Source organism: Rhinolophus hipposideros, assembly GCF_964194185.1.
Source record: "Rhinolophus hipposideros genome assembly, chromosome: 16".
Taxonomy (NCBI): domain Eukaryota; kingdom Metazoa; phylum Chordata; class Mammalia; order Chiroptera; family Rhinolophidae; genus Rhinolophus; species Rhinolophus hipposideros.
Window position 1 is genome coordinate 3899203 of NC_138062.1, and position 242601 is coordinate 4141803.

The window sequence follows — 242601 nt, forward strand, 5'->3', positions numbered from 1 at the left end:
TACCAAACTAAACACAGTCCCCACCCAGCCATTCTTCACCCCTGGAGCTCTTCATGTGCCTGTAATTCGAGCAACTTCCCAACATGTCACCCACAAAATTAAACTAATAGAAAACATGGGACAGTGTATTTGAGGTCTGAATGTACAAACTTCAGAGCATGATGTATCCATCAGTGCTTCACAGTAATGAAACATTCATTAATGCTGGTTGCCAGATAAACCTCTGCATACTGTTATAATTTTGGCATGTTTTTCCAAGCACGCTTTTGTGAGCAGTACGAAGGCTAAATATATTTTTAAAGCACTTGGTCTACTGACTATATTGGCAAATCTCAATTTTCAGAAAATTACCAGTGAAATATGGAATTAGTGTTTGACATATCACATAACTGACCTTAGAGGATTGAGAGAAAAAGAAAAGCTGGGTATTTTTTATGGCATCTTCAATAGACCGCATTAAGAGTAATGAAATAATTTAAGGAGGCGATGCCTGTACGTGGAGTATAAAGGGTTACTATTTTATGTGCAGTACCATTTTCAGATGGTTCAGTTGTATCAAGTAAAGTTGCTGTTTTGATGTTTTTATATGTCTAAAATATAGAATATATAAATGCGTTCAAAAAAGAAAGGAGAACATAGGTTTCTACCACTATGTTCATCATCAGTGTGAGGAATCACTGGTAATTCCTCAACTGTTAGGATGTACTAATTTTACTTTATTAAGGAACAAAGGAGCTGCTTCTTTGTGAGTAGAAAATGTTAACAGTTTGGACAGCTGGAGAACAGGATAACTTGAAGGTTTAGAAGAAGCTCAAGCAAAGGGAACACACCAGAAGGTGGCCATGGTGGAGACTGCCAAGTTCTAGACTTAGGGAGGGTTCCCTTTGCTATTGATGTTTGTCCTCAGAGGTTTTTTTTTTTTCTCCCACCAGATTTTGTTTATGGTTCTCATTTATGATCACTAAACAAAATGAGACTACATGGTAAAGCATTAGACAAGAGCAATCTTAATAATTTTTAGAAGGGCACAATTAAATTTGGGTACCAGATGAGGTAGGGATAATGAAAGACAGCACACAAAAAATTTTTAGAACATTTGAAAGTAAACAAATACAGATGGGTGTATAGATACATCATTCAAAGAAGTTCAGACTCATAAAATTGTGTTCATCAAGAAAATGAGGAAAAGTTGTTAGATTCTTGTGGGTTCTTAGAAGCCACTTCAATTCAACTCTTTCCAGGTATCCTGCGAAAACCACAGAAATCATTAAGTAGAGCATGTAAATCCATAGATGGGTTATGACCCATGCACAGAAAAACCAGAAGACAGATCAGAGCCTGCTAAAAAAATTTCATATTACATATAATTAAGCACATAAACAACTAAATCCAGCAAAGCTATCTGTAGAACCCACCCATGCTAGATCAAAACAATCAGCAAAGATCATGTGGGAAAGAGAATAGGAAAGTGAAGGATCTACCAAGCATCCATAAGGTCATACTTAGAAAGAGGAAATCCCACCCTGAGTGGGTTACTAAGAACAAGACTGAGTGAGACTTGATAAATCAGAACACTTAGTTTTGTTGTTCAAAAGGAAGGAAATAAAAGATAATTCAACAAGAGGCAGTAATCTGGAGAATGGAGGAGTTGAAATGGGGTGGTGGTGCCCTCAAGAAATTTTGTGATAAAGGAAAAGAAGGAAGCAAAATGTGGAAATTACATGTCCTGAATAAACTAAAGAAAATCATAAAATAGACACATAATATCCCTTCTCTTCTTACCCTATAAAAACGTGTGATCTATTAAAGAGTGTACAAGTCACTAAATTAACAGAAGAGAGTATTCTTGAAGCAAGAATCACAGTACACCAAACACACACACACAACCCCGCCATTTGCACACAATCTTGTTGCTAATCTAGAAAACGAAGACTGTGTGAAATAAACAGTTAAGGGAAGATTATATTCATACAAAATTATCATAGAAAGAATACAGAAAATGAGAAACAAAACATTCAAGCTGATAAGACTTATACTTCCAATACTAACCCAGCGACAAAAGAAAATTAAAGTATAACATCAAAAACCAAATCAAGGTACTTAAGCAAGAAGTATCACACATGAAAAAGGCTCAAATCAGATATTCAAAAAAATCAGAAAAAACAAACATAAAAACAGGTAAAGGACAAATGTTGATTGAACTTGGGGGAAAAAGAAAATTAGAAATACAAAACAATATGTTAAAAAATTTATACTGAATTCCTTGATGCTCAGGGGAGAATAGATTTGATTGAAGAATACAGGCAGAGTTTTTAAAGAAAGGCATGTAAACAGACAACATAATGACAATAAAATAAAAGAAGAGGTAAAAGAATCAGGAAGACTGTGGTTGGTGTAGAAGATAGGCAAAGAATATCCAAACCTCATATAGTTGGAATGTCTGAAGAAGGAACACAAAGATGGAACATAACTAATATTAAAAACTATAATTTAAGAAAATTTCCAGAAATAAGTCAAAGTGTGAATCTAGACTAAGGTTTAATCATGTAGTTAGAAAAAATTGACCAGAAACAATCAACTGGAGACTTGAAAGACAGAGAAAATAATTTCAGGCAAAAAGATCAAGTCACTTACAAATAAAAAGAAAATTCACTGCCATGATCAGGTATCCACAGCAGAGGCTGGACATTAATGAATGCCAACTATAATTTTATATATATAATGTGATGGTTCGGTGTGGGGTCGGAGGGATGGTGGATGGGGGGAGGGGGGTTCACAGTGTGAGGGATATGGATGATGAACGTCTAAGTATTACCTTGTTTTGTACACCTGAAACTAATAAATAAATAAATTTATGAAAAAAAATACTTTAAGAAAATTTAAAAAAAAAATAAATAAATAATAAATGAGATACTTGTGGACATATGATACTCATTGGAGATCAATGTGGGTGGCGGATTTAATATACCCATTACCCAAAAAATGTCAATAATAAAATTGAGGCACTGTTAAAAAAAAAAAAAAATTCACATGTGTATAAGACTTCTCAACAACAACATAAAAATCAAAACCACAGTGTAGCAATATTTTTAAAAGTCAAGAAAATGATTAACCTAGAATTATATATCCCATCTGTCATTTCAGTGTCAGGGCTATAGAAAACCATTTTTCAATGTACAAGAACTCAAAGAAACTAATCATGAGCCCATGCTGATAAAACTATTCGGAGACAAGTTCCACTCAACCAGAAGATGACTAGAAGAACTTTGGCCAAAGGACTATTGGTAATTATTAGTTATGGTTAATTGTAAATTATTTTAAGGATAACCATCTGTTAGGCTTTACTCTGGATACTTTTTCATTGAAAACTACTGTAGAATGTTTAATGAGTTAAAAGGACGATCATGACTGTGTTTAGTTTACTTAACCCTATAAGGTAATTATTTCTTTGACATCATGCTTTCCAGATTAGAAAAAAAGCATAAATATTAAGATGTTAAATGTCTAAAACCTATATCTATACAATTATACTTAATCTCCAAATCCAAAATATGTATTAAGAATATAAAAATGTATAAAGGGATTCATTATGTGCATGAAATTATGTAGGTGAATCCTTTTTTTCCAAACCTACATAGTGTGACTCGACATCCCTTATTGAAGGAGAATCTCTCATGGTTAATAAAATGCGTCTTTACAAGCGTAAGTAATAAAATAAAAAGCACCCCGTGGTCTTTTTTATTTTTAAGTCTGAAAGGTCTTAAGCAAAGTAACTACTTCAAATGTACTGGAAATGATTAGGCAAAAGCAAGATGTTCGTGACCGAAATGAATTGATTCCAATGATAACTCCGAAGGGAGTGAGAGAAGAAAATGGATGTGTTGAAATGTGTGGGTATTCATTTTAATCACTCAGCACCACCTGATTGAAGTGAATAGGGACAGGAAAAAATAATTTACTGTCACTTCAAAGAAATATGACTTTAGTGCAAAAAGAGAAATATGGCTGACACATTAAGAGTTGTTATTATGGAAAACAATATTGGTCAAATTGCAGTTTGCACATAATTCAGCCAACTTCCTTCTTTCATCATAAGATTTGCATTCCTTAAAATTGTAGCTTTACAGAATGATGAAGTTTTTTTCATTATTCATCTTTGCCATTGTCTCAGAATTAAAAAGCGTATTGGTGACAAAAAGCCAGTTAATCATATTTATGGTGACAACCATGACTGTTATAAAGCAGACGTTCTTGGAAAGCGTGTCCTTTACATCCAAACCTGTTGAACCTACTCTTCTATCCTCTCAGGCTTTGAAGATAAGTTTCTGTTCGTTGGGGAAAGGAATTGTTAGTACAAATCTATAGTAGCCTTTGTCGCTGGTAGAAACGGACCAAAGTCAGAATTTTACATTCCATTTGTTTTGCCAGTTACTTTTTTTGCTGCCTATTTCATCGTTTGAAAAATATGAATATAATTCATTCCCTAGTAATTCACTCATTTAATCATATTCTAACATTCTGGAATGTTCCCTATGTGCTTAAAGCAAGAAATTCAAATGAAGACAAAATGTGGACAAGTGTTGAGTCTGTTCATTAACTAATGGCTGAAACCAAATATAGTCAAGGAGTAGAACTTATCATCCAAATCGCCTTCATCAAAACCTTCACAAATCCACATTGCATGGTCCAATTTACAATGTTTTTAAGGGACATTTAGTTGCATCTTTAAATAGCGTTGTCTTTTTGTTTTATACAGTCAGATTTAGAAATAGATTTTATCTGTTGTACAATTCTTAGTTTTAGTCTAATGTAATTTCTACGTAGTGAATTTAGAGTAAATCTTTTAGAGCTACTGTAAGTGACCTTTCGACATGAAAAGACTTTTCGAGTTTATTTAGTGCAGGGACTTTCACTTTTCTGCCCAAATCCCTTGGTCATCTGAATGATACTATGGATCAGCCCTCAAAAAATAAAATTCAGAGACTTACAAAGAAAATGAATTACACTGAAATAGTTATTAAAATATTTTTTAAAAAAATAGATTTGTGACCCAGTAATATATTAGCTTACTTATTAATACTTTCTTTGTACCGTGCACTTGATAATTTCAGAACAACTCTTCGAATTAGGTAATATTACTGTCATTTTCAGACGAGGAAACTAACATGTGGCAAGGCTAATCCACTAGCCCAAGGTTTAAAAGGTCACAATTGGCAGAGCCAGAATTCAAATCTACCCACCTAGGAAGCCCATTATCTTAAAAGAAAGAAGGGGGCGGAATGAAACAAGTGAGAGAATGAATCTGAAGGCTCAGAGCTGTCATTAGACAATGCTAAGACATTATCTTGGATTCCTATATTCTACACACAAGGGATTTATTATAGGTATGTGTAGATTTGAATAATCAACCTCTGGGTGGGGGGCACTGTAGGAAACCAGTGCCTTATGGGAAATGGAAGGGGGAGAGACAGGTCTCACCACATTTTCTTCAGTGATTCGGGGGTCAACCTTACACTTATTATTTTCATTCCATATATGATTTCCTTTACCATATGTGATATTTAATGTTAGGCTACAGGCTGCACTCTAAAGAATTTTGCTTTGTAAGATGCTGAGCTAGAACTTTAATGAGTTTCTTATAGGGAAGTTACACAACTGAAATTCTTAGGACTTATTAGATTGAAGAAATTCTAAAATTATTTTTATTTATAGCTTTTGCATTAAGTGGAATTCTGTGGATCCTGATAGGTTAACATTATGTTCAAGTGAGCAGTTTATAAAATAATTCACGAGGCAACATCTCCGTTCCCCACCTGTGCAGAGTTGACATAATGGCTTTCGAAGCTTCTCACAGTGAACTCTGTGAGTCACTGGTAGTTGACAAACACTTTTTATTTGAGTTGAAGACATGTTTATGACTAACAGTGCATTTTTTATATGAAGATCAATTTGCTATTCCTCTTGGACGGCTAGATTAGAGGAGAAAGTGGAATAATGCCTGTCCTCTACTTGGCAGGAACATATTTTCAATTCCTCTAAACTTCCTGAATTGGGACTTCATTTATCAATATGAACCACATGAGAAATTTTGCCTCACGTGAGGCTAGTGCCAAGATTTCAAAATACATTTTGTGGATTGTGGCCAAAAGTGCAATCATGGTCAGGACTCAGAAATCAACCCACGAGCTGATAGGTCAAGTGCCTAATCATAAAATACAGTGTTCTTAGAAGATAAACAATCTTGGAGATTTCTGTGGTGGCCCAAATATGACTGACAGAAACAACCAGTCCAAATGAACGGCTGACTGGCCTTTCTACTACCATAATAAAACTATGGAATCTTTGGATTTTAGAGTCATACTCCGGGAGATGAAAGCTTAACGTTTGGCTTTCTCACTTACTTGGTTGCCTGTATACAGAAGTTTCACACTATCTTCTTTTCTTTCAGAACCTAGATTTGGGTCATGAATTTGGGGGTCATATATTTCAGGAGAAACTGGACAGCTCCAAGCTGGAAATCATGATTAGTTTTAGTCATTCATAGTAATCCCTTTCTTCTTGGCTGGCATTGGTTTATGATTAGTTATCCTCACGTGACCCTACTCTAGCCAATGGGCTGTGAAGGGGATTGTGTTGAATGTCTTTCAGGAAAGGAAATAGTATATATTATATTGAAGACAAGTACTTCTTTCTGACCCTGAAAGCTATTCTATGAAGATTAGCTGCTTGACATTGGTATTGCCATCTTATCATCATGAAGGAACAAGCTTGAAGCCAAAAATCAAGACCCTAGGTGGTCAGAGCTAAAATATGACCTTTGGTGAACTATTTATGTGCTAAATTTAGTACCTTGAAATAGCCCTATCGCCTAACTTCTTGACATGTGAGATAAATTTATATTATTAATGTCAACTTCCGAGTTAATATGGTTTATATCATTGTAAATGGAAACATTGTAACTGAAACATTCATCACCTGCTACTCTTGGAATGTGAGAGTTATAGCATAAGAAGTTCCCTAGTTACAGGCACATTCCTCGTTCCTAATTTGGGTTTCTGTCCCCGAATTTATACTGCCTTTCCTACCTGTGCTTGACCTCTAGACTAAAACACAGAGCTCCACCGTATTGCCCTTCACAAATCATTTCCTCCCCCACCCTGGTTTTTCAAACATAGATAATGTAATCAGTTCATTCATAGAACCATTTATTGAGTACCCACTCAGTGACAAGCCCTGAACTAGGTTAGGTAATGAGGATAAAAATGGAATAGATGCAGTCTTCCTTCTGCAGAGGCAAATGGATAGTCCATACGAACAGTATGTCTCAGAGAATTCCCCACGTTGTACGTGAGTGCTACGTACAGAGAATAGGAACTGCAGAATGGGTGAATACGGGGAATTCAGAAAAGAATTTCAGGGTAACACCAAGGCAAAAGCCTATAAGTGTACATCATCAATATAAGTAAAGCCCTGAGCACCCTCTTTCTTCTCTGCCTCATCCCTAAATTGCTCCAGAGTCAAATGTGCTTCCCAATGGAAGACACCCCTTCACAGCAACATAAACCACTCTCGTTCAAAAAAGAAATTTCGGGACATCTAGAGGAAGAAAGAGGAAGAAAGATGAAAATCTGTTTACCTAAAAAGGCTCTCCAGAATTCTTCCACTATGCGAACTGCTCATGTTTTTGTGCTTCTTCTTGACTCTCTTCTCCTTAGCATTTTTCACTGTCTGGTCTCGATGCACACTGGGGGCTTCACTGAGGGATATGGAATAGAAGGTGAGACCCGCATTGCAGCCTGCTGTGCCAGGAGCTGCCATGGAATCCCATCTGCCTTTAAATCTGTTATCATTGAGATCAGTTATGCAGATGATGACAATAAGGCCCAAAGCATTAAGTAATTTTTCCATACTCACATAATTGGTAAGAGGCAATTGACGTCAAGCCCGTTGGTTTTTCCACTATGTCATCCTATTACTCAGCTATTGTTTTCCAAAGATGGGACATCTGTGACTCCACTTGAGATATTGAGCAATAATCATTGGATAATTATTTCTTATTTAACCAAGTTGAAGAAAACATTCATATAAAACTCACTCGTTCTTCAGATTGTAACATCTCAGTAACTGAGCAGCATCTGTCCTGAAGAAGCTAAAAAGCATCATCCTCTTGGTCCTTCATTCAAAGAAGAACTGTTCCTTTCAGTAGCTTCCTAATGCTGCAGGAAGTACTAACATGGTAAAGATTTGATCAACTTCCAAATTGTATGCAAAGCCAAGATATACTCTCTTCAAAATTTCTGTCTTTCAAGAAGTTTGACATCCTGCAATGCCTTCTCTTCAGACAATCTCTTTGAATGGTAAGAGACTACAATGGGTTGTATTAGGGAATTATTTCTTTACAAAAAACAGAAAGCCATTCAAGTTCAAGAAAAACTGATATACTGAAAAGATGCAGGAGACACCAATTTGAGGAAGTACACCTTGCTCCCATGGGGTTGGAAAGTATTAGACTAATCTCTCCATCTCTTTGTCGCAGGAACTGAAGGTCTCTCATCTTACCTCTTTCTGTATTTTTATCCTATTCTTATTCTTGCTTTCTATTTGTTTGTAAAAGATTCTCAGTGTATGATCCCTCACCACTTTGGTGTTCAGGTTGATTTGGATTAGTAAATCATCCACTTACTTTAATCTTTATTTCTTAGTCCAAATATTTGAGAGAAATTAGTGTCTCAAATTAGGCTATAAATAGCTCCTTTAGCATTTGATATCATGCCTTCCTTAATCAAATTAGCGGGAAAGGAAGGGTATGATCTGGAACCAACTAGGCAGCCAGAGCTCTGGAGAGAGGAGTGTATATATACTTAGAGAGGAAATGTGTGGGCATAGATGCCGTTATCTATGAGTGATCTAAGCACTGGAATTCCTTGTTGTTATGGGTTTGGTAACTGAAAAAGCATCAGGCTACACAATAGAGGCATGTGTGAGATGCATCGTATTGTATTTTTATGTGGTCAGGAGGGCTGGAGTTTATAACAATGGACCTTGCTGATGGGGAAGGTTCTACAATGACAGTGATGCTAATGTTATTCTCATCTGGCTGTTTCACTTGGGGATGTTATACTTGTCAAACTGGTCAGTATGAGTGTTAATGGAGTTTCTTGCCTCCTAATAGGTTTGTGTAAAGCATTAGAAACATCTGTGGAAAATGGTTAATATCAATAGAATGAGATCACAGCGTATGGATAAGGAATAGGAGAGAGCTACTGGTATGCCGAAGAGTAAGGTGAAATGATCTTATAGCCATAATGACTGATTTATCCACCCCAGTTTTTAAGTACTGGGAGCACTGCTCATTCTAGAAATTTGCCTTGCTTTCTGAGTTATCTTATGTAAGCACTGTACATGTAACTTTTCAAGACTACCATCAGCCATGATGGGCTATTTCTCTCCTCTAGTAAAAGAGAGGTGAAATGTACATATCTATTTTGAAACATTATGTCACTTCTACAAGTATTTGCTGATGTCCAATGGTATCACTTTCTTTAAATCTTACCATAGAAATCTTTCTGAAAATAAAACTATCACATTTGGGTGAGAATTCTTTCACTAAACTATAGGTACAAATTTCCATGACCCAGAAATAATATCAAGTTTCCAATACCAAGTAATCATGAATAAACTCTGGCAAGAGTGGTGTAAAATTTATGATTTATTTAAAAAAAAATATGGGTCCTTAAGAATGCACTCTTAGAAGTGAGTTAAGAGAAAATTATTTAAGAAAATCAATTATTTTAACATATATTATTTTAAATTTAAAAAGCAATATGTTTATCAATATGCACTATCCAGAACTCCCACTCCAGGTTCATGTAGAAGATTAAAAGGTGATAAATTTAGATTAATTGCTAATCAGATCAGTGAATTTGGGAACGTTTCAATAAATGCTCATTAGATCTTTCAGACATTCAGATATTTCAGTGTCAATATAATGATAATAATGGAAACTTTTTCATTATTTTTTGTTGCACTTTAAGTTTGACAAAATACAGAGGAGTAAGTTAAGGACTACGTTTAGTGAAGCTAAGTCTTCATAAATGTTATTTTAAAAAGCATGGTCACTACCAAACCACAGGCATTCTTGCATTCACTTAAAGTAGGAGGCGTCATCAGTAGCAGCACTGTACGTCCAGTTGGCAAGTGAGTAACCCAGGGAGGCCAGGGAAACATTCTTCCCTCCATAATTGTTCTTCATTTGATAAAAACAATTTTGAAACTTTTTTTAATACCATAAACAATTGCAGGTTAGAGGTTCCAGAAATTCTGTATTTTCAGTGATTATGAAGACATGTGAAATTTCCGAGGACAATTCCATCCTTTGGTGATTTCTCTCTGGTTATTCTAGAAAGTGAAGGCATTTATTGAAAACCTTTCATAAGAATCATTACATAAGATGGAGAAAAGTAAATTTAAATTATTCCTTACCTCAAATTCTGATCAACGTAAACTCCAAATGTAGGCTGTTAACAGCCAGAGAGAGTTTTTCGTAGGGATGAAGCGATTACTCCGTGGTCCTTGGGGAGGGACACTGGTGTATGGTCTGATCTGAGAGGTCTTGTTCTTCTTTGTGACCTCACCTTGTTGGATTTTTCACCAACTTTAGAATCATCTTCTCAGGCCCCTGGAATTTTACACATTCCTTTGTGTTCCTCATGGAAGGAAAAGATTCTTGAGAAAGCCTTGATAGTTGAAGGGTGTATGCTTGTTAAGTAGAAGACAAAGAAGAAAACTAAATTGCAATGGAAATACCAGTGAAAGACAAGTAACAGGATAAAGCTTTGAATAGAGAAACTGGGAAAAATTAACTAGAAAGCCTTGGTGATAAATACCCCAATATCAGAATGGAATCAGAGAGGAAGAGAGGGAGGGAGGGAGAGAGAGAGAGAGAGAGATCCACTGTGTAAATCCAGTAACTCACATGGGAAACAAGGAGTAACAGGAAAAATGCAATTCACCAAAATTTTCAGGGGATAATTTTCAGGGGAGACACTGCAAGTCAGACAAGGATAAAAACATAATTGGTTCCTCTCATCAGAGGAGCTTTCTCAGCTGCCATCGTGATATGATGTCATATTTGTTACTGAGAATAGCTTCCTTAAATGTGTGTGCTTGTCACAGATTTCCAATATGTGGAGTGGCATGGTCTAAGTGATTATGGAAAGTCATGGGTGTATGCAAGGAAAGAAATGCCTCCCTGTTTCCGTGCTACCCATCCTAAGAGAGTCTCTTACAGCCTCAGCAGTGCCTTCGGGCAAACTAACATCTGTTGAGTGTTAATTATTTCTCAGGCACTTTACTGGTTCCTAGGGATTCGATAGTGAGCCAAACCAGACAGAGGTAGAGGTCTTACCTTCCTGGACTTCAGCGGCTAATGGGAGGAGCCAAAAACTAAAATTATCACTGAAACATAGCATTTAAAATCGTGGTAGGTGCAATAGAGAAGAAATATCGGAACAAAGAAAGGGTAAAGGAGGAGGTTCTGATCAGGTTCTGAGCGTTGGGGCTTCACTGAAAATCTGTGAGTTGAGATTGTAAGAAAGGGGGACTATAAGCTAACTAGGTGAAAGTGTATGGGGAGGCGGGGACGTGTTCCAAGGCGGAGGTAGCCCGAAGGCCCGGTACAAGGCCGTTGACAGAGCAGACCCTTGTTAGAATGCGAGGGCAGACCAGTGTGTCAGCACGCAGAGAGCTTCACAGAGCAGGCTGTGAAAGATCTGCTGCTCTTTTGTCAGCAGGACTGTGGTGTAACTGTGACAGGCCCGAAGACAACGGTGTCCCACCCCTGCGCCGTGAGCAGGCTCTCCCTGGGGAGTCTAGAAGGGCAGGGCTGGGAAGACAAAAGGTGTCCCGTTCTAACTAATGGGTAGCCCCATGCAGCAGAGAGCACCCCTGCCTCAGCTCCACTTCTCACTAGCTGCCCATGCTGAAAACCCATCTGATTTCATTCCAGAAGAAGCCTGTGGCAGGGACAGACTGGAATAATAGAAAAAGGCTTTAAACTCTTCTACCACAGTAATTGGGAGCAAATAGGGTAAAAGAAGTTTGGATTTGCAATGTCTGATTGCATCAGACTACGGTGAGGGTTTTCCCCCAGCCCCTAACTAATTTGCCTCCGGCAGTGGAAAAGACTGACTAAATGGATGACAACCCATTCCCTAAACCAAACTCAAAAAGGGATGAGTGAATGAGGATCGAGGGGGGAAAATGGTGCTGAAAGGGACCAACAAAACTGAAAGCAAAGGGGAAGGGAAGCATCAGGGGAGAGAGAAGACTCAAGGCAAGGAAATGTCCCCTGGACCGTAGGACGGTTCTCCCCATACTTTAAACCGGGGATTCTGGAGGAATGGTCCCCAACCAGTAGCAGCAGCGTCATCTGGGACCTCGTTAGAAATATGACTCCTCAGACCCCATCCCACTCCTCCTGAATCAGAAGGCTTTGTGGGCTTTGTGCTCAGCGGTGTGAAGCATGCCAGAGCGTGATAAGCTGTGACCTAGATCTTGTTACCCTGAAGGACCAACATTAGGTTGAAGCTGTAGCAGATTGCCATCTGCCATGGATTCTGTGTTGGGAAGAATAATAAAGCAAACCTAAAATAAAAGACATTGTCTTTCTGGATCCCATGTGTGTGCTTGACCAGTTGTCAGGAAAAACACTGTGATATATATCATGCCATCTTTCATCATTAGCTCTGAGTTTCAAAGTGTATCTGCTAATTTGGGATATTAGCATATATGTGATGTTAGAATTGCAAGTATCACAGGAGAGGCAGCATAATGTATAATTGGAGAGTGATTGCTTATCTGAAAATATTTTTATATGATACTTTCATTTGGTACAGAAAGGATTATACTTGAACGACAGTGGGGTAGCTATGAGGATAGTTCAATAATTGAATGAAATGATTGGAAAGTTCTGATTTCTATTATTAATATTTCAGATTTACTTGCATAAACTCCATCTGCCTGTGTTCTGATAAATAATGAATGGTGAGCCCACAGGTGCAGATTTCTTTAGCTGCATTTCGTTCTTCAGGGATAAAGTGACTTGGTGGTCTTTTCTGAATAGTTCAGTGGCTTTCTCCCGCAAAGGGCGAGGATCATGATTTATATACAACAAGATATTATTGATACTATATTAGAGTGAAGAAAGAATAGAACTATACATCCAAAGACCTGGGATGCAGTCTACTTTTCTACTTGGGTCAGATATCACTAGTGAGAGAAATCTCATGCAAATCTCCCTGAAATACAGTACAACCCTTCAAGTGTGGTTGTACGTGTTCCAGAGTCAGCCAGCTTGCCATGTCACAGTGTCCGAGATCACCTAGGAAATGCTGAGCTCTGTCTTTTGTTCCCCTATCTTCAGCACGGGTATAATAATATTAGCACCGGCCATGCCTGCCCAGTGTTGTGAATGTCAAGTGACGTGACATGTGTAGAGTGCTCAGACCAGTGCCTAACCCTGTGTTCAGTAAATGTTTGTTTTTATTAGTATTGTACTCACAACAAATTTAATATTTTAGAGTAAAAATAAATCTCATGGAATTACACAGTGCTAAAATTGATTCTTGGCAACCTATAAGAGACTTTCCTAGCAGTGTTACCTAACGACCTTTGACGTGTAAGTCACAGCGCATTTTAAAATTTAGCACATTGATTTGGTACAAGGACTGCCATGGATTCTCATGGCGATGTTATATGAGATGGATTTAAGCAAGCCATTTGGGATAATCCAAGCAAATCACCAGCAGCTGAGAGGGGATTTCTGTACATGTAGCTGCATTTGCTCTGGTTTTCCTGCCTGTAGGTAGCAGCAAAATATCGTTTAACTTTATCCTTCTGGTGTCCACCTGGCCTCCACTCCTAGACCTTGAGTTCCAGTGATGTCACTCTTTGATCTTTCCATTTTTAATGTCCATCTGTTGCATGACTTTCCCCTCCAGCCTGAAGCACAGACGTGTGAGAAAGAACACCCCCTCCTTTAACAGGAAAAGCTGATTATTTCTATTAAATAATGTTTAAAAATAGACATGGTCTAATAATTTCAAGAGATTTGGAGTAGATTCATTAGAACTTTAAAAATCTATTTGTTCTCTTGCCTATGGTCAACCCAACAGAAAAATGAAGCGTAATACGCCTCCATTTGTCCCTGCCTGTATTGTAAAAAATAAAAATAAATTTAAAAGGCCACAATGAATCCCCAGTTCTCAATATTTTTTAAACATGAACAAAATAAATGACTTGTGGATTTGGAATAAAAGCTATTATGTAAAAATAGGGTTAGAAGGGAAACTGAAAACATGTGAATGACAAGATAAAAGAGTAGTGAGAAAAAATGTTTAAGACTTGTGGTGCTTTCTGATGGCTCGACTTCTCAATTCAGCCAAAGGGGAAAAGTAGTTTGTGGTAAATATTGCAGGCAGAATAGCAGGGTGCATGTGTAGCTACACACATCTGGCACGCAGGTGTCCAAGTGGAATTTGCCATCACTCCAAGAAACAGTCAGATGTTGTCTTTTTAAATGGAGAATGGTGTGAGGACTGGTGGAATTCGGTGTTAGATGTCAGGCATACAACGTATTCATTTAAGTTGGGGCTGCAGTCAGAGTTGCTGTTTGACATCCTTTTGAGTTAATTTCACTCAATAGAAAATGTTTCATGAGCGTGAGACAAAAACCAATTTCTTACTCACCCTTCGGAATCCCATCTTCTAAGGAAATCAATGAAAAGGAGGCTGTTTCTAGTTTCCATCACTGAAAACCTTACTTAACTTTGGTCAGAGAGATCAATTGCTTTAGGGCTTGAAAGAAATAAAAAGATCATCAGAAAGATTATTGATCACAGAGCTTTAAAACACACTTCCAAGTACCAATTTATTTTTGACACAAAAATGAACGATTCTTGGTAACGGTTTAAGTATTCTGGCCCCTGGAATCCCACTGTTGGTATACTGCCCGGCTCCCTCCTCCCGGATAGCATGGTACCCGCCTTTCATTCCTTTCTGGGAGATATCTACTGGTAAACAGAGTTGGTCTTATAGTCTTGGATCTCCCCAGGGGAAACCATAGTCTCAAAAGGGGAAACAATTGTCACAAAAAAATTGATGACAACAAACATTTCTTTAGTCGAACTTGGTGACTTTGTAGTTTGGCACTTTGCAAATAGTCCTTCCATTTGTTTTCTCCTCCCACGCATAAGTCGGGGCTGTGCTGAAGTGGTGCTTGTGGGGTCTAGGATAGAGTCACTTGCTCCTGATTTTCCAGAAAATCAGTCATAAACACAAAGCTAGCCCCCGCTAACCGAGGAGCCTGTTAAGAGGGCTCTGTCTTACAATCACTCACAGCTTTCCGCACGAACAGGATCCTGTGATGTTGCATCTGAACAGCAGCAGAAGCTGTCTGTCAAACACACTTTCTGAGTCCCCTGCCTTTCTCGGGATCTGCTTTATAGATCTGGCTGAGGGATTCGAGGGGCGCCGTATGCGATCTTATGTGTGACAGTGACACGAAGACTGCTTTGCCTGGCGCGGACTGACTCTCAGGCCCTGTAACACTGAACCTCTGCTCTGTGGTCTCACTGAAGGTTACATGGGTCACCTGTGCTTCCTAGGTGGAGGGGGTGGTGTGTGAGCACGCGCGTGCACGCGTGCTTGTGTGATATTTAGAAACGTGCAAATGCTGACAAAAAGGTTTTCTATCCTGTCAATATTTCATTTCATTTCTGTTCTTTATAAAATAACCTTATTAGGTATTTCCCCTTAACTTAAAAAAAAGTGATGTGTCCTTTATTAAAAATCTGTAAATCTGTAAGCTAACAAAAAAAGCAAGAAAACTACCCCAAATAACCACAATTAAATTCTGATATCTGTTACTTTATTGTTTTATTCATGCAGATATGTATATGAATTTATATATCTTACATGTCATTAATACTGTTCTTCAAAACTCTTTAATGAATGTGGTAATTCCATATTATAATGCTGATATATTAATGCAATATATTATCAGTTATACATGTACGTAGTATTAGAAAGCAGTTTCCAATGCTTGCAGAAGAAGAAAACAACTCAACATAAATTTGGTGCTATTTCTTGCTTTCCCAGTAAAAATATCAACTACTGACTTCCTACAATGGAAGATAAACAAAACACACACACACATGCAAAAACATGCACATATGTGCACACCACACACACCTCACGCACACACATGCACACACGTACACACACATACATGCACAAACATGCACATACGTGCACACCACGCACACACCTCACGCACACACCTCACACACACATGCACACACATATACATACACACTCCGTCTATCTTTTCAATGTAATGACATTATAATTTTGGGTGACCTTATTCTAAAGATGTAAATATTTTCACTGTTGAATCATGTAAGATACGACGTCGACGTTTCCTAGCTTGTCCAATTTTTCACTGTTTTTCCCCTGCAGGTAAGGGTAATCACTTGTTTCTTCACTTGCTTAGTCTCTGTGTTCCCTGTTACTAACTTACCACCAAAATATTTGTCGTACTTATAATCTCCTTGTTCGCTGAGGAAAGTGAATGTTAATCTCAGCAAAACTGAGGTGCCACTGCCTCGGTTGTGGGGGCTGTGGCTGTGTGCCTGGCCTCACAGTATATCTCGGGATCCGGGCATCACCTGGTGTTTGGGTTGTCCCGCCACCCTTGGCCCTGTGTCTCTGGAGATTTGCCACGTTTCATTCCTCATTCTCCCCTGCATGACCTCCTCAGGTCCACCGTCTCAGACCCTCTGCTACTTTGGTTCTAAATCTGAGAGACTGAGAATTATTCTGCTTTGATCCACACTGGGGCTCCGACAGTTCTGAGAGGCTGTCTATGCTTTTATTTGTCTGTCATTTCTTGAAATAATCCCGTGGTTGTTCTCTTTGGGTCTGTTAAGATGGTGGATTTCAGTGATTGAGATTTAAACCAACCTTGCATTCCTAGGATAAACTATGATGTACTATGTTTTTATGTATTGCTGGGTTTAATTTGCTAATATTTTGTTAAGGATTTTTGCATCTGTGTTCATGAGGTACATAGGTCAGTAATTCCTTTACTTCAACTATCTCTCTCTGATTTGGTAGGTAAAGACTTCTGTATAAAGTGAGTTGAACAATGTACCATCCTCTATTTCCTGAAAGAGTGTGTTTAAGATTGGTAGTGTTTCTTCAAAAGTTTAATATAATTGGACTTAGAGTTTTCTTTGAGAAAAATCTTTAATAACAAATTTAATTTATTTACAATATACAGGGCTATTCATATTTTCTATTTTTAAATTGATTTTGGTGATTTGTTTCTTTCATATGATTTTTCCATTTCTGGAATGTTGCAACATTCATTAATATAAAGTTCATAATATTCCCTTACTATTTTTTTTAATGTCTGTAGCGATCCCTTCATTTATTCTTGATATTAGTAATGCTTTATCAAGCTTGCTAGATATTTAAAAATCACATTATTTTTCAAAGAACAATTGATTTCTAGATTTTCTTCAATTATTTGTCTTTTATATTTAAATGATATTGTTTTTCAATGCTGTTATTGTCTTTTTCTACTTACCTTGGGTTTAATTTGCTGGGGATTTGTTTTTTGTTTGTTTGCACATTTGTTTTTACTTCTTAACACATCAATATTATACATACGGTGATTTTACACCTTTCTAAAATAATCATTTAAAATTATAACTTTTTAAAAAACACTGCTTTAGCTGTATCCCACATTCATTACCAAATAGTTATCATTTAGTTTAAAGCATGTTCCAATTACTTGTGTGATTTCTTCTTTGCTTCATGGGTTATTTTGAAATAAGTTGCTTAATTTAAAAATATTTGGAGATTTTATAATTGATTGTTTATAATTTCTGAATAATTACCACTGTAGACAGGAAACATATTCTGCATGTCTCCCATTCTTGGAAATGTGCTAAGACATGTTTTATTATCTATAATATGGTCTCTCTTGGTGAATGTTTCATGTTCATTTGGAAATGCTATTGAAAATACCTCCATATTGCCTATAAATATCAATTAGATAAAATTTATTGTTAGTGTTTTTCAAATCTTCTCTATACATCTCATTATCTTTTTGCTTTGTTTTGTATGGTTTAGAAGCACACCCACAGTCAAGGAGAGAAAATCACAAGAAGGCAGGAATTATAGGACTACTTTAAGCGTCTGTCTGCCACAGTCTATATTGAAATATTTTTCTTGTAAATACCACATATTTGTTTTTTGTGCTTTTATTGAGCCTGGGAATCTCTACCTTTTAATTGAAGTAATTGATCTATTTACATTTAATGTAGTATTGCTATTGCTGTGCCTCCCTTTTCTTTTAAAATTCTGTTGGTCTTTTCTTTCTTTGTTCTTCCTTTCCTAGAATAATTTAGATGACTCACATAGTTTTTTGTATTCAGTTTTATATATCATATTGACTTTTAGATATATCTCTTTATGCTGTTTTTAAGTGTTGCTCTATGATTATAATGTATCTTTAACTTATCACAGACTGCCTTCAAGTAATATATTTATACTTCAAATATAAATATATTCTTCAAATAATATACTTTGCATCATATGTTATATTGACTATGTGTTATATAGTATATATTTCAAATAATATACCATTTTATACTATTTCACAATCATTGTAAGAACTTGATAACACTTAATTACATTTACCTTTCCTACTTGTTGTCCTCGTCTTATCCTATATTTTGATTCTGTACACCTCAAAATCCATTATGACCAGTTTTCACACGGTATATTTGAAATTCAGCTTTGCATTTTGTAAAAACTAGTGTACCTTGAATGATTTGTCTCAGGTCTCCTGGCCTTCCTTCTTCTTCCTGCAGGCTGCTGTATTATACTAGGGAAATACCGTGTGTACCTCAAGGGCACTGTTTCATTTCCCAGCCTAGTTTCCAATCTTTGGAAAACAAGCTCCATTGATTTGTTTGACCCATGGGAGTAGATTCATACTGCCTATGTGCCTGGGACTCCCTGGGATTCCAGTCTCTCAATCGAGAGATTATTCTGCTGGTTTCTCCCCACCCCTACTTGTGATGCACTTCTTTGATCTTATTGTTGCTCTTGTAAAGATGATTGTAGCTGTTGGTGTCTCTTTCTTAATAAGAGTTCATTATTTTCTGGAAATCAGCTTGGTTAGCCTTCTTTACATTCTAAACTAGCTGACAATTAAGCAAAGTCTATCATTTTGTAGGTTATCTAACTTTTGCATTTCAAGGTGGGAGCAATGGTCTCTTGTGACTTTGTATAACCTAACTGGAAAAGGAATTCCAAGTTCTTAGACTTTTTAAGAAACATAAAGCCAGGAAATTATTTTTTCTTAATCTACCCTCGGCCTTGTTCTAATTTCCTCATGAGTAACAGCAAGGAAGCAAAAGCAATATTTGCGTGTGTTAATGTTTCAAAAGTATTATTCTGGTCCTAGAATTAAAGATACAGAAAAAAATGCTCTCTTCTAATTTATAAAGTCTTCTTAGAGAACATAATCTTTAGAGTTGTTTGCTTGAATGGAGAAGAGAATTGCTGGACTTGTTATAAAGTGGGCAAGTGGTAGCAAGTAAAAATTCAGATACTTGAGAGTGTTATATTGATGCAAACCACTAAAAATGTGGCATTGTGGGTCATAGAATTTTTTTCAATTAATGAAGTCTCAAACCATATTTAATAAGAATACATATGATATTTACTAAAAGTCTCAATAAAATATGTGAAACCAGATATAAATATAATAATTACATTGACTAAGTTGAGACATTTATTTTAACATTTGGCTTTTTATACTTCACTAAATAATCAGAAAAAAAAAATATGGCCCTAAGTATTTATGGTAACTCCTCCCATTTTAAGCAAAGGTATTAATTTTCTTTTTAGCTATGTTCACTTAAGCTGAATGATGATTTTTTTTATATTTTAGCTATGATGTTTCCAATATAATAACTTAGCTTGTGTTTATTTGTTATTTCTAATGATGATAAGCCATGAAGATCACTGTAATTAAAAATAACATCTATATAATTCAGCAAAAATTATTGAGGCTCATTTTATATTTATCAAAGACCACTGATGATTCAATGCATAAAGAAACTAAAATCTGAAAACTGCCTAGCCTTCCCTAAACTCATTTTGCTTTATTTTAACATTGTTTTATTATTGTGGTCTTTCAGAATAAAATCAGAATCCAATATACTTTGAAAAAAACTGAAACTGACACATAACATGAAGCAAAATAATAAAGTTTTGGACATCAGTGCTTTCTTAAACTATTTTCGTCATCTATATTTTTGTTTTTTTTTTGTTTTTGGAGAAAATTCAAAGAATACCTAAGTTCTCATGTGGATAGGACTAAATAAATACTCATCATTCCATTTCTAAGGATTTTACATTGAACAACAATTACACTAATATTATTAAATTACTCAGACATAGTGTTTCACAAAGAGTGCTTATATTTTTCTCTTAATTCAAGGAGAGAAAAAATAAATGTAACAATAATTTAGAACACATCACTATTTCCTCCTTAAATCTGAAGTCTCTTTTACAACAAAAGTAGCTCTCAAAATTGCCTCAAGGAACATATGTCCAGTATTATTACCCTAATACCATTACAAAACATGAGACCCCTGTTTGTGAGCAACTTGGGTAAATCAGTGTCATTAATTCATCTCATCCTGTTTATGTAAAACTTCATTTAGGAAATCGGGTTTTCCCTGCCCCGAATATGTTTCTCCTCTCTTGAAGTTTGTCATTTTGCCAAGCTTAAGGTAAACAAATGCTTAAAATTCTACTGTTATTTTTCACTTCTTAAAAACTCTCGTGTAAATTTTTCTCAGTGATAGGCAGATTGGAACCTACTTGTGGACTGCTTCACTTACAGCCCTCTCAATTAGTAGTTTCCTCTTTCTTGTCCAATCTGAGTATTATGGGCATGAAAGACAGAGATTCACGCCCCCTTGCTTTCCTTCACTAATAGATGCCCTCCCTCCTACCTGTCAAAATGGCTGTTATCAAAAGGACAAAAAGATGAAAAGTGTTGGCAAGGATGTGGAGTAAAAGAAGCCCTAAAAATCTTGGTAGGAATGTAAATGCTCCACCCATTATGGAAAACAGAAGGAAGGTTCAGCAAAAAATTAAAACTAGAATACATCCATATACCATATGATTCAGCAATTCCACTTCTGCGTATTCGTATTCAACTGAAGAAACTGAAAACACTAATTCAAAGAAATATACACACTACTGTGTTTATTGCAGCATTATGTACCATAGCCTAGATGTAGAAGTGATCTTTCAATAGACAAATAGATAAAGAAGATCACACACACACACACACACACACACACACACACACACACACACACACACACAATGGAATATTACTCAGCCATAAAAAAAGAATGAAATCTTGCCATTTGTGACAACATGGATGGACCTAGAGGGTACTATTTAAGTGAAATATGTCAGACAGGAAAGACAAATACTGTATGATTTCACTTATATGTGGAGTCTGAAAAACAAACAGATAATGAACCAACAAAACAAAACAAAACTGAAACAGACTCATAGATACAGGAAACAAACTAGTGGTTATCAGAGACAGGAGGAGTTGGGGCTCAGGCAAAATAGGTAAAGGGGAATAAGAGGTACAAACTTCAGTTAGAAAATATGTAAGTCGTGAGGATGTAATGTGAAGCATAGGAAATATAGTCAATAATATTGTAATAATTTTGTATGGTGACAGTAACTAAACTTAACATAGAGATCAATTTGTAGTGTATATAAATATTGAATCACTCTGATGTCCACCTGAAACTAATAAGATATTTTATGTCAATTATATATCAATAAAAAAATAAACTTTAGCTCCTCTGAAGTGCTTACTTTTATCTACAGTTCCACCTGCTGTACCTCTCAAGAATGCATCTGAAATGTTTACAAAACCTACAAGTTTTCTCTTCACTGATACTTTCATCATCACTTTTAGGAACCACAATGACAGGTAGCAGTCTTCTTTTCTTTAAGAATTCTTTTCACTTTAATGACTACAGTTTTAGATATGAATGTAGCCACCATAGATTTTTTTTAGTTAATATTTGCATGATATTGTCATTCAATCCTACTTTCAAAATATGTGTCTTTACCTTAGGAAGATATCTTAGAAATGCTGCCTATCTATTTTTTCCATTATGTATCAGAATTTTATCTGACTAGTTTGGTTCATTTGCATTTATTGTTATTACTAACATATTTGGAATTTTTCTATCCCCTTTTGTGCTTTCTATTTGCTCTGTTTTTCTATGCACCTCATTTCCCTTTTCTTGCTTTCTTTAAAATTAAACTCTTTAAGACCTTTTTGTCTGCACCCCTTTAGATGCTTTATGCTGTAGTCCGTCTTTTGAAATTTTAACAACACACTTTTAATTTACTAAAGTCTAAATTTAATCAATGTTTCTACCCTTTATCTAAAAAACAGAAAGCATTTTAATTTCTGTCATTTTTCTTCAATGTACTATTCATTGCTTTTTCACATTTAATTGTATCATGTTTTTAACTCCCCACTTCATGGATTTTATTATTTTTGGTATATATAGCAATTTTTGTTTGTATTTACCTTCAGTTCGAATTTTTACTACTATTTCTTCTAGCAGCATTTCATATTTCCTTCTGGGCTTATTTTATGTATTCTTGAAGGAAAAGGCAAACATCTCTGCTTTGTTGATCTGAAAATGTCTCTATGTTACCCTGGAGCTTGAATGATCATTTAGTTGGCTGTAAGTTATGAATTCATTTTTTTTCAATTCAAGCAGAGATCAGATTTTAAATTATTATTATTATTATTTTTATTATTTTTGAATTTTTTTTATTTATTTGTTTTTTTTTTACAAGTCGACCTTTTCATTGAGGATGCAGTCACTGAAGGGTTCCAACTTCATGTGGAAGTCTTAGTTCCGATCCCCATGGTGACTTGTCTCTACTTCCCGCATGGCCACTGAAGCATAAGGCCTTGGGTTTGAAGTGTGCAGTGGACCCTGGCTTCATGCTGTCTAACCATTCCACTTTCAGCTCACTTTTCTCTTTGGATTGTCCACTCTGGATTGTCTACACATCCTGAGAGCAGAGGTTTGCATTTTAAAAAGATTTGTTTTCTGTCCTCTAGAACTTCTAGGTGATGATAGTAGGATGATTTTCCAGCTATAAATGTCATACTGCCTGACTCAGTCTTAAGGTCTCCCTTTCTCGCATCGTCTGTCACTGGGCTGGGCTTCCATACCCCGTGATAACGATCGCTTCTTGCCAACACTCTGATTCCTGTGCTCCCTTTTCTCTCCCTCACACTGGAGTGGCAAAACCTCAGATCTGCTACACAAACCCATCTGCTTCTTGAGTACTGTATTTGTATACAGACGTGCTGACTGGGGGTTGTTTAAGTTCATCATAGCAAACCTTACCTCCCTTCAACCGGGCCGAGCAGTCTTTCTGCTTCTCCAGAGTCAGTGCCGTTCTCCAGGAAGACACTTGCACACCTTCCTTTTTGTCAAATCATCCACACACCTAAAGTTAATGGCTTTGCTTCTTCTTTCACTGAATGAAAAGATAGCAAAAAGAGTGACCTCATCCCGCCGACACCATATTTCCTGATGTTCCTGTGTCTTCTGCTCCTCACACAGCCTCCCTTCCCAGTGACACAGTGGGGGCGTGTGCTCCTGACCAGTTCTAATCCTGTCACTTGTGCCTGGATCCCATCCCCCGCCCACACTCAGAACCTGCTCCTGCAGTCATCTCCTCTCTCCCACGGCATCAATAGCCCCTTCTCTTTTTCCCAGTGGCACATAAGCACTGTGATAGCTCGCTGCTTAATGTCACTATGGCAACTCCCTGGCACAGCATTGTGAAGCGAAAGCACAGGGCCAGAGGTTATCCTGAGATATGAACATGCCCCACATGGCCCAGCCTCAGACATGAGCCGGGGAGGAGAAAAATGGGCTGAAGGCTTACATAATCTTTGTGTTTTTTTTCTTTTTTAAAACTTTGAAATACTTTTAGACATACAGAAGAGAATACCTTTTTCAACAAATGGAACTGAGCCAACTGGATATCCAACACACACAAAAAAATAAAAAATAAAAAGGAACTTGTCCCTTTTCCCATTGAGTTATCTTGGTACCTTTGTTGAAAATGAATTGATAAGAAATGTAAGAACTAATTTTGCACTTAAAGTTACGTTTCACTGACCTATGTACCAACACTACACTGTCTCAATTACTATGACTTTATGATAAGTATGAAATCAGGTAGTATAAGTCCTCTAACTTATTTCTTTTTCAAAATTATTTTGGCTAGTCTAGGTCCTCCATATTTTCAGACATGTCAGGATCAGTTGTCCATTTTGACAAAACAAGAAAAAATGAAAACCACAAACCCACCAGCTTTTGATAAGGATTATGTTAAATTTGTACATTAATTTTGGTAGAATTCACATCTTGGTAATACTGAGTATTCCAATCCATGGATATATATTATTTCTCCATCTATTTGGATCTTTAATTTATCTCAGCAATGTTTTGTAGGTTTTAGTGTAAAAGTGTTCTACTTCTTTTATTAAATCTATTCCTAAATTCTTAGCGATGCCATTATGAATGGAATTATTTTCTTAATTTTATTTTTAGATTTTTCATTACTAGGATATAGAAAAGAAATGAAATTTTGTATGTTGATCATGTATCCTGCAACCTTGCTAAATCTATATATTTTGTCTAGTTTTTTTTTATGAATTCCTTGGGAGTTTTACTAATAAGATCATGTCATCTGCAAATAAAGTTTCTCTTCTCTCTTTCTAACCTGTATGTCTTTAGTTTCTTTTTCTTTCTTTCTATCTTTTGTTTTTGTTTTTGTTTTTGATTACACTGCTTATGCTTGAATCCTGGCTTCACCACATACTAAATGAGCCTGGGAAAGTTACTATACCACTTGGAATCTCCATTTTAGCATCTGTAAAATGGACTTAATTATTGTTAATACCTACCTTAACATGTTGTTAGGAAGATCAAATGGTTAAAAATGCATAAAGTATTAGAACAATGTGTAGTATTCTGTCCATTCTCAATATTAGTTGCTATTTTTTAACAGCAAACATGTTTCAATCGTATCTATAGTCAGTTAGAACCTCTTTTGTGGGTCATGTTAAATGTCCATGGCCTGAACTCTCAAATCTTTACAGTACCTGTGCTCAGCATGTCTCTGAGCTTAGCCTTCAGGCTCCAGCCAGTGCCGAAGTTAGTACATTTCAGGCCCATCTTTTTCAGCTGTACTTCTTATATCAATCAAATCAGAAAATGGCAATAGAAACTGGCAGTCAAATATAATTTCTTAAAAATATTTCTAGTGCGTAACAATTTGAAAAAAACCTCTTGCTTTTTATGAATAAAATCTATGAATAAACTGAGAGAAAAAAAAATGAGGTTTTCCTAGAATATTCAATAAATTTTGCATGTTAGTCATAGCAATAAAAGTCATACAACAAAAATGCAAGTGTGTTGAATAGAATATAGAAAATAGCAGACATTACATCATGATATCATGTAAATTAATGGTTGCATATGCTTACTTGGAAAACTTTAATTAGGAAAAAAGTCTGAGGCTATGCCAAAAATTTGGCTCAATATTTTCCTATTTTTGCTTAATTTCAAATATATATATATATATATATATATATATATATATATATACATATATATATATAAAATACAATTATAATATGCCATGTTGTTTGTAAGTAATACAAGAACATGGCACTCATTGCGACTTTATGTTCCAACAAAAATGTTACAGTAGGTTTTAATAAATTGTGTATATACAGTATTTTTCTAAAAATTAAACATTACTTAATGTCCACTGGGTCAAAGAATATAACTTTAAAAGACAAAGTTTGGCTCATGGTTCTATTTTAAATAAAAATAATTTTTTAGCTGAAGTATAATACTAATTTTGTAACCGTTTGTTCACTTGAGACCCTGGTGAAATAAATGGGGAAACAGTACAGAGGTTTATAAACATTCACTAGTATATGAAAATAAATGTCCTAGGCAAAATGACATATATATATATATATATATATATTTTTTTTTTAATTTATATATTTTTATATTTATATTTTCTTGGTGGCATTTCTGCAAACAACATATTAGTGGATCAGATTTATCAAATGGCCATCTACCCTGTGGTACTGTGTGGATGGATAGTCTATGGCATGGTTGTAAATAACATTTGACAAAATTAGTACTGAATTTGGGTTCCTGCTATGACTTACATAAATTCAAACATAGTTATTAAAATTGACTACTAGGAACTAATGATCATATAGCAAAATGAGCTCAGCTAAAGTGCACCAATATGCAGTTACCAAATAAATATCATTGGTAAAGCAGTGTAATTTATGTATTTCCCACTCCTCTTGATTCCAACAAGAGGGGCAATTTTCCATTCTCTCTCTGGAGGGAAAAGTATAAAAGGAATCCAGCCAGCTTCTCCCGGACTCCTTGTTGGTTTCTCCCCAAGAGAGGAAGAACTGTTTATCTGCTTGAGGAATTTGGGAGCAGGATCCCAGCATGCTCAGCTCAGCCCAGTCCACAGTCGTCCTCCTCTTGCCTCAGACCTGCCTGCTCCCTACTGTGACTCACGCCCTTAGGGGTGCTGGGCACACAAGCCACATAACCGCACAACCTGCCGGCAGTGTCTGGCGACCCAAGTGTACAACGTGTAGGTGTCCTAAGCAACAGCTGGGTGGCCCCTGTAGCTGACCCTGACCTGGGGGTGCAGCATGACATAAGGAAGCACAGCTCCTAAATGAACATCATTAGTAAAGATGGCGATAATAATAGTAACAGATCCCATGCCTTCTGAGTCTACTAATTCCTGCTTCATGGAATGTATGATCTTTTGTCTTCAACACGTTCAAATTGTGTCTAATTTCTGACGCGTCTTGCATTAAAACAAGTGGAACCAGGCAAACTCCTAGTGTTCTGTGCACACAGGTTATATGAACCCGAATCAGGGAAAAGCCTGCCTGGCGTCAACCCATAATGTACAACTGTTCTGGCAGCACATACAAAGGTACATAGAAATACGCTGGCAAGATGCCAGGTGCTGTGTAAATGTAAGGCACTATTATTGTTATTCATGCTTTGTTTATAAGATTATTTGGCCCGGCTTTCATTAAAAATATCTACTTAAAATTTGCTGTTTTGAGCTTACATCTCAGGGGGATTTTGTGCACTGGCAGAAGTAACCGTCTGGCCCCTATGAGGTGCTGTGCGGGTGCCACGTAGACGCCCGGCCAGGTCGTGTTGAGTCAGTGCCTTCACTTGGGTTCTGTTTCCAGGGCCCTAATTTTCTGGCTCAGTTCAGGTTCAAAGATGTGTCAGACAACAGCATCTGGCAATTCTAGAGCAAGAAAGGCCCCAAACTGAACTGAATTGGGAAATCTCATAGGTTTTCTGTGCCAGGACTGGCTGGAAAGGGAACAAGACAAAAAAGCAGAAATGCAACCTCCTCTCCTAGAGGCAGATTCAGACTTCTGCTCGGGCATCATCACCACACACACACACACACACACACCCGCACACGCACACACATGCACACGTGCCTACACGTACTCTCAATAGCAATTTATTCTCTCTTATCATGAGCAACCTAACAAGAATAATTCAAGAAAGAAAAGGGACTGAACACCAATGCATATAGGAGTACTCTAGCAATATGTTAAGGAAAATCTCCTTTTTAAAATAAATAGATTGCATGAAACAGCTAAGAGAGCCTGAGCTACGATGTTTGGAAATTTCCAGTGTACTTTACACCAAGACTAAAGTCGTTTAAGTTTGGTGGATTGAAGCACTGTCTGGCCACATGGTTCTCAGTAGTGCCATGTAGAAAGGAACCTACTGAACGCTCCCGGACACAGAAGGCAGAGGCATTATTAGGCAGGTTATTGCACAGAACTAGTTAGTGAGGACACTTCCGGACCTTGGGGAACTCGCCAGCGGGCTGGGGGCTGGACTGTGGAGAGAGATAGCTCCTCCTCCACTTCTAACGTTATTATTTCTGTTTATTGGAGACAGAGCTTATACGTCTGCATGTCCGTGTAGAGGCAAATTGCACACTAGAGACATGAGGAGCCCACCGTGTCCCGATGGATTTTTCTTATAAAATTGCTCCAGTACGAAGTACGCACCATGTTAAAATAGTCTGTACTGTCTCTGCTGTGTAGCAGGTGAAATGTACGAGGCCTGGCCCCAAACTGTAGTTGGCCCCCCTGCTTCAAAAATCCTGGCAGTGCCTTGATGAGGCCACTGGATAGGAGGGTGGAAGAGAAAATGATGTCACTCCAGGAATGCTAGTCATCAGACCCTATACTGCAAACTTTCTGACTTCCTGAAATCACACGTCCCTGACCATGCTCGTGGCTGCTGACACCACCCACGCCTGTCAGTCCTGCACACCCAACGACACATGCACATGCCTTCTCGTGTGGCCTTTTATCTAATCCTTGGCCCTGTCTATTAATGACCATCTCACCTGCTGTAATGAATTTCAAACCAATTCCTCACTGCAGGCACCTATTGGTTCTTCCCCTTTCTCGTGTGTCGCCTCTGACTGCGGTCTTCCAATAGGTACAGCTGTCAGCCCACTTGCATGCAGCTCCACGAGAGGGAGGGATCTGTCTGTGCTCACTGATTTAACCAGTGTGTGGCATGTGGTAGGTGTGCAATAAGTGCTAGTGACTTGTACTGAATCATTCACCACGTGTATTTTTTATTGTCATGACTATCTTCTTCAATACTGAAAATGCTATGCAACCAAGTTTTGATCTGTTCTTCTCATTCTCCCCTCACCCCTTGGCAGCACCTGGCACCTTCCCATATGGGGACCACCCATGGAAACTCAGGTTGTCTCACACACCTTCCCTCTGTTATGGATTGTTAGCCTAGATGGCTCCCCCAGTAACTAGTAAAGAGACCAACCCTTATGCTTTTTCTACAGATATTTTCAACATTTGGACTTTTATAACTAGGAGAATGTTAGTAGTCATCTAATTCAAAACCTTTCTACAGATGAAGAAATTAGGTGTAGAGAGTTTTAAAAATTATTGAAGGTCATATCACTACTAGTCATTGTTCAATAAATAATCATTTTTAATCATAATTAAATAATTTTAGTACTAAATAAATAAATAATTGCTTAATTGATTCTAGAAGTAGAGGAGCACCTCACCTTTTTTAATATATCGACAAATTCCAACACATTTATGGAAAACTATCCTAAATTGACACACATCCTCTTTCTAATGTAGTCTAGGACTGCCAAGAAATAAAGGATTTATATAATCTGCCTGTTTTGTGTTATAAGAATGTAAGAGTTGAGTTCAGAAAAATTCAGCAAAAAACTGTCAATTCCTGACATTCTAACTCTGGCTTCCAAGGGCTTCAGGCTGTTTCTCTTCCACTGGGGAGACAAATGGTTATTAAATGTCTGCAATTAGGTGTAATGCGAGGACTTAAATGGACTCAAATTTTCAAAATTGTACCTTAATTTTTTAGCTTGGTAAGAATTTGCTTCAATTAAATAGCACCACACGTAGCTAGCAGCAGGAAGAAGAAAATAAAGTTGAGGGCAATATATATTTAAAAATACTTTCCGTGTGCTAAATTTTGTGTCAGGCTCTAAAAGAATGTAGAAGATGAATAAGTAAAACTCTGTTTTAGGAAGCTTAGATTTGACTATCACAGCTAAAGAACACCCACAACGCCAATATAAAAGAGAAACTTAAGAGGTACTCCTTGAGGGGCTCTATTTTATGGTGAGCTAAGAATAAGTCTGGGCATATGGTAGGTCTGGGTAGAACAGAAGCCGGAGGATAGAGAGAGAAGGATGGGAGCTTAGGTCATTCCAAGAGCAAGACCAGAGGGTACACACACCACTTCTGCTCACATTCTGTTATCAAAAACGTAGTCATATTGGCCTCTCCTAGCTACGAGGGATACTGGAAAATGCAATCTCTAGCTGGAAGCACATGTGCTTTGTCAGAACTCAGTTGAATTTTAACTGTTGTTTTTTTTCTGCATCTATTTAGATGATCACATGCATTTTTCTTTGAAGGTGTTTTTGCAGTGAATTGTATTTATAGATATCCTACTCTGAGAAGTTTTGGGTATCTGAAATAAACCCAATGTGATAACTACATTATCTCTTGTATATATTTCTGGATTTAGTTTGCTAATTATTTTAGAATTTTGCATCTATGCTGATGCTTTTGATCAGTTAGATACATACTTTATTTCTCATTGGCTTCAGTAGACTAAAGAAAAGGTTAGACTCAATGGAATATAAATGGAAAGACATTAATAATAGAACTGCTATCATCAGGAAGGCAAGAGACAGGGTCTGCTGGTGGAGATGTGATGATAAGGGAATCCTCATAACTTGTTGGTGAGAATGCAAAGTAGTCTAACTCCTATGGCAAAACATACAGAGCTTCCTTAGGAAATTAAAAATAGATCTAACATAAGATCCAACAATTCCACTTCTGGGTATTTACCCAAAGGAAATGAAAACAGTATTTTTCACAGTAGCCAAGATATGGAAACAACCTTGGGTATTTTTTTTTTCCTCTGAGGTATTTATTGTCCTAAGAATAGTATTTGCTTTGATTTTGTTTTCCATTTATTTAACAAATAATTGCTTAGCACTTACTCTGTGATGGGTAATTCATTTGGATACAGCAGTGGACAAAATCACCATGAATCCCGTTGCTCAGGAAGCGTATATTCCAGTGAGAGAAGAGTCAATAAACACGTAAATGGTACACCACACATGCACAAGTGTGCATTCGCAATTACATTATTAGGTCATGATGTGTGTTACCAGAAAAAATAATTTGGGGAAAAAATGAAATGACTAAACAAATAACAGATAGAATGGCCAGGGAAGGCCTCGTTAAAGGATGAGCAGCAAAATGGTCCTGTGTATTTCTGGGAGACAGCACTCCAGACAAGTGAGTAGGGACAAAAACTGCAGTAAGCTTGAGGCTGGAACATGCCTGGAGTGTTCAACAAAACAGAAAGGCCCAGCATGGTTGCAGCTGACTGGATGTTTCAGTTGAAACTGAGATAAGCATTCAGGTCCACATAAATCATTTGGGAGTAAAGACATTCAGTAGAGAGACAGGAAGTGAGGAAAGAAAAGATGCATTTTTTAAAATTTAATTAAATTTACTGAGGTGACATTGGTTAATAAAATTATATAGGTTTCAAGTGTACAATTCTATAACACATCATCTGTATATTGCACTGTGTGTTCACCACCCAGAGTCAAGTCACCTTCCATCATCATATATTTGATCCTCTTTACCCCCTTCTATCTTCCCTTCCCCTCCTCTCTCTGGTGACCTCTGGTGACCTCTGGTGACTCTCTGGTGACCACCATACTGTTATCTATGTCAACGAGTTTTTATTTGTCTTGTTCTTTTGTTGCTTTCTGTTTTATATCCCACATATGAGGGAAGTCATGGTTTTTGACTTTTTCCATCTGACTTATTTCGCTTAGCATGATAATCTCAAGATCCATCCACGTTGTCCCAAACGGTGTATTTCAGCTTTGCTTATGTCTGAGTAGTAGCTATTGTATACATGAAAGGGTGTGTTTTCAAGTGGCTAATACTGTGGCTGGAGGAGCTTTATTCCAAAGAAGGAGCTCTGGGAGATGGAGTAAAACTGAGGCTAGGGAACTGAGGTATTTGTACAATGATTCTGTCAGCCATTGATTGAGGGCTGCTTCCACAGGGCATTCATTCCTGACATTTCCCAGTGGAAATGGACACTTGGGTTCTATCGGAAAGAAAGAGCACCAAGCAAAGAAATACCGGTGCTGGCATGCAGAGCTGGGCCTGTGGGGGGAAACTGGAGAGGCTGTGGGTGGGGTACTGACTGCTCTGCTGCCCTGACCCCGCGAGGAGCAGAATAGTGAGGGAAGCAGTAAGACATTTGGGGTGTGGAGATTATTACAAAGACTTTCGATTTGCCTCTGGTTGACGTCAGAATCACGTCAAGTGTCCTGAGCACAGGGATTACATAACTTACATTTTAACAGGCTGCTCCGACCACTACATTGAAAGTAGTTTTTAGGGAGACAAAGATGACTGATTGCAGTGTCCCAACAGGGAGATAATGGTAAACGGGATTTGCCAACAAAGGAGGTGGGGTGGACGTAGGGTGAGACTCAGAAAGGTGAAGAACAATACCAAGAAAGAGTAACAGAGCCAGTAACTAAGACGAAGGAGTGTGCAGGCAAAGCCGAAGTGAAGGCCAGTTCCTCCAAGGAGAATCTGTGGTTGCTTCTGGCAGGGCCCCGGTGTAAGTTCCTGCCATGAGGGCTTACACGCCCGCTGAAGTGGATTTGTGTTGCACAAATCCAACTGGATTTGGGGTACACCTTCCAGGGGAGCTTTTCCCACTTGCTGCCCTTCCCAGTGCCAAGTCAGCTTTCTGTGTCCCCCCGGGGCTGGGAGGGCAGTGTGGCTTCCGCATCACCCTCACCCCGAGTATGTAGCATTCGAGGTCCCAGCCCTATGGGGAACCCCAACTTGGAAAGATCTCAGACTTGCTCTGTCTCTAGAACGTAGGTCCCACAAGGCCACCCAAGCCACAGCTCATATTTCCAAGCCTGCTGAAAACCCTCCACACAATGCTGGTTCTGGGGCCCCATTTAAATCCCGGGAATGCTGCTCTCATTTAGATATTGATCATGTGGTTCTTTGTTACTGTATTAGCTCTTTCATGCTTTTAAGAAGAGGTGTGTTGTTGTTGTTTGTCACCCCTGGCCCCCGCAGTATTTATCATTGTTTCAGTTTGTTTTCTGCACATAAGCAACTTGCCAAATTTCCAGACCCATCGTCTCTTTAAATCTGCCATTGATCTTTATGTAACTGATATGGTGTCCCATTACTCTGTTACTTAATGAAAAATAAATACTTGGGGGACGCTCGCAGGGCTCGTGGAGGAGGATCCGAGCCTCCTTCCTACTGTAAGCCTTCCTCCCCTTTCTGCAATAATTAATGTGAGGACAAAATAATTAACTGAGTAATTTAATATTTTGAAATCTACTCTGAACGATGCCAAGCCTGAGCCAAAACAACATTGCACTGTTATTTCTGTGAATTATTACCAGAGAAAATCCAGGGGTCCTGACAGCTCCAGGTGACAGAACTGCCATTAAAGTGAGTCCTCGAGGGGCTGTAGGAGAGCAGGCGAGAGCTCAGACTCTGAAGCAGGGACTACAGCTTCCAAGGCTCACTCCACCAGGTCTTCCTGCGTAGTCTTGGAGAGTTACTCAGTCTCTGTAAATTTCAGTTTCCTCTTACATAAAGTAAGGTTGTGAGAAGTAAAGAAGGCATGGAAGTGACTAAGCATTGTGCCTGGTACATACTAAGCAGTCATGCAATGTTAGGTTTCTAGGGATGGCAAACAAAAGACCAAAGTTTAGTGGCTTCAAACAATACACATTGATTTATTCTGTAGTCAGAAGTTTGACACAGGTCTCACGGGATTACAACCAAGATGTTAGTGAGGATGCATTCCTTTCCGGAGGCTTTAGGGAAAGTGTTTCCATGCCTTTTCCACCTTCTAGGAATTGACTGCGTTTCTCCTCTGGTGGCCCCTCCCCTCCATCTGCAAAGCCACCAATGGCAGCTGAGTCCCTCCCACATTGCATCTTTCTGGTTCTCCCAACTGGGAAGCACTCTCCACTTTCGAGGACTCCTGTGATTAGGTTGGGCCACTAATCCTAATCCAGGATCATCTTCCCATTTCAAGGTCCTAAACCTTAGGGTCCGCATCTCAGAGTCCCCTTTTCCATGCAAGATAACATAGCCACGGGTTTCTGGGAGTAAGATACAGCATTTTTGTGGAGCCATTATTCTGCCTACCTTAACCAGGATTTTTATTAATTTTGTTCAGCACAAGGGCTGAAAACTTGAACCCAGCATAGCGTATTATGATGCTTAATGCCAGCGTGATGACATCAAAGCACTGGCACAAAATTAAAATAAAATTCTAAAATGAGACTGTGGTCTTTAACAAGAAAGGAGGAAGAGGAAATGAACTTGTGGAGGGGTGGAGAGTCTTCATTGAATTGACTAAATCACCTACCCGCATTTATTCTGGGGCAGCCCAAGTCCACTAGTTTCAGGTGTACAGTATAATGATTTGATATTTGTATATATCACAAAATGATCACCAGCAGTAACTCTATATTGAGAGAGTATTTTTCAATTATTTGAATTACAAAAGTACAGCCCAACGGTCTAACTGCAAATAAGATGTAGTTCTGAGTCAAATCATGGTGAGCTAATTTGTTTGATCTTCAGTCAGTTGATTGTATCTATTTCTCTATGCATGCTCCTCTTTTCTTAACATTTAAACTTTGGTTGCATACTGTGATCATTTTATATGTTTCAAATGAAGTTTTAGTGACATATGAAAAATTAATGAATACCATGCAATTTTAGTGAGACACTGAGTTGCATAACTTGGACAGAGTTTGGGCCAGGAGGAAAACGCATTCTCCTTGGATGTGCTTTTCCAAGGCATCTGTAGTCTTTAAGCAAATCCTTTTGAAGATAAAATAAGCTGCAGCACATGGTGAGTCAGATGGGATTTGTCCCATGTCACCTTGCAAGAGAAGTCACTCAGAGACAGCAAAGGGAACACCAACTTCCTTTTCATACTGACGATGACTTCTGGGTATATCCAGGTCAAGGCTAAGAATGGGGCTGTGGGAGATTGCACTGCCACCATTAGGGGTGAGAAACTGCTGAATCCGTAATGCTAACAACCTGCAAGGCGGCACGCTTTTCAGTGTTCTATTTTCAGAGCTGGAGGCTTTTTTTGTTTGGTACCCTCTCTTTGGGAGGAAATGCACACATGGCATTCATAGACACGTATGCAATTCCGAGATGTAAGTGTATCATGAGGCCGCGTGCTCTATGCTTAGGTTTTCTTTTGGTGGCGCTGTTCAGACAGTGTGTCCTCTAAGCACCCACTTATATAAATAGAGCTAAGATACATTTTTAAATATGTGTATCCTCCTTTCTAGTGAGGCAGACAGTTAAATGTGTAAATAATTTTCTTCCAATGAAAGGAAACTCCTCCTTGTGTATGTCCCACATTGACAACTAAAATATACGAGCCCTGTGTTCTCTGAGCAGCCGTATTTGTGCTCCTACCTGGGTCAACTGACCTGCAGTGTTTTCTGATACCTGATTTTGGCCCAGGGATCTAAACTGGTGGCATGATATCATTTTTTAAAAAAATAATAAAAGTCTGAGAGACAGGCAAAATGACAGCAGTAGCAGCAGCCTAGATTTTTCAGGCTGCCAGAATAACCAATCAACAGAAAAACTAGGTTAACAAAAAGAATAAATAAAAGTCATTTTTAAACATCTTCAATGAAACCAAGGGACCAGGTCTCCCACATACTGAAAAGTATTTGCCTGGGCCAACCCACCAAGAGCAACAATGTCCCCATGGCACAAAAATGAAAATGGAACACAGGGAAGAAGACAAAGTGATATCAGAAGGCTCTGAGACACAGGGGACCCTGGCAATTGCTAACAGGATTATAATCCTGAAAACAATGAATCAAAAAGCATTCCTACAAACAGCAAAGGCATGTCAGGAAAATGTGTCTACAACACAGATGAAAAGTGCGATCCAGTATTTCAAATAGAGAGAAAGTAAATGAGAAGACCAGGGAAAGCAAGATAAATTATGAATAATTGTATATTAAAGAATTAGAAAAACACAAGAAGGACTGGAAAACAGGAAATACGAATAGGGCCAATAGATCTCAGCCAGAATCCGACGTCAAAGGAAAAAAACAACATTTCAGAGAGGAAAACAAAATTAGAAGTAACGCAATAGCCGATAGGGTAACATCCAAAGAAAATAAAAGATGAAAAGGAAGAAAAGAAAGGGAATCAGACACCAAGAGATGAAAAGGATTCCATACAAAGTGATAGATGTAAAACGTAGTCAGAGAAGATCGTATCTATGAATATAAGGAGACCCAGAACACTTATCACCCCAAAAGAACCCCGTACTCCATCAGTCACACCCATTCCTCACATACCCCAGTGCGTGGTAACCACTAAGTTACCTTTTTGCTCTATGGATTTGCCTATTCTCAACCTTTCATAGGAATGGAATCATAGATATGTGATTTGGGGGGTCTGGCTCCTTCCACTTAGCACAATGTTTTCAAGGATCATTCACATTATAGCCTGTTTCAGCATTTCATTAATTTTGTAGGTTGAATAATATTCCATCATATGGAGATACCATAGTTTGTTTATCTTCATCAGTTGATGGACATTTAGATTTTTTTACCCTTTTTTTTGTTGTCATGCAAAATCCTGCTGTGCACATTCATGTACAGTTTATTTGTGTGGATGTATGCTATCAGTTCTCTTGAGTATACATGTGGGACTGGAGTTATGGATCATATCGTAACTTTATGTTTCACATTTAGAGGAACCACCAAACTGGTCTCCAAGGTGGCTGCACTATTTTACATTCCCAAAAGCAAGCTATGATGGACCCAGCTTCTTGCATTCCTCATTAGCACTTGTTATGGACTAGCCTTTTGATTCCAGCCATAGTTTTGCACCCTCAGTGACTGGGAAGTCATTTCTCATTAGGGGTTCCGTTTCCATTCCCTTGATGGCTAATGATGTTGAAAATCTTGTCATGTGTTTACTGGCCATCTCTACATCTCCTTTATAGAAATATCTATTCAAATTTTCTGCTGATTTTCTACTTGGGTCATTTGTCTTTATTATTAAGTTGTAAGTTTTCTGTTATATTCTGGATTGTAGACTGCAGCAATAATTTAAGTGTTTCAATGTAAATAGATGCTAAATTTTGTCATATGCTTTTCAGCATATTTGCAAATGATTATGTGATTTTTCTCCTCAGTGTTATTAGTCTTATTAATTATATTAACAGATTTCCTGATATTGAACTATACTGGCATCCTTGTAATAAACCAAGTGCATGAAGTATTTTTTCTTAAGTAGATAGTATTTTTAGAACTACTTTAAGTGTATAAAAAAATTATGAAACTAGTACAAAGAGTTCCCATATAACCCCCACACCCAGCTTTCCCAATTATTAATTTCTTATATTAGTATGCTTCATTTATTACAATTAATGGATTAATACTGCTTATATTTAGGTAGTAATAATAATAATAATAATAATAATACATCTTATTAATTGAAGCTCATACTTTATTCCGATTTCCTTAGTTTTTATATAATATCCTTTTCCTGTTCCAAGATCCCATCCATGTCACCATGTTACATTTCGTTGTCAGACCTCTTAGCTCTTGGCTGCGCAATCTCTCAGACTTTCTTTGACTTTGATAAACCTGACAGTTTTGAGAATTACTGGTCAAGCATTGTGAAGAATATTCCCCAACTGGGATTTGTCTGATGTGTTTCTCAGAAGTCTGGGATTATACGTTTTGGGAAAGAAGACCACAGAGAATACCAGTTTCATCGTGGAATTTCAAGGGTACATACAAGTACTACCAACAGGACCTATCAGTGTTTGTGTTAAACTTGACAACCCGGCGAGGACAGTGTGTGTCGAGTTTCTCCATTGTATTGCTACTGCTTTTGTTCTCCTTTTCTGTACTTTGCTCTTTGGAGGAAAGTCACCAAACGCAGCCCCCACTGAAGGAGGGAGGACTGTGGTTTCACCTCTGTGTGGGCAGAGGATCAACATTTTTTGGAATTTTTGTACATTGGAAATTTGTCTATTTTCTTCTTACTTATTCATTGTTTATTTAATCCCTTACCACCATTGCGTGTGGGGTATTTTCCCGTTTCATTTTCTAACAGATTATTGGTCATGTATCAATATGTTTTTGATAACGTTTATTAGCCCATCTTTTAAAATACGCATTACTTGTACTACTTTTTGGTTTCGTTAGGATTTTAGAGGGGCAGCAAACATACCTTTGTACTTCTCTCAATTTAGAGCCAGCGGAACCATAGGCACAAGAGGGAAACAGCTAGAAAGAGATCAACTGAACGGGCTTACTCCTGCTGCACGCCCTTAGCCTCAGACATGGGTTCGCTGCGCAGGCAGGGGCCCCTCCACTCAGCCAGGCAGAGCCAGGAAAGCCAATTCCTGGTCAAGAGCAGACTAGCATGCAACTGTGTGTGGGAATTACTTATATAATTCATTCTATTGCCATTTCTTTAGTCCCTCATCTATGACCTTTTTTGTGTGTTTATGTGCCTTAATATTTTCGTGAGAAGTTGGGCAGAGGTGATTAGAAACTAATAGCTCGTTGTCATAGTGACCTAGAAATCTGAACAATTTTAAAAGCCAAATCACATTTCCAAATTTTTTTTTGACAAAAGATGATTGTATCCAATTAGACTGCCACCAAAGGATACGTATAAACAGCCTGATGACTTGTACCATTTCAAATAAGGAAGAGAGATTCTAAGAGAACTGCTGGGGGGAGGACGATAAAGAATGAATGTAAACTAGAGATAGATTATTTCCTACTCCATGTGGACAGTGTAAGCAAAGCAAATTCTAACACAGTTCAGCAAAATCATCCTGCTGAGATCTTTTACCCGGTGGTAGTTGAAAAATGTCAGCACTATTTGAGGCAAAACAGAGAAACCATCAAAAGCTTATGAATGCCAAAGAGGCGCCAAAATAGGCACACACATGTCACAAGCACACACATGTCACAAGCACACACATGTCACAAGCACACACAACAACTCACCCATGTACATGCAACAACTTTCAGCACTAACGGCATGCCAGATGCTATGATATTTTTCAATTACATTATTTTCAGCATTCACAACAACTCAGCAAGGTAGAAATTGCATTCCCCATTTATACATTAGGAAACTCAGGGATTCTTTGCTTTTTACAGCTAGAGAATTGTAAGAACTATAAAATGCAACCAAAATATTTCATAGGAGCTCACGGGCTAAATGCATGGGTGGAGAAATCAATGATAATGCAATTGTTTTCCACAGTACACAGTGGATCACAGAAATTGGTGGAGTTGTGAATAAACTAAAACCACATAACTTCAAAAATATCTGTAAGAGCACAATGGGAAAAAGTTAGTTTATCCTGAGAAAGCACATCTGTGCAAATTATAGGACCCCTCCCTTTGGTGTTATCTTCTTTAGTCTACATTCTTGGTTTTGAGTATAACCTGAAGGGGAGAAAAAGTGAAATCATTGCATCTTCTTTTCCAATATGTGAGATTGTACATATCCTGGGTATGACTGAACATCTGAGATATTAAACCACAGTCATGGCTTTGCTTCGTTTTGCTCCTGAGTGACATGAGGCTTAAGACTTTGAGTCTTACGTTTTTTACTTTGTTACTTGGAATAGCTGTTGGCTAAGTATAAATCTTAGAGAGACAGAGAGAGAGAGACTCTGTTGCAATCAGATTTCAGTGTGGTTTCTATGTCCACTTTTCTTGGATGTATGATTTTTTTTTTCTCACTTATTTGGCTGACTTTTGGTAATTCAGGATTTTTTTTTTCCTTATGATCTCAAGGGATTTTTCTCATGTCAAAAGACAAAATCCTAACTTTTCACATATAAATAAAATAATATGAGATCTGGAATACAGAGGGAAGCATAATGCTTTGCAGGGTATAGACGTAATCTTTCTCCAGGAAAAATTCCTTTCAGATGTGACCAAAATCAGAAACATATTCCCTTTGTCAGATAACACTAGCTCACTAGATGAATGAGGAGTGATTCCCCAGGATAACTCCAGATAGGAAGCCCAGTGAGAGGCGAGCTCAGGGACCTGGCTGCTCCTCAAGAACTCAAGGACAGTTAGAAGTACCCATAGAGATGAGCCCCCACATTTTCCAGATGGGAGAACTGAGACCCAGGAAGGCTGAATGACTTGTCCAAGCCTTTGGGGCCAGAACAAACATTTCTGGAGTCGAATTCCAGTGTTCTTGCATTAAACCTTTCAATTGCCTACGTTTCCAGTGTCTGCCTTTTATAAGTCTTATGTAAAGAAATAACATTAAAATCGAGTCGGGAGACTAGCCATCAGAATATTCATATTTCCCTCACTTGATGTGACATTCCAGGACATTGGTTATACTGCCGAAGGAAAGCCAAACATTCCTTGGGAACAGCAAGGATACATCCATTGACCTTTTGATGTGGGATAACTGGCATCTTGTGATTACAGGCATGACCATGAAATAAAGCCCTTTCTGAGGGTTTGGTCTTGCTCACCTAGGCTGAGATACAGCAAGACAAATGCATTGCTCTAATGTGGTCCACGGCCATTATTGCTGCTCTCATACATGTGATTGTGTCCTTTAATGCATACATATTCACTTATGAACGTTCTGTAATCCCCAAATTTATGAAACAGGCTCTTATCCTGCATCACACCCTAGAGAACGTGGGTCAGAACTCTGCACAGAATTAATACACTTTTGTTATAAGCAATACACCAGTAAACTCCCGCCCACAAAAATGTCCTCATTGAATTCCGGTAACGGAAAAGATTAAAAGCCACCTGGAAAATTTAGAATAAAGATAATCTCTTGTGTTCTGAAAATATTTGGTTATCACCTCTGTCTCATTCAAAAATTACCCTGATTCTGTGAAACTGGCCTTCCATCCACAGACCTCATGTTGAGTCCTGGGTTCCCATACTCAGTATTCTACAAATTATGTTTAATCTGTGAAAGATGTTGAAATTGGAATATTGTATTTTTTGTTTTCAGAGAATCTGATAGACAATCATAGCTTTTGACTCTAAGAACATAGTACTTCCAAAACCTTGAAAATCGGTGTCTGCACTTTGTACATTAGGCATTTCCCCATTGGAAGTTCTTGGACACTATTATTTATATGTAACTAGGCATGTGGTTTATACTAAACAAATATTGATAGCTAAAATAAATATTGGAAATCATGGGCTATAGAAGTAGAGATGATTGCAAAAACAAAATCATTTTTCATAGTAAATGGAAACACTCAGGCATAGAAAAATTTGTGTTTATTTATATAAAATTTTCAGTGTCTAGTCGACAGTGTAGTCTTATCTTTCTAGTTCCTATATTCCTTTTAACATATTCATATGCATAAATAGAATTCATTAAGGTCATTAGTATTGTTTTACTGTATTTTACGTTTTATTTTGCCTACTAAACATACAAGCATATTTGATGATTAAGGATGTTTTTTCAGCCATTCAGAATAATTCTGTACCCAATAAATAACTGACTTAGAGATCAAGTTATTCAGTTTAGTTTTGGAATTCTCCATTATTTTAAATAAACTTTGACTTCTTGTTTTTGAACAATACAATAAAGACTTGATAAGTGAAAAAGCAGAACAAAGTAAAAATTATGTCAGCAAGACAGCATGGCAGCAAATAACAGTTCTTGTTCAGTGATTTGGGCATCACCGCCAATACGTCCATCTGAAATCTCACTCTGAATGAACACCAACAAATTAAGTAGCTAAATGAGCTCACTGTCTGATAACATGACCTGGGCCACCACAAGAGTTAAGGGCTTCTGCACTGACACCCCACATTTTCTATACGCAGCAAACCAAATCTGCACCTAGTTTTCAATGCCCTTCAGAATTAACAGTTGTAGTTGGCCAAACCTGATGCAACGGAAGATCTTAGAACAGTAAAATTGTTATTAATCCTTACGCGTAACAAAGACCGTTGTTGTCGTTAGGGAACTTAGCTCATGTAGTAGGATGAGCATGGCAACCATTTCTTATCTGTCTACACAAGAATCATGTATCACCGGTGTCTCCTCTTCACATAAAATTAGTGAAGAGAATTCAGCCCTATGCACCATTTAACTATGAACAAACTGTTGCTTAAGGTAAAATAATTTCTGAGGGGGAAAAAAATGCCTTAATATACACTCTAGAAACTTGAAATCATGAGAAGGAAGGGTAATAGGTAAATATTATTTTACTCTTTAATTTTGTACAGGCTTTTCAAATCCAGTCATTTTCTCCCAGTTTTTTATTCTATGTTTTGGGGGCAAATAAATATACTTTGACTATAGTGCGTTGGAGGAGAGGAAGATTCTCTTGAAATTTTATTCAGATCCAAAATGAATATCTATTTCATTCATTGTATATTTTCCTCACTTTTGTGCACTTATTTTTGTCTGGCATACTTTCTTGTACTTCCAGTGGAATTTTTGGTAAGTTTTCCATGACGTAGGCCCACATTTGGGACATCTCCACATATTCAGTCAAATTGCATACAAAAGTAACTTCCGTATTCAAAGATTACACTGTTGATGGCAAGCCTTCAGACATTACAGAAACCAGAGATTTGCTATACTTGAAGACTCACTTATTACTCTAATTCTGATTGGCCTTCAATCCTTTTGTGTTCATATTTTTTCAGCTCTCCCATCTCCAAACTTTTATGCATCTGTCATAGGACTTATGGCACTAAAATACTTCTCAAATAAACTAATAAATCACCCCCACTAAACTGCCCCTGCTGAGGACAGAGTTTGCGTCTTTTCCGACTTTGCCCATCCCAAACAAAGCACTCAGTACATAGCAGGCACTAGAGTAATCACTGTTGGATTACCTAAGTTAACTATTTAAGATAACTTACTGGACTTCTGTAAGTCTTACATCACGAGTGCACCTGCAATACTATTTCTGGTTCCTGTGGGATATGTGGAGACAACTGAGGTGAGCAAGAGCAGGACTTGGGGGTAGTTACCATGTGTTTGACCCCTATTTTTCATACAAGTGAAAAATGTTTCTAAACATATACCTCAGTGGTAACACCGAACCAAAAAATGGAAGAGCGTTATCATAGAAGACTCATGCAAATGCTATCAGGATACCAGTAGAAGCAGGCGGTGGCCACAGCTTTGGCCCATGGACATTGTTGGGGGGCTCTGTGGACCTTAGATTCGTTTGCGGTGCCAGTTGGTGACAATAGTCTTTCTGCCTCTCTTCCTCCCTCATCCACTTCGGTAATTCCATTGTAGGCCCTGGATCTTTTAAGGGATTTTGAGAACGGGGGGCAAAGAGCAAGACCGAGGGCAGTCACTCCAATTTGTCATCCCCTGGGCCCATCTGAGGATGGATTAAAATGGAGTGGAAGGTGTAGGGCTTTTGTTTTTTTCCATTTGATTCAATAGAAAGTTTTAGCTGTCTTCATCTCATACCAGCTCATTTGGTCACATAATGAGAATTAAGTTACTCCCAAATTGTCTTCTTCAGTCAGGATAGATGGCAGTCTCCTGACATTCCAATGCATAATTTTGAAGTTTATAAAGACTTGATACTGTTTATAAGGGAGACACTTTTGTTTTGTTTTGTTTTGTTTTCGAAATATTTCCTAGAAATTCCTAGAATCTATTTAATTTCAAGAACTCTTCTCCATTCAGTAAGGGAAGAAGACCTCAGGGAAGAAGTAGGCCTGATCTTCCTGAAAATGATCAAAAGAATAAACAACACTCCTTATGGTTCAGTCTGTCTCCTCATTTGGCACTGGGTAACCCCCTGCCCCCACACACACCAGGCTTGTCCCCTGGTCCCTTTCTAGTTGGAAAGATGCAGCTTCTGGGAGAGGCATGGGCCTAGTAGCCCCGTCACAGGGAGCCAGTCAGACTGTCCCCAGAGTAATAAAGAAAGGGGCGTCTCTTTTTAGTCTCGGAGATGGATCTGTGTCTAGTGCCTGCCACAGGCTGATGCCTTCTTTCATTCCTCAGTTCGATAGCTTGCCACAGAAATTTCTAAATTAACTAATTCCATTGGAAATTCTGTGTATTTTCATGATTTTTGAAATAGAGACATTTTCAGTTAATCATGAGGAAATCCTACCTCACTAAAAAGTGAACTTGAAGTTATAGCAAGCAAGTTCAAATACTTTGTTTCTCTCCGTCTGCCATGGCGCTTAACTTTCCAACTTTGTGTTTTCGTGGGTAATTTAAGCCAGCAAGTTACAGAGTTCTGAGCAACCCATGTGGCAAAGCTGGGATGATAATCTCTGTATAGGTTTTATTTTCTCAAAATAGAGTCCGCACACACATTTTCCTCTTTGTTATACCTTATTAACTACCCATCCTCTCTTCACTAGTGCGCATAGGACTACTCGTTTCCTAAGGAAGAGCCATGTCCCTTCCACAAATGAAACTCAATGCATACTTCTCATCACCAAGTCGTATGCGCCGATTTTTCAAAAAACTGTTTGAGCAGAAAATGCCCTCGTTTGCATTCCCAGTCAGGGCAGCGAGTCCGCCCTGGATCCTCCCACGCAGTTCCTCTCAAAGAGCATCCATCAGCGGAAGGAGAATGCTAACAGATGGGCAAGTTCTTTGTTGATGGTGTTTTTCTTTCATTTTCAGTAGGAGTACATTGTGATCTGCTGTAGCAAAAAAAAAAAGGGCAACCAAGCACCTTTTTTCCCCATATGGCTGCAAGCATCCTTCTTGCATATGCTTTCCGTTGCTAGTTCAGCTTTTCTCATAGAGGTCAGCAGGAGGTCATTTACAGAGTGTTGGCAATTTTTGCTAGGTGCTTTGCAAACAGAGTCCCTCCCTGTCCACTGGACTTCAAACATAAATAGAGATGGGAACAGTGAAGCCAAAACTAATGTGCAAAATGAAACAGCCAAAACCTATTTTAAAGCATCTGGTGTTAAAGTTTATTGTGCAGATCAATTTTTACCATTCACTCCTTGCTTTTTAGTTCCCTTTGTCTCTATACACAAATTCATCATTCTGTTTATAAAGCATATTTTGAAGAGAGCCGTCTTGTTTTGATCATGGTACATGGAAAAGGAAGACCAAGTTTTATAACCTCACCAAAGATATTGGTCTCCTGGTACGAAACCAGACCTTATTTTATTAGCTCTTCACTAAAATCAGAACAGGAATGCTAAGAATACCTATAGGTATACAGTAAAGACATCTCGAATGCTTGTTGCTGATTAAAAATAAACGCATCTTTCATTATGAGAAATGATCCAGGTGAAAGTTTTCCCAGAAATCAAGACAGGTCATATGCATAGAAGGAGTCAATGAATAATACATCGATTCTGCTGCTGAGTTGTTCCCACAAATAATTACATTATTCACACCGTTCTGTGCCTTGGGAGAGAATATGATGCAACCCGCATGATTTGCCTTTAGTTTTAATGCTGGCAAGAATTAGAAGAAAACACTGGGTTAACCTAGATTTCAGCTTGTTACCAACAGATTTTAGCTACCATTTCAGATCATTATTTGAACCTCTGTGACATGAAGCGATGACAGCGTGCTGAAAGTCCCAGGTCACGTGGCTCTACCAGCATATTCATAACCTGCGGTATTGGAGTTCGCAGACTTCCAGAGATTTTTATTTTAACCTACTAGCTTGTTTGTTTTTCTCCTGATTCATCAAGGAAAGCCAAGTAAATTACTGAGTTATTTTAATGTGGAAATTGTTGAACCATTTCATGCTAAATAACAGAAATCATGATAATATTCACTAATATTTATTAATGTCTCACCATATGCCAGGCACTGCACTAAGCACCTCATTTCTATATCTTAGTCAAAGAACTGTTGGTACTTTATAGTCTTATTTTATAATCCCCATTTTATGGATGAGGAGATTAAGAAACTCATCCAGGGTACACAGCTGAACTCTTAGAGGAGTGGGGATTCCCCTTCAGTTCTACTGTGAATACAAGAATTTGCTTGAGGAAAGGAAAGGCACTGGAAGTGTCTTGCTCTTCTTCCCTTAATACACAAATAGTACACCTTTGTGATGGATCCCGAGAAAGAGTGGAGAAGGAGAGTTGGTAAGAAATAGCTCTGAGCTACTTACAGGGCTAGCTTGTTGTGCACTCACTGTCACTTCTCTGACAAGTGACTTCTGCAGTTTCTCGGCATGAACTGTAGCATAAAATTCAGTTTACATTGTGGCCCAGAGTACACACGCACACTGCATGCACACATACAATTTCTGTAGAAGTGAAACCAGTGTTACGAAGCGATACTTAGCCTTACTCAGATTATGCTTTCTGATACTATTTTACTCTATTGTATCTCATTTAAAAATGTTTGTCAAGCCTGACTTAAAACAATTTCATGATTTTATGACCATAACTTGAAAAAAATGCTGATGTGAACTTCAAAGGACTTTGGATCCAGGTTGAAAAGGACCTGTGATAATAGTATTTTTCCATGTAATGATGCTTTGTTTTCCTGTCAGAAGTAACACAATAAGGAGTGAAGTATGTGGAGTCTTGGAAATACATTTTTCATCATTTTAGGGGGTAAACTAAGAGATTTGACTGTACTGGTTATACTGATTACACCTGGTATACAAGATTTTGTGCATTATAAACACAGCAGATGCCTCTCCCCCAACCATTGCCCATATTTTCTCTTAGTCTCATTTCTAAAAGTGCATAACCGCAGACGGAATGTCAGCAGGATGTCAGCCTTTGCTCTTCACTACTTAGCATTTTCTGGTCGTTCACCCTCTCCTGGCGCCTGTTGAGGACAAAACATACTATGTTTCCCTTACTTTCATGTTCAGAAATGTTTGCTCTAAAAAATGGTTATTGTACCCCAAATTTCTCCTTTAATAAACACTTTTAGAGTATTGAATTGTATCGTGATCATTATATAACATATTTTCTTGTTTTCCTAAAACCATTTTCAATTTAAACTCATCAGTGGCCTTGTCACACGCTGCCTAGTACATAACTGTTACTGCATTTGTGTAATTTAAACTAGGAATACTTACGTAGTAACTTTATAGTAATTTTTGTACTTATCATATTGTGTTCTTATGGCATTTTTAAATATTTTCCCTCAGAGGCAATGTTTTTCCATTTATCCACACCCATTATACAGCTTGCTTTACTTAGAAATATCACCAGCCATAACACAGAATTATGGGATGTTGAAAGTAGAAGTATATTTAAAACTTATTCATTGCAATCCTGTTTTTTGCAAATCAAAGAACTAAATGCAATGATCTGTCACAACCATCTTCCACTGTAATCTTACAAGACTTCTTTCTCCCATTGACATGTGAATTCATTGTACTTTTCGAGTGGACATTTCAGTGATATTTAATGAATTCACAAAATTTTGCAACTCTCTTCACTGTCCGTTTTTGGAAGATCATCCCATAAAAGAAGGTCAGTACTTACCAGCAGTCACTCCCTAAACCTGCCCCTGGCAACCTTTAATCTAACTTCTCTCTCTCTTAAGTTACCTGTTTTGATATTTCTTGTAAACACAATCATCCACTAAATGTCCTTTTGGGACTGTCTTCTTTCACTTTACATGTTTCCAAGGTACACCCATGTTGTCACAGGTATGAGTACTTCATTCCTTTTCATGGCTGAATAATAATATTCCCTTGTATGGATAGACCACTTTTCATCTGTTCTTCGGTTGATGGACATTTTAGTTGTTTCCACTTTTTACCTATTATGAATAATGCTGCTATCAACATTCACGTACAAGTTTTTGCATAGACATATTTTCAGTTCTCTTGGGAAAATATACTGAGTGAAATCACTGTTACATACATATGCATACATATATGTATGTACATATAGTAACACTATGCCTATCTTTTGAGGAGTTGCCAAACTGTTTCCCAAAGTGCCTGTACCGTTTTATAATCCTACCAAATTACTCCATTTTTAAGGGCCTCTGGTTGTCATACAGAAGCGCTGACTCAGATGTCAATACAACCTTCAGCGTAAGTACATTGTACATCGGGAGGACCATTTACTCTTCTATTCCCAGGTACTATAAGCATAACCACTCTAGCACGGCCTTTGTAAATCTCAGTGTAGTGTTCTTTCCTTTTCTCTAGCTCCCCCGGCTTTCAATTCCAAACTTCCTCTGCCACTATTTCAATCTTTAGCATCATAACCTTGGTGCAACGTCGATCAGCCTGGAGCCCTTCCTGCAGAGAGAGGCCCTGCTCGTCCCTGAGTCCCTAAGTTACACCAGAGATTAAACATCCCTTCATCAATCATTGTGAGAGTTAGACACGAAGGCTCTGGGTCCGGCCCTGTCCCACATGGCTTGTGTATTGCCAGCCATAAATATAGACATTAAAGTGATTGATGGGCTTGGCTCCCTATTCAAAGTGAAAATAACAAAAAGGGAGTGACGGGATAGATGATGGAAATTGTCAATCTCTTTTCCTTAAAATTTGTTTATATTATTTAGGTAATTACTTAGAGTAACAATAAGGAGAAGAATTTCTTAACATTCAAAGGATTCCTACTTCAATATATTAAAGACTAATAATTTGAACACTTTTCTCAGACCCTTTCTGTTCTATTCTTTTAACTGAAGTTCATGGCACAATATGATATACAGAAAACAAAAGTATTAAACCTTTGGTAAACCTTCTCATCTACACACTCCCTAGAATTTTTCTGGTTTTCAATAACCCAAGTAATGAAATCTACCATTTTCAGTAATTTTACAGTTTGGTGCTCCTGCAGGGTGCAGTTTTAATTTTTATTCTGTCTTATATTCAGTTGGACTAGATGTTAATATGATGAATTACATTGTTTTTTCAACTACTTGGTACTAAAAATCACATATCTGCACTCTGTATATTCTTCCTTTTTAGCTAATATATAGTTGTGATTTCCTTTTTTTCCCCCATTTCTTACATATCTTAAGATTTCCTCAGATATTAGTTATAAGATTTGAGAAGCAAAGAACAAAAGAGGCAGAATATAAACACTGTTGAATTCCGGCAGCACGGGAAGGTGACCCAGTGGTTCCGGGAGGCATTAATCAGGCTGGAGCAGATAGCAGGCTGCGTAGGCACGCGAGGCCAGTGGTTCAGACCTGCCCCACCGAGCTCCCATGATGCTTGGAAGTGAGCTTCCAATTCAAAGACGTGTTTTTGGGAGGTGCTTTGGGGGATTAGACACATCCCAAGGTGATCAAGAGGAAAATTATCCATAATTATCGAAGTTGAAGACATCCATGTACGTTTTGCACTTTTAGTTTCACTTTTTGTTGTTGTTGTTGTTCCCAAATGTAGACTATCGTGCTGCCCAGGCATTTAATAGATTTTGGGAACAAACTGGTTTGTTTAAAATTGAAAACCATGCAGATATTAACCTTTAGGGGCCTGTCACCTCTTTGCTGCGTGTAGGATTTACACATCAAAATCCCCTGCAGTGAGACTCTATTAGATTCCACAAATCACACAGGTCTAATTTCTGTGTTTCCCAGGTTTCCACCAAGTTGTTTCATCGCCAAATGGAGGTAATAGAAAACAAAAATAAAAACACAATGAAAGAAAAATCAAAATTATGTGCTTAGAAATTACATTTTGGAAAGAACATTAAATTAACTTATCAGTCTCCCAGGATGATGAAGGGTTACATGAGGCTATAGGAAAATTTTAGAAAACTAGTTTCTAGAACAAGTGAACATAATTTAATAATGGTGCTTTGTTTCTTTTAATAATATAGGTTGAGATTCAACATTTATGTTTTATTCCTAATGAGTTATAATGAGTGTATAATTTAATTATTTAATTTATGAGTATATAAAAATCCAAGTATTATATATATATGTGCAAAGTACATTTGATTAATTTAGCAAAAATCAGAATAAAAAAGTGTTATTTAATCACCATCTGTTTTCTGAAAAGGTACATATATTTCTGATGTAAATGAAGATTTATTTATCCACTATAATATATTATGTGGTCCCTGTCATACTCATTTGCATATTTCAGTCCATTTTTAATTGTTTCTTATAAAGAGAAAAAAGGAATGCATGCATAATATGATATTAATGTGTTTTATGTCCAGAGATGTTTGGAATCTAAGTTGAGTATTCAGTACATTTCCTTACCTCTTCGTTAAAAAATGAGTCAACGCAGCCAATCAGAATTTATTATTAACCTTGAAATTATGTTACTCTACCGTCAAATGTGATCCACTCTGTCATCTTGTTTTCTGAGAATGTGCTATAATACCGACAGTGCAGGTGCCGCTGGGAATGTCCAGAGGTGAAAGTCGTCCAACCAAGTTTGTCAGGAGAAACACTGCTTTGGTGTTCAATATTAATCAGTTACTATTCCTACGTTTCCTAATTTCCAAAAGAAGGAAACATCTATACCTGCCAGATTTTGTAAAAGCATCTATTCTTCTTGTGTTCAGTATCATACTGGAAAACATTTCTAAATAACAGTCACAACGTTACTACATGCAAAAGGATGTACAAAGCATGTATTTCAGAACCACCACATTTCGAAAAGGAAAAAACATAGTTTTGCATTCTGTCTATATATCATAAGTGAGTGTTACTCATAAAGGATTTGAACTCCCTGAGCATATGTGTCCACTTCCACCATTAAAGTGAATTCAGGTGCTTGGCACGGCTGTCTCCAGACAGGCTTTCTTTAAATAATTGATGGCTATGGTCTTATTGCCCCATCGAACTATATCTGGATACACTCATGTTGCTTTTACAAGAGTTTCATACAACTCCATAGTATGCAGAACACGTGGGAAGTATCTCATGGTTTCTTTTATTAATATAAACTATTTTCACTTTCTCCAATGACAAATTGCCCGAAATTAGGTTTTTTACACCTATTATGACTGAACATGATGAGAAATTCATCTGTAGACCACAGCTGTGTGTCGCAAGCATACATTGTAAGCCCTTTTGGCACAGGAGGTGATTATTACATGGCAAGGACCAAACAGAAAGAGAGAATCATTTCTTCTGAGTAGCGACAGAATTCCTAGTTTACAAATTTTTCAAAAAATTTAAAAGATTACTTGTTGAGATTCAAAAGAGCCATTTTACACTCTATACAAAAGTATATTGCTTCAATATACTCTGAAAGAGTGTTTGAAAACTTCTGCTGAGCTAATGCATTCATACAGAAAACAATTCTACTCTTTTATTATTATTTTAATATCCACTAAATGCCAGAAACACGGCGAGCATTGCATGCAGCAGAAACAGTGCCTCGTGAATGCACCATTCACACCATTCACATGAAACAGAGAAAGTGGATCCTGGGACGGGACAGGGATGTGATCCCCGCACACAAGGAGTCCCACTTCCTCCTTGTATCTGACACTCACGTTCGTAATTATTCTCAGCTGGCATAGCTAATAGTACCAGGTGACTTGCCATCGATGTCAACTGCCTTCCTTCAAAATCTACCAAAGGAACATAATCGTCTGACTTTTGAAAAGTTGCTGACAAGGAACAAAAACATTAAAAAATCAAATTCAATACTAATACCAAAGAAGAGCTTTATAGTAACAATTGGGAAACATTGAGAATTACAAATAAATTCCATAAAATTGAAAGAGACGTATGCCTCTACTTTTCTCGGGCCGTTAATGATTGCAGTAGAAAGGATTCTATTGGAATACTCACCACTAGGAAAAAGAACACGACTGGTGACTGGTGATAAGTTTTCTTATACAATTTAGGGTAGAGTCAGTGTCTAAACTTCATGAATTGTGGCCATCATTTTTTCACATATCAAGAATACAATTGTCACCCCAATAAACTTTAATTTAAAAAATTTTTAAAAAGGAATACTATGAGTATTCTCAGTGTCTAAAGTATAATAAAATGAAAATAGACAAATATGCCATGAAATAATCATAATGCAGCAGTGTTGTGTTCATTGAGTAAACACTTATTAGAGCAGTACTTACTGTACTCTTTAATTTTAGGTACAGGAATATTACACTGTCAGCTGAGATTGTATTCCTTTAAGAAATACAAGATTTAGAATAAAGTACATGTGTAGATAGTCTTACCTTAGTCATAGTCAATGATAGCTTTAACCAAGATACAACATGTGGCAAGAAATACATATTCAGCTTTGTCAACATAAATATATAAAAAGTACTAATTCTCATAATTTTCACATTTGTCCTATTTCATTTGCACATGAGATGGTATTTGATATTAAACATGTCATACTCATCTTCTTTAATTTTATTTAAAAGTTTGAAAACTCTTTAATTATAAATTGGTTCACAGTTTCTCAACACCATTGCAATTTCTTAAACCTACTTATGACTCAAATTTTAGAAATTAGCATATTGAAAACCGACTCAATACTACACATCACAAAACGTGCAGAATAATTATGGAATGGCTGACCTGTAATGGACTTCATAATGAATTAATGAAATGTGAGGTTATTTTTGGTTTTTTGTTTGTTTAATTTTTTACCAATTAGTCATTTCAAAAGGAGCATTTTCAACGAAAACCATAATTTTAAAAATTAATTTAATCGTTTCTGTCAATACATAACAGGAACAAGAAGTTGAAACTAAGTTAAAAAAAACAATTTTGTTAAGATAAAATTTTTAGGACCAGAATATGACATTGCTTTTTAGATTGTAATTCTCTCAGAATCAAAGAGAATCAAACCAAAACAAACAAACAAAAAACAAAAAACACTTCTTCAAGAATGTCAAATTTCTTAGAATTATTTTTTAGAAAAAGATAGATATAAACAGACCAACAAAACACCATATTCCTTAAAGAAGGTTACACAGTTTTTCTTTAGAACACAAATACCAAGAAAGAAGCAACCATTTCCTACCTATGTTCAAAATAGTTAAGTAATACCAAATGCTCTGTAAATATTCCTTAAAAAACCAGTACCTAGCATAGAAAATAAGAATCTCAGGTAAAAAGTGAATGTTAATTAATCACCTTAAAATGAATTTCAGAGGCTAATTTGTTTTGTTTTGTTGTGGTGGTTCCTTATAAAAGGTACGCATGATTAGACATAAATGACAAAAGTAAAACATTCTCAGGTAGAAAATTTTCAATTAGCGCAAAAACTTTTCCCTTTTAAAGACATGTAACTCCAATTCTTAGAATATTTAAAAATCATACTAATAGAACAGCCATGAGACAAGTTATTAAAATGTTATATCATAATTCATGTTCTTCTTTCAATTGAATATTTATTAACCTAAAATTTATTGAAATACATTAAAATGAGTGCACAAAAGAAAACCATTTGGGATCAACAGCTCTTTATAGTTTATGCAGGTCATTTATGAACGTGGACTTTCGCTGCCCTAATTCTCAATTCAGAAAGATCTCACAAAAACCAACGAGGCAACACTGAGACCCTATGACGTGGTGTGAGCTGACTGGGGGTCTCTCCTGCCTGCCCGCCGGCTCATGGATGACACAGCAGTCTGCAGCGCCTACTGTGTCTCCGCACTTGCAGTGACAGGTGTGTCTTGTCACTCTCTGGTGCACATTACAGGCCTGCCTTACTGATCATTCCAAGACGAGCTCCGGAGTGAGTGACCCTGACAGTGCAGAATATGATCACATGCCCTTTGATCCCAGGAAGCGGAATTTATTGCTGTTAACACATTTTACGGTTTATAAGGTCATCAGCCTCTTCTGAGATGTTTTTCAAGCTTGGCTTTGAATCTATAAATACAATTGATTTGTATCACAGAATTGACAGAAATAGGATACTTAGTGTTTCCTTTTATAAATTCCTTACCTCATATATGAAGTATAATAATAATAATAGAAGAATTAATAAGATAATGTTTTTCCTTCTCTTATCCATCTCAGCAAGGAATAATAACATATTTTTTAAACAGTGAATTTTCTGTATTGGAGAACAAGATGTTTTCACTCACTAATGCAGTCAGTTTTTAAATAACTGCATTACAATTTCAAATGCATTCTGTAAGTCCCAATCTGTACATCTTAAGGTTATTTTTGAAAAGTAAAATAGTGAATAAATTAAATGCATCCAGCTGGAATGTGCTGGCCATGCTGGGTAGATAGATCTCGGCCTGCTCACGCCATCGAGTCCAGGTCACTGCACGGCTGTCCCTCCAGGAGCTCGGTGAGAAATACTCCCACAGCCCACTCTGGGGTGGGGGGGGGAGGCATCTTCAATAACTATGCCGTCACCCCCTCTACCCTCCCCCAGGAAAGGAACTCGGCCGTTCAGAATTCTGTGTTTGACTTTAGATTAAAGACTTTCATCGAAAAATTCATTGCTCTTATACCTCAAATACTCCACAGTGAAATGAGTGCTCTCACGTGAAATGAAGCAACTTTCAATCCAATGCTTCTTGCCTTTCCTAGAAAACTTTTTTTTTTCTTAAAGGGGGATCTAGTTTTATTGATTTGTATGATTGTAAATATAACACATGCTCAATGCAAAACTTCAGAAAAAATAGAAAAGTACAACCTCTTTGTATCATTTTAATGACATTGGTCAATAAATACTGATTAATAACCTTTTTTTTCATTAAAAATATGTTTGGACATCTTTCCATTATAATCAATATCTATGACCTGGATGGGCTTTTAACTATTCTTGGGAAGAGTTACCAAGTGCACTGACAAAAAAAGGTACCACCTCCTGTCTGAAGAAAATGTCTTGCCTATTAAAAAGAACTGTATACTTTTTCAGCAACCTTATGAAGGCAGTTTAATTTTCAAGACCAATCTGTTGAAAAAACAAAAGTTTTGCCTTTTGTGGGGTCCTGATCAACAGGAAAAAAAAATTATTCCAAGTTAACTATTCAGGCCAGGGTCTCTAAGTCCTAGGGTCTCCTTCCATGTGGTAGCAATTGTATTTTAATAAGGGGACTAATGGGGTGTTGAGACTGCGGGGGAGGTGCCTGGGGGGGTACCTTGGCTTCAGTCATCTACTGACCCTCGGGCAAGCCAGTTGCCAGTGAAAGCCTCAGCCTAACTATCTTGTCCATTGTGATCTGAGAATCATCCCAGTGCATGCCAAGGTGTGAGTGGTTTGATACTGTTTGTCTTTCTGCTGTCGCTGCATCTCAAGCTGTAGAGATTTAGCCTTAGGCCCACGAAAGCACAGGTACTGCCGGAAGTAAGTGCTTTGGCACAAGGTGTGCTCACCCCAGAAGTGGGCTCTGGCAGCTCAGACCCCCGCTGACAAGGCTGTGCTATTTGAAATGGCTTGTTGGGTAACTTGGAATCACTCATTGATAGAGAAAAGTGTGGCCAAAGATTGAATCTCTAATGGGGTACCAAGGTCAGTAGGTCAGAGGATCTCTTATTATTAACAATATTATCATCGATGTACTTTAATTCAACATTTTTATTGTTGTGGCAAAATATTTACAAGGCCATTTTATCGGATCTATTAAGAAATGTCTAGACGGAAGTGAATTCCTCCTCCATATCTAGGCTCCTTTTAAAGGCAGCGGCCCCTCTCGTGGTCCCTTCTGCATCCTGGGCACGCGTGGCACGAAGTCGCTTAGCTCCCTCCGCTCGGTGTAGTGCAGGCTGTTTACAGCTCAGAATCCCGTCATCAACAGCAGGGCTGAACAGGGCTCCGGATCTCATTCTGTTGAGCGAGTCACAGTTGTGCTTCCTCAGCAGGACGCCCATGGCTTCTGCTCCTCGGTGCCCCTCGTGGCTCCTCCTCTGCTGCCCCATCGTGGCCACACCCCATGTGGCTCCTCCCCCGCTGCCCCATCGTGGCCACACCCCATCGTGGCTCCTCCCCCGCTGCCCCATCGTGGCCACACCCCATCGTGGCTCCTCCCCTGCTGCCCATCGTGGCCACACCCCATCATGGCTCCTCCCCTGCTGCCCCATCGTGGCCACACCCATGTGGCTCCTCCCCTGCTGCACCACTGTGGCCACACCCCATCATGGCTCCTCCCCTGCTGCCCCATCGTGGCCACACCCCATGTGGCTCCTCCCCCGCTGCCCCATCGTGGCGCCCTTTGCTCTCTTCATCCCCTCATGCCTCCAGCTACCACATCTATTCTGATGACACACAAATTTTCAGCCGCAAGCACTTCTCTTGGACCCTGCTCTTACAGTCTAGCTTCCAACGTGAATAGTAACTTCAACAATCCATGCACTTCTCCAACTTGACCACGTCGGGACTCGCATGTTCCAGCCCCCACCTGCAATAGAGCTGCTCTTCTTGTCTTCTCACTACCTGGCGCCACCATCCTCCTTGCTGCTCCGGCTAGTCTCCCTTTCCGGTGTCCTCCCCAGCAGCAGGCCCTCTGGCACCTCCAAGAGCATCTCGAATGTACTGTCTGTCCTGCCTCCTCGCTGTCCAGTCTCCTCTTTGAGGGCCATGTCTCAGCCTTCTCCTGCCCTCCTGCTTTTCTCCGCTCGCCCCACACAGAGCCCAGAGTCATCTCTTTAAAGTGGAAATTAAATACATTACTCCTGGGCTTGAAACATTTCATTTCTTGTCATTACACCTAAAATTAAACCCTGTGTTTTTACCATAGACTAGAAGGTTCTAACTAGTCTCCTGCAAATCCATCTGGTGAGACACTGCTTCTCATTCATTTTTGTCCAGGCACACTGGCGTTCTGACCATCACTAGAACATTAGGAGTCTTTCTTACTTCCAAGCCTTAGTCCTTGCTGTGTCCAAGATACAGAAGCCACCCGCTGTCACCTCACAACTGTCACAGTTAGCTCATTCAGTTGTCAGGTTAGACGTCACCTCCTCAGAAAGGCCCACTACAGAACAGATTCTTCCACTTCATATCTATCATAGCATGCGTCTTAGAAGAGTCTTTTTATAACCTACAATTATAATACTACGTTAATTTGTTTGCTAACTTATTATCTGTCTCCACTATTAGAACATAAGCTGTTTATGAGCAGTGCCTGAGCCATCTTCAAATATTTTGTCTTCCAACTCTAACACTGTCTAAATATTCTGTAGTAGGTAATTAATAAATATTGATTTATTTTTGAATGATGACTGAATGAATACCAGCCCTGATTCTTGATTTTTATTTTAGTACTCAGTAAAAATACTGTGTATGATCTGTATCTTCTATTTTAACAATACTTAGTATAACGTCTTCTAACCAATATTCGTTTTAAATGTGCAGCTTATATATGTGGTTTTACAATTGTGCATCTCAAATTGGATGAGTGTGAGTAGTTTAAATGGTCACAGCTTTTCCTATCAGTAATATATTTTTATCAACAACAATTTGACCTCACATCAATGAACTATGCTTTGTTTTCTATATTTACTCTCACCAGAAAATGAGACTGAGAGAGCCTTACTCTTGTCAGTGGCCTGATTTGACTGGGGTTGGGATCGACTTTCATTTGAGTACAATTTGGAGAGCTGAGTAATGATTTGTAAATCACACCCTCGATGCCAAATTTGGCACCATGGTTTTCCACCACTCTTAAGTCATCTGTCTGCTTCCCTAACACATAGAAATAATAATTGATAAAACACTGAGTTTTTTTCCTCACTTACTGATGGACACATGGCCTTGCAATAGTTAATATCTTCATGCATGTATGAGAGCAATGGCTTATAATTATTGATTCATATCACAAGTTCTGAGTAATATGTGCAGATGTTGTGTGAGGCAGTGGGTATAGAGAGAGAAATACTAAATAGTCCATGTCTTCAGTATTTTGTATTCTACAAATGTACGATGATATTCGAGGTGATATTTAGACCAAAGTTTGAAGTTTCATCCCTTATAAAACTACCCTTTCTCCAAGGGAATGCCATCTTTCAAATTATCTCCTGCAGTATTTTGTAGTATTTGGCTACCTGGCACAGAAACCATCATTTGCAATTTACTAATGCGAAAAAAGTCACTGACGTTTCTATGTTTCTAACATTGTAGGTTTAGCTTTGAGAGACCATGGATATAGTTGAACTCTGGCAAGATCTAGTCAAAATGTCTCTTGCTTTTCTTCTTCGTTGTTCCCTATCTACAAGAAAGATGCATCTACTTCACAAGGAGTGTTAAGCTACCTCATGAATAAAGTGATGGGCAATGAGGCCATATATCCCATTTTCTTCCCCGGTTTGTTCCAATATGTATCTTCCAAAAGACAGACTTGAAGTAAGTCTAGGTATTTTGTTTTATTATTTTGCACCTTTATCACGTCAATGAACACGCCTGTCCTTTTCCCCTTTAGCTAAGTGATATCGTCTGGCCCTTGACCACATATACGAGTTTATACTGAAAAGTGAGCTCAGACAAGAGTGGAGCATTAAATATGTCTGTACTTCTCATGCTTATAAAAGTCAGATCCACTTCTAGAGACCCCTGGTTTCATCTTTCCTCCCATTCGATATCATCTCACATCTGTGGAAATAAGTGTGTAAGATCACCTCACTTGGCAACAGAGAACTGGGGAAACTCTTAGGGGCTATCCAACAGGAAAACTGAACACTTGGTCTGCGGGGCAGTTCTGGCTGGAATGGGCGTCTCTGTGAGGGCAGGAGCTGAGGTCTGAGGTCGCTGTTTCAGAGATACAAGTCATGAAACTTGGTTGGCACCTGGTAAGGAAATGACATCATCTATATTTCTCCATGAGAATGTTTGAAATACTATGTTTAAAATAAATACCCTGTCCTTACCTTCAGTGTGTCTTCTTTAAGCTCTGGTGTATTGTCGTGCTTCCTTGTGAATCATGGAGAGAAAAGAATACCGTGTCCCCTTCCGGTCCTCGGTGCAGAGGACAAAAGAGCTTCCCGTGTTCAGCCACAGCCACTGTGCTTCCACCTACAACTTGTATGGAAATGAACCCAAATCCTGGAGAATTCTGTTCAGGTTCCCTGGGAAGGTGACATGTAGCCCACAAATTGTGTTTAACCAATATCCCCCCTGGCCCAACAGACAATCTGTATGTGTCTTTCAAACTTGTCCTAAGCTTTAAACGAGTTCTATAGATTTTACTCAGTAACAAAAAAGCTCTACTTACTTTTTGCTTTCATCAGACATGAATTGAATAATTGAAAGATATTCAAAATACATTTCAAAAACAATTATTGGCTTCTGTATTAGTGTTCTGGGGCTGCTGCAGAAAGTACCATGGACTGGGTGGCTTAAACACAGATGATTATTTTCTCATGGTTCTCGAGGCTGGAAGTGAAAACCACGGTGGGTGTTGTCTGAGTTAGGTCCTTCTGGGGGCTGCGAGGGGAGGTCTGTTCCAGGTCTCTCTTTGCCTTGCAGGTGGCCATCTGCTCCCTGCATCTCTTCATCTCTCTTTCCCTCCACGCCATCTGTGTATCCAAGCCCCTTTGTATAAAGACACCAGTCATATTGGACCAGTGCCACCCTAATGACCTCTCGTTAACTTGTCTGCCTCTGTAAAGACCTTCTCTCCAGATAAGGTCACAGGCTGAGGTACCGAGAGTTAGGACTTTAACATATGAATCTGAGGGGACACAATTCCGCCGGTAGCAGCTACCATGTAGAGAATGGATTACGAGAGAGATTTGGGTTGGAGTCAAGAGAACAGTGAAGAAGGCAGTGAGCACAGTAGGTGAGAAAGGTTGTGAGTACATCTTGGCTCTTAGTTCTTGAACATAGCAGTATAAAAATATAAGTGGATTGGAGCAATGTGTAGGAAAGCAAATTTGCAAACATTGTCATTGGGTGGATGGGTCAGGAAGTGAGTGGAGCCCAGAGTGTGTCTGTAGGTTCCCAGCATAGGTCACTGTGAATGTCGGTACTGTCCAGTGTGAGGGATACAGGGCCTTGAAGGTGATGATTTCTCTTTGGAGGTGACAATTGCAGGTGCCTGGAGAACATCTGAGCGAAGATAACCAGGAAAACTGGGTCGGAATCTGAGCTGGACAACCCAGAATTACATACTTAGCTTATTTCCTATCTATTTTCCCTAAAATAGGCATGTAGGCTATAATTGGTTTGTTGAGTGTTGTTTTAGCTGCATCTTACAAGTTGTGATTTTCAACAAATCCATATGGTACTCCTGCTATGTGAGTATGCCAGGCAGTGTCTGAACCATAGGATTTCTCGGTGTATAAACCAGCCAAAGGCTTCTGCCTTTACTGCAGTGGAGAGAGACACACAAGCAGAATTACGTGTATGATAGACATGTCACGTCTATAACGTGTTAGCAGGTGATAAATGCTCTTTTACCAGATAATCAAGTCAGGTTCATGGATCGGGAAGGCCATGGGGTCTGGGGACGGGGCCAGTTTGCAACATTCAATCGGTTTGTAATGGGGTCTCAGGAAGAAGGAGAAATTGTAGGGAAGATGTGAAGACAGTGGGGCAATTCACCAAAGGTGTTCTGAAAGAAGAGCATTCTGGGCAGAGGGAGGAGCTAGAGCGTAAGTCCTGAGAGGACTGCATGTCCCGTGAATTCCAGGGACCAGCAAGAGGCTGGAGGTGGGGGGCGGGGGCAGTGGGAGAGACCAGGACGGAGACTGGGGAGGGCATGACTGGGAAGACCACTGGGCGGCTTGTCTTCTAGGGAAGCGGGATGGCACTGCAGGGTTTTCACAAGTGGTAACATGATCCAACTTGCCACACAGGGACGCTGTTGGCTGCAGTGCTGTAAAGAGACCACAGTGGGACAGGGCAGACCTGTTACAAGGTCATGGGACAGAAAGTGGTGGCTTACATGGGGACAGTGGCAGTGTACGTGGTAAGAGCTTGTCTTATCTGGGATCCATTTTTTAAAGGGAGAATCCTCAGGACTTCCCCACAAAACTGGATGTGGGTTAAAGAGAAAGAGGAGACAAAATGACTTTAGGTCTTTTGGCCGTAGAGCCTGAAGACAGGGAACCCCATGCGTGGAACAAGTCTGCTGGGAGGAAAGTTAGGTGTCACTTCAGCCATCTTGTGTTGGATGTCCGTTCACCAGTCAATGATTATACCCAGTGGACAGTTGAATAAACGAGTACATGGCTTTCAGGCTATAGATCTGTTCTGGAGATTTAAAATTGGGATTTGTAAAACGCATTTCTGTTATGGTCAGAGAATGTGATCTTTCTTTTATGGAACACTTGAGGTTGACACACTTGTTTTGTGGTCCAATATATGAACATTTTGTAAATATTCCGTTCATGCTTGAGAAGAACGCATGTTGTCTATTGGGTGTTCACCTTGATATCTTTCCCAATTTTTTATCTACTTGACATCAATAAATTATATGTGCGTGTATATGAGTGTGTGTGGTGGGGGTCTCACATAAATTTAGAATATTTAATCCAGGATAGCCCACACTAATTGTTAGAAAAATAAGTGTGCTAGTTCTCTCTTGATAAGTATTTGGTTTATATTTTTTCACCCGCTTGTTTCTAGTTCTCAGTTTTAAATTGCTTCAAACATTTCTCTTATAAGCAGAATATATCAGATTTTTTTGTTTGCTTTCTATCCACTCTGATGATCTCTGTATTTTACTGTATAAGTTTAATCTCTTTACAATAGTTTTGTTTTGTATTTGACTTTTTGTTGAATTCTAACATCCAGAAAGCTGCACAAATCCTATATATCACTCAATGAATTTTCATAAATTGAACCCCCCTGTGAAACTGTCACCTCATCGAGAAACAAACCATTATCATATTCCAAAAGTTTCCTTATGGCCCATTCCAGTAACTCTTCTCCTAGCTTATCTAATGTCCTGGATTCTAACATCATAGATTAGCTTAGCCAGCTCTTTTGAAATCTATATAAATAGTGTCATACAGTATATATTTTTTTGTACAAATAGATAATGGGATGGATATGTGGATAGGAACGTGATAAAACAAATCACAGCAAAATATTAACAGTATACTCTCAGTGGTGAGTATTTTGGTGTTTACTGTAAAAATTCTTTTAATTGTGCTGTATGTTTGAAAATTATAATACAATATTAGAAAAGTACTTTGCTATAGTAATCAGACTTTCTAGAAAAAGAGAGCTTAATGTAATTTTACTAACCATTGTCACCCCAGTAAATTTTAATTTAAAAAGAAAGGGTAAGGATTTATCAGTTTGCACAGGGACTTTCTACTTATAGCTTGCTCAGCAGACATCAGGAGTTTGCAGGGCTCTGGGAAGTAACTTCTGTTTCTATACAATTAATTGTATCTGTTTATGTACCATTAATCTTATAAACTGAAAGTATAATTCCCACATCAGCAATATAGTGTCATGTTAGGTGTTTTGGGTACAGAAATAGCCTTGTGATAAGATGGATATCGTGGTGCTATTCGCTAGTGGGACTGTGTTCTCCTTCCAGAAGTAATCTTCTGTACTATAACTTTTCAAAAAACATAACGGCACATTATAACATATTTCCCAATTTCACTCTGTACTTCAATTAAAAAAAAAAAACAACACACTTTTATACATTGAGGGACATTTGGTATGTTTCTTTGCACTTAGTAATTCCTTATCCATTAAAATATATTTTACAAAAGCGATGAATACATGTTTTAGGGTATACTAACCTTCCCCCCAAAGAAAATGTGAAAGTAAATTGCTGATTTTAAATATTTTCCCTAAAATTCTGAAGGGAGCTATTGAGATTATGCAGAGACGATGAGCATCCCTGAGACTTTCTTTATTACAACTGGTAAGATGCTCAGCTGCAGGGACACTGAATGAAATTGCCTTTCAATCGTCTTTTAATGGAAAAGCCACAGGTGGCCATGCACTGCCATTGCAGAATTATACTTTTTCCCTTTAGCAGAAGTTAAGGATATAATGTATACCATATTCTCTCCTGAGCACTGGAAATGAAAACGCGCTTAAGTGACAGGCAGAATGTATTAATTAAATTTAAGAAAACACAAAATTCCTATTATTAAGAACGATGTTTGTATTTTGTAAATTCTTTTAACTTTGTATTCAGGGCTTGTTATTTAAAAGAATGCAAATCTGAAGTAAAAGAGCAGACTAAATAAAATAGACAAATAAATCAAATAGAAAAATACAGAAATATTGTAGGAAGTGAATCTGCAGAGAAAACCAGCTGAAATCTCATAAGTAGGACCTAAATTGGATGTTCACAGGAGAGAAAAAGTGCTCTGATCTCCAAGTCAGCACACTACTGTTCCTCCTCCTTTTGCGTAACTTAGCAGCCCTGGGACAAATTTCTTATGTCCCTGAGCCTCATGAACAAATCATAAAATAAAGTGGGGAGAGTTCATTAGGAGGGTTAAATGAGCTAATAAGAACAGAAACGCTTCACACATTGAATGGTGCTGTGCAAGTGACAATTCCTTTTTATGTCCGAAGACGATTTCTTTCCCTCAACCCGCCTTAGGATGTTTGTCCTACGTGTGTAACGGAGATTCTGACTGTGACAGTTCCAGCTTTGGTCACCATGTGTGATGACACGTACCCTCATGCACTAGCGGAGATAATAGTTAGGAAGAAGTGTGATTCGAGAGATGCTGCTACCCCTGAAATATCTCTGAAGTCAGCCTTCCATTGCCTGGAATTTTTACAACTAACTTTATTACTTTATATTTATATTATTATGTTATTTATTTGGGGTTATGATATTGTGTCTAAAAGCTGTGCATTTATTTTCTTCTTCCCTTCCCTTCCCAAATAATTCAGTCCTAAAGCCATGAGATGGGGCAGAGCAGGTAAATATGAGTTTTCTGTCGCCACCATAACAATTTACTACAAGCACAGTGGCTTGAAACAACACACAGGTATTATGTTTCAGTTCTAAAGCCCAACAGGGGTCCCGTGGGGCTAAAATGAAGGCATCAGCAGGACTGTGCTTCTGTCTGGAGGCTCTGAAGGAAAACCCATCTCTGCGGTCTCCAGGAGGCTGCCTGCCCTCCGTGCCTTCTGATTTCTCACCCAGCCACATCGGCTGCCTTCCATGATGAGAAGTACCTTGTTTGTGGATGCTTTCCCTCCTAACAGAAACATTGACAAAAGAACGCTAAACGCATTTCTAGTGAAATCACTACCATCATCTCACGAAGTGTATTAGGTTAACAGTCGTTTTCTCATTGCTTGATGCTCATGGCACAGTCCCCCATTACTGAGGGTGGCTCTTCTGTGACACATGGCAGTCACGTGGCGGGGAGTGGCTGATGGCCTTCCAGGCGTCAGGAACTGCAGTTCCCAATTGTGTAACTGTCCAACAGAATTTAATATCTTAATGAAAGAGTTCAGTCATTGATAACATCATGGACACATTTTCATTTAAAAATTAGAGCAATCTTACTCATAATGTCCTAGTTACCGACTAAAGGATGAAAAACACGGAACTACCTTAAAAAGAAGCCGCCTTTCTGTGAGTGTTAACTGAGCAACATTCAGTATCAGGCGTAATATTTAATATTAGGGAGCATTTTTCTAAGAAACTCAGATTAGGAAAAATATAGCTACCGTTTGGATGATGAAAGAGAGGAAAATATAGAAAGGCAAAAGTAGTTTGTTTTATTGTGATAAATATTAATAAGCAGGAACTTGCACTATGAAAAATATCAACTTGAAAATAAATGACAATGCAATGAGTACTTTAGGCAAAGGGAGAAAACAAACAACTCTTTGCCGTTAAATACAAAGCATAAATATGGTGGCATTGACAGATAATTTACCAGCACTTAGATAGCAGATATGTATTATTTCATACAATAAATCACATTTCTTTATTATAGCATTGGATAACATTTTTAATCTCTCCTGTTCAAAAAGCTAAATTTTTCAAAAGGCTTAGTGTCCGTCAGTCCTGTCCTTAAACACAAACATCTTCTCTCATTTCTGTTCAGGCCCCAGCGAAATCTTTGTCACCTCTTGGTCCATGCGTCCTTGTACCAAAAGGTGACGGCATCTGCATGCCGTGAAGATTTGTGGGTCAGACATTTGCAGACACTGAAAATAAATAATGCTTCTGTTAGGCTGGAGGGGATTTGGGTGGTAGCGGTGCTGAGCTAAGAGAGACACTGATAAATGACAACTGCGTCCTCCTGGATGGTTTGACACTTGAGTAATGATGTATCATTTTGTAGCGGTGTCAAGTGTCTGCTCTCACTTCTTTTTGTGTTTCAATTGGTGGGTCTGTGACCACTGGTGAGTCAGCACAGTGCTCACACCATTGCAGATGGTGGCGGAAGAATAGCGCACACCACCCCACAACCCATATGGCTCTTCTGTTTAAATAGATGTGCAGCTAGATGTGAAACACACAAAGCCTGAGCTCAAGTCTTTTATTGGCAGCTCGATGAACATGGTGCTAGAGCTGTGCATAGTGGTAATCAAAGTGTTTTATAAAAATTCAATACATTTTCCAAACAAATTAATGTCAGCTTTACTTAAATAATTTTATGTAAGTTGTTTGTTTTGTTTTGTTTTGTGTTTTTTTTGCCATTTAGGTAATTTTAATTCCTGTTATATTGGGCTATCCATTTTCAGATACTATCTATTTTAGAGAAATAAATTAAGTTCCTCAAGGTCAAACGCACATTGGGTGATAAAGCTGAGACCAGAATGTAAGTACTGACACAAAAACCAGTGGTCTTTCTCCTGTGTTAACCTAGGTTCGCCCCGTTCATCATCTTCCAAATGTCTTTTCATTTGTCTGCATATTAACACATTTTAAATATGGCAACCAAAACTAACAATGTTAGGACTATGAGGATTTCCTTTAAAAAACATTTGTATGGACCATCCACATTAGAAGACTGGTCCTTTCATTTGCTCAGCATCGTGCACATTGAGCAACAGATACTGTTAAATAACTCTGTACCTTCAACCCCCAAAAATTCCAGGTTGGGCGCGGCTCTAAATGGCATCCATCAGTAAGGAACAGAATGGACTCACATCTCATTTTGGTCTGAATTCATATCACTGTTAGTGTTTGTCCCACATTTTAATCACCTAATGAAGTAAAGGGCTTCAGGTATATGTTCCCTCAAAAATATTCTTTCAGCAATCATAACAAATGATCCTTTCCTATTAAAATGTTAGAGGACAATTATCTAGGAAGTTTTTAACAAGAAGCACAGACTATCACGTTTACATGAAGTGTGGCTGGAGCCATATCCTACTAAATGCAGCGTACAAAGCACGTGTCAGCTTTAAATACATGTGGAATAAGCACTCTTCACTTTTTATCAGCACAAACCTTGCCTCACTTAAGGAAAATGCCGTGGCATATGGGAGCCCAGGTTTGAGTTGGAGAATACAGGACTGGGGTTCTGCTTGCTGCAGAGGTTACGATCTGACCCTCTGAGTGGCACTTGCAGCCTCTTTCTGCAAGAATCTGCTCCCCAGGAGACTGAGGCACTGCCAAGACCCCTGGAAGCAGCTTTCATCCCACATAAATTCCCAGTAGTCCGAGTCTGCCCAAGTCAGAAGGTAATCATTGCGGCAGAAGACCAACAGCCAGGCGAAAGGATTCTTACCAGCTTCCCGGTGCCAAGACACCAAAGCACGGAAATGTCTCAGATGCTCCCCGAAGCAGCCTCATCTGGAAACCACCACTGCTTCTTACAGAACGTTCTGTGGCTGAAGCCGGCAGTGGTGAGTTTCCACACAGCACAGACAGTGAATAAGTATTTGCTTTTATAAAAGTTAACTAACTTCTGATTTCCAGCTGTTGGTAGAAATACATAGTTGTCACGCTTTCCCTGGAAAAATTGTCGTTCTTCTATTTCATGAAAGCGATTCCATTAATCGACTGAAAACCGGTTATCAACACACCTAAAGCGTCAGAGGAGGCAGAAAGCAGAGAGATCTTTCTGAAAACAAGCCCTGTTGGTGCGCTGACCTCCGTTCTCTGCAGACCACATACTTATTGAGCTGGATGGAATCTTAGAGTCACGTAGGCCTCCTGTGGCCTTTTCCTGGAGAAAAAAAGAGACCCAGAAATGGCAAAGAACTTACTCAAACTTAGAGTTAGGTCGTGGTAAATCCAGAGCTAGGACCTGAGTCCCTTGATTGTTGTGCCACCAAACTAGCCTCGGGACATAGGTACCTGCTCTCCACACCACGTCCTGCCCTCAGTCCCAGGACCCCACCCTCCACACTCCCTGAGCGCCTCAACACTGAATAGCTGCAGGACACTTGAATCGGACCATCTTCATCTGTGGCTCAAACACACTTCCCTTGTGATCTGAACTCCAGTCTCCTTCTTTCATTCTCTTAGTAGATCCCAAAGCCGAGGTGACACGAAATTTCTTTTTTCGGAACAAACTGTATCTCATCAAGAGGGACCCCAGCCCTGTGGATTCCGACGTGGTCCACAACTCCAGCTTCCTGGAGGACCTTCTAAGCGTCTGCCAAGGTTCCTAGGTCTGTCATAGTGTATCTCCTTGACAGTGAGTTCAGAAAATGTTCCAGCTCCTCTGAACAATTTTTCCAACAGTCTAATTCCCTGAGTGATAACAGATTTCCCAGATAATCTCTCTACAGTTCCAGCTCCCATGAAACCTTGCCATCATCACCTCAGCCCCATTGTTTCTGTGTGTACATGAACCCTTTTGATTCTTACTGCCATTACTACCGTATTACCTTTCTTTTTCTCTTGGAGATTCCCACTAGGTTAATATAATGACCTCCATCTTTTTTCTGCTCTGAAACCTCTGACCTGTTGGTCCCAGTGACAGTTCTTAGCCTGAGGCTTCTGGAGACCTAACAACTGCTAAAAATAGTACCCAGAAAAGTTGTATATGTGCATATTTGCTTGTATCTAAAGAATTGATCACAGCTTTAATCAGACTCTCCAAAGACTGACATGTAGACAGAGGTTGTGATCACTCACTTTTGCCTCCCTGACTCTCCCTGCCCCTCTTCCCCTCAGCTGCAGCCTGTCTCACTTCGTGCTACCCTCACCCCTCAAGCCCTCACCAGCCTACAGTGTGCAACGCACATGGTCCTCACTTTTCTGTGGCTTATGTAAGCATCAAAGGATTATTGCTAGTGTAGCCTGAACCTGGGTGGTGACGATTCAGTGTAGGGTGATTGTGACTAAACGGAACGATTTCAACAGAACAGTGTACTTTGGTTGATAGGTGCAGTCTGATCATGGACTGAGCACATTCCTGGAGGAAGCACTGTCTTGGTTTCTTATGCATTATGCAAACAGTCGGCATAATCCCACTAAAAGCAGAGACCAGGAATAGCTCTCCAACATACACATGCAGGAGAGTGCAACCACAGTGCTCAATGCACAAATTAAAGATTAATGGTGGGGTGAGTGGGACAGTGAGGGAGGGGAGGGAAGAAGAGACAAGAGGGGAGGAGAGGAGAGGGAGAAAGAGGGGAGGAGAGCAGAGAGGAAGGGAAGAGAGGGCAGGGGAGGGGAGGGGAGGGGAGGGGCAGCGAGGGGAGGGGAGGGCAGGGGAGGGGAGGGGAGGGGAGGGGCTTGGATTCCTCAGGAAGGACTGGGTTGCAGCCACAGAGTTCACAGCCAAAGCTAAGCCGTGAAATCAATATTCTGCATCTTGATAAAGTATTCCAGTTGTGTGCTGTTCTTAGGGACTGGCCATATTTTATACAGTTCTAATTAACTTTCCAAGCAATTTTCAGAAAGTATTAATAACACACTGAGGAAAGGTTGTATCTAAGTTGGCAGTTTTCTTATTTATGCCTTTGGTGAATGTAAAGACAGCTACTCTATTTCCCCAGTAGAAATTATTATCAGCACTCTATCATGATAAGACCAAGGGCACCCCACCCAAAGGGCCTCTTTTTATTTACTTCATGGTGAAAACAAGAAAAGCATGAATAACTTGTTAATATATCCATGACTGATTAGTCACCTGGTCTTCAAGAAGCTGGTTATGAATATCATCAGCCTGTGCTGTAACAAAATGTTTGTTTCAAATCTATTTCCTCAAAATAAAAGCAATCTAATGAATCACATACTTTACACAGACAAATGTCACAACATAAAGATGGTTTGAACACAGTATTGTCACTAGAACTATAATGTGAACAAGCACTCCACATTTTAAAAGTTTCCTGTAGGTGAGAAACTTTGTGTGCAATTCTCTCAGGGAAATTCAAGGTCACTTTGCAGCAATGGCTCTGATTGATTTCCTGGGCACTTCTAGTTCTCCATCTTGTCACACCAAAATAGCAGTGACAGTGACTTTTCCCTGTGTGTTGCCAAATGCCAGACATTGGATACTGCGATTAGAGGCAAAGTCGGGATCTCAGTAGGTTTTTAAGGGAAACTTGGTATTCATTTCAGGACAGAATTTAATTTTTGGTGTTTTCATCTGACTCTCTCCAGTCAGCAAAATAAATAGTATGCAGTTGATTTATGGAAGATTTTAAAAACCCTTTAATTGGCATTGCATGTTTTCTTTAAACAGTAAATGGATTTGAGTGCAGGCTAAATTTAGAGGGCATATTTTGCATCAGTTCAATGGCAACAATTCCATAGTTGACATAGAAGAAAAGATCTATTTTGCTACTAGAGACAGTGCCTACCCTGAGGTATTGAGTTACCATGCTGTGATGAATATTTCCAAGACTTTCAGCTTACTGAACATCTGCTTCTCACAACCACATTATAAGGGGAAAATCTAAGAGACAGAAAAACACACAAAATCCCCAGGACAGGAAAAATTTCCTCCTCATCTCTTACATAAACCAGTACCAGATTCCAGACTGAAACCACTGATCACGTAAGGGCATTTTCAGGGATGGTGCTTTGCACCAGCCCCTCTTGTGAAGCATAATTTGGGGGTGAAGGTGAGCGCGGTTTGGAGAACATCCTGCAGCAATCAGAGTGTCCAACACAGAACAGAGGGAAGCCACAGGGATCAAACAAAAAAACTCCTCTCCCTCTTTTCAGGGCTCAGACAGATCCTGTTTCAGGACTATGATGGTTCCATTCAGTCTTCTGGGTCTTGCTATGTAGGGTGGTAGAGTTGGAAGCACCCAGACAGGAAAATCTGCAGTGAGAGACACCACAACCAGCCTGCCCTTGAAGGAATGACAAGAAATGCATGCATTGTCTTACCTAGAGTCAGGGGACTTGCCCCCTTTTCACAGATTATGTAACACTGTCCTGAAAAACAGGGTACAATGCCCACTTCATGCTGTGAGTAATAAGATGGAAGCCCATTACATTCTTGTAAACTGAGCTGGTCTCACAAGAACCCTAACTGAGTTATCTCTTAAAATATATTCCCTTCGGCTTCAAATTTCGAGTCACATATTCTGCAAGGTCTGTTTTATATGTCCAAGAAATTTCACTGAGCATACCAGTCTTCTTTTTAATGATTTGAGACACATACGCCACCAACATAGAATCAGAGTACCTTCAATGACATGTTAGCTTCATATTCTGTTAGGAAGTTCTAACATTATAATAGTAATACAGTCATATCAGTTGTCAGATAATGACCCCCCCCAAAACCAAAAGAATACAGAATCATAAAACTACAGAATTTTTAAGCTGAAAATGATTTGGTGGACTTCAATTTTAGACCCTACATTTACAGAAGTCAGAAAAGGTGTTTGACAGATGTCTTGGGGCTTTCTCCTATGTTATCGATTTCCCCTTTTCTACTGGAATATTTCCGTGAATATAGAAACATGTTCTGAAGTCTTCTGATTGTTTTTTAATTAATGTTTATTGGGGTGACAATTGTTAGTAAAATTACATAGATTTCAGGTGCACAATTCTGTATTACATCATCTATAAGTCCCATTGTGTGTTCAACACCCAGAGTCAGTTCTCCTTCCATCACCATGTATTTGATCCCCTTTTACCCTCATTACCACTCCCTTCCCCACTTACCCTCTGGTAACCACTAAACTGTTGTCTGTGTCTATGAGTTTTTGTTTCTTCATTTATTTGTCTTGTACTTTTGTTGTTTTCAGTTTCATATACCACATATCAGTGAAACTATATGGTTCTTGACTTTTTCTATTGGACTTATTTCGCTCAGCATTATAATCTCAAGATCCATCCATGTTGTCACAAATGACATTATTTCGTCTTATGGCAGAGTAGTATTCCATTGTGTATATATACCACATCATCTCTTTATGATTTATCCAGTCATCTATTGAAGGACACTTTGGTTGTTTTCATGTCTTGGCCTATTATTTAAAACAAAAACAAAAACACAAACAAAAACAGCCCCCTCCAATTCCCTCAATTTTCCCCTAAGTACCACCACATCCCTCTGCTGCCCTCACAGCAAACCTCTGGACAGGTGTCTGTGGAGATTGTCGTCACATCCTCATCTCAAGGGCTCTCTTCCACGCCCCACACTCAGACCTCCTTTCCTGCCCCATCCCCTTCCCAAAGCAGAGGCTCTCACCTCATCCGCAGTCGTCTTCCTGCTGCAACCACTTAGCTTTTATCTTCTGTGATTTGTGTAAGAGCAACACAGGTGTGCATGAAGAATCATTTCAGTGTCACACCACAGCCATTCCTAAATTGCTACCACATTCCCTATTGAGCGTGTTGAATATCTGCTCCTCCTCGGCAGGAAGGCCTGCAGCATCCCCACCTTCCTCGCTGCTCCCGTGAGGGTCCTCCCTGCGCTCCTTTCTGCGTCATCCGAGTGACAGAAAATCTGTTATTCAGGACCTCATTCTTCCTTAGAAATGCAGCACGTTTTCTACCTTCAGCACCTGATAGGCCACACATCTCTGAATTTATTTTCAAATGTAACACACATATGAGGTCAGACAATTACATTTGCGAACACATCCTAGAGAAAGTGCTACACACCTCATTGCTGAATATCACTATGGTCACCTTCAAAGTACTCCCCTTGGGAAGCTATGCACTGATGCCAGCGCCTAGTCCACCTGTCAAAGCATTTTGGAACTCTTTTTCTGGAATGTCACTGTCATCGTAATTACCTTTGATGTCCTGAATGGCATCCAAATGTCTTCCTTTCAATATTTCCTTTATCTTTGGGTAAAGAAAGAAGTCATTGGGGGCCAGATCAGGTGAGTAGAGAGGGTGTTCCAATACAGTTATTTGTTTCCTGGCTAAAAACTCCCTCACAGACAGTGCCCTGTGAGCTGGTGCTTTGTCGTGACGCAAGAGCCATGAATTGTTGGCGAAAAGTTCAGGTCGTCTAACTTTTTTACGCAGCCTTTTCAGCACTTCCAAATAGTAAACTTGGTTATCTGTTTATCCAGCTGGTACAAATTCATAATGAATAATCCCTCTGATATAAAAAAAGGTTAGGGACATCATTGCAAAAAGTTGGCTAACTGAATTGTCATCCATTTGTACGTGAAAAAATTACCTTGGCTTTCATTTCCAAGATTCATAACCGAAGCGGACAATGTCACTACTACATGCTTAAAACTACACCTTGCTTCACTGAAAATAAGGAGCCTAAATTTAACCAATTAAAACTTAAGTGACAACTGAAGGTGGAACTAAGATTGAAGGAATTGAATTCTCAATGGAAAATTTTTATACCTTTTTCTGATTTTCACATGCATGGTAGACTAGCTAAATTCTCAGCAATTCAGCAACTATGATTCTGACTTGGAACCACATGTAGACACACTCAGTGGAACTGGAGTTCATCGCATGTGAGTTGTAGCCTGTCAGGGAGTCCTAAAGCAACATTTTTCCCTATTTGCCCTTTGAGTTGCAACACTAGCTTTCCACAGGAAAAGAAAAATTGCCACTTACCCCTTGAAAGGTGTCTTTTTAATGTGTGAAAACACTAAGGTGAAAATGTCAAATATTTCACATTTCCTTGAGCCTGTGAAATCTCAAGGGATGTGAGATTTTCTGTTATTCAGATGACTCAGATGGCAGAGCAGAGAAGCATCTCCTGCCTGAGTGTATTTCCTGGTGCTACCCCATTGTTTTACTTTGTAAAAGGCAAATATTGCAGATTTTATTCTTCTCTTTAAGGTATACAATTACTATATTGTCCTTTATGTAAAAAAAGACAAAAATTATCCTGGAACTCTGAATTTGTGATTAAAAAAAGGCAAATCTTTTAAGACAGTTAATTGCTTAGAGCATTTAAATCCAATTTCTTTGTATATGTTCCAGATTAACTTCTGAAAAATGAGAACCTATACATGTACTCTTTTGCCAAGAATTTGCCTACATATCCAAATTATGTCAATCTATAACTCATTTAACTTCCAGAGCAAAGCACACATTCATTTAACCTACCTTGGCTGCTACCTGCCACCTGCTCCATATTAACGCATAATTCCTTATGTCATTTCTGGAACTCTCCCAAAAGTTACGGGTCACAATGACAACATAGCACTCCACTGGCCGAGCATTGCCTTGCCATGACGAGCTAAACATGTGGGCTAATACTGCCACAATTTAATGCTTCACTTTCTGGTATACTCTTGAGTAGATGGTATCTGGTCTGAATTTGGAGGGTGCCTGATTGGTAACTGTCATCTGGATAGCAGAGACACTTGAACAGCCAATTATATATGCTGAAATCCAGGAAGTTTATATAGGTGAGGATAATTAGTCTTAAAAATAAACTCAGAATAAAAAAAAAAAAAAAAAAACCCAGGAAGTAGAAACTAGCCAGGATCTCATTTAATAAAAATAAATGGAGCTGAATTTTAAAGTTTTGGAGGTTTTAAAAAAATCATTTACATAAAACATTCCTTGAGTTTGAGATTATGTTTTAATAATGTCTGTCAAAGCAATGATGACCTACGATTGTACTGCGGATTCTTCACTTTGAAGTAACTGGGTAGTCGAAACACTAAGTAAATAGCTCTTGATTTTCCAACCCATCTTCCCCCTCCCCACAGCAACCAGTGCACTGCACACTCTTTCTCCACATGCAAGTGGAGCTTCTAAGCCGGGACACTCAGCTCTCCTCTCCTGCAGTCACAGTTTCACCACAGATGTGCTAAAGTAAACGTTCCTTGGTTCTTCTAGATAACAGTAGTATCACTATTTGTTATTTAAATGGAGACATAGGCGTATTTGAAATTCTACTTTTCTAGATTTATTCTTATTCCACATGTACTTATTTTAAACCTCTCTTCAACCTATTCAAATAAGGCTAAATTACAAAAATGGAGAAGAAATACATTTTTTGACTTCCTAAACAAGATTTTTGTGCATGAATTATAAGCCTGAGTGAAAGTTTCCGGCTGTATATTTTATGTGTCCTACCATTCAGAGATTATGTAACATAACAAAATAAATACCCGTAGTGAGAACTGTCAATGTTTTCCTTGAATTAAATTAGACACTTTGGTCATAGTATAGATACTGGCTTTGTGTTACTAATTTACTGTAAAACACCTTTACTTTTACTAGCAGAACTAACTTGGAAGTACAGAACTTGACTCAAAAACAGCAAGCTGACACAGACATCAGTAGTGTTCCATTACTCTCTGTGCCTTCATGATGACTTTAGTGAGAAATTAGGAGACACAGCGTTAGTCCCCACCAGACAGATACCATTTAAAACTGAAGTCTTAATGTAAAACTTTAAAGCTGACACACTCAGATTCTCTGATTCCCAGTATATCAGTCAAGTTTTAAAGCCACACAAGGAAGTACCTTAGATTATGAAGCTAGCATGTTGCTGTATGTGACGTAGAGAACCTGTGGAGCTGAGAAGTGCAGTGTCAACAACTGAACAAGTTGGGAAGAGATTTCACCGCACTTGGAAGCTAACCAGTTAGCCTGTCAGTTACCTGCCTGCAGGCAGAAGACAAGAGAATCCTGGGTCAGAGACAAAGGACAGTTTATTATTTACAAAATCCATGGTAGCTAGAGTGTCATCAATTTTATACCAGTTTCCTAAGTTTCAATCCCCAAAAGGCAATGCACCAAGGACTCGAAGCATCAAGGGTCCATGCAGTAGGTACACAAGAGAACTCCTGGCTTTGGAAACCCTGGCAACTTATAAAGGGCTAAAAGCCTTTTCTCCAGAAAGAAATAGTGTCATCGTATGAGACAGTAAGGATGCTTTCCCTTTGTTCTAGAAGGAAATACTACAACTTCCAAGACTGCATTTTGCCAAGAGCTTTAAAAAAATAATCCAGAATGAAAGGCTTTCAATGGTTGTGCTTATAAAATGTGCAGAAATACAGGAGATCCATGGAGAATTGTCTCGACTACATAGAGAAGGAGGAAAAAAACTCACATTTTTAAAGCAATGCTTATAGTCCAGATGCAGCAAGAGGTGCTTTACACACATTATTTTATTAAATCTTCACATCCTGCAAAGTATGCATCGTGCTTGTTTCACAGAATCTCAGCTACATTAAATCATCTTCCAAAGTTACCTATCTGTGAAATGACACAGAAGAATTTGAACCTAAACGTATCTCACACTGTATGCCTTCTACTTTTACTTTAACTTTAGAAAAGAGAACCTTTTAGAGAAAAATATATTATTACATTTTAAATGAAGTGACCAAAGTTCAAAGGAAAAAAATGTTACTCACTAAGAGATAGTTTCTTAAAATTTATGAATTTGGTTTTTTTATCAAAATTTATTGGGGTAACAATGGTTAGTAAAATTACATAATTTCAGGTGTACAATTCTGTATTACATCATCTGTATATCACATTGTGTGTTCACCACCCAGAGTCAGTTCTCCTTCCATCACCAGATATTTGATCCCCCTTACCCTCATCTCCCTCCCCCCACCCCACTTACCCTCTGGTAACCACTAAACTATTGTCTGTGTCTAGGAGTTTTTGTTTCTCATTTGTTTGTCTTGTTCTTTTGTTGTTTATGGTTTATATACCACATATCAGTGAAATCATATGGTTCTCTGCTTTTTCTGTCTGACTTATTTCACTTAACATAATAATCCAAGATCCATCCACAAATAGTGTCACAAATGGCACTATTTCATCTTTTCTATGGCAGAATAGTATTCCATTGTGTATATGTACCACATCTTCTTTATCCATTCATCTGTCGAAGGACACTTTGGTTGTTTCCATGTCTTGGGCACTATAAATAAAGCTGCAATGAACATCAGAGCACATATATCTTTACAGATAAAAGTTTTCACGTTTTTGGGGTAGATACCCAGGAGAGCGATTGCTGGATCACATGGTAATTCTTTTTGTAATTCTTTGAGGAACCTCCACACTGCCTTCCATAGCGGCTGCACCAGTCTGCATTCCCACCAACAGTGTATGAGGGTTCCTTTTTCTCCACAGCCTCTCCAACACTTGTTACTATTTGTCTTGTTGATGAAAGCCATTCTGACTGGGGTGAGGTGATATCTCATTGTGGTTTTTATTTGCGTTTCTCTGATGATTAGTGATGTTGAGCATCTTTTCATATGTCTATTTGCCATTTGTATGTCCTCTTTGGAGAAATGTCTCTTCAGGTCATCTGCCCATTTCTTAATTGGATTGTTTGTCTTTTTGTTGTTCCATTGTATGAATTCCTTATGTATTTTTGATATTAACCCCTTATTGGAGGCAGTTTTTGCAAATATCTTCTCCCATTTGGTTGGGTGCCTCTTTGTTTTGTTGATGGTTTCTTTTGCTGTGCAGAAGCTTTTTAGTTTGATATAGTGCCATTCATTTATTTTAGCTTTTACTTCCCTTGCCTTTGAAGTCAAATTCATAAAATGCTCTTTGAACCCAAGGTCCATAAGTTTAGTACCTATGTTTTCTTCTATGCAGTTTATTGTGTCAGGTCTTAGATCCATTTTGAGTTAATTTTGATGCCATGGTGACAGTCTAGTTTCATTCTTTTGCACGTGACTTTCCAGTTCCTCCAGCACCATTTACTTAAGAGGCTGTCTTTTCTCCATTGTATGTTTTTGGCTTCTTTGTAGAAAATTATCTGTCCATATTTATGTGGGTTTATTTCCGGGTTCTCAATTCTATTCCATTGGTCGGTGTGTCTGTTTTTCTGCCGATAGCATGCTGTTTTGATTATTGTTGCCATGTAGTACAAGCTAAAGTCAGGGAGTGTGATATTTCCACCATTGTTCTTTTTTCTTAAGATTGCTTTGGCTATTTGGGGTCTTTGGTGGTTCCTTACAAATCTGATGATTTTTTTGTTCTAGTTCTTTAAAATTACATTGGAGTTTTGATGAGGATTGCATTAAATCTGTATATTGCTTTGGATAATATGGCCATTTTAACTATGTTGATTTTTCAAATCCATGAGCACGGAATGCCTTTCCATTTCTTTGTGTCTTCTTCAATTTCTCTTAAAAATGTCATGGTTTTTAATGTATGTGTCCTTCATATCCTTGGTTAAGTTTATTCCTAGGTATTTTATTCTTTTTGTTGCAATTGCAAAAGGAATTGTTTTATTATTATTATTATTTCTTTTTCTGAGATTTCATTGTTAGTATATAGGAATGCAATGGACTTTTGTACGTTGATTTTGTAGCTGGCAACTTTACTGTATTTGTTTATTGTTTCTAACAGATTTTTGGTGGAGTCTTTAGGGTTTTCTATATAAAGCATCATTTCATCTGCAAAAAGTGACAATTTAACTTCTTCATTCCCAATTCGGATGCCTTTTATTTCTTTCTCTTGCCTGATTGCTCTGGCGAGGACTTCCAACACTATGTTGGAAAAGCAGAGGTGATGGGGGACAGCCCTGTCTTATTCCTGAACATAGACCAAAGGGCTTCAGTTTTTCACCGTTAATTATGATATTACCTGAGGGTTTGTCGTATATGGCCTTTATTATGTTAAGGTATTTTCCTTTAATACCCATTTTATTAAGTGTTTTAATGATAATTGGATGTTGTATCTTGTCAGACACTTTTTCTGCATCGATTGATAGAATCATATGATTTTTGTCCTTTATTTTGTTTGTGTGGTGTAGTGGTACACCACATAATCAATTTGTGTATTTGGAGCCATCCTTGTAGAATTTTAAAAATTGTCAAAAAAGAATTTAGGTTATGTTTCTAGAGGCTTCAACCCCAAAGAGAAGATGAAACTGAGTGACTTAGGCAGTCTCACTGACTGACAAGGAGCAGCTAGATGGAAATTTCTGGAAATTTCTTCTGGAAATTTCTAAGCGCTCAGCACCTTGGACATCTCCCCAACATGTTGTTTGAGGCTTGTGTGACTGTGTACAGTAACTCTGTGCTAGGGAATGAGAAATTCTATTCCATTCCATTCTTGCACCAAAAAGCAGCATATTAGCACCATTACATGAAATTATATTTTACGTATCCTAAATGATGCCTTTGAAATGTTTCTTAAATAATTCTATAGTTTGGGTAAAGAGTGACAGTCCAGAAATATAATTCACCTTATTTAAAATAACACATACTTCCTCCCCATCAGGACTTCTTGACTCATATCACTTATTTTTCTCCAAGGCACTTAGCAGCAGCATGTTACATATTTTATCCAATAGCTTGTCTGCCTCTCATAGTGAAACCATAAGTTCCATGAAGGCAGAAACTTTCATCAGTTTTCTTTAGACCTACAGTCTCCTCCATGACTAAAACAGGCCTGTCACTGGACACTCAATGAGTAGAGTCTGAATGAGTGAATATGGATGGCTGTTTCTAGTGCACTTATTAGGTGTGATAGAAAACATTTCTTATTTAATTTGCAACCACATTCCAAAGGTCTCCATTAAAGCATATGTCCCAAGCAGGCTTTTGCTGATTTAAGAACTCATAGTTTATATTTACAGCATGTTCATATTTATGTTTTGTGAATTTCTACTAATTATAAGTTAGTATAAATATATCATTTTTAAAAACTTGATAGTGTCAAAGTGCAAACAGAATCAATGAGGTCTTTGTTAATTCATAAAACAAAGTCATTGTTTCTTTTTTTTGTTTTGTTTTTGAATCTGTTTAAGATTCCCGAAAAACAAAAATGTGAAAAAGGCTTTTTGGCCTCAACTTGCATTAATAATAATAATAATCATCATCATCATCATGCAGAATAGAAGCCCTCTGGCTGTTGTAGTACTGACTGCTCACCCCCAGCCACAGTTCTTGCCCCTCCCCTGCAGGCTGACCTGGTTCTTCCCGTTGCTGCGCTGGTGAGAGAGGACACGTCTCTTAGATCAGGCAGTTATGTGGTGGAAACGATGGCCTGCAGATGGTGATAATCTTACCAGTCTAAAGGCAATCCCTGAAGATATGCTGAGAAATGCAGGCTTTACTAATGAACATTTGCTCCTAAAGCAAAAGTGAACCAACAGAATATGCCATACAGGTGGGAGGGACGGACGCCAGCATCAGTTCCAGTGGCAGAAATCACTCTCCATCAATTTCTGTTGCACTCTTGACTGTTAACCTCACTGACTATTCTGCCGCTTACCTGGAGGTTTCCCGAGCACAGGATGGACTTAGGGACAGCTGTTGGGTCAAAGGCACCTCAGTCACATGACACATACGCCTTGGCCTATCTGGGAGAATTCATGATCTTTACTTTTGGCTTTTAGGCAGGGAGCAAGGAACAAGACCACCAAGGATTTATTTCTCTGCTCATCCTCTGGTGGGATGTATAACCTGGATGTTATCACCATATGGGAAATTTTTAGAGGCTTCTTATTTGTATGATTTTTCTAGACCTAGTCAGCTACTGCCTGTTATGGACAAAATGTCATTTAATTAAAAACCTCATGAAGTAAGAATGCTGTATATAAACCTGCTACTCAAAGGGTGGTCCATAGCCCAACAGTATAAGCTGAGAACTCATTAAAAATGGAGAATTTCAGCCTGTCCCAGACTAACTGAATTTGAATCTGCATTTTTGTCAAGATCTCCAGGTCGCATTAAAATTTGAGAAGAGTTCCTCTGACTATAGTATCTTCTCACAGGCATTCCAAATTCAGAGAAACCTAAAAGATAAGGCTTGTGTAGTGAAAGAATAAGTTGAAGTACTGTGCCACCACGGCATGACACCACGCTTCCGCAGGGCTGATGCCTGTAAGCTTCTGCCATCTGGTTACAGCCTGATATCAGCTCCAATGGCCCAAATCCTTATGTTCCTCCAGCAGACTGTCTCATAAACTTCTCTATGCCCACACCTCCTGCCATGCTCTACTTCAGTGTGTTCAAGAAGGGACTGCGCATTCCTGTCCCCGCCCATTTTTTCTTCACTTGTGTCCTCTATCTTAGAGAACAGCTTTACCACTAACAAGGTAAGAAAACTTGACCACTCAGCTGGGCAAGAAAACTTAACAAGTCTCGGTGTTCTTTGCTCCCTGTCTCCTCTACATCTGACAATTCACTATTTCTCATTCTCTGCACCTTCAAAATATCACTTGAATCTCCCTCTACTCTCATTTCTATTGTTCCTGGTTTAATTCAAGCTTTCATTATTTCTTTTCTGACCTATTCCCATAAAATTCAACTCGTCAACTTATCTACCATCTTGCCTCCTTCCGGAGAAATTTCTAAAACATAAATCTGATTATGTCATTTGTTTAAGCCATTGACAAGAAAACTTTATGAGTGCTCATTTCTTATAAGATTAAACCGTTTAAAGATCAGCCCCAAACAACCTGTCTAAATTCCTCTTTAGCCTCTGCGGTCCTTGAACTCTTGACCCAACTTGTGGAACTGCCTTTCTGTCATTCCATGGAAATGAGAATCACTTTTGCAGTTGGGTGGCCTGGAAGTCCTTGAACTCTTGACCCAACTTGTGGAACTGCCTTTCTGTCATTCCATGGAAATGAGAATCACTTTTGCAGTTGGGTGGCCTGGAAGTGCTTTTTCCATCTCCTCAAGTGATTTTCCTCATCTTTTCTGCATGACATTCATACTTTAAGACTCAACTCAAATGCCTTAATGAAAATAAAAAACAATATAGAAGAATTTTCTCTCCCAAATATTTTGGTAGGTAAGTTGCAGTCTACTACTTAGCCTCCTCGCCTTTTGCAATATGACTTAGCAGATTCTCTGGTCAAGGAGTGGCGTCTGTCCTCACCCCTTAATCTGGGCTAGATGTGTGACTTGCTTCCTTCAGTATAACGCAGTGAAAGTGACAATGTGCCAGTTCTGAGTCTCACGCTTCTGCTCCTGCTCAGACACACAGATGCCCTGTGAGTAAGCCCAGGCCAGCCTGTAGGAGCCTGAGACCAACTGTGTCTCCTGAAGCCATTCAAAACAACCTAATATCAACTGACACCTAAGCATGTGACAGAGACCAAACCAAATCAGCAGAACCGGCTACCAACCCAGAGTAGAGCCTCCCGTCTGACCCAGAGATTCATGAGAAAAAACAATGCTCATTGTTTTAACCCACTGTTTTTAATGTGGTTTTTTTAATAGTAATCAGTAGTTAATACAGACATAAAAATGTAAAATAAACCTTTATCAGGGCTCTGCAAATGGTGGCTACCTGTGAAATATGCCCCGCTTAGTATACAGTGCAGCTGTTGAACTAAGAATGTTTTTATGTTGTTAAATAAAAAATAAGACAGATTGTGTGTGGACTCTAAAGCCCACGAAGCCTACAGTGCATACGTTCTAGACCTTCACAGGATGAAGTTTGCCAGTTTCTGATCTATGATAGAAACATAGACTTGTGGATAGGATGGAGATCCCAGGAATGATTCCACATGTGTACGGACTCTTGTTACCTTGGCAGAGCTGGCTGGTATTGCAGACCTAAGAGGAAAAGACAGATTTTTTTAATAAATGGTACCTCGATAATTGGCTATCTATGTGAAAAGAGAAAAAGGAAAGAGAAAAAAATGGGACCACTTGCAGGGAATTTCAAGTAAAACTAAAGCTTAAGAAGATAACATAGGAGAATATCCTCATAACATCGAATAGAGAAAGTTTTCTTAAGATACAAAAGCACCAACTATAAAGAAAAAGATTGATAAAATTGTTACATTAAAATGTAAAACTGCAAGTTCTTAAGTTATAAAGTGAACAAAAAGACTAACCGCAGAGAGGGAGAAGATATTGTCTTACACAGAACTGACAAAAACTGCCATTCAGAATAAATAAAGAACTCCTACAAAGCAATAAGCAGAAGTCGGGCAATGGGAAAGTGAGGAAAGGGACTGAGCAAGCACTTGAAAAAAGACAAATCCAAGAGGCCAATACATACATTAAAGGTACCACCTCATTAAAGGGAAAAGAACATTAAAATCACCATAAGATATAAACCGTCATATTAACAAAAATGAGAAAATAGCCAGGTCAGTCTCAGGTGGAAGACTGCACCTAAGTGCAATGGAACTTCCTCCCTTGAAGAATAAAAGTGGTCTCGCAGCTTTGGAAAACCTTTCATAAGATTGAAGAGACTTCCCTGGCCTATCAATCCCAGGCTTTGGTATACACCCTAGATGAGAGGTTCTAGTGTGGTCTCCAAGACCACCAGCATCGTGATCGCCTGCGAGCTTGTTAGAAATGCAGATTCTCAGGCCATCCCAAGATCCACTGAATTAGAACCTTTGGGAGAAGGGCCCAGCGATATGTGTTCAGATAAGTCTTTTGAGTGAGACTGGTGCTAAAATTTGAAAACCACTGCTCCAGAAAAACACATTTGTTTCCCCAGATGTGTGTTCAAATACGTTCATTGCATTAGTACTCAAGAGCCCAGACTAGAAAGAACCCACATTTCATCAACAGTCAGATGGATAATCAATCATGGCACAATCAGAGAATGGAATATTATTCACAGTGAATAAATCTACTTCATCTTCATGCAATCACATGAACCTCTCTCACAACAGTGCTGAGAAAAGAGAGGATGCAAAACCTTAGTGTGATTCTAGTGACATAAAGTTCAAAAATGGACAAGCTAGGCATGAGGGGGAATGTATGTATAGGTCGTTTTTAGCAAAGCAAAGGACAGTCATCATTCAAGTCTAGGTGGAGCTTACCCATGAGGAGTATCAGGAAGGCCGTGGCTAGTAATGCTTGCTTTTTGGTCCTGGGTGGTAATTACATGGGTGTTCACTTCACAATTATTTCCAAATCGTAAACATATTTTCGTGTACTTTTTAAGGTACCTGGTATATCGCACAGTTAGGAAAACCACACCCATATAAGACCTATTTAGGAACAAGAATCTGAGGATGCTGCAATTTTCATTCCAGGGATAATGCGTGCGAAGTTCTCAGTAACAGTACGTTGGGTGCTCTTTAAATGTTACCTGTTAGTATTCATATTATTATATTACAATCATTAGTTGAATAATTTGAAGTTGCATTAGATTAAATGTAAATTCTGAACTGTTTTCTTCTGTCCAGAAACATTTTTAAATTATCCTTAATATTAAAAAAATATCACCCAAGAACTCATAGGGAAGGGAGGAGTGAGGTGTCTGTTTAAAAGGGGGGGGTTGTGCTGAACCTCTTGTTATAATAGTTGTCCCTCTTTTGAGTCAATTGTCAGGGCTGTGGGCACCACCGCCAGGCAACTGCAGGTCTGCCTTATAGAAATGGTGCCGTTTGCAGATTAGCCCTGAAACGCCCTGCAGTCAATAAGGAATTCCCAGACAGGGCCCACCTCAGTGACCGGGGGGCTGAAGCCAGTGGAATGTTGCCACCGGGCTGGAAGTGTTGCCAGGTCAGGCCCAGTGTTGGAAGAATAATGCCAGCATCTGAAACTTCATCAGCTAGCTCCACCCACAGGAAGGTGTTCAGTCCCCTTGTGGAGCAGATTCTCTAGAACATTTAAATGAAGTCATGGAAACTTTGACAGATTTTCCAACCACTCTGCCATTTCCTACAGCAACAATATGACTCCAAAGACGGATGAGTCACATGCGGACCCCAAAGCTAACAAACAGAGTTGTGTGTGAATGTGTAGGTCTGGACACAGGGCCAGACATCAGCGAGGCCAAATCCCAAGCAAGCAGGTCTGTCCCTTCACCCAACTCCAGTATTAGCCACAGGCAGCCCGTGAGTGATTAGGTAATTACATTCCCCTCTGCGGTCTCTGGAAACAGTAGAAGCACAGTGCTAATCTCCATTATAGAAAAGATTACATAACCTTTAATGCTTAAAAATAGCCTAAACTCAGAAAGCAAAAATGGACAGAACACGCTTCCACCCCCTACTTCCCTAATCATTGCTTTAAAGCTGTAAAAATAATTTGCTCAGAACTCTCCCTTTTCTGTAACTAACAGAAGCACTAAAGTCCTGGGTGGATGCCGAGCCCAAAATAGATACTGGATGTGTAACTTAAAATAGATGGAGAGATGGAAGAATCCAGTGTTAATTGATTTTTAAAAAGATAATATATAGTTGTCATGGACCAAATGTTTGTGTCCCCCAAAACTCCTCTGTTCAAACCTTGCCCCTCAATATGATGGTACTAGAGGTGGGGCCTTTGGGAGGCCATTAGGTTTAGATGAGGTCTGAGGGTGGGGACACCGTGATGCCATCGGTGCCCTCATTACAAGAGGATGAAACCGGGGCTCTGGTCCTCCACCATGTGAGGGTACAGCATGTCATCAGCAAGCTGGGAAGGGGGTTCTCCGCAGAACCCCACCCTGCTGGCACCCTGATCTCAGACGTCCCGCCTCCAGAACTGAGAAGTAAATGTTTGTTGTTTAATCCACCCCGTCTACGGGATGTTCTGTGACAGCCCGAGGGGACTAAGACGGCAGTCTAAGTTAGTAATATATGTATCTGCGTGTATACATATGCATGTGCCTATATATAAGTTAATCTGGTATCTAATTTGTCATTTGAAACACTCTCTTCATAAATGGAAAGCCAGCTTACTATTATTAGGTAGCCATTAGAAGTCTTTCAGCATATTATTTCTTGAGAATTCATTTTCCTATTCCTTTCTGACAAGAAGCATTATATTGAGCCAAGAGAAAGACTATGTCCAGAGTGTACAGACGTTTTCTATCCACGTATTTGTCATTAGTCGTAGTGACCTCTTGGTAACTGCCTCTGGCCATGAGGACAACATTGGGTGGTGTTTCTTCAGTGGTGGTTCTGAAGTGCCCCTGTCCTCTCTTTTCATCACTGGGAAGACTGAATTTGCTTATACTTGTTTAAAATATAGAAAAACTGTCCTATGCTTTCCTGGCTTAGGGAGTGGTGGCAAAACGAAATATTTATGTACTTATAAACTGTTGAGATGATACTTGATTTCTTTGCTGACAGTTTTTTTATTTGTTTGTTTGTTTTTTACTTATTTTCTAACTTGGATTTTCTATATTACTCTCATACCTACGCCCAATGTGGTTTGTGAACAGACAAAAACACAGTGAACAGTGTCACCCAAGACAATGAGATTTGATTACCCTCGTTAATGCCAGGGGCACGTGCTAATGCACACATTGAGAAGAGTTAAATCGTAAGAATAATGTTGACAGTCTTAGCATACACTTTACACGTGTGTCCCAATATACCAAATGATTTAACCCTAACAATATTCACGTCCTGTGTCTTCTTACCACCATGGTTTTATTCTTGTGGCTGAGAGAAGCTCATTTCTGCAACAAATGCCGTTGTCTATTACATAATATTTTTGATATACTAAAGCTACTAGTGTGAAGTTAACAGTAATATATTCTAACAATAGAGCATTTTTGTGAAGCTGTTTGGAGATGTTTAGAAGCGGTCGGAGGGATCCAAAAGATGGAACCCCCAAGGGCACTCCACATGTTCCTTTGTTCTCCCTTTCCAACGTTCAAAAAAAAACACCCAAAAAACCTGAAAAGGTTTCTTTTCAAACTAAGATGATATTATGAGAAACAAGTTTTAGCGTGTATGTGCTTCAAACGGGAAGAATTTTAACACTGTTCTATCCCTAACCATTGTTAATTTTTAAAAATCTCAACAGTGATGGGAATAAGGAACATAACTTGTGTTTGAGATCAATGTGACTGACTGCCTGAAACAAATAGAGAAAGGGAAACAAAAAAAGTTGACTATTCCCATTGTGTTCGGACTGACTGCCATAAATCTCATTGGAATAATCATTTTTGTACACAAGTAGGAACCATAAACTATCAGCTGCGAAGTATTTAGCTACACCTACAATTTTAACGATATTCACTGCAAGATACCTACATCTATATTTTTTATGATATTGGATATTTAGTGCTGTAATTATAGCATACAATGGCAAAATGAATGAGGCCTTGTATTTACACAGATATTCCATAATGTATTATTTCATTTCCCTTTGGTTTTTATTTTTTTATGTGGCTTGGGACATAGTGGCTTGATTGGAAGAGAAATGCTTTGGTTTGACCCTCTGGGTTTATTTTCCGCATAATACTACTGCTGCTCTGCAACAAACAAAAACCCTGCATACTTACTGGCTCATGAACTCTGTGGCGCAGCAGTTTAGGTGAGGCAGGGAGCATAACATACTCGGTCCTCGGTCCCCGGTCCCCCAGTCCCCCGTCCTGACTCCCTCCTTTACTCAAGGAGGCCGACCTACTTGCTTACATGTAAATAGGCACTGGTTTTAGGCTTCCGCACGGAGGGCAGGAGACATGTAACCTCCAGGCGAAGCAGCACGCTTTTGGCAGAGGACAATTTTCTGGCAAAGGAGGCCAGTTTACCTGCTAGCACTACTGCAGATAGAGGTGCCTTCCTCGGCTCAATAAACGGAAACTGGGCCAGATCACACCCGCCTGCCTCCCCCAGACTTTGTCGTCCCCAGTAGGCCAGTCTCGGTGCGTCCAGACCATTGACCAACCAGCCTGGCCTATGAGCTGGTGTGTATCTGTATCCGACCCCTCCCCTCACCAAACTCAGTGGCTGAGCGGCTGCTTTGCTGGGGGATGGGTGGACATCCCTCCCCTCTTTCCTTGAACGGGTCTGTACAGCATTAAAATTCTATTTTTAATTTACCTCCATGTATTATCTATTATAATCACTGGTCTACCAAACTGAAGCCGTCCCTACTCCCCCGGCCGGTCACAGGGCGCCCGCTGCACTGGGGGGAGCCCTCCCCCCCCCCCCCCCCCCCCCCCCCCCCCCCCCCCCCGAGGTGGACCAACTGGCCTCTGCAGGATTGGTGGGCCGCTTGCTCACACCCTGGGCACCAGCTGCAGCACAGTTCCAGGCTTCCCCCTGGGTCCATTCTACAATGGATTGCTGCTGGGCTCACCTAACTTTTAGAAATGCCCCCATTCCTTAAATTCAATGAATACTAATAATACACTTATACTTTACTTCTACATATGTACAATGAGGAATAATCTCACGTCGTGAGCAAAAGTACTAACTGAAAATTCTGAAGTTATCTCAGATATTGAATATTCAGCTATTGATTCTTTACAGAGATGAAAGAGTTCACATAGACTTAAGGTTTCTGGTCCAGCACCTCTGGAATTTAGAAGTTGTCACTCTGTCCTAACAGCAAATAAAAAGCTGAACAAACTGAAACATCTGGCACCTCTTCTTAGATCCATCAAAGAAGTGAGGTCATAGGACAAACCACTGCCCCCCAAAATTGGAGGGACAGACAGGTGGCTATAACCACAGCTTACCAGAGCAGGAAGCCACGTGGGAACTAGGGCACCTGAACTGTACTTAATAAACTGCCAGAGGCTCCGTGTGGACAAGTCTGAGAGTTAAAAACTCCCAGTTACAGGGGCTCCCCACATCTTTGTGAGTTTCACATCTCGAAGCTTGACCAGGTCTTCACAGGGCAGATCAGAGAAAAGCCCCCTTGTGCTTCTGGCACATGCACGGGGCAGATTTAACCAAAATTCCTGAGCCAGGCAGGTTGAAGGAAAATAAACCACAAGTGAGGTGAAAGAGAACAGAAAATATCTTGTTCCCTTCATTTAAAAATATCAAACATGTTAAAATATTTTCTTTTGCAAGACTTCTTCATGTTAATGATTCTTGCTTAGAGTTATTCTGATAACTGCAACCACTACACACTTTAGGTGCTTATTATGTGCCAGGCACTGGTCCTTCACATATAACCTTACAAAGAAATTTATGAGGAAGTTTGCACGTCCCACGTGACCGTCCTGGGTCACACAGCTGAGTGGCAACGCCTGGATTATGTCCCTGGACTGATTTACTCCATAGTCTGAGCTGCAGAGCACTAGGCTGCACTGCCCTCATCTTTGGCTACAACTTCAAAACATTTCCAGTCGCCTTTTATTATTAAATGGGAGCTAAGGTGACTACAAGAGTGTGTATGTCTTCGTTGTTCATTTTGTTTTGAGGTCCTTAAAAAATTTAGGTAAAATCTAGCAGGTTGAAGGCCATATCCCGCCCAGGATAGATTTGCTTGGTCTAAGAGGTGCTGTAAAAATCTATAAATTGGTGAATAGTATTTTAAAATAGAATATATTCGAAATCTGGATTTCTAACTTCCCTTGAAAAATCTGAAGAGCTAGTCTTAAATCTGGGAAAGTATCCCTTAAAAGAACATACTGCTATTTCTACAAGTACATCCAGGAGACAGAAGGGAAATACGTAGAATATTTAATAATCTGTTCACTTGTGAAGTCAGAGGATGCTTCTGATTCTGCCACTCTGAAGTCTTTCCAAGCGGCACTAATCTGAAGGCTAGGTTGCTCCAAGTTTCACAAGGGACCCTGGGAACTGGGATATCTAGACTCCAAATAATTAGCAACATCTGCTTTCAAGTTTTTTTGAAAAACTTCATCTATCTAATAGTTGGGCTGCTCAAAAGTACCTCTGAAAAAATAAAGTACTTTAGCTTCACTTTCTATAAATTAAAGCAATTGCATCAGGCGGCCATCTGTGACATCAGAAATCAATACATTCTGTCTAACTTGTCTCTGTTATTTCCAGAGTCAGGTTCCTTCACCTCCAATTCTTTAGTCTCAGTGTGATGTATCACAGAGTCAAGTGTTATAGCCATTACCCAGAAAGGCGGTTTCTGGAGGAGGGCACACGGTGTCCTTAGATACACCCCAGCCTTCTCCAAAGAAGCTGCGCTGTTTACAGTTTCTGTAATGCTTAAGAGTTCCAAAATACTGGGTCTCAACATGCTCAAAAAACAGTGAATTAATTGCATCTGAGAGTGTGGGTGCCAGGACAACACTGTTATGCCAAATAGAAATATATTTCATTTTCTTGGTAGAAGACCTGGGAATAAAATTGTAAATTGAAATATTTTAATGGATTAAAAACTATCTCTCTCAACAATTCACTGTACACACACATATATGTAAACACATACAACAGCTCACTACATTTTACACACACACACACACACACACACACACACACACACACACACACACACCATGGTGGTCTAAAAGATTTACTAAGCTTAGAAGAACACCAAGAAATAAGAGGGATGGCAGGGCTGGGGACATCTCTGAGACAACAGAAAGGCAGATGAGAAATCACAGTGCTAAAACCTTATACTTAGTGAAAATGAGTCAAATGACATGTATTTTAATGCAGCCAACGTTATCATGACATAATTCTACGGTATGTCCGAGCTCCCCTTCATGAGCCTTGAGGTCATCATTCAGAACATATTGACTCTTACTTTATACTTAATTCAGACAATATTGGAAATTTGGTTTCTCAAATTATAGCAAATTAGAGGCCACATATCACAGGTCTGTAGCCGTCTTAAGAGTCACACTGTCAACACAATATTGACCAAGATTATAGACAGAATGGCTTCATATTAGATTTAGTATCATTCTGACAATGGTTTTAGTATATAACATTTAAGACGCAAAGGAAAAACATCGAAACAGTTACAATTTTTATCTGATTACTTCAAAGAAAGTATTAATCCTAGAAAATTTACTTATATAATTTCTCCTAATGCTGGACATATAAGGCATTGCTGTGTTTAATTTCCTTTGTTTCTCTATGAAGTATATTTTAGTATCCTAGCTATTAATATCCATTTTGCGTGATCCAAATGATAAAGAGCTATTTGTAACCCATATTTCAAAATATTCTGTTAAAGACTGGATAGCCATCACTTATCTTGTAGAGAACCACAATTCACTAAGCAGTAAGGATTTTAATATTTGTGTTGTTCTGTGGTATATACTTTAAGATATGTTTTTGGGTGACTCAATGTCATTACACATAAATAATTCTGATTTTTAGTTGAATTCCTCCACCGCAACAACAAAAAAGAAAAGAGTAAGTTAGGGACATTATGTCATTTTTTAAAATGTACTGTCCATATTAACAACATTATTAATTCAAGAAAGTAATTAATTCATGGTTAAATGCATATGTCTACTTTTAACAACCGAAACCATTTGTGAGTTTTGCAAGGTCTTACAGAAAATTCAAAATATCTGTTAGGGAGGATGACAATAAAGATAGTACACATTATTAGTGATGGTCAGCAGCTATCAAAACCAGAAGAAGAATCTTAGGATCCAGTAAAAAAAAAGTGAGGGGAAACTGCTCCTTCAGTTGAAAGCAGAGGTGACAGGGAAGCCCCCACCAATGACCTCAGTTGCCTGTACCATCACAGTGGGCCATTCTCAAGAAGACACACAAATGCCATGAACTCACCGAGGCCACACGCCAAGGTCCGTACCTGACTACAGCACCCACTTGGAACAGTATGCCTTACCTTCCCATCTGCTCTGCTTACCTCTATGAGTGCCGCTCATTGTCAGAAACTCAGAAACTTATGGAACCTGGTTGCAAGGGACTCTGGGAAATGTAATTTCCAGGCTATATACCCTATTCAGTACAAGGAAGGTTTTAAAAGATGAGGACATGAGTCTCAAGCCATAATATTTGGCCCATTGTCACTTTTTCTTTCTTTCTTTTTTGGATTAAACACAGAAGTTTATTGCCTCAGAGTTCTGGAGGCTAAAAATCAGAAATCAAGGCGTTGGCAGAATTTCTTCCCGCTGAGGGCTGTGAGAGGGGATCTGTGCCAGGCCTCTCGCCTGCATCTCCTGGTTTGCTGGCAATCTTTGGTATCCCTCACAGAAGCAGCACCCTAATCTTTGTCTTCATCTTCATATGACATTCTCCCCATGTACGTGTTTGTCCCCAAATCTCCCCTGTTACAAGGAGATTGGTTTTACTGGGTTAGGGCCTACCCTAAGGACCTCGTTTTAACTCGATCATATCTGTGAAGCCCCTATGTCCAAATAAAGTCACAATTTTAAATAGAAGGTTAAGACTTCATCACATGAATTTTGGGAGGATACAATTCAACCCATAAAATTCATCTACTGTTATGTAAGTCTAAAACTTAGTGCCTTAAATAAATGATGTATTGTCTCTTGTGGCTTCTGTGAGTCAGACGTTTGGGAGCCACTTGGCAGGACAGTTTTGACTTGAGGTCTCATGAATTTGCAATTGTCATCTGAAGGCTTGACTGGGGTTGGAGGATCCACTTTCAGGGTGACTTACTTAGTGGCTGTTGGCAAGAGGTCTCAGTTCCTCTCCGCCTAGACCTGTCCACAGGACTGCTCGAGTGTCCTGACAACATGGTGGCTGATTTCCCCTGGAGAACGAGGTAGAAGGGAGAGAGAGTGACAGAGGGACTGAACCCAGGGAGGGATGGAAGAGCGAATGAAAATATAAATAAGGAAATAAACAGGAAAGGAAGAAGAGAAGGCAAAATGATGTAGACACATCCTGAAGATTTAGTTACACTACCACCAACAAAAATTTCAGGAAGTTCCACAGAAACGTCCCATATTATGACGAGCTGTATATGGCATAGGTCAGTTGATAGATGAATAGGTAGTAGGAGAGTATTAACCATTGCTCTAGATGCTCATTCATTCATCGATCTTTTGAACACAGACTGGTTAGCAGATATTTAGCCCTGTCAAAAAGTCCACGCTTAGAAAATGTCCCTGGGTTCAAATAGCCCATTATACTTTTGGTTTGCAGGATTAATACATAAAAAATACTATCATGTTTTCTTGGTCCCATAATTGTATTGTGGCTGTATTGGCAATAATAACCCTTCTCGCCTCAGTAGCCTAGCTGGTAATGGCACGTGGGTCAGGTGGCTGGGTCAGCATGGACCAAATGTGTCTGGACATTGTGGATAGAACCAAATGTCCTACAAGGCACAAGGCACAAGGCATTGAAACATGCATGGCTTAGAATAAAGAAAATACGTACAGAAAATAGTCCCTATTTTGATGTAGCTATACCAGTTTTAGGTGAAGACTGTGTCAATAAATTTAACAATAGATATTTTAAATACATCTTCAGAGGTGATTATTGGAGAAATATCAATGTTGTAGCATAGATGAAGTTTAGCACTCATTTCTTTAAATATATTACTTTATTTTTACCTCCATAATTTGAGGAAAATGAATCCAATGTCATAATAATGCAGCATAAAATGATGAAATGCATTTTCATGCCACATAACACATGTAGGACTTGTACTGATGTGAATCAGAGCCATCTTCTGCATAAACCGGCGCAGACACATTTTAGCCACATTTGTCTTATTAACGCATCTTTAGAAAACATGCTCAACAAGCTGTACCTAAACATGTTTTTCCCACATGGGCATTTAGAATAAAACACAAAGAACAGTAAATGTGCAAACAAAGCCGAGTTCTTCAAGTTGCAGGCGCATGGGGCCATACAAGACGAGTTGACAAACGCCATTCACCCAGTGAAAGCCGGACGAGGCCCCGGGTTGGAAGACAAAGCAGGGCCTGTGCCGATGAAATCAACCACAGTACTTAGCACTGTTTAGTTTCTGCAGCAAATGTGGCAGCTAATGTGGGCTGGAAGCATCATTTCATCCGTGGGACATCTGGTGATTATATCCACATTAAAGCCTCTTGCTAATCACGCACACACACGCCTTGCTGCTGGTGGGGTACATCTGACACCAGGGGTACCTCACAGATTTGGCTCATCAACACATTTCTCTCCACGGGTCTGTCCTACTGAGGGGGCCGCTGCTGTCCTCTCAAATGCCTTTTCCTCCCCACTCACTACACAGCGATTATAGCATAAACACAGAATTAGGGCAAAAGTTGACCATTTCAGGAGAGGTGAGTCTGGCAGTTTTTATCAATTGTTGTTTTCCCTGAGCTTAGCCCGAGTCAGGCAATCAGAGTATTTAGCTGGCATGGCCCGTGACATACAATTCTACAGCCCCACAGAATTAATGGCCCAAACGCAACCCAAAAGCAGTACTTGGGAGTTGGGCCAGCCCCCCACAAGGTTCTTAAGTATGGACTGTGTCTTAAACTAAATGTTGGAAATGTGCTTTGTCTTTAAATCTTCACGACAGTCCTACACGAGCAAATAATTCTCCGTACTTATGAATGAGAAGAGCCATGTTCATAAGGTGAGTAACCTGCCTAGAATCAGGATTCAAACCCTGGACAACTCAGAACTTAGGTTCCCTCCTCTGGGAACCATAATCAGAAGCCATATGAACTGAAAAAATAATAATGCCCCACAGCACCCAACCACCCTGTAAAATGTAACTCAGTATAATCGTATTTTTAAAAACATCACAACACTACAATGTAAGCTGAAATTAAAAACACGCCTATTCTAGATCTTGGTTGGTAATATCCTGGGTAAATTCATTGAATGTAGGCTTTTCAAACTCTATTTCCATTTTCGTCCCCCATTTGCTGGTGCCTTGAGGGGGGGGCATGGCAGCCTGATGGGGATTCTGGCATGGACCCCATGTTGCCATCAGAAGCAGATATCTCAATATGTGCTTTATAAGACAGACAGTCCTGAGCCTCGTAAGCTCTCACTGGTGTTTCAGCCTTTTCTGCCTAACCAGTTGATGGAAGTCACATTTGTTGTGCTTATTTTGATGCTCGCCCAGATCCCTGTGGGGCTTAAAGAGATTAAGCCCTTGTGATAGCCAGATTGTTGGTATTTAATGCTCCATTACTCACCCTTCTGCGGGGGCCCAGCAGGCAAGTTGGCAGAACAGCTCCAGGCAGCAAGTGATGCAGACACAAGTCAGTTGCGACGCTCTCCTGCCAAATGTGTCGGAGTGACCCCTGAATAGGAAACATGTGCTTTCCAGGAAATGCGATGTAGAGAAGTCCACACGTTTGACGTGCCTCAATGTTCTTTTTGGCCATTACTGGATCAAAGGCCAGATGATTTTCACAAGCGCTGTGCCATGGGCCCGTTTTCAAACCAAATGCTGACAATAATTATTTGTGGTGGTGTTGGGAGATCATTCTCCATGAGTCTCCTGCATTTCTGTGTGTCTTACAAACACAGGCACTGACTCCCTTTGTTCTGGAATATTTTTCCAAGGATATTAGTTAAGCAAACAGCCTTGGAAGAGAGGAATGGTGTTCCCTCCAGTTTCATTATACTGGACAGTATGATGTGGGGACAGTATAATTATACAGTAATCTGTCCAGTATAATGAAAGCAGTGTCTCTTTCTGGAGCTAAGGCAGGCAGACTTACTGCCCATTATAAAAGATTTGGGTTCTCTATCTCAGGGTCCATCTTTTCTGACACAGCGTAGTGCACATACAGATGTCACCCAGCCTCCCTTCCATTGTCCCATATGCCTTGGGGGTCAGAAATTCATTCCCAAATGGTGAGACTCTGGCTATGCTATTACTATTGCTATGAGTCATAACCTATCTCTTGTCTCTGACCTAGAAGCCTGGAGTCTCCTGCCAACATCCATGAAACTGGCAGGCTAATTTGTTAGCGTGTAAGTAGGGTGAAATTTCAGAACCTTCAAGTTCTTGACAGGTAGTTTTCAGTCTTTACCATATTAGAAAGGTACATCCATCATATGTGTAAATGTGTCTTTGTACATATTATCTATTTATCTACATGTCTGTGTGTGTATGGATTGTTATGTATAGGTATGTGTATATGATGTGTAAGTGTGTGTACAAAAATCTTGTTTTATAATTTGTAATATGACAACTGAATCTTCATCACTTGAAATAAGTGCCCACTTTTGTATGAGCTAGTTATAAAGGCAAAACTCAGAATCATATTCAATTTTTTTTTTACCTTCTATAGGTAAATACTAATTTACTCATTAGTACTTGTAACTAACTCCTGAGCTTCAAACAGAAGGAAGCAATGGACCTTTTTTGGTCAAAATTACATAGCAAATAAATGGCCCTTTACATTGTGCATTAGCAAATTAATTATAATTGTAAGTCTTGGGTTATTTTTGCTTCTCTTGAAAATGACATGGTGTAATTGGTGTGAGCGAGGGTAATAATAAATGTAATAATAATAAATATATCCCTTTGGCTTCAGAAAACTTTGAAACCTCAAAAAAGGTTTTGTGGGATAAAATTGCAGAGCGAGGACAGTGACAGAGAGTGAAACATATGCTCCCAAGTCCTACTCAACATCTGAACCCTCTTCTGTGAAATCACAGGATAGAACCAGTCATTCCCCACCAGCATCTCCACAGAGAAGAAGCCATCCTCTGGAAGCACCCTATTCGAATACCTGACAGACCAAATTCTTCTGAACTCTTTGTAATATTGAAGGAATATTTGTTTCCCCGAATTTCACATCTAATTCTGCCTCTGATAGAGCCAAATTTCTAATATGGATTCCAGTATCAGAGATGAAGTTTATGAGCTTCGTGAAGTCCATCTAACGCTTTAAACCTTCCTTATTAGTGATGTCCACTCCCTGTCTGATGTGAGGTCAAAGGCTTTAGCCAGAGGAAGTGTGCAGGACATGAGGCTCCACTGTCACTCGCCCGCGTTGTGTGGTCTCCTTGCAGGTGACAGCATTGTCATTCCTAGTGATGATGTCAGAGCGATAGTTTGGCCCAACGTGCTCCACACTGCACTCCCTCCATTCCTAGATCACATCCACCCAAGTTCACATTCACACAGTCTTGGTTTTAATATTTGGTTATAGTTTGGGGTTTGGTTTTGGTTTGAACATAGGATGAGGCTTCTGCATTGAAAATGGGGTCTTCTCTGTGCTCTTAGGCAAATTATTAAGCCAATGTTAAGACCCTCCATCAGTGAATGCCTTAGTTCATCTGACTATGACTCTTCTATGACTCCTTAGCTTTCCAAGACTGAAAAACAACATGTAATTAGTGTAGGTAGGTTTAAAGTTTTACTGAAAAAATATCTTTAGAGCTATATCCTTGAGTACTTAGAATCTCACCAATTCCTACTCGGCTACTCCTTATTTCTTTTGAATATGGAAAAAAAAGTGCCTATATTTGCACGTGTCCTCAAGCTCTTAAAAATTTTGCACATGTATCTCAGGAGATCTGACTAGATAATTGCTCTTATCTTGTAATGTGTTTGACAGAGGTAATGGCAGTAGTTGGTGTCAGCAGTACTATTTCCTTGGCTGTTTTTCTTGCGTTATTGATATTATTGTTAATCCATGATTTATTTATAGAGACTATTTAAGCCACGTTCTGATTTTATGAGATGCAGTCATCCAAACTAAGCAGCAGTCCATCAGTGTGTTGGACCGCCATGCCTGGCAATATGGCGGAAGCAATGTGTGGGTAGGATGTCCCACTCGGCCGCTCCGCCTGTGGCGGTCTCATCTCACTCACTTCAAGTGACGTGTGCCCTGCTATGTGCACGGAGTAAGGAGACTGCTGTTCATCTCTGTATGGAAAATTAATTAGGCTTATTCTGGTTTTGCTTTCCAGAATCAGCTCTGGACAGATACTGTGCCATTTCCTCACAGCTCCAGTGGATCCTGCTTCTGCTCCCAGGCTTGCACTGGCAATGTATTGTACACGGACCTCTCTGCCTTACTCAGGTGTGGAAGTGTGCTGTGTGTGTGTGTGTGTGTGTGTGTGCGCGCGCGCACGTGTGAGCGCCTACCTTCTCTAAGGAGAAAAATGCCCATCTAATCATGACATCGTCTTAGGAGGGGAGGCCACTGACACCCAGGCCACATCTGAAAGAGCGGGGACTACATGTCCCACAGAGCAGGTGAAGGAGACACGTACACCACTGCACTTTACCAGAACAGACAGCTAGCTTAGATATTTCAAGCTAACAAATTCACCTCCTAGGTTCTAGCCGGGTTACAGAGCTATCCACACTGACAGAATGCACTGCAGGTAAATTGGCGCTCATCTTTACCTGGGGACTGTGCTTGTTACATCAGGTCACACAACACTGCACGGTGAGAAGCCAGTAAAATGGACGACTTTGGGGCTGTCTCATGGTGAGGGATTTGTCCCAGAAACTCTTCTTTATGAAGGGCCCCTCTGAGTGGCAATCTGTACCACACATTAATTCAGTCGTAGCTGAGCGAAAATGAACAAGATTCCCCAGGTGCTGAAGTTCCAGATTGTTTCTCAAAGGGTCACATCAGTTATTGTCATTTTTTTGTCAGCTGGGAATCATTATTAATTAGAGAGGTCCAAATTTCTGCATGTCCTATGTCACACACTTCTTGGCTTGCCCATTTGTTTTGTCTAAAATGTAGACCAACACATTCCACTTCCGGTCCCTTGTCAAAGATGGAGTAATGTCTCCCTGTGAGTTGGAGAGAAACACTGAGCAAGTAGAAACTATGACACATAAGCAAGTGGCAAAACTGATTTAGTAAAAAGATAAGCTGCGGAGCGTGCATCAGGAAAAACTGGTTAAGTCCCTTTCTCTGCAGTAATGCACAGGGTACAAAGCTCTGCTGGCCGGAACCCGTTACACGGAAGTGTCCAGGGCTGTCCCACTGAACCAGGAGTGTGCACACTGCTTTAGCTTTAAAGGAAACTGCCGACTGGCTGACCAAAGAGTCTAAAAACCTTAGTGGAGATTATAATAGAAGTTGATAAATGGGGGGAAATAATGGGGGTTTACTCTCAGATGTGGAGCCTCTTAGAATGGAACCTTTTTACAGTAATCTTTTTGAAAGTGAATATCCCACATTACCCATCAGATGACACATGAATTATAGTCTATCCCAGGCTTTGTGAGCTTTCCAGTTACGTCATACTCTTAACTACCTTCCATCAAACATTTCCACAAATAAAATCCTTCCTAAGCCACCTAAATCCTCGTTGGAAAATAGAAGGTTTATAAAACATAAATAAAGATGTTATGCTTTGCAGCCCTGTATCAACGTTAACGGGTGTGAAGTGTATCTCTCACACCTGAGGCTTGGCTGACTTCACACCTTGAGGACCTTTGGGTGTCACTGGGTTTTTGTGGTATTTTTCAGAATTGGTGGTACCTGTAAGATATAACAAATGGGCTGCTCCACGATAGAACTTATTTCTCAGGATTTTCATGCATTTTGTTTGATCAAATCTCGTAGTTTTACTGAAAGGCAAAGAAATAGTGAAATTAGGTCTCACAGAGTCTTCAGATGGAGAATAAGGTTATCAAAGTAATTAAAGATGCAGGTTGATACAGTTGACATTCAATGGGAAATGTTATTGGAAACGCCCTGAGGTTAGTGACTGACTTGTCCTGACTTCCTGCAGGAGGCCGCTGGACAAATCGCAGCTGACTGTGGGCTGGCAGCGAGCAAAGGCTGAGGACAAACGCGGGCTGATCTGTGAGTACATTAATTACGACGAAAACCAATAACTCAAATGTATTAAGTCTTAAGAGGGTTTCTGCTTGCTTTGAAATGTGCTGTGTTGAGGTGGAAGAGAGAGAGAGACAGTGTCTGCCTGCGAGAAAGGGCGGTTTGCCTGCAGGGAGGTGAATCCAACCTACCGTGAGGTTCAGGACCTACAGGAATGTGTCCTACAGCCTACACGTTCCAGGGGGATGAGTCTGAAGGGCCTTGGGTGTCTAGCTGAACTTGCCAGGGTAAAATGTGCCCCGGAATGAGTGAGATGTGAAGCATTTCACCGTTTCCTTTGGGAGTGTTTAAGGAGAAAGTGGTATGGCAAGAGAGAGGTCAAAAAGCAGCCCTGAAGTGGTCCGTTTAATGCACCAGCCACCAAAGGAAGCTTAATGTCATCTTATATGGAAACATCTTTTTGCATAGTTTTAATATATGCTAGATTTTCCAGGAACATCCCTAGCTTTGTTTTGCTTTGCTCCGTGTTTGTTCGGAAGTTTTCCAGGAGTTACCATTTCTCGAAACCATATTCAAGATGGCAGTGTGTCTCATGACCTTGCAGTCACAACACAGACCGTATGGCTAGGCCTGCATTTGAGCTGTCCCACTCACGTGACTCTGCATGGCCTCCAATGGTCCCACACCATTATGACAACCCTCAGTTTCCTTTGTACCGTTATCAAAACTTGGTTGTCCCTGTGTGCAGGGGCTCTATTTCTGGACTTTCTATTTTGTTCTGTTGATCTATTTGTCTAATACTTATGTTGGTACTGTATTGTCTTGGCTGCTAAAACTTGAAATTAGGTAATGTAAGTCTTCCATTTTATGCTTCTGTTTCAAAATGCTATTTTGATCATTTGCTTTTCTATGTGAATTTTGGAATCACCTTATTGTTCTTGATAGTTTGCATTTCTATTGAATTTTGGAATCACTATTGATTTCTTTAAAAGAGGCTACTGACATTTTTGTCTGGATTGTTTTGAATCTATCGATCACTTTGGGGAAATTGTCATTTTTGCGACATTGAGTCTTCCAACCCATGAACAAAGTGTATTTCTTCATTTATTTGGGTCCTATAAAATTTCTCTCAGCCGTATTTTGTAGTTTTCAGATTTTGCACATCTTTTATTAGATTTATCCCAAAGTATTTTGTATTTTTGGTGCTGTTTTAAATGATTTTATTTTATTTCATTTTCTGATTATAAATTTCTGGCATATGGAAACTGAATTTGTTCTTGTATAATGATCTTGTATCCTACAACTTGCTAAGGACACTTATTGGTGAGTTGCTTTTCAGAGTCTATCAGATTTTCTATGTAGGCGATAACACTGTCTGCAAATAGCACTGATAGGACCTCCAGTCCACTGTTAACGGAAGTGGTAAGAGCAGATGTCCCACCTCATTGCTAATCTCAGGGGGAAAGCACTTTCCCACCATGAACTATAATGTTAGCTATTGCATTTTGTTTATGGTCTATACCAGGTTTAGAAAGTCCCTTCTCTATTCGCGGTTTGCCAAGAATTTTATCAGATATTGATACTGAATTTTGTCAAAAGCATTTTCTTTGTCTACTGAGATGATATATAATTTCTATTTTTTACTTTAACGTGGTGAATTACATTGATTTTCAAATGTTAAACCAACTTTGTGTCCTTTACAACCAATCCCACCTACTGAATGAAGTTTGTGAGACATGAGAGAAAAAGCATCCACCATTGAGACATGGGTCAGCCGAGTTGGAGGGTGAAACACACTCAGAAAACCCTGGAATCTCTGGGAGAGGTGATTTCAGAAGGTACAGGAGAAGCGGGAGGGCAGCAGACTGCAGGCATGGGGGTGCCTGCTGGTGAGCACTGTGAGCTATGTGAGGGACAGGAGGGATGGGAAATGGGAGGGATTTCAGCCACTTGTAAAGGATGCTAGTCCAGGGGCCAGCAGAGCCATCCTGGGGCGTGTCAGCTGCAGCCGCGATGTTCTACACAACAGTTCACTGGTGCACATCCTGAGCAACCGCTCTGATACTGGTCTCCACATGGGCAGGGTCTTAGCAGGAGGCCGGGTCCAGAGACTGTGACATGCGGTATGGCCTGGGCTAGAGATGGTCACAGAGATTCCAGCCTGCTGTGACATCTGTGAATCTGTAGGCCTGAACACCTATCTCAGTCTCGTTTTAACCAGACACTGACTACAAAACCTGCAACCAAGCCTTGCTACCTCGGCAGCTGATCTTCCATCCCCACCGTCGCTCACAGTCTCAGGCAAAATGGGTTCCAGGAGGGCTAGTTGCTCTAGAACTTACTATTTATGTTTTCTAGGGAGGCTCACTGTTAGCAGCCGGTGACGGCTTGAGCAGCTCTTTTCGCTACTAATTAAATGTTAAATTAAGCTTAAAAATGTGATTGTAGTAACTGGCATTTTTTTAGTGAGAAACAGTTAAGGACTTCCCCATTTAAACTTTGCAAGGCATATCCTCTTTACCCAAATTTTCACAAGTTATAAAATCTGTCATGTAGCACATGGAAAGAACATTAAAAATAATTTTAGCTTGCATCTTGTGAGTTGTTTTAAAAGATACTTTTAAATCCTTGGTTCTCTGAAATTCAGTAATTGAAATTCATTTTGAGATCATTATAATTTTTCCAGGAATAAGAACCTAAGAAAATTGTTAACATTACTTAAAACTCATAGGACGTTTCTGTATATAGCTTCCAAGTGCATGAATGCACACACACACACACACACACAGACACACGCACACTCACACTCACGTGCACAGCTAGAAGACATACTCCCAGAGGGTAGTCCAGTTGTGGATTCACCTTTGTACATTTCAAATACAGTAGGTTTAAGTATTCACCTGGGGATAAACATTTTGGAAAATGAAAAAAATATATTTGTCATTTCATGTTGGTGGTTCTTCTCAACATTGACAGGGGGACAGTATTGGTTACCTAGGGCTGCATGACACCACCCAGAACATAATGTCCTAAATCAGGAACAACGTCTGTTATTGCTCACAAGCTCGTGGTTAGTCTTAGGTGGACTCGTGTGGACTCAACCACGTGACCACAATAAGCTGGCGATGGACTCAGGTGGGACAGTTGGGTCTCTCTGCATGTTATCTTTACTATTCGAGAAGGCTAGACTTCTTTAATGATGGTGGGAAGACCTGATGTGCAAGTGGTTATCACATGTCCGTTGCTGACCCACAGGCCAAAGCAAGTCCAAGGTCAATGTTACTGTGATGGTTAGTTTAGTGTGTCCACTTGGGCGGGTGTTAGGAATCAGTTATTTAATCAAACACTAACCTAGAAGCTGCGATGAAGTTTTGTAGATGTGATTAACACCCATAATCCACTGACTAGAAGTAAGATGACCCTTCCTACTGTGTGTGGCCCTCACCGAGCTGGTTGTAGGCCTTATGAGCAAAAGCTGAGTCTTCCCAGAAAATGAGACATTCTGCCTCAAGACTGCAGTGTCAGTCCTGCCCATTTCCAGCCTTGCTGGCCCCATAACTGCATGAGCCAATTCCTTAGCGTCAATCAGTTCAGATCCATCCTCCTGTCTGTTTCTCTGAGAAGCCAGGACTGTCACAGTGGGGATGACACAGGCAAGAAATCCTGAGAGACATGGAGCATCAGGGTCACCAGTGAGACAGTCTGCCACAGCTGTCCTTGTGTCCTGGGTTACTTTTGTCCTCCAGTAAGCAGTTCCCAAGGTGGGATTAGAGAAGCTTTAGATTTATTAGAGGGAATGTCTTGTCCCCTGTCCTGCTGAGTGACTGTGGCTGCAGACGAAGTTGCAGAAGTCCGCAGCAGAGCAGGCAGCACTGAGCTGGAGGAGCAAAATGAGGAGCATAGGCAACTGGAAAGAACCAGAAAGATTGGGGAGAGGGAAGAACTCAGAAAAGCCGCCTCCTAAAGTTGCTCATGATCTCGGGCCCACCGCTGGCCTGTACACGTGTGGATCTGATCCTCCTCAGCAGGACAGCACTTTAAGACTGGAACTAGTGACACGCTGCTACCCAGATCCGAGACTGACCACTGGGTAGCACACGTGGGAGAGATCCACATAGCACAGCAGAAACACTGCAAAGAATCTGAGAAGGGAATTGGGACTGACAAGGGAACTGCCACCTACAGAAGGAAGACTGGAGCTTGTGACCTGAACCCAAGTACTTCAGCTGCCCACTAAAACAAAAATATCAGCATTCTTCACAGGATTTAAACAAGACCCAAAGTCTCATGATAGTCACACTGTCCGGGATACAATCCAGAATTACAAAACAAAGAACCAGGAAAATCTCAGCTCACATGGGCAAAGGAAATGACCCAGCGTCAGTGCCGATGCCAGGAACGTTGGGATTACCAAACAGCGTGTGAGTGTGAGCACTCCTGACGCCAATGGAAACAGAGTATTTTATTAGTTGGGGTTCTCCAGAGCAAGGGAACCAAGAAGAAATAAATCTTCTTTCTCTCTCATCTAAGAGATGTATTATAATATCATGCAATTACAGAGGCAGAGAAGTCCCACAATCTGCTGTCTGCAACCTAGAGACCCAGAAAAGCTGGTGGTATAGTTCTAAGAGAATAAACAGGATATTACATGATAATAAAACAGTCAATTCAGGGAAAAAAAATTCTAAAAGTGTATGCACCCACCAACAGAACTTCAAAAAAATAGCAAAAACTGACAGAACAGAATGACAAATCCACAGTAACAATTGAGACCTCATCACTCCCCTCTCTGTAATGAACAGAACTACCTTGTACAGAAAAACTCAGCGAAGCCATGGAAAAACTGAACACAACCAACCAAAGGACGTAGCTATGGACTCTATAGAATTCTCTGCCCAACAAGAGATCCCATATTCTTGTCAAGTGCACACGGAATATTCTTCAAGCTAGGTCAGATCCTGGAACATAAAACAAACATGACTAACTTTTTAAAATTGAACTCATATGAAGCATTTTTCTAGTCATAATAGAATTAAACTAGCAAACAAAAGAAAGATAACAGGAAAGTCTTCAAATACCTGGAAAGGAATCAATATACTTCTAAATAATCCATGGGCCAAAAAGTAAGTCTCAAGGGAAATTAGCAAATATTTTGAACTGAATAAAAAATACAACGTATCAAAATTTGTGGGATGCAGCTAAAGCAGTATTTACCCTATTAAATGCCTATAGGAATAAAAGGTCTCAAGTATTTTAAATTTCTACCGGAAGCAACTAGAACAAGCATACTTTGCAGAATTATATGCATTTTCTGATTTATCTCTCACAACACAACAAACAAGTAGATACTATTAAATTCATTTCATCATTAAGGCAATCACCATCATTCAGCTCATAAATGATGTTACAGATATCTTACCTTTCCAAATTCATGGGCCTTCCGTCCTTTTTCTTATGTCCATCCTTCTCTTTCAATAAATGAGAAAACATGCAGTTTTCATCTCTTGATCTTTTTCATGTTTAAAATAGGTTTAATTCCTTTCTTTTTATCTTTATTCTCTTCTCCTTTCCTTTTTCCTTCCTTCCTTCTTTCCAAGTAGGAGAGAATTGCAGAGTTATGTAGCTTTAAGTTTAAGGTAAAATACATTTTATAACTAAATTCTCAATGATTCGATACATTGTACCTTTGTTAAAGTACTTCCCAGTCAAAGCAGTAGTGTATGGTATGTTTTGTGCCTATAACTGATTATCTCATGTCTGATTGAAACCTAAATTTACATACTGTTAATTTCATTTGTGTATGTGTATTCAAAATTCCCATATTATATGTGTGTGCATTTGGGAAGCAAGCTACAAGTGTTACTCATAAAGTAGGTGAAATGTGGAAATATGTTATTAATTTGATATTTAAATAAGCTTTTAAAGATTTGTCTCTGATTATTAACTTTGTATAATACCCACCTCAAATTCAGTGGCTTTGGTTAAAGTTGGTAACAGTTGCCGACCCCATTCCCCCTCCCCAATTTTTCTGATTCAGCTGCTTTTGGTGGAACTGAACATGTTTTAACTTGCTCAGTGCAGATGAATGTTATTATGCACCATCATATATGTCCCTATACCTAAGTTATAAATCACCCCTTTCAAGGGGTGCCAGACATTTAGAAGATCACATCCTTTTACGTATGTATCAAATTCATGTTCAGAACTGGTATTGTACAAGTGTGATGTGATTGATCTCCAGTAAGAGAGCAGAGAAATAGAGGCCAGGAGACGCAGGTTTAATCCTCACTTTGTCTATAACATACAGCCTAGGGAAGACATTTGAGTTCTTACACTGCAATACCCTCAGCTGAAATTTTCATTCCCACTTATCCATTTTTAAGGGTATCGTTGTACTCCAGTCTGTAGAACATACATTTTGAATTCTTCTTTCTATCCTTATAATTTGGTGCTGCCATCTTTCTCGGGATCCCTAGTAAGAAAGAAACCACACACCCTTTACAGAGTCAGTGCAATGAGGGGTGAGATCGCTAACTCAAAAAATGATGGGGTCATTTTCATCAGTATAAAGCCAATTGGCTCAACTCACATACTTAGTCTAATAATACCCTAATCAACTAAATTCCTCTGCCCCAATTTCATATTTTATAGTCAGAGCAGAGAGGATACAGCTTAATATCCTAAACATCATAATTAGAGTCTGGGAACAATACCCAACTTGTCCCTCTCAAAACCTAGCTGAAGGTGAAAGTCTGCACCCAAAGTCTGCAGCTGCTGGCACAGCACAGGGGATGAGCCCCGTGAGACGAGCAGGGGCCAAGAGTGTCGCCCTGACACTGGCTTTTGTTGTTTAGGCTCTGGAGAGAGCTACCCACTTGGTTCAAGGGAGAAGGTGGTCTGCAGTTACCTACCTGGACACCTGATCACCAGAAAAGAAGGTCAGGAGAGGATTCCCTTCTTTTCAATAACAAAACTAGACTTAAGACAGTCAAAACTAGTGATTGGCTAATTTCCACCCAATTTAATTTTTCAGAATTCCTAATTCCCATTATAATATTCCAGAAAAGACTCATCCATTTGCCAATTTAAATAAAAGTTTTAGAATCAGTCAAACAGGGTATTGCTCCCCATCTCCATGCTTTATATTCCTACTTAACATAGGAACTGTATCGTTTTCTTCGGTTTCATGAAAGTTCATTTCAGACCTCCTTTTGCTCATCAAAGGCAATTTCAGCTCGCCAGATGCTAATACTTAGTTCAGTAAGGGGAAAAAAAAAGAGCAGAGTTGGAGACCAATCACTTCCATTTTTATGAGTTGCTTTATCAAGTGCTAAAGAAAGAACAAAGGAGTTGTTTCAACAACGAAACCCTAATAATGGTGGTGTGTTCGCTCGGGCTTCAGCAGTTGTGTTTGTATCCATAGTACCTGAGCCTCTGGAATTCTTCTTAAGGAATCTCTGTCACTTTAGGTTGTGACAGCAGCTACCTTTGGTCAGCGAGAACCATACGAAGGAGGATCTTGGATTATGTCTACAATGTAAGGCTTTTCTCAGACCTGCACTTTGGTGGTGGTGAATGTCCTATGTAGGTGTAATGAACATATTTTCTCTGAATGCAGACTCCATTACAAGCCCATCAGACAATCAAACGGAGGTGGATGAGACTGGGGAGGGCAGCACTGAAAACCACACAGCACCTGGCAGGCAGGATAAAAGATGTGAAATCTTACCACAGGTTGTTTATTAGAAACACATCTAAAATTTCCATATACTCACAGAACAGTTTTCATAGGAAAATGGGATGGGCGGGAGATATGCCAGTCTCACGTTATATAAAAGATGTCAGACAACAGTAATTAACACTAAGGACCAGAGCACTATTTGTTGTTCTCGAAGACAAAGTGGAAAATGAAGTAAAGGAATGATTCAGTGTCCACCGTAAGCTGGGAGTCTTCACGTTTATACTGTTTAGCAGAGGCAAATGGAGTGCGTGTGTGAGTGTGTGAGTGTGTGTGTGTGTGTGTGTGTGTGTCTGTGCTTTGTAAGTGTAATTAACTCCTAGTAAGTCTACAGTGTTTCTTGTCAGAAACAGTGATCTTTTATATGAACTCCTTCACATCTATTTAGGTGATCAAGTTTCAGTGGTCCTATATCCTTTCTCCATTTTAAGCATATGAATTATCAACATTACTTAAAATCTTTGATTAGTTTTCTCCTACTCTGTAATATGCCAAGTTGGCACAGTACCAAAGAATAAAAACTTACCCTTATTGCCTCAATGTTTGCAGAATTAGGAAGTTAAACACAAATATTTAGGTAGCTTATTCAGTAACAAATATGAACATTGTTTTACGGTATCACGTCTAGCATATTTTTTAAGGAAGAAAATAAACTTGGACACTGGATCAGCAGCACCGTTTTAGTATAAGAAACCTGGTGCATTCTGTTCTAGTTCATGGTCCAAAGAAATCTAGACTATTCCGATATGGCCCAGACTGAAGGCTCCATATTTTTTATGCTGTCATACAACGAATTAACAGCCTGGGCGATTGCATCATTCTGAGCCCAAGAGATCTCAGGCCCCAGCTGATTCTAGGAAACCAAAGTTAAATGAATGCATGGTTTCTAAATCCACTACTGGAGACTGATGATAATGATGATATGAGATTTTTTTTTTTTTGTATCAGGGAGACCTCACAAGACGGCGGCAACAGCAAGATGCTGAAACCCCGCTTTTAAAAAAAGGAGTACCTAAAACATAAGCCGTCACTTTTATCACCCTTAAATGACATTTGTGGACACCAGGGTATTCTTACTCATGGACGCCACCATAAATCAGGTTCCTTCTGTTCTTCCTGATGTCCCGTCACATGTTGTGTCTGACCGAGAATGAGATGAGACATAAGCCAGGTGTTCTCTCTCATTGCCCTGAGACCTACTCGGCCAAATGTCAGCTTCTCGAAACGCTTAGACGTGAATGATAAACGCATAAGGCCTGGGAGTAGTGGCAAGTATGTTTTTCTTCTTTCATCAAAAACAACTTTAAATTGTTCATTTGGATTTTATTATAGAACTGCGCCAGTTATAGTTCTATAGTAAAATGCAATGCTAACACCAATCGTGGCTGTGACTTATATAGATTTATTATAATAAAATAAAAATGCTGCATTTACAAATGCTACATTTATATACACACAAATACACTTCAATACTAATGGTAAAATCTTAGGGTTTTAAAGAGGCACACTTCCTCCTACCTACTCATCTCCATGTATCCACAACCCTAAGATGCCTTTTCACGAGGAACATTTAGATTTGTGAAGGAAATAATTGGTATTTCTGGTACGTGTCCCCTCTCCTTTCTGGGTTTGGGAGAGGCAGCAGCACAAAACTGTAACACAGACTGGGCTGTGAGACCTGTTTGTGTTCCATGCAAGTACATTACTTTGCTCCAAACTCTTGCGCTCCTGTCCAGTTTCCTATTCATCACATATTCGGCTTATGCGGCATCCTGTCTAGAGAAGGCAGCATACGTGCGCTCACTGCTCAGGGAGTGGCTGCCACAGGTCAGAAGAGTTTGGAGCAAAGTAATGTACTTGCATGTGTAAGCCTCACAATGAAAGCGGTCCTCTGCACGCCCCCAACCCCCATACACACACACACACACACACACACACACACACGATATAAAATATGTTTCTCACAAGTAGCATTTTAACTATCTTGTGCAACCCCACGAGTGAATCACCCACCAATGAATAGTCTTATGCTGCAACTGTTGGTCATGATTAATCATGAAGTGCCCTAAAAAGCCAACAACTAAAGGGGGGGGGGGAGGGCAGGAAAGGAAACTAATTCAAGGCAGGGATTGTGAGACAAGAAGGAATCCAATGCATACAGATACCCCGGGTGTCAGTCACTGAAAGCTAATAGTTTCGAAGGGCCATCGGAACCTACCCACACCACTGAGTATCTCTTAAACTGACTTGGCTCTGACTTCACGGGTACCTGAGCATTACTTCTTTCTCCAGGAGAATACTGAGCCACACTCTTTCACAGCAGGAGAGAAGGGAAAGACACTTCGCAGTGGGTACCTGTACTCCAGCTTGCCTGTGAGACTTTTTCCTCCGTGACTATTTATGTTCTTAATTTCTCAATCGAACCTAAAAAAGGGTGTCATCTTTTTGTTATTGCTAAGTGATATAAAAGTTGCAGGACACAAATGCTAATATATCTGAAATGCTTATGCATAAACAGCTATTGGATAAAAGATGACAACACACAAATAGTCTTCGAATGACCTCTTTTGGTTGCAGTCCTGTCAAAAAACAGGATAGCATACTGGGGGTCTTCCCACACCCTTTTCTGACTTCAAATCCCCAGCATGATAAGGCCCAGCACCTCTGCCGGGTCACTTGACTCTGCAGCAAGGTCACAGCGTGTGGTCAGGGGTCCCTCCCCAGCAGCCTGTCAATGTGAGTCACTGAGATTATACAAAAGTGGTATTTGGCTTCCTTTCCAGTTTCATATTCATCCCATAATTGGGATCTAAAGCATCCCGTCCAGAGCAGGCAGCCCCTCAAGGAATGAGCGGACGTGTTTAAAGAATGCACACTCCCAAATCGTACAGCTGTTCTTTTATATTCCAGTGACAGTAGGCACACTGTCGTGTTAAATTAAAAACACTTTGGATCTAAAAATACACTGTTGAAACAAATGACAGTGAGAAACAAGACCAAAGTCTATTCTTATAAAATACAGTCTGTAATTTCAGATACAAAATGCTACATAGAACCACATTTAGATAGCTTCTAAATTATAATCTGAGGATTTATATTTTTTAAAGTTATCTCTGGTGAGTTTCAAATTTAGCATTTTTACAAGTTTAAAAATCTATATTGAATATTAAAAAAAAAAAGCAAACTGGAACTGAGCATGAATATGTCTAAAACTAGATTCCTGACTTCAAAGAACTATGTCTTCACATAACCTTCCTCCCTGAATCACTAGAACCGAGTAACTTCTCAGCATTACACTTCTTCTCCTTGCAGTGGGCTCCGAATAGAATGGCTCACTTTGGGGGCTTCATTTTAGTTTCTTTCTGGTTTTGGATTCCTCTGTGGTAGTTGACACCACTATCACATTTTCTTATACCTTCTCCGAAAACAAGCTGTTCACTGTATGCTGCCCTCAAATATTTTATTGAAATGTAACGTAAAGGGAGAAACTATGCTTCTTGCTTCAATTTTTCGTAGGTATCAGTGATCATTTCCATCCTAACCGTTGGCAGGTTTGTACTTTTTATTGTGGATCCCTCATTGTACAGGATGATGGAGGGTGATTTGACGGTTTCAGTATCAGCGACTGCCGAGCTGAAGCAAACCAGAACGTTACTGCTCTTAGGGCTGCATTCTGTCTGCACCAACATGGCCCGTACACTTTGTGGAAAGAGAGGGGAAGGGCTGGCTTCCTCCGAGCTGGCACTGTAATGTCACCGCTGGCTGCCACTGTCATGGACGGCATGTCACAGACAGGGACAACCCGTTCTGCTTTGTTTAGTTACATGTCTGTCTGTTGTAGATTTCTAAAGATAACTAGTGTTAACTCAGGAGCCTCAGCCTGGTAGATGCTTAAGTGTTATGATCACTTTTGTGTAGAGCTTAGAAAAGTTTCCAGACCGTGACCGTCTATCCCAGTGATGAGAACAAGTAATGTCTATGAAGGATTGTCCAAAAAGCAGTATATTAATCGGTGTTTTCGTTCTTAAATACCGCTTTATTTTAAACTGACCTGTTGTAGGGAGCTGGTAAATAAGATCAACTTTTGGTTTGTTTCACAAAATAGCAGGTCTTATCCTGTTAGGCTTGGGATTTCGAAAACTCTTGCCCCTGTCCTTATGTGCAGTGACTCTTCATTTCTTTATGGCTAAATGAGTAATAACCGGCCATAGTAAGCAGCACGCACCCACGTGTACACACACAAACACACATGCACATACGTGCACACACACACACACACACTCATGGTAACAATAAAATAAAAGGCCTACAGGGAGTATGTTAATGAACTTCAGTACAGGAGATGGCCAAGGAGAGAGATGATTCTCCATTTTTGTAAGGCAGAGCACAAGTAGGATTTTGCAAGGCAGGCTACAAAGTTAATTTTTTTTCCATTTGTACCATTTCTTGGGAAAAGTAGGATTGTTTTTTCTTTCTGCACATGTATCCACAGACTCTAAAGGTAGGCAGAAGAACTGAGACCAGTGAATGGCGCTGGCGACCTCTGCTGTGCTCCTCAGGTGTCAGAATTGTGGGCTTCCAAGCAGGGCCCTTCCGATGGCCGCGCCCCTCGCGCTGCCTCAGCTGCCGGCCTCCCCGTGGATATTGTCCACGTGTACTTTGAGGTAGTCGTTCCTGGTGAACTTCTTGTGGCAGAACTGGCACTCTGCCAGCGGACGATTGGGGTTGTGAGTCATCTTGTGCCGGATCAGCATTTTTTTCAGGCTAAAAGCCAAGTCACACACCTGGAAGGGACCCAGAGAACCTGTCACATCACACTGGAAAACCCGCACTGACACCAGCTTATCGTTGATGCAGTACACATTAGCCAGTTCCTCTTACCAAAGACGTCCTAACAGGCAAGGGAAGAAAAATGTTCTTGAAACAAATGGAATTTGACATCCAAACTAAAGGGTAAAGGGAATTCATTCTAGTTCCCTAAAGTGATTTGCATTTATTGTGTGTCTCTGCACCCAACACCCCCTGACAGCTACTGTCCCTAAACGTCTCTAGAAAACCAAACCCCTGAAAACAGTAGCTTTCTCCTCATGGTGCAATGTATTCACAATTTCCTATTAAACTCTTTAAACAAAATGCCTGTACCCTCGAGAGAATATAAGGCACAGGACATATCTCCCTAGTAACCCTTCAGTTTTGTCTCATTTGAGAAGTAAAAGGTTAACACTGCTTTCAGGATCCTTACCCACTATTCCAGTTCTTTATTTCTTATTATATCACCTCATTTAACCAAGGAAACAAACAAGTTTACTTCGTGTAAGCTCTACCACATCGCCATCTAGCTCAACACACATTAAACCACCCAAAATTGGAAATGTTATATTGACACAGAAGGTGAAGGCATACTTATTCAGGTCATACATAGAAATAAAGTGGAAATCTTTTAATACTGAAGTTTCATTCAAATTTTGGTGTTATTTACAAAAACTCCATTGACATGCAATTCTTCAAAAGCACATCCACTGTAAGATAAGGCATATTAAATACTGTGAAAATGCCATGAAACACATAATGAGAGAGGCAATGGCTTCCCAAACTGCTGATAGGAAGCCTGAGGTTCTAAATGAGATGATGCTTGTGAAAATACCAAAGCAGATACAGAATTTCTCTCTCTGTTTATGGGGAAGGTGGGTTTTCTATTCACAGTAGCAAGAAACTCAGAAAGGCACAGGGGGAGAGGGTGAGGAGAGGCCAGTACATAATAAATCCCCCCAAAAAACTCTGCCGTGGACCACCCCCACCTCTTCGTGCACACTTCTGTCTCTACGGTAGTTCTTTCCTAAAAGAAGTTCACTTTGATGAAGGTATTTTTACGAGCGGGCCCGCTGGGAGGCCACTGTTGCCTTAACCTCACCACAAAAGTTTCACGGAAGGACAAGGAAAACAGCTTGTGTTTGTGAGTTTCCTTTCATATGGACGGCTCACCCCCCACTCGGTCCCCTGGGACGTGCCAATGGGACTGACTGCTCGAGTTTCCGTCAACATGTAAAGAGACTCTGTGCTGTGCGGTTCCACACAGTGCAACTTGCAAGTTCTTCTTTCTGGTATTTTTAGACTAGAAGTAAGGATCCAAGTGTTTTCCCAAACACCTGTGTCCGTCTTCTGTCAACTGTCAGTATTTCACAGGAGAATGGTGAAACTGTGCGCTGAGAAACCTTTCCCTAAATTAGTCAATGCTCAGGTTTATTTTACTGAAAATGGTAGCATTTTTTGCACTCACACACACGAGGTGCAGGTGCACACACATACACACGCATGGGTGCACACTCAGAAACACGGGTGCACACACGCTCACACACACATGCAGGTGCACACACACACACACACACCCCTCGTGTTACGAGAGGCCACGGGAGGAGAAGACAAACTCACTCACATCGCACTGGAAGGGCTTCTCTCCCGTGTGCGTCCTCTTGTGCTCATCCAGGCCGCGCTTCTGGCTGAAGGCCTTGGTGCACTCGGAGCACTTGTATGGTTTCTCCTGCAGAGTCAAGGGAGACAGACACCCCGTGAGTCCGCAACGCCACACCCTCTGGGCCTCGGTGGGCCTGGGCGCATTTGATCTGGTGCCGCCCCGGGCGTCACCCAGCGACAGTCTGTTTTTAGGGAGATAGCAGCAGTCGCACGTGCTGGGCGGTCTGACAGCTCCTGGCTCAGGGAGCTCCCAGCCCCAGCTCCGGCATGAAGTCTGAGGGATTGCTGTGGTCTCACTACTTCCTGAACTGAGCTCCTCAGTTTTCTTTAGGTCTCGGGGTCTCACAATAATTTACTGGCATCCTAAGGGCATCGGACCAAGGAAGGCTGGCATCTCTGAACTAGATGGTATCCGCTGGTTACCGCCTTGGAAGGATTCTTGGGAATGGAGACATCAGAACCAAATTTTCAATAGATTTGGGGGTTAGTGTAAAAAGCTGGCGCTCAGCTGCAATTTTGGCATCTACCTTTCTATTGTCCAACCTTTTTTCTACATACGGTGTTCTTTTATAAAACCTAAATTACTTTTTAAAATGCAGCATTTGTATTGTTGGTCATGGACTCTTTAGGAAAAAAGAAATATCTCTATTAGGAAAGGAAAAAATGTCCAAACCCCTGCGGCATCTTTGATACCAGGAACTTATTATATCACCATCTTTCTACTTTGGAATGAATTGCATAATAATAGACATTGTTCCCTTAAAACAGCTAGTCAGTTACTAACTAGTGCATCTATAAAATGATTTGCTTAAAGTGGCAATGAGATTTATTTTCAAATATATTTTCAGAAACACTTGTTTTGGATTGAGGTAGTATATAGTATATGTTTAATTTCATGTTACGTAGACAAGTTCTATTTATATTGTCTCCCTAGTATTTGGGAGAATACTGTAAAAATTTCCACACCTACAAAACGTTGTGTAAATACCCAACACCCGTGCTGGCTCTCCCCACCCCAGTGCACCACTGCCGTCAGGCAGCCCCTCCCACCACCTCAGAGACACCACCGTCACGCCTTGCCCTCCTCTGTATTTTCAGTGCATTTGTATGGCTGCATCTCTACACAAGACAGTATTATTTTGCCTGTTAAAATTATGTAAATAGTACCATACTGGATGCATTCTTTGTACGTTCTTTGGAAACTTCTTTTTGCTCAACATTATCTTTTCAAGCTTCCAGTCCTCACTTTCGTTTTGGGAACATGTGTAGCTCCCACTCACTCGTTTTTAATGCGGTGTGGTAGGTACTATATTCAATGTCTGTGCCACACGTGGCCATACCCATTCTCCAGTGATGGGCAGCTCCATGCCTAGTTCCTGTTTTCACTATTACAGATAGTGTCGCTCTAAGTACATGGGCACGTGGTACTTGAACCAGGCGAGTGTGATTCCCTCCATCTGTATGCAGAGCAGTGGGCCGCACCTTTCCAGGAATGGCCACAGAGCTCTCTAGAGGGAATCACCCATTTCTACTCCAAAACCAATACATTCTTGTAATTCCATCATTACATTTTATACATTTCGAGACTCCCAACAGGTACATGATGACTGCATGTAAGTTTAAAACTACGATGTTCCTGGAAAGCAGGACATTTTATCATTTTGTAGTGACCTTCCTTATCTGCAATAAGCCTTTTTTACCTTGAATTAATTTTGTCATAATATAGCTATAAAAGCCTTTGAAAATTAGTATTTGCTGGGGCGTTGAAGAATTGAGGAGATGTTGGCCAAAGGGTACACATTTGCAGTTAAAGATGAGTAAGTTTTGGCACAGAATTGTCATTATAGCCAACAATACTGGACTACATACTTCAAAGTTGCTAAGAGACTAGATCTGAAATGTTCTCCCCACCGAAAAGCACGATTATGTGACGTGGTGGAGGCGGTAGCTGAAGCTATGGTGGTCATCGTGTTGCAACATGTAAATGTATCAGATCCACACATTGTACGCCTTACACTCACACAGTGTTACGTGACAATTTTATCTCAGTTCTTAAAAAGAGGCAAAAAATAAATAAAATTAGTATTTGCCTAACATGTACATATTTTTACTTTCAATCAGTCTATATCCTTAGGTATTAAGTGCACCTAATGTACACAGCACAAAACTGGATTTTTTAAACCAAACGTATCACTTTTTAAGATAGCAAATTTTGCTTCTTAATATTATCATTTATTATTATATTGCTATAATATAATATATTGTTATAATAATTATACAATTCATATTTATTTATTAACAATATATTTGAATATATTTCTTACATTTTGTTTTATGCATTGCTTTTATCTTGCTTGTTTTTTTAAGTTTTTCTGCTTACCTTTTCTTGCATAGTGAGGATTGATCATTTCCCCAGTGTTATTATAGAAGTTATGACATCACCTGTATCCTTTTAATGGCTGTCCTTAAAATGTTCCCTTCGTATCTTTAATACGATCTGACAATACTATACAATACTGTCTGCTTTCCCTCCTACTGAATAACATGTCCTGTAGAGTGGGTCTGTCTCACAGGATCTGTGTGGCAGTATGTTACTTACATCTTGAGTTCTAATGCCTACTATGGAATTATTGTTATTTTATGCAGTCAGTGTGGTTTAGCTGTACACATGTTTAACGATTTCGTTACTGTCCTTGCTTTCTTACATATCTGACTTTCTGAGGATCTGTTGAGGGTAAATTGCTTTCATTTGACTGAAACTGACGTTGTTTCTGATTTCTTGTTGAATGAAGTCTACTAATGCAATCAGATGTAGAATAAGCTCTACGTTTCATGTCTCTTAACCTCTCCTTACCATTTCCATCTCTTTGTATGGCACGCTATGTAATTTCTTTAGACTCAGTTGATCAATTCTTGTCAGGTCTGAATAACTTGCCAGTTAATAGGATCATTTGACTTTTTTATTTCCATTATCATATTTTAACTTCTGTAAGTTTTTATTTGGTGGTTTTCAATTATGCTTAATTTTTGATACAATCTTATATTTTACTCATGTTGTTTATGCCTATTTAAAAATATTCTAGCTGTTTATATAATTTTCTTCATCTGATAAATCATTATCTTCCGATTTTTGGACCTAGCTCTGCTCTTTGTGGTTTCTCCTGTTTCCTGCTGGTGGGTCCTTGTTCCCTTGAGTGTTTCTGTAATTTGGGATCAGGGGCTTATGTTTGGTGGTCTTTATCTGTTAGAATCCTGTGACCCTGAGGCTGAGGCTAAGTCCCTCTAGACAGCCTTTGTGTTTGCTTCTGCCCAGCACTCGGGGAGGCTATCAATCAAAGACCATGTAAGTTCATTTCTTGCCTTAGGGTTTTCTGGTCAGGCAAGTATTTTAAATCTGAACTCCAAAACACTTGAGAGAAGCACTGTGGTTCCAAACTCGAAGGAGAACTCTTCCAACCAGCCATCAGTCACCCCAAAACAGTTAAATGTCCTGAGGATCTCATTTGCCAAATGTAGGTGATTTCTAGTCCCTGATTTCATTTTGAGCATTGCTTTTCCGAGGTTCCAGCATTATTGCAGATGCAGTTCCGTCCTGCCCTATACCCTGAGCCCAGAGCGTGTCTGCTTTTCCATCCATTAAGACCAATTCTAGAGTTTCCCGACATTGGCAACCCCCCTGCAAGTTGCCACATCTTCACCTGGACCGATCACTAATGTTCAGTTTGGCTTCAGGTCTGTTTGTTGGATGCGGAGATTACTGTTACTTTTTTACAAGTTCAGATATTTGCTGCTTGCTTTATTTTCCGCAGCATCAATAGGTGTCTTGTATGGGGCCTGTTCTCCAGGACAGGATAAGTATACCATATTGCCAGAAATGAAAGTCTCTGTAGAGATAACTTTCAAGATGCAGAAAGTATTTTTCAAATAATTTTCCACAGTAAACAGAAAAAAAAACAAAACAAAAAACCCCTGCATTTTCTTGGCAGTCCAAAAAATATAATGTTTACTGCTTTTCCCCTCTAAGCTGAATAAACACAATCTCTTTTCACATATTGTATTGCCTTTGGCACCTATTATTTTGTCAAATACTGCCTAGTTTTTAAAAAACTTGAAAAGGAAAATGTAGTTCTAAGTATTTAGATCAGAAATTTCTTGGAGTTGCTGGGACTATTTATTAGGCTTTTATTATATCCAAATGTTTTACTTAAACTTATGTTTTTAAAAAATATAAAAACACATCAATCTGAGATCTATGAGAAGAAAAAAAGGAAAGCTTTTCTCCCTGGCCCATCACAGGGGCAACTGCCAACGAGAGGTTAAGTGTGTGGCAGAGAACCATCCAAGACAGCATCAACTATCTGGATGAGAAAGAGGGAGTTTCAGGGAAGGGAAGGAAGTGAAAATCAAGGTCTGAGCTTCACTGAGAACGGACATCCCTGTCACTCATCCCCAAGTTCCGTCTTAGGAGATACTGTCGAGGTCAGTGTCCTAAAGACGGCCCTATGGGTACTCAGAGAGGGTCCCGGCCAGAATATGGGGGATCATGATAGGCTTAAAACCCACATGTGTAGTATGCATTGGCTTGGACTGAATAATCAATGTCTTATACACACACACATTCTTTCATCTACTCACATATTGACATTTTTCAAATATTTACAGATACTACTGGCGACTAATTCAGTACACTTCATTTACAGATGTCACTTAAATTATATTACCTACACTTACTTGCTTTGTCCTATACAATCATCAAATTTCTATGTGTGTGTTGGCAAGAAAGTGAGGGCTGAAATTTATACTATGAAAGGTCTCTCCAAATGAAATAGTCTGAGAATCACGGTTGGAAGAGGGGCGGGCCCTTTGATTGAGCAGTTTTGTACCTGCCTGGACTCCTTCTCTACAAAGAACCACCGGAAGCCAGGGATTTCCTAGGACTCCATAATCACGCTTCTCTGTCGGCCTAGAAAGAAGGTTCTCTGAGTCTTCAGCCATAGTGAAGTTCCGTCAGAAGATGTGTTTGCCCTTCGAATATCTGTCTCCTGCACTGGCAGCCCTTACACAGTGTGCACTTTTTCTGAAGACACCACAAGCAGGGGTAGAATCTAGACAGGTATCAGTCAGGCGGCCTCCCAGGCTCCCTGGAAGAACCCCATGCCCATCGCAAAGGGATTCCAAGTGAGAGGGAACGGTGCCAAGTGCTAATGAGTTCCTGCTCCAACAACAGCCTTCATAGCAGGACAGAGGCAGGAGGCTGGGGTCACTCACCTCAGCTATAACAAACCAAATGAGTTTAAGAGGAAAAAAATGCAGTTTCTGTCCCGGAAGGGAAACACTCTCCCTTCCTTCCTAACACTTCCCAATACTCCCAGTCAGCCATGATAAAGAAATGCCACCCTGACAGTTGGATACAGAGACTCAGCTGGTTGTACAGGGTAGGCTCTGAGAAAGACACCTACACCGTTCCTGTCCCTTTCTCTGAAAAATGGTGAAAAAATCTTTGTTGCCTCTAGAGCATTCCTGAGTGTACTTAGCCCTAACCTCTCAGTCCAGAAGTATCCAAACCTGTGTGCAAGGGTGCAAGAGAACTTCAATTGCTAATCTTCTCTGCCTACCTTACGGTCAAGTTCACTGATTATGGCGGTAGTTAGGTAATGGCACAGTGGTGGACACAGCAAAGGACCACGTGCCACCGAAAGCTTAGGAAGCCAAAGTCAGCTCTGACTTGCTTCTGTCAGGCTCGGCAGCCGAGCTGAGGCTGAGCTCACTACTTCCTTCCCAAGCACGCTGGAAAACCATCTGCAGACTGGTGTGGCTGCAGTGTGCAAGCAAGTCTGGGTACCACTGAGCTTCCAAAGCCCCCACCCCCACGGAGAACTCACACACTAACATCATTCTAACATTAATCACATCTACCTCCATTATTTCTCTTCCTCTATTTTCTCCCCATTACAAATTCTGTAATATAGGTGCCAAATCTGATTTAATAAAGTATGATGGAAACTTTATTACACTGTTCCCGAGCAGAACACGTACTATAAATTACACATTTTAACTCATGAGCTAGATTTAACCAGAGACAAAATGATTAGGTTCTTGATTCTGTTTCTAAATGATTACACAGTTTAACTGACAAAAGCCTGTCCTTTGTCACCGTAACTGGGTAACTTTTCCCAAATGGGCCAACCTGTCTGTCAGCTAACCTGTGTAACCTGTCAAAGGCAGAATCAATCAGTCTCATCAGTGTAGCTTTTGTTAAGCAGCGTTTGGCAACATTCATTCAGAAGGTGCTAGAGTGTGAGGGAGCTAATAAAAAGTCGTATTTTTGTGCTGCTAAGGCCCATCTATACAAAAGAACTTCAAATGTTCTATTTTTGCCAACATAAACTGACTTAATAAATGTCAACATCATTTGAGGGGGTTTTGTAAAAACAAAGTCATGTTTTTTTATCAGTCTCAGGGGGTTTGGAAAGTTCTTTGAAATAGAAATCTATTGGAGGTTTTCTCTTAGTGTAGCAAAGGATGGCTTTCCGGGGGAAAAAGAAAACACACACCACATGCAAATACTCTCGAAGACAAGGACAGTCCTGGGGACATTTTCTACACGCCATCGTCACGTGACCCGTACATTTCCTACAGCTATTGTGGCTTTAGGCCACAATCATAGAAACACAAAATCTAACAAATCAGCTTTTCCTCTTGAAGTCAGAGTTCAAGGCCAATGGTCTCAGGGAGTCACAGAATGATACTTCATACATGATCTGAGCCCAACAGAATCAGGACAGGAAAATTAGGAGTGAACTAAGGAAATCAGGCACCAGTGAGTTCTCAAAGTACCTAATAGCTATTAATATTTACCCTATTAGAGTTCACAAAAATGATGGCTTTTGCTGGGTGATCACCTCTTATTTCTAAATTTAAAAGAGAATGGCATGAAACAGAGATTTGGTGTGAATTTCTGAAATACGAAATGTTTCAATAAACAGAAAATGTATAAATTTCTAGTTTCCCATGTTCTCAGCTGCTCCAGCAGTGGCTGACTTTCCCTGCTGGCCACAACACAAACCTCAGCAGAGAAGAAATAGGCAGCTTGCGACTGAAAGGGCTGCATTATATTTTTAAAGGATTTGGGGCAAAGTCATTGAACCGTGCTGTTTCCACCTGCAGAATGTCTTGCTCATTGCCAAAGGGGTTTATGGAGCCTCCAGTGTAAGGAAAACCCTCGTACAGGACTCTCAGACCGTCTCCAGTCTGCACATTGGTGGGATCCATTTGAAACCTTCCTTAAACAAGGAGTGGAGCAGCCCAAGCCCTCCGCAGGCCCAGGCGGGTTCTTAGCTTCTGCGCTAGGATATCTGAGGCCAGCTCATGCTTTGTAGTGGGGATCTGTCCTACGCACCCACTAAATATCAGCACACCCTACTTCCCCTCAAGCTGGGACGACTCAAAATATCTCCAGACTTTTCCCAATGTCCCCTGGGGGGGCGCAAAAATCACAGAATCTCCATATAAAAGAGCACTTCTCGAACTATCTGCAGTGAAAGACGGTGTTTTGTCCCAATGTGTTGCTGACTGGTACTTTGTAAAATATAATAAGAGTGAATCACCTAAGAGACAGCCTGCACGTAGATGCGCCCCCGAAATGCTATGGAATTTCTAGACGCTTCCTCAGAGTTCCTGGACTTATCACCGACCGGAAACAGAGTCTGTGGCTGGGCCTGCCTGCTCCTGGGGCCGCACGTGGAAGAGCCCAGGTCTGGAATGAAAATGTCTTTGGCCAGAGGATGTCCGTTCCCCATGTTATCGTCCTCTTGGGGAACAAGTTCTGTAACACACTGAGTATAAAGGCTGCCTACCACCAGAATTACAGCTAAGCCTGGAATCAAACATCATTTTAACACCATTTGTAAAAACTCCCAGTTTTACAGTTGTGGGAGTGGGGAGATTAAATTGAAAAAGAGTGAATACCTGTGGAACCCAGGGCAGGATACATGGGAATACATTATCCCATTCTCTCTGCTTCTGGAGGTTTGAAATATTCTTTATAAAAAGTTGAGAGAAATTTTTAAAACATTGCTTTCATGTTTTTCTGAAACTTAAAACCTCACTATTGTCCTTCAGCTTCAAAGGTCTTGTCTGTTTTCGGGAGCCGCTTTTGCTCCGAGGGAGATGGAGTGTGGAAACATGCCGCTGTCAGAAGCCAGAAGCGCATCTGAGCAGCCGGCTGAGCCCGGCCTGCGCTCCGTGCCTGGCCCTGCTGCAGGAGCGGGGCTGGGGGGTTCCGACACCCAGCGCCCCTCCTCCAGCCCAGGGTATTCACACCCACGTGCGTCCAGAGCAGGAGGTTTCTATGCCCCGGTTTACTCGGGTCAGCATGTGTCTCTCGTGTGGCACCTCACGTGACAGAACCTCTGAGAAGAGAAGCATCTGCGGTGGCCCCGGCCGCTGCCCAGAGCTCAGTCTGGCGTGTGCTCCTCGGTGCGGCCGGCACTGGAAAGCCCATGCCACTCTTTCCAGATCTTTCCACTTTCCTAGGAGCCGGCTAATTCTCTCAGGCCTCACTAATGGTGAGTCCCAGTTCAATAAAACACGCGATTCACAACGGAACTGCAGTGGAATTCAGAGAAGGCTTTGCGAGGTTGGCCCCACAGTTGCCATTACACTCAGCCAAGGGGGCAGACCCATGGCCCACAGGACAGCGTGCCACATAAATGACAGTTCCTGAAGGTGCCTGTGACATCAGCTGCCCACAGTCAAAATGCACTGTGCTTCCCTCTGACGAAAAGCTGGGCCTAGAAGATGTCTTTTACAGATGTTTATGGGTTTTGTGGCTTTTTAGTCACCGTCTTACTTTTATAGCCGTCTAATCTTTCAACATGTGACAAAACATACCCATGGCCTCATAAACAGCGCACCTAAAAATCAGAACTTGTAGGCAAGCTGATAGAAAGCTGGGAGAATGGTTAAAGCAGGTTTCTACATAACACGTCGTAACGGGTTTTGCTTTGCAGCTAATGGAACACTTTCTAGGAAAATGATGGCATAACTCACATATAGAAAACTAAAAATAAGCACAGTAAATAGCATTTTTATATTAAAGTGGTATGTATAAACTTTAAATAGAAACAAGAGGTACTCGGTCCCTTTTTAATTAATCCACTTTGAGAACAATGTAAGTGCAATGGCTGGAAGAAAGCCCTGTCACTTACACAGAGGTGATAGGAGAGCTGGTCTGGCATTGAGGAGGCAGACTCACCCCAACCAGCTCAAAAATCTTGTTTCTCTGGGGTCCGGGAGTGACTCAGGCTGGCCCATGTGGGATAGCCAGGTAGACTGACCACACTCGCACGGCCCTGTGGACTCCTAACTGGGCCCTGAGGATTTCATCCCGCCTCCACGTTAACCACTGGGAATCTGTGAAAACACTGATGCCGGATGTACCTGGGCTGGGCGAGGCTGGGCGCTGGCATCTGTCACAATCCCCGAGGTGCTTCTGTCGTGCTGCCAGAAGCGAGACTGCTGGCAGGCCACCATCTTCTCCAGCCATAATCGTAATAATAATAACCAGTAAACCACAGCATGACCGCATCCACTTCTCCCCAGGACAGGACTTCCTGCTACATGCCTGCCTCGTGCTGGCTGGCAGAGTGCTAGGAACCTGTAAGGACCTTTTCCATTTACTGGTTCAGTGATGCTGCACATTTTGTACAGCTATTCTTACTTTGCAGATGAAGAAATAGTCATGAAAAAGCCTGACCAAGATCACACAATTGGGTAGAGAGGGCAGAACTCAAAATAAGGCACATTTACTCCAGGGCCAGCATCTGCAGTGATCTGCTGGCTTCCCACCCAGCCAAACCCCCTCCCTCGTCTCCAGGATCCCTGCTGGTGGGACCCTGACGCTGTGTGGAGGCTCCTGTCCACCTGGTGAAGGGTACTGGAAGAAGCAACTCCCAGCCCATCCGAGAGAGGGGAGCCTGGTCGGGCGGAACCTGGCCCCCCAACCTGCCTGCACATGAGATCACCTGGGGAGCTTCCAAAAACGCTGATGTCCTGACCCCCGCCCCCTCAGGAGTGTGGATTCAAAGGCCTGGGCTTCGGATTTTTACATATTTGAATCTGCAGACACACCGGGAACTACTGCGCTAAGCCAGTGAAGGCGATTTCATTTCCTTGGCAGTGAGGCCTGTAGCTGGGAGCACGTGACATGACTGGTTACTGAGCAGAGAAAATGTCTACAGGGGACTCTGCAAAGGCCTCTTGTGGCTGTTAAGGCCGACTGTGCATGGAGGTGAGGCCGAGCTGCTGCAGGCATGTGGGGAGCTCGGCAGCAGACACGAGAGGAGCCTGGATGTGAGGACTTGGGGAGCCACCGTGCCAACTAACCGTGGGACAACCCTGCTACGTGACTTACATGCCATCATTTAAGCTCCTTGGGTCAGGCTTTCCGTTACTAGCAATGAAGGCTTTCTACTGTCTGCCTCTGCCCAGGCTTTGGCCCATATTCCGAGGTCTTACTTGGTGGCAGAGATGCCTTCCAGCTCCGACTGAAGCATAGCATCAGAACAGTGAATGAAAACCTCGTCAGGGGCTGGCGGTTAAAACCCCCACTCTGAAAACGGGAGTGAGTGTTCCTCCAGACAGCAGCGTTCTTTATACACATAAAGGGGGTTCAAAAAGAACTGAAAATATGTATTTGCTGATAAGAATTCTGAGAACAATGTGAGATCTGGGCATTGTCCAGAATGTTCTTTGTAATACTTGGAAGAAAAGGAATGCTGCTTAAGTGAAAGAGTGTTATTTAAATTATCTAAAGGGAAACTATTTCTTTCCCTGCATAATAACTGCTTAGATTTTTTTTCCTCAAAAACCTTTATAGAAGAACACTAATCGCATGAATAGGAAAATTTTATAAGGAAAAATTATGCTCAGCATCTTAAAAATTATAAATTAAACTTTGAAATATAAATGCAAATTATAATGAAAATATAAGAAAATATACAGGAGAAAAAAGAAAAATAAATATAATCGAAAATATAGAGGATATAAGGAGAAGACAAAAAAATACATATACACTTGTACACACACACACACACACACACACACACACACACACCCCATATCCAAGGCAAAAATGTTGCATTTACAGCAACAATCAGAATGGAAGCTGACTGTGAAAACACACTGTCAGAGTTGTGAGAGTATAGGTGGTTACTGCAACTGCCTTCTCTTGTCAAACACTGTCCCTAACACTTTTGTTGCTTGTATCCTAAAAACCTGCTAATGAAAATCAAAGTAAGTCTTACGAGTTTAAGACAGCCTAATTTATTATTATTATTATTATTATTATTGTTATTGTTACTATTATTATTATTTGCATACTCTATGGAGCTTCATTTACCAATGGAATATTCCTAAACATTTAGTCTCAGACACAGTAATCCACCAGCAAAGGCAAACTTTAACTACTTCCTCTGAAAAGGCCCTTTCTATACTTGACCTAGTACTTCAGTGTACAAACCAATTAATTTAGATGTTTCAAGCTCTATTTACAAGTGAGCTGACAACAGTCAAGATAATTCCCATGATCAGATGACGATGTCATTGAGGGGAAATTCATCAGGAAAAGTCTCCATGAGTACTGAGCAAGACACTGTGTTACGAACTGCGGGGAATACGTGGTTTAAGACGTGGTCCTCATCCTGGGAAGACTCTGAGAGGTTTGCAAAACAAAGCCAAGACAGACAGAACAGGTGGAGTCTTGTCCATCACACCGAGCTTTTGTGGCTACACAACTGGAGCTAGGCTATGGGGCACATACCAAATACCCCTATCAATTTAGGGGGCACAGTGTAGGGGGTACAGAAAATGACAGGAAGTGAGAACTTAATCTAGTCACAGAACCTTACATGTAAGAGGCAGGTTCCCGTCCACAGAGCACTGATTCAACTTGCCCTACTTCCAAAAATAACTAACATGCTTTCTGACATACGTGATGGTAGCAAGTGTAATCCATCTTTGAATAAAACCCTGAGGTTTACGCCAAGGTCTGTAGGAGAAAGGAATTATGTAAATGCAAAGCCTTAGAAAAGGGATATCTACTTCTAAAGAAATAACATACTTATCCCATTACACAATTTTGAAAATAATAAGAACACAGCAGTAAGGTGCTATCACACATGCAACTAATTCACCGCGGCCAAGAGAGCATTCATTTCAGCCAAGTTCATGTCAGCAGGTGAAACAAAGCCATCGAGCACGGGCAGAAGGCAGAGGAAATCAGATCATCAATAGGAATTACATCTCTGAATCAACACGCAGCACACATGGCAGGGAGCTGGCTAGTAGGATAAATTGCTCCTTTCAAACCTCAAAAATGCTGGGAGGAAAAACAAAACAGCCTGCCTGTTTGCACAGGTGAGGATCCCACAGTTGTCCTAGCAGAGATTTTGCTAGATTTGAATGTGCTCAAGTCATAAAATGTTTGGACAAAAAAATCAGTCAGCCTAAAAGGTTAAAAAAAGAAGACAAAGAAGACGGCATAATAGGATGATTGTAATAAGTGGGGAAATTTCTGTTTCCAAATTTGAATATTATTAACACTTTTAATCCCAAAGGTAACTGCAGAACATTATTTTTACTCATAAAATTAGCATTTTCATTCTTTGCCCTTTTCCTCTGACACACTTTCCTTCTGCAAGTAAATTTGAGTCTTCTTTCACAAATGGGTAAGTTTTTTTGTGAAAAATATAATTCTTGGCAGTGCTACACCAATGCCAGCAGGCTGAAGTATACTTCATGCCTTCTGCAAAATGCCATTCTTACCCCCAAAATAAAATGACTGTCTATCATCAACAGCAATCAGAACAAATCGGATTTCATGTAAAAATAATAATAATAATAATGGTGACTTTGTACCTACTAGCTTCTGATTGTCCTGGGTTCAGTATATTCCCGGAAAAGAGATGTCTGTCTCATGTCTCATGTTTTACTTCCAGAACCATGACTCCTACGACCAACTGCCCAGGTTCACCCAGGATTAGTCAGGTTTCGGTCCTGAAAGTCCCATATCCCAGGAAACCCCTCAGTGTGGGACAAAGAGCAAGACAGTGCCAGGTCGGTTTCTGCATTAACTGTAGCACCTGAGTTTAGGAGAAACAACCCAGTGCCATGTCCCGCTGAGCTACCTTGTAGGGGGCCATCTGCATCATCCCTGTAAATACACTCAGCTGTCACCTGCTAGGGGACGAACAAGAAAGACTGCTAAGACAAGGCCTGCCTAAGCTCCCCGAGTCTGTCTCCTGCAAGTATCCCGGCCTGGAACGTCACTGGCAGGATGAATCAGCTGCCCTGGCAAAGTACTGGCCGCCCCACCTCACCTAGGAGAGCGGCTGGGGGCCCAGCCACAGGACGATGCATGGAGCGCAAGGCGAGCTCTACGTGGTCCTGCAGCTGGAAGGGCCAAGAGTTTGTTCCTTGTTTTGTTTAAAAGAACATTTGACTTGTGAACTGGCCAAGTTACTCAGAAATTTTCCAACTCTTTCTCTCGGAATATAGTAGGCAATTTCCTTGTTTTTGCTAAATTCCAAGACAGAGAACCTAATGAAATCACAGGTCTCAATTTTGAACCATCCATTTGCGTACTGAAATGACCTTGTTTTATAGTTTTAATTCTCTACATTTGTTTCTTGGTTTAGATATAGAAGAACCTTTAGAGTATGCTAACATGTAAGAATAGAATTGATAGTACAATCTCTTAGAAATCTGTTCTCTTTTAATAATTGTAGTCATTTTTCTTCTAGTAGCCAGGTATCCTCCCAGTTAAAACAACACAAATAATACACCTGGCAGAAGATTCAGTTAACCAAAGTCTTATCTTGCACACAAAGGAACTAAGCCACAATGAGGTCCAAATGCTCAGACCAAATGAGGTCCAAATGCTCAGGCTTCCTAAGTATGCATGACCCTTTCCTATCAAATCAAGGACAGAGCTACCTCCAGAGCCCCCTCTGCAGACAGGATGAAAGAACATACACTAGTCATGTCAGCACACAGAGATGAGTGTCGGGGTGGGGATTGGAGGTCTCGGGCTCGAAGCCCAGTTCTGCATGAAAAGGAACAGCCATGCAGCTCTTACGAGGAGGACAGATGTTGGGGAACGCACTCATGTCCTGCCAATGGAGAAATACAAACAGAATTTAATATCTCAAAAATTCAGAATTCAGCCATTGAGTCACATATTGCTTGGTGATAAACTGTGCCTTGTGTTACAGACTCTGGTGTAGCTGGGACGTCATATTTGGCAGTGACCTGGTACACTGCTTCCATGTCTAAAAACACATGTTAATTTTAGTTCCTTCTGTTGCCTCTTCAAAGCCAATAGATATAAAAGATGCAAAGTAGTCACGCATACCACATTCTAGAAAATGTCCGTTTGAACTTATACTGGCACAGTGAACCAGATGCATCCACTCCCTGAGAGAAGAAGCAGCTGAATCAGCAAACCTCACACACAAGAAAGGTGTGTGTCCTGTGCTTATAGGCATGATGTGGAGGGTGATGACAAGGTTTGCGTTATATGGAATCAATTCAAACCCATTAAGTGGAATGCCTCCTGAGACCATTCCTGGAACAGCCTCTGGAATGGCCCCCACTGGTCCGCTGATTTGGCAGCTGGGATCCAGCCTATGTCTGGCACCCGTACTCTGGGATGTCGAGAGCTGGGTCAAGTCCAGTGCCACCGGCTGTAGGGCGTGGCCAGGTCTCAGGGAGCCTCCAGGGTAGTCGTAAAGCTTCCACAGGTCCTCAGATGTCTGTCGCTTTGGCTCCAGCAGAAAGTACCTTACACTGAAGACACCAGCGAGGAGTCTGAGACCTGCGGTTTTCCATCCTGATAAGGATCGGTCCTTGGGCGAGTGTTTTATGTCACTCCCAAGTTGCCCTCACTCAACTGCTGACCCTGGAGTGAAAGACTCAGATCTGACTTCCAGTCCCCAAAGCCTCCTGCCCACCGTCCTGCCTCAGGAGTTCCAGAAACCAGATCTCCAATCAGGAACTCTCCTGTGTATCAGTTACCACGCGGCATCCGGGCCCCGGCAAGGAGCACCGTCTCAGTCACCGCGAACCAGAATTCTATAACGGAAAAGGAAACTTAGGGAAAGAATCCCTCTGTCTGATGCGTCTTAAAGAATCAGTGTAATAAATAAGTAACACTATGTATTGAAGAAATTGCTTCAGTCCCGATTCCTATTATTTCTATTTATAATCTTGAGCATATAATGATATAGGACACTACATTTTAAAAGTATGTAAGTATGCATAAATCTGTTTAATTCTTATTTCTATATTTTATATATCTAAAAATTAGAAAAAGTATAATAATTTCATATATTCTCTATATTTTATAATATATATTTATATTATCTGTATATGTATACTATACACACATTATTTTTTTCCTGGTTCTGATTCCACACAGTGATGGTTTCAGCGAACAGTTAGTCACGTTTAATAGCATCCAAATATTCATAAAAATAGAAGACCCACGGGTTTTTCATTAGGTGGATGCCCACTTTCCCTTGCAAGGGCGTGACACCCTAGAACTTGGTGTTCTCCTTACTTCTGCTCAAACTCTTATCTTTCATTTTCCCACCCAACAGCATCCACCCGTGTCCATATGGTGCTTCCTGCTGCACGGCAGGCGTGGAGTTAGCCTTTTAATTTTCACACTTAAATACTTTCTAGAAGGACTGAAGTCAATGAAAGGGACCACCACATTACCGATCTCTCACAATGAGCAGATAAACTAACTCAACAGCAAATACACACAAGGAATATGATTTGACTGGAAAATGTCCAAATCCGCCACACACAAAAGAAGGTCATTTACAACTGAGAAGAGAACTGACAGTAAAAACGGGGTTTTCCGCATGCGTGTCCAACAGTCCTCAGAGGCAGTGGGCGGCACTCGGGCCGCCCTGACGCTGGGAATCGGGTCCCCAGAAGGAGACCATCTTCTTCATAAAGAACTGAGGTGACCACAGCGCAAGGGCTTGGCGCTGGGCATGACGTGAACAGGAGGTGGCCGGGGGCCTCAGAGCTTCTCAGGGAAACAGTCACTTCAGTGTAAGTGTGGCCTGTGTCAGGCTAATGGTGAAGGACATTCAGGTTCTTGGAACCACCAACTGCCGCTTTAATTAAGAGTGAAAAACAAAGAAATCAAAGATTTCCTTTTTGATGGCAGAAAAGAGAACATGACGACTATAATTTAGACTGAAACCAAAATAAATGACTTGTATCCTCAAGGTCCTCTCTTTCCTTCTTGAATTTAAGAATACATGTCACGATAACACCTAGAAATAATAAAAGAATCAAAGCATTTAAAAGCTAGCCGCAACCTCTCTGAGAGGAAGGCTTACGACCGAGAGGCTGACAGGTCCACCAGAGCCATGGCCCACTTGGCCTGACCACTGACCTTGATACCAACCTACCCCGTGACCGACGGGGCCGTGCTCAGCCTGGACGTATCTTCCTGGAAACGTGTGGTACCTGAAACAGCCATCCTCAAAGATCTGAAAGCTTCTTATATTGAAAATGCTGTTTCAATTCCAATGATGCAGAGAAACTGCAATCCTTCCAAACAGGAATTTAGGGAAAATGGAGGAGGTGAATTGCCCTTTGTTGAAATTTCACTTATTGAAATGGATTACAAGAGACATGCACTATCCCTCCCTGGTCGCTTCCAAAGCATTAACAATATTTTACTGAAAATAGCTTAACCCACGCAAGTGAAGGGAAAATGCCTATAGAGGTCATCCTGGTACTGCTGACTCATTTCCTGTGAGGGGTGCCCGCTGACAGTCACCTTGGAGCATTTGCCTGCACCCCCTTTGTAGCAGGATTCCTGGGCTCTCTGCAGGAAGGAGAAAGGAGGATCCCAGGAGGAGGGTGGTCCTGTGCAGCAAGCTGGTTTTGAACTGAGTGAGAAATCAGCACCAGCTTTCTTAGAAGTTTTGTAAAAGATCGGTTCATAAAACATGGAGCATAATTCTTCAGAGCAGCTTCATAGCTCTACACATAGTAATAAACAATAAGGCCTTTATCAACGAAGAGACCTAATTCCCAACCTTTGTGCGGCCTATCACTAGTAGAATGACTGACAAGTCACTTAACCTCTCTCAGCCCCACTGCCCTCATCTGTAACATGAGAGAGTATACCTATGTCATAAGATTTGCTTATCCTTATTTTGTATTATATTAACCTGTTTTCTTCTATGCATTATCAAAATATTCATGTGAATAATACAATTCAAAATAGAAAAAGGCACACTTTATGAAAATATAACGGGTGATTTTATGAAAAAAGGAAATTATGTAGGAATCGCTCCATATAGCATTGTTTTTGAAATCCATTAATGGGACCTTCCTATAAATAGATGGGCCTTTATTTCAAGATTCTTACGATACTTTAGCAGTTAACCTCCCTGAATAGAGTGCAAGATGGATACAGAATTCTGTTTCAGAGAGAAAATAGTATGAAAAATGTATTACTTTTCTAAGAATAACGGTCCCACTTCTTTAAAAAATTAATTGCATATTGCCTATCTTAAAAACAAAGAAAAATTCCCTTTATACATTTCAGGCAGCAGGCACTGGCCTGTAAATCCTGCAGGATATTATTAAAGTCTAAAGATAATAATACCACAGTGGTAAAGCAACCACCCGCTTAAATGCTAATGTTTATGGTTTTATTTTAGCTCAATCCGCAAACTGCTGTCCATGTACTCCCTGCTGATACTCCAAGTGCATGAGGGAGCTCAGGGGACATTCGGAGAGAACTGCATTGTTATTAGACAGGGCTGCTTGAGCCAGGGGTGGGGCAGTGGGGGAGCAAGTTCTCTAATGCCACTGTGCCCCGAACAGGTTCAGTGGGACTCAGGGATGCCAAGGCAATGTGTCAGTTTCCATTGCAGGGGGGAGGGGGAAGTGCTAGCTGGACTGGAATGCCACTGATGGAAAGCCCCATGGATTATGCTTATCACTAACTGATACTTTAGTCAGTTCAACAAATACTCAAAATAGGTCACAATCTAGGGAGAAATTTGAAAAATGTGTGCCCTATATTTTGTTCTCATGGTAGTAATTGTACGTACTAACTACAGACTTAGCAATCGAGTTATAACTTTAATAGTCTTAACCTGCAAGATAGTTTTTGTAATTAAAACAACATATAAAAAGTTATTTCAGGGGGTTGAGTTGCTTGGGGTGAATATTTGTTTTTATGTCCCAGTTTTGTATTTTTAATAAGCCAGGAATACCTAAGATCATTGCTTGTCTTCTTCCTTTGTTCCCTCACTGGGAAACAAAAGCCTGGTTGACTCATTACTACCTGCAGACTCAAGCCCCTCTTTCCCGGTTCAGCACAGAAAGCTCCTCCCAGTCTGTGGGACCTGCTGGGTCCCCCACTTCCTGCCTAATCCTCTCCAGTGCACACGCTGTACTCTGCCCCTGGGTTTCTCACCAACGCACAAAGCACAACCTAAAAACGGTGCACACAGCTCTCAGTGCACTTGGCACGCACGACCCCCAATGCTGCTGCTTTCCTAGAAAACTCATAACCAAGCTTTCTGACCCACTCAAAGCACTTCAGTGGCCTCTCCCTGGTCCCCATCGCGCAGTTAGCGGCTCTGCTTCCCATGTGCCAGCGTTCTCGTCACTCACTGTTCATCTCTCTGAAAAAAACTCTAGTGTAATAGTGCGAAGGTCTGTCTCCACTTATATAGAAAAGATATATAAATACTACCAAGGAAAAGTATAAAATGATAAGAGGTACAATTGTCGAATGACTGAACGAGTAAAAGAACTAAGCTCTAAGGAAAACTCTGCCACAAAAGTGAAAAAAACTGAGCTAACGGAGTGGATTAACGTCTCAGCAAATGTGTCCATGGCAGAGGTGGCAGGCAGGCCATCCATAAAGTGATGCCTGACCAGGAGCTCTAAGGAGAGCCAAGGTCTCCACAGGGAGAAGGGGGAGGCGGGAAGGACTACAAAGAGAGGCGAGACAACAAGGATGATTTCACTTGTACCCTGAAGAAATACCGAAGCAGATGCAAAAAACAGCGTGGCCAGCTTTGGGAGGACACAGTCAGACTGGCTGAAGCCCAGGGTCTGCGCTCAGGAAGAGGAGGCTGGTCGGGGTGCCTCAGGCGGCACGGCCCAGGTGGAGGGAGCCACTGTGGGGCATGGGCCTTTGGAGGCGTTATTGTGGCAGCCATCACGGCACGGCTCAGACGGGGGTTTCTGAGCTTGTGTTTATGGACCACTAGCCCCAGTGAGATGGAGTAGAGCATGGACACACATGTGCGCACACACACAGGGCACACAACACGCACAGCACACAACACACACACAGAACACAAGTCTTACGCACAGCACACAACATACATGCCCAGCACACAGCACACAACACTCACAGCACAGAGCACTTATACATACACACACACACACACACACACTCACACACTCTCTCACTCACCCTGCTCAGATTATCTTGGCAAATGCAGGTTAAACAAACTACACAAATTGTCTTTACTGCAGGACTTTTCAGAACCTGTGATAAGCTTCTAGATCTGAGACCTCCAGGAGAGGACAGCAGGCAGTGTTCTCAAAGGGCCCCAACTCCTCCCTTGGCTTCTGCATGTGCACTCTGCTCGGCCCCCTCCTGCAGCCCCTCCTGCAACCCTCCTGCAGCCTCCTTGGCTCCTGTCAGTTTCCTTTTGCTGGACCTTCTGCACTCAGCCATTTTCTGCTCTTTCTTGTAGACTCAGAGGGAGCTCTCTGCTCCTGCAGACTGAACTCTCACCTGTGTTTCTCCTGACCATTTCCTGCCTGTACACTCTCCCATGTGAGCTCGGTGCTCCCCCTAGGAGGTTCACAGTGCTCCTGGGACACCTCTCCGGTCCTTGTCATGCACTGTCTCATCCGCTGCTCCCCCAGAATCCTGATGGGCCAGAACCTTTTCTTAACCCTTCTTTGGAAACACACCATGTAACGCAAGTTGAGTCAACAAACATTAGTTGGCCAATCGAGCCTAAGTATGCTCTTCTAAATCTTAAAGAATTACAATTAGAAACATACCACATTAGTCAAAGAAAGTTTCTTTCATCGGGCGCTCTCCATGTGCAACAACGGTTTAAAGTCACTGTTAAGCAAAGTCAAACAGAAGCTGCCAGAGTTCCCTAAGCTATGTTCTGTCGTGTTTGATTTTTCCGACGTCATGTGAGGCAATCAAGAAAGCCACAATCATACGGACTTGCCACTGACACCAGGGATCTGGTCTATTCCTGTTGTCCCGGACAGCAGCCCTACAAATCAGGTACCCAAATTGCCCATAAATTACCCCTCCACAGGGAATCCTGTCTAACTGACCTTACTCATCAGCTCAAATGATAATGAGCTCCAAGTGTCACCGTACCTGTCACGTCATCTGGGTAACGAGTCACATCATCACCTGTTACATCACCATCTTGATCCCAGCTGTGGTCACAGTGCCCGAGGGTCATGTGACATGAGAGCTAAGGAGGCACTTCTGTGACATCCGGCTCTGCTGCTGTCCCCCACAGGCGCAGGGACAAGCGGATCCCTTCAAATACATTTTACTCAATCAACATTGTACCTGTTCAGCAGCTACACCTGCCCAGGTGTTCAGTATTTCACACTTGGCACCAGTTATCTAATTGCTGAAGAAGCACTGATCACGTCACATGCAGCCACCCCAAACTCAGCCATCTAAAATGACTTGATTGTCGTGGTTTTGTGGGTTGACTGGGCCCCGCGAGCAGTCCTTACTTAGAGCCTGCTGTGAGGTGGCTGTCAGTTGCAGTCAGGTGGCTGCAATGGAAATCCCAAGGCTCCCCTGGGCTCGGTGTCCAGATGGCTTACTTCCAGGGATGCGTGCTGGCTGGTACCTGAGTGCCTGTCTGGGGCCTCGCCATGTGACCTGGGGTCCCCAGAGCATGGGGGGTGGTTCCAAGAAATACAGGCGAAAGAAGTAAGGGATCTTCTGACCTTGCCTCTGGGGCATTAGAATATTACTTCTAGGACATTCTACTAGTCAAGCAAGTCACCAAGGTCAGCCCCGATTCAAAGGAAGGGAAGTCAGCCTACATGTTGATGGAAAGAGCAGCAGCGCACCTGGGGAGGGAGACTGATGGCAACCTCCTTGGCAACAACCTTACCGCACCGTTATTCCAATTATTGTGTCTTTTTAGAGCGACAGGACTTTTTTTTTTCCCCAAAAAATCAAATTAGACATAGAAATATTGAATGAAAATCAAAGTACCATTAAAAAACTCTGCAGAAAAATCATATTTTTTAGGGAGAAAATGATGCTGTCAGTCCCTGAAAAGGAAGTTATTTTTCAAATGGTATAATTTTTCCCTTTTACAAAGGAAAGGGAGCTTACTGTGATAGAATAAGAATGTTCAATTGCAGGTATATTTTCTGAGCCAAATAAAACACATGGTACCTTAAAGCCATTTATCTTAAATAATTCATTTACAAGACATATAAAATTCCCCAAGAAATATGTGGGTTCTAGAAACAATAAAACCAAATTAAAGGTATTTTCAAATAGTGGCAATGAGCCATATCCTCTTGTCCACACAAGAACAAAAGCTGATGAAGTTTAGAAAAATAAAAAAATGAAAACAAATTTAAAAGTTTCCTGTGAAATCATAATAAACTTTTTAAAAAGCTATTCAGTTTATTTTTAATCTCTTCCTCTCACCTAGAAGTAAAAACAGAAGCAGCGAGTGCGCTCCCAAGCTCAGCCTGTACAGTGTGACCCAGCAACCCCCACTCTAAAGCTACTGGCAACTTCTCCCATCTCTTCGGGGAACACGACCAGACCCCACAGCGCCCTTACTAGGAATCAAAGCTCATCGGTACTTCCTTCTCCCCATTACTCACCACCTAATAGAAACACTATGCGTGCAAACCCCTCAGTATGTCAGAGGTGTCTCTCATATCTGTGCCTACTTGCCAACCCCACGGCCACCTGGCATGGCTCCCTCACCTGGCCACAGCCTGCTCCTGCCGGGGTCTCCCCGCCTCCCCTCCTGCCTCCTTCAGGTCCCCTTCGAGGACTTCACAGCAACCTTCCCACAGAGGGCTACTCATGTCCCTCCCAGAGAACACATCACACAAAACAAAACGTGCTTCCAGTACTCGCACCGAGTCCCCAGGCCCAGCCTTTGTCAGTTGCCATCAGACTTCAACACGCATCCTCAGACTGTCACCATGGACAGGCCACCCTGTCTAGAGCTGTGGGCACCTCTCTCACTTTCCCCGGGTGGTTCCAAGTACCTACAAGGTATGATTGAAAAACACAGTGAATGTTTACATTTAAAAAAATGTATTATAGGGATTTATACATGATGTAAAATAGAATTGTACATCTAAAATCTATGTAATTTTACTAACAATTGTCACCCCAATAAATTTTTAAAAAAAGTATTACAATGAAAGACACATTGTCGTTAATCTCCCACAAAATACTGCCCCCTCCCTCGCTTTGTATACACTGATCCCATTGTTCTTGCCACTTTCTGAAGCAGTTCTGGAAGGCCTCTTTCGTGAGTGTCTTTGCTTCATCCTCCATCATGACAACGCTCTATGTCACACACCACTTCTGGTATGGCAATTTCTGTCAAATCAAAACATTACGGTGTGTCCTCATCCACTGTATTCACCAGATCTGACAGCATGAGACTTCTGGCTCTTCCCCAAAGTTAAAATGATTCAGGACATCGAGGCAGCCATGACAGCACAAAAGAACTCATGAAAATTCTTCCAGAACTGCTTCAGAAAGTGGCAAGAACAATGGGATAAGTGTGTTCGAAGTGAGGGGGAGTACTTTGAGAGGGATTAATAGCAAGCTGTCTTTTACTGTAATCATGTTTTATGTAAACCTTCACCGTATTGTTTGATCACACTTCGCAGTAAGCCCTCCCCAATATTCCTTAAAGCCCAACTCAAAAGCCGCCCGCTGTAGCATTTCCCGGGGTCGACTCACCACGCCCTGCCCATTTCAACAGACCTGTGTTGAACAGACCTCTAGGTTCTTCTGCAGGCCTCACCTGTGTTCTTCTTCATGCCTTCATGAAGACTCCCAGCTGGGTCTGCCCCTTACAAGACCTCTTGTTCTTCTCAACCAGGAGGCAGAAACCCCACGCCATGCCCTCATAGCTAGAGAAATTCTGCTGGCCTCTTCCTTTAGCAGCCACGCCTCTAACCTCCTCACCCAGAATGACTTCACTCTTCTTTTTCCTTCAACATCATGTTTCTGTGGCATCCACATGACTGACCAGCTGCATGCTCTGTTCACGTTTTTTCCTGTTTGTTTGTTTTTTTGCATAGTTTTCAAATTGCTCCAGCACAGCACCCAAAAACTTCTGGCTAAACCCATCAGTGCTCGGTGCCTGGGGACTCGGAGACACCCCCTCAGTCTGGGGGACTCTCGCTGCACGGTGTCAGGAGAACGTGCGAAGTGCATACGTCTGTTAAACCCACCAACAATCTGGACCCCCTGAGGATTGGGGACAGGAAGTTTCATAAAAGCAAAGTGACAAAATATCAAACAACATAAAAGGCTTGCTGCTACTTTTGACCATGGTGAGTAATTCCATTTTAATATCTGTAAGAACTAATTTGCCTCTTCCTGCAAAGCAGGCTGGAGAGACAGCTGTGAACGCAGACCCCTCAGACCTATGGAAGCTAATTGGGGTTTTTAAGTGGTGTTCAAAAGGCAGACTTTCTGAAATAACTTTCTAATAGGTCCAGGTGCTTTTCATGTTGAAAATCAAAAGTGATTAAACAAGACGTGAAACTTTCTGTGGTAAGTGGATACAAACAACAGTTTCTTTTGAAGCTGATGTTTCAAAATGGATATTTATAAGCACGTCCCCAGCTCACCGACAGTGAGTGTTCTGGCTCAATGCGTCCCAGACAAGAAAACCTACGGCCCATGATTTCCAGGTGACCTATCGTCCCTGAGTGCGACGTACTCGATGGACTTGAGACATTCCACACAGAGGTAAGCCACTGACATTTGTCTGCCTCCGACGGATCTGGGGAGTCAGCAGACCTGTCAGACAGACCGCAGGCATACTGAGAGGAGGGTTTGGCAGTATGCTGGGAGCATTTCCAAGCCTAAAAGCCCTGGGAAAATTCATATTTCCTCTTGAGGTTGTTTTAAAAAGTCTTGGTTTCAAGCCGCAGTGTCCACAGTATGAAAATTGCCCCCAAAGAGGCTCTGCTTCCCCCAAAAGCTGTTTTCTCCATCCCCCAGGCAAAAACAAAGCCCACGAGGGGAAGGAGACATGGCAGACAGGGTGAGGACCTTGACAGCCCAGAAAGGCTCCCAATGCAAGGCCTCAGCCAGAGCCTGACCTCTGCACCTTGGGGGCAGGGCCCCACGTATATACGGCCCGTAGCCTGTGGCCTGCAAGTGGGGTGCTTCCCTGGCTGAATGGAGGTGCTACCTGCACATGCCGAGTAAGGACTTCCATTTCTATCAGCTCCCAAGGAACAGAAAATTAATCTACAGCCATTAAGTGGAAGAAGGGATCCTGGCAAACCTAGATAGCTGCGAATCCATTACTGGTCTCGGGACGTGGGAAGCCACAGAGAATGTCACCCCCTCCTTAACAAGGAGAAAAGCTGGGTATCCACGTCACGTTTGGAACCCAACGTCATGAGATATTCTGTGGATGGAGGTCATGGGACAAGCAGGTGAGCTGAACAGTCACCAAGATGGAGCAGAGAACTGCTGCGTCTCTGTCCGAGCTCAGGGGAAGAGGCTGCTGTCGCCAGAGTGGGGGAGAAACAAGTGAAACTACCGTTACTAACTAATAATAACAGCACACACAGAGCAGGATGAATACAGAGAAAAACACATCTAGTACAGCACAGTCAGCATGCTGAAAACTAAAAATAAGGAAAATATATTGAAGGAAATGAATGAATGACCAGGCCTGGCCTCACCAAGAAAGACCGAATGATGGTTCAGCCTTCTAGTAAAAGTACACCTTTAGCAGAATTATCTCCCCCATGTGGTCCCTTGCTGCACCCCATAAACAATACCCAGAGTGACAGGGCTGAGTCCTTTCCCTGAGGCGTCCACGCAGGAACCGGCCTGGCGTGGCATTTTGTGTAGACCCACCAAACCTTAAAGATATAACTTGCTGAATGATACAGGTTTTGTTATTGTTGTAATGGAATTAAAGTTAGCTTTTGAAACGGGACAAAAAAAAGTATCTGAAATTAGAGCTATCCAAATACTAACTGCAGCTGAGCTCCCGGATGGCTCAGTTGGTTGGAGCGCGTCCTCTCAACCACAAGGTTGCCGGTTCGAGTCCCACAAGGGAGTCACCCCTGCGACTAACAGCGGCAACTGGACCTGGAGCTGAACGGCGCCCTCCACAACTTGACTTGGAAAAGGTCCTGGAGGTGCACACTGGTCCCCAATGGAGTCCTGTTCCCTTTCCCCCATAAAATCTTAAAACAAGAAAAAAAAAGGAAAAGAAAAAAGAAAAATGAAAGCAGAGTCTGAGGCCCAACCCACAAGGCTGGTGTTTCCTGACCCTGTTTCCTGCTGGACCTCTCCATCAGCTGTGTGGGCGTCTGTCCAGGCCCAGGGGTTCCCCAGAGTCAAGGCCAGGTCGGCCATCCTCATGAGCAACGAGTGGCACAACCCACTGCAAAGGTACCAGCCTGCACCTGGGCACCTAGAGATCTCTGAGTCAAGGCTCAAATATTCATATGAACACGAGACTTACAAATGTGGGTCGATTACCGCCTTTGGTTTCGTTTGAGAAAACCCAGGAAAGTAGATCAGAATAAAAGACCAACGTCTATAGTAGGTGAGCGGGTGTTCTCTGCGCCCGTTGGCCTGGGTTCCAGTCCCCACTCTGCTCCTGACTCGCCTGTGCCTCAGTTTCTCATATTTACAAAGGGATCATAATGACACGTTCCTCGCAGCAGCTTCAGTGAATTGTTCCAGGCGTGGCTGAATTGCTGGGAGCCTTCAATGAACTCGTAAATGTGAAGGCCCAGAACTGGACCTGGCATATCCCTGCTGGGCTTTGCATTTATGTCAACTATTTGTGTCATTCTAATGAATAAACTTCAGATTAAAACAAAGTAAAACACAAGTTAGTTGCATTGGAAATCACACACTTTCCTGGGAAAACCCAAATGGTCTCCTTTTCCTGAAGCGACTGAAACGGCCTCTTCTGTGGCGTAACGATGTCTGTGACAGTAAGCACAAGTGTCACAGGGACCAGGGTGAAGGCTCTGGTAACATCTCCAGTCTAACCAGAGGACCCAGGGCCCGCTCCATGTACGTCGGCATCTTTAAAACACATTATTGGCCACTGCGACCATTGCACACACACATAAAATAACAACTACATGGAAACTAACTCCCACCTCTTGAATAAGGCTCACTGTGAAATAAGTATTTTGAATATGTACATTTAAATCCTATTATTCTGAGCAGTAATATCTGCCTAACCCTTTCCTGTTCATGGAGCCATTTAACGTTTTGGAGGTACTCCAGTTTCTAATGTTCGTACAAGACAGGCATGATATTATAAATCAGAATGACAAACCTGCTGTGGGTTTGCTTTAATGAGCAGACAAGCGGCCTCTCTCCTCCACCACAAAAACCAGAAGAGAACTTTCTTAAGAACCTTGGAGGGTAGCTTTTACGGCCCACAGAAGAGAAGTGGAAGGCTAAAGCATTACTATACTGGAAAGGATATCATCATTATGTGTTTTCTCTCAAGTTTTTATGTTACAGCTAAGGTAAAAGTGAAATCCAGGAGAGGCCCGAATTCGAATTGCTCTTAAGGGGATGAGGCATGTCTCTTAAGTTTTGAAAATGTCTTTTCTATACAGACCGTAAGCCCATTAAAGGCCACACTTTAAAGGAACTGTGAGAAAGAGGATGCAGTGAAAAGATGGACGGAGCCAAACCAAGAAGAGCTATTGAAAACAACATCCAGTTTTCACATGGCAAGTTCATAGAAAGAATCTAATTGTGCCCCAAACTGAACAGTGGGCTAAGAAACGAGCCCCCTGGACGGAGGGGGAGCTGCTCACATTGGTTGCAGCATGTGAGGCAGATGCTTGAGCCTGGGAAAGCCATCTACAACAGAATGACAACCGTCAGGAAGGGAAGAGTACAGCTGAGGAACAAAGAGCACCCTGGGAAAAAGATGACACACTGGGCACGCCTGCAAAGCAGGGAGCTGTCCTTCCTTCCCCTCCCAACAATTTCCAGGATTTTCAACAGCTTTCTTGCAAATATACCTGTTCCTGCGTATGAATGGCCACATGCTGACAGACTCACCTCTATTCAAGGGCGTTCCTCTCACTGTCGACTACCCTGCAAGACAGCACCTTCTCATCTGTTTGTGTTAAAATGTCACAGGGTTTTTATTTGCCAGTTTTTCAGTTGTAACTCCTACTACCCCTGAAAACGGAGTCACAGTTCAAAGAATGGGGACTCTTTTGGGATTTGGATTTTTGTTTCTTTCATTGTTTTGTCTTTCAAAACAAATCCCCAAATCCCCATCTTAAACATAAACATACAATTTTGATATGTCACCTTTATTTTCTCATGTAAACCTAAATATTTTCTAAAGAAGTATGGTTTTTATGAGCAATATGAACGACAGGCTATGATCTTACCCTGGTGTGAGTCCGAATGTGCATTTTCAGTCCGTCATTTTTGCTGAATCCTTTGTCACAGTAAGGGCACTGATAGGGACGCTCACCTACAAAACAGAAGAAGGGTTCATGGCAGCAAAACGTGAAGCAGCAAAGCGAGCATGTGCCATCACCCTCCTCCCGCACCCAGACCCTGTCCCCACCGCCCTGCGTGCACGGCGGGGCAGACACCCTGGCAATGCCGGCAGCGGCCAGGCCGTGACTCAGATTGTTCTGTCACTGGACTGCTCATTCTGAGGGTCTTCAATTGCTTCGTGGGCAGTTGGTTTAGAAAAGAAAGGATTTCATATTCTATCTCAGGATGATGAGTTTTCCAAACCATTTCATAGAATTGGTACATGTTAAACAGAACCATTGGTAACTAAACTAAGTAATAGTTGATCCACACTTTCTGATAAAAGCAAGTACCTCTCATCTAGAGGTTATCTAGAACACAGTGAAGCCATTATACAAAACAAGCAAGCATACATATACACATCACATTGTTTTAAAATGTCCTACTTTGAAATGTGACAAAATGTGACAAAAATGTGACAAAAGTTAATCTCCAGGAGGAATCTGAAGCTGCCCTCCAGTCAGTCTAATCATACAAAGGATAGTGGCTCCAAATCACTATTTATTCCCTCATTTAAATACTGACATGGCAGATGCCAGACCCTGGTTGCAATCAAAGACCAATACATAAAATACTTTCCTTTAGCAAATACAAAACTTCTGTCTGTCTTTCGTTTATAGCTACTCTTCATGTCACATAACTTATGTGTGGTTTTGCTCTTCAGCACCAACAGAATAGCCAGCAAACAAAATCAAAGCATGCAGTTACCAAGTAATTTAGATGCTAATTAAGCCTCATCTAGCAGACTATGCTATTATTTTCTTTCATAATAGCTAAATTTCCTCCATCACCATGAAAAGGTTAACTTCTTTTAAAAGCATGGCCTTGCCTCCCTTTTTGGAATCTGATTGTCCTGAAGAGATTGAATACTGCTCGTCATTCCAATCGTAACTCTGAGAAAGATATTTAACCTCACTGAGCCTCTAAAAATGAGGTTAATTATGTCCACCTCATAGGTACAGTGACCATATATTCAGGTTTGCCTGAGGCAGTCTCAGTTCCTACTGCTTATCCTGACTCAATACTCCCTTTCACATTCACAAGTGTCCCAATTAGGAAAGTATAAAGATATGGTCACCTATCATGGATTGAATTGCGCCCCCTTTCTCTTTCTCCCCAAAATCCACATGTTGAAATCCTAACCCCAGGACCTCAGAATGTGACCTCATTTGAAAAATAGGTCCTGGCACATGTTACTGGAATAATGCGGGTCCCTAATCTGATATGACTGGTGTCCTTTTAAGAAGACAGCCATGTGAAGACAGAGACACAGAGGGACAATGCCACATGAAGAGGGAAACACCTTGGTGGAGAGGCAGGGGGCTGCCGACTCCCTCTGGTCTCTCATTTCCAGCCTCCAGAACTGTTAGACGACAGAGGTTTACTGTTTAAGCTACTTACTTTGTGATGCGTCGTTACCACAGCAAACTAATGCAATAATCTCGTCATCACAGCGGCAATGACTGTCACTCACATCTGTCTGCCGTTCCTGAGGACCGTGTACATACTCAGGACAGAAACCGGAAGGTGTAGACAGCTGGATTTGCATCCCATCCCACTGCTGCCTGGAGAGCCAGTGGCGCTGAGCTGGTACCTTTGGGACACTGGGTACCTCAACTCCACCCATTTATTCTACTGGCCCAGAACAGAGCTCCAGTTTTACAGGGTGTCACTAAATGGCTTTGATAAAAGGAATGTGTGGGAAAACGAGGGTGGGTGCTCTGCAGACCAGCCTAGACCCTGCGCTCCACTGCTGCCCACTCTGCTCTTCTGGTTGGAGCCTGTTTAGGTCATCCCTGCCTTTCTCAGACTCCAAGCACAAAGTCTTTGCTGCCCCCACACTCAGATGCTGGGATTACCTGGATAAGTCACTGTATTCCTAACTATTAACGTGATTTGCTTAACCAGTCTATTAAAGACAAGCTGTTGTTCCTGGGTGTCTTTCACAGTATGCGTCTGCTACTTTCCTTCATTATCTGAAATTACTGTGATGGCTATGTCGGAAGAAAATATTTTGTCTATACAGAAAATTACCCTGGCCTGAACAGGAAGTAGCCTTGAGTCTGAGTAAACTCTAAGAAGACGCGTCTTTCTTTCTCAGGACACTGCCAGTCTACAAGTTCTGTGCACAAAGGGACGCAAATCCTAAGAGCCACTCCTTTCTAGTATTTCTGGTAGATTCAGCCACCGTCTTCACTTTGTTTGGGCAAATCACAGTGCTCAAATTCTGACTAGCATGCAAATTAGTTAAGCTGAAAATTAGCTAATAAAATGGAGCTAAAACCCCATCTAAAGTGGAAATAATTGTTAACAACAGCTGAAACGTATAGCACCTACGATCAGCTTCTGTTCTGTTTATGATGCTTAATGAATAGCAGTAATTTTCATTCTTGCAACATTATGATCTAGGTATCATATCCCTAGTTTATAAATGAAGAGAGCAAGGTACCAAAAGGATAATTTGCTCAAAATGAGGCAGCTATCAAATGATGGAATCAGAATTGAACCCTAACCCTTAACTGTAGGCCATCACATATTATACATTAATAATATGGCCAGTATTTTGTGTACAGTAGGATAGACTTTTTAATGTTATTGACAGAAACTCTGCTTCTTGCAATGACAGTTAACATTAACCAGATCTTTCTGCCTGGTAGATGGAGGCATTCGTCCAGTTACCAAAGCTCATCAGGAAAAAGTGGGGAATGTGTGTTGTGTCTCAAAGCAACTCCCAAGTGAATGCAAATCCTGACATAATGTGAAGCTGAGCCTGGAAAACTACACAGAGGTAATCACCTTCAACACTGAGAAGGGAAATACAATACCGGCAAATATCACACACCACATGATGCGATTTAGCTACCAGTAGTCAGGTTTAATGAGCACAGTGGCACAAATAATACTGATGCAAACAGAACAGCAAAATGTTTTTCACTTAACTAAGGAAAATAGATGAGCTCTTTGTATCTGCTTCTTTCTTTAAATTATGTGCTGGCACTGAGTAACATTAAAACCCACTTGTGTTTTCTTCAAACACATCAAGGAACACACAGAAAAACACTGGCAACAGTAAAGGTTTGATTTTAAGTTAACTTTAAAAGGTGCCACAAAGTGGATACTCATGAAGCTAATTGAGTCATTCATTCAATTGTTATTTTTCGAGCACCTACCATCTTCTAGTTACTGACCTGGGCTTTGGGAATGGAGTTACAAACCAATTCACAGGATTACTGTGTCTTCTATTTTACCAGCGTAATGAGAAAGACAATTCAAGACATTCAAGAAAAAAACACACGATAATTTCAGATACTGATAAATTATATGAAGAAAAGAATGCAAGGAGATGGGTTTAAGAAAGACCTGTGTGGGAGTGGGCAGGAGAAGTGCCGAGCTAACATCTTGAGAAAGGCAAAAAAACTGAATGAATGTAGTTCCTTGTTACCAATTTAACATTATTCAAGCACACTTTTTGGTAACATTTCATCTTTGAATTTGAATTATTTTATCCAACTGGGCTTAAAATAAGTGCCTCTAAATACTCTAAATACTCAGGGCCCACCTGAGGTGGAAGTAGCTTAACAATATCTGAAATGTACAAGGAGATGTTCAGAAAAAGGCTCCAGAAAATTGGAGATTGGCCTTTCACAAGCAGCTAGTGGGAATGAAAAGGGACCTTTAGATGTCACATGAAAACACTTTACCAAAATCTAGCCTGGTCTCCAAACAAATCACCTTGAGTCTTTGGCAAAGCAAATGCATTATTGACAACCATGCACTGGCAAATATGGCTAAAAACAATAGGAAAAAAATCAGATTCTGGTTTAATATATGCCATTAGAATAATAATTTCTTGATGTTACCATTGTTTTATGCATTGTAATGTTAAAGATGTCAGAAAAACTCTGGCCCTCTCCAAAGCATGAACATACTCGTAGTAAAACGGTATCTTCGGTTTGTGGGGGGAGTGACAGTGAGCATGCATCTTCATGACACGAGGCCCCTAAAGCCACCTACTCACTGACTATCCATCTATTGTCACACGGCCTTCTCAACATCCAACATCCTGACACAAATCCTCTCCAAAGATCTTTGTTTACGTAACAGGAAACTAATGAAGAAAAATCTTACAAACCTTGATATTCTTAAATTCCGTATCTGGATTTCTGAAATTAGACTGTGGATTGAATTTAAGAAACGTACTGACCACTAAGTCAGAGGGCTCAGAGATCAGATTTTATGTCATGCTGTTAAATACAATGAATGCAACAGATTGAGTAAAAATGATTATGATCAATCTGGAAAATTGAAAACTCTACAAAATGGTTAAAGTGATAAATTTTGTTATATTTAAAAAGTGTACATCAAATGAGCCTAGCATGTTTTCAAAAATTTTTAAGCAAACAGGAAAGTTTAATATATAATGTATACCTTTTTTAAAAATTTATTGGGGTGACAATTGTTAGTAAAATTACATAGATTTCAGGTGTACAATTCTGCATTACATCATCTATAAATCCCATTGTGTGTTCACCACCCAGAGTCAGTTCTCCTTCCATCACCATATATTTGATCCCCCTTACCCTCATCTCCCTGCCCCCACCCCCCTTACCCTCTGGTAACCACTAAATTATTGTCTGTGTCTGAGTTTTTGTTTCTCATTTTGTTCTTTTGTTGTTTTTGGTTTATATATCACATATCAGTGAAATCATATGGTTCTCTGCTTTTTCTGACTTATTTCGCTTTCTCTGACTTATTTCGCTTAGCATTATACTCTCAAGATCCATCCATGTTGTCACAAATGTTCCTATATCATCTTTTCTTAACGCCGAATAGTATTCCATTGTGTATATATACCACAACTTCTTTATCCATTCATCTATCGAAGGACATTTTGGTTGTTTCCATGTCTTGGCCACCGTAAACAAAGCTGCAATGAACATTGGCACACATGTGTCTTTATGTATAAATGTTTTCAGATTTTTTGGGTAGATAACCAGGAGAGGGATTGCTGGGTTATAATGTATAACTTTTAACAGATTTTGATTACAATTTTCAGAAAGCATTTTAGTAATTTTAAGTTTTATTTTTTCAGATATAATTTTTTAAAGCTATGTAGATTTCAGAGCACTCTCATAATTCTCTGAAAAGATGCAAACACAGAAAATGTAACCTAAGATGAAATAAAGCCAAACTCTTACTTTCAATGAATCCAAATTAAATATTTAAATAATTAAGTTAAATTAAATAATGTTTAAAGATTTTGCAGTTACAGTTTTACTTTTTACTTTGAGTTTTCCAACAAAAATCAGTTTTGGAGATGGCAACTTTCAAACAAAAAAAGCAAACGCCAACAGTGTATGTTCCATAAAAAATACTCTAAGATGGTTCCAAGTGGTTGAACTTTAAAATATACATATTTTGTGGTAATTCTTTAGAAGAACTTTATATTTGTTTTCCACAAATATCATGGGACTGGCTTATTTTGCTTCTGTGGACAAAGGAAATTGTTTGAAATATCAAAGTGACTCATTCTAAATAAAAATTAAACCAAAAAACATAATTGTGCAAGCACCACCCAATTGCTTTTCCAATTCCACCATTCCAACCCCCTCAACTTCTGGGGCATCTAGAAATTACAAGTAGACCACAGAGAGAAGTGAAATGCTACACAGACAAATGGGAGTAGCTCAAGTTCATTCTTGGCACTTTTCTGTGAATTGAAATACTTTTTTCTTGTGCAGCAAAAGCCATGAAACCCCACTGACCTCACTGTACCCCACATTGTTACTCTTGGAACGAGCCTGCTAATCATATCCTTCAGAATATCACTTGATCTAAAGAGTTAAACCCCCGAGGACACCATCTTTGAAAGAAAGACAATAAAACTCTGAACTTGACATTTGCTCCTAGAATATTTATGGAGCTACTCTACTTTTAAACGTCGTTTAAAGAGTCTACTTTTATAAGGAAATGAGCAATAAAATCTAAAAATCAGCAAGTGACTAAATGAGAAGACCTTTACTTCTCAAAATACTTTTTACTACCTGAATCAAAACAAGTTGTTTTTTTTAAAATGCAAGGTTCCATGGATGGAGCTACAAAAAAGTAAAAGATACATCCTTTTCCGTACGAATCTTACAGTGACAGTATCTCTCCCTCATTTTGAAGATGGCAAATCAAGTGGGGTTCAGTGGGAAGCAGGAATTGCAGGCCCATGTGCTCACTAACTTTCTTGTCTCAAAGATTGAAAAGCCAGACCTATTCACGGGTTGAAGGCAAAACAAAAACTGAGTTTTACTGCTGCCAACAGAATATGAGATGCAGAATTAAAAAAGACAAGAGTTAATGAATAATTTTAAAATATGATTATCTAGGGAGAGAAAGGAAAAGATTCCCTACTCAAGACACTGCTTTGGGCCAGCGAGGTGTGTAAATGACGCCTGTTACATGTGATAGGTCTGCAGAGAGCACGACGGCCTCCCAGGGCCCTTGGGGTGAGTGTGGACAGAAGCAAAGGGGACTGTCACACCAACAGGAGAGACATCTGAACGATCGAGACACTGGCAAAGTTTTCAAGGTTCTGACCAAAAAAGAGAAACGCCTTGGTGAGCTGTCCACACCACTCTGTGAAGGGACACATTAGAGTCAGGTAGGGAAGAGACGCAAGGTTAGGTGATGGTTGCTTTGGTTTTCTCGTTAGCAAGTCAGACTTTGGTGAGACAATCATTAGGACTTTCACCCAGCAGTGTCCCGTGTTAGGACTTTTTACCACAACTTTTATTTTACCCAGTATTTACGAGCACAGTTTGTGAACAGCGGTCGTGGAGGGATGAAGCAGTTAAACCAAGGAACCTGCTCCAGCGGGGTTTCCCTGTTAGTGTCAGTGAGGAAGAAATGAGGGAACATAACTCGGAGCAGCAAGAAACCCAGAAAATGATTCTCTTTCTCAAAAACTAAGGAAGCTGTAAAACCCTCCCCAGACCTGAAGCACAATTCAGACTTGCAGAAAAAGAACAGGGAGTCACTCCTGGGGGAAGATGTTAGCAATGGTAGCAGAAAGCACGTATCAGACAAAATCGGAGAACAGTGGTGGTCCACACTGAATAGGGGTATCTATGAGTGATATTATCTGATAATTTACCAACAGATAAAGCTGATTAAATACAGTGATGAAAACGATTGCCCTTTATGAGGACCCCAGTATATTAAAAAATGAAGAAATGATAAAAAGTTACATAAATTATGGTATATTTTAAATTATCCATCTTATTAGATTCTCTGTGACTATATTAATAATTCATTTGGTGATTGCTCATAACACTGTCTTCTAATACAAATGTTACTCCCTCAATCTTCCCTCTGCGCCTCATATCCCAGCCTATGACACACCTTGACAGAAGCACTATAATTTTTGCATTCAAAAAATTAGGGTTTTTGATATCTTTGAAAAAAATAGAAAATCTTACTACCAATGAAAATCAAAATGACTGTCTTACCTTGTCACTAACCCAAATTCAACTGAGAGGAGCCGAAGACAGAAATGAAAAAAAGAAAAGGAAGGAACAGTACATTCCATTGATATATTTGGTGACCAAAAATTATTTGAAGTGTCAAAAAAACACAGAGGGGAAAAATCATGTATTTCAAAACTTTACCTATGAATAAGACTTCTTAAGGAAAATTTGAGGTATTTCTATGCAAATTTTACCCTCAAATACCCTGTTAACTCTTAGATTATCTCAGGTAAGAGAGTATTTGATTTGGCCTTTTGTTAGTAATTAACCACTTAGAAAATAAATTTCACAAAATAAATTCCCTTTCAACATGTAAAAGTTATCTAATTCTCATAAAAATGTGAAAAACATGCTTCCAATTTTCATGTGTTTATAATTACTTTGTTAATTTTCCATTTTTGTTCATTAATAATTGTCACTATAGCTATTTATAATTATTTACAACTACTGTTTTAAAAAACTGTGAACAAATATTCTAAATGTGAATAAATTCCTTTAGGAAAAGTATTAGAGAAGAAAGAAAAATCAGTGACTACAATCCAAGGAAAATTGAATTGTAATATAGTGATCCTTTATTTCTAAGCTGATCACAGGTATTTACTAAAAAAATTTAAATATTTCCTAGGACAGTGATTTATTACTACATTCAAATAACAGTGTGCAAGCAAGCCTAGAACAGAAGGGCCAACACAGCCGGTACCTATTAACACGGAAAGTTGGTTGGAACTGTAGGCAAGTAATTAACCTTCTGGCCCAGAGCTTTAAAACCCCAAAAGCGGTTCCTAGAATTTCTTTCATAATTTATGAACAACTGATGGAATTCATGTCACAGCCTGTGGACTCTCTTGCAGAATTAACCCCAGCTCTCAGTGACCCCAAGAAGCTATAAAGCAACAGGAGAATGTGCTCTGCTATCTCAGCTGACCCACAGAGTGCCGTCTCTGCCATTCGAGCATAGGAAACCGGCTGATGGATTACAGAGTGGCTCGCCAGGCACAGCCTGAAACCTGCACTTTCACTGACCATGAGGCCATGCACCCTCACTCACCTCCAACTGGCCTTTCGACAGCAAGCCCTCATCTATGTTCTGTAGACAATGCATGTGCTGCTGCTAACGGGTATGGAAAGAGACGAGGGCGATGAAACTGGAAAGAGGGTCAGGCCATAGAGCCAGGGATTGCGCATACTTATGAGTCAATACAGGTAGGAACAAAAACAAAACCCCCAGCAACAGGGCGTCAGCCGCTCCCTACAGCAGGCGTCCGTGAGGCCAGGCACTCTGCGCTCTTTACATACACCTTCATTTGTTCCAGGAAACCATGCTAGACCGCTGGGACTGTTACCGCCCCTGGGTTTCAGAGGAGGAAAGTAAGCTGTGAAGACTGAGCAATTTACTGAGTCCTGTGCAGGGAGGAAAGAACTACAATGGAGTTCGAAAGTCCCTAAGCTGACTCCAGGTTCCATGCTCTCAATGTGAACTAGGTATTAAATAGTAAGGTATGACAGCCAGTTGATTCTGTCGTGGGCAAGTTCCTCCACAGGTGGAGCTCAGTTCTCTGTCAGACCCTAAGTAAAAAACTCAGACCCTCAAGCTTCCAAGTCAAGATTAGTATCCAGAGTTGGCTGATACAGAGATAAAATAATGTCATCAAACATTATGGAAAGAATGCATGTCAGTCTATGGAAAGTTCAAGAGCAACAGTAAGCGTTAGGTCATATGTTAAAGAATAAGAAATAAAAATACCAGTTGCATTGGGAAGCGTTAAAGCCTCACTGTAGTTCTAGCACACAAGCGGTGTCACCTCAGCAAAACACCGCATTTTGGGCATTAGTTCAGTTTAGAGGCTTGAACTAGAAACTTCCTGAAATGCCTTTCTATTCTAAAAATCAAGACTATTTTATTTTAATATGAAAGCAGACGTCTTGTGCACACTTGCCATGCAAGCCTTTCTTCTAATCACCTAATTATGAAGAAGGAGTAGATACAGAGTTTATGAAAAATAATATTTAATGGAAAAAACAAAGTTTGGTCAGACTTCACCCTAGGATGGTTGTAACGGGAACAGGGGAGGGAGAAGGAGGAGACAGAAGAAAAAAGGTAAAGCAAGCACACAACTGATTGGTTATTTAAGGAAGTCAAAGGGAACATCAATCAAAGCATGAAGGAACTGGAGGCATTTCTTAAACTTTTTCTTTAAACACTACGAACAAAAAATGTCAACAGGGACATAAACATGAAGATTCCTCCCAGAACTAACAGACAGGTAGTAATCTAATAGCTAAGTTATCACTGTCTGAGAGAATGACCATTAGTCATGAGCCAATAAAGACAGACCCATCCTGAGATAGTTCATATAAAGGAAATGGCCTGTAACACTACACAAAACAAGACTGTCACTACACCAGACAGGAAATGATGAAAGATACCAACTGGAACCTGGAAGGAATGAACATCGACTGAAGTCATACTTCCTCTCATAAAACTTACTGCCATTTGATGTTATAAAGGAGAATTTGCTTCCCGAAACACTGGTGGACAGTGTGAATACTACCTATGAAAACGAAATGAAATCAATTCCTTCAACATAATGGGAAAACAATGAAAAGGCTAATACCTCTATAAAAATCTCATCACATTGCAGTGTATTCAAATGTACAACCACCTCACTAAAAGGTCTGTCAATTAATAATCATTTCCTAGAAATATAAAAAGTAATCTGTCTATATAACATTCTGTGGAAAACAAAAAAACAAAAAGAACTATGGAGACAGTAAAAATTTCAATGGTCGCCAGGGGTAGAGGGTTGAAGTGTGACGAGGCAGAGCACAGAGGATGTCTAGTGCAGTGAAATTACTCTGTACGGTACTGCAATGATGGCTACATGTCATTATAAATTTGTCCAAAGCCACAGGCTGTACAACACCGAGAGTGACTATGGACTTCGGGTGATTATAATGTCCATGTAGGTTCATCAGTTGCAACGAAGGTACCCCTCTGGTTGGGGTTGTGGATAGTGGGGAAGGCTGTGTGTGTTTGGAACACAGACAGGGAAATCTCTGTACCTTCTAATTTTACTGTGAACCAAAAATTGTTCTAAAAAAACAAAGTCCATTTTTAAAAAAGAGATCTGGTGAAACTAAATTACATCATCATTTTCTCTGTCTGTTACTGTTCACCATAAAGGTAACTCAGGAGTAAATGAACATGTGAATGTTAAGAAAAAAAAATTAAAACACCTTTCATTTGGCTCCAAAGCATACAACTTTCATGCTACTGAAATAATATGACTTTTGGCATTTCCTTCCTCATCTTTGATCCTGGAGAACTTGCAGCATTTTGTAATTATTGTGGTAATTATAACAGCTCTGTAGCATAAAGGAGGAAACAACACGAGAAGAAAATAGGATTTGGAGTTAAAACACTTGGATGCTATGCCCTTGACTGGGTAGGTCATTTGCTTCTCTAACTCTCCGCTTCGTCATCAAGAAAATGAGAATGTTTTTAGAAACCTATTGCACTGGCTGAGAAAGAATTCACGTAGGGAATATCCGAGAGAGCTTCCCTCCTTCCACGGACCTGACTAAAACCTTGAGCCTGAGCGGCCCAGCCTTTTAGCTTAGACTCCCTGGAACATGAACAAGGTACCATGTCACAACTGAGAAGAGACACATACGCGCAACCACAGCGTCTGCTAAGTGACGTAGTGCAGAAGACTCTGAAATGCTACACACAATTGTTTGTAATTATTCCAGTTCCTGTAGGATCAACCTCGTCAACCAAATGGACAGGGCATCTCTTTATTGTTCTTTGTGATAAAATGGGAAGTAAGCATTTGTGATGCATCTGACCTGTGAAAGTTGTCTCAAGAAGAAGCACGTGCGTGACTGAGTTGTGAGATGAACTGGCAGCTTTTTTCACGGAACATCAGTTTGACTTGAGACAAAATGACTGACAGACAAATTATGGTTATTCAGACTCAGATATTTGGTGAACATTAGTTTTTTGAAAATAAAAGAAGTGAGCCTGTCATTTTAAAAAAGGAAGAGACGGAGGGAGGCGGGAAGGAAGGAAGGGAGGAAGAAAGGAAGTAAGGAAGGAAAGAAGGAAAGAAGGGAGGAAAAAAGGAAGGAAGAAGAGGAGGTGGGAGGAGAGAGATGATAGTATTTTTTTTTTACCAAATACAAGAATTAAAGAAATCAAGCAAAGTCTACAATTTTGGGAAACTTGTATCTGCTCCCATATGCTTGGCGGTAGACCAGACTAGAGATCACTGACACACGGGGACGTGCGTCGCGTGTTACAGAATCACACATGGATAACAGATCATTCAAAGCACAGGACCCACCAATGGATTTTCATGGAAGAGAAGAGAAAAGTTCATTGAGATGATTTGAGGCACCATACGACGGTACCTCTTTAAAAACTACCACTTTTTGAGCTTTACACGAAGGGATTTTAAGAGTAGGTCCTTAGCCTTCTATAAAAAGTGAAAGTGCTATTCCACCCATTAGAATCATGTATACATTAAATCACAGGTATATCACAACCAAACATTAATCAAATTGTTTCCACTTCAGATATTTAACTTAGTTTGAGAAAAGTATATTTATTCAAAAATTTTCCAGAGTAAGAAATTAGATTTTACAAAACTTTATGGGAAAGAAAACAGCTAAGATGAACTCTGAATCTGGGAGGTATTTTGTAATATTACAGTATTCTTCGTCTTGGAAGAATTTGCTTTCTCCGAGTTATTTTTATCACCAGTTACAGTCCACGTACCTGTGTGACTCCGGATGTGAACTCTTAGGGTCCCACTGCTGGCGAATTTCTGACCACAGTATGGGCAGATTTTCTCCTTTTCTCCTGTATGTGTCTACGTGGGATGGAGTAGAAAGGGTAGAGGATAAACATAAAGAATCAGGTAAAGATGATTAAGTGCTTGTGACAATGGTAAATCCTTTTTTCCAGGATTATGTTTCATTACAATGATTTAATATTACAATGAGGTTTTAAACCATTTATCATGGGTATTCCCACTGGTTCAAAAAAAAATGCTTGGAATCATACATTAGTGTTAATTTGAAAATAATTCTGCAGTTTACTTTTTAAACCTTTATGGAGCCCCCATCTAAAAAAGATTAAGTCATACAAAACCAGTATAGGCTAGCAAAACCACATAGTCAAAATGGGGCTACAGCTGCCCTTGACTGCTGCCAAGAAACATTTCCTTAGAAGCATTTTTCACATACTTTGTGTGTATTTAACACTTCAAGACAGAATTAATCTCAATAAAGTAATCTGTTACTTGCATTATGCTTGTCTGACTGGACAAATTTTGCTGCAAAGCAAAGAGGAATATAAATCTGACTTGACCTTCAAAATCAGCAGGTGTTAATTTGAGCAGTCAATTTGAAAGAACATTCCTGCCCTCAACCTACCTTTAATCTGGGCTTAAAAAATAAATAAATAATAAGGAAAGGTCAATGAGTATCATCAAAAGCAAGTGTTGACACCTCATACCTGTTAGAATGTCTGTTATCAAAAAGTCAACAAACCACAAGTGCTGGCAAGGCTGTGGAGAAAAGGGAACCCGCGTGCACTGTTGGTGGGATTGCAGATTGGTGCAGCCGCTATGGAAAACAGTGTGGAGGTTCCTCAAAAAGTTAAACATAGAACTACCACATGATCCAGCAATTCCATTTTTGGATATTTATCCAAAGGAAATGAAAATACTAATTGAAAAAAGATACCTGTACGCCTCTGTTCACTGCAGCGTTATGTACAATAGCCATGGCATTTAATATAAAATTGATTATCGCATTATAATTAACATACATGCTTAAATGTGTAACCCATCCAAGCTCACAGTAGGCTTCCACTTACTTTCTTATGACTTCTAAGCACTGAAGGTGTAACAAACGCCTTATTGCACAGCTCACACCTGTATTTCTTGTGTCTCTCGTGGACCACCTGGACATGAACGTTTAAGGTATCCTTCCTTTTAAAGGTAGCATCACAGTGAGGACACTTGAAAGTCCTCTCACCTTCGAAAATTAAAAGGTCAAATCAGAGAAAAATAAGATGCAATAGCAGAGTCCTGCTAACTCCCCCTCACCAGATTTAGTCGTGTTTTTCCCCTAACTTCATAAAGTTAGCTTTATGGCTCTAACAACTTACCGTAACCATAAAAGGTCATTTTTCACAAGGAATTTCAGCTCCTTATTTGCTAAATCACTGTGACCAGGGGAAAGTCCTTTAACCTTCTTACATTTTCAGTGTCTTTAACTGGAATGTGGGGACTGAATTAGTTATTTGTCTAGAGGTACCATGAACCTTCTTTAAAAGTAAGTTTCTAGGGCACTGGTGGGGTTTGAGGTAGGTAGATTCTTGAGGTGACAGAAGGACTCTGTGGAGCAGAATGAGTTGCTTTGGGGGTCCCTGCTAGCTCTCCTCAATTCCACCACTACCCATGTGGCCTTTGGTGACAGGGAATAGGCAGGCCTGGTCCCAGGCAGCCAGCTGGGGAAGGAGGCCCTGGGGGGCAGACGTGGGGCAGAGCAGCCCTCCATCCCGAACTGGGACACCCCTTCCTGCCTCAGCACTGGCTGTCTCAGTTAGGACTGGCGGCCCCTGAAGTGGTCCTTAGTCTGCTAAGGGGGAGTGCTTCAGCCTCCCAGGCTCTCATACAGTGCGGGGGCCGCCTGGGAGAGGCAGTTGGAATGGGCCGGGGGACCCAGTGTGGCAACTCCCCGTTTATACACCAGAGCCTCTGGGTACTTGCCAGGTCTTCACCAGCTTCTCATTCTATAGCCTAGGCCTGCAAGGCTACCTTTTAAGCAATGCATGTGCCCTATTAGAAGACAGGGATATCTCTCAGGAAGTTATAAAATGCATGCCGCACATGATTATATGATTCAGACAGACTAGTACCTGAATAGATTTTCCCTTCTTAGAGAACAATTATACGAGCACAGGTTTACAGATTCACTATGAGACAAAATATACAGATAGTTTTCTACATCTAAATAAGGAATTACCTCAATTTCAACCAAGCTCTTCTAACTTCCCTCCATTATAACCAGCATATACTTAAAAATGTGAAGAGCCTATTGTTTCTTCATAGCAAATTTAAGAGAAAAGACCAAAAAAAAGGAAAAAAAGAAAAAAGGAAAAGACAAATTACCCTCTCTTTGTCTTTTCAAATAGAATGACAGCTCTTTAATTTAAAGTTGCTTACAGAGTCCTGTTGAAATCGGAATGTTTAAAACAAAGCCACATCCCCTCAGGAATTAGAGATTCTGAGAGCTTTGTTTGTTTGTTGCCTTTGTGCCTTTTTGTTTCAGGATGTTATCATCCTGGCCTAGTTATCTTTATGTATCTTTTTAGATGTATTTAAACATTGTATATGTATAAAATGCATAACCAGTGAGAGTAAAAGAAAATATCAGTCCACATAAAATTGCAAACGTTAATACCACATATTATTCGGGCCCTGAAAGAATTTTTTTAAAAATCCTCTAAGATTGCTGCTATCAAAGCATTTTCATTAAACTATCCAGCGAATCAAAATATTGGTTCCTCATCAAGATACACCAAGGGAATCCTTACCTTTCCTCTTTCATATTTCAATTCCAGATTTCCTTGGTTTAAGTTGATCAGAATTTTTAAATTCTGATATGAGATTTCTTTGCCTTAAATTTATCAGGACTTTTCCTTATCTTAAAGCCAAGAAGCTGGCTAGTAATCTGCCTGTTAGTTTTCAGAGTCTTAGGAAATAGCAATAATTTCCAAAATAATTATGACAAGTTATCTTTCTGTTCTTGAGCCAGAGTTCTGATGTAAGTTTCTAACAACGGCTTCATGTTTTGAAGTTAACCGGGTTTTAATTTTTGTATTATGTAAGACAAGATCTAGTACTTTGTCATCTCTGCTTAAGCCACTTCTGGTTTTCCTATCCTGTTAGCTCACCAGCCTTAACTGATGTCTGACTTGACCTCAAATCACTCATTTACTCCCTCAGTCAGAGCTGGTTTTCCTCGCCAAACGTCTCAGTGTAGCTTCCCAAAGCTTTGATCCCGGATGTGCGGACCAATGTTACGTTAAATACAGAATTCACAAACAGTCTACACTCGGTCACCTCAGCCATATCCTCACGTTGATGAGAACCAGCAGGCTGATATCCAAAGTATTAGTTTCCTTCTACTGAAAATCCCTTGCTGTTACTGCAAATAAAATTCCATCTAGCCAAAGAAAAATCTCCTGAGCAACAGGCCAAGTTTAAAAGTCTTATTATTATGAAGGAGGCTCCCTTGTGTAAATCCTTACTCTGACATCCATTCATCTCGTAACTGTTACTTTTCTTAACGAAAAGATAGTGAAATGGAGTGGAAATTCCTGCTCTTAAAGGACAAATTTTATTTCTTAAATGTAGAGCTGCTTTTAAAAGGAAAATGGAAAGTTGTGCTAAGAACTTCTCCAGACCTATAAGGTCTCTGTAGAATGGCATGAAATCCTGACACTACCTTTACTGTGGGAAAAGATGCATTTCTTTCTATGCGTTATCACTCAGTAGTCACAGAATCTTTAACGTCATTATTATTTTGAATTTTAGATACTTGTACTTGACCAGAGAAAATTTCTTCCAAGATACTATCTTAGCTGTCCAATCAATTGTCAAGATTGATTATTTTCCTTTCCTCAGAAACATCAAAACTTTAATGAGCAATAGAAAGTTGGTCTGTAGAGGATGTTCTACTGATTAAATAACTCGAGTGGGGAAAACAAGGACTACAACTATGACTACGTTATACCGTTAGTTCTTCCCTTGCAGAGGCAGGAGTGCAGTAAACCTCCAGTGACCTCAACGTCTGAACAGGGGACTCACTATGAAACTCACCTCAGCAGTAGCATTTTCCTCTCTGATACAGAGCATCTCCTTCAGAGACACGGCCATGAAGGCTGTGGTATTCTAAAAAGAGCTCTAAGGGTGAGTGCTAGCGAGACAGATGACCTGGTGTGGATGTGTGTGACTTAAACTAAAAGGAAAATCAGTGCCGCTGCCAAGAGAAGTCAGAGCCCAGAGCAGTTCGCAGGAAAAGCAGGGACGCTCAACCTGACGCCCCCGGGTCCTGTGTATGTCCCTGCGTTTCTGAGTCTCAACCTTCTCAATTCTCCTCAAGCTAAGAGGTCAAATTAGATGTGTACTCTGATCCTTTCCAACTTGACGAGTCTGAGAGCTAATAAAATCAAGCCATATTCTGTGTGTTTTAGAGTCCGACATGTTTCCTCATTCACTACATTTATTTTACTATGTAGCACCCCCATCTCGGTGAGATTTGCATATACCTGCGTGACTGCTCTTCAGATCAAAATACAAAACAGTTCCAGCACCCTAACATGTAAATCATTACATTTAGAAGGGACCAAAACGTCTGTTTCAGAACAAATTTCAATGATACCTTACTGAATACAGGAAGTGCTTTTATATACAAACTTTAAATAATTGGAAGAAATGATATAAAATAAAATGTCTCATACAGTGATCACTCTTACTGTGGGAAAATACAGTAAGTCTAAAGGAAGAAAAGACGAAAGGCAGAAGTATCGGTACGAGCAGATGACATCACGACTTCAGGGACCGCATGCGACGTCCACATGCGTAAAGCTCAGGAGAGCCAGGTGTGACGCAGTCCCTGTCGTCCTCACGGCCTGTACGGTGACTTACTGTTGTGGATAAGCAGGTGTCTCTGCAAGGAGAACGGGGTCCTGAACAGAGCTTTGCACTCCTCGCACCGGAACGGCCTCTCTTCAGAGTGCGTCTGCAGGCGAGAGACACGGGTCAGGAGCGTCCAGCATCAGCCCGCCATCCCCACGACGGAGCCCGGATTCATGATGTCAAAGAGGGAAGAGAGGAAGGCAGGCGGCATCCTGTTTCTCCTGGTGACATATGTCCACCATAAAATCATGCACACATACGCAGTGTGCACAGGAGAAAAACAACTGTGCTGTCGAATTCTCAAACTAATCACAAATTTGATAAACAACACAGAAAATTGTTCCTATCATCACAGAATGCTCATCTGCATATACACGAAGATTTCTCAGGCTCTACTTTGAGGAGTAAGATAATGTGCAATTTCTCTGTGTCACTGGGCAGGCTTTAACCTCGCTGGTACATTTCCAACACAAAGGAAACTGGTAAAAGGGAGACCCTTTCCACCCTTTTCCCTTAACGTCACTGAATAACTTCAAATGATTTTTAGTTCTAGGTGATGCTTTTCCCATAAATTAAACTAGAACATTCACTCGTGTTATAATTAACATTAGGCATATATTAACTATCTATTTTGTATTAAACGCTAGACACTTTCCATGAATATTTCACTTAATTCTAACAATAATTCGATGAATAAAAATACGAGTATTGTCCCCATTTCAAATTGAAAGGAGAACAGTAAAATGTTCAGTAAAAGGGTTTTAGGCAACTGTACAGACATTCTGGAAAAAATTAAGTTGGGTCTATTCCACATCCTTAATAAAAAGATAAATCCCATGTCAATTCAGGTGTCTTTTAAAAAGTCAAGAATAAAACCCTAAATATACTAGAAGAAAATATGAGAGAATTTTAAAATAATTTTTGAATGAGGAAAGGCTTTCTAAGCAAGTCAAAAACACAGATATTCAGATGAGAGAAAGAATTAAATTTAAAACTGCAAGGCAAAGATGTTTGATAAAAAAATTTGCAACATAAAACTAAAGTTTAATATTGCTAATGTAAAGAGTTATGGTGCACTGATAAGAAAAGATGAAAACTCCGATGAAAATGAGCAAAAGGCCTCTCCTCCAAATAACACTCTGAAAATTCCATCCATTATGTGCTTTGTGCCAAGCCTATGCTATGTACTTCCTGCCACGATGGGCCAGTCCTGTTTCAGATGCTGGGGGTCCAGCAGCTACAAAGAAAGACAAGGTCCCCACTACTGTGGAGCTCTTACACTAACAGGGAAAAAGAGGCAAATGGCAAAATATGAGAAACCTGCTATTGGAAAAAGAAGGCAGGGCAAGAGAATAACCGTGGTTCAGAGAATAGAGTGACGATTTTAAACTGGGGGTCAATCCTGCTGAGAAGGTGACATTTGAGAGAAGAGCCAGGGAAGTGAGGGAGCAGGATGGGTCTCTCCAGGTGATCTAGGCACAATGGTGGCCAGTGTGGGTGGGACAGAGGGGAAGAGGTCCAGGAGTGGAGAGACGAGGTCAGAGACGCGGGAGAAGTATGAGGAGGAGAAGCAAACCACGTGGGGCCTGCAGGCTACTGCAGGGATTCTGTCCTTTACTGAGACCTGTCAAATCTCTAATGGCTTGGGAGCAGATGCCTGGCAGAGTCTCCTGGCATTTAACAGAATGCGAAGGTGGCTGTGTTGAGAACAGGATGTAGCAGGACAAGGGAAGTGGAGAAACCAGAGAAAGGTAGCAACCAGCCAAGCAAGAGACCAGGCAGAGGCCACCGAGGTAGAGAAGCCATCCATTTCTGGGTCACGGTATGAAAGGGAACAGGTTTCGGAGGGACTTAGATATGAAACATAAGGTATGGAAAGGGGGACGTCTGTAACACGAGCCATGAACCAGCCCATAAAGAGCAGGCGACAAACAAGTGTGGCTGAAACATAAAGGGGTTCGATTTGGGGGGAGCTCACATGACTATAAAAGATGCCAGCAGGCAGCTGACTCTTCCAAGTCTAGGCTATAAGGTATAAAAGGTGCCGATGTGGGATCATATATGGTATTAATAGTTAAAGCCGTGAACACAATGAAAGAATGCAACACTAAAAACAACGTACCGTCTGTGGGCTCCCAGGTTGGCAAGAGTAAAGAAAATGGATATTGTCAGTGTGGGCTAAGGGGTTAGGGCAGCGCTCTCACATCCTGTAATCGGGAACGTGCATCAATGCTCTGTGGCCCTGGGGACCCAGACGACAAATGTGCACACCCTCTGACTAACTAGTCCCCTTTACAGAAATATGTCCAACAAATTTCTACACAACTTTTTGTGAAAATGAATGCCCCTAAATGCACATTAACAGAGGTAAAGCTGGTTAACTAAATTATAGTGGATATTATATATTTATTTTCTGTGATATGAAACATCATCCATGACACAGTTTGAGTGTCAAAAGCAGAACGCAAAACATCACATGTAGAAGACTATGTGTATTCACCCAGAACGGGGTCTAAGAAGATATTCTACAAAACACGGAGGAGGGTTTTCACAGTAACGTGGAGAGTGACATTTGACAGAACTTTTGCTTTCTCCTTTATGCCTTTCTTTGATATATTAATTTTCTACAATAAGTAGATGATATTATTATAAAAAATATATATTTTATTTTTAGAGCATCCAGATTGGAACACAAAGTTGCTTTAGTGTTCCAAACATATTAGAGTCCACCCTAACTCATGCTTCTTCTTTTCCCAAATCCGGGACAAAATAACTTGGGGATATGACTTAGTAGCTTGATCATGGGACAGCAAAATGCTTTGCAGCACAATACTTTGCAGCAAAATGCTTTGCAAACCAAAGCTAGACCATCGAGATATTGGCCTGAAGGCAACCGTGTATTTAAAGTAATAAGCTGTTAGTGCATAGCCAGGTGAATAAATGTTTTTGTCATTGAGTTGTGATGGCACAACTTGTGAAAGTCTCAGCACAGACCCCAGCCATCCAGTCCTAGGAAGACCCTCTGAGGCCATCTTATTTAAGTAAGGTGGTAGAAAAAAGCTGGCCTCTGTGGAGAGAGGACTGCTGTTACCAAGATGGATTTTACAAGTACCAGACACAATTCAGCTTTTCTAAAGGTGACTTCGTCTTCAATTTTTCATTTCTAAAGGGAGACAAATCTTTCACGGACTTATTAATCACATAACGCTTCAGCTATAGCGCGTTCTCCCACCTAAATGCCAAGTCACTGATGACACAACGTCTGCTGATGTAACAAATGAACTAGTCCATGAACTCATACTGTGAAATATATCTTTTTATGCACCAAGTCTGATTACTGTTGCAGATGTCCAAAGTAGGTAAGAAAATTTGTTACACTATTTACAACACCTAAGAAAATGTCTTAAAAATGCTTCAGAAGGTTTATGGCATAATTTGTGTATAATAATGACCAGATTAGCACGTTTCTAGCCACACAGACCAAATATTAATTTTCTGAGGGCAGAATGAAATTTTCATGAGGGCTATTCACAATTAAAAGTGATAACCCTGACTATCAAAATACATATTGCTTCATAGGAATAGTATTTACTGGAAATGGTATTCTTTGGGTCACGTACACAGCAAGAAAACTTTCATAAAATTCAGGGGAAATACACAGAGATAAAGTAAATTTGGAGAAAATATTCCAGCGATATGTGCATTAGAACTATTTTTAAAAAGAGTTTTGTTACCGAAGTCTCAAGTCTGCATATCATAAGCATATTACTGTCCCACATGGGTCACACAATAAACCTAAAACCGCATAAAATGTATGTCCTCTGGCTGTTTACAGGCCAGAGAATTAATTTTTTACTGTCAGCTTTATAAGTGGCTTCTTTAAAAGGTCTCCTCTTCACAAAAAATGAATGGAAACCAGGGATACATCAAAGAAATCAATTTCTTTAAGCTCAGTACAAGAAAACGCAGTTGATTCCACAGAGAGAATTAGACCATGAAATTTAGATGATGCCCTTAAAGAATTCTAGCCTCGTATGGCCAAACCCAACCTTTCCACTGCCTGAAAGCCACATGTGCATAAGTACGAGGCCAGGAGGTAACTAAGAAATCCCCACTCCTTAATGATGCCCTGAGCAGGGCAATGGGAATTTGCTGGGAGAAGCACTAACCACAGACTTTCAGAAGAAGTCTTCCCGACAGCAGCAACTTCAAGTCCCACGCGGGAAGCCCCCCTTCCACAACACTGCTGTCTCATATTCCTCACCAAGGATGCTTCTAGAACACTGCTTCAAACACGGGACGTTTCGGGCTCACGGCTTGGACCATGAATTTAAAAATTCTGTCTCTACAATGGCTGCCATTTACTACCGATACCTAAAGCCATGCAAACAAGTTTAGTCTCTCCCACAGTGAGGCTCTTTGAAAGTATGAAAGTTTAGTCTCTCCCACAGTGAGGCTCTTTGAAAGTATGAAAACGGCACCCATGTCTTTTCACAAACTGTCCATAAAATAGACACCTGCAGCCTCGCTCAGGAAGATCCAGTTTCTCGGATTCATCACAGTAATTGTAGAACAAGATTTTCTGCATAAAAGTAGGCATCCTAACTTTTATAACTCATGTCACAAATCATAAATATACTAGCTCCTCTGGTAGATAGTCTGTTTGCTGGGAAAGATAGCTAAATAAGTGGGTAATTCTGCATTGAACTTTATGTGCCCTCCAAAGAGAACAAGTACAGATTCCTGAAATACAGACAGACAAATAAACAACGGAACAGTTCCACTCCCATCCAAAACTACTCTAAAAATTCATGCCAGTTCTTGAATAGGAAGTAGTTTTCATACAGTATAAGGCCCTAGAAATTAACAGACAATAGAATTCCAAATATTTGGTCAGGCGAGATTAGACAGACAGACAGACAGACAGACAGACAGATAGACAGATAGATAGATAGATAGATGATAGACACAAAGATGTGTGTCTGTAAGCCACCACCCAATCATCTAAGTGTTAACATCACCAGAGGACATATTCTCAATGAAATCTCATAAAAACTAATCTATTTTTCAACAGAATACAGATGTAAACTAAAGTCAAAAGATCACAGTTTCCAGTCAGTTTCTTATTTTAAACATAAAACATCCAAGACAGGATATTAGGTTCAACACCTATTTTCTACTGAAATCACTACACTTTAGCATATTTTAATTATAATGCACAATACTCATTTGTATTTTGCTCGTTTTCATTGTTTCAGGTTTGTGGCATTTTCGAGTACAATGAAAGTTATTATATAAGAGAGAAAAGTATCTATTTTTCAAAAATGGAATAATTTTCCATTTAATTTAACCTAGCTTTCAAATTTCTATTACCTACTCACTACAATTGTTGACGTTATTTAAAATGCATTATCCTGTGAATTGAGGGTTCACATAGGTATATTTGTTGGTACACGTGCTTGGTGCTAAACTTGCCCCTTTCGCTGAGCTGTAGTTGTCGCACAGCTTACGGCAAAGCTGCGAAGATGCAAGTCTCCTCCCGCCATAACAAGCCGTCGACCACGTCTTCTGGCTAACGTTGCTAAGGTTGTTGTTGTTTCAGTCCTCATTCACTCAATCTTCTAATGCTGCTGGGAAATACGTCAACCAAGCTGGGTGGAATTTCAGGTAGAGTGAAAGTGATATGGGAAGGATCTCCACATTACAACGAAATAACATGGTTTAATGCAGGAACAATTTAAAATATACTGGTAGTGGAGAACTAATGTAATAACCGGAGAGGAAAATGAGCTCTGTTTTTGTTTCCTGCTTTATCTGCCAACAAGGGGAAAGAACAAAATATGTCTGAACCAAAGCAAGTGTTTATATGAAGTGCTTATAAGAAGAATTTTTGGGAAGAAGGGCTGCTTTTTAATGTATGATATTGATCTCCAGGGAGATCAACAGGAAGCAGGGGTGAACAGTCTGCTTGTTAACATTACTTTGCCCGAAACACCATATCAAAGACTTTAGAAAAAGTCTAAAACCATGTATTATCGTTTTAGAACCTAATCCATGATCTAGAGTAAGACTTGTCTTTTTTTAAGGTCTAATAAAATTTCACCTGGACAAAGTTTGATCATGACCAAAGAAATACTTTATATAACAAAGTCCAACACATGTGTACAGAGAGAGAAAGAGAGAGAGAGATGTATTATTTCATTAAATGACCTTTATGATTACATTTTCTATTCTATTTTTTAAATGGCGATTTATGACCCCATAAACTGATTTCAAGACCCACAGAGTGGTCATGGCCCAGGGCTTGGAAATCACTGGATGAGCTGTTAGCCAGGAGGCCCACTGGAATTATCCAGGAGAGGTTGTGCCTACAGATCCTCACAGGCCTCTAAAGTTCACCTCCGGCAGGTTATGCAAAGGGTCAAGCAAAAGGGTCTTTTATTTGAAAAGACACACCTCTGCGCCCCAGGAGCTTATTTATGTTGTAATCAGGACAAAAGCCCTCTGTACCCACTGTCATCGTCAAATGAGCATTGCCAGCTCCAGGATCCAAGACAATTCAGTCCATCTGAACGTCCTGCGTACAGCACAAGGGGTACCCCTGATGTCACTTGTTCTTTGCATTAAATGTGATGGAGAACTAAGTGAAGGGTGAAGGCTAATTAAGTGGTTTCTGTCTCTGTCGTTCTGAAATGTCTGTCCAAAGAATTAAAGTCTACTTGCATCCAGATAAACAAGTTTTATTTCAGCTGGACCCTAGGATACAACTATGAATCAGGTCAAATGATTTTGTCAGGAAGGATTAGGGAGAAGAAAAACTAATTTTGGCCTATGAGCCTATATAACTGGCAAGAAAATTACACCAGTGATTAAGTTTTAGAAATAGAAATCACTCCAAAATTTCACCATTGCCCTAATCACAGTGAAAAATAATATTCCCTTTTCAAGCAAATCTAAATGTTAAAAGAATTGACCCCAAAATAAATAAGTACAATAAAAATGCATAGCTTATACAATCAAAAACCAAAAAAATAAAAAAATAAAAAAAACTGATTTATTGAAAATAACAACCGTGATCATGCTAAATGATGAAGATTAGTCGGACTCTTAAAGGCTTTTTTTTCTACTTTCCTTACATATCCCTATTTTTCAGTTTCCTAACTGACCATTAATGAAGAACGACAGAGGAAAAAGTTGATTCGCTTTTTTCACATAACTCTTGGAGACTCTGTCAGCCATTTTCCCGTAACCGTACCAAATCCATGCTGCCATCACGGCACAGTGAGCAGAAGGACTGAATGTGCTTTCCGTGTTGGAAATCACAGGCATCACTGTTTCTCCCCTTCCCGAGACATCATTATTACTTTCATATGATTTATGACCAAAAGTATGAGAGACGGTGCAAAAATCCTGTGCCAGATTCCCATATGGCATATAACATACGCTGAACTGTGAAAAACTCGTAAAAGTGGGTAGATCAGTTTCATCAAAGAAAGGAGCAAGAGAGTTCCCGAGACAGAGCAGGAAATGGGCCAGATAAGTTTTACAGTCATGCAATTCCACAGCAGCAGACGTGAACAAGCCCCTGCTCCTGAACACAGAATGCCTGAGTTAAATGGTACGGCGTCACCATGGAATCGGGCAAGACGCCTGGAGATACTATCAATCAACCCTGTTCATTCTTTGGCAAATTTGTCTGTTTTTTTCTTTTTTTTCAGACTGAATCTGAAATCAATATAATCCCTCTTTAAATGATTTCAAAGGACATGTCTTTGAAAAGTCCCAACAAATACTGAGATAACTATAATTCCAATGGAATAGTCCAAGTGAAAAAACAAGTAACAAATTATTTTAAAAGATATTACATGCGTGTTACTTAATAGCATGCTAAAATGTATCAACCAAAATTAATAAGGAAACATATCACATCACAAAATACTTTAACATATATTTCTAAGATGTTGAATCTCTTTGGACACATTTTCTGAATTCGAGTCAAACATTATATACACAAAGTAGATAAGGTAAAACTAATACGTTCTGAAACAACAGCTTGAATAAAGGAAAAGTGTAGGAAATGTACATAAAAATCATAGAGAAAACTAAGATGGTAGCTTTAGATGGTAGTCTCATTAGAAGGGAAGAGGCAGAAGTTAGGGAGCTCATGTAGAATGAAGGAAGTGGCAAGTTGTTTTAGGTGTGGTGACGCAGAGACGGGAAAGAGAAAGCTGGGGCAGTATGGTGAGGACGTGTATATAGAGAATCTGAACGACAGCTTCAGGTATATACTATAACTTACACAAGCATTGGAAATCAGAGGACAAGCGTGAGCCATCAGAGTGGTGCTTCACGGCTGTTTCTCAGTAGGAGGGACTTGTCGTGGGAAGTGGTAACAAGAAGAAGCCTCACTAGACATTAGATGGGTGTTAAGGAGATGAAGGTGAACAGGAAACAAGGTGTGGAATGGCAAAGGAACGGATGACAAAAGGTGGTGAGATGATGCAGAGTAACATCTTGAAGGACGGCTTTCTAATTTCAAAACGGAGCTAAGATTAAAGAGAAAAACAGGCATGATTCTATGCTTTAGTCATTCACAGAAATAGGAAACTCCAAAAAAAAAAAAAAAAAAAAAAGATTTTCTGGGGCAAAAGGAATGATAAGGCCATTGTGGAACATGCTAAATTTATTGGATCAAAAAGATGCTCAGTTATATTGTCAAATAAGCAGTCCTACATGTGGGTCTGAAGCTTGAGATTAAAAAAATAAATCATTTGGAGTTCGTCAGAACAGAGCAGACAGCAGAAGTCCTGGACGTGGCTGACACAGAGAACACAGAAGTGGTCCAGCCAAAACATCCAGGATAAAGACTCCTGGGGGAGGGAACGGAAGTGTTCAGAGAAACTGGCAGAAGACCCGGAGCGCAAACTGCGACGACACCACACACGGAGACAACTTCAGGGAGGGAACATGAACAAGAGTGTCGGACTTGAGAGAAAAAAGGAAGGGAATAAAGACTGGAGTCGTGCAGCCCTGGAGAACTCTGGGTGACACTCTGCTCTTTAGGAGAATGGAAGACAGGAGGCCCCGGGCGCAGGGCCTGAAAGAGGAGTTCAAGTCTGCGCAGGAACTTTTCTAATTACTCCAGGTACAGCCCGCCCCAGGTGCACAGAAACTTCCCTGGAAGATAAACAACTGGAAATCATGTCAACAAATCAGCCAAAAAAAAAAAAAAAAAAAAAGAGTGACAACATTAATAAGCTTTTACCTTCTTGTGATTCTTGTAAACATTTCTGTGGGCAAATCCCTTTCCACAAAGCTTGCATTTGTAAGGTTTGTCTTCACTGTGTATAACTTTGTGGGCACCCACTTGATCAAGCCTCTTGAAAGATTTATTACAAATCTCACAATTATAGGGTCGTTTCTCTGTGAAAAATGAGTGGAGACAATCTCATATCTATATAAAGTAAAGGATAAAAAGAGAAACAGCCTTACCTCATATGACTTCTTATGGATACGTTAACTAAAACATTGAAAACGACTGAACAAGGTCTACTGCCCAATCCACCTCTGTTAGACATGTGGACCTATTCACAAAATAAATGCCAGCTTGTTCTTTATAGACCTATTTTGTCAACTAAATGTATAAAGTAGCTTAGATATGAAGGTAAAGTTTAAATTCCCCAAAGCAATCCTACTCGTAGGTGACAAATATGCTGATAGGTGTGAGTTATGTCATGGTCACGACTCTGAATGCTAAGAGTGGCCCGACAGTGGCAGATGCAAATGATAGACCTGCCTCCCGCCTGGGCAAGTGGACCCCATACAGGCAGAGTCTCTGCAGAACCGACACCCTTGGGTCATTGTGTAAAACCCACATTGATACAACATTCATGTCAGATGGACAACTAGATAAAAAAATACTGTTTGTTCCAAACAGAGCATATGGGAAGGCCACTGTTTTTGATCTCCTGTTTTCATTTGCCAAAATATCTGTATCTATCTCAGAACAAAGTGGGTATTCAAAAAGAATCTGACTTCCATGGCCTCAAATTATGAACATCCTAAACTCTAGAAAGAGACTTCATAAAGCAAAACTTATTTTGACAGCTGATGTTCAAAATTCTGTACAACAGATTATGTAAACTTGCTTAAAATGAAACTATGGTTTTCAAAACTCATATTTCTAAATATATTTATAAACGTCTCACTAATATTTACTAGTACCTTACTTAGTATGTAAAAGTATCTAGAAACGTAGGAACCATAACTGCTGACTCCCTCGTCAGTGGCAGGTCCTAAGCTGACATAGTACATGAACGAGCTCATTTAACCTTCACAGCAATTTTGAAGTGTAGGAACCAGTATCCCATTTCACAGATGAAGAACACAGAAACTGAGGCTCAAGGAGGAATAAGTAACACATTAAATGGTGGTTTTGAGGATTTCTGATACCATTCAGTCCATAGGAATACACTGAAGTATAGGGATGCTATGTAATTTGTTCAACATCACACAGCTCGTTAATCGCTAAGCTAAAACTAATAGCCAGGTCTCCTAATAATTACTTTGAGAACTCTTGAAAATGACAAAGTGAATCTTTTGTAGTGATTTCAATACAAATTAATAAAAAATATGTATTTTACCTGAGTGGGTGATCATGTGACGTTTTAGTTGATTAGCTGAAATAAATTTCTTCATACATTCTTGACAATCGAATATCTCGTGAATCTGCAAAAGGTTAAATTGACAGTTAAACCAACTGTCAAAGCCAAATAAATTATATAGAGCTCAGAGTAAAAGCATAAACATGAGGAATGTTACTACTGCAGTATCCAAACTGTATATCACAATTCAGCCCTGTCTTCAGACTATCCTACATAAAGTGAAATTGCAATGAACACAAGTTACCTGGTGCATATTAAATTTATATTATCTATAAAGAATTATACTAGTACATATTATCTCTTTATGTTATGCACAAATTTAGACATGGAAATTTGTAACCTGCAGGTAATAATACTGCCTTTATAGTAGTCAATAGTATTAATATTTTAAACTTAACTGTATCTAGTACAGAACAAAACATTAATTCCCGTGAAAGACAAGAGCTAGGATTCTGAAAAACATTTGCTCACAGCAAGGCTCTCACACGATAGGAGGACCACACAAAAAGGGATAATCAAACCCCACAGTCAATAAGGAGAGGATAACTTCAGCAGTTATCCAGTTATGTTAGCCAATTGGCTAACATAAAAATCACAATTGAAGCTTAAGGTTAGTTCTTTCCCTCCCAGACATTAACCCCGAGAAACTGGCTGGGTAGGGTGAAAAGTGTAAGTCCAGTGTATTATCAGAAACAATGTGCCAGGCTCGGAGAGGAGTGGACTGCATCAAGCCCTCTACTAGAAGCATCGATCACCGCAAGGAACAGAGCACAGCACTGTTTTGCTGAAGATTTAAGAAAGGTTTTGGTGAGAAACCTTAGGAGAAACATGTTTAAAGAGAAACATGTTTTTGTTTCTCCTTAATCTCATTAAAAGTAACACTCACAGTACTAACTCCCAGAGCAGCACAGGCCCTTCTGCAGGGAGCCAAGATATGTACCAGGCTTCTCCCGGAAGAGGAAGTCAGGCCATTCCACAGTGAAAGGTCAAAGCAGAAGACCCCGAATGGGTACAGCAGTGAGTAATGAGCAATGAGTGGGAGACGAGGTTGTCTCCTGGTAAATGGCTCCCCTGATCTAAGTGGCCATGACAAGAAGGGACAAGACAGAAACCGAACCTGGGGCAGGCTCACAGATCCCAGGCCTGCAGTCTGTGCCTTAATCCTATGTCCAACCAAATGGCAGGGCTGTGGCTGTCGACCCGCCGTCTGCTTAGGTCAGAGCGTCAGAGCTGACTCTTGATGAGATTGTAAACTCAGTCGTGAAAAGCAGGTCAAAGGTAGAAAAACAAGGCAGATGCAGAAAGCATCTGACTTACAACCCAGCTCAGATGCAGTGCCATCTACCCTGATCGGGGGACAAGAGCAGTCCAGAGAGTTCTACGGACCCTCACAAAACAATTGTGGGATCGACCGGCATAAGTACTTAGAAGACAAGTTCCATGCAGGACAGAAAAAGGCTTTCAGACTGAGACATGTTAAAAGCGACCTTTTAATCATCACAGACCCTCACAGGGATTGCGGTTGAACACCCACATTTAAGGAGCAACGGTATGACATGTCATGTTTATTTAAACATAGTAAGAACAGATTTATAGTCTTAAACTCTGTGTTTCTGTAATATATAACTTTTATAACACAAGATACTCTAAAAATGATAATATGCCTTCTCAGTCATACATAAATGTTTTCATTTCTATTTTAATGTTAAATTTTGATCAGTATGTAAAATTTTTTAAATTATTAATACATATATAAAGTGGTTACTGTTGTAAAAATACTGCAGAATAGTGCTTATTTTTGTTCACTTTTCAACTCTCATGGCTTCTGAAACATGAAACATTCTTAAAGGTTGAATTAATACTCCCCAGATTATAAAATAAAACATTTACTGTGCCTGAAAGTATTTTCACATTGAATATCTTATTTATAGTGAAAAATTCAGGCCTAAGCTATTTTCAAAATTCCTAAAAAGGTTTAATAAAACAATCAGATTTAAAGTGAAAATGAGAGCTAATGCTATTTATTTATGCCTAATGCTAAGTAAAGCACATTTTGTAAAAGGTCTAGCTTGCTGAATTGATATGGAGGGTAATAACTTAATCTGAGGTCCTAAATTAAATAATTTTCAAGAGGTATCATAATATTTGGTATTGGAATGTAGGATAGTACATAGTAAGATAGGATGCTACACTGTACTATAATGTAATCTGGCATCATCATAAAGCACCATCTGCTGGCAAGATGAAGTACTGCAACCAAACTCTATTAGACACTAGACATACCAATTACAAGAACAGAGTCAAAAATGGAGTCAGTAAAAGCTGCCTGTGGCTTCAGAAAGGCTGGTAGAGGAGCTATGCTGTAATGGAGGAAATGCTGCCTTGAGTTAATCAGTTATTAACATCTGTAGAGATATCTTAGGTGCCATATTTCACCATCACCAGGTACAATTTCAATCTACCAAGAGAAAAACAGTTCTACCAAGGAGAAAAAGTTCTTATATTATGAAGAAAATAAATGGAAAAGAGGACATTTTTCCACAACACATATACTAAAATTGGATTTATATGGAAAAGATCAGCATGGCCCCTGCATAAGAATTACACATATATTCTTGAAGTGTTTCATATTTTTAAACAATCTCATAAAATAACCATTTGGAAACTGGAAAAAAAATTGCATGATAGAGAAAAAATAAAAAAGCACTGGTCAGTTCAATGTCACATTCAATACATGAAAACACAGAGGCCTATATTACATGGAGAGTTAGTGACGGGAGAAGACACCCACTGTCCTCTTGGTCCAGTGCTTGTTCCGTTATTTCTCCCTAAGGATCAAAATCACTCGACATCAGAATATAACTGTAGACATCTTAACACAGCTATTCAACTGTTTCATGTTATGGGTTAAATCCACAGCACAAATTTAGAGCTATCAGATTGAATATGATATGAATTTTAAGTCCTCTCAAGTTACTTTGGAATACATGTATATACAAATAGAGAGACAAAGTTCATTTTACAAAACTCAACACAGTGAAATTTTACTTTCACCAGGACCATCTCCCCTCTCCTTTCTTTTAGTATTGCTAAAAGAAAATACTATACACTCCTAGATATTCTGGGGAAAAAATGTGAAAATAGAAATTAATCATTTATATATTATATATCATCTTTGTTGAAATACCATAATATAGTATAGTATAATATAACATAACATAACATAACATAACATAATAACATGAATTATTTTGGACTCTGCCATGATATGAACAAAAATTTAAATTCTATTTTGATTCTATACTATTGTAAATTCTATTACCTAGTTGCTAATATTTTTAGGGTTAATAAATGCCATTTACTTTTCATATTAACTTTTCACATTAAAATAATAACTTAGTAAGTTTTATACTTATTATAAAATGTATTAAATTTATTTTCTCCCAATGTAATCATTTGTTTCTGCCAAAAACACTTGGACGTACTTGCACATTAATTTTCCCTTTCAGAATAGTGGAGCTCTTGTTTGTTTTGCCAGACTTCACTATTGCATGTGTCCTTTTTAATAGCTAAATGCCATTGCAGAGCATATTATAAATACACAAAAAGACACGGTTTCCTCATTGATTGATATTTCCTGAGCAACTGATTAAGCTTGAAACCAGGGTGAGGTGCTGTAGGTAAAGGACTCAGCTCGATATGACACTTTACATTGAAGAAATATTTCTCCTAATTCTGAACAAAAACACAAAATGTTCTTTAAAACTTTTTTTAACTGAAATTTATTGAGGTGACATTGGTTAATAAAATTATATAGGTTCCAAGTGTACAATTCTATAATACATCATCTCTATATTGCATTGTGTGTAGAAGAGGGTAAAGGGGGTTGTCAAATATATGGTGACAGAAAGAGATTTCACTTTGGGTGGTGAACATACAAAATTAATTTTGCAAGATTTCACACTTCTGCTTACCAGTCTTGCCTTTTAGAATAGGTTCACATTTAAATTAATGACTAAGCTCTCTCTTTAAAACATAAAAAAATCAACTAAAAATGTACATGGCAGACACCATAAATGGCTAAAAGATCTTGTTGTCTGATGAGCATTAATCTTTATCTTACTGACCTTTCTATGTTCCTGTAAGCTTGATGCTGAAGAACACTTTTTATTGCACACTGAACATATGAGCTTTTTCTTAGGGTCTCCTGAAATAAAAACAAAATACCATCATGATGTAAATGAGAATATTAAGAGGAGCATCAGACAGTGTTTTCAGGTGTTTCCCTCCTCCTCCTCTAGAACTGGAGCCCTAACTCCTCTGGGAAGAAATATGGGGAAAGTTTATCATTATTCCCCTAAAGCACAGAAAAATGTTGTCTCCCGTAGGTACAAAATCTCTCAGTTAACATCCACAGAATCTAAGCAAATGAGAATGCTGGGAAGTGGGTTAAGGAAGTCAGCCCCCTACTCTATCTGTTTCCTCCTGGGTAACTGTGCAGGTTCTCCCCACCCTACCAGTTTCCCCAGGTTCAAGGACAATAGCATACAAAGCCATAACTAGACTTTATACTAATTTAGTTTTCCTATATTCAGGGAAATCTGATGTTTGACTGACTTCAGATTCAACTTGCAAAAATATTTAAGAACACATTACTTACAAAGGTAGGCAATGCATGAGAAATTAATACAACTACACTGAACATGTAGTCACTTCAGTACCTGTGGGCTCTGTATGCTTCTAGGAGCTGGTCGGAAAACCAGCCAACACCTGTTCTAGTTTCTAAAAAAGAATGTGATACATATTTAAAAATTCAGCTTCTCTCTTCTCAGCATCTTCAATTCATATCACTAACCAGGGACATTTATCATCATCTGTGGTAAAAATTGCCAGATCTTCTCTTTCCTGGAATACCCTGCCTTTCTAGAAAAGTCTTCTGCAGCCACATGTGTGAACACTGCTTTGTTTGCTCTTCTAAGTACGGAATATTCTTTCCCCCAAAAGTCTGTGTAGTTCACAGAGGAAAAGGGAGAAGCCCAGAGAGAGGTACTGAATGAGAGACAAGACCATGCAGAAGCGTACACGGTGGTGACTTTTCACTGGAAACAGTAAGCTGCACATTTTACATTCCACAGCATAGAAAAATAAAAAACTTCCTTTTGTGAACGGTTTTCTACAAAATCACCCTTAGTTGTCAGAATGAGTACTATTATAATATCCAAGACGAACTGCAAGAAGCCTCAAAGAAATGATGTTTGCAGCACAACCTGAAGACCAATGCCCAGTGATGGACAAGAATGCAGGTGTCCAGAGGCAGTCCCAGTATGCATCTGCTTTTTCACTTGGTTCAACAAAGTTAATTTTAAAAATGACATGAAAGATTTGTTATACTGCATTGCAGACAAATATGGAGAAAATTAAGAGCAGCATTTTAAACAGAACAGCTCAAAAAAAATTATGAAGAGCAATCTATCAAGAAGTTATGCTTGCCTTTTGCCGGCAGAGGGAAGGCCCGAGTACCATGAGTTCAGAAACAAATGCCATCCTCCCTAAATGAGCCCCACATTCTTCAAAAGGAAAGAAAGAAATCAGAGCACGGTGAAGTCCACCTGTGGGGCACCAACTGGAAGCTGTGCACCCCAAGGCCACGCCCCCTGCCCCACCCCCTAGAGCGTCCACACCGAGCTCACACTTAATGTACAGCCCAGAGTGCGAGCCAGCAGTGGCGCTCACACCGGCTTCTATAACATTAATATTGAAGCAGTTACTTTGGGAACAATGAACAAAGATGGAATACAGAGGCTGAGTATTCATTATCCTTTTCTCCTGAATGTGACGATAAACAAGATGGAAGAAAAGAAATCCACTTTCCTCATATCCAGAAAGACACAGTTCCACCCACTTCCACAAGCCAAGGACAAAAGGAAACACATGAGAAAAATATCAGCACAGAAGGATGTCAGGAGTTCCGTGAACCTCCACCTCCTTTAAGGAAAAGACTGAGCAAATCAAACATTAACTCTGACAGTGCAGCCATTGGTTCACCTCAGTGCTGTAGGGTTGATTCCTAAACCAAACGACATGTACCATGCTACGCAGATCGAGTCTGAGTGACAGTCACATTTTACGGTTGTCTCACTGTTTATTTAGCCACTAAAAGGAATTCAAGTGGTATGTGCTTGATTAATCCAGACATTCAATTCCCATGTCAAAAAGTAGTCAGAAATTTTCTCCATCACAGGAGACATATGAGTATCAAGAAACAGAATTTTACTGTAAAAATATTCAGGCAGAAGGGCATCACTTACCGTGTTTCCCCAAAAATAAGAAACTAGCCAGACGGTCAGCTCGACTGCGTCCTTTGGAGCAAAAATTAATATAAAACCCAGTCTTATTTTACTATAATGTAAGACGGGTCTTATACTAAGTTTTGCTCCAAAAGACGCATTAGAGCTGACGGTCCAGCTAGGTTTTATTTTGGGGGAAACGGGGTAGTTTTAAAATATATCTACTAAAAGGGGAATTTTATGTGCTGAAACACTAAAATCATTATTTAAAAATATCAATTCTTAATGCACCTGACTCCAAGCACAGCCAGATTCCAGCTAGACTTGGAGTCACGATGAAGTCACAGAGAACAATGACCAGTGCTGCCCAAATCAACTCAAAGAAGAAGTGTTCGGTGGAAGGAAGGCGGCCTCTGCCACAGCTCCACAGCTGTGTGATGAAACGCCAGCTCTCCTGGAGAGGGACACAGCCACGGGCTGCTGCAGCCTGGGGCGACGAGGCCCCTCAAACTCCCTCCACTGACTCTCACCCGCATGGACGTTTTCCTGGTGTCTTCTCAGGGCATCTTTACTCTTCAGCCTCTTCCCGCAGCTGTCAGCCTTGCACACAAACCGGGCTTTGCTCCGGCAAGTCTCCTGGTGCTGTTCACAACTACAGGACAGCAAGGAAAGGGGCACAGGGAGGACACAGGTGAAGACACAGCAAGGAGATTCTAGCATCGGCAGGCTTTTGTAACGCATGCTCCCTGGGAGAGGGTCGGAGTCACTGCATGCATTGCCTGGACGGGAAGGAAAGTATTCAAATTCTGTAGCCATTGATACTAAATCACTAAGAAGCCTGAAAGCATGCATGCCAAAAGTGACCCACAGACACATAGCACACATTAGGAAACTCGGACACAAAACCTGGATGCCGAACTGAAGGGGGAACTGCAAACAGAGCACTGAAAACCTCGCGAAGTATCCTTCAGGCTGCTTTTCGCTGGGCACTGAAGAACACTGAGGGGAAATAGAAGAAGAACAAAAACGGGAAGTCTAAGACAAAAACTGATGAAAATATCTCTACTTTGAATAAAGTCATGTTAGTGATCTCTTTTTAGTTAGTTTAGTTAGTTTAGTTAGTTAGTGTTCCATCTTTTGCCCTTTTAAATTTTTAGTCGTTACTTAATTTGACTATTAGACCCAGCTCAGCGAAAGTATCTTTGGTGTAGAATATACAATATTAAATTCAATAAAATTGACTGGAATGTAATTTTAAATTCTATTAATTAAAAAGTGTATAACTCAAAAAAAAGTGTATAGCTCTTGCTTGTTTGTTTTTAAGAAGCTATAATAGAATTTCCAAATGTATAATTTCTTGTTATTGTAAAAGGTTAACATTTTTAAGTTTTGAGCAGAAATTTTTCATCTCAAATTTCATAAGCAATAGTGGATATATAAAACATATGGCAATAGTCTTAATATAAAATGTAGCGTATTTCAGAATTTTACTTTAATGAATAAAAATATGAAACATTAAGTCCATGTTAAAGATTTCATGCTTATTATAAAGTGACATGGTTAAAAATAAAAGTTTGTAAGTACAGGTATCTAATTTCTCACTTTTAATAATCCATGATACTGTAAAGTGCTTAAAAGAATAATTTTAAATGCAGTGAATATAAATAAACAATAAAGGGTACAGAGCAATGTGTAGGATCGTTTAATCTTATCATCATAGCCTGTACACATTCATCTCTAAGTGATTCCTCCAAAGTTGCGGTAAAATAAACAGTGTTTGCCAAAATGCCCATGTTCTTTATACCTCAAGTCTCTTCATGTTAAACGTTTACTGATTTCAGAGGGAATATCAAATGCAGACAACTGAAACTTGATCTGTCACCCTAAAGCACTAGCTAAATTATGCATATCTGAATTTCAGATTAGTAAACCAATAAGCTTGGTATTTAATGGCAAGTTATTAAATGGACAAAGACTGATTAGCATAAGCATTGTTCACTTGTTAAATTCATAATCAGAATGTTTCAAAAATCAACATACTATACTAAGAAAAAATGGGTTAATGACAGTGACAATGTAGAATGCTTGATCCCTCCCTCCCTCCTTCTCTCTCTCTCTCTCTCTCTCTCTCTCTCTCTCTTTCTCTCTCTCTCTCTCTCTCACACACACACACACACACACACACACACACACACACACACGTCAGAAACCAAACGGAATGAACAAAGTGTTAGCTTATAATGTTACAGACATTCTTTAATGCACGCACTGTCTCTGCAAAGCCTGCTTAACTGGGAAGTCCTTCCCGCACTGCCTGCACTTGAACTCCTTCTCCTCCTCGGTGGGTGTCTGGTGGAGTGTCTGAAGGTGCTCGGCAAGGATGTCCTGGCTGGTGAAGCTGCACTCACACTGGGGACAGGCAAAGTCCTCAGCACAGCCGAAGCAATCTGCACATTTACAAGGGCACGGATTTATCAGACAAAAATTAGAAGCCGCGAGCTGCTCAGATTTTCCCTCATTGGAAAATCAAATTAATTGTGTTTCATGGTATCGGATAAGTAAATTCTTAGTATCTCTGTGAATATTAATAGTGTTATCCATCAAAAATAACAGGAAGTGTTACTGGAGAGAAATACATTATTTTAAATCATTGCATTTGTGTTCCACCAAGTCAATACCAAATCACCTTTTAATTTACCGTAGAAGGTTAACTCTCCACGTCAAAGACCTATTACAAATGTCAAATTGGAAAGCGAAAGTTTTCCCTGAACTGGGTCATCGTGAGTTCACTTTTAAGGCATGATTTTCTTTTTTTTTTTTTAATAGTTTTTTTCTTTTTTAAAGATTTTATTGGGGAACAGTGAGTACCTCCAGTCCTTTTTCCCAAGTCAAGTTGTCCCTTCAATCCTAGTTGCAGGGGGCACAGCCCTTGCGGGAGTTCAACCCCGCATCCTTGTGGTTGAGAGCCCACTGGCCCATGTGGGAATCGAACTGGCAGCCTTTGGAGTTAGGAGCACGGAGCTCTAACCGCCTGAGCCACCGGACCGGCCCCATCGTGAGTTCACTTTTAGATGCATGAAGACACGAATCCAGCCACGGAGAACTATGTTTAGTCATCAAGGGGAATGTCACGTAAATGAGAAAAGACCCAGGTCATAAAACCTGCGCTCGTGACCGCAGATGTTGGGAGGCTCCAATACCCGCCCCTCTCTGGTCAATCCCACCCCAACGGGCTGGCTCTACCCAAACTTCCCAGTGTGCCAGCTAAGTTACAGATTTTCCTAACTGTCAAGTAAGATTAGATTTAGAAAATGCAGAAAATATGAAGAAAATAAAAACACTAATAATCCCATAATGAAGACACAACCGTTGTAACCGACTTCTGAGTCTGACCTATGTTTTGTACATTCCTATTTTATGCACAGTCTAGGAAGAGCTACATTTATGATCACACTTTACATACAATGTTATATGTTGGTCTCTTGTTCCATTTAACAGTTTCTCAAGTCAAATGTTTTCTAAAAAACTTAAGATACCATAACTCATTGAACAAAACTCTCCATTATTAGACATCTGGGTGGTTTCTTCGTTTCTTTTGCTGTTTGTTTGGTTGCTTTGGTTTTGAGTTTGGGGTTTTGGTTTTTGATTTTATAAACAAAACCCAAAATTCTAAAATAAAAATAGCAAGAATATAAGTACCTGATTTGTATGTTTTAACAACGTATTTAAGTTTCTGTTGATTTTTTAAAAAAAAAAAAACAATGGAAAACGATATTCTGTTAACTAAAGAAAAAACAAGGCGGTAATAGATAAATAGACGATTTTAAGTTAAAATAATGGACACAATAACAGCATGCCCTGAGGGCAATGGAGAAAAATAAATACCAAAACACAGAAAACACAGAATAACACAAAAATAATTCCAATATCTGACGTCCCAAACAGTGTCACGCATATTTGAAAAGCAGAACAGCCTGCCCTCATCTTCCCCTGAAATAATCCAACTAAAATAAAGAAACAGAAGTATAGGATGGCAAGGCTAAGAATACTCATACTTTCCCAGCCAACGACATCCGTCAGAATAGAAAATTCCCATGAAGGACATCAGTGCTGTGGTGACTAAAGAACCCAGTGCCACTTCCGAAGCAAAATGGAAAACTGCTCCCTGGTCTTAGCCTGTTCCAACAGCCGAGACGCGCGTCACCCCCCATCCCGCGTGCCGCGCAGCACAGCCCCAGGGCCCAGCAATGACTGACTGGTCCTCGGTGGGGGGACCACGGGCGACGGTGCCCGTCTCCGGAAGGCGGGCTGATTCAGGCAGGTCTGCCCCCGGCGTGCCCGGCAGGACAGCCCGGCAACCCTGCGGGGCTCTGTGGCCAGGGCAGGAACTCCCGTTTCCCAAAGACTCTCCAACACGAGCAAGGCCGGGCATCCATCCCGGGCCGGCCCTCGGTGCACCCGTGCTGCGCCTTTCCCGCGCGCGCGAGAAAGGAAGTCCAGGGCGGCGGTGACCCCGCGTCCGAGGGCCGATGGGGGCCGCTCCCCGCGTCCTGCCCACGGCCCGCAGCAGGGACAGCACAGCCCCGAGCGCCGCTCGCCGCGGCCGTCCGCAGGCCCACGTGTCACCCACGCCGGCGGCCCGTCCTGCCGGGGGAACGGCGGGCACACGCTGGACACCCCTGGAGCGGGCGGACAGAGGCCTTCACCTTGGGAAAACCCTACGGCAAAGCACCTCCAGTTCCACCCGGTCCACGCTGGAGTGCGCCCACTCGTGTGCCCTCCGTGACGGAGGGGGGCAGGACCCTCCCTGCCCGGTGGGGACCGTCCTCGGCGGGCTTACCGTCCCCGTCCGCGCCCTCGGTCACGCACGGCGGCTCCTCGTCCTCCGCCTCCATGTCACTGTCCAGGTAGCCAATCAGCAGCTCCGTGTCCGTCTCTATGTCTTCAATTGCCAAATAGAAAATGTTTTCTCCTTCCTGAGGCAACGTTAAAAATATATATATATATACGGTATGACAAATATATCTCAATAATAAACAATCTGCGGAACCATACATGTGTTTCTGATAATCGTTAAGAAATCACTGTAGACACATCGAGGAGCATGTGCCCATAAAAAGTTACTAGTCCTTTTCTTATATGTCCAGTTAACCTGAGTGCTGACAATAACGAGTCGCCTGTCCGGTAAAACACAACTGTGTATGACAGATAGTGATGGTTATACACAGCACATGAGATAAGGATAATTATTTAAATCTCTAAAAGGGAATTCCGTATCATGACTTGACCTTATGCTGTGCACCCTGTGAGGGGCCCTAAATACAGCAGGAAAGTGCTCTGTGAAGTCACAGTGTCACCTCTGCACCCAGGCACACAGCAATGATGTCCCAATGATGTCATTATGATTAACATTAAAGGCAAAACTGGAAGAAAAAAAAGAAAACTTTCAAGTTACAACACAAATGAAGGAACTCCAAATGAACCCAGAAAGAATTTCCAAAGCGTTGGGCCAGAAATAGAAAAGGTTGCACTAGGCACCAGGGCGGTTTAAAGCACTGACTGAGTCATCGTGGGCACCTCCATCCCACTAAAATTACAGAAGAGAAGAAAACAAGTTCCATTAACATACCATTTTTTTCCCCAGGAAATTCTAGAAGGTAGAAATTGGCTGGGTTGAAATGATAGATAGCTAATGCAGAATAAGTCTCAACCCATGAGAGACACAGAAGAGGAAACACTACAGAGAAACTTCTTCCCAAGGAAACCCCAGGGAACTCCACACTTGGAATCACCTGGTACAAAAAGCCCCTGGGGGCTGGGAGGCCAGTCAGCAGAAAAGGCAGAACTGGGGCTGCTTAGCTGGCTGTCCCCAGAAGAAATGCCCGGAATCGCTGTCTTTGACATACTTGAGGATTTGTTCTGGGCAGGCTCCTACTTTGGCTGCCGAGGATAAAGAGAAGCAAAGCATAGCCTGAATTCATTGAACCTTGGAAGTGGGCAAAGGGAGGAAGGGATGAGACCATAAGCTCCAGCAGCAGTGAAATTCCACCAGCCTCTCTCCTTTGCACAAAGCACAGCCTCTTTCCTTCGGCATTATCACAGCCCTCTAGTTAAAAAGGAGACACAGGAGGGGGAGAGATGAGAGGAGGAGGAGCAGGGAGAGGGGGGACAAGAAATGAGGAATGAATGATTATATATGCGCACATATGTATGTATGATGCATGTATACACAAGCACAACCCCCATGGAAAACTGGAAAAAATATGCGTCAAACTCATACAGTTACCATTGTGAGGTTGGGAGAAGGGGTAATCCCGTGTTTCCCCAAAAATAAGACCTAGCCGGACCATCAGCTCTAATGCGTCTTTTGGAGCAAAACTTAATATAACACCTGGTATTACATTATATTATATCATATTATATTACATTGCATTACATTATATTATATAAGACTTATACTATATAAGACCCGGTCTTATATTTTATTAAAATAAGACCGGGTCTTATATTAATTTTTGCTCCAAAAGACGCATTAGAGCTGATGGTCTGGCTAGGTCTTATTTTCAGGGAAATACGGTCTATATTCAATCGGGTTTTAGATTTTTTTCCAACAGAGTACTTTGTAATTTTAAAAACAATATAAGAAAAGTCCATGGACAAGACAGAAATGATAATACTCATCAAATACTGCGCAGAGGAGGCCTGGTTCAGAAGTTCAAAGCTCTGAAGCAAACCCAGCCATTAGTACAGTTAATTAAAGGTGTGTCTTATAATATGTAGAGCACTCCTGGTAGTTTTTGAATTTCATACCTCCAGAAACAGAAAGAGTTATGTCTAACTAAGAATAGTGAACCAAATTCTACATAATTGTTACTCTTAGTGCAAGAAGACAAGCAAAATGCAATGCAGACACTGAGCAGAAGAGAGAGAGGTCTCTTTTTAAACGAACACAGAAGCAGTGCTTTCCAGAGTTTGGACACCACTCATGTCCAAAGAACTCTCCTAATGAAAGTTTCAAAATATTATCATCAACCTTAGTGCTCATCTGATCATACCCAAGAAAATTAATTGAAACGTCTTTCTAGCATGATTAGCCAATAATTTTGTGACGGCCTTTAAGAAAAGATAGCAATTTTTTTATTTCAAAACATGATAACATTAACTTAAACTACAAACCCAAGACACAGCATGCTTATTTAAAGGCTCTATGATAAAAGAAAATTGTAATAAACTAGTTAAAACTTCAATCTAATAAAAGTAATGACACCATTACAGGCTCCAAGGATCCCCTACATGTTTTATCTGTGTGCCACAAACGTGGTAAGACGAATGTCATACACATTACTGCCGTCTAATCATCTAAGGGAGTTACCCAGATCTTTCTCCATAGAACTCCTCCCACCGCCCAGAGTGCAAGCCTCTTCCTTCTCATTTGCTGCCACAATAGTTTAAGTATCTTCTTGCATTGCATCCTTCCCTACACTTAGTTTATTTAATCCTCCCAATGTCAAATGTCATCCCTGACCCTTTTCCAAAAGAGAATTATATAGAATAGCGTAAGACATCACGCGGTAAGATTTTATCAATGTGACTGCTTCTGTATTGGGGCAACAGTGAGGACCAAATGTAGTCACGATGCCTTCCAGTCTAATTCTTTCTGATTCTATCACTGTCTCACAACATTTACCCCTGGATAGCTAGGAAATGTGTCTGCTTTTCCAATTCCCTATCTGCCTTCAACACCCGGCATTACTTACAAACCACAGCTTTCTCTGACAATTTGCCCATTGTCCCTTCTCAAATACCATGCCTCACTAGGATAGATTTCATGAATTCACGCATTTGAGGTTCAGTTCTGCTATTTCAAAACAGCGAAAGTAACTGTCTCTTGTTTTGCAAGGAAATACTAATCTCCACTGTGTGCAAATAAATCTAACTCCAGAAGAAGCCATGGGTGATTTGGTATTTCAGCTGCGTCTGTCTGTGACTTAACTTGGTTTTTGTTTACTTGTTGGCAGGCTGAGGTCCACGTGTGGACAATGTAAGAAAAACCATGATTATGAAATTGGCAAAGACACAATGCATTGTATTGAACAGGTAGTAAGATGCGAAAACCTAGCCTATCCCACTAAAATGACTAATGGGCAATCAACAGAAAAGGAGATCATCTTCAAAACAATTGTTGGGCTTTCAAATTTAAACGACCTAGACTAGTGTGGTGTGGGTGGAGAGGGGGGGAAATGTGGACTCCTACTCAGCAATCAATAAAAGTAGGAGACAAGGGACGAAAGTGGAGAAAAGGAAATATACTGAAATAGCAAGTAAGAACTTCATGTTTAATAACCTGCACACTTAACTCTTCTTTACAAAAACTCTGAATCAGTCCCAATGTGTATATCAATATCATGTCTATAGAGCTCAATACACAGAGCTAATAAACATCAGGAAAAACATCATTTCCACACTACGCTATATGTATATATAATTCACTGAATACATCCATTAATATTAGCCTGACGATAAAACCAAAACTCTTTAAATGACACACACTGTGACGGGTCACAGCACTCCAATGTATTCAGTCCCCTCGCAGTAGCAGGACGGTACCAGGCTGCCAGGTGGCTCAGTGTGCTGCCTGTGGAGCGTGGACAGTGGCAGTCAGCTGTGACCAGATGACTTGCGTTGACCCATGAAACGTGGTGGGAAACATGCGTAAGGGAAAGCTTTAAGAGTCATCACAGGTTGGGCCTCTGCTCATTCCCCCTCTGCCAGTAAAACGCATGTCCCTCGATCAGACGGCTTCCCTCAGACACCATGGGGCATGGGCTGCGGAGAGTGGTGCAGCCTCCAGCAGCCCTTACTTGTGTGTATGAGAAATAAATCTTTGTCACTAAAAGCCACCAAGAGTTTATTTCTACGCATACTCACTTGCCCTGCCAATGAACTACAATTTGAATAAAACTAATAAATTGATAAGCCATAAAATTCCTGTACTTCCCACAGAAACATATGGCCACAGTAGGGCTGGTACTTAAAACCTCATGGGACCAATTGCTTGTAATTGCACTTAAATTTTCTTTAATGGAAGACACATATGTACCTTACTGGAAGATAACCCATTAAAAGACAGATCTGCAAGTTATTTAACTGGTATTTCTAGGGCATTATTGAAGAAAATCACTAGACAGTTACACCTTACGGTTCTAGAAATGACCGATTCTAGAAAATACTGTAGAAATACCATTTGTATAACACTGATAAGAAGATGCAGAAATAGAGAAGACACAGAATTAGGTGAAACTATTTCTAATCTGGTTTATAGTGAAAAATATTTCCTTTGGCCGGTTGCCTGGTTGCTTTGTTGGTACCACTGCGATTTGAATGCTGCAGCACTATCCGAGAAGCCTGTGGGCCTTGGTGGCTTGAGGACAACGGAGAAAGTCCTATGCTCAAGAACATGCCAGGTGCTGCTCTCTGCGGAAATCTGCATTTGAGCTCCCAGCTCTACCGCATCGAAATGTCCTGTCGCCAGAGAAGACTCTGGGAAAACCTGCCTAAGACTCCGACCTAACGACCTCGTGAGAGGCAGAGCCAGGAGAGCAAATAATATGTAATAAAATAGCTCTCTTGGTGTGTGTGTAGGGGGGTGCGGGGCGGGGGGGGGGGGGTAGGCATCCAAACTGACATCCGAAGTGGGGTGGAGCTTCATACCTCAAGCTCAGCTCAACGCCCAGTACACCCAATACCCTTTCAGTTTCCTTGAACCCCCTCTACCGCCTGCGACTCCTCATGAGGTAGACAATGACCGCAATGGTTTTCCATATGCTCCTTTTCCTAAGAACACCGAGCCACCTTTTCATCTATGTTGATAATATTTTACAAAAAGTCCCAGGGAAGATATGTCTGGAACCATGTCATTAGGAACATGCTATGGAACACTCTCTGAAATGTCTAAAGAATCAAAGTTTCACCTTTAAGTGACATATTTCTGTATTTAAACAAATAGTTTTCAATCACAAAAGATGAGAAATTTTGAAAGCCTGCAAAACACTGAGGTCAATTTTTTTTTTTAAATATTACGTATGCATTTTTTTCCTCCACTGTAACAAAATTAACATTTAATGAGAATCACCCATTTCTCATAGAGCTTAAGGATTCTTTGGGTTCATTTTAAGCCACACCTTTCACATTTAGAATTTTCTGGTTTAGTTGGAAGTATTTTTCAGAAGTTTGAGCATAGAGTTCACCTGATTATTCCAAAATGTGTGCATGTGGGAAGAATTGTTTGCTTACGAGATCCTTCTTCAATAATTCAGATACTTAAATCATCATTTCCAAAGCAAATGTTTTCAAAATCAAATAAATTGCAGAACTAGAAATATAATCAACTCTCCAAAAAGGAGTTCCAATCCTCTGCCAAAACAGACCTCAAATTCTTAATCCCTTGTCCAAAAGAAAATTGGACCAAGTATTGACGTTTTCCACCAAGAAAGCCACATAGCCACAAATGGTTCTCATTTACTCCACTCCTGGGACATACAGCTCAAATAAAAAATTTCCTGAATACCCCAAATTTCAGATGCAATTTGGAATGCGAGGGATTTATAATGTTATGCAGGAAACATGACGATCTTCTCTTACCAACTCGGTGTTTCTGACATGCAGGCCTCAGGAGACTGTCCCCACCAATGAGCAGGCTGATCACGCTCAGCCATGTGACCCAACTACACCACTCTCTGCCCCCAGGTCAGATGTGCCTTTGAACCCTGAGCAATCTGCTCCGCCAGCTACTGTTCAGGTAGGGAAGATGTCACCTCAGAGGAGCGAGCAAAGACCCCCACTGTGCCCCACGCCAAGAAACGCGGTTGCTGTGCACTCTGCCTCCCTCCTAGAAAAGGGTAAAACGGTGTGAAAAGGAGCTGAGGCACTGTCATCGCTTCTGCACCTGACTCTGACAGTGCCTCTGAACAGATGCAGATTCTAATCTCATTCAAGTGTGAAAAATCACAGAGCCCCTGCTTCGTCTGGTTACATGCAACAGCACCCCTTCCTCACCTCCTTACGTCAGACACAACCTCTTGGACCATCCAAGTTCCAATAGTTATCATCTGTAGGCTCCTATTTTCTTTCAAGGAAAGAAACACCACGGATGCAGAGGAAGGAAAGTACTGCACAGACAGAACAAAAGAACTGTGAAGAAAGTCTTCAAAACTGCGCTTACTAAAGAAGAGTGAAGTGTAGGAGGCCACAATATAATGCAATAAATACAAGGAGCATAGAAGAGCAAATATGGGTAATAAAAGACGGCGATTAAACACTTACTGACATAGCATCCCCTTCTCTAAAGGGATCATTCATTATAAGCAAAACGCACGGAGAGAGTAGGATGACCTGAGAGTAGAAGGCAGAACCGAAAGCTCAGCACTTAACACCTTCAAAGTTGGGGCAATGCCATATGATTTCACTGATTTGCAGGATATAAAACTGAAAACAACAAAGGAGCAAGACAAACAAATGAAGAAACAAAAACTCATAGACACAGACAATAGTTTAGTGGTTACCAGAGGGTAAGGGGGCTGGGGGTGGTAGATGAGGGTAAAGGGGAACAAATATATGGTGATGGAAGGAGAACTGACTCTGGGTGGTGAACACACGATGTGATACGTAGATGATGTCATACAGAATCGTATACCTGAATCCTATGTAACTTTACTAACGACTGTCGCCCCAACAAACTTTAATTAAAATAAAAAAACTTGGGGCAATGGTCAGAGCTGAGGCTACAGAAATAATAGCCAATAGGAAGAAACTTCTCAAACTAAAGGAATGTGAAGAAAGCTAAAAATTATTATTTAAGCATAAGGAGAAAAGAATCTACTTTAAATATACTAACATTCTCTAAAAGTCAATAATAAAGAACACACAAAACAACGGGATACCCAAAGTAAATATCATAGTTGTAGAGGCAAGTTTGGTATTAGTAACATTTACAAAGAAACACTTCAACTGAGCCTGTAAATTAAAATTGTGACATAACTGCCCATCTTGTGAAATGAGTTTGCCCCAGGAGACAATAATACAAAAAAAAAAAAAAAAAAAGAAAAGGAAAGAACTACTTGAAAAACAATGAATTTCTACACATTAAAAAAAAATCAGTTTAAATTTATGGTTGGAACAATATATTTCATGAATAACCAAAAAAGTGGCTTGAATATATTGCCTGCCAAAAGATCCTATTTCCCATCCCAACCCAGCCCTTTGGACAGAGTCATCTTTCATTTGTTCATACAAAACGAGATAGTAATCACATTGGTTACCCAATACCTATTTGTACTGAAAAAAATTTGGATAGCTAATAACATCAGGAAATGGAATATTCTGGGTGACTGTGTTTTCTGGTCACTTTAAAACCTAATTCAGTGCATTTCCCCTCTTGCCACTATTGTTTTTATACTCGGAATTAAATGAGATTGGCATAAACCTCAGTAAATATTAAACTCTCAGAGTTGTTGTGAATAAATGACATGATGTATATGCAGCTTCTAGAACAGTGCACGTAAATACTCAAAATAATGTTAGTTCCCTTATTCTTTTCCCATCCCTCTTGCTTCTGTCAACCCCAGTTTTGCCTCCTTTTCTGTAGTTTAGGATCCAGGAGCTAGATTTTCACATGTGATCAGCCAATTTCCCAACAAAAGATCATATGTCTTTATTCTCTCAATCATCTGTTCAATGAGTTTTAATTATAGGACACCCTCTAAAAACTTCTTGCCTTAACTCTTTCTCTTCTGTCCTTAGTTTTTACTGGGGGAACACCTAAGCCCAACTCATAGTTTGTATCAGAGCCTAATGTCAGAGCCTATGAAAGAGAACTATCACAGGACACAGGAATACCGAATTCAAAAAACACGGTTCCCACTTGGGATGGTTACTTTTATGTGACAACTTGACTGGACCACACGTTGCCCAGTTGTTCACACATTATTTTGGGTATTTCAGTGAGGGGTGTTTTTGCATGAGATTGACATTTAAATAGATGAACTTGAGAAAAGCAGATTGCCCTCCACAATGTGGTGGGCCTTGTCCAGTCAGTTGAAGGCCTGAATAGAACAAAAGGGTGACACTCCCCTGAGTGAGAATTTTCCTGCCTGATGGTCTTCCAATTAGAACACCTGTTTTTCCAGCCTCACCACCTTTGAAGTGGGTCATCAGCTCTTCATGGTTCTACAGCAGCTTTCCAATCCTCAGACTCAAACCAGAGCATCAGCTCTTCCTTGTTCTAGAACAACCTGTGGCCTTTGGACTCAAAGTGGGACATTGGCTCTGCAGGTTTTGGACTTGCCAGCCTCCATAGCTACATAAGCCATTCCCCCATAATAAATATCTCTGTGTCTCTCTGTCTCTTTCTCTAGGTAGGTAGGTAGGTAGGTAGGTAGGTAGGTACGTACGTACGTAGGTAGGTACATAGGTATGTAGGTAGGTAGGTACACAGGTAGGTAGGTATGTAGGTACGTAGGTAGGTAGGTACGTAGGTAGGTAGGTAGGTACGAAGGTAGGTAGGTACGTAGGTAGGTAGGTACGTAGGTAGGTAGGTAGGTACGTAGGTAGGTAGGTAGGTAGGTAGGTAGGTAGGTAGGTACGTACGTAGGTAGGTATGTAGGTAGGTACGTAGGTAGGTAGGTAGGTAGGTAGGTAGGTAGGTAGGTAGGTATGTAGGTACATAGGTAGGTAGGTAGGTAGGTAGGTAGATACATAGATACATAGACATCATAACGGTTGTGTTTCTCTGGAGAACCCTGATTGATACACTACCCTCAAGAAGCTCAAAGTTTAGTCATGGGGATACACCCAAGTAAAGTTTATCCATGAAGCCTTCCACAAGCAATAACACAGACTATTATGCTATGAGCCAAGAAAGCCATCAAATTAAAAAAAAAACTCTCAATAAACATTCACTGAGTGAATTGAAAGTGCCTGATAGCAAGACCTGCCAAAGACAATAGCAGACCATGTAGTTCATGCCCTCAAGAATTCTCATAAAGTGAGGGGTCCGGTGTCAGTTTACCAAGAGGCTTGCCCTTTCCTGAAAATGCTGACGAGATGAGATTTCTCTGCTTTTATGAGTTAGTTGCTGTTTTTGAAGCAGGTCATTGGGAAATCAATTTAAAACAGGGAGTAGAGTTAGAAACTAGTGCACTCCCCTCAGAGCACAGGACAAGTAAGAAGCAAACCAGCTCACCTGAATGGCAGCCAAGTTCTTCTGCTCCTGTGACGGCGCCTCGTGAACGAAGCGAAGCCAGTTGGAGTGCCGTGGGTTGGTAGCGTCCAAAATGTACAGAACTTCACCCTTACTCCCGCGAACCTGAAACATAAGAGGCTCCAGAGTTTTTCCATAAAGTCAGGATTAACCATACAAAAAGTATCAATGTTAGCACACGGTATGTTCTCATAAGCATGTACCTTTCTTATTAACAGGTGTTGAGTAGATGCTGGATTGACAGCCCTTCTTCCCCATAAGCGTCCGTACAAACAGAGCCTACTATTTCATTTGGCGGATGTCTAGATGACTCACAGGTGCCGTCAACTCTCAGAAATATCCTGTGTTGATAGCTCTTTTCTCTTCAAGACTATTTATTTGGAGGTACATCGCAATACATGTGTCCCAATTGCAATTGTTCAGAGGATAACCATAATTGCAGCCCAGCCTCTTTTTTCCACAGAAGAGGCTAGCACTGCTTGGTTTCCCCAATTGGGGGTGGGGGTGGAGCTGGAAAGATCTTTTCAATCTCTCTCTCTACCTGCTTACTGAATCATATCCATATGTGAATGCCAATTTTACCAGTGCAATCAGACATCCATTGGGTCATAATTTCACATTTTAACTAGTGGATGAATGAAACAAGTTCCATTTTGTCTTTTCTTGGCCTGCTCATGGCTTACTGAGGACAGTGGGTTCTCTCTTTTGGGATTCCATGCCATAAACCCTCCGGGTCAGATCTATTTAACTCTCAATTGGAGGGCGATGGGTAACCGCCCAAGGAGCAGGTGGTCCGCTGGACATTCTTGAATCATTGAATCCAAGTTGTTTCAAATCTAGCTTCTCCAAAGCCCTGCATTGTAGGTTACTGGGAACTTGCTCAGCATAATAAAGCATCTACCAGTCTGTATGCAACACTCGTTTTGTGTTGATATTCAACTGGAATCCAGGAGAGGAAGGAGAAGGAAGGACTGATTCACTCTCCAGATCTCCCAACACCAAGTATGTATAGTACAAAGACAAAGTCTATACATCCATCTCTGGAGATTAAGGGTGCAGGAAAAACAAATTCCAGATTTCTAACATTCTATTTTATAAAATAAAGCACAACCAGCCCAATCAGGTGTATATTTTCATAACATGTTTGGACAGTCATTCATTCACCCAACAAATACGTCAGGGTTCAGTATCATAATAAAATCAGCAGTGATCAAATATATGGTGATGGAAGGAGAACTGACTCTGGGTGGTGAACACACAATGGGATTTATAGACGATGTAATACAGAATTGTACACCTGAAATCTATGTAAATTTACTAACAATTGTCACCCCAATAAAATTAATTAAAAAAATAAAAATCAGCGGTGATATATTCAGTACTGCTCATCTGCCGTCTGAGAAAAGGGACAGACGCATGGCAGTGCCTTGTCCTGGACACTTGAAAAGTAATCTAGTACCACTTAACAGAGGCTAGAACCTGCCGAGTCCCTGCACGGTGACAACTGTCATTTAACATAAAGTGCCACAGTCACAGCTATATTGAAGAGTGAAGGTTTTCGTTTTTATATAAGGGCTTCTCTCGCTTTCCCACTTTATTTGACTTTTTTTGTGGAACTGGCTCAGGCAGCCCGTGCATATCAGAGTTTGGAATTGAGGTGGTTTCACTGCACGATGAGAATGCTGATGTCATTCGTAGCCCCAGGTACGCGGAAGACAATCCTCAGTAGAACAGGAATTGATAACATTTCATTTCCATAAAAATTCAAATAAAAGAAGATGGTGATTTGGAAGACGAGTTTTGATCAGACCAAAAAAATGCACTTTGTTTGCAAAAGTTAGTTAGATGCTGGAACGTGATACTACTAAGAGGAATTTCGAGTTGTCATCATTCACGAGACTTTAAAACTGTTCCATTTAATACCACAAGGTTCAGTATCAAATTAAAATAGGTACATGGAGACTTTAATATTAGCCATCTGCCTGGAGCTTTTTTGATGTGGTTTCTCTGGAAAGAAAAAGGATGGGTTAGGTGATCTCTGCATGTCTCTTCTAGATACTACGGCGTGAGGACGTGCAATGGTTAGGGAGGGAATAAAAGTCCTGTGAGCAGATAACCTTGCATCTCTAGTGAGGTGCTGAAACCGGGGAGGCGGGGTAAGGGAGTGACCACCCACTTATGAGGTTGTAAGTAATATTAGATCGGTATGTAAATTTGGATGTATTGAAAGGGACAGATTTCCTAAGAATTTTAATAGAAAATGAAATTGTGTATGTCTCTTAAGGCGCATACAAGGTGAGAAGGTAACAAGCAACCAGGAAGTGCACACATCCAGTGGGCAGGAAAGGAAAATGAGAACCTCATACTGAGTAATTGAACATAGCTGGGGCCGAAGGGCCTGAGAAAACACTGAGACGTATGAAGAACAAACAGTACCCTTGTAATTGCGCGTCACAGAGAACTCTCTGTCATGCTTCACATCTTGGAAGAAAGAATTCCAAACATCCGCTGCATCTGATGTACATTGTACTCAATACGGGGCCACAGATGTACGGCTAAGATGACGCACTATCTGGGTGCTGTACGTGCTGCTGTCTACTCCACTGAGACAGTCCACGGACAAGCCCACCGGGGTTCCCGACATCAAATCACTTGGACTGTAAGGATTTCAACAGCAGTTGTCAGGTTTAAATTTCAGTTCTGAGAAACTTATCCTTTCAAGTGTCTAGTGACATTGCTACGTGTTCTACTTCTCCAGCGGCGCGTCCGTATAAACAGTGTGTCACTGCAGCTACAGGGGAACCTGGTAGGAGAGTTTATTTCCCAATGTTTAAAATGAGTTATCTACTCTGCTTAAAGAAGGATAACTGGGGTCCCCTTTGAGGAGAGGGGTAGCGTGTCCTTTCACCTAGCCCAGCAGTGCCCCTGGACTTCTGTCACCACCCACTGGGCAGTGAGGGTTCTGCGTTGGGGAAGCACGTGCGCAGGACAGTGGGACTTCCCAGCCCGAGTCTGCTATTCGGTGAGATGTATCCCAAATTCCCAAAGCATATGAGACATATATATGAGGTCTTTATAGACCTAAGTTCTCCTTTTAGCAATTATAACATCGAAAATTAAATTCCTGCTTCCCAGTGAGGGGTCTGGCATTTCATTAGAGAGATTTTCAAGTGGTTATTGAGGATTTGGGGGCATTTAAGAAAACAGGAATTATTTGAGAAATATGGCAGTATGTAAGATAGTAGGAGCAGGCTAGCTATATTTTTTCCTGGACCATATACTCATTTGTTAGAATCTTGAACTCTCAGTCTCTGCAGTTGCAGGTATTCCCTAAAACAGTTTTTTGGGGGGACTTGACCCCCATAGATGGCTTCCTGGTCTGTGTGACAGGCACGAACGGACCTCTGCCCTCGCGGCTGATCTCAGCGCCCACCACTTCTCCACAGCTCCCTCTGCCTCAGCCTCATGGCCTTGCTGCTGTTCCTGGAACAGGCCTAATTTGTTTCCACCTCAGGGCCTTTCGATCTGCCTCACACGTGCGGCTCCCTCTACCTGGAAACTCTTACCCAGCCCTCCACTGGACTCACCCCCTTCAGGGACAACTTTCCTTGGGCCACCTCCTCTGAGCCCTTCACCCCGCACTCCATTGCCTCCTACTCTGCTTTAGTTGTCAAGCGCTCACCTTTACTGGACGTTATATCCGATGCTTGTTTACTCAAGCATCGGGTTCCCTGAAACATCCCCAGGCCTTAGCAGTTCCTGGCACAGGGCGCTCAGCAAATACTTGTGGAGTGAATGATTGTCCAAATGTATCATGAAAATCTATGCCTGATTGGGCCGGTTGTGCTTTATTTAATAAAACAAAATGTTAGAAATCTGGCATTTGTTTCTCCTGCGCCCAGTATCCGAAAAGGTGAATTGATAGTCTTTATCCCACCCAGTAATGGACAGAGGGAATCGCAAATGGATTCAGCTCCATAAGAGAAAACCCTGACAGGAAAGCGAAAGAGGAATAAAAAATGAAAATAGATAATCAATGCAAATGTTCTTAAATTAAATATTTTCCATGTTAAATCGGTCAACTATAGACAGAGAAGCTTATTTATTATTTGGATGGTTAGTGTTCACAAGGGAAGAGTCTATACTGTTACTTTCTTTTTGCTTTTGTTCAAATATTTTGAATGCCTGGAAAATTTTTCATTCATTACATACAGGCCGTCAAGTTTCCCAGGGCAGAGCTCATCAGCCAGATTTGTTCCCAGACATGGCAAAATGTAACCAATAGACTTTTATTTAACATATGGTAAAACTGAATGGCAGTGAAACACAGTTAGTTCCAAAGATAGCAGTAATGTCCTTAATGAGAAGTCGCAATATGTTATGTTATGATTTATTTATTAAAGAAAATATATTCCCAGGGGTGGCCAGTTAGTTCAGTTGGTTAGAGCGTGGTGCTAATAACACCAATGTTGCTGGTTCGATTCCCACATGGGCCACTGTGAGCTGCGCCCTCCTTAAAAAAAATAAAATAAAAAGAAGAAAATACATTTCCCTTTCTATCAACAAGGCTTTTCAAAGAAGGTAGTTTTAAGCACTAAGACTTAGAGTATGGATGTCTTTGGAGTATAAAACTTCATTATATTTTCATATTTAAAGTACAGGCTTTTTCCTGCAATTATTTCTAAAGGACGTGAGCCCTGATGCCCTGCCTCCGTGTTTAACTAACCAGCCTTCAGAATATATTCAGGAGAGCACGAAACCAAGTGTGCTCAACTAATCGATGCTGACAGCACGTTGTTGTCAGAGTTAAACCAAAGAGAGGCACACTTTCAGAAGACAGCCAGCACCATCATCAGGAAACTGTTGTGATTTGGCCTTTCTAAGCAAAGGGTGTGGTTTTTTCCTGTTGATGTTTTCAAAGGATTCCGGATAAAATTCTTGCTTGCTTTGCTGGTTATACATACACACACACATACACACACCCCACACACATACCACACACACCACACACCACTGAGCATATCTGCCTTATCTCCACCTGCCATACTATCTAATGATTGTGACCCATGGACTCCCCCGCCCTCAGATGGGAAAGCAGATGGAGAGAAAACAGTCTCTTACGAATACCTGTCTCTTTACTGAATAGCAATCAGAATATAATATACACAAAGTTAAATTACTTAAAAGGACTGATGAGAAAAACAAAGTCTCTTTTGCATTATTAATAATTAGTGCCCTAAATGTTTCAAGCTGAAGGGAACCTCAGGACTGCATTCTGCAGTGATAAAAATGCTAGACTAGGAATCCAAAGCCAGATGTTTGATATTCAGGCTCTGACTGCATCTGGGTGAGTCATTTCCTCTCACCGAGCTGAGTTAGGGTCTCCTGACTTCTTAAACAGGGATGATAGTCCCTGCCCTGTGCCCTCACAGAAACGGTGTGAGCCTAAGATGGAACGAGCTACATGACAGTGCTTTACACCCGTGTGTAATCATAAAGTAGAAGTAAACAGAGAAAACGGGCTCACGGCAAACATTGCTTTCAATGGCACAGCTGGGAACATATATACCACTTTTCTGCTATGTCCACTTTTTCAAGGAACCAACATGAGGAATATCTGAAACACCACTGTTCAAATCTAGATACATATTCAAATCGCCTCTGCTTGAACACCCGATGTAGGACCAAGTGCCATTACAAGGCAGTAGCAAATCCAGATATCATTTCCGCTCAAGGGACACTCTTCGTCACACCAAACTGAAACACGCTGCTCTGTGACCCATGGCCATGAACCACAGCTCTGTCCTCTGACCTGGTTTTTATTTCTCTTCCACGTAGAGCCCTTCAAATTTCGGAAGGCAAGAGTCATGACATGACATCTTTTGAAAGAGCTGATCATGTGGAAAACAATGATAATCTGCAAGATCCAGAGATCATATTTTTGAGGGTATTTTTTTAAAAGAAGATGCTCTGTATCTGAAAACTTCTGGACAAGGTTATAGAAACACTGAACAACAAGATTACTGTGCAGTCTACAGGGAGAAAATATAAAAAAACAAGTCCACTCTTCCTAACCCAAATTCCACTGCTATTGTCACTGTGTTTTCAGAGTTTTCCTAAATACATAGTTCTTCTACAGCTATTAAAATGGAATCTGACCAACTCATTTAAATTAAGTGTATTTTCTTTATTCACATCTTCAAAATGCATGCAACGCAATACAGAATCAAACGAATTATCTTGGTATAAGACCGCACCTAATGCAACCATTGGTGCTAATGGGAAATTGAAAAGGGGATATCTATTCAAAGGGCAACAGAAAATAGGAAGAGATAAGCCTGGCACTTAACTTGGGAATTTTACTATATAAAAAGGACATCGAGAAAGAAATGTCCTTTTAAATTAAATTAAAAAAACAGAGGTAAGGAAAGAATGAAACAGGAGGGTGGGAAGTGCTGATTTAAAAGCCATGAACATAAGTAAAGTGGGTACCTAATATCAGAAAAGGAGAGAACAGAAGGAGAAAATCAGACAGACCAACCTTGCAGAAGGTATGACTTCGAGGCAGACAAAACTTAGACAGACAGGCACATGTGAGGTAACGGCAGGAAGGAATCCGAACACAAATGTGAACAATGTTTAGGGTACATGCAAGTAAAAACAAAAGCAGAAAATCCTTCTCAGACCCTCCTCCCACACATCTAGCCATCCAGTTGTTTGGCCGAGGATTCCTAACTCACCCTGTCCTAGTAGCGTCACAATACAGCGGAAAGATGTTAAAACACGATTGTCACGTATAATTCACAGAGGGCCGCAGAGAGCCCCAGGACAGTATCAGTAAGGGAACTTTATGGTATGCCCTCCAAGTTCAGGAGCGGTCAGAAAAACAAGTCTTCTCCAGGAAGCTGATCTCTACTTGCTTGTGAAAGATTCGGGGTCCTCACTAAGAGCTTCCAGCTAAATCCCTCACTTCCCGTCATCCACGTGGGAACAGCACGACTGGCTCAGAGAGGCCACGACACCCACGCAGACATGCGGCTCCCTAACTGTCGCTAGTTTTCTAGAATTCTGCCCAAAGGCTCCTGCTGCCAGGAGGCACGTCTCTAGCACAGGACCTCTCCCTGCTCCGGACCAAGCGGTATCCGGCTTCAACAACTGCTCTGGCCACCAAAGGCCTGCAAGGAGCACCATCCACACCCAGGACAGAAACAGGGCAGCAGCGGGTGTTTCCTGACAAAGCTGTGGCTGTCCCCTTGAGCTCCTTTTATCCCAGCTGGCATTACATGTCCTGGCCAGGGGAACGGACAGAAATGAGTACTCCCTCAGTGGGGGGCCTTGGACACTGTGAGGGATGCTTCCGGAATGCGGTCACTCCCAGAGACTTGGGGCTCAGTGGGCTGGTTGGGGGACAGTCTACTATCTCACTCTCACAGGATCGTCAGCCTGGTCCCTGCACACCTGGGCCCCTCGCGGCTGGCTTTACACCCAGTGTGGTCAGTCTGGTCATCAACTGGCCCTCAGTCCCAGCCTTTATGGACAGTATCCCGCCATGCACTGTGGGATCCGCCCAAGGCCGGAGGGGCAGCTTGTCTCTGCCAGCTGGCCTTCCTGGGACCTCCGTGTGCCAGCAGCCCACTCCTCTGGGGCGGGTATGGACTGTGGGTTAGAGCTCCTGTGCATCCACTGAGCAGCACCCCGTGGATGGACCTCCTGGGCCCCACCCGCCCGTGGACTCAAATGTCGCTCAAACCTGGACCTGACTGTGGCTCAGCTCTCTGCCCGTTCCTGACCCCGAGCCTCCTAAACAAACGCCCTTGTCAGGATGGCGACAAAAGCTCTGGGTTTGCAGCGTGTTCTGACAGCGATCCTGTCTGAGCATAAACAGCATTTGCACACTTGACTCTTTTTCCTCGTTGACTCAAAGCGTGTCTCCAAATCCATCCTTCACACGGCCCTTGTGTTCTCTGCATGCCCCACCCGTCTCCTCACATCCAGGCCTGTTTCCAAGCTGCCCAGTGCTGTCAGGAGTCCCCGGTCCTCAGCGGGACGGGCAAGGCCCTGCTGACCTGTCTTACCTCGGCTCAGGCCCCTCTACCCCCTTCCTACCACGAAGCACGCACATGGTGGAGAAAGCGCCTGATGAATGCAGTGTAAGAGCCTGCCCTCAATCTTGTGTTTTCACAGTTCACTGATGGCTGCTGCTGACATGCATCACAATAAGAACCACGGGCCAGTCCAGCCACAACGCTGGCTCCGGTTGGGGAATGTCTGTGGGGGCTGCCACAGGAAGTACATGCCCAGGGGTGTGCCCCAGGCATGCCAGCCAATAGCATCGCCATTGATAGGCTGAGACTGACCCAAAACATAGGTACATGCACACCGACACCTCGCCCAGACCACCTAGAGACAAGCATCCCCCGCCAGAGGTAGGGCACTTGCTCCATGCGTCAGGTTCCAAAAGGCTGAGAGGCTCCCCTTTGGTCAGTGCCTGCTCCTCTTACTGAACATAGGCTTTAGATCTCATCAAATTCATTCTACACAAATGGAAACATGAAAGAAAAGGATTCTGAGTAAAAGAAGAAATAATAATAGTAATAACACTAGCAGTCGTTGAGTGTTTGTTATATGTTAGGCCCTCTGCTAATAAGCACCTTTACACATATTATATAATTTACTCCTGAAAACAAAGGTATGTGGTGGATGCTAATAGTAACCACATTTAAAAGATGAGGAAACTGAGGCACAAATGGAATAAATAATTTACCCAAGTTTTCACAGCTGGTTAAGTACTAGAGCAAGGGTTCAAAACAGGACAAGCTGATTCCAGCGCCACCCGTGTCCTACCTTAATATACCTGCAACTGTGGGCTCTAGATGCCACCTGGTGAGCAGAACTGACAATGACCCCTGCTGAGCCTCCCCCTTGGAGAAAGCCCTCCTGTCTGAGTGAGGGTGGAACCTGTGCTAGGATGAGCTGTCACCGCTATGATGCTGTTGGACCACAAAGGGAGATCACAAAGATCTCCACACGAGCTGTTTAAAGCACAGAGTTTTCTGTGGCTGGTGAGCAGAGAAGTCAGAGAGCTGGGAAGCATGAGAGGGACTTGACACTCTGAGATGGACGGGCCACAGGCAGCCTGAGAGTGGCCCCAGGGGCTCTAGGGGCTGAAGCAGTGTCTGGCCAACAGCCATCAACAGAACAAGGACATCACTGGTGCAGCTTCACTGAACCGAATTCAACCAGCCACCTGAGGAGCTTGGAAGCAGACTGATCCTCGAGGCCCACAGATAAGGTCCAGCCCGGCCAAACCTCTGGCCCGCAATACCAGACAGGGCACCCGGACTTCCTGGCCACAGAACTGCACAACACAGAGCACAGCTGTTCTTCTGCACCACGTTTGTGGTCATTTGTCACAGCCAACAGCAGACCATTAATACCCCACCCCGGTACCAAAACCAGCATTAGGTTTTCATTGCTGTACAATGACCATAAACAGAACAGCTTACAACAATACTGTGTCTCATCTCATCATTCTATAGGTCAGAAGTCTGGAGAGCTCGACTGGCTTCTCTGCGTGGGTTTACGGGGAAAGCTCTGTGCAGGAATCTATCTACTTCGGAGCTCAACCGGGTTATTACAAATTCCAGTCTGAAGGTCTAGAACCGAGGGAGGTCCTCATTTTCTTGCTTCTTTCACTTTAGATGAGATGATAAATGATGATTTACAGCCTACCTAATGTTAATTATATAAAACAATGCAAATGCCTTTAAATATAATATAACCATAAGTTTAATGTAAGGAATTTAGTCTCATATTACATGAAGAAAAGAGAACGAATAGGAAAGGGACCTTCTATAGATTCTTTTTAAATTTCAACTCTAATCCTTGGGTTATAAACAGATCCTCTTATAAAATTTTATAAAATATATGTTTCTACATTTTCCTTTTCATCAGTTTCTCCAAATATTAAACCCTAAATTATGTTTTTTACATTTATTATAGAGCTGCCTGAGTATACACTTTCACTAGTATACACAGAGCTATTAAACTTATATCAAGAATTTAACACATAAGGAAACTATTGACCATAAATATTTCTCTATTACTTTTTCACCTCATAAAGGCATAATAAAGCATTAAAAATACAGATGTAGAACACAACAGAGAGGAGAAGGTGGGGAAATTGACACTCTAAAGGTATTAGGTAACATTGGTCTGAGTTTTTTAAAGTATGCTTACAAATCTAGAGCTTTCCCTAAGAGAGTGTTTTTAATTTTACAACGAACTACCTTTTTTTTTCTGGTAAGTCATATAAAATCACAAGTGACAAAAACACCTTCCTTGTCCACAGATATCTCACGTCACTGCCAGCTGTTAGCACAAGAGTGAGAAAAACCTGTCCTAGCACGTACAAAACCCTGACGTTAAACTGTAACGACCAGCTCACTGGACCCAGGAGTTCACCTTCCGACTGCACTCACGGGGTAAAATGCACACAACGCGGGGACGTCGTGTGCAATGAACTCCTACAAGACGGAACATCTTGTGCAACCGGATGTTATCATGTTCCGTTTCGAGAATATACGTAACCTTTTACTTTCCTTAGCAAAGAGCCCCTCACTGACCCTCAAGCCTACTGCTTTCCTCATATATTGTTACCCTATTCTGTTTACCTTCCATGGTTCTCTCCTACAGAAATATCTACAGTCCTTGGGCTTTTACTTAAACAAGAATTGGAAATGTTCCTTTAAACACCACAATTCCTTAACCAGATGTGTTTGGAAAGCTGATGTTTTTTAAATTTTAGCAATGTAATGTAGTGCATATACTGTGTTTACATAACATTTCTACAGGGTTTGGAACACCATCCGTAATCAAACACATTCGTACTTCTAGAACTCAATGTATGAAGAGTCATGCTAAGGAGGATAAAACAAAAGGCTACAAGCAGGCTCACCTGAGTTCAAGTCAGGTTTTACTGCTAAGTGAGTTATTTAAAAAAAAAAAAATGATTTTCAGAGCTTTTTTGGATTTCAGGTTTCCAGATGAGTGACTATGACCCTGGAGGTTACAATGAGTGATTAGATAACCCATTAGAGTCCTTTTTCTCCACAGAGATGAGATGAATTTATCAGAATGATGGCGGGTGCTCTGCCACTGGTACCAAGGGAAACTGCAATGCCACAGAATTCAAGAAAAACACGCTAATTTCCTTGCCACAGAGATCTTTGAAGTGCTAAATCTGAAAAGGCTGCCTAGCAGCAGGGCCTCTGTGACAGCCACTCAGCATACAACTCCTAAGATGGATTTTCCTTGTGCAGAACTAACCCAACACTCTCTGACCTGGAAGTGAGGCCCATAGATTAAAAACAGGACATATAACACTAAATCCCACAGCCTCTTCCATGCATAAGAATATATTCCTCCTTGGGTCACCTGCAAGCCACACATTAATATGCAAATTGGACACAACAGGCAAGACCTTGAGAATATGTCAACACATCCCCCTTTGGGGCTTGAAATGCCTGAGATTTGTAAAATACAAAATTATCATCTTAAATGTAGACAAAAGCATATGTGTGTGTGTTAATTGATCTCTAGGGCTTGTCAGAAGGAAAGATTTTTTAAAAAAACATGATTCGTTAATCAACAGTTAAAAAGTAACAAATATGCACATCAAAACATTAATTATCTAAGCTGTCCTAAAAATTCTTCCAAGAACAAAGTACTTTCAGAGTACTCATTTATCATACGGGGAGGAATTATAAGCCAAATCATTAAATAGAATTTATTCAAGTTCATGAACATTAATCTTCTTTATATAAAATGAAAACATTCAGGTAGAATTTCATGCAAACTTTCAGCAGTGTTTGGAGAGCCTCCATTGTGTACAAAGTAGTTACATGCAGGCTAGTGTTTTTTGACTGGTAGAAAATACCGTGTCTAACTTTAGGAAAAAATTCATTAAGTCCACTTTTTTTATATTAAACATAAATTAGCACAATTTGTTACTAAAACAGACCAGACACTAAGTAACCATGCAACAGCTTATATACTCAGATACAAACAATCTGCTCAGAGACTTCCAGCCTGCCTGTTTTTCTCACGTTTAATTTACTACATAATAATAGCTAAAGGTCTTGGCAAACAAAAATGTAAACTACCCTGAATACAAACACAGCCTTTGTTGCTATAACATTAGAGGATCCACAGATGGTTGGCATCAAGAGACTGGCACAAATACAAAAACAAAACAAACAAAAAACTAGAAAGACAAGTAAATAAAAAAGACAAATGTGGAGAGTGAACAAGGTATGTTGGAACCTCTTTTGCCATATTGAAAAAAGAAACAAACCCTCATGTCAACACACAAGAGACCTGAATCTCTGTAGAGTCTATGCATTTGAGGTCTTGGGGAACACTCAGGCTCAGCTAAGTGACGCAGGAACTAGAGAACACAAACAGCCTGCCAGACTCTGCATGAGAGCACTGTGTAAAGAGATGGCACAGTTTAAGGGGAGCTGATGGGGTAGGGAAAAGAAGGGCGAGAGGGAGGAGGATGGGGCACAGAGAGGATGAGTTGAGGAGGCGGGTGGAGGAGAAGACGGGAGAAGCTAGAAAGAAGAGAGAAGAGGAAGGCCCTAGCCTCCCACGCTGAGACTCAGCCTGCACATCTCTGGTAACCTGATTATGATGAGGTTATGACCAAAACTGAAAAAAAAAAATATATATATATATATATGTCTATTCACCTCTACTATTATTCCAAAAGTCAAAAGCAACTACAGCATGTCGGGCACTGCACTAGACATGGGGGCACACAGATGAAGACCCTTCCCTTTTCATGTCATTCCATAAACATGTCCTGTTTGCACTGAGATGTCAAAGGTCAGCATTTAGTGACTGTGAAGGAGCCCACAGTCCAGCAAGTGGGGACAGATACCACGCAGTTCCAGCATCTGCCTCAGGTATCAGAGAAGTGAAGAGGGGCCCCAGAGTCATGGCAGGAATAAGGGTCGGTGGACGGGGCACGTGAAGGGACCCGCAAAAGTGAAGGCACACATGTGGGGTGAGTGAAATGTAAAGTGTAAAAGAGCTAAGTGAGAAGCAGGAAAGACAGAGCAAGGGTAGAGAGGTCAGCGACCCATCAGATCTCGGGCTTCATGTAACACTTGGTGGCACGTTGGGAAGAGAGTGTAGACCATGAGAATTACTCCGAGTGGATTCTCAGCAGTCAGAACAGCCATAGTTCTGGACTCTCCCCAATGGGAGATGCAATCATTCCATGTAGGTGGGCAGAGCCCCAACAGAAAGAAGTGGACACTCCTGTTCGGTTTGCTGTGTAAGACCTGGCTTCTGTCTGGCTTCTCACTGTGTGCTGCACAGGAGGCCGCCCAGAGCAGTTCTAACGTAGATCCACCCAGCAGAGGAAGCTTTTACGGCAAAGCCCTGCCTTCATCCCCGCTAAGCTCAAACATTCCCCACCAGGGAACTCTCCACCGGTGACGGCCACACAGGTTTCTCTCATGTTGATTAGAAACACGCTTCTCTCTAGTTCCACATAATGTTTTGTTTTATTTTTGAGTTCCCCCCTTAAACAGGAAAGCTAAGCCTTCACCTTCTTCCACATGACAACACTTTAAATCCCATGCAGACAAAGATCTGATGCTGCATCTGCTCTTCCTCAGCTTCAGAGCCCCAGTTCCCTGCACTGACTGACCGACAGGGCGCAGTCTCCAGTGTGTGACTGCTCTCTGTGCAATGTCAGCTGTTTACCTATTTCCAGGTCGACAGCCAACACCCAGACTTGACACGTGACCCTCCCAATACAGTCTGACCAGTACATAGTGCAGTAGCATTATTTTCTCCCACGATCTCAACACTACGTCTTTATTGCAGTCTGGCTTTTGATCTAGCCACCAAGTCATATTGCTAAGCAAAATGTCCATAAAATCAAGTAAACCCTGAAGACATTCTCATATGAATCAATATCACGTCTGGTATCCCTCATCTTAAACTTCAAAATTGGCTTTACAGTTATCCAGGCTTAATTTCATCACATAAGCATTTGGTCCATCACTGTAGTCACTAACAGTTTTTAAATATTGACTATATAGCTTAAAATGTTATCAATCTTTCACATTCATTAGGATGGCTATTATCAAAGAAACAGAAAACAACTGTTGGCAAAGATATAGAAACTGGAACCCTTGTGCAACTGCTGTGGAAAACAGGAGGGAGGTGCCTCAAAAAATTAAAAATCAGATCCAGTATTATGACCCAGTAATCTCCCTTCTAGGTAAACGAGTGTAGCCAAAAGAATTGAAAGAAGGGTCTCAAAGAGATACTTGGACACCTATGCTCATTGCAGATTAACCACAATAACCCAAATGTCCATTAACAGATGAATGGGTAAACAAAACGTGGCCTAGACATACACTGGAATAATATTCAGCCTTCCAAAGGAAGGAAATCCTGTCACATGCTACAACATGGATGGACTTTGAAAACATTATGCTAAGTGAAATAAGCGAGTCATAAAAAGGCAAAACTACATGATCCTACTCATATAAAGTGTCTAGAGTAGCCAAAGCCATAGAAACAGTGGAATGGTGGTTACCAGGGTGTGGGACTTAAAGGGTAAAAGAAAGTTGTTGAGTGGGTGTAGAGTTCCAGATTTGCAAGATGAAAAAGTTATGGAGATCTGTTTCAAACCACTGTGCATGTACTAAACACATGCTGAACTGTACCCTTAAAAAAAAAAAAGAAAAGATAAAGATGGTAAATTTCATTATCTGTTTTGGTACCACAATAAAAAAAAGTGAAAAAAAATATTGCGTACCCCCCACTCTAACCCCAGCTCATACATACCTTGTGTACAAGTATGTTCTCAATTTTCCTAAGTCTTTGATGAAAACATTGAACAGGAAGAGCCAAGGCAGAGCTTACTTTTTAATTAAAACCCAACCACACTAAGTAGTCAATCACGAGTCAATCCTTCTAACCACTCTATTACTCAGGCCACAGTTCTCCATCGGCCCAAAGTTACCCTGATGCCACTGTCACATGTTTCACTCAAAAGCTGTTCATGGGACTCTCTCCGGCTCATATAACCATTACCACCACGTTGACCTAACTCTAACTCTGTTACACCCAATTGGCCTCCAGTGTTTGCCACTTTCCCAACTACTCTCAATGTGTCTGGTATTTCATTTCAAAATTCTGTAGTTAAAGAACTTGATAATTTTCAGAATCTACCTTTTTCTAACTAGGGACTTCATTTGCCCTATTCTCCATGACTTCTCAAAAAGTAATACAAAGATTCTGCAAGAACAGCTTTTTTTGTTTTTTCAGCATCCAACTATATACTTTTTCTGGGACTGGAGATATGAAATAATTTAAATGGGTGCTTTTTTTAACTAGCACCTCAGACATTTCTGGCTATGATGTACACTTTATAAAATGTTACACACTTTGTAAAAGGTTTACCCAGATTTAGGGTCACTTTCATTAATGGAGATTTTCCCAATCAATTGCACAAGTAATCAAACTCCGGAACTCAAAAATCCCAACAGTAAAAAATGCTATTATTGAAAAAGGAGATTGGCCAGCCAGTGGCTCAGGGGATTAGAGCTCCATTCTCCTAACTCTGAAGGCTACCGGTTCGATTCCCACATGCGCCAGTGGGCTCTCAACCACAAGGTTGCCAGTTCAATTCCTCGAATCCCGCAAGGGATGGTGGGCTCTGCCCCCTGCAACTAAGATTGAACACGGCACCTTGAGCTGAGCTGCCGCTGAGCTCCCGGATGGCTCAGTTGGTTGGAGCGCGTCCTCTCAACCACAAGGTTGCCTGTTCAACTCCCGCAAGGGATGGTGGGCTGCGCCCCCTGCAACTAGCAACGGCAACTGGACCTGGAGCTGAGCTGCGCCCTCCACAACTAAGACTGAAAGGACAACAACTTGACTTGGAAAAGTCCTGGAAGTACAAACTGTTCCCCAATAATGTCCTGTTCCCCTTCCCCAATAAAATCTTTTTTTTAAAAAAGGGAGATTAATATGTGAAGTCTATAATAATGACTTAATCCCAGATCAACAAAGCCTGGAACGTGGGAGTAGGAAGCAGGGGCAGTGAAAATGTTATCGTTTCTCTCTGTCTTTACTTATTAGATGAAATAGAGATTAGATATGTGTAATTTAAAATGAGATTTCTGCTTCAGCAGCACAAGAGAAGATAAAAACCAACGAAACATCATCTGAATTAACTCCATTTGACTGGTTTCAGGTCTCAACCCCATTCCCAATAAAAACTCTGAGCTCACGAAGAATCAAAGATGTCATTTTCATATGACAACCGTAGCCAATTTAAATCGAAGCCAATATACTGCAGGCTGAAACACAGAAGCACGGACACTGACATCAGGAATAACTCCCATTATTACTTCACACCGGTCTGAAATTCCAGCCAGTGCCACCGCAGTGAACAGAGTCTTTCTCCGCCTTGCAGCACCGCAGCAGGTGCACTGAGGAAGCTGCTCCGGGCAGCAGCTCTCTGACTTTCTGAAGCACGTGAGCCTCTGGCCCTGACAGGAAGGGTACCAAGCCTGTGGTCGGAGACCACAGCCACCGCTCCCAAGGCGATGGCAGTGCCACGTCGGGAGGAGGGAGGAGAAGGCTCCTGTTCTAAGTGTGGCCTGTGGTGAGGAATGAGCACCAGCTGCCAGTCAGGAGGCCCCAGTCCTGCCTGGGCTGTAGATGAGCCCCCTTCTCCGAGGCAGCAGGATTCTCTGCCTGTGGTGGTGTTACGATGGACTGGCCTGGCCCTTGCTGGGAACGGAAGTGGACTTCCTGGCCAAATGTGGTGACATGAGGCACGTGGCCAGGTTTCTGTATGGATGTTAGCCCACGGAGGCCCTGGTTCACCCTGGAACCAAGGCCTACACCACACAAGCACAGAAAACAGATTAAAACGAAGAAGGTTTCAATTGGCATGCTTACTCCAACTGTTCGGAGACGGCTGCCTGGGGTCGGAGCTGTGCTGAGAAAGACTCCGAGACTGCAAAAGGGCAGGCAGCCCGCTGTCGTCACCAGGTGTGGAATGAGAGTATGGAGCAAGGGTTTCTTCCCAAGCCAGTGTCAGCCAGTCCCGGCACATCCAACACCTCACAGGGCACCGCTCCTTTTGTGCCCAGGAGGCAGAGCATCTGGGGGCTGGTGTGCTTTTTGGGGGCCAGGTCAGGTGGCCTGGGGGACCACCACGGCTCCATGAGAAAAGTAGCCTTGTAAAAAGACAGATCCCAAGTTAGATCTCAGAGGAAAAGATGGGAATATGATGAATGGAAAGGCAAGGGGAAAGTGTGGCTGGACAAAGCACAGCAGGTCACGATAGAGTCGGTAAAAGGTAGAAAAGGGGCAGAGTATACATGGCTTAGCATTTTGGTAGCTACTCCATAAATAAAATGCTTCCAGACATTTCTTTTTGCAGAGAATAGCTGCTTAAAGGGTAGGTACCATGTCGGAGAAGTAATCTAAGCCAAGATATTTGTAAACCACTATTTTATAAAGCTGAAAATCCATCAGTAATTCAAAAGTGTACAGTTTGTTCTGCAATAATGCTTGCTTGCAAAATGCCAACTGGTTCCAATGTGACTGATATATAAGAAACGATCTGAGCATTAACACAAATTAAGCATTTGCTTGTGCACAATTTTGTCTCCCAGAAACACGAAATGAAAGGGCAAAATAGTACCCAGCAGAGCCAAGCTCAGAAACACACAAAGCACAAATACCTCAAGCACCCACCACCGTCCTCTGCTCACCATGTGTTATGAGATAGAGCAACCTACTTCTGGGTCACACAGCCTTCCATCCATTTCCACCACTTCATAAGAACTCACAAGTTGCAACCCGTCTGATGGACATTTCCACAAGCTAAGTTCAGGTCTTTTAAAAGGTAAATTGACATATGAACTGCAGGATGTACGTATTTCTTAACCATTAAACGTGTAAAACTGTGCTACCATTTTTATGAGAATCTCGTTTTTATGAGATTCCTATCTTTTATTGCATGTGTTACTGAGGAAGTTTTTGCAAATTGTGTCCCTAACCCCATTTTTCCGTGAACCTCATAGTTTTTATTGAGTGATTTTGCAGAGCACAGTGACTTTTAGAGACACACATATCGCCTTTAGTAGAACTGACTGTATAGCCAAATAGATAAAGAGAAACACTATCTAAAAACATAAAGGTTTAAAACATAAACAGGCTTAAAAACATAAAGACCTCACAAAGTAAACAGTTGAAAACACTGAAGGCCATGAAATAAATTCCAAGTCTGGTTATATTCCAGGATAAAATTAAAATTTTATAAGCTTGATTTATTAGAGATCCAGTTGATGAAAAATCCAAGCATTCTATTAACTGCAAGTCTCTGGAATCCCCAGAACATGAAGGAATGCACGCAAAATTTCAGAAAAATAAAAACCACCCTCATTCTCTATTGCTACAGGAACTAGGGTGTATGCAGCTTTACGCAACTGTAGCATAATACTGACAGAAATTTACAAAGACATGTGGGAGCAACAAACACTTATAGGACATTCTCTTGCAAAACTCAACATAGCTGGGTCATCGAGACCTATCCGGGAAAACCTCATCTGAGCAACAACATGTATAATTTATTATAAATGGAAAATACCTTTTTTCCACAAGAAATATAAAGACTTGCTTGCTGAAAATGACTCCTCTGTGCTAACTCTGAGATGAGATAGGTTCAACAAGTCAGAGTTCAGAATCACAAGCTTAAGAGAGCATGAGGTGAGCTCAGCTATATTTTTATGGCACCGAATAAATAGAAGACTTTGTTCCTGAAATACAAGTGACCTTTACAAGCAGCAAATAGCGTCCTCCTCAAACACCCCTATTTCTGACCGTGGCCACTTTCATGTACCACATCATACAAGTTAGAATTGCCAGTGAAATAATCCAGGTACATTTGTTTAGCCTGGCGCTCATCTGCGTGGTCAGCTCCTATGATCACCACATTCCGTCCCTGAGATAACTTTCCAGTTTAAAAATTCAGTTGCTTTTCCATTCCTGGTACCAATGTTTAACTCCAGGTTGTTTGAAGGATGATTTCAATCAAAGTGACCTTATCTTTAGACCAATTTCATGTTTACCTCCCAGAAAAATCATAAAATGGGGTATGTAAGAATCTCTGACCACATGACAAAGACAAAAGAAAAATAAAATAAGGAACTAGTTTTTGATTATTAAAGAAAAACAAACAAACAAACAAAAAAACGGGCAATCTCATTTTCAGCTTGGATGTCACTGAAGTCAATCAGTTACACTGGCATCTCTAATAAGTAAACATTTATGTGTCCATAATGATAACTAGACAGTCCAGGGAGAACAATACCATTTTTGAGCAGTTAGCTTCTGTACACCTTTATCTCTGTGGTTTATTGTACCTCTGACTTCCTAAGAAACAAACTCACTAAAGTTATCTCTTGATTAAAAAGCAATCCCTAAGAATTTTCATTAAAAAATAAGCTGATTAACAAAAGGAGCAACAGTCATTTAAAGGAAAAAGGAGAGTCTTTTCAACAAATGGTGCTGAACCACTACGCATATACATATTAAAAAATAAACTACACATAGACTCTATACCTTTCAAAATATTAACTTTTCAAAATTAAGACAGACCTAAATTTAAAACATGAAACTATAAAGCTCCTACAAGATATAGGAGAAAACCTAGTTGATCTGGGGTTTGATGATGGCTTTTTTAGCTACAATACCAAAAGCACTGATACATGCACAAAAAATGATAATTTAGACTTCATTAAAATTAAAAACTTCTGCTCTGCAAAAGACACTGTAAAAAGAATGGAAAGAGACACCACGGACTGGGAGAAAAATCTTTGCTAGTATCTAAGGGAAACAAAGAATTCTTAAAATTCAACAGTAAGAAAACAAACTGTGCAAAAGATTCAATAGACATCTTAACTGAGACATAAAAACTGCAAATTAGCATATGAAATAATGTTCAACATCACATTTCATCAGGGAATTGCAAATAAAAACAACAATGAGATACCACCACACCTACTAGAATGGCCCCAATCCGAAACACTGACAGCATAAAATGGGAAGACGTGGAGCCACAGGAACTCTCATTCATGGCTGGTGGGAATGCAAATAGTGCAGCCATATGGCAGTTTTTAACCAAACTAAACGTACTTTTCTCATACGATCCAGGAATCATACTACTTGTGTTTACTCAAGAGTTGAAATTTATCTTCACACAAAAACCTGCATACAAATGTGTATAGCAGATTCTGTTGAAATCATATATAAAATTTTTATTGTATATTTCATTCTGATTTCTTGTCCAATTTTATAGATTCTTCTTGAATATTGAGAGGAAACTTGCTATCAAATTCCCTCTGAATTTGCTGAAATCTTTATTACCTTTATTTTTTAATTAAAATAGCTCTTTTATTTTACTCAGTTGCAGAAAATGCAATTGCCATTATGTCTATTGCTCTATTTTTTTACCTCACACAGGCATATGTGACTTGTGTAATGCAAAATAAATGTTTTGAAAACATAACAGCTCCCTTCACTTATATTTTCTCTCTCCTTGAAATACCCCAACTTCTAGAAAGAATCGCTAGAAGCACTGTTCTTTTAAGAGTTCTAATAACCAAAAAGACTTTCACTAAATGTGCTTTCTATGCTTTCCAATTAAAATATTTGGAGAACATGGAAATAACGAAAGATACAAATACTGGATTCCTTTCCAGATGTTACGCTTTTACTCTCTAGGGAAACCCAGCATCTAATGTTATCTGGGTCAGAGCAGGCATTCAAGACATAGTTCGTGAATGAACAAATAACAACTGTGGTCATTCTCATCAGAACACTGCCCCTGAGTCTACACCTGCCCATCCTCCTGCCTCAAAAATGCTACATTTGTTCTGATGGCCACCTTCCCCTAAACAGTGGACCTCCCCCAGCTCCAGATGATACGTGACTCAATAAGGGCAACCTCACTGTCTGCTGGTTCAACAGTGACTATGGGACATACTAGAGGAGATCTGCTAGAAGAAGAGGGCTCTTGAAAAGGTGCCCGCGCCCCTTAGGGCCCTTGTCTAAACCCTGCCTGACGGTACCTGCCACCAGCTTGAGGATTAAGCCACACCAAGGTCGGCAAAGTGGAGACGTGGAAGAAACATAGGAACATGAATTAATCCATCCCTGAAGCCTGCTAGACTATTGGATTTCCTCTTATTTGACATAATGTCCTCCTCATTCTATAAATGAGGGGAATTTGCTGTTGTTTGCAGCCAAATGCATCTAGTTGATGAAATTCCTTCAGCATTGTAAGTTGTGATCAGAACCACAAATATGGTGAAAGTACTCCAATAATGCAGATATTGTGGGGTTTTTTTGTTTTTGTTTTCTGTTTTATTTGAATGGCCAGAAGTTGGCTGACATACTCAGGTAGGAGCCTTTTTGTAAAAAGCAGACAGAAGACAACCACAAAACCAACGTACAACTTGCAGGACACAAGTAGCCTTCAATCGCTTTGGTTCATCCCCAGCCAGAGGACTAGTTTCAGGAGGAATGGACCATGACGTCTGTTTTAGGATGCCAGCCTTCTACCAGGCTTCCTAGGTGGTATTTTTCCACTAATGTCTGCCTACTCTAAGTGGTTCCATTTGGAACCTAAAACAAAACGTTATCATCTGCAAAAAGAAAAACATTTCATAAAGAGACTTCTTTGTTCCAAACACCTAAAAGAACTTCCATAAACAATCAAGGAAAATAAAAGGTTTTAAACAATTGAAAACATTTTTTCCAAAAACTAAAACACATTGGAAACCTAGTGCTGAATCAAGTTCCCAAACAGCAGAGCAACTGTAATCACAAAATAACTGCAAAGAGAGAGAAAAACATCTAAACAAAATGTCTAGTTTAATACCCAATCAATCAGCTTCTCTAAAAACCATATTTCAGTCAAATTACCACAAAGAAAAGAAAACCGTCTACAAAGCAGTAAAACCCAAGGTAGTGAAAGACGAAGGGAATCGAGTTGTTTCTTTTTTTTTAAAACCTTTAAATTTCATATTTTCTAAGAATGCCAGTGGTAATAGCTTATATATTTATTCATTATATATATATATATAGAGAGAGAGAGAAAGAGTATGCACGCATTATTAAATATTGACTATGTGATGGCTTGTACTTTTATACAACTCTACGGTCCTAAGACCTGAGAAGTGAAAATTAGTATGACAATGCCTTGTCTTCCAAAGTTTACGTGGAGTAGTCCACTCCACCCTCCCACCCCCTTCACTCTAACTGCTTTATCTCAGAAATGTCACCATTTTTTACCCGTGTGGCTCAGGCCAAACATTTCAAAGTTATTCTGGACTTGTCTCTTTCAACACACGATCCATCAGTAGGCCCCACTGTTGTGAGTCACCTCCAACAACACAGAGCCAGAAGCCACTTCTCACCAACCCCACAGCTCAGACCCCAGTCCAGCCACCATCAAATCATCCCTCAACCACAGAACAGACTCCTGCCTCCCTCAGCCCACTACTGGGTATGGATCCAAAGAAACCCAAAATGGTACTTGGAGGAGATGTCTGCATCCATGTGTACACTGCTGCATTGCATACAAGGGCCACGATGTGGAGGCAGCCTGGGTGTCCATTGATGGATGAATGGATAAAGAGTGGACAGTACCTACGAGGTATCATCAAAGACTATGATGAATGTTTACATTTAAAAAAATGATTACAGTAAAAGACACATTGCCATCAATCCCCCTCAAAATACTCCCCCTCGCTTCGAACACACCTATCCCATCATCCTTGCCACTTTCTGAAGCAGTTCTGGAAGTCCTCTTTCGTGAGTGTCTCTACTTGTGCTGTCGTGGCTGCCTCGGTGTCCTGAATCGATTCAAAACGTTTTCCTTTCATGGTCATTTTGACTTTGGGGAAGAGCCAGAAGTCGCACGATGCCAGATGTGGTGAATAAGGTGGATGAGGACACACCACCATGTTTTAATTTGACAGAAATTGCCATATACCAGAAGTGATGTGTGACATGGATTGTTGTCATGATGGAGGATGAAGTAAAGACATTCACAAAACAGGACTTCCAGAACTGCTTCAGAAAGTGGCAAGAATGATGGGTAAAGCGTGCTCGAAGTAAGAGTATTTTGAAGGGGATTAATGGTAATGTGTCTTTTACTGTAATACATTTTTTTATTTAAACATTCACCATATTTTGTGAACACTCCTCATATATACAATGGAATATTGCCAACCCATGAAGCAAATGGGCTCTTGCTCTCCGCAGCAGCATGGATGGACCTGGAGGGTATTGTGCTGAGTGGATTGTGTCTGACAGAGAAAGACAGATGAAAGTGATTTCACTTATATGTGGACTCTAAAAGAACAAAATAAACAAAGAAACAAAACAGAAACAAACTCATAGATACAGAGAACATTTTGATGCTTGCCCGATGGGAGGGGGTTTGGGGGTGAGTGAAAAAGGGGAAGGATTAAGAAGTACAAATTGGTTGTTACGAAGTAATCATGAGGATGTAGGGTCTACCATAAGGAATATACTCAATATTGTAATAACTATGTATGGTGTCAGATGGGTACTAGATTTATCAGGGTGATAGATGGGAGGGGGTGGAGGGACAGGGTGAAAAAGTGAAGGGAATAGGAAGTGCAAACTGGTAGTTACAAAATAGTGAAGGGGATATAAAGTGCAGCATAGGGAATATAATCGATAATATGGTAATAACTATATATGGTCCCAGGTAGGTACTAGACTAGTCAGGGGGATTACTTATTAAATTATATAAATGTCTAACCACCACTATGCTTTACACCATCACATAAGATTGAAAGCCAGCTGTAATTTAAAAAGGGAAGAAAGAGGGTGAAGTGGAATAAAAGGTTCAAACTTCTAGGTATAAACCAAGTAAGTCACGGGGATATAATGTCCAGCACACGGAATACAGTCAACAATACTGTGATAGCATGGTACAGTGTCAGATGGTTGCTGGATGTATCATGGTGATCCCTTCGTTATGTATATAAACGTTGAATAACTACGATGTACCCCTGAAAGTGATATAATACTATGTGTTAGCTATATTTTAATAAAAATCTTTAAAAATCCCCTTCAATGACTTCGGCCGCTAGTTTGCATATCTTTCATGTTTATTGGCCATTTGGATATCTTCTGTGTGATGTACCTGTTCAAGTGTTTTGCCCATTTTTCTTCATTTTCTTTTATCAATTTATAGTTCTTAATATATTTTAGATACAAGTCCTTTTTAAGACAAATGCATTACCAATATCTCCTCCGCCTCTGTTATTTGCTTTTCATTCTCTTTATGGTATCTTCTGACGAACAGTTTTTCATTTTACTGTTCTCCAATTTACCATTTTTCCCTTTACAGTGTTTATTGCTTATTATTTAAGAAACTCTACCTACCCTAAGATCATGAAGGTATTCTCCTACATTTTCTTCTGAAGGTTTATTGTGTTTCCCTGACAGATTTATGTTTACAGTGCTTTACAGTTAGTTTTTATATAGGATGTGAGTTAGAGGTCAAAATACTTTTTTCATGAGGATATCATTTTTACCCAAAACCATTATTGAAAATGCCATCTTTTCCCCACCCTCGTATGAACGACATCTTTGTCAAAAACAATGTCTATTTGTCTATCCTTGTGACAACACCTTCCACCAACAGTCAACTGGAATTAATTATTTAGTAACTTAACCTTGCAAATGCATTAAATAGTATAAAGGACACATGTTTTAAACACTTAAAATAGCCATCACATCCTCACCTCCCACATCAACCTGTAATCCATATTTTCATCCAAGTCTTCAGGCATCCTCTTCTCTCCAGCAAAGGGTCCAAACTTTTCACCCTGAGTAGTGATGATTACATTGAAAAAGGATTAGTACAACAATCAAGTTACTAAAATAAACTATTATATCTTTTCTGGAAAATTTTTTTCTCTATCTCTTCATGTCCATCGACTGAGACACGTTTTAACAAATTTATGCCACACAGCATATTTAGATATTTAAAGTACAACTTAATCTGCTTTTAGCCTAAGAGCCTGAATCCACAATACTAGAGCCAGGACAAAAGGGTTAAATGGCTTAACATTCAAATTCTGATAAGGCTCTTATACTTATCATGACATTGAACTCACATGTTTCAATCCACTGCTGCCTCTGGCAAGCGGTCCTAAAATGCCAAGCATTGAGTTTTGTCTGACTTGAGAGACAAGCCCACCAGGCTGAAAATCACCTGGTTTCCATAAGAATCATAAATTCATCCCAATTATGAACAAGAAAGAAGTGGGCTTGCCATTCTTATAGGAAGACTGTTCATAAATACGGTTTAAATTCTCCTGCCAATCTTTCTAACGGCCAAAAGGGCTCTCTGGAAACCAGCATTTCTCCAAGTGTTCGCTTTGTAGCCCCTGGCATGAGAAATTCAAATTCAAGATCCTGGGCTTATTAAAATCAGAATCTTTGGCCGGGGGGACATGGGGAATTGCATTTTTGATGAGCTCCCAGGTGAGATGTCCCAGGCATGGGTGTCCCTGGCAGTTGGCCCTGCTGGAACTTGTGAGGCAGGTTAAACTAGGAAGCAACTCTCCTTCCTCAACAAGGCAACCAAAGCAAGGCCTGGAGAGACAGGGGGATGGGGTCCAGCCTGTCCAGCCAGGTGTGCTGTAGAAATGTGTGCAGAGAGGAACAGAGCCTTGGTGGGTGCCCTGCCAACCCGTCTGTGACCGGTCATTAGTAGAACCTCCCCTTCAGGAGGAGGTGGACAAAGAAAAGGCCACCAAAATCTCCAAGGGAACTTTTGATAAACATTGTAGAGGGCGGGGGGGGGGGCAACCAACAAAGCAACGTTTCAAGGAATATGAATTACTTAATGAACAACAGAAAACCCAGCTTCTGGGACCAGTATCATGTTAAAGCTTAAAGGAATGACGACCAGCTAACCCAACTCCTCATTTTCCTGGGAAGACACAAATAATGGCGGAGCCAGAAGACCTAGTCTTTAACGGTAACTTAGGGGCAGGAAATGCCACCGAGATTCCTCAAGTCAAGACTAGACCCCTCATAACCCAGGACAATCACACCACAGAAACGGGGAGACTGCTATTTATAAGAACTAAGTTTAGAGAGCAGATTTCAGAGAAGTTGGAAGGCACTAGATCCCTAGTGGGATCTGCTTCTAGATCCCGCCCAGGGTCAGCAGCCACGTCATGCTGACACTGCCACTCAGCATCAGTCCTCGGGCAGACACCACAGCCCCAGAGGGAACCATTTCTAACCACAACATGGGACTTCACCAGTATTGAATGGCAGTTCAGAAAAGCTGTGTAAGGACTGAAAGAAGAGGGAGGGAAATGAATATTTACTGAACTACTATGTGCCACACTTCACATAATCCTATGTGAGAATGTCCCCATTTAACAATGAAGGAAACTGGGACTCCAAGAGTTTAAATCACTTGCTGGATTAAGGCCCGTCACCAGCAAAGGTCAGAGAAAGGACTGGGAACCGGTGGTTTATTCTGAGTGGGGAGCTCAGGCACCGTCCCTTTCCCCAGGCCACGGCGCAGAACCCTGACAAATGACCACACGACCCAGCGCCAGGAAGGCACATGCCTGTCCTCTCATTTCTGTTGACAACACTTAGGAGTCTCACAGGTCAAGCAGCACATTGACTGCCGGACGGAATAAAGACACTGATGTTAAAGCCTCTCTGGAAGACAGACCAGCAAATAGGTGTGTTTTTAGTAATCAATTTGAGGATTTGGTATTAAAACATGCAGTTCAACTTTTTACTCCACTTGGTCATGTTTTAGCCTTTATCAACTATTGCAGAAGGTAATAATCTGAGTACACACTTTCCAATACAACTGGTCTACACATGCTGGTCAGTACAAAATGGGAGGGAAAAACTAAATCAATCAATTCGGCAGTGTTCAAAGGACTGAAGAGGAAGGGCTGGAAACCCAAATAAACGCACTGTTATCAGTAAAAACCCCTGCTTGCGTGCAGGCCGGAGATCAATTATGAAAGGACTTATAGCTGTGACTATTCAAGGTAAGAGTCAGGACTCTGACTTTTAGAGCTTTGCTATTCACAGTGAACGATTACTCTATCATAAACGCTAACTACCAAACTATAAGAAATACAGCTTTCAATTTTTCCTCAATCCCGAGTAAGCTCTACATTTTGCATCTTAGCCTGGCAAATTCACATATTGCACAGAAACCCACACATATAAAACTATAAACTTCTCAAAACAATACTACCCTTATTCTGTACTACAAACTCCCATATTTTCTACTCTATTTTAATCACTTATTTAAAAATACTAGTTTTGACTCAATAACTTAACTTCACAACTCACCAATGGGTTGCCATCTACAGTTTGAAAAACACCAACATAAAACCATACATAGAGGAGGCAAATTTGAATAGTTAGCTCTCTGGATTTGATAAGATTGCCTTCAAAGCACACCTGTGGGTGTATTAGAATAATTTGATCAAATAAATTACTTTCTGTGGCTGCAAGATTACAAAAATGTGAATAGCCAACTCTTAATTATCCATAGTATTGTGGTAAGAAACATTGCAGAGAATTAAAACAATTTATATTTGGCTTTAGATGAAGATTTTAAACTTACTAGACCCACTCTCTCTCTGGGGCTTCCCCTAAGGACCCCAGCACCTGCTACCCACCCCCTCCTCCAACTGTTCACTGTGGTTTCTACTACCCTGTTTCCCCGATAATAAGACCTAGCCAGACAATCAGCTCTAATGCGTCTTTTGGAGCAAAAATTAATATAAGACCTGGTGTTATTTTACTATAACATAAGACTGGGTCTTTATAATATAATATGATAATATAATATAATATAATACCGAGTCTTATATTAATTTTTGCTCCAAAAGATGCATTAGAGCTGATTGTCTGGCTAGGTCTTATTTTCGGGGAAACACGGTATCCAAACAGCACTTCCTTACAATTATAATTGCATTATATACACTGCTCTGTTCACTAACAACTTCCTATGTAAGTTCTAACCTGAGAATAAGCCTCTTCTACCTTAGTGGGCTTCAAACATGTTCGGGTAACATACGTATGAAAGGAAGTTTTGGGGTACATACTATATATTTTTTTTTCTTTTAGTTGAACCATATGAAATTGTCGATGTTTGACTATTTTCAATCTACAAAAATGAAAATTTTTCATATGATTCATTATAATATAAATTATATATTCACACGCCTCAGCATTTTAAACACCTAAGGTGAGGTTCATAATTAATGAGAGGAAGGAAACCGATATCTCAAACTACCTTCTTGAAAATCTGAACATTTTCCAGCTGGCTTCCTGTCATCACTGGTTTTACTTTCCGTGATTAAGCTGCTGAAGATCTCCTTCCAGCGGCAGGAAGACTGCCGGGTCCACCATTTTCTTGCTTTTCACGTGTGCCTGAGTTACTGGTATTACCTTCAGGTTATGCTTTCTTGGCAAGATCCTTCCTAGATTTCTTGGCTTCTAACTATCTCAACGGCCATGATCTCCAATGCTGACAAGGTTAGGCAGGAAGCAGCAGAACAACAGACACCCAACAACAACTCTGTAAAGGACACGTCAGGGAGTGGTCGGGAGCCAGCAGGGCGGGCATGCCCTGTGTCTCCCCTCCAGTTGAGAGCTGCCGTGTCACAGTGGGAGCCCAATGTTGCCAGATAGCTGCAAATATTTTAGAGAGGCTGACGAATCAGATTTGTGTGTGAAATCACTACTTTTCTATATTGGCAATGAATTCCAAGATTTCAAAATTCTGTACAGGTCAAATATAATGGGACTGCAAGACAAATTCTATCTGCAGACACCAAATTATGCAAGTCAAACTCACCTCTCAGGCTGGCCCAGCACCCAGCCTACCGTGGTGTTTCTTTGCTCTTTCTGAACAAAGCAGATAAATTAATCCATTCAATTTGCCACCCACTGGGCTAGACAATAACTGTTAATAAACAAAAAAAAATGTATGATTGCAAACATGTGGGCCATTTTCTCTTATTTTGCTTATTAGTGAGAAGTCAAAAGCAAGATTTCCTGCAGATATCCCTCTTAGAAGAATGGAGAAAGCACCAGCTGAGGCCTCAAGGGATATGGTTCCTAATCCTTGCTCTGCCATTCATTACCTGTGACATATATGGATGTCACTAACTTCTGAACTTCATTTTCCTTATCTATAAAATGTAGGGATTTGGAGTAGTTGACTCCTATGACTTCTCCTAGCTCTTAAATTCTGTTAGAAAGAGCTCCCACAAGCCAAATTTAGAACAATTTGAGAATCAAAGAGAGTAAGAGGGTAACTGATTGAAACATATTAACAAATTCTGAAGTCCAAAACGATAGAAAGAAGAAAATTTTGTTTTTAAAAAATCCTCATTTGCCATCATTAGAGGATCACAATTTACTAAAGTTAGTAAAGAGAAAGAACTAAGACTTTGTTCTACCTTTTCCATAATAACCCTAGTTCAAGATAACCAGATAGCTGCAAACAATGAAGGAAAGCTCTTCTTTACAGAGGGATGCTAGCTTAGAAATAAAGGAGGGATATCTGACAAATCCCCATTTTGAAATCCCTAATAATATAACTGATTCAGACAAGGAATCATCAATGGCTGCTACAACCATCAGGCAAGAGGTTGGCAGTCACATAGATATTCATACAGTATCAACACCCTTACAATGGGGAAATGACCTAAATCGAGTGCTGGCATCACTGACAGTGAGAGGATCAGAGAGGATGTACTCCCTGCTATAAGGCGGTAGGAAGTAAACCTTTCTAGCCCTTCGGGCCCCAGTGTCTGCCACAGGAACGTGAGAGGACTGTTTGTAGAGCTCTCCAGGTCCTGCCAAAGACAGAAGGGCCAGCGAGCATGAGCAGATGGCTTCCCAGGCTTGTCCTGTCTTACCTGGCACCTGAAGTATCGGTGCTGCTGGGAAGAGCATGTGGACAAAACACATAGGAGAAAAAGGCGTTTGCTTCCTGCTCCCGCTGCTAAAACTGCACTGTGTATTGCAATGTAGAAAGTTTTCTGAAGATAGGAGAAGCGTTTAACACACAATGCCAGTGTGTAAAACAAATTTTAAAAAGTAACATCATGTATATCTAACTTCCAGATTAGAAGAAATAGAGAAGAGAAACACATGAAATAAAACCCTGGGAAAGCAATCTGCTTGTGAGACACTCTACAAATGACTGGCCTGATCTCTTCAGAAAGTAGAAAAGTCAGTGTTACTAAAGGAGGTTGGAAAGAGGGACACTGTTAAGAGATTTAGTAGACATAACCGAATGCAATAGGCAATCCTTGCTTGGGTCCTGGTTCAAAAATAAAACAGCTATAAAAACATTTTGGAGGCAACTAGAGTAACCTGAATACAGGCTGTATTAGAAGCCATTAAGAAATTACTGTCATTTTTGTTGGACATTAAAATGATGTTATGGCTATTTAGGAGTACGTCCTGATGCTGAAATATTGAGAAATGAATTGTCATAAAGTCTGTAATTTACTTTGAAATGGTTCAACTAATAAAAAAATACATGCATAGAGATGAAATAAATTATATTAAAGTGAATCCATCTGCAATCGAATCATTTATATGTGAAATAATGATGACTTTTCACAGAAGGAATCTACAATCCCCACTTGGAACATAATTATGTTTCAGTGTTAAACTACTGTGCTCTTGCAATACAATTAGGGCTTCAACAAAGAACATTTCTAAAAAGTGCAATTCTGAAACGTATTCAATCTTCTTTCTCTACAGTGGCTGCCCAGCAGAGACAGACAGGGTGCCTCCCTGTCCATTCTCCTTAGTACTAGAACACCGACCTTGTGGAGGGTACTAATGTATCCGAGTAGAAAACCTCCATTTACTAGCATTCCATTAAAATAGGGAGGTGAGCTAACAACCTCAAGCAGAAATCATTGTACTATGGACCTACCACAAAAGCTCTTAAATGAGAGCGAAGTCAGCTGGCGGGCACACCCCAATGCCTTGGTTACTTCCTCTTTCTCTTCCCCTGGAATAAGACCATGAGAACCGGGGCTACTGCAGCCATCTTGAGGCCAAGGGAATTACAAAGACTTTCACCCTTACATTTTGAGCCACCGAACTGATTAATCGGCAGCAAATGCCCACCTGCCAACTGCTTGTTGCAGGGAGAAGAAAATCCCCAGGGTTTAGATTACTGCAGTTGTCTCAATGACTCTCAGCTGATCCAACGGAGATCAGGGAAAAAGAACTGCACAAGTGCCCAAGATACAACAGCCTTATCCTTCATGAAATGGGAAATTCAGGAGAGTTGTGAGGAAGAAGACATCCCGGGTCTATGGTGACCTGCATGAAGCATCTCTTCCCTTACCCTCAACCCTAAGCTACCTGCTTGTCTCGAGCAAAACAACTGCTACTATCACGCACGGGCAACTGGGTGTAGGTGAAGCCGTAAGTTCTGGCACAGAACTGGCGTGAGGCTCTCTCTCAGGTGGGTTGAGTAATAAACTGGAAAATGTAAGCCTTCCTATTTCTCAAGCTGAAATCCTTGGAATACCCTTGATCCTCTCCTGTCCCCATCCGTAACTCAGCAGCACAGGCCGTCACCACCATCTTCACTGAGTCTACGTCAATAGCACTGCCACCATCTTGGTCTGAGCAGCCATCACCTCGCAGGTGGGTTACTGCAGTGGAACCCCAACAAGTCTCCCAGTGTACACAACTGCCCTGTGGCCTTCTCCACAGCAGTCAGAGTGCCCCTGGTAACCTCAAGTCGGAGCACGTCAGTGCCCTGCTCAAAGCATGCAGTGGCTCCCCATTTCACTCCACGCAAAGCCGATGTCTTCATAGTGGCCTGACAGGCCCTAAGACATGAGGCTCTGCTCCTGGGACCCCTCCCTTCACTGACTCTCTGACGTCCTCCCCTGGGCTCAGGCCCCTCGTCCACTCCATTCCAGCCTCGCTGAGTCCTTGTCCCGGAATGCGGCAGGCAAACTCCCATCTTAGCACCTTTGCTCGGGCTGCTGCCTACAATGCTCTTGCCCTAGAAATACACCGGGCTACTTTCCTCCCATCCTTTAAGTCCCCCATTGGTGAGGTCGGACTGGACCACCGTATTATAACAGCATGCCCCACACACGCCCACACACTCTGCCAAGGCAACCGGACCCAACTCTACTCCTCCTTTTTTCCAGAGCACTTACCACATCTTAACAGTATTAAATCTACATAATATGTTCGTTGTTTATTTTCTGTCTCCTCTCACCACAATGCAAGTGCCACACATGCCAGAATTTCTATTTTGTTCACTAGTTTATTCCAAAGGGCCAGCACAGATCTTGGTGATAAAGATTTACTGAATACTTCTGTAAAGCAAGATCTGAATAAATGAACATTATGCCCATCCACAGCACAGAATGTGTTCAGTCATTAAAAATAACAAATTAGAGCCAACGTAGATTACTTGGAGGGATTTCCAGATACTGTTAAATGAGAAATGCTAAATGATGAAATGAGCTTATTCTTGTTTCATTTTTATTAAATAGTTTTTTTAAAGTGTGTAAGTGGCTGGCTGTGTTTGTGGCACACGAGCATAGATACCGCATGTTATCAGCACAGAGAAAAAAAGTGTTGGTGTTTTTAGTGAAAAGGATATATGGAATGATCTGAATTCCGATTCTAATTCACTAGTTATTGATGTAATGTTCCTCAAAATTAGTTCCCTCATCTATAAAACAAGAATAATGGCTTGAAGGCTTGCTATAGGGTTTAAATATAAACTGTGTGACACATCCAGTGAATGTCATCTGTCACTCAGCTTTCTGTCACTAGCAGCAAGCCCAGTGCCTAACAAGTACAGGTGCTCAATAAATATTTGTTGAAAGAATTAACTGTAGCTGTTATTATCACAAAAAAACAAAATAGGAAGTTACTGAGGGGCCATTATTTTAAGTGGATTAGTTATACATGAAAAAAAATGTATAATTCCACCAGGATATACAAAGCTGCATTGAGTCCCCACCATAGAGTACAAATGTGTGAACACAGAGACGATTAGCACCATGGCAGGCTTGAAGGGTGATTACTTTCCCTCTGGTTAGTTTCCAGATTAGTTATCAGCCACCAGGAAATTCAAGCAAACATCCACTGGCAGAATTTTAGCCCTCGCATAAAGATCCATTGTTTCTTCACGAGTCACCTTCTAAGCTGACCAACAAAACACCTTATTCTGCAAAACCGAGTCTTCCTGCGTTAGCATTTATGCATATTATGTGATTTTTCTTTTATGCTTTTACTTACTTTTTAAGTTTCCTCTTTTCCACGTTTTTCTAACCCTATATGTAACTCCCCTACAGCCCCCCCCTTTTTTTTGGCTTACTATATTTTCACAAACCCAGATTTAAACCTTTATGTCACATATTTTTACTTGAGATTTGACCTCACCAAATGTGTTTACTACCAATCCCTTATCAAGGTGTCTGCCTTGGTTTGAAAGAGAGGAAGCAGGTATTGTAAAGGCACAGGAGCCTGAGAGGCAGCTGTGAGTGGCAAGACCCCTGCAGAGCTTCTCTGGACTTCAGTATCTTCATCTGTACAATGGGGATGTGCACATCCGATGACTCCCGAAGGTCCTTGAAGCACTATCAGGGAGGCACTATCAGAACCTATTCCTGCCTGTTCTGATTCTCACATACTTGCTCTTCCTCTTTGTAACAGAAACACCCACCCAGGCTTTCCTGCATGCCTAATGCCAAACCTGTAGACCTTGGCCAGAAGCAATACTGAAAACAAGGCAGGATACTCATCATCGTGAGGTTTGCAGAAAGTACATTTTATCAGGACCAGTATGTGGGCTAAGACTCAGCTCAGTTAGTCACTGTAAAATGTCCCAGGATCTAGGCCAGAAAGAATTATACTTTGGAGCCTGGTAGGATGGATAACAGAGCCCCACCCCCTGCCCCAAAGTGTTCACATCCTAATTCCAAGATCCTGTGAGTATATTGCCTTACAATATAAAAGGGACTTGGCAAGTGTGATTACATTAGGGATTCTGAACTGGATTACGGGGGTGGGCCTACAGGAATCCCAGGGTCCAGAGACGGAGCTGTGAGGACAAACGCAGGGGTCAGAATGACACAGGACCCTGAGCAAAGGAATGCGGGCAGCCTCCAGGAAACTGGGAAAGGCAGATACTGGCTCTCTTTAGAGCCTCCAGAAGGAACCAGCCTGTGCACCCCATTTTAGATTTCTATTCTCTGGAACCATACTATAATAAATTGGTGTTGTTTTAGCTATACTTGTAATAATTTGTTACAGCAATAACAGGAAACTAATACCCAGTGCTGTCAATAAGTTTGAGCTGAAAAGCAGCTGTGGATTAGATCCTAGTGTCCCTGGCAAGTTAGAACTAGGATCCTGCATTGGTTCATGAGAAGGGCAAAGTGCGGTGGGAGATGCCCGTGAGTTCACAGGCACAGATGTCACCTGGGAGCTCCGCAGGCAGAAAAGCACAGGGTTGAAAGGGAAGGAAGCCAGGAAGAGAGCAGCCCTAAGGGGGCTCCTCACTGTATTCATTTAAGTTCCCATGGGCCCCAGCAATGCCCATTGCTGCTTCTACTGGAATCAGGGGACCAGAAATCTGGGAGAGACATATTTTATTTCATTATTTAGTTATTTCTTTTTTTTTTTTTTTTTTGCTTTTCTTTAGCCTTCCTTTCAGTCTTTTTAAAAATACAAACCCAGCTCAGCTATGCTAAGGGTATGCAAGTTAAAGGGCTTCTAGATATATAGAGAACCAGATATCTGACCATCAGATAAGGTTTTCGCCAGCTAGTGAAGAGTGAATTGCAAAGGAAAAAAAATTGGAAAGGTCAACATAAAGACCACTGCAAAATGCTGACAAAAATAATTGAGCGAGTGTATCATCTGTAAATTGGGGATAACAAACCTTTGAAGACCCTTGTACAATAAAAATAACATACACAAGGGCACAGTGAAGAGAAAACGCACACTTCAAAATGTGTGATTGTGTGTGACCGTACCAGGGTACAAGCTGGTGCTTCAGTGGAAATGTTTAAACAACTCCCATGTCTGAAATAAGGTCTGGCACAGGGCGTAGGCCTCAAAGGACTGCTTCCATTTCATTCCCAACAATTCTACCTAGAAAACATTCAATTCCACCCAAACTAATTAAGAGCACAGAGTCTGGGCAGCCGCACTGAAATAGGCCTCACAGGCCCACCACTCTTCCTGTGTCACCTGGTCAATAATACTTAATGTGTCACGCTGGCCAACCTCTCTGCCTCAATTTCCTCAACTGAGAATGGGTATGACAGCAGGAACTACTTTACAGGGTTCATGGGAGAGTAAAGTAAAGTACTGTGCGTAAAGTTAAAAGTGCTCAGTCATAAAGACAGTATTAATAATTATGTGACCCCATGAAATTCAACTCCTCCGCAAGGCCTTCTGGGAAGCCCCAGCAATTTCTGATCACTTACTGTAATGGTGGTGGGGTTCTCCATCTTCCGAACACTTGTGGTCCCTCTTCTCTCACATACCCACACAACCTCATGTTGTTGTCTATCATAGTACTAGTCAGACTGCACGGAAACTATTCACTTTTATGTCTCCCTCACCACACAACACATTGCTATAATTCTTCAATCCCATTGCTTAGTCAATCCAAATATATATGTATGTATATGCTTAAATTATCCTGGTAATCTTCCCTTTCTTACTTGGGTACCTTGTATCTCCCTGTAATGCAGGGTCTCTGGTCCTGTTCCCTGCACAGGAACACAGGATATGGTGAGGCCAAAAAGGAACACCCACGGAGCCATAAATAGGGTCATACCACTGTATTCTCGCTGTTGGTTGGGTTGGAGACACAGGAAGCAGGAGCCACATGATCCACAATCCGCCATCTGCGCTTCTCTGCCTGCCAACCAACCAACCAACCAACCAACCAACCAACCAACCAACCCACCCCTTGCTAACTGCAATCTGCACTTGCTAACTCAGCCACGGCAGTTATATCAGTGGCCAATGGCTAACTGGTTAACAGGTGATGGCCACCCAGCCACAGCAGATAACCATCTGATCACAGTGATGGCCATCTAATACCCGAGCCAGCACCTTTCCACATGAGGCCAAGAGCCTGGAAACTGCTCTCTGGGGCTCTGTCCCCACACTCCTCGCATAGGAAAACCAACTCCTGTGGACAGACGTTGTCCGTTTTGTTCACCTGTGTATCCCCAGAGCCCAGTACAGTGCCTGCCACATACGACTGGAAGTCAGAGGGAAGAAAACAGCCTGCAACACACCTCAAGGGAAGGAAGACTGGTAGTAGTAGCATATTTCCCACCATGACGCTTTCCATAAACTCACAGAATCTGGGAGCTTGAAGAAAACTTATGGTTTACCTTTCCACTTTGGGGGTTCAAGCTCGAACACCACCACCCACTGATTAATCATAAGTTGTCCCCGCTTATTCTGGGTTTCACTTTCCTCAGTTTCAGTTACCCGCAGTCAACTATAGTCCGAAAACATGAAATGGAAAATTCCAAACATAAACAATTCGTACGTTTTCAATTATGCGCCATTCTGAGGAGCGTGATGAAATCTTGCGTGAAATGCAGCCCACATGTGACTCGCCCCTTTGCCAAGTATCCCCACGCTGCATACGCTGTGCGGCTGCCTGTGTGCTCCCGCCCGTTAGTCTCCTAGTAGCCGTCTGGGTTCTCAGATCGACTGCGGCAGCACCCTAGTGCTTCTGTTCAAATCGCTCTTGTTTTACTTAATTATGGCCCCAAAGTGCAAGAGTAGTGATGCTGGCGATACGGATACGCCGAAGAGAAGCCAGAAAGTGCTTCCTTGAAGTGAAAAGGTGAAAGTTCTCCACCTAATAAGGAAAGAAAAAAATCTGAAGTTCCTAAGATCTACTTATGGTAAGAACGAATCTTCTATCCATGAAATTGCTTACTTTATAAATTAAACTTTATCATATGTATGTATAGGATAAAACGGAACATAGGGTTTGGTACTATCCATGGTTTCAGACATCCATTGGGGGTATTGGAAACCTGCCCCCTCATGGATAATGGGAACTACTGTATAAGCTCCAGTCAGGGGTAAAAATGGTCATGATATAAAAAATGTACTTTCTATTGTACTTATGCTAAATTTATTAGTTTTGAGTAACTAATATTCATTTTAATCTGCATAATACTTTGTAATGTAGAATTCCACATCTTTATTGAAGCATTAAACTGTGCTCGTAGTGCGAAGCACAGGGCCTGCCTGGCACATGGCATGAAAAGTGTCCATTGTATTATTCTTATCACTAGCAATTTCAATGTGCATAATTGTGAATGAACACAGGCCTCCTTTTTCTACTCAAGGGCTTTCCAAGAACAATTCATGGCTTACTCAGAAATAGCTACCAAATGACTCCTCATCCAACCTCTAATTTCCATAATGGCAACAAAAGGAAAGGAAGCCCTTTCCTTTTCTTCTTGTCACTATGTAGATTTTATTACTCCCTCCCCCAAATGAGAGGCAACAGACCTGTAAAAAAGGATAACAGCCAAGGAAAAACCTAGTAGGACTGTAGTGGAGCCCGAGACTTCTGCGATTCTGCCCAAGGGACCCCACTCTAGGAGACGCTGCACATACATGAGTGGGTCTAGAGAAGGATTCAGGATCCTGTTGGTAAGGGAACCCCAAATCAATGTGCTGAGTGTAGTGGGGGTGGTGCCTCTAGCAAGATCCCCAACCTCAGTACAGGCCTGGATTAGAGTCTCTGAATTTGACATCAACAGATGGCTTGAATTGCTATCGTTTTTTTTTTTAAAAAACAGAAGCGTTATATGAGCATATGTGTTTTAAAAGTATGAGACAACCGGTCATTTCTAAAGGGATATATTCCAAAAATCTGTTTAGAATAGAGAACATGAAAAATCTTAAGTAAGGTCCTTAATTTTACTGCTGAAATACTCTCTTCTCAGACCCGTGGACTTACAGGTCCGAGAACGTTAGGCCTACTTTCTACAAGGTACCTGGAGGAACAGCTCAGCTGCCAGACACTGGACGCAAATAGGTAGGGAATGCCTGGACACTCAGCCTCAGCCAGCCATTCCGCTAAAACCTGACTCCAGCTTCAGTTTCGTCCTCCACCCCTGGGAGGCAAGGGAGCAGAAGAGTCCTTCAGGGTCATTGCTGGCATCCGTGAACCTGCCTATGATCTGTGGCCTTATGACAGAGTATCTTGTGATCAAAACTAAACTATGTCACTCATAGAATGACATTTGGATTCACTGCAAACATCTGCATATTCACCTGAAGCATTCGAGATGTGATCTGGATAAAAATTCCTATATGTGTTTTACATAGTGAAGTTACAGGAGCTGTGGAAAGATAAGTGTCTATTTTGTGCTGCAATAGTAAAATGCAGTAATATGTGATGATTTTGGAAGCTGTTTATTCCATGCCCAAAAATAATAAAAATTTCCAAATAATCAAACACCTGGAAAAATAAGTTGGAATTAATAGATGGATCAAAAGAAAGTACCTCGGCCAGCTGCTTCTAAAAACTTAAAGTAATAATATAAGGACAAAAATAGAATTATGCAATAATTCTAACATTTTTACAACCTTTTAGAGTATTACTATTAATAACATTAAACAAAGTGATGTTTAAGAACTCTTTAATTTTTAAGTGATTACATTTAGGCCTGAGACCTGCAAGAAAAATCCACTTGGAAATTATCCTATCTTTGTAAGAAAGAATTAAAAGCAGAATTTCAGCTTCTGTGTTGGAAGAATGTTGATTTTAACATTTACCCGTTTGGCAAAAGCATCCATCAGTACACCTCTCACTCAGACAAGGTGCTTACTCCTGGGGTGCTCCGCTGAGCATGCTTCCAAACTCCCATTTGAAAAGGCAAACAGAGGCTCGTTTTCCCAACTTTGCCCTGGGGGCTGCTTACATGTCCTGCTGTCAAGCAGCCCTGTGAGGTGCTTGTCCACCTGCTCTTAGGTGACCGGTGGGGAGATTTCTACTGAGACGAAAGGCATGCTGGAGCTCCTGGCACACCCTGTGACCCGCTTCACAGCACACCGTATCTGCACAAGCCTGCTCTTGCCCAAACCTCCATTTTTCAAGGTATCTGTTAAAGGGGGTCGGGAGTGGTGCTGGGAAGCTGGCAGAGAATGATCTGGAAAGAACTTGTGCTTTGGTCTCATAAGCCATGGGTTTGAAGCCTGACTCACTACGTCCGCAGTCCTGGTTTCTTCGCGTGGTGCACGAGGGCTAACAGTGCTCTTACGGGAGTGGTGTGCAGGCGAAGTGACTACTGTAGGTGAAGCAGCAGGTGCGCCCTGGCACAAAGCACACGTGTGCTCAGTAAGCGTGAGCCGGGCACTTCTCCCCTGCCTTCCTGGTTCTAGCGCGTACATGCCCCAGAAAAGCCTGTAGACAACTCTCATCAAACCCCAGAGTCTGGGATCTCCGTCCTCTCCCCTCCTAGGCCTCTGCTTCCAGCACGCCCCGTCGCCAGGCGTCCCGTCTGCACGGGCCACGCGCTCGTCCTGCCCGCTCGCCTCTAAATGTCTGGAAAGAGACCTAGTCAGAGACAAATCCCACGGCGGAGAAACAGGCTCGGAGGCTCAGAAATCATCCAGTGGGCACGTCCGGGAGCCGCAGCGGGGAAGGCCTCCTGGGCACGTGCCGAGCGGCACCCCGAGCCCCGGGCACCCCGTGACCCTCCCCAAAGGCGGAGAGGCCGCGTGCGCGCCGCTGGGGACCCCCGCCCCGCGCGCCAGGCCCACGCGGAGCCGCCCCCGCGCGCGCCCCGGGCAGAGGCGGCTGAGCGTCAGGACCACTTCCTGCCGGGGGAGGAGAGAGCCCGCCAGGGCCGCGGGCCGGGCCGCCGGGGCCGAGCGCGGGCCGGGCCGGCCCTGACGTGGCGCCGCCGCCCGAGGCCGCAGGCGCAGGCCGCCCGCAGGACCGGCTCCGCGGGGCCCGGCCTGCGGGGGGGGGGGGGGGGGCGGCCCGGGAGGCGCGGGGGGGGGCGGCCCGGGAGGCGCGGGCCGCGCGGTCACCCACCTTTGCGACTCTGCGGGCCGTGTAGAGCCCCATCCCGTCCTGCACCCGGGACGACTTCAGGGAGAACCTGTCCGGCACGTACATGCCCAGCATTCTCCCGCGCGGCGGCCGCGCCTCGCTCAGCGCCCCGGGAGGCGGCACGTGGAAACTCGGGGTGCGGGTGGCGGGGCGAGGCCGCGGGGAAGGAGGAAATGGAGCTCGCCTCCCAGAATCCCCACCCCGCCGATTCCGGATCCCCCGCGGCTCAGCCCCTCCTCGTCCCGGCTCCCGCGCGGCCCCGCGCCGCCTCTGCCATTGCTGCCCCCGCGGGGGCGCGGGCCGCGGGCCGGGCTGCGGGCGCCGGGCGCCGGACGCCGCGCGCTGATTGGCCCCGCGGCGGCGGCTCGGACCCGCGCCCGGGCGCGCGGCGCGGGGCAGGCTGACCCCGGCCTGCACCCCGAGGCCCGACGGCCGAGCGCCCCCGCCCCGGGGCCGTCGGCCTGAACCGCTGGAGCCGACACGCGGTCCTGCCCGTCCGAGCTGCCGGCCCCAGACTGGGGTTTTACTCGGGATGCAAATCGAAATGGGCCTGGACGCACTCGGGGCATCCTTCAAAACAGCGTTAGCAAGTGCCGGCCTCGGGACAGCAGCCCTGGGGTCTAGGAAATAGGGTCCTTGTCACATCTGAGTTATGCAACTTGGTGTTTGTCATGCTTGTTTGAGAGGTTTGCAGTCATAGGGGACGAATAAGTATGTTGTTTAATGGACAGAGAAGGGGTGTACACCCCCGTGCAACTAGTCCAAGTTCATTCAAAATGTGTCACTACTTAGGTAATATTTAAATAAAGTTCTTTTGTGCTACCAAGCCCTGGGAAGTTCCTACACTTCCCAAGATAGGCTCTTCCTTAGTCCTCTCTTGCTTGAAAATCACCAGATCCATCATAGCTTTTCAAACATACCGCAGTGGAGGTGGGGTGCAAGGCGGGAACCCCTAAACAGGACCCACTACCATGGCCGTAAAATAACGCCACAGATCTTGGTTCGGTGTTTTTAACAGGGCGAGTGGGTATTGCAGTGTGCTCAGAAGGAACTTACAAGGTTGTTTCATCCTTCAGTGTGAGGCAGGAGCTTTCTATTCTTTTCTCTTGATATTCTTGATAATTTTTTATGTGGGGTCTTTTCTTCGAAACCGTTGATGTTCCCATAAACATGTAATGTTCCTTATAAACCATGGAAATCATAATTTTGGCAAAATAGAAGACCATGCTGTTAAGAAAACTCAAGAGGATAAACTGTAAAGATCTTACTGGCTTTACGAACAGATCCATGAATCCGGCAGCATCCAATCTGGCAGATAGAAAGTAGCCCAGAGGAACTTAACAAAATGAAAGACTTATAAGAAGAAGGGAGCAAGAACAAGTTATAATAGGCAGCAAAGCTAGTTGGATACAGCAACATATCTTTATTTTAGAGGGTGGCAGGGGTCTCTCGGCAGACAACCTAACTAGGGCTGATCAGACAACTTCTGATTGACTGGTTTAAGATTCCATTTCTAGGAGAGCTGAACCATAATTAAGTGTAGTCTGTATTTGTGGGGCTTAACATAAGTGACTCCATTTGGGGGCCTGTCCTCTTATTTTTAACAACACACCATGGAAATGATCCTTGTTTCTTCAGGATTTAAGAAAAGCCTGGGGAACACAAACAGTTCCTAATTTCCTAAGTAGAAGAATTTTATCAAAGTTTGGAAAAAGGCTTTTTTAAAAAAGCACTGTGAAGAAAATCATATAGTAGCAATACTTGGAGATATTAAAGAATAGAATAAACGATCCACTTTCTGAAAAATTGAAGAGAGGCTTCTCTAGGAGTAAGAGGAGCAGTGCCTAATGGTTCTCTGAGTTTGTATCTTTTGACTCACCATTGAAGATATTATGCAGCTTTCTGTCATGGGAAATGAATCAATACAAAATAACAAAGTTGGGGGGGGTGCAGAATTTGAAATTAGATGACCTCAAAACACATAATAGGCGTTCAATAAATATTTATTGATTAAAAGTCAGTTTTGAGGCTAAGCTGAGATTTTTTTAAACCAGTCGATGGTGAGCCTAGAATACACTTCTTATGCCTCAAACAACCTGGATTAAGTAGCTTTTCCTGGGGTCCTTTAAACCAGTGCTAACACCAGGTCAGACCAGGTCCACTGGGCCCAGCTGCAACCAGCCCACAATCCAGAGGGCCACCCGTGGCGTTTCCCCAGGGCACTCAGTCCTTTGTCACACACGGTCTTTCAGATGTGGCCCTTGAGCCTCACTGGCTTCTAAGTTAGGTGCTCTGCCATGTCTCTTTGGAAGCAGAAGTGTCCACAGCTTTTGATCACTAGAGAACGAAAGACATGTTTCCTGGTCTTAGTCTGACAGAGTCCTTCTTCACTGCTGACCCTTGCATTTGGTTGTGTGCAGTGTTTCTGGGGAACAACGCTGCCAGCTCGAGAATGCTCATCTTTCTGAATGTAGGCATCTTTACTAATGAGTAAAAAAAAAAATAAGTTTGTAAGACAAATCTGAAAGTAATAAGTAGAGAAACTTTCCAGATTTTTTTATGAATCTCCATCAGAGATTTTTTTTTTTTTAATGAAGCAAACAGTATATTTCATTAAAGCATGCAATGTTCTTTTTATCCATTTGATGGGGTGTTCTGAAGATCTACTACCTAAAACATAGAAACCAGCAATAAAGAGCTCTTAATAATAATCTCTGTTACAACACATAAAACACGGATACATGTTTGCCAAATCAAAATGCACAATAGTGACCAGAAACTGGATTTTGAAGCCTGTAAGACAGTGATGGCGCCGTGAGTCATCTCTTAAAACTTTAAAAGCTACAAAGTGACCTTTCAATATTATCTCTGAAAAATGAGAAATTAAAAGTCTGCTTGATAAGAAGAGTTTAAACCCAGTCTTAAAAAAATAAGTAAGAAAATCGAAATACTGACAAACAACAAGGCCTGGTAATATTTTAATGTCAATATTTTGATAAAGTATTACCATGCACCTGATTTACTTATTCTAGAAAATATTGTACTATCTGACACGAGAGAAATGACTCCAAACACATTTCTCCTTTTAAATTTGCTTCGGGAGGAATTTTTTTTTTTTTTTTTTTAATATGCCTAAAGCAAACTGTAGTTATTGAATTCAAAGTCGTGTACTGGTGCAGGCCTTGTTTTTTCATTACAGGGAAGACTTGAGTTATAATTCTATATTAATTAATTATTTTGCCACACATACTGTCAAGTTCTTTTGATTGTGTCTTGGTTATTAATGACTCTTTCCAATTGCCATGATAAGATAAAAGCCTAATAGAAAAAAACCACTGAGGCTTATTTGTCTTTAGTTTCCTGAGAGTCAGAAGGATTTTGTAGTGAATGAATATAAAACCAAGTTTACTGAACACAGGAGAATAAAGCTTTATTTGGTGTGGCTCAAAAAAAGAAAAAAGAGAGAGAGACAGAAATCCTTGAAAATGAAATCCAGAGTTGGATTCTGGCTCTGAAACCATCTCTCCTTAGCATGGATTCCACACTAGCAATAGCACCATGCCCCTGAAGCCTGAAAAAATATGTACATTCATTTTTCCTAAATGTCTTGGTCGTAAGTGACAGGACCAAAGACTTGTATGCAGAACCAGAAAAGAATCATAACATCCTTTAATTAGAAGAAACCTAGAAGTTGTTGGGACTAGAGTGAGTAATGTTACAGAAAGAAAAGCCAAAGTATGGTCATCTCACCCCAAAAGTCAGCTCTGTTCATGAAGGAGTATATGGATGGAGTTACAGGAAGCTGGAGGACAGTGAGGGGAAGAAACCAATCAGCATAATAGTTTCTGTCTATTGAGCCTGGTATGTTCCAGAAACTGGACAGGGTTCTTCAGATCCATTGTCTTAAAACCCAAATGGCTCTATCATAACAGCTCTGCAAAGTACATTTTCTTAGCCCCATTTTATACATGAGAAAACAATCTCAGAGAGGTGATTGATTTTAGGCGATTTCATACATCCATGAAGGGGTGGAGGTAATTCAAACCCAGGACTGGCTGATTCCAGTCCCTTGATTCTAGACCCAGCCGGCTCACACTGGCTCCCTTTCCAGTTACACTTCCCGTGAGGCTCAGCAGTGGCTCTAGGACACATGGAACTGTCCGGTTCTCTCTCCCCCTCTCTCTCTTCTTTCATCTCCTCTCCCAGTCCCCCTCTAACTCCTCCACTAAAACCTTGAAGAAAATCTGATGGGCCAAGGTCATGGTCAGATGTTGTCAAAGACAAAACAGTCATGTGATTCTCCAAGGGCGCCTCCTCTGCAGAGAGGGCCTTGAAGACCAGATCCTGCCTTTATAGAACGTTTCTCTGAATCAGGCAAAGATTTTGTGGTTTGGCCTATTTAAAACCATGGCCTAGCTCATCCACAACTTTTTAATCTACAGAAATGATAATATTAAAAAGAATCAGTAATTAACCAAAAGCAATGCCAATATTCCTATGTTTGTCAAACCTCACAATTTGTTTTACTGGTTTCCCTTTTCCCTCATTAAAATAAAATGGTGACTGCAGAGCTGAGCATTCCTTTTTTTTTTTAAAGGCACCTTCTTAATACACTATTCCAAATGAGTAAGGAAGAATGTTAGTTTAAGTGAACATTTTTTTATAAACTCTGAAACTATGTAGAGAGTAAAAATAATAATTATTATAAAGTGTCCACTAATTATTTATTAAATGGTATACAGAGGCAAGAACCAACTTTTTCCTTAGAAAATGTTATTTCAAATAAATATGATACTTATGTGCTGATATCCTAGTGACCTCTCAATAAAAAGGGGCACGTACACAACCAGTGATGTAATTCCCCATTGAATTGGGGTCTCCCTAAGGCGTCCTCTTTACCACTGCTTCTTTCTTCTTGTGTTTGAATCTTATAGTTTCATGTAGTACTTCGTCATCAGAAAGATAAACTTCTATTTTTTTCCTGTTATGCTGAGTGTGCAATCCTAGCAAATTAACATTGTTTGAAGATCATTAATTTTAGAATACTTCTCTGCTGTTTCCAATTGTAAGCAATACGAATGAAAAATGTTGTTTTTTTACTTGGCCTGTTAGGTCAGTTCGAGAAAATCATGTTCACTACCAGCGGTTTACTTTGTTTTAAAAAGTCTGTAATTAGGCAACAGTATAGGCAATCATGTCACTTATTCCTAACACACCGACAAAGTTTTCTGTGGCTGAAATAGGTCTGCGGATCTTAAGTTTTTATAGCCAAACCTAACTTGTGAGGTATAGTATTTAAATCGTATGCATGACGAAAACAAGAAACAATATATTATTCTGAAAGTTAGTAATACTGTGTGCCCTGAACAGAACTTAAATCCTTTGTTATAAGAAACTTGTCAACATATGGAAAAACAAATTGGAAGACTTTGGGCTGTGTGACAGGTATATTCTCTGGAGAAAAGATACCAGCAAAATTTAAATAGTCAAATATGGCAAAAATAACAGATTCTCTTATATCATCGGGTCAAATGTTTCCTCCACAAATTATAATCCAGGCAGCCTTTCACTGCTGTTCTCTTGGAGGAATCCGGTTATTATAAGTCTCGCTATTGAAGGCCACTTTGCAGCTGTAAAGAAAAAATTGACATCATGCTGAGTCCTTCTGAACATTTCTGCAAAATTTTACCATAAAGAATCTTAGACCAGAAGGAAACAAAAACACTGTTTAAAAAATCACAGAGACCATGCCAGAGTCTGCTAAACTGTACAGACTACCCACAAAAATCATTTCTGGAATCCTCTTGCGACAGACACAACTGCCAGAATAGTCACCCTCCATTGTTCCTACCACGGGAAGTCCGTTCTGTTAGGAGCGCTTCCCAGCCTTCCCACTCTGTTGGAGGGGCGAGGAGCCATGGCGACAGCGAGGATCCGAGGATCCGGAATCTGAGAGCTTGGAGGAGGAGTGACAGATCTGAGAAGTGCAGATGTGATCGTAGGAGAGGTGAAGACCACTCTAAAACCCTGCTTCCTGGCCTGTACAATGGGGATCGTAAAGGCTGCTTTGCAGAGCCCCAGGCAGAGAATAGGTGCAAAATACATGGAAGTTATTGTTATTATTACCATGGGTTAGCTCTGCGTGTCCTAGCCATACTTCAAAGTTCTTCACCAAGACTTGCGGGTTTCGCCATAACTCCACCGAAGTGAGTCTATTAACTTGCACTGCGGTACATGGACACCCCAAACCCCCCTTCCAGGGAAGGATGGTGTCCTTAATATCTGTGCAGTACTGACTGCAGGACAGTGACACTTCCATGGAGACAAGCAGGATCCTAAAACGTCCCAGCAAGAGCTGGGAGGAAGCCTTGATCTCTGGGCTCCTAGATCACCTGAGTCTTTCTACGGGGGAGGAAAGAAACCCACCAGTAGTTACATGGTGTTAAACATATTTGTGACGTCCTTGATTCTACTCGCAATTTATTTAAAACTTTGTAAGAAGTTCTGCAATTTTTAAGAGGTATGTGGTAGCTCTTGAAAAACCAAGTCCTTAAAATCATCAACTATCCCTCCGACAAGTAATCCCAGAAGTCCTGAATATGTGTCAAGCGCAAAGAGTAAGATTGGAGGCAGAGTGAAGCTGGGGGCATCAGGTCTCCCCAACAAGGAGGCTTTACTGGCATTTCCATCACTAGAGCATTGGGTTCACAGATAGGAAGGGGACACATGAGGAGCACTCACGTTATACACGAGTGTTGTGGTCTTGCACACAGAGCAGACATGTCGCAGAGCTCACGGGAAGGACATAAAGTCTTTTCTGAGCACCAGTGATGACAAGTCGCTGTTAACACCGTGAGCCAGGCAGAAGCAAAGATGGGACTGGGCATCAAATTTCTTAAAAGAACAACTGTGAGGAACGCATTCCACCTGATAGACACAGAAGAGGATTCCCGAGGACCAGAAGCGATCTTCACACCCAAGGCTAGGAAACGGGGATGCGTGGGACAAATCCTGGAGCCAACACGTACAGTTTGTGTAGTAAACTGGACACATGGCAAATGGCAAATTGGGATGAGGAACAAACTGCAGCTCTTTCATTTAGGTACTAAAAAGAGTTTCTCAGAAATTAATTAACTGTCAACATAGAAACTGAATGACCTCTACCTACACTTTGCCATTGAAAGTCTACTGTCCAAAGTGGACAATGCACAGTCAGTATGTCCCCTGCAGAATTCTGCCTGCATGAGATGGAATTTTGTCTGCATACATACACTCCATTACACTAATATTTAGAAAAGATAATTAAAGTCAACACCAAAATATATAGAACTATTTAAAATCTCCGTAGTAGTTTTCATACAAGGAGAATGTACAGAAAAAATAATATGAGTTAATCTTAAAACTATTTGGTTCATTTACTTTGGATTCCTGGGTCCAATATTTCACATGCATTCCCCTCATCCACCCTTCTATTTCCTTTCCCGTTCCTCCCAGTCTCCTGCAGCTCAGTGTTATTATATGCTGTAAAAAATATTTTACTCATGCAATTGCAATGCTTTTAACTTTCAAGCTCAGTAGGGAAAAAATGTGGAGGTGTTTAATTCTCCAGTTTTACATTTTTTCATGGGAAATGAAAGTCAAAATTTGAAAAGTAGCAACTTGCAGTAAAACATTATTTTTCTTCTTTTCCCAATATGTCTAAATGGCATCAAGTTCAAATACTTTATTACAGATAATCCTAGCCAATTTAAATGTCCGATTTCTCAATAAAACATGAATCAGGAAAAGTCAATATCTTTGCAAATGTGATTCCAATTTTTGCCCTCAGATAGTTTAACTCGATTTCCACTCATTTTAGTGGGAGTTATAAAAAGTACATCTGAGGGGAGAATTTGGCCCATGAAATTTAAAATGATTGTAGGGTAAGTAAAATATTTCTTATGCTTATGATTATATAGCAACTGTGGAACTTTCAAAAGAAAGACATTAAAAACCCATAATATAGCAAAATTCAATTTAAAAGAAGTTGTGAATTTAATTAGCTTTGAAGAGTTTCAACTTATTTTAAAGAAAACATTTAATGGAATGCTTTATTCATTCAAAAATATTTATTCATAAAACATCATTTTTTTCAAAGGATCAATAATATCTGTTCCTTTGATCCTTTGATTATTATAATATCAATAATAATGTTCCATATGACGATCAGCTATAATGTAAAATCTGGGAAAGCTATATTGGCTATATTAAGGAGAACCATTTTGATCCATGTAATATATTTAGTTGCAATCATATGATTCTAACACTGGTTCTAAGAAGAGTAGACAGAGACAAATAGTAAATAACAAAAAAACTAAAAGAAAAACTGGCTTTAATTTTTTTTTTCACTGAATTCATAGGCCAATAGTTTGTTTCAGACCTTTAGTGACACAACCCCAGTATATTTAATCACTCTAGTTTCCCCACACTAGAAGCAGTTCTGCCGGCATCTGCACTTGAAATACTGCCTCCCTACTTACCAGATGTCTTGGATTTATGTTTATTACATTCTTGTCTTGCCTCTTCCGATATCACTGGCACGATCCACAGTGTAGACCCTCAAAGCCCCTCATCTGGCTATTACAATATGTACATAATGTCGCTATTCTGGCTTCTCTTTGTTTGAATGCATTGCAGACATCACCACTAAATTAATATTCCTTGACTGTTATCTGACACACTCTGTCTCCAATAACTTAAAGAAGTCCACGTACCAAGTGGATATTCCAAAATCCTTATCCTGATGTCAAAAGCCGGTCCACAACCTAGTTCATCCTTCCCTCAAACCTAAACTCCCACTGCTCTTTTAGAATCCCCCACTCAATCAAATTCACTTACTCACTTTTATAGCGAAAAGGTGGAAGCAAAGTAAGGAAACGATGGATGGCTTTAGTTAAAGCCTTTTGGCTGTTTGTGATTACTCGTCCTTAGAATTTTGATTTTGTAACCTGGAGGCTTTTACAGGCATAGATTTTGGTTTGTTTACAAAGACTGCCACTGCACCTCCCTTAAATGGCCACCTTGTTTAATTAATTTAACAGTGGGATCCTGAAAAACTGGCAGAAGTTGGTGAAGGGTAAGACTTTTTACCAAAGTCAGCTCTCCCAGATCGCTGCTATCTATAGTGCCTAGTTAAGAGAGGTAGGTAAACTATCACTTTGACTTTTCATTTCAAAATTCAGGTAAGCTGGAGAGAAACATTTGTAAGAATGAGTTATTTGAATTGGGACTCTTATGAATTTGGTTTTGGGGTGCCCATTGGTTATTGATTCCCTCCCTCCCTCCCAGGGACAGCTATCGCTTTCCTATTTGTCTAGTTTTGTGTGCTGAGAACTTGGCTTGGCTTTCTGCCTGCCCAGGGCATTCAGGTTGTTGCTTCTTGTATGTACAGGTGACTCAGCCATCGGGTTGGGGCCCCAAAATATGTCTGGACAGAAATGTTAAGTTACATTCCATTTAAGGCTAGCATCCTACCGATTGTTACTGGCTCTCAACAGAATTATCTTTTGTCTTGCTCTCCTTTGTAACCTTGGGAGTCGCTCTGGATCTGGGGAGGACTGCATTTTTATACCCTCTTTGATAGGTACACCGTTGGTTTAAAAGAAAAAGGGGGGAGAATTTTAGAAAGGAGTTCAGTACTGCCAGGAATATTTACTGTTTATCTTGGCTGAAAACTAATAATAAGATATTTGAAAGGACATTTTTTTTTTTTTTTAAGGAGCTCTGTGGCCAGAAGTCGGCCTAATTAGAAGCTGATATTCAGAACCTGATAGAAACTTTTTTTGAGGGGAAAGGGGGAGGGCGGGGCATTCTATCCTAAACTGAAAATAAACTATGTACCCAGAATGAAAGAAAACATTATGAAACTTTTGTGGAACAGTTTATTAAAATACTCCAAAGACACACAGCTTTAAATATAGAACATAATAATTTTTTGATTTCCATCTTAGTTGGAAATCTTCTCCCTGGTATAGGAAGTCAATTGAAGAAAATGTAGTTGGGTGGGCAAGTCAGCCACTTGGTATCATTTAGACTTCAGATGTTGTACAAGATCAGGACATTGTAAACAGAACTGTCTTGCACTTAAGAAATAGAAGGAAACTTCGCATAATAATTACCCTAGACCTCTGGTAATAGACAACTATGTCCTAAAACTTCTTGGAGAAACCTTAGATCCTTTCTCCGTACCTTTAAGAAAATTTTTCTACCATGTCTTCTCTAGGACCTGTGAGCCATCTCTTGGAAATGAAAACTTTAGGGAGATGTTCTCATCAGAAAGAGGAAAAGGTGTTATTTGGAAACCAGGATAAATATAAAATCAAAGTCTTCACAAATGTTAGTAAAAAGCTTTAGCCAGATGAGCAGGTAACCATAATTTACTCCATCTCCCAGAAACATAATTTGGATTCGATTGTTCTTTATTTATTACCTAGCAAGTTTTAGATTATTGTACCTGTCCCATGACTAAAATTTTAAAATGAAACCTATAAGATCTCCTTCCCTGTACAACTAATATAAAGAGCCTGAGGCTAAGTAAAAAGAGCTGATTTTGTCAGTAGCTAACAAGATGATCTTGTGAATGCCATAACATCTCTGATAGAAAAAGCCCACTCAGTACCTAAACACATCATAGTTAAACTAAATTCAGAAAGTAAATAATGAAAAAATAATACTAACAGAGGAGCAGAACACAGAGCTCCAATGGGAATGAGAATCAGATTCCCATACGTCCTTTCATTAGCAATCTGAGACACAGTAAGACAATGAAGCAAAATCTGAAAACTGATAACTGAAGGAAAAGGAAAGAGAACTGAACCTAGAATTTTATATCCAACCAAACCATCATTCAAACCTAAAAGCAAATATACGTGGATCCGTAATGTTTATTAGCCCCAAACTCTAAAAGCATCTGAAAGATGTAATCCACCAACAAGGAAAATAAAACTAGGTTGAAGTAGTGATATAATAAACAAAAAAAGTAAATTTACATCATTATGGGTTGTCAAACTTCAAAGTCATTTAAAATATCAGTCTAGACCTGTAATTGTAGATATTGACATGGCAAATGGGAGGTGTGTGAACAAAAAACTGGCTTGTGTCATTATGTTTAAGCACACCCTTAAATTTCAATAGACAGGCATCTCCTTCACCACCCCAACATATAGAGCTAAGAACAAAATACTATACTTCTAAGCATATAAAACATTGTAGCAAGTACGCTTTCTTCCCAAATTCCCTCTCCTTTCTGTCATTGATAAAAGCTGTCAAAGCAGGTTAGCTGTACTGGCACCTGGGGTCATACTAGGAATCTTATGCCAAGGACCAGGCCCTCTTTGAAGTCAACCTTGGAGAAATTAGTAATTTTGTTCTCAACAGGGATCTGTCTCCACTGTTAGCTGTACAGTATTTGCTAACCTCAACAGACAGGAAAGATTTCAATCAATACTTTGCATTATCATCTAACATTACTATGTAGAAAAATGACAACTTTAACATTCCTAAGAGAAACTGTAGAAGATATCTCCATGACCTTGGAGTGGAAAAACCCTTCTTAAAGAATAAAATTTTTAATGTAAAATATTGATACAATGGAGCACATCAAAATTGAAAACTTCTGAACAATTCAAGAAATCTTTACAATATTAAAAGACAAACTATGGACAAAGAAAGCTATTTGCAATATAGGTAACAAACAATATGTCATTAAGAAAAAGACAAACACCGAAAAGAAAAAAAAATGGACAAAAATGAAAAAGTCATGAATAGGAATAAAAATATAAGTGGCCATTGAAAAGATGATTCATTTCTACAGTAACTTTCTATAGGAAAGACCAATTGAAGCAACAGTGAGATAACATGTTTAATCCCATCAGGTAGGCAAAAATTTAAAAGCTGGGTGCAGCCCCCAGAGTGAGTGAGATGTGGGGAGATGGGTGCCCTCACACACTATTTTTGCAAGGATAAACTGGGAGATCCACTTCGGGAAGAAATTGAGCAATATCTATTAAACTGAAATGCACCTACTTTTTTAACCCAGCAGTTCTATTTATAGGTTCATTCTTACAGAAACACTAGCACATATGCTCAAGGAGATTTGTGAAACAATATTGTCACAATATTCACTGTAATTGCAATAACACATCCAAATATGCTAGAGTCACAGATGGGTAGAGCAGTTAAAATGAATGAGTTAGATCTGTATGTTTCAAGAAGGGGATCTCAAATACGTGATATGGAGAGAGAAAAGCGACTTGAACAATTATGTGGGCAGCGCATTGTTTATATGAAAAGTAACAAAACACACTAAACCATGCTATACATTTTTATTGGTAAATATATGTAAGTAAAATAGTTTAAAGGTCTGAAAAATACATGTTAAATACATACATCTTAGAGGAGGGAGAGAGGAGCCAGGATCAAAGCTGGCTTTTAAAAGGACTTTTACTTTAGCCCAATATTCTAGAGTTTTACAAGAAGAATGGATTTTTCATTCCTTATGTAATTTTAAAAATATAAAAATGAAAGAAAAAGAAGTTAGACTTTGACCAGGAAGAGCCTGCTTTAGCTTCCAATTTCATGCTGAAAAATTATGTGATGTCTGAACATCCGTTTCCTCTTTTACTAACTGGGGGTACATACATATATGTATTTATAAATCATAGAGCTATATTATATAAAGATATAGAGAAAGAGTTTTGAATGATTAATATTTGTAACACACAGAGTATTGTATCTGTTTGCAGTGGGTGCTCAAAAGAAAAAAATGCCAGTTTCCTTCTCTTTCTATTTAATGAAAACAAAGCATACACAATTGCTGCTTAGAGCTTTGTATGAGGGTGCACCTAATTTGTGGGTACACAGTCTATATTCAATCTATCCGAGAAACACTTGACCAAGAGGATGGAAGAGAACCCAGGCCCAAATTCAAACATGATTCATTCCCTGAATATAGCCTTGACTTCTCTTTAAAACTCCTCTGACAGTTTTAAATCACTTCTTGTCCAGTCAAAGGAACTGAAACATTATTACCCTAATTACCTTGGAAAACAAGAGCAAAGAACCAAAGGTCTTTGACAAAAACATTTTTTGCCTCTTTGACAAATATTTCTAGGCGCAGTAAAATTAAATATCCCATTGTAAAAAGATAAAGTGCCCCCAGTTGGGGTATTACTTTCTGAATAATCCTGTGGTTATTCCCAGTTTGAGCCCCAAACTATAACTCACTCTGGGAGGTTTGTTAGAATTGTAAACTGCCAGAGTACAGTTTTATGAAGGGCAGAAGGACCTCAGACTGAACTTGCCCAATTAAACAGATTAACTTTTAGCTGTGAATTCAGGCCAGGGCCATGCATTACTGTTTTACTACAGAATAAACATAAATTTACCCATGCAGTGAAGCTTGCAGCTGGTGAAAGTCCACAATTTTCCCAATGGAGACGGTGATTTATT

At 40.7% G+C, this 242601-nt stretch overlaps 1 protein-coding gene and 1 long non-coding RNA gene across 4 annotated transcripts; both read right to left on the reverse strand.

Annotated features, from left to right (window-relative positions):
* Positions 1-9692: 9692 nt before the first annotated feature.
* LOC308509056 lies at positions 9693-23915 on the reverse strand. The gene is made up of 4 exons (XR_013995120.1): positions 23562-23915; positions 14749-14856; positions 10483-10758; positions 9693-10398 (listed from the first exon to the last, which is right to left on the reverse strand). It is a non-coding gene; the product is annotated as an uncharacterized lncRNA (long non-coding RNA).
* An 83478-nt stretch (positions 23916-107393) lies between these two features.
* On the reverse strand, positions 107394-229423 carry PRDM5 (PR/SET domain 5). 3 transcript variants are annotated; one of them, XM_081075774.1, is made up of 16 exons: positions 229096-229423; positions 213722-213805; positions 188811-188933; positions 179412-179547; positions 176841-177018; positions 175478-175570; positions 175102-175223; positions 172412-172491; positions 168264-168348; positions 166886-167043; positions 157630-157723; positions 153789-153949; positions 152685-152778; positions 140237-140322; positions 112443-112547; positions 107394-110793 (listed from the first exon to the last, which is right to left on the reverse strand). In XM_081075774.1, the coding sequence occupies exons 1-16, from the start codon at positions 229186-229188 to the stop codon at positions 110629-110631; spliced, it is 1857 nt and encodes a 618-aa protein (XP_080931900.1). In that variant the 5' UTR covers positions 229189-229423; the 3' UTR covers positions 107394-110628. The 3 variants fall into 3 exon arrangements, with proteins under 3 accessions (XP_080931900.1, XP_080931901.1, XP_080931902.1); XM_081075775.1 differs by having other exon boundaries at positions 176859-177018; positions 229096-229406; XM_081075776.1 differs by lacking the exon at positions 213722-213805 and having other exon boundaries at positions 229096-229404.
* Between the last annotated feature and the right edge of the window lie 13178 nt (positions 229424-242601).

What these genes read in the sequence shown, in the direction of transcription:
- PRDM5 (XM_081075774.1), bottom strand. Translation starts at nt 229,188, where the DNA reads ATGCTGGGCATGTACGTGCCGGACAGGTTCTCCCTGAAGTCGTCCCGG. An exon ending in GCTTACAGGAACATAGAAAG is followed by an intron (nt 168,349 to 172,411) that starts GTCAGTAAGATA and finishes AACCTTTTGCAG; the next exon opens with ATTCACGAGATATTCGATTG. An exon ending in TCACATGATCACCCACTCAG is followed by an intron (nt 167,044 to 168,263) that starts GTAAAATACATA and finishes CATTTTTCACAG; the next exon opens with AGAAACGACCCTATAATTGT.